Source organism: Meles meles, chromosome 1 (genome assembly GCF_922984935.1).
Source record: "Meles meles chromosome 1, mMelMel3.1 paternal haplotype, whole genome shotgun sequence".
Taxonomy (NCBI): domain Eukaryota; kingdom Metazoa; phylum Chordata; class Mammalia; order Carnivora; family Mustelidae; genus Meles; species Meles meles.
This window is the reverse complement of record NC_060066.1, coordinates 55,877,896-56,166,253: the sequence shown is the minus strand read 5'-3', so window position 1 is coordinate 56,166,253 and position 288,358 is coordinate 55,877,896. Positions and strand designations below refer to the sequence as shown.

Genomic DNA, 288,358 nt, shown 5'->3' with positions numbered 1-288,358 from the left:
TTAATTCTCAATTATAGTAGCCATTTTATCTAGTTTGGGTAAAACTGGTATATAAATTATTATTCAACAAATACCTAATGAACATGTATTATATGTAATAAGTTAAAACTAGTTTTTATTATAATTTTATTTTGATGTCCATGATTTTTAATGGTAAGATTATATTTTATACTTTTAAAAAAATTTTTGTTTTTAAAGATTTCATTTATATATTTGAGAGACAGAGATCACAAGTAGGCAGAGAGGCAGGCAGAGAGAGAGGAGGAAGCAGGCTCCCGGCTGAGCAGAGAGCCCAATGTGGGGCTCGATCCCAGAACCCTGGGATCATGACCTGAGCCGAAGGCAGAGGTTTTAACCTGCTGAGCCACCCAGGCGCCCCTATACTTTTTTTTTTTTTTAAGATTTTATGTATTTATTTGACAGAGAGAGATCACAAGTAGATTGAGAGGCAGGCAGAGAGAGAGAGGGAAGCAGGCTCCCTGCTGAGCAGAGAGCCCGATGCGGGACTCGATCCCAGGACCCTGAGATCATGACCTGAGCCGAAGGCAGCGGCTTAACCCACTGAGCCACCCAGGCGCCCCGGTAAGATTATATTTTAATGATGTTATTAGAAGTTGTTTTAATACTTCTGGAAGTAGATAACTGCATGCAGATGACATGAAAAAAAATGCATCTGACCCATCCACAAGGCCTGTGAATTTTCTTTTAAATATTTATTGTATCCTTTTTGATTTCCATACTAATATTAAGGAAAGACACACTCTGCCTCATTATATCAACTTTTGCACACACACACTCTTTTTGGGTGACATTTCACAGTGAGTCACGATAAATTACACTGCTATACACACTGTATGTCACTTTTTAATTTTCTAATACTGTGTTTAAATAAATGCCACATGGACTGAATTCTGTTCTTCTAAAATTCATATGTTGAAGCCCTAACCCCCAATGTGACTGTATGTGGACATAGGTCCTTTAGAAGGTAGTAAAGGTTAAATGAAGTTATAAGTGTGGGAGTCCTACTTCAATAGATCGGTGACCTTATAAGATGAAGAGAGAGAGAGAGAGATCTTTCTCTCTCTCTCTTTCTTTTTAAGATTTTATTTATTTATTTGACAGAGAGATAGAGAGCCAGAGAGCACAAGGTTGGAGGGAATAGCAGAGGAAGAGGAAGAAGTAGGCTTCCCACTGAGCAGGGAACCCCATGCAGGGCTAGATTCCAGGACTATAGGATCATGACCTGAGCTGAAGGCAGACACTTAACCATCTGAGCCACCCAGGTGCTCTGGTCTTTCACTTTCTACCAATGGAAGAACACAGCAATAAATCTATTCTTTTTAGGCCACGAAGACAGCCTTACCAGAACCCAACCATGCTGGCACCGTGATCTTAGACTTCAGCCTCCAGAATTGTAAGAAAATAAGATTCTGTCCTTTACGCCCAATCTATAGTATTTTGTTATGGCAGCCCAAGCTGACTAGTATAACTTACGTTATATAGTTCAACTAAGCTTTATTATAGTTCTAACAATGGAAGTATTGGCTATTAGCCCAACCAATAATAAAAAAAAAATAGCATTTTGTTTTACATTTTGCTACTATTTTTTGTGGGTGATCTACATAAAGGCACCCTTTGGTGGCTAGTATAATTAGCAAGAGAAGATATGTACACTTGTACCCTGGAGATGAGTACTATTAAATATTATAAACTATACTCCTGAATCTGCCAACTCTGTTACCACAATAGGCCAGACAATCATCCTTTTAGGTTTGGGTAATTTCTGGGTTTTTCCAAGAGATTATCCTATTCACTGTCTCTACCAGACATATTAATCTCAAATTATACTTTTAAAAAAATATTTTACTCTGTATAAAAATCATCAAATCTGAAGATCTTTCACTGTTTATGAAATAAGTTTTAGTTTGAAAGCTTCACACTCATGATCCTCTATAATCTGGGCCTAATTTACATTTCCCACATATAATACGTACTCAGTACATAGTTATCTAATGACATTATCACTCTTGCCTTTTCCCTTAGTTTATCCTGTGATCGACTCGCTACCCAAAATGCCTGTCATAATCCTACACATCTTCCAAGAACAAATACAAAATGTATTTCTTACAAGAAATTTTCCAATTCCAAACCACGTGAACATTTTCCCCTATAATTACTCTGCCTCTTTTGACTGAAACATTTCATTCTAGCAGTGTATGCATTGGGGTATGTGAACGTGTATTCATAGCATTTTTTTTTATATCTATCAACTCACCTAAATTGTAAACATCTGTAGAGCTTCCATTCTCTATGCTCAGTACTCTTCATCAGTCCTTTCCTGGAAACTCAGTCCCAGATAATCTCTCTACTTTGAATATTTAGTATAAGTTTCCTATAGTTTTCATTTGGTCATTAATTATATTCAATATGCTATTAATTTGCTAAGTGTTATTATATTCTCCACATGCTCTTGCTCTATTAACTACATTCTAAATTCCTTGAGGTCACAGGCTTTTATTCACATAATGTCTAAAACTGAACTATGTAAAATTTTATGTATGTAAGACATAAAATTACAGCCTGGAGGGCAAAGGGCTAGAAGACAGAAGACCTCAGTTCTAGTCCTTGGTTCAGCTAACCAACCACTCATGTTAGAAGTCTTTTAGTAGATCTTTCTGAGTCTTTCTAAAATAAAGTTGTAGTGAGAGGAGATTGTTAAGATTGTTAAAAATTTATTTTTTTATATTGGGCCATGGTCTGCCTCTTCCACAGATACACTAAAAGATGAAGTATGTCTCTCTTTAAAAAGAGGACAGGAACAAAGAAGACCTCTAACAACTAGAAGCAGCCAGTGGAATATTTGAATACGGCAAAGGTTATATAAAGATTATGAATTCTTCCAGAGAATATTCTTGGTTTTACTTCGTTGCTTTTTAGGTGTTGGTTACCCACCTACGTGGGTAAGCATGGGGTATTAATCAGGGTTCTCCAGAGAAACAGAACCAATAGGATTTATGCATGAACACATATATGTACACATGTGTACACATATGTATTGATGTGCATATGTACATGTGTGCATAAAACATGTCTATAGGAGTGTGTATACACACATATATATGGAGAGAGAGAATTATTTCAAACTACTGGCTCACATGATTGTGGAACCTTTCAAGTTCAAAATCTGCAGGCTATGCCCTAAGGTTGGAAATCCAGGGTAGAGTTACAGTTTGAGTCCAAAGGCAGAATTCCTTCCTGCTCAGGGAAAGACAGTCTTTGTTCAACTGACTGGATGAGGCCCACCCACAATATGGAAGGTAATCTGCATTATTTAAAGATGACCAATTTAAATGTTAATTTTATCCAGAAAACACCTTCACAGAAACATCCAGAATAATTTCTGACCAATTATCCAAAAATTGTGGCCAAGCCAGGTTGACATATAAAATTAACCAACACACATAGATTCTGTCCTTAATAGAAATAAAGAGTAATTCACATAATCTTCTTTTATTTCATTCATGGACAGTTTATCGGCTAAGGCACAGGCGGAAGGAGGCGATGCACTGCTCCGTAAGGAACTGGCGCTGCTCCTCCGCCCCAGCTGGCAGCCCCTGGGGAAAGGCTGCTGGCTCCCCCAGGGGGTCAGCTCTCTTCTTCCCGTCCCACAGGGCAGGTGCAGATGCTGCGGGTTTGAGAGCAATGCAGGCAGAGGCTGGGGGCTCCGCAGCAGGCTTCTGGCTGCCTTGCTCTGTGGCCCGGAAGCCTTCTGTGCTCTCCAAGGGCTCCTCAGTTTTCCCTCGTTCCTCTGTGGCCCCCTGAAGGTCTTTACCAGTCAGTCCTGCTTGGGAACTGGGAACAGGCAGCTGCTTCTCCACGTAGAGCTTCCGGGAGCTCTCCAACGAGCTGGTAGGCTCATTAAAGAAGTCCTGTGTCGAACTGGAGTCTGAGAGTGCCACAGCCGTGCTGTCCTGGCTGCGCTCGTCCGGCGTCCCCTGCTGGTGGGGTTTTTTACATTTGACGTAATCGTGGTCAATCGGAGTAGCTGTGTAAGGTGGGGATGTCAGACCTGGGCCAGACGAGGAGGGGAGGGAGGCTCCGGGGCCCGGCAGTGTCCCAGCTGAAGAGTGTTATCAGTCCTCTCTTTCCTGATCTGAAACTTGAGAGAGTAGAAATCCAATGCCTTCCCTTGTCATTCTCAACAGGCTGACTATTCTTATTAAGAAAAAGCAGTTATGCTATGGTATATGGATCTCAAGTCAGATAATCTACTTACATATCCCAACTCAGTACCTATTCACTGTAACTTTGAAAAAGTCACTTAGTCTTATGGAATCTCTATATCTTCAACATGGAAATGGTAAGAATAACATTTACCTCATGGATAGGTTATGAGGACAACATAAGACTATATGGAAAATGGTATGCATAGTAACATATTAACCCTAACTGTTATATATTAAATAAAACCTCTCTGCCTGCTCAAAAGAACTATTTTGAAAACAACACCATTCACTCATATCCTATTCAGTCATTTAGCAAATATTTATTGAATACCAATGACTGAAGTATTACACTAAACTTCTCAAAAACAACAATGCCCTATGAAAACGTAGATTATCAAAAGCACTTAATAGTTAATATCCCATATAGTTATTATCAACTCAAGTACAACTGGGCATGGGATGGAATAACTTTTAGTAATAACACTAGGTCATTAAACTGGCACTATTATATTCTTATAAAGGGATCTTAGCTTAGGTTCCCCAGAAGCAGGGACCGAGAAGGGGATTCTTGCATAAGTGATTTGTTAGAGATGACTCCTCTTGAGTGAGAGAAACAGGTTAGGGCAGTAAGAGGATAAATAAGCAAGGATGTGGTCTTATATGAAGACTGGCTTCAGCTCACCTTGAATCAGAGGCTAGCTTGTTGTACCCAAGAGTCTGTCTTTGGCTGTGAGATGCCCTTCTGATGATGAAGGCCATAATCCTTAGGTATGGCATAAGGACAGGAACAAAGAAGACCTCTAACAACTAGAATGGAAGTAGCTAGCTTTGGGTTATCAGCTAACATTCTCAACAGTTGGGCTGGATACACCTTCCAGTAAAGGGGATTTGAAACTGGTAATAACAACCTCTGCTACAAAAGGACACTAATGTTCATAATAACAGAGGCACTGCAAAGGTGTTAAGAGCTCTCCAAATTCTTGGAAAAAAAAAAAAAAGAAAAGAAAAAGACTGACATTCACCGTAGTCTTTTACAGTTTTGAAAATTGGTCCTCCCTTGAATTATATATAAATTAAGTTCCTATGAATACTATTATTTTATTATCTGGAATTTCTCTTTCTTAGGAAAATACAAACTGTATTTTGTTTTGAAAACAGAGCCAGAGGAAATCTTTATTTCTGTTTTCTTGATTATCTGTTAGCTGCTAAGCACAAGTGTACTTAAGGCTTAAGCAATGTTATGTTACTTAGAAACAGTAAGCAAACAATTGTTGCATTCATACTATAAAATTAGATAGACAATATAGTAAATTTATTCTATATAAGAAGTATGTTCTAAGTAAGAAGTAAATAGAATAGTGTACTTTCTACGTAAAACTGTAATAAGCAATTTTTCTAGAAAGATAGGTTTGCAAATGTAGACATTTGAAATAGTTTATGGCAGATAACTTTAATAATATGCATAGCTACAATGAAAATTAAAGCTTTAGTTTTTCCCATTTACCCATTTGTTCTTAAAACCAAGTAATCAATTATATTAGTAATTGCATATATTCATAGAGTGAATTCTCATACAGTCGTTTCCATTAAAAGGTAGCTGGAGAAACTATAGTATCTAGTAATTGCTTTAAGTAACAGACTCATAAGGCTTTTAAAATCATAAAGAAGTACCAAGATATTCACTTGGGTGATTTATAATGGGAGACTTTTCCTTTTTTGTCCTTAGTATAAATATCTTAATATCATCATTGACATTACATAACATTTATTTGTAATACACTAGAGCATTTTTTTTTAATTTATTCAACAGAGAAAGAGAGAGATCACAAGTAGGAAGAGAAGCAGGCAGAGAGAAAGGAGGAAGCAGGCTCCCCGCTGTGCAGAGAGCCCGACGTGGGGCTCAATCCCAGGACCCTGAGATCACGCCCTGAGCCAAAGGCATTAGCTTTAACCCCCTGAGCCACCCAGGTGCCCCAATACACTAGAAAATTTTTAAGAAAACTCTTTTAAGAGCCCCTAGAAACTGCTATGATTCATAAGGCCGGGGGAAAGGACTCATGATTTTTTTTTTCTCTTTTTTTCTGTTTCTCCTTCTCTAGGTGGGAAAAAGAGCACCTAAAAACACTTGGCTCTTCTGGAGACAATAGGCAAAAAGTTGAAGTTCACAATGTGTCAAAACAGTTCTAGGCACTGGTTCTAATTTGAATTTTTAGAGTTACCCATAACATACAGGACACTAGGAAAAAAATATATTTTTACTGTCCTCCCTAGTCTGTATCTAAATTATCTTTGTTTTCTTAGGATTATACTTGGTTATACTAATAGAAAAATGCATAAGCAAATACTCTTATTATGTAGAGGTGAAGAGAACCCTAATAAAAACTCAGATTAACAGTTCATAAGAAAAATATATTGATGCACTTGGCAGAATTAAAGTTAAAAATTTCTGTTAAATGAAAGGTGTCATAGATGAAGTTATCAAATATTTCATAAACTGAAAAAAGATTATTAAAATAATCAAAATAGGAAGCAGTTAACATCTAAAATACACAAGGAATTTACAAATCCATAAGAATAAATAAGAACCCCAATATAAAGCATAGATAAAACCAGGAAATTCATTGAAAATCAAATCTGAATTAGCAAGTATATAAAGAGATGCCAAAGTCTTGGTTTTCAACAGATTAGCAAAAATTAGGGATAGGTCAGCTATTAATGAATTATAAGAAGATGAGTGCTCTTGCACATTGTGATGGCAGTATATACTGGTACAACCATTGCAGAGAACAATCTGGGCATGCTTACTAGAAATGAATATGATCCAATAATCCATTCCAGGAACACATCCCAGAGAAACTTGAGCCCAGGTTCATAAGGGGACAGGCACAAAGATGTTCATTGTAGCAGCACGTTAGAGGCAACAGGGTGCCCATCACTACAGAAACGGGTAAATAAAATGTGGTGTATACATACAGTAATTCAGCACGCAGAAGCAATAAACTAGTGTTATATACAGGAGCATGGGTGAACCTCTAATGAATATTTATTTAAAAATTACAAATTGAATGAAGGCTACAGTATAATGTCATATATATAAATTAAGAACAGATGCACATATAAAATAGTACAACATATGTTTCAAGGAACCACATATACTCACAGATACCTGTGAGTTTTGAACTTAAATGCAGTATCATGGTGCTTATAGTAAGAGGTTAATATATAGTTAAAACGGTGGATGAAAAGTCTAAGTAATAAAATGGGGGAAGAAAGATGACTTCGTGTAGGCAGTTGACATATGTGTTAAACACTGGTAAGTATTATTAACTCAACACCCTGCATCTGAGATTAAAAATACGTGAAATATATAACGCCTATAATTTATAACTTAGAAAAATTTTACATCATGAATAAATATATTTAATTACTCCTCTTGTTTCTTTACCAACTACCCCAGCACATGCCAGACTTCCTTTAATTTAAGTGTTATGTCATTGTCCCCCTCATCCTCAGTGGTCTTTATATATCCAATGATACCCTTCAAGATATAATATAAGTTCTACTTCTTTGTAAGACCTTTTAAATTGTTCTATTCAGGCAAATGTCCTATGATATCTTAAACTATACCAAACCAACCATCTAAGACTTAATAATATGTTGCATATATTGTCCTCTATCTATCACTGTATTATATCTTGCCCAGGGCTTCCTCTATTAGATGTTAACTGCACAGAAATCAGAGAGACCTCTTTGGAGCTTCCAGTTGTGCCAAGAACAGTGCTGGGCATACAAGAGTATTTGGATTAACAGATTTTCAGATAAGATTTGGGATTGTGGTGGCAAGGGATGGATAGATGGGGCCATAACTGAAGGTTGAAAAAAATGTATCCTATTGCTGCTGAGAACTACTTTTGAAAGTGGGGAGAATAGAGATTCCTTTTGGAATTGGAGTTTCTTTTGGAACTAGAGGAGAAAGAATAGAATAATCACTATCACACCATGAATGAAGTAGTCTTCCAATCGATGAAGGAGATGAAGCTTGCTTTAACTTCCTCTTTTTTTTTTTCTTTTCTCTTCTCAGTGTTTCCTTATTTATGACTACCACTATTTTTTTCTACCACTATTTTCTATTTTTTTATTTTTCTATTTTTTATTTTTTCTACCATTATTTTCTATTTTTCTACCACTATTATTTTTTTAAGTGTTCACTTAAAATTTTTCTTTTTATTTCAATCTACAAAATAAAACTAGTAAGAGCCAACTCAGATGTAGTTCCTCCATCTTGAAAACTGTTCCATAGTCCTTCTCCCTTTTTAGGGGAAATATGCTTCTTTTGTTTTTGATTAAATTTATCATTTTGTTATGATTACTAAATGTGTGAATTACTAAATTATAGTGGGTCATTCCTCTGGAGGCTGTGGAGATAAGAAACCCCTTAAATAATGGGAGTTTATAAACTGGGTCGGATTCTCACTGAGATTCAGAATTGCATTTAGCTATGCTCTGAAAATGATTTCAACAAAAGCCAAATGTTGTCTCAGAAAGGGAAATTGATATTTGGGTAAGATCCAACAGGAGGTTGGAGCTTTGAAACAAGAAGATACATGTGGCTTGCTCAGCCCTTTGAAAGGTCCAAAAGAGATGTGGATTGGCTCCAGGAAATACTGATGGAAGAGAAAGTAATGCAAGGCATAAAGAATCAGGTAGATGATATGGTTAAGGCAGTGTCTTAGCTACTTACTAGTTAGCTACTTACTAATTTTGTCACCTGTATTGAGTCAATACATCTCTGAACCTTTGCTTTCTTTTTTGTATGATAAAGAGGTGAGAAAATCTTTATTTTTCATTCATCTATAAATGTTGACATCAGCTAAAAAGAACACTTGGCAGCTATAAAAATATGAACAGATAAGAAACATAAGAGAAGGTACTGAGCTTCATTCATTTTAGTAACTGACTAATAAAGAAATGGGCCTGAAATATATATAATAGGTACTCAAAAAATATTTGTGGAATGGATGGATGAGAAATATGGAATAGATCAAGAGGAAGTAAAGCCAGGAGAGAACACCAAGACCAGACTCTTAGGCCACACATGTAGGAGGCAGAGGATGGAATTTAGGAAGGCAAATAAGAAACTGTCTTCTTTGCTCAGAGTCAGGACCAGGAAAAAAGCTTCAGGAGCCAGGATAGCTGTAGCATAAAAGTGCTGAGAGCCTATTATCTGTACAGGAGATTAGCAGGCATGTTTTAAAGAATTAAAATCCACAGTAGTAATGCCTACCCAAGTATACTTCAACAACATGTCTGAACATTTAGAATTACATTTAAGGCATCTGGAAGGCAAGGTGAGGAAGGAAAGTAAAGAGTGCCGTGAAACTGCCATAGGTAAAATCAGACAGACCAGACTTTAAATCGAAGTTACATTCACTAAGAGTATATATATGGCAGAAAACTAATCTGAGACATCTAGAAAATAAAGAATTAATTCTGAAAAATGAAAATTATACTATCTACTCTGAAGAACTGTTTTGAAGATTAAATAAGTGAACATATGAAAAGGACCTAAAATATGCCTAACATGATTTTTTAAAATTGTATTGTTATCATTATTATTGCTTTAATGTTTTTATGCATAATAGAGTATGTATTAGCCAACTCAATCTTTGGCTTGAGTTCAGTTCAAGAACTTGTAATTTGTAAACTAAATTGCTTCTTTATTTTTGGGTTTTCTTCCAAGTGTGGTTTTTTCCTCTGTTGTGCTCTTTTAAAAGTCCAACCCATCCACTCCCCCATAATTCTAGCTTTGTTTTAGCAGCATCAAGGAAAAAAGACATTTCTACTTAGGCCAGGGAGGCTAAGTGGCAGATGGCTGTGGTCTGGCCAATAAGGCCTCAGATCTCAGATGTTAGAGGAACAGAAAAGTCAGAGCAGAACTATGGGAAGGGCAGGAATAGAAACAGGCACAGTGGAAGTTTTCCTTCACATGACTGTAAGAGATGAACCATACCAGATTCAACTGTACTTAGATAACCTTCCCAAATAAGAGGTGATGTCCCCCTCTAGTGTTTGTTTCTAGTTTATATAGTTGACCCTTGAAAAGTACAGGTTTGAACTGTGAGAGTAAACTTACATGGGTTTTGTTTTTTTTTTTTTAATAAATACAGTACTGTAAAGGAAAAAATAAAAAAATACAGTACTGTAAATGTATTTTCTCTTTCTTATGATTTTCCCAATATCATTTTCTTTTCTCTAGCTTACTTTATTGTAAGAAGGGTATATAATATATATAATATACAATATAGGTGTTAACTGAATGTCTATGCTATTGGTAAGGCTTCCAGTCAACAGCAGGCTATTAAGTTTTTGGGGAGTCAAGAGTGATACGTGGACTTTCCACCGTGCAGGTGTCAGCACCCCTAGCCCCCATATTATTCAAGGGTCAACTGTAATAACTTCATCTGAGTGGGGAGTAAGAGGACGATTGTTTCCTAAAGGCTACTGCTTTGTAAGATACATATTTTTAACAGTAAACAAAGTTAGACATGATGTGAAAACTCTGCAACTGAACAGATTAATAAGAAAATTAATATAAGACCTGTTACAGAAGTTACATTAATACTGATAACTTGCCAGTAAATACACTAGAGCTAACAAATATGGTTTATCATTGCTAAATCAGATTTTTAAAGAAACTTAGCTCTAGTGAAACGTGTTAAGACTGTTAAACAAAAGTTTTAGCTAGTTTTGGAGCTACCTTCATCCTCAATAGGTTTTGGACTTTGACAGAAATTGGCCTCATTTTGTTAGTTAGATCCCCCCTTAAACTCCCTGATCAAACATAGTTTTGGTGTTAGTTCATAAATTACAAAGCCAGCAGATTATTTTAGTTAAAGGATGATTAAGTATAGGGCCTGGGTAGGCCTAGAGTAGATGAAGATGAAGGGTGAGCTGGGTTTCACTTCTAATTTTCGGCCCAAGCATTCAGGCTGAGAAAATTGTTTCCAAGTGTTCAGAGCAATCTCAGTTCTACAATCCCAGACACAAAGTAGGATTTCGGGCGGGGGCGGGGGGAAGTGCCTTAACTCCTTAATCTGTGTGTGACTATCAGGTCTCCGGAATACACTCAAGTAACGAGTAATGTCGCGTGACCAGCCAGCGGAAAATGGAGAGTGAACTGCACAAACATGTGTAGGGCGTGTTTGTTTGTTGTTGTTGTTTTTTTAAGATTTTATTTATTTATTTGACAGATAGAGATCACAAGTAGGGAGAGAGGCAAGCACAGAGAGAGGAGGAAGCAGGCTCCCCGCCAAGCGGAGAGCCCAATGCGGGGCTCAATCCCAGGACCCTGGGATCATGACCTGAGCGAAAGGCAGAGGCTTAAACCCACTGAGCCACCCAGGCGCCCCAGGGCGTGTTTGGTTTGCTTGTTAGCTTAGAGCCCTCAGGGAGAGAGAAGACAGAATGTAATGACTCACTGAGGGACTGGTGAAGGGCTGCCCATGAGGTGCTGAGACATTCTAAGTGGAAGGATAGTGTGTGAGGAAAACAAATCTGCGGTCAGCAGAACAAAGACGTCGTTTAGCTACCGTACACAACCTGAAGCGGTTTAAGCTTACCGGGAGGGCGACCGGGAAAGCTCACACCGGGAAGCAGCGGTGCAATTGCCGCGGGAGGCGCGCCTCTCCTGAGTCCCGCCCCTCCTGAGTCCCGCCCCGCAAGCGTCGGGCCAATGGGAGCCCGGGATGTTAGCGGGTGGGAGGTGCGGCCGCGTTGCTACAGCCGGAGCTGGGCGGTGGCGGCGGTGGCGGCGGTGGCGGCGGTGGCGGCGGTGGCGGCGGTGGCGGCGGTGGCGGCGGGTCTTGGGGGAGAAATTTCGGGGAGCCAAAGGTGGTGGCGCAATGGAGGGACTGGAAGGTGAGGAGGTGGAGAGGTACGGGCCAGGCGGTGAGAGAGGGCCTGAAGCAACCCGCGGTGCCCAGGACAGAGGTGCTGGGGTGGCGAGGGCTGGACCGAAGCGGTGGACCCTGCCACTCCTTCCGAGGCCCGAACGGGCGGTAGCCTTTCAGCCCCCAACACCGAGGAGCTCATGATCCTCAGGCTGCCCGCCTCAGAAGGTCTTCAGCTGGGGTTCCCCACCGGGAGCCTGATACTCCTTTGGCATGTGCCTGCAGGTCTCTTCTACCATTTTTTGGTCTTGCCTGACTCCTGAGTGCCCTTTTGATAATCACAGTCTCCAGCCAGATTTTATTTTTCTTGCAAAGTGGACTCTTCATTAATGTCCATGACCTCTCTACTGCCAGTCTTTGCTGGGCCCCTGGGTGTGTTTTCAGCCTCTAGCTCCAGACACTTCCTGGCCAGTGTCCCTAGGTAACCGTTTTTCTCTTTCTACCGCATCTTCTGTCGGAGGGATGCCAAGAGCATCTACCGAGGAAGAGTCACTGGCCAGCTTCAAAGCCGGGACAATAGATTAACGGAAGGATCTAAGAGCTTGTTAATGACAACTCCGTAAGGAAGAGCCGGCATTGATTCCTTATCTTTGAGTTAATCCTTGTGCTGTAACCATGACTCCAGATTTTGCTTTGTTCCCAATTCTTTCACTTCTCTATTATTTTTGTCCATCTTAACCTCTGTAATATAACATTCGCCTAAAAACAACAATGGAAAAAAAAACTAGTTAACATTGGCAAAAACAATTTCAAGGTTGTATTTCAAATTGTGGTTAATCCTTTTGATGAAAGATCCTGTTGTCTTGGTTTAGCTCTTTCCCCCTCTCCTATTTTACATAGATTCAGGTGGAATTAAAAATAAAGAGAGGCATTGAGCCCTGTATTGTTGCATGCCAGAAAACAAATTATTTCAGGTTGTGTTATAAAGTGAAAAGTAATAACTGGTAACTTTCTGCAGTTACCTAAGAATACCAAAAAACAAATGTAATGATGAATATGATAGTTTTTAATGCTTTTACTCTCACAGTAAACAGCTTGAGAATGGTAGATGAGAATTCTGATAAATTTTCCTTTTGTGGGCAGCTACAGTATAGTATGACAAGTGAAGTTCCTGTTCTCTGGGTGTATAATTTATTTCAAGGAGATCATTAAGTTTCCATGAAATAAGAATTGTAATGATCACACTCCTTACTTTCAAGATACTGTTTTTTAGAGGACTTATGGAGGAACCTTATTTTTAAAATAAATTTTAAAATATGTGGTGGTCTTGTAACATAGTGGATAGGATCATGGGTTCTGGAATTCTTGTGAAGTTATCATAACACACATTAAGTGCTTTAAAAACTTTTCTGCAGATTTTTATTATTTCATTTAACATTTGTAATTAAGGCAAAGATCTTCATCTGTTTTTTCACTTATATATGCTAAGCACCTAAAACAGTGTCTGACCCAGAGTAGGTACTTAATAAATATTTGTCGTTAGATAAATGACTTTGTCCATCATGGGCACCATTCTAGGCCCCAGGGTTGTAGCAAAAAATAAAAAGTCAAAAGTCCTGTTCTCATTAAATCTATGTTTTAGTGAACCTTATATTCCAGCAATACCAAGACATTACTATTGAAATATTACTAAGAATGCTTTTAAAATATAATGAAAACCCAGTATAGTGTTCAATACAATGGTGGAAAAATATATGTATTCTGATGTAATATGTTATGAGGGGTATGTTTTATGGGCCCAGCTTATGATGTATCACGGTAAACAGTACTTGCTCCTTACTTTTTGGGGTTATTTTGTTTTTGTTTATTGTTTAACAAAATAAGTTACTATCATTAACTATGATGTGTTTAGTTCTAATTAGGTTAAGTTAAAATATATGAAATAGTTTTTTTTTTTGTAGGACAAAGCAGTTGCATATTAGTAATTTATGTGGTTTAAACTAATAAAATAAAAGCTCTGATATAAATAAAATCTTTAAAAAACAAAAAACAAAAACCCCAAGTGTTAGACTTTATCTTCCAATACGGGAAAAACTTTATCTTATTTATCACTGTATCAATGTTTATTGACTGAAAAACTCTGAGAGTTTTTGCTGAAGTTAGAACAGCGCCTTTCTTTCTTTCTTTCTTTCTTTCTTTCTTTCTTTCTTCTTTTTTTAAAATCAGTCCCTGTTAGGTCCCATTTTGCAACGATCAGAAGTTGGAATCTTAAGGTTCCATCCATTAATTCATTCATCCATGCCTTCATTTAATAAACATTGATACAGTGATAAATAAGATAAAGTTTTTCCCTTATTGGAAGTTAAAGTCTAACACTTGGGGTTTTTGTTTTGTTTTTTGTTTTTTTTTTTTTTTTTTTTTTGTTTTTTTTTTTTTTTTAAAGAATTTATTTATTTATTTGACAGAGACAGAGATCACAAGTAGGCAGAGAGGCAGGCAGAGAGAGAGGGGGAAGCAGGCTCCCCGCCGAGCAGAGAGCCCGATGCGGGGCTCGATCCCAGGACCCTGAGATCATGACCTGAGCTGAAGGCAGAGGCTTAAACCACTGAGCCACCCAGGCGCCCCTGTTTTTTGTTTTTTAAAGGTTTTATTTATATATTAGAGAGAAAGCACAAGGATTGAGGAGGGAGAGGGAAAAGTAGACTACCCTCTGAGCAGAGAGCTAGATGCAGGGGCTCCCTCCCAGGATGCTAGGATCATGACTTGAGCCAAAGGCAGATCCTTTAACCAACTTTGCCCCTAAAGTCTAGCACTTTGAGGTCTAATAAATGTTATATTGCAGTCCTGTAGAAAATCTCCAGGAATTTGCTTACCACGTCATAGTAATTGAGCAAATATTGTACTGTTTGGTGTCAGACTCATGTTTCTAGTTGAAGCTAGTTATTGGACTAATCTTGATTACAAAACTAGAAAATATACGGCCCCTTAAAAAATTCTATTGAAGATTATCATACTCTTTTAAAAATTATTTACATATAAAGCATGTGCCACTTTTATTATTTTTGATCTTCTGGGACTTCTCATGTTCCCTGATCATTAAGAGATGAGGTAGTAGTCAGAACACTGTATTTCAAAACTAAATATAAATGATCGCTCATGATTCTGTATCATCTATATTTGAGAATTTCTGTGTTGTGTGTGTAATTGGAGCAAAACCTTTCCTTTCTTTTCACCTAACTCTTGTGCCCTGTAGGTATACCTAAGGCCTATAGAATTAGGTCTAGACTTGGGAGAGTTTTAGTCTCTCCTAAGCTTTGCATCTGTAAAATGGAGAGATGATAAACTTTAAGCAGATTTAATAAATACACTATTGTCATTTCTTTCATAACATCTTGATAAGTGGTTATTAACAGTTGTATTAGAGATCAGGCTCCTCATTCCTTTTTGGCTTACTAAATTAGCAGATCTTAGTGTACCGCCCTCTAAAACCTCATTAGAAGTCTAATTGCTCTTCTCTGGTGTACTCTAGATTTAATTGAAGAAAGCATTCCTGTCCCATTAGGGTTTCCTTTTGGTTTTGTTTTTCTCTGGTCCAAACACATGCTAGTTTACTGAATAATTCTTCATCTTTATTGATTTATCTAGCATTCATTGTTTTTTTAGTCTTGAGTTAGATGCTAGGTTATTTTAAAAGCCAGTGTGTTGGAAAGGCCTATGTTTGGATCATTGTTTTGTTTCTTTTTAGTTCTGTGGTTTAGTAACTCTCCACTTCAGTTTCCTCAGCTATAAAAAATGGAGGTTTTAAATACTAATCTACCTGAACTATATTAATATTAAATGATGTCACATACATAAAGCATTCAGCGAGGTGCCTAGTACATAAGAGTTCCCCTCAGTCCTTGTTTATTGGATGGGGAAACTCATATAAGTGTGTTAGGAGCTTAGAAGTGTTTCAGTAGAGGTAAAACGCATGCTTGAAAGGGATTGTGTGCAGTCTTACTCTATAGATGGCTATGGTGCAGGATAGACTGGAGAAAGAAGAGACTGGAAATATATATATGGGATGAGGATTTGAACTAAGGCACAGATTGTGGAAATTAAAAAGGGAGGAGAGGTGAGATATGACTGTTGGATATGAGAGAGAAAAAGAAGCAAAAGGGTAGTCTAGCTTTGATGAAGAATTAATATTAATATCTGAAGGTCTCTGCTTTAAAAGTCTCCTCATTAAAGAAGCTTTCCCTGATCCTACCCACTTTCTAAATACACTTACACATAACACTATGACTGTCTTCTCTCTTCTTACTCTGCTCTATTTTTCTGCATTGTGCTTATCACTACCTGACATTTTATGTATTTGTTTTTATTTTTTCCATGTTAGAAGAGTAGAAGCTCTGTAAGATCATCACTGTTTGCTTACCTCATCGAACAGTTCCTGTCTCAGGGCACCTGGATGGCTCAGTTGGTTAAGCTGCTGCCTTCAGCTCAGGTCATGATCCCAGAGTCCTGGGATCAAGCCCCACATTAGACTCCCTGCCAAGCAGGAAGTCTCCTTCTCCCTATCCCTCTGCCTGCCATTCCTTTTGCTTGTGCTCTCTTCAATCTGTCAAATAAATAAATTAAATCTTAAAAAAAAATAGAACAGTTCCTGTCTCATGCTAGGTGATCAACAAATACTTGGGGGAATCAACAAATTGTTCTATTTTAATGTTGTGTTTAGTCTTGATAAAGTTTGCCTGCAGCTTAGGTAGAAGAGAAAGGGAGGAGGTAAAGAGGAGTTATTAAATGTAAGCCATTATTTCAAAAGATGTGCTACTCGGGACATTGGTCCTAAATATCTCCTAGGGTCAGGATTTCTGTTAGGGAAATAATAATATACTAAATCTCTTTTTTAATACTGAGGAAGTTCTGCTCTAAGAAAACCCATTCCTTTAATCTAGCATTTGCCAAACATGTGACCATGGATCAAAGGATTTGAGGGTGATTGGTGAAAGTAGAAATGACTAGTCAGATTCAGACTGAGTAGGAAGAAAAGTGCAATGACGAATGGGTTATCAAGAGGAAGCAAGGGGCGCCTGGATGGCTCAGTTGGTTGAGCGACTGCCTTTCAGCTCAGGTCATGATCCTGGAGTCCTGGGATCGAGTCCCTCATCAGGCTCCCAGCTCACGGGGAGTCTGCTTCTCCCTCTGACCTTCTCCTCACTCATGCTCTCTCTCACTGTCTCTCTCTCAAATAAATAAATAAAATATTAAAAAAAAAAGATGCAAATCATTCTGAGATCAAGAAAGTGATTTAAAGAGAGGTAGAAGGTAGAAGTACATGGTCAGAGAAGGTGCTTGGGTATTTTAAGAGTCCAGAGGTGGACCATTACTAAATTATTTTAACAGTTGTTATTTTTGTTGAACTGGAGTGGTGGACTAAAGAGGAGTAGACTGTGAAGGCTGTGTGTTGAGTAGGTTAAGTGTGAATGTTTAACTGTTGAAATCTAGGATGAACTCAAAGAGGAAAGTCTTTTGACATTATTAGGGATTGTTGACCTGAAAGTAATTAGATTTTGAAAAGGATTGTTGGAAGAAGACTGTATAACAGATGCTGTATGCTTCAAAATGAAGGTTTGTTTTAAGGTTTAATTCAGATGAGCAGTGACCCATGGTGAAGAAATAGACATGCTACTCAGAAGCCAGAACTGTTCTTAATTTCCAAGATTTCATTTCTTTTGAAAATGTTCTTTCCTATTTCTTAAATAGATACATTTTAGAATGTCATAACTATTTAGATTACAGCATATTATTTCACATCTATATATATGTAATATATATATAATAGTATTATATAAAGATACCATTTCAAGCCTTATGGTGCAGGTTTTGAAGTTGCCAAATACAGTAATGCATAACAGAATCAACACTGTGTGTGAGATAAATTTTATAAAGAGAAGTTATGGAGAGTTTTGGAATATTAAGGTACTTTAGTTACTTGGTTTTATCCATTAATTTGAGTGCTTCTTTCGACAGTGCTTGCTCTCTGCTACAACAGTCACCCCTCTGCATATCATCTCTACTGTGTTTTTATAAGCCTCACAATTTGCTAGCTTTTGCCACACAAGAGAGATTAGTGTTTACCTTCATGTGCTGGAGAAGAGTATTTTCTTATTTCATTGGTTGTAAAGCATTTTCATGTATAACATCTCAGATGACCCCTTAAATTTTAAGGTAGATAGAGCAGATAAAACCCTCATTTAACAAATGTTAAACTGAGGCTATTTATATGATTAGTCATACATTTTTCTTCTAATTCACGTAATGAAGACTTTTCCAACAAGGAGAGAGACATCTTGTTCTTTGCTATAGTTCCTTGCAGATTCTCAGTTCCGTATATAGACAAGTGGAATTGATTTTCTCAGCATTCTTCATGCTACCTGAAGCATTCATTCCTCCATCTGCAGTTGGTCAGCTGGTTTAATCATCCTTATATCTTATATCTGACCAAATTTTTGTTTAATTTAATGCCTGTAAGAGGGTGTGTTATCATCCATGTACTTGTCTTGCTAATGTGGTCTTAAGGTAGGTTTTATTAAATACATATAGTATATTTGTTATGGTGTATTAAATAGAAGGGGGGCATGTCATGTAGGTCATTCAACCTAACTTCCTTCCAAATTTTATACAAGAGGAGGCTGAACCTTAGTGAGGTTAAATATCTTGCCCAGGGAGTGATAGTTCAGTGTGATAGAGCTGGGACTTATGAGACAAATTTCAGTGCCTTTTTTGCTAAGCTGTCATGTCTTTTAATGAATACCATTACAACAAAATGTAGCTTTGTGACTCTGAACCTAAGCTGCTTATGACGTGTTGGTAGAAGGGGGTGTTCACACTAACATGTGCATGTTATAGTTTGTGAATTATAGGGCTATGCTGTATGACTAGCTAATATAAGAGGGAAGAAATTATAAATTTATATCTTTATTTTGAATGAAGTAATGACTTCAAAATTTTTGTAAAATTTTGCTTTGTTATTTATTTAACTGAAGTATACTTTAAAGCAAGTAAAATAAGTGATACTCTAATATTTTGTATTGATAAATTTTTAAATCATTGCTTAGAATTTAAAGGAGTATATGAAAATTATAAGTAAACAAGCTTAATAGATTATGTATCATGTGACATCACTTTGAGCATCATTATGAAGACATTCTTAGTGTATGTTGCAGATACATAGTGGAATTAAGTCCCTGTTCTCCCTAGATAACCTAACCTCTGGTATTGGAGAGGAACAATTCAGGCAAATCTTTGCTTTTGTAGTGCCCACAGCTTTACTGCCACCATAGAGACATTGCCTCCATTTGAGATGATAGTCACTATCTACCATTAAAATAGGGCAGTGGAGTATTGAGAGAATGAGAGAACAAAACAGTTTTTCTGTTATGGTTTGATTATATTCCCACCCATGTCTATTTTGATTTTTCTGTTAGTTTTCTTGAACTTACTAAATGCTTTGGAACAAATTACATGAAGTCATAATTGTACTTTCTTCATGAGTTTCTTTAGGTACTTCTAAAACAAAGTGGCTATTTGTCTTTCATGTGATAAAGGAATTTTAATAGTAAAATATTCAGCAGAAAATATATTTAAGAAATATATTTAAATGTATCTAATTATGAATTATATTTATTTTATATTATATATTAATTATATATTATTAATATATTTAATTATTAAATAAATAAAATATAATATAGTTAAGATGCAGATTCAAGTACCATTTTCAGAAAATCACAGGTATGGAAATAAATTTAGTTTTGATAATTGGCTAGACAGTAAATTGACAAATAGACTCAGCTATGTAGAATTCCAAAGAATGTAGTTGTTTCTTTTAAATCAATTTAGTAACAAAATCTGTTGTATGAAAATGTGTGATAAATGCAGTAAGTTTTGATTGAGTGAAAGTTTCAGCTACTTGCCGGTTATATAATGAATTATGCCATAGGACAGAATATCTCAGTTTGCTGGTCCGTTGAATTCTTATATAATATTTTATGTATAAAATAATGAACAATTTATATAATAAAGGTAAGCATAGTAACTAGGTGATTCTTTAAGGCATTATATAGTTCCTATTGTTTACTGTTTCACAGACCAAGATTCTTTTTTTTTTTTTAAGATTTTATTTATTTGTGAAAGAGAGAGAGAGGGAGCAAAGCAGGGGGAGCTGCAGGCAGAGCAGGAGAAGGAGAACCAGGCTCCCCACTGAACAAGGAGCCTGATGTGAGACTTGATCCCAGGATTGGGATCATGACCTGAGCCGAAGGCAGATGCCCCATGGACTGAGCCACCCAGGTGTCCCAGAAAAAGATTCTTTTTATCTTAGAATCCTTAGATCATCTCAGGAAGCCATCTTACTGATCACCAATGTTATATCTTAATCCTTTGAAGATTAATAATATATAATATTAACCTCAAGGTAAACGGTGTTTAAAGTTTGGAGAAGAATAAATGAAACAAGATGGGATTGGGAGGGAGACAAACCATAAATGACTCTTAATCTCACAAAACAAACTAGGGGTTGCTGGGGGGAGGTGGGGTTGGGAGAGGGGGAGGGGGTTATGGACATTGGGGAGGGTATGTGCTATCGTGAGTGCTGTGAAGTGTGTAAACCTGGTGATTCACAGACCTGTACCCCTGGGGATAAAAATACATTATATGTTTATTAAAAAATAAATAAATAAAGTTTGGTAATTTACAGTAGAGACAGGCTATAAATTCAGAGACTGTAACAAATTGGTTTGTTTAAAATTAGAGAAAACAAGATATGTCCAACAATATCAGTTTGGTGATACTTAAATCATGACTTCAGTATTTGGCATGTCGTTTTTGACCACTGATAACTCTTAAGTCTTGTGTCTCTTTTATCTTTTTTTTCTTTTTTTAAAGATTTTATTTATTGATTTTACACAGAGAGAGAGAGATCACGAGTAGGCAGAGCAGCAGGCAGAGGGAGAGAGAGGGGGAAGCAGGCTCCCCGCTGAGCAGAGAGCCCGATGTGGAGCTCCATCCCAGGACCCTGAGATCATGACCTGAGCTGAAGGCGGCAGTTTAACCCACTGAGCCACCCAGGCGCCCCCTTGTGTCTCTTTTAATAATACTGTTTATTCCAAAATGAAACAAGACATTTTCCACAAGAACTGACAGCTTATATATGAAGTCATTAAAATTTGGAAGTTTCACAATTTGAACAAAGAATTTATTGATTAAATTCTTTTCTGTTTTAGAAAATGGAAGTGTCCAAGTAGGAGAATTGTTACCTTGCAAGATTTGTGGAAGAACGTTCTTTCCAGTGGCATTAGTGAGTACCTTTTTCCTTTGGATTATGATAGATCTGTAATTATTCGATACCTCAGGACAACTATCTTGGGAAGAACCTCTGTGGAATAATTTAAAGAGATACTAGTCAGTATTCTTTGTTCAAGAGTATCAGTTCCGTCTATGTCTTTCTTCTAGAGAGGTCTCTTTCCTTCATAGTTTGGTCTTCAGAACTACTCTGTTAAAGTGTTTCTCTCTGGGAATATGAACAAAAACAGAACAAAAACTCAGAAATGTGTAATTATGTATTTAAAGATAAAGAATGATACGTGTCTGGGATTTGCTTTAAAGTACCTTAGGAAAAAGAGCTGGGATAGATGACAAGATTGCTAAATTGCTGATAATTGTTGATGAGTAAGTGGGAGTTCATGACACTATGCTCTTAATTCTTATGTATATTTGAAATATTCGAAGAAAAGTTGTTTTCAATTAAAAGTGTACCTAAATTATGTACCTATATTATGCATTCTTTTTAAATTTTTATTATTTTTTTATATTATACATTCTTTAGCTACTTTTATTAGTAACACAAATAGGAGTACTTTTCATTGATTTTAATGTTAAATAACCAACTAGAGAATAAGGGAAAAAATGCTTATGTACCTAAAATATTTTATTTTTACCTTAAATATAAAGATACATTTGTTAAGATTTTTTTTTATTTCTTTTCAGCGTAACAGTACTCATTGTTTTTGCACCACACCCAGTGCTCCATGCAATACGTGCCCTTCCTATTACCCACTACCTGGTTCCCCAACCTCCCAGCTGAAATCTGTCCCACCCCCTGCCCCTTCAAAACCCTCAGGTTGTTTTTCAGAGTCCACAGTCTCTCATGGTTCATCTCCTCTTTCAATTTCCCTCAACTCCCTTCTCCTCTCCATCTCCCCATGTCCTCCATGTTATTTGTTATTCTCCACAAATAAGTGATACCATATGATACTTGACACTCTCTGCTTGACTTATTTCACCCAGCATAATCTCTTCCAGTCCCGTCCATGTTGCTACAAAAGTTGGGTATTCATCCTTTCTAATGGAGGATGAATACCCAACTTTTGTAGCAACATTTGTTAATATTTTGATGCAGAATAAAGACTTTTCTTTGAATATGCATCTGCTGATTAAAGTTCTGCCACAATCCAGAATGCATGTTATGATTTCCGGTTTGTTTCTTTAAAGTAAAACAAGGATTTAATGATCCAAAATATCTGTTAGAATATCGACTCCTTTTAAATATTGACAGCTTTTTTCCTTTGTTCCTTAAAAATGTCTTGCCCATACTTAACTCAACGATTTTGTTGTTTTTATATCATCTCACTGTTTTTCAAACCATTTTCAAAACATTCAGCTCAGTTTACATATGAAAGAAAATGACTTCTTTTGCCCTTATTTAATATTTAATTAAATAATGTAATCACTATACAACTACAACTTATATAACACATCAGATTTGGGAACACGTACTACATACTTTTGACACAACTCAATGTAAGAACAGACATCTATCAGAAAATTCCTTGTTAGCCACACTTTTATTTTTTTCATATTTAAGAGATTTTTATTCTAATAGCTATATAGTACTTGCTTGTTAAAATGAAAACTGAAAACAAGTACGTATTAATTTCTAAGTGTATATTGAAAATTTAAGAGGTTGCATGATATCAAACCAACCAGTTTGAAGGTTTCCTCCTTTCTCAGATAAAGTTTAACAGTTCTATCTTGTTCAGTGTTTATCAAAATACAAAAGAAAAAAAGTGCATATAGTGCACTTCCATTAACATATTTTATTTGGAAGAGGGAAAATAATTATTTATCCAGTAGGTTAACTGAAGGTCATTTATAAGAGCATTCATTGTAATGTCCTTAAAATGAATACATGAATGATTGAATGAATGAGTTGGCAGCCATATTAAAAAAACCTATAGAAGTGGAATGCTAGATAGCTCAAAAATCATGGGTAAAGAAAGATAAACTTGTTCCTTGTAATATGTAAATGTAATATGGTAACATGCTACTGTTGTATTAAGAACTTTAGTAACCCAGCTTACTACTATTGTTTTAATTTTTGTAATCCTCACACTAATGCAGTCTCTGTTTACATTCTTTTTCCAGTATCTATTTTCATGTATTTAATAATGAAGATAACTCTTTTTTTTCCACTTAAATAACTTTGGCTTTGTTACATTATTTTCCTTATTCTTAGCAGTGTGAAAACTGAAATAGTCAACAACTCTTAATAAAATTTTGGAAGAGTATCTATAATTTCTTGTTGTATATAGTATTCATATTTTCTTGAGAAATAACTTAGAGCATGCATTATATATGATTTTTAACGGTTTTAGTTAAAGCAAAATATCATATTTATGTATCATTATTTCATCTTCTTGTTTTTAAATTGGTCTCAAATGACAATTTGAAGTTTATAGATTTCCTTTCTATAGAAAAGAAAATGATGCAGTGTATTTCTTTGTCTTAATAGAAAAAACATGGACCCATTTGCCAGAAAACTGCCACTAAGAAGCGGAAGACTTTTGATTCAAGCAGACAAAGAGCTGAAGGAACTGATATTCCAACAGTAAAGCCTCTTAAACCTAGGGTAATTATATAGCTTTTTGGATAGTACAAATTCTGCTTTGTGTTTTCAGTTTAAAAATGATCAGAAACTTGTTTATTTTAAATTTCTGCTAAGGGGAAACCAGACTACCATCTCCAAATCTATTACAGTGAGGTTTTTGTAGCATCAGATAGCCAGTTGCTTAACTATAGGCTGGAAATAATTAAAAATTCCTCACATGTTCTTTTTAAGTCATTGTTAATTATTGCAGCCTATTTAAGTGCTCTAAGTTTAAGCCTCTTATCAATAGTATAGACCCTGTATACAAAAGCAAAGTTATAATTTACAGATACCTTAGCATTATAGATATTTATTATCTTGATTAATTGTCCGTAATTGTGATCTTACGCTTCCTGGGGCAGTTTGATCAGTTACTCAACTGTCCACGTATAGCTGCTGTCAGTTTATTTTCTTTGAAAGCAGTGAACCTCTTTTAATAATATCTCTTTAATTCTACCTGTGATATGTTATATTGCCAATAATAAAGCACATACATACTTTGTTCGACATCGTTTTAAAGAGTTAGTTCAATGAAAAGTCAAAATTTGAGTACCTCATTGAATAGATTTTTGAAATAAACCTTTCTTCATTGATAATAACTTCTCCCAGTGCTACAAGAAAACATTTCCCGGTGGGGCAATTAATCTTACTAATAAAATTATTTGATAATAGAAAAATCGAATGTTCATCTTTTTTTTCAGTCTATGTATAAGTGAAGGTGAAATTTGAATAATGTACATAAACCATTATTTGATATTTTTCTTAGTATATCTGCTAGATATATGATCATATTGGCTTTAATTAGCTAAGAGGTAAACTTGAAATTTTTAGACAGTGTAATATACTGGGTGTGAAAATGAAAGGCTCAAGAGTCATACTGCCTGGATTTAACCCTTGTTCTTTTACTTACCATGCTGTGTTGGGCAGTTACTTTATCTGTACATCTCTTTATCTGTAAAATGGTGATAGTAATGCTAGTATCTGTCTTGTAGGGTTCTTACTGAATTTATCGATAGTGATCTCTCAGTAAATATTAGTTATCCTATTTTTAAAAATGATTTATTTATTTATGTGTTTACTTATTAGAGAGAGAGTGTATGCAAGAGTGGGTAGGGGCAGAAGGAGAGGGAGAGAGAAACTCAAACAGACTCTGTGCTGAGTGTAGAGCCTGAGGCAGGCGATGGGGTGGGGGGTTGGAATTGCTCAATCCCACAACCCTGAGATCATGACCTGGGCTGAAATCAAGACTTGGACACTTAACCGACTAAGGGAGAAGGGTTCTAATAGTGAAAAAAATTAATCTTCGGATAAAAACAAAGTAAAAACCATGGCTTTACATGAAGTAGTATAATTTCTTGGTACTTAAAAATGTGGTTTATAGAGCAATCGTACCAGCACTATTTGGGAACTTGTTAGAAATGCAGAATCTCAGGTCCCACTCAGAAATACTGAGTTAAGAATCTGCATTTTAACAAAATCCTTGGGCAAGTCATAGGCACCTTAAAGTTTGAAAAACTGTGTATTAAAAGATTTTTTTCAAGATTTTATTTATTTATTTGTTAGAGAGCATGAGTGGGGGGAGGGGGCAAGCAGAGGGACAAGCAGGTTCCCCACTGAGCAAGGAGCCCAATGAGGGACTTGATACCAGGACCCTGGGTTCATAACCTGAGCCAAAGCCAGATGCTTAACCAACTGAGGCACCTAGGTGTCCCAAACACTATTTTTATTTTTATTTTTATTTTAGATTTTATTTATTTATTGCAGAGAAAGAGAGTGAATGAGAGAGAGCGAAAGAGAGCGCGTGAGCACTGCCAGGGGGAGGGGCAGAGGGAGAGGGAAAAGCAGACTTACCACTGAGTAGGGAGCCTTACACAGGGCTCCATCCCAGGACTCTAGGGATCATGACCCCAGCCGAAGGCAGATGCTTAACCGATTGAGCCCCCAGGCGCTCCTGTATTAGAAGATTTTAACATCATAGTGCAGTTCTATCTTTATCTGTATCAAAGAATTCCTACAAAATCACAAGCAGAGTGGAGTAAAGCAGATACAAATTCCATTTTAGGAATAACTAAAGGTAGGCGTAATCCACAGAGTACAAAATATATGTAAGGGCTGCCCAAAGCTTTTGGTCTTCCAGAAGAACCTGCCTATAGAAGTGCAGAAAGTGGCTAAAGAACCCATGGCCTGGAATGGGAACCTGTCACCTTAAAGATGAAGGGTCTCCTTGCCCTAAATGTGACTCCTTAAATGTGAGGGATCTAAACAGGAAGTATAGACCCGTTGTTTGCTGCAGCCAAAGCAGGAATTGGGGTATTGGAACTTGGGTAGCCAGGAATTGGCATGAGCTTGGCTGAAATTGGACAAAAACCAGGAGGGAGGAAGTAGGGACATAGGCACAGAGAGTTGAAGGGGGCCCAATGGCAGAAGCTCTCAAAAAATCACTAATGAGGGGCGCCTGGGTGGCTCAGTGGGTTAAAGCCTCTGCCTTCGGCTCAGGCCATGATCTCAGGGTCCTGGGATCGAGCCCCGCATCGGGCTCTCTGCTCAGCGGGGAGCCTGCTTCCCTTCCTCTCTCTCTCTGCCTGCCTCTCTGCCTACTTGTGATCTCTGTCTGTCAAACAAATAAAATCTTTTTAAAAAAATCACTAATGAAAAAAAAATACTTTCTGAACTTAAGGAGCCTATCTAAAGGGCTAGGTCTTTTTTGTTTGTTTGTTTTGTTTTGTTTGTTTGTTTAAGTGGTTAGTATGGTTACTGAGGGAAGCATGGTTGGCAACAGGAGCCTTCCTGGACCCATGTTGTTTTAGAGAAGCATGAGAGGTATGGCCGTGTGATCAGAGAGGCCTTATTTGCATCCATATCTGTTATAATGGAGAAGAGAGCTGGCTGTTGGTTTGTGTACCTTGGAAGCAAACTGTGCACCTCTCCTCCCTAGAACCTCTTGTAAATAGCTGTAACAAGAAAACCTAATTCATTCAATGATGAGTAATAAAAAGCATTAATTTAGCATTGACACAGGATGCTGTGAGAAAAAAGGTAGATGAGAGCAGCAAAACTTATTGGTAGTGAGTTATACTTACGGAGTAGATGAATGTTGTGATCACACCTTTCACCATAAGAATAAACTTTAAAGAATCAGTAACATTCCACAACAGAGTTTGCTTGTATTTAGTTAAGATTTTGTATCTATATTTGTGAGAGAGGTACATTTGTAATTTTTCTTTTTATCAAACATTTATTGCTCTCAACAGACTAGTTAGAAAGTTGTTTTCAGGGTGCCTGGGTGGCTCAGTCAGTTAAGCACCTGCCTTCCACTCAGGTCATGATCCTGGTGTGCTGGGATCAAGCCCTGCATCAGGTTCCCATCTCAGTGGTGAGCCTGCTTCTCCCTCTCCCTCTGCTGCTCCCTCTGCAGTGCTCTCTCTCTCAAATAAATAAATAAAATCCTTTAAAAAAAAGGTTGTTTTCTTGGTTTATGTTGAAAGAGTTTTTAAAAGATTGATGCTATTTCTTTCTTAAATGTCTGCAAGAATTCAATAGTAAAGGCATCTGGGCCAATTTTCTTTAGGTTTTTAAATAATAGATTCACAAAAAAAAATAATGTAAGACTGTTAGGATTTTGTTTCTTTTAGTATCTGTTTTGTGGTGTTTGTCAAGGATATTGTCCACTTAATGTCAGATTTATTAGCACAAAGTTCCATTATGGTGTCTTCTTTTTTCCTCATGTTTATAAGAACTATATCATGTACTATTTTCCATCCCTTGGTATTTTGTGATTTCCTTTTTTCCCTTATTAGTCCTGCCTTATTAGTGTTTTTAAAAAATCATCTTTTGACTTCGCTGATTCAATGTATATTCTTGATTTAAAAAATAAAGACTTAATAAGGATAGTTGGGTATTTGAATAATATGACAAAATAAACGTGTGATAGCACAGGCGCCAGCATTATGCATAGTAGAAAGATGCTTAGAGATAGCTATTAAAGACAGGAACAAGATTAAGCTCCAAGCAATGTAGTAATTGCTATAACTGATATAGTTAGATATTAGATGCATAGGGATTAGAAGAGAGGAGGTAAATGCATCATTATTAGGAGATGATATACCTGGAAAACCCAAGAGAATCAGCTGCTAAAATATTACAAACTATAAGAGAAGCCTGTGAAATAATGAGATATAATGCTAATATACAGAAATTACTATGTTTCATATTTCAACAGACCCTTGAAACATAAAAAAGTAGAAAAGACTTTTTATAAAAGAACAGCACAAAATAAAAAATCTTTAGGGATAAACCTTTTAAAGGTATAAGACTTTCACATAGACTAAAAAAAAACAAAGCACAAGTACTTCTTCAAATGCAAATATTATATAATGTTTCTGGTTAGGTGCATTCAACAAAATAAAGATATTAAGTTTCTTAAGTTGTTTATGAATGTAATGTTTAAGATTTCCAGTTAAAATACAGTTTAAAAAATTAAGCTGATTCTGAGGTTCATATGGAAAAATGTACATACAGGAATAATCAGAAAAGATTGAAAAAGCAGAATGAAGTAGGGTTATCCTATCAGATATTAAATTATTATTATGAAGTCTGTATTTAAAACACTGGTACTAACACAAGCATAGTCAGAACACTGGAACAGAAGAGAAAGTTCAAAAATAGGCCCAAATACAAAAGAGCGTATGATAAAGGTGTTAATAGTTCAGTGGGGAGCAAAGTCAATAAAGGATGCTGAGACAGCTACATAGCCATGTTAAAACGAAAAAATAAAGTTGAATCTATATGTCACAATATAACTCATAAATTCTGAATGAATAAAAGATTTAAAAATTTGCAGTGGAGCCATGAAAATTCTAGGAGGAAAATATGGGAAAATTCCACTTGTTCCAACTTTACACATTTATTCAATGTGTAAATTGGGCCTTGCTAATAGTGACCATAAATCTGGAGCCCCAGGGCACCTGGGTGGCTCAGTGGGTTAAGCCTTTCTGCCTTCGGCTCAGGTCATGATCTCAGGGTCCTGGGATCAAGCCCCACATCGGGCTCTCTGCTCTGTAGGGAACCTGCTTCCTCCTCTCTCTCTGCCTGCCTCTCTGCCTAGTTGTGATTTCTCTCTGTCAAATAAATAAAATATGAAAAAAAAAATCTGGAGCCCCATAAAAAAACAAGTAAATTTTTTTTTCCATTTTATTTATTTTTTCAGTGTAACAGTATTCATTGTTTTTGCACAACACCCAGTGCTCCATGCAATACGTGCCCTCCCTATTATCCACCACCTGTTCCCCCAACCTCCCACCCCTGACCCTTCAAAACCCTCAGGTTGTTTTTCAGAGTCCATAGTCTCTTATGGTTCGCCTCCCCTTCCAAATTTTTTTTTTTTTTTAATAAACATATAATGTATTTTTATCCCCAGGGGTACAGGTCTGTGAATCGCCAGGTTTACACACTTCACAGCACTCACGATAGCACATACCCTCCCCAATGTCCATAGCCCCCTCCCCCTCTCCCAATCCCACCTCCCCCCAGCAACCCCCAGTTTGTTTTGTGAGATTAAGAGTCATTTATGGTTTGTCTCCCTCCCAATCCCATCTTGTTTCATTTATTCTTCTCCTATCCCCCTAACCCCCCATGTTGCTTCTCCATGTCCTCATATCAGGGAGATCATATGATAGTTGTCTTTCTCTGATTGACTTATTTCACTAAGCATGATACGCTCTAGTTCCATCCACGTAGTCGCAAATGGCAAGATTTCATTTCTTTTGATGGCTGCATAGTATTCCCTTGTATATATATATATATATATATATATATATATATATATATATATATACCACATCTTCTTTATCCATTCATCTGTTGATGGACATCTAGGTTCTTTCCATAGTTTGGCTATTGTAGACATTGCTGCTATAAACATTCGGGTACACGTGCCCCTTTGGATCACTATGTTTGTATCTTTAGGGTAAATACCCAGTAGTGCAATTGCTGGGTCATAGGGTAGTTCTATTTTCAACATTTTGAGGAACCTCCATGCTGTTTTCCAGAGTGGTTGCACCAGCTTGCATTCCCACCAACAGTGCAGGAGGGTTCCCCTTTCTCCGCATCCTCGCCAGCATCTGTCATTTCCTGACTTGTTCATTTTAGCCATTCTGACTGGTGTGAGGTGATATCTCATTGTGGTTTTGATTTGTATTTCCCTGATGCCGAGGGACGTGGAGCACTTTTTCATGTGTCTGTTGGCCATCTGGATGTCTTCTTTGCAGAAATGTCTGTTCATGTCCTCTGCCCATTTCTTGATTGGATTGTTTGTTCTTTGGGTGTTGAGTTTGCTAAGTTCCTTATAGATTTTGGATACTAGCCCTTTATCTGATATGTCGTTTGCAAATATCTTCTCCCATTCTGTCAGTTGTCTTTTGGTGTTGTTAACTGTTTCCTTTGCTGTGCAAAAGCTTTTGATCTTGATGAAATCCCAATAGTTCATTTTTGCCCTTGCTTCCCTTGCCTTTGCCGTTGCTCCTAGGAAGATGTTGCTGCGGCTGAGGTCGAAGAGGTTGCTGCCTGCGTTCTCCTCAAGGATTTTGATGGATTCCTTTCTCACATTGAGGTCCTTCATCCATTTGGAGTCTATTTTCGTGTGTGGTGTAAGGAAGTGGTCCAATTTCATTTTTCTGCATGTGGCTGTCCAATTTTCCCAGCACCATTTATTGAAGAGGCTGTCTTTTTTCCATTGGACATTCTTTCCTGCTTTGTCGAAGATGAGTTGACCATAGAGTTGAGGGTCGATTTCTGGGCTCTCTATTCTGTTCCACTGATCTATGTGTCTGTTTTTGTGCCAGTACCATGCTGTCTTGATGATGACGGCTTTGTAATAGAGCTTAAAGTCCGGAATTGTGATGCCACCAACTTTGGCTTTGTTCTTCAATATTCCTTTGGCTATTCGAGGTCTTTTCTGGTTCCATATAAATTTTAGGATTATTTGTTCCATTTCTTTGAAAAAAATGGATGGTATTTTGATAGGGATTGCATTAAATGTGTAGATTGCTTTAGGTAGCATAGACATTTTCACAATATTTATTCTTCCAATCCAGGAGCATGGAACATTTTTCCATTTCTTTGTGACTTCCTCAATTTCTTTCATGAGTACTTTATAATTTTCTGTGTATAGATTCTTAGCCTCTTTGGTTAGGTTTATTCCTAGGTATCTTACAGTTTTGGGTACGATTGTAAATGGGATTGACTCCTTAATTTCTCTTTCTTCAGTCTTGTTGTTGGTGTACAGAAATGCAACTGATTTCTGTGCATTGATTTTATATCCTGACACTTGACTGAATTCCTGTACAAGTTCTAGCAGTTTTGGAGTGGAGTCTTTTGGGTTTTCCACATATAGTATCATATCATCTGCGAAGAGTGATAGTTTGACTTCTTCTTTACCAATTTGGATGCCTTTAATTTCTTTTTGTTGTCTGATTGCTGAGGCTAGGACTTCTAATACTATGTTGAATAGCAGTGGTGATAATGGACATCCCTGCCGTGTTCCTGACCTTAGCGGAAAAGCTTTCAGTTTTTCTCCATTGAGAATGATATTTGCGGTGGGTTTTTCATAGATGGCTTTGATAATATTGAGGTATGTGCCCTCTATCCCTACACTTTGAAGAGTTTTGATCAGGAAGGGATGCTGTACTTTGTCAAATGCTTTTTCAGCATCTATGGAGAGTATCATATGGTTCTTGTTCTTTCTTTTATTAATGTGTTGTATCACATTGATTGATTTGCGGATGTTGAACCAACCCTGCAGCCCTGAAATAAATCCCACTTGATCGTGGTGAATAATCCTTTTAATGTACTGTTGAATCCTATTGGCTAGTATTTTGGCGAGAATTTTTCCGTCTGTGTTCATCAAGGATATTGGTCTGTAGTTCTCTTTTTTGGTGGGATCCTTGTCTGGTTTTGGGATCAAGGTGATGCTGGCCTCATAAAATGAGTTTGGAAGTTTTCCTTCCATTTCTATTTTTTGGAACAGTTTCAGGAGAATAGGAATGAGTTCTTCTTTAAATGTTTGGTAGAATTCCCCTGGGAAGCCGTCTGGCCCTGGGCTTTTGTTTGTTTGGAGATTTTTGATGACTGTTTCAATCTCCTTACTGGTTATGGGCCTGTTCAGGTTTTCTATTTCTTCCTGGTTCAGTTGTGGCCTTAAATGACACACTGGACCAGATGGACATCACAGATATATTCAGAACATTTCATCCCAAAGCAACAGAATACACATTCTTCTCTAGTGCACATGGAACCTTCTCCAGAATAGATCACATCCTGGGTCACAAATCAGGTCTCAACCGGTATCAAAAGATTAGGATCATTCCCTGCATATTTTCAGACCACAATGCTCTGAAGCTAGAACTCAATCACAAGAGGAAAGCTGGAAAGAACCCAAATACATGGAGACTAAACAGCATCCTTCTAAAGAATGAATGGGTCAACCAGGAAATTAAAGAAGAATTGAAAAAATTCATGGAAACAAATGTTAATGAAAACACAACAGTTCAAAATCTGTGGGACACAGCAAAGGCAGTCCTGAGAGGAAAATATATAGCGGTACAAGCCTTTCTCAAGAAACAAGAAAGGTCTCAAGTACACAACCTAACCCTACACCTAAAGGAGCTGGAGAAAGAACAAGAAAGAAGCCCTAAACCCAGCAGGAGAAGAGAAATCATAAAGATCAGAGCAGAAATCAATGAAATAGAAACCAAAAAAACAATAGAAAAAAATCAATGAAACTAGGAGCTGGTTCTTTGAAAGAATCAATAAGATTGATAAACCCCTGGCCAGACTCATCAAAAAGAAAAGAGAAAGGACCCAAATAAATAAAATCATGAATGAAAGAGGAGAGATCACAACTAACACCAAAGAAATACAGACAATTATAAGAACATACTATGAGCAACTCTACGCCAACAAATTTGACAATCTGGAAGAAATGGATGCATTCCTAGAAATTAAACTATATTTTAAAAATTAATTCCTCATATCAGAAGATCCTTAGACAAGGTCATAAGACAGCCATATTGTAGGGGAGGGCTGAGCCTAATCTATAAAGAGTTAACTAGAAATTGCTAAAATTAAGACCAGTAATCAACAGATAAGTTGACCAGGCCCATAAACAGTGCACAAAAAAGGCAATGCAATTATTCTTAATGATATAAAAAGATGCTCAACACACTTCTTATAAGAGAAAAGCCAGTTAAAACCACAGAGAAAACTATTCTTTACCTCTCCAGTCAGTTAAAAAGCCAAAAGTTTAACATACTCTGTTGGAGAAAATGAAGTAAAATAGGGAAATTACACTGTTAGTGGGAGCCTAAGTGGGTGCAACACATACAGAAGTTAATTTAGCAGTGTTTATCACAATTATAATTGCATTTAAAAAATTGCATATATAAAATTACATGAATTTTCTTTTTAAAATCATAAATTTTAAGGAAAGTAATTTAAGGACCTCCTAATAAGAGAGCATTTAAAACAATATAGCATTTCCTCAAGTTTTATTTCAATTGATTTTTTAAAAAGATTCTATTTATTTATTTGAGATAGAGCACGAGCAGGAGGGAGAGGGAAAGGGAGAAGCAAGCTATTTGCTGAGCAGGGAGCCAGGACCTTGGGATCATGATCTGAGCCAAAGGCTGATGCATACTAGCAGCCACCAAGGCGCCCTATTACAATTAATTATTTAAAAAATGTTTTGAAATGGGCTTTTCTTTATTTGTTTGTAGCCTGAACCACCAAAGAAACCATCTAATTGGAGAAGAAAACATGAAGAATTCATTGCCACCATAAGAGCAGCTAAAGGCCTTGATCAGGCTCTTAAAGAGGGTGGAAAACTTCCTCCTCCTCCTCCACCTTCTTACGATCCTGGTATGTAGAATATTGTTGATGGAAATCTTCATATGGAGGGAAAGTATTGATAGAATTATTAATTTTAAGTTGTTGATAAAGTTAATTTATAATAATGGAACCTGATGAACCATAATCTTTTAAAGTTTAATTATAAAATAATGATGCTAGTCCAGGCATTTAGGCTTATAAGGACACACTGATGTTGAACAAAGAAATACTTTATCTTTTTATCTCAGTACTATTTAAACATGAAACATTATAATGCCATTTGAAAAATTATTGTAGTATATCCCAGGAAATACTTGAAGAAGCTCACTGTCATTTGAAATGTAGTCATTTGGTAAGATTCAGATTGTATGTTGCCTAGTTCTTTGGTATCTTCTCATCTGGGAAGGAAAGAAATCATTGTTTTTAAGAGGTATATGTTCATGTGAGGAGACCACCGTATAGATTGATTTACCTAAATTATGCTTTAAATTCATGTGTTAATATAGTTTCTTCATTAGATGGATAAAAGCTTATTTGTTACCAGAAGCAAGGCAAGATGCTGGAAACCCAATATGAGATACTGAGATACTGGAACATTCAAAATATCCACAATTGACAATTTGACATGGGCTCGTAGAATAGTTTAATGAGGTAGTTATTTAAATGTACGAAGTTAGCTGCATTAAAATTGTGTTAGTATTCTTGATTGAGATTTATTTCTTAGTAAAGGGAAGTTCTTAACCAAATAAGTCAGGGAGATGAAAAGCATAGCATAGGGAATATAGTTAATAATATAATTACTTTGTATGGTGACAGATGGGTGGTGTGGATTGAATATCATATAGAATTGGCAAATGACAATGTTGTACACCTGAAACTAATGTAGCGTTGTATGTCAGCTATACTTCAATAATAAATTTAAAAAAAAGTCATTTAGAAAATCTACATATGATCATTTTTAACATTTTATTGTAGTGGAGAGGTTGACAAACTATTTCTATAAAGGACCAGATAGTAAATATCTTTGTTAATGAGGTATATTTTTATCTCTTCTTTCATCTAAGAGAAAATACAGCTGTATAAAGCTGATTAAACTATTTCTTGACAGTTTTCCTCTAATTAAAATATTTTAACAGATTAGCCCAAATTTTAAAATTTATTTTTAATATAATGTGTTATTACTGCTTAACTTCATCTCTAGTATAAAATATGTAGATATGGTGAAAACATATGGTATATTATGAAGGCAAAGAAGAAATCCTGTTTCTCCTCTACATGTTCATTCTTTTGTACTAAGGATTTTTATCTTTTGGAGTTTTCTTTCCACCCTCAAATTTGATTCTAGGCTGGGAGAAGATTAGAATTTATCATATACTAGCAAATTTTTTCTTAAATGTCTTTACTGAGTTTAGTAGTCAGGTTGGGGGTTTTTAAGGAAATGACAAGTTTTGCTTATCAAATATAATACTTTGTCTGACATCTTGAATTACCGTTCATTAAAATTTACAATTCTTTATGTTTCCCTTCAAGAATTACTTTATTAATCTATTTCCTTTTTCTGTTTTAGATTATATTCAGTGTCCATATTGCCAGAGGAGATTTAATGAAAATGCAGCTGATAGACATATTAATTTCTGTAAAGAACAGGCAGCACGTATTAGTAATAAAGGCAAATTTTCTACTGATACCAAAGGAAAGGCGACTTCTCGGACACAGGTGAAATGCTCAATTATTTCTACAAATAAAGGAGAAAAATAACTCAGGTTCACAATTTTTTGCTTATGTTTTACAGAACATTTAGCTACAGTTTTCTTATCTGCTTAAAGTTTAATATTATTGTTCAGGGGTTTAGTAAGAAATTTGAATGTTTAATAGAGAACAAATAATTGAATGGACTTGAGTTAATAGAGTCTTGAAAATAATGCAGGTTGAAAAAGGTATTAGGAAAGAGTAAGAAAACTAGTTAAAAAGTAAGTGAAGCAGGGGCGCCTGGGTGGCTCAGTGGGTTAAAGCCTCTGCCTTCGGCTCAGGTCATGATCCCAGGGTCCTGGGATCGAGCCCCGCATCGGGCTCTCTGCTCAGCAGGGAGCCTGCTTCCTCCCTCTCTCTGTCTGCCTCTCTGCCTACTTGTGATCTCTGTCTGTCAAATAAATGAATAAAATCTTTAAAAAAAAAAGTAAGTGAAGCAGATTCAGAGGAAATCAGAGGGTTTGGAAAGTGAGAAAGTGGCAGTAAAAATCCATATTTGAAAATCATGTATGTACTGAAAGTTTCCATGCTATGTGTGACCATACACCTAAGAGAATGAAATCCTGGGCTCAAGTCCAACTGTTACTTCTGAGCTTTAGGCAAGTAATATTTCATGTATGATAGACTTTATTTCTTCATCTATGAAGTAGTCTATATGATCTTTGTGAAAAGCAAATGAGATGGTATATGTGAAAGCACTTCAGGAGCCATAAACTGTATAGGGATTTTGTTATATGAAATTTTTACAGTACTGTTGTTTTTCATTAAGCATATTGTGACACAGAAACTTTGATAATGTCATACTTTTTTTTAAAAAATATTTTATTTATTTATTTGGGAGAGAGAGAGTGCATGAGAGGAGAGAGGTCAGAGGGAGAAGCAGACTCTCTGCCGAGCAGGGAACCCGATGTGGGACTCAATCCTGAGACTGCAGGATCACGACCTGAGCCAAAGGCAGTCGCTTAACCAACTGAACCACCCAGGTGCCCCATGTCATACTTTTTTTTTGAGATTTATTTATTTTATAAAAACATTGATAATGTCATACTTTTTTTTTAAAGATTTATTTATTTATTTTAGAGAGAAAAGAGAACATGAGTGGGCGAGGCAGAAGGAGAAGGAGAGAGACTCTTAAGCAGATTCCCTGCTGAGTGAGGAATCTAATGCAGGGCTCCATTTCAGAACCCTGAGATCATGACCTGATCCAAAAGCAAGAGTCAGACACTTAACTGACTGTTGCCACCCAGGTGCCCTGATAATGTAATACTTTTCAACAAACTTCATTTTTCAGAAAACTTTCATTTACAGTTTTTTTAGTGCTATAAATCTAGCAGGCAATTAATGATCAAATCCATTTCACTTATTACTTATGTGAATCAAGTATTGGACTAAAAGACTCCATTACAATTGGAGCCTTCTTGAGAGGATCCATATTGAATTTTGGTTAATATTATTGGAAATAGAATTCTCTCTTGTTTTTTACAACACTTTTATTCTGGTGTTTTCCTCATTATTTTCCTCAGTTATTTTATTGTAAATTATACATGTAGAAAAAAAAACAAAAACAAAACAGGGGTGCCTGGGTGGCTCAGTCTTGATGCATCTGCCTTCAGCTCAGTTCATGATCCCAGGGTTCTGGTATTGAGCCCTGAAGCGGGCTCTCTGCTCGGCAGGAAGCCTGCTTCTCCCTCTCCCACTCCCTTTGCTTGTGTTCCCTCTCTTGCTGTGTCTCTCTCTGTCAAATAAATTAAAACAAAAACAAAATATACATACATCCATAACCACAAGAAGGTTAAGAAATAGAATATTATCAATCTCACAAAGCCTCTACTATCCCATTTCTCTCCCAGAATTGTAATGTTCTCTCCCTCTTAGACCCTCACCCCATAAAATAGTCGCTATTCTGATTTTACATATAAATCAGTTTTTGCTTTTTTATATGGTCTCCAGACCACGATTGTCCTTTTATTTACTATGGCTTTATAAATCTTGATGTCATGATGGATTTGTAGTTATTTTCTCCTCCAATTTCCCTTCACTTGAAAATAAACAGTTGAAAATATTTTCTAATTTGTGATTGTGCCTTCATTTTTTTTGTTATTATTGTTGGTTGTTTTTATTTTTGTATTTTTTGTTATTTGTTTTGTTTCGTTTTTATTTTTTAACTGGAGTATTACATACTCCACCTGATCTTCCCCACCCTCCATAATCCATACCTTCCCTCCCTCCCAACTGACTTAGTTCCCTCCATGTTCTAAAATACACCTCTGATCCTGGTAGATTGGTCTCCTTCACATTCACATCTATAAAATGGGGTTAATATGTACCTACCTCAACAGTTATCAATAGCATTCAGCGAAATAATGCCTATAGGTGTGATTTCTTCTTTTACTCATAGTTTGTTCAAATGTGAGTCATTTACTTCCAAATATTTGGTGCTCCTCTAGATGTTTATTGCTGTATTTTTTTCTTTTTGCCTCATTCTCTTATAGTGTGGGAACATTCTTGGTAAGATTTCATTTTTGAGATTTGTTTTATTGCCTAGCATATGGTCTTTTTTGGTGAATGTTCCTGCAGTCTTCTACTATGATTGTGACTTTTTCAAGATCATTAATTTCACCAGCTTTTCGTTTTAATTTCTCTTGTTAGTTGTGTTTATATTTACAATTTGTTGTATCTTTCCTATTTATTGACCTTTATATCATATGGAGCTTGCCTTTTTGTCTATGGCAGCATTCTTTGTGTTGAAGTATGTGTCATCTGATAGTGTATTGCTGTTTTGTTTGATCATGCTAATTTCCTTTCAGTTTTTTAACTTGAATTTGTGTTGTTGAAATGTTTCATCTGATAATGAATAACCATTTCAGCTTAATTATGCTAAATTTCTTTCTAATTCTTTCACTTAAATTTGTGTTTTTGCATCTCCTGTAGGCAACCTGTAATTAGTTCATCTTTTTTAAAATCCAGTCTGACAACCTCAAACTGTTGGTTGAAGTGTTTAGGCATTTACACTCAATATAATATTGATATGTTTGTGGTTAATTCTGCTGTGTTACTATTTTCTGTTTTTGTCTCTTTTTTTTTATTCCTCTGATACTTTTTCCTTGCTTCTTTTGTCTTAATAAAAGATATTTTATTTGCTCTTTTGGTTTTCAGTCATCAGATTTTTTTAAATGGTTACTCTAGTAATAACAAAATACATTTTTTAACTTACCCCATCCATGGCTATTTCCATATACCTCTCACGGTCTTAGTGTTATTGTTATATAGATGTATCTCTACAAACCTATCAGTATTCTTGTGTGTTGCTATATGTGTTATACTTACACCTTTAAAAGTCATGTCCTTTTTTTTTTTTTTTTAAGATTCTATTTATTTATTTGACAGACAGAGATCACAAGTAGGAAGAGAGGCAGACAGAAAGAGAGGAAGGGAAGCAGGCTCCCTGCTGAGCAGAAAGCCTGATGTGGGGCTAGATCCCAAGACTCTGGGATCATGACATGAGCCGAAGGCAGAGGCTTTAACCCACTGAGCCACCCAGGTGCCCCAAAAGTCATCTGTCTTTTAATTATTCATGAGAATTGTTCATGTGAAGAGCCTTTTTGTTTCTTCCAGGTTATCTAAGAGTACTACCAATCTGGAAGCACTTTAAATTTTGGCTTACTTTGCCTGGCCACCTAGTAATGTAGATTTATACAGCAAATCCACGTGATGGCCAGTCTGTTGTTATAATCTTAAATATATTAGAAAATAAATATATAATCATTTACATACATATGCACATGTGTATGTTTATGCACACCCACATGTACTTTTTTTTTTCTGCCTCTGTCTCCTCCTCACACACATTTTGTATTTTACTTTCATGTTATGTACTCCCATATTATCATTTTCAGATATCTTCATTTCTTCTTGTAAATCTCAGTCGCCATATTTTGTCATTTGCCTTTAATCAGAAGAGGCTTTAGCCTTCTAAGAATACAGATCTGTGGGCAAGGAATTTTGTGGTTTTGGTTATCTGAAAAAAAAAAAAAAAAGGCCTGTATTTTGCCTTTATTTCTCTGTTGAGATTCTCTATGTGTTTATTCACTATTATTATATTTTCCTTTAATTCTTGTGTGTGTACCCCTTTACCTTTTGAACATGTACATCCTAACTATTTTGAGGGCCTTAACCGCTAAATACCTGTGCCCACCGAGGTTATAGTGTTGACTATTTTTTTGCCACATATAGGTCATGTTTTTCTCTTTCCTTTTTCCTTTTCTTTCCTTGCCTCTCCCTTCCCCTCCCTTGCTCCTTTCCCTTTCTTACAGTTAAACCCAGAATACATACTTACCAGCTTTCCAGAACTGCTTTTGGATGGTTACCAGTCTCTTTTTTTTTTTTTTTCTTTTTTTTTTTTTCCATTTTATTTATTTTTTCAGCGTAACAGTATTCATTCTTTTTGCACAACACCCAGTGCTCCATGCAAAACGTGCCCTCCCCATTACCCACCACCTGTTCCCCCAACCTCCCACCCCTGACCCTTCAAAACCCTCAGGTTGTTTTTCAGAGTCCATAGTCTCTTATGGTTCGCCTCCCCTCCCCAATGTCCATAGCCCGCTCCCCCTCTCCCAATCCCACCTCCCCCCAGCAACCCCCAGTTTGTTTTGTGAGATTAAGAGTCATTTATGGTTTGTCTCCCTCCCAATCCCATCTTGTTTCATTTATTCTTCTCCTATCCCCCTACCCCCCCATGTTGCTTCTCCATGTCCTCATATCAGGGAGATCATATGATAGTTGTCTTTCTCCGATTGACTTATTTCACTAAGCATGATACGCTCTAGTTCCATCCACGTCGTCGCAAATGGCAAGATTTCATTTCTTTTGATGGCTGCATAGTATTCCATTGTGTATATATACCACATCTTCTTTATCCATTCATCTGTTGATGGACATCTAGGTTCTTTCCATAGTCTGGCTATTGTAGACATTGCTGCTATAAACATTCGGGTACACGTGCCCCTTCGGATCACTATGTTTGTATCTTTAGGGTGAATACCCAGTAGTGCAATTGCTGGGTCATAGGGTAGTTCTATTTTCAACATTTTGAGGAACCTCCATGCTGTTTTCCAGAGTGGTTGGACCAGCTTGCATTCCCACCAACAGTGGAGGAGGGTTCCCCTTTCTCCGCATCCTCGCCAGCATCTGTCATTTCCTGACTTGTTCATTTTAGCCATTCTGACTGGTGTGAGGTGATATCTCATTGTGGTTTTGATTTGTATTTCCCTGATGCCGAGTGACGTGGAGCACTTTTTCATGTGTCTGTTGGCCATCTGGATGTCTTCTTTGCAGAAATGGCTGTTCATGTCCTCTGCCCATTTCTTGATTGGATTGTTTGTTCTTTGGGTGTTGAGTTTGCTAAGTTCCTTATAGATTTTGGATACTAGCCCTTTATCTGATATGTCGTTTGCAAATATCTTCTCCCATTCTGTCAGCTGTCTTTTGGTTTTGTTAACTGTTTCCTTTGCTGTGCAAAAGCTTTTGATCTTGATGAAATCCCAATAGTTCATTTTTGCCCTTGCTTCCCTTGCCTTTGCCGTTGTTCCTAGGAAGATGTTGCTGCGGCTGAGGTCGAAGAGGTTGCTGCCTGCGTTCTCCTCAAGGATTTTGATGGATTCCTTTCTCACATTGAGGTCCTTCATCCATTTGGAGTCTATTTTCGTGTGTGGTGTAAGGAAGTGGTCCAATTTCATTTTTCTGCATGTGGCTGTCCAATTTTCCCAGCACCATTTATTGAAGAGGCTGTCTTTTTTCCATTGGACATTCTTTCCTGCTTTGTCGAAGATGAGTTGGCCATAGAGTTGAGGGTCGATTTCTGGGCTCTCTATTCTGTTCCACTGATCTATGTGTCTGTTTTTGTGCCAGTACCATGCTGTCTTGATGATGACAGCTTTGTAATAGAGCTTGAAGTCCGGAATTGTGATGCCACCAACTTTGGCTTTGTTCTTCAATATTCCTTTGGCTATTCGAGGTCTTTTCTGGTTCCATATAAATTTTAGGATTATTTGTTCCATTTCTTTGAAAAAAATGGATGGTATTTTGATACGGATTGCATTAAATGTGTAGATTGCTTTAGGTAGCATAGACATTTTCACAATATTTATTCTTCCAATCCAGGAGCATGGAACATTTTTCCATTTCTTTGTGTCTTCCTCAATTTCTTTCATGAGTACTTTATAATTTTCTGTGTATAGATTCTTAGTCTCTTTGGTTAGGTTTATTCCTAGGTATCTTATAGTTTTGGGTACAATTGTGAATGGGATTGACTCCTTAATTTCTCTTTCTTCAGTCTTGTTGTTGGTGTACAGAAATGCAACTGATTTCTGTGCATTGATTTTATATCCTGACACTTGACTGAATTCCTGTACAAGTTCTAGCAGTTTTGGAGTGGAGTCTTTTGGGTTTTCCACATATAGTATCATATCATCTGCGAAGAGTGATAGTTTGACTTCTTCTTTACCAATTTGGATGCCTTTAATTTCTTTTTGTTGTCTGATTGCTGAGGCTAGGACTTCTAATACTATGTTGAATAGCAGTGGTGATAATGGACATCCCTGCCGTGTTCCTGACCTTAATGGAAAAGCTTTCAGTTTTTCTCCATTGAGAATGATATTTGCGGTGGGTTTTTCATAGATGGCTTTGATAATATTGAGGTATGTGCCCTCTATCCCTACACTTTGTAGAGTTTTGATCAGGAAGGGATGCTGTACTTTGTCAAATGCTTTTTCAGCATCTATTGAGAGTATCATATGGTTCTTGTTCTTTCTTTTATTAATGTGTTCTATCACATTGATTGATTTGCGGATGTTGAACCAACCCTGCAGCCCTGGAATAAATCCCACTTGATCGTGGTGAATAATCCTTTTAATGTACTGTTGAATCCTATTGGCTAGTATTTGGGCGAGAATTTTTGCGTCTGTGTTCATCAAGGATATTGGTCTGTAGTTCTCTTTTTTGGTGGGATCCTTGTCTGGTTTTGGGATCAAGGTGATGCTGGCCTCATAGAATGAGTTTGGAAGTTTTCCTTCCATTTCTATTTTTTGGAACAGTTTCAGGAGAATAGGAATGAGTTCTTCTTTAAATGTTTGGTAGAATTCCCCTGGGAAGCCGTCTGGCCCTGGGCTTTTGTTTGTTTGGAGATTTTTGATGACTGTTTCAATCTCCTTACTGGTTATGGGCCTGTTCAGGTTTTCTATTTCTTCCTGGTTCAGTTGTGGTAGTTTATATGTCTCTAGGAATGCATCCATTTCTTCCAGATTGTCCAATTTGTTGGCATAGAGTTGCTCATAGTATGTTCTTATAATTGTCTGTATTTCTTTGGTGTTAGTTGTGATCTCTCCTCTTTCATTCATGATTTTATTGATTTGGGTCCTTTCTCTTTTCTTTTGGTTACCAGTCTCTTAAAATCCTTTTTTTTAAGATCCTTTTTTATTGTCTGTAAGGAAGTTAAGCAGCTATTTCACTCCCCCACCGAGTTTGTATCAGTTATTGCATTTTTTAATTTCTTGAAGTTGGCTGTTTTTCTTATTTCCTATTTTACCTTTTACAGTTTCTAATTCTCTGTTAATATTTCCAGAGTTGTCTTTTATTTCTTTAAATGTAGTAAGCATAATTGTTTTATGCTATGTAGCTGATAATTGTAGTGTCATGTGATCTTTGTAGCTATGTTCTTGCTTCTTTTCCCTCAATCATGGTTTCTTATATAATTATGTACATAATTACTAGTCATTTGGTGCTTGTTGCTCTCAAAAATTATTCATGAGAATTGTTCATGTGAAGAGCCTTTTTGTTTCTTCCAGGTTATCTAAGAGTACTACCAATCTGGAAGCACTTTAAATTTTGGCTTACTTTGCCTGGCCACCTAGTAATGTAGATTTATACAGCAAATCCACGTGATGGCCAGTCTGTTGTTATAATCTTAAATGTTGTTGGCCTAATGGTTTATTTTTTTATTCTTATCTGACATTCATATCTTCTTTTTTTTTAAAGATTTTATTTATTGGGAGGTTGAGGAACCAGGTGGTGGGTAATAGGGAGGGCACGTACTGCATGGAGCACTGGGTGTGATGCCAAAACAATGAACACTGTTACGCTGTAAATAAACAAATAAAAAAAAAATTCTATTGGTGATAAAAGATTAAAAAAAAAAAGATTTTATTTATTTATTTGACAGACAGAGATCACAAGTAGGCAAAGAGGCAGGCAGAGAGAGAGGAGGAAGCAGGCTCCCTGCTGAGCGGAGAGCCCTATGCAGGGCTCCATCCCAGGATGCTGGGATCATGACCTGAGCCGAAGGCAGAGGCTTTAACCCACTAAGCCACCCAGGCGCCCCTGACATTCATATCTTATAAAGTGATTTTTTTATACTTTCCAGAGCATTTTTACTTTTTAGTTGAAAGGTCAGTCCAAATAGTGCCTTTTTACTATTTTATCAAAACTGAATGCCCTCCTTGTTCTTTTAGCTCTTTCTGATTTCAAGAAAAAGTCTTTATAAACATAAATATTTGACTAAGAAAATTTATTAGATTTGTGATCCGTATAAAAGCACATGAAATAATAAACGTCTAACAAATACATATTTAATGAAAGGAATATGGATTGAATATAACTGTATAAAAGTAAGTGGTTTTGTTTTTCTAATCACTAAAATGGATTTAATTTATATAAAATTGTTGATTACTAAAGTCATCCTGAAACCCTAAAGGTTTGACCTCTGCATATGTAATATACTATACCAGCACTCTTTGTTTATATTAATCATTTTGCTCTTTTTTTTTGTAGTTAGCACAGTATGAGTGGCTCACCAATCCTATTTCTTAATTCAGTTAAACCTATTTTTAGTAGACATGCCTGTAATACTTTAAGGGATCTTCGGCAGGGCTTGTTTTCCATATTGTTCTTAGTTTTAAAACCTTTCCTAATATCTTCATTGGTATTTTAGTGGGAGACACTGGTATTAACTGATATTAATTAAATTTAAATTAATTAAATTTAAAGATTTATTCCTTTTAGAGAGAGAGAGAGCGCTCACAGATGTGTGAGTGGGGAAGAGGCAGAGGGAGAGAATCCCCAAGCATACTCCCTGCTCAGCCTGGAGCCCGACCCTGGTAATCTCACATTCCCAAGTTCATGACCTGAGCTAAAACCAAGAATCTGAGTCGCTCAACCGATTCAGTGGCCCCCAGATGCCCTCTTTTCCCCCTTTTAAAAAATTTATTTGTTTTTATTTTAAATTAATTAGTTAACATATAGTGTGTTACTAGTTTCAGTGGTAGAGTTTAGTGATTTACCAGTTGCCAGTTGCCTTTTTAAACCAGAAACACCCCTTAGGTTTTCAAAGAAACAGTGACTTTATATGGCTTATCTCCAAAGGATCCCAGTCATGTGTTCATTTGACAGGTATTGAAGGTTGTCTACTTGCCAAGTGCTTAAGAAATTTCCGCTTCTGGTGCAATAGTGCCATATGTGCATGGGGTGTGTGTGTGTGTGTGTGTGTGAGAGAGAGAGAGAGAGATAGAATGAGAGAAAGAGAGAAGCTTTTTTATCAAAATTTATTTTCCTTATAAGGTCACATACTAAATTTTGAAGGTTGTAATATTTGACTTTAAAATTTGTGTTTAGCTAGCAGTTTTTAGTTGAAGTGCATCTAAAATTTTATACTGATTATTGGTTATAAAATATGATTTGATTTTTGAATGTTTTGTTTAAAACCAGTTTTTCACATAAAGTCCTAAGGAGTCTAACTATGGTATTGGGCTAAATCTCATGTATAGTCATCACTTTCTAGTTGAAGTATAGGGCAAGAACTAAAGTTGCATGAGTCTTAATTTTCTGTTGTTAAGTTGGGGTATAACTTTGGGCAAATTCAGTTTTTTATATTGGAGCAGGTGACCAATAAGATACTTTTAATACTCAGTAACAACAAAATTTGGCTCAGGTAAGAGATAGTAAAATAAAATTGATAATGCTGTCTTTCTAGATAGTAGAGAGAAAAAAAATAGCCTATCTTTCCTCAACCATGTTCTATTCATTTAACATGATCTGGTGAGAACAGTGAAGCCAGAATTCTTTCCCCTCACGTTCAGGAAATCCATAAGGCAGCTCTTGTAAAACTTGCAGACTTATTTGTAATCTTATGAATTATTATCAGTAGGAAATATGACTGAATTATATATATGAAACATAAAACCATACCCAGGAACATGTAAAAATTTTGACCTTTAAAGCTGCATTGCTAAGTGAGCATCGTTGGGTGTTTGTAAGTTTTTCTATTAATATTTGTTTGGCATTTAAAATCTTAACATTGGAGAAATTTTTTCCATTTGACCTTTTTTTTTTTTTTTCTGTGGACTGGGCAAAGCTGCTTTTAGTTATTTTAGCAGTGGAATATCTTAGTCAAACTTTTAGTACACTAGTTTTGAGATGGAGCATATTTTGGGAAACCTCTCTCTGAGGTGATATATCTTAATCTATCCTTTCTCAATTTCAGTAATTCAGTAGCTAATAAAGAAAATTGCTCATTTAAGGGTATGTGAGCTTTTGAAATACTAGTTTACAACCTATATTCAAAAAGTAATGTTGATAAAATATTTTATTTTCATTATTTTAGTATAAGCCGCCTGTACTTAAAAAGTCAAATTCTCCTGGAACTGTACCATCAGGATCTTCACGATTACCACAACCAAGTGGCAGTAGCAAAACTGTTGTAGGTAATGAACTCTATAAATAACTTGGTTTTTTTCGTTGTTATTATTGTTGTTTTTTGTTTGTTTGTAGAGACAGAAATGAAGATAGTGTTCTGCTTGGGATTATTAAAATAGATTTATAATTAGGAAGAGATATGGAGGATATGTAATTCTTTCTGGGTAAAAATAAAGTAGCTTTCAAAAACTTTCTACTTAGGATACTTTATAGGTCTTTTTTCCCACCTTAAATGTCTATTCTTGATGTTGTTACTGATACATCACCTATTGAGAGTGTTGACCAAGTTCTTTTCTTGATTCTTTGACCACAGTATTTCCCCCTCATTTCTATATATACTGCTCTGAATTTGACAATTGTCCTAATAGACACATGATTAATGACTTGAAGGAGATATTGACTAACTGAAGTATACCTTTATTTATATGTAAATTGTAATAAAGAAATATGAAAATTAGAAATGAAGGATGATATGTGTTTTCTGGAAATTTAATTTTTAAAAAACCTTTTCTTAGTTGATAACTTGTTTGGATTTATTGCTGCAAAGATTTATTGCCACTAAAGCATTGTTTTCCTTGTCAGGTGCTCTGTTTTATGTGATTTTTCCTTTTCAGAATGTCATTAAAACCAATAACCTTTTTTATTATAAGGTGTGCCTTCAGGTAAAGTGTCTTCAGTTAGCAGCTCCTTGGGAAACAAGCTTCAGACCTTATCTCCTTCCCATAAAGGGATAGCAGCCCCTCATGTAGGGTAAGTCTATTTGAATTTAATTGATTAATGATACACACACACATACACATATATACACTCCATACGCAAATGATACTAAGGTTTTATTTTATTTAGGTAATTGACTTTTATTAACCTTGATTTTCTTTCTAAAGTTCATTTCCCTTTTAACATATTGCTGGTCAGGGGCACATACACTACTGTTGAAGTTCTAAATTAGGATAACCATTTTGGAAAAAAATGTGGTGGCATGTATCAAGAGCCCAAAAAAACATTCATACTTTCTGAATAATTTTACTTCTGGAAATCTAGTCTAAGGAAATCACTTGAAATACAGAAGATTTTTGTGTAACCATTACTTATGAAACATTATGTATCAGGCACTGTGTTAGACATTTTTTCATATATTTTTATTAAAACCACCCCACCACCATAGGATGAGGGTCAGAGAAGCAAAAACAATTTGCTCAAAACCACACAGCTATTAAGAGTTAGAAGCAGGATACAAATTGGAGTCTCTTTGGCTTAAAACATTGATTTTTTTCATATGGTTTTATTACAATGTTGAAAAAAAAATAAAACAACCTAAGTTTCTACCTTTGTTTGAGTAGTAAATTATAACAGTCTATACAGGGATATTATGCAACTATAAAACATATAATTCTACTATAACAGGGTAAGAATGTAGGATACAAACTCCTATGTATACTGAGATAGAAACTATAAAAATGTGTGTAGACAAAAAAGACAAAATATGCTTAAATATTAACAGCGGATGATTATTTTCCACTTATTTAATACTTTTAATATACTTTTTATCTTTCTACAGTTTTATATATGTGACTTTTAAGAAAGTAGCATTATTAAGCTTTCCACAATTATTTTAATGTGGGAAAAATTGTTGGTAACACTAGAGATTTTAAATATCCTCTTATCTCAGTAGAAACTCTCTTTCTCTTCCATTTTGGTAAATCAGAAAATTAAGGGTTACCATGTGATCTTTAGAATGAAGGCTTAGTATATACTTTACAGATACTGTTAAAGTTGATTTAGGAAATACAATGCACATTATTTTCAGATACGGGTTATCACTTTTTTTTTAGTGTAGGAAATATATATAAGGTTATTTATTAAGTGAGAGCAACTGTCTTTTGTTTCCTAATTTGGACTACACAGAAAGTACAAAATCTAAAAGGAGTTTAATATAATTATCATTGTAGAAAAAGAAAAGAATCAACAACAAGATCCAATTAGTTTAAATGTTTTTTCTTTTTGTTGTGCTTCCAAAAAGAAAACATAGGCTATCCTTAAGGAAGAGACAGGTAATCAGTAGAACAGTTGGCTGAAAAGTAAAATGTTCTCATCTTTCAGTGGTAAAAAAAAAAAACTGATTTTGTTTTATTTTTTAGTTTCTCTACTGAGTTGACTCATCATTTTTAGTTAAGGTGTAGATGGCAATACGTATTTTAACTTTTACAAATCCTTTTTATCATATCACAGAATTGCCTTCCATGTTGTGTTATAGTTTGATTTATGAATTATGAATTAAAAGCTGATATTTTTTAGTGCCTTTCCCCTCATACTGGTAATTTTATCAGATGGCTATATTAAGTTGTACTCACACTCTCTCTTGTATTCTTAATAGGGCTTGTTAAACTGGCTGGTGTAATGAAAAGTGGCACTAACTTTGGATTAGAAAATTAGACTTTGATATACTACTTTGCCAATGAATACCCATATGACTTTGTGCATATCTCCTTTGTCTCACTCACAACATTCTGTGACTTTGGTTAGATGTTGGCAACTGATCTAACACAATTTGACCAACATTTATATAATCCCTAGGAGAAAATTTGTCTTTACTAAAAAGCAAAGACTTTGAGCACAGTAATTTTATAAATTATGCACTGCTTACAATGCCATAAAGATTTAAAATTTCTTGTGGTCTCACATCATATTAAACTGTCAAACATAAATGTGTAGATCTCAATTGTACATTTTATATATAGTCCTTATGTGTTAGAAGAATGTTTCTAACTGCTATGAAGGCCTTGGTGTTTGCTTATGGCCGATATATTATCATATTATCTGGAACATTACTATATATTACTATATTAAATAGAACCTTTCATGGCTATCTATTTAGTGGCAGAGTTCATTTTTTTCTTTTCTTTTTAAGAATTATTGAGTGTATTGACTTGTTATTATGTTATTATGTTGTTTTTTTCCTTCGCTAGATTGTAAGCTCTGTGGTAGCAAAGCTCTGTGTGTCTGCCTTGCTTACAGATGTAACTATAAAATGTAGTATAATGTCTGGCATATAGACACACAATAAATTTTTGGTGAATAAATGAAACAAATAATAAATTAATAAATTAAATCCCTCCTTTGTCAACCTGTTGGCACATCATAGAACCATAGTCCTGGTACTGGTGGGATAATTGAGAGTTCTATGGCAATCATTATTTCTATGGCTACAGATCCTTCAGGACTGAGTAAAGGTGGAATTAAGACATCTGGTTAGCTGTAGAAAGAAATGAAGAACCTTCTGAGATTAGTGAAATAGAGCCATTTCAGTAACTCAGGATTGTTTAAAGCCTTGTGTATATAACCTTTATTGTGGCCAGCTTTACTCATGCATACCAGTGATCTGTAATATTTAGCATATATTGGAATCACACTGCCGAAAAATTTATCCTGGAAAAATTCTTGTTAGTTAACTTCTAGATAACCTGTGGGTCAACCAGTTTTATCACATTTTTTTAAAGCAAAAAATTCCCTCAATGGAAAAATGTTATCTTACTGTAAAAGATGACTATCTTTAATCCTAGGGAATTTTAGAAGTATGGTGAAACACAAAGGTTTTAAATAAACATTACCATATTTGAATTGTGTCAGCGAATTTATACAGTCGTGCCTTGAGATTTGTGTTTTCTTAGTGGTCAATTACCAGCCAAAATGGACATTTTAGCTGATAATTTTCAGTAGTTAAGATATCAAATATCAAAGATTTACTTCTGTTCAGTTGCTGGGGAAAAAAAAACAGGTTTTTTGTTGTCTTCCCCCAACAGACATGAAAAACTACAGCAACAGAATGCATTTAAGAAGCATTTCTTAATAAATTGAATTTGATTTCTCATCCTTTAATTATATTGACAAAAGTAAGAAACAAATATCTGGTTTTTAAGTACTTTTTTGTATAAGTAGAAACAGGCTTTTTTCATAAGCCAGTCTTTTGATTTTGTGTGAAATTGAATTTGGGTGGAACATTGTTTAGATTTTTATGAACTTCTCTGTCATTTATTATTGATCTAGAAATGCCTAAAACAACCTAGAATTGTAGTGTGGCTTCTTACATGAATACCAATGATTGAGGTTATTGGTTTTGCCATATGTATAAGATTTGATAAGTTTAGGATCAAAAGTAGAAGTGTGGCACATTTCAAAACTTTAAATGCCCCAGAACATCATAACTATGCGTGTCTGTGAAGATACAAAATGCAAAATGGTAGATTTTTTTCCCAGTATTCTTTCAGAAGTCATCTTTTTATTATATCAGGGTTGTCACAGTCTTGAAGACTGAGTGGCTTGCATGCTCCTGAGTAATTCACTCTTATGGCATCAACAATAAACAAGGACCTTCCCAAGGTCAATGTTTATTTCAAAGTAAAACCTATTCCAGTAGGTTGACTTCATTGCCAAGTATTTCTTAAAATGTGAATTCATTCTTAGCTATAAATATTTTGAAAGCTTGCTTAAGTATTATTCCTTTTAGATACACTATTATATTGGAGCAGTTATACTCAGCTGCATATAGTCATTTTATATTAAAAAGTCTTGGTCAAAATTACAGTTTATCATCTATAGAATATATTAGTTTGACAGTAATATATATTTGTCTGGGATTACAAGATAATATGATTATCAAAGTTCTTTAATATATGGAAAACCTTTTTTTTTTAAAGATTTTATTTATTTATTTGACAGAGATCACAAGTAGGCAGAGAGGCAGGCAGAGAGAGAGGGGGAAGCAGGCTCCCTGCTGAGCCAGAGAGCCTATGCAGGGCTTGATCCCAGGACTCTGGGATCATGACCTGAGCCGAAGGCAGAGACTTTAGCCCACTGAGCCACCCCAGTGCCCTTATGGAAAACCTTTAAAAATCATTGATATCGGGGCGCCTGGGTGGCTCAGTGGATTAAGCCACTGCCTTCGGCTCAGGTCATGATCTCAGGGTCCTGGGATTGAGCCCCACGTCAGGCTCTCTGCTCCGCAGGGAGCCTGCTTCCTCCTCTCTCTCTGCCTGCCTCTCTGCCTAGTTGTGATTTCTCTCTGTTAAATAAATAAAATATTAAAAAAAATCATTGATATCTTTTCAAAATCTTAAAATACTGGCATCCTCTCATATATGGAAATTTTATATTTTAGAGCAGTTGATCGTTTTGAACTATGACCTGAGAGCCAAAACCTGCCCAACAACTGGTTTATTGGAATATGGCTACACCCAATTATTTATGTATTGTCTGTGGCTGCTTTCATGCTACAATGGCACAGATGAGTATTTGTAACAGAGATAGCATAGCCATTAAAGCTTAAAATATTTACTGTCTGGCCCTTCACAAGAAAAGTTGGCATTCTCTATTTTAGAATAAGTAAATTATCATAGGAATTGGACATTTATAATTTGAAGTTATGGATTTTAAGGATTATTTAACGGTAGAAATATATATATACACACATGTGCATATATATATATATATATATATATATATATATATACACACACACACACACATATATATCCTGTGAAGTATCTGGAAACTTTGTAGGTTAGTGGTCCATGGAACCAAAGGATTTTTTTTTAAAGATTTTATTTCTTCATTTGACAGACAAAGATCACAAGCAGGCAGAGGCAGGCAGAGAGAGAGGGGAAAGCAGGCTCCCTGTTTAGGAAAGAGCCCAAGGCGGGGCTCAATCCCAGGATCCTGAGATCAGACCTGAGCTGAAGGCAGAGGCCTAACCCACTGAGCCAGCCAGGCGCCCCACCAAAGGATTTTTAAACTTTTATTTATCCAACACATTTCTGTGCTTGCATTGAAAGAATAGCAAGAAGTTAAAAATATACTTTGATGTTGACTCTAACCAAATCTAGGTACCAATTTAAGGACATACCTTTGAATTTCATATGGGATTGAAATCATATTATGTATATCGAAGTGCTTAGTCTGCACCAGATGTGTGCTATATGGGTGTGCTTAGTTGACTTCACAATACACTCGTATGTTTTCCTTAGCAGTGGCAAGACTGCATCTATTGCTGAATGGATTTATTTATTTCTGCCTAATTTCTTTCAGCCCTTGGGTATATAATCAACATTACCAAATTGAAACTTTTAAAAGAAAAATAGCATAGAAACATGCTAAAAACATTGATACTGACAGTTCCATTGTGGATTACTGCCACGTTGAAATTATGTTCCTCAAACTCTGTGAATAATTTAAAAATAGATAACAAAGTAGGTTTTTTGTTGTCTTTCCCCAAATTTATTAATTCTCAAAGTAACTCCAGATGTATAAATTCAGTGTTAACATCAGTAAAGGTAATTTTATTTCATAGCTTGAAACATCCAGTGCCCCTGAGGTCTGAACATAACATGAAATAGACACAGGCTTCCTGGTTCTTATACTCATTTTATTTCTTTCCTTAAGTCAGTTATTAATGATTTGCAAGACCAAGAAAGGCAAAGAAACTTCAACGAAGGATCAATCTGTTGAATTGAAGCCTTTGAACACCTTTTTAAAACACCTTTTAAAACGTGATTTTTGTAAAGATTTTAATTTCTTCCCAAATATCCTTTTGTCTTGTTGCTGCTTTGACTTAACTTTAGTCCTGTTGGAGATTGAGGAACCAAAATGAAGCTATTTGATAGAAAAGGAGATGTGAGCAAGGAAGTGTTCATGCTCACTAAAATAAATATGACGATGGTACTAAGAGATGGTTTGTCATATCTTAAGATGAGGGTTAGTTTAGGGAAAGATTTAAATACTTTCATGAACTAATAACTTTTAAATTTAGATAATTACTCCAATACAGATTATTATTGCATGGCAAAAAAAAATATGTAATCAAGATTTTATATATAAAAATATATTCAAATATATAAAATTTATATAGATTTGTACAAAAATTATGTGTAGCTTATAAAAATAAATACACTATATAAATTTTTACATAGTAAAAATATAATCTTGATTTTATTATTGAGACTTACGAATTTTGTTTTTGTTTGGTTATACCTTGATAGCAACATAGAATAACAGTAACAAATTATATAAGAATGTAAGTGATTTGAACTTAAGAATAACATTTACTGACATTTTTACATTATTTTACATTTTTACTGAATAATATTTACTGAGCCTAAGTAACATTTGAATTGTGTGTGTATATGTATATATAAATCACATATACATATACATAGTTAGATCATCTGAGTTGAATTTATAACACTGCAAATGGACAAGAAAACAAATCATCCTTGGAACCTGCCATTCAAGTAGGTTTTCAAAATCTGAAAATACTGGTTAATTCTCTCATATATAGAAAATATATGCATTAGATAATTACTTTTAGATTTTTATTAGATTTTACTCAACTCCCTTCTCAAATTGAACTTTGTTGTGTCATTTGTAAGATTTGAGTTTTTCTATCCTATTAGAGAAATGTTTTAAAAATGTAGTTTATAATTTTCTGAATTTTAAAATTTCTAAATCTTAATTTCAGTCACTTCTGAGAAAGAAGATAAGGTTTTTAATCCTTATTCCAAAGCCACATATATCTTTTGTAAGATAACCGCTGTTTGGAAAAATTGTTTTGATAATTGTTAAACAGTTCAAAGAAAAATCTAATTTTTACTAAATTTTTACTGACTTACTAAATAGGTAAAGTTTCTAGTAATCTTTTATAAATAAAACCTATCAAATTTTAATCTTAAATATTTTAGATCTGAAACTTAAATATTTTAGAAATTATGTAAAATATATACATTTAATGAAGCTATTTTTAATGTTACATTAGTTTTAGGTGTACATCATAGCAGTTCAGCTTCTCAGTATGTTATTGCTATGCTCACTACAGGTATAGCTACCAGCTGTCGCTAGATAACACTAGATTACCAGTGACTATATTCCTGACACTCTGTGCCTTTTATTCCCATTACTTATTCATTCCTTAACTGGGAGCATGTTTGTCCCACTTCCCTTCACTCATTTTCCCTTCTACCTACCTCTGTCCCCTCTGGCAACCATCAGTTCATTCTCTGTGTACTAATGGTTTGATTCTGCTCTTTGTTTATTCATTTATTTTTTTAGATTCCACATATGAGTAAAATAATATGGTATTTGTCCTTCTAATTCTGACTTATTTCATTTAGCATAATTCCCTCTAGGTCCGTCTGTGTTGTCCCAAATGGCGCAATCATCTTGTTTTATGGCTGTGTAATATTCCTGTGTGTGTGTGCGTGCATTTGTGTGTTATGTGTCTATACGCCACATCCTAATGAAGGCATTTTTTAAAGAGTTTAAAATGTTTTGAATAATGTGATGGGAACACCTAATGCAGCTACCACCATCTGCAAAGTATTAATAACAACTTTTATAATAAAATACCTGCTATGTATAGGATACTGAAAGAAATATTAATAAAATGTGTCCCTCTGTAGAGCCCTTTATAATCTAGAACAATGAACAGCTTCTTTTAGACACTAAATGCCATAAGAGAATAAGCATCAGGTCTGTTTCATTTACCACAGTGTCCCCAGAATGTAGCATAGTGCCTGATACATAGTAGGTGCTCATGATTTGTAGGATTAATGAATAAGTGGAAGAATACATTGGAGCAAACAAGCATCCCTTAGAGAGAGTATCCTTTTTAAGTTAACGATCAGTAATGTGTTATTCAGTAGTCATTTAAGATAGTTCTCCTACCTTCCTAATTTTAATTTTCACTGCTCCCTACAATGAGTGAATATTGGTTGGTAATATTACATAGGATTCAGTTATTTGGTTGATGTAAAACAATAACCTCTCTACAAACCTGCAGTTTTTCCTATTTTCCTCCAGGTGGAGCTCCTTTATACTTTTGGTTTAAAAAAAAAAAAAAAAGAAAACTTCAGATGGCAGGTCCACTTACCATTTCTACATGTGATTTTTCAGATTGCCAGCCCTGTTTTTTCATACATCATGCTTTATATTCTCTGTACAAATTTCATAATCATTCTTCGTTAGAAAATCAGATAGAGTTAAAGATATAAATATCATTTATTTGATTGCTTTATACTTGGAATTTTAAAATGTAAGAAAAATCATAAAATAATAAAAAGAAAAGTACTATGAAATCAGGGAAGGAGAAAAATTAGATTATTTGTGAACTCAAGAAGGAATATCAGCTCAGTCTTACTTATCAGGATAGTAACTTCTAGTTCACTTCTAGGTTCACAAATTTTATTTGAAACAGTTCTTGTCCTTCTTAAGTTTCTTTATTGCTTCCAATGCCCTGCTGTGTATAAATGTGGCATTTGTTTGGATGTTTGTCACAACTGGCAGGGTGGCCGGGAGCGTCAGAATTGTCATATCTAATAGCTGACATTGTATGATATCCAAGGATTCTTTTTGATAGTCCTTAGCCTGGCAATCCAGTAATTAAGAGCTTGGGGGGTAGATTTCTGATGAACCAGAATAATGTTTAAAAAAATTTTTTTTAATAAAAAGAAACAAACAGCAGTCTCCTTATGGGTACACCTTTATATATTTTAATAGTAAGATGGACAAGTTAGGCCCTCCACTTCGAACTGGAAGACATGTGCAAAGGTTGTATGACAGTGATACAAAATCAGACAGTGCCATCAAAAGACATGAGTTATTACCCATTTACAAGTAAGTATTTGTAACTCAGTTTGGTTAACCTTTTTCAGATATTTCCTTAAAGCCTTTGTATAACTGAATACTATAAACTTACACATTCCTATATTTTAAAAAATCTTATTTTAATCATTTTTAAGCCAAGAAGTGCTAAATAATCTTATAGGATTTAAAACACTATGTGTCAGATGAACATTTCTGTTGTTCTAAATAAAGCTGTTTTTAGCATACATTTATTTCTATTAAATTTTAACTTTTAGAGGGGTTGAAATAGCAGTCACCTTCAATGATTGTTATCTTTATGAAGCTTTCTTTTAGGAGTATATATATATTTTTAAAGATTTATTTACTTGAGAGAGAGCACAGGGCACAGGGCAAGAGGGGCAGAGGAAGAGGAAAAAAGACTCCCAAGCAGACCCCACCCTTGCATGAAGCCTGACGCAGGTCTTAATTCCATGACCCCAAGATCACCACCTACGCTGGAGTCAGGAGTTGAATGCTTAACTGACTGTGCCACCCAGACACCCCTTAGGAATAATATGTTCAAAAGGACGAGTACAGGGGATATTATGCCATACATAATATGTAATACTGCTGTATTATTTTTTAGTTAGGATGATTAATTATTATAAAAAGGCAGAAAACAAAGATTTTAGAGAATATTCAGTCCAGGGATTTTCAGTCTTTTGGTTAAATTGCTACAAATTCCACATAAAATGGGGAAAAGATATGACAGTCTCCTCTGTACTGGCACAGAAAGCTGAAAACAGAGGTGAGTGGCAAGGGCAGTCACCTTGGAACTCTTCCATAGAAGTCTTCAGGGTTTTCTAGATTGGGCTCTAATATCAACTCTGCCTCTCTCATTTTAAAATGATGAAACTTGAATCAGATAAATTACTAATTAAAGTTGAAAAACACATTATTAAACAGAGTTCACTTAGTTAACTTTTATTTTTATTTTTTTAAAAGATTTTATTTATTTATTTGACAGACAGAGATCACAAGTAGGCAGAGAGGCAGTCAGAGAGAGGGGGAAGCAAGCTCCCTGCTGAGCAGAGAGCCGATGCGGGGCTTAGTCACAGGACTCTGGGATCATAACCCCAGCCAAAGGCAGAGGCTTTAACCCACTGAGCCACCCAGGCACCCCTCTTAGTTAACTTTTAAACCAACTCCTACTACAGCATTGTCTTACCACATATGAAAAGAAGGATTAATTTAATTAAATAGAAAATAACTATGGGAGAAATCTTTAAAATATTAGCAGCACCCATGTGTTATTTTTTTTTCACTTTATTTATTTTTTCAGTGTAACAGTATTCATTCTTTTTGCACAACACCCAGTGCTCCATGCAAAACGTGCCCTCCCCATTACCCACCACCTGTTCCCCCAACCTCCCACCCCTGACCCTTCAAAACCCTCAGGTTGTTTTTCAGAGTCCATAGTCTCTTATGGTTCGCCTCCCCTCCCCAATGTCCATAGCCCGCTCCCCCTCTCCCAATCCCACCTCCCCCCAGCAACCCCCAGTTTGTTTTGTGAGATTAAGAGTCATTTATGGTTTGTCTCCCTCCCAATCCCATCTTGTTTCATTTATTCTTCTCCTATCCCCCTACCCCCCCATGTTGCTTCTCCATGTCCTCACATCAGGGAGATCATATGATAGTTGTCTTTCTCCGATTGACTTATTTCACTAAGCATGATACGCTCTAGTTCCATCCACGTCATCGCAAATGGCATGATTTCATTTCTTTTGATGGCTGCATAGTATTCCATTGTGTATATATACCACATCTTCTTTATCCATTCATCTGTTGATGGACATCTAGGTTCTTTCCATAGTCTGGCTATTGTAGACATTGCTGCTATAAACATTCGGGTACACGTGCCCCTTCGGATCACTATGTTTGTATCTTTAGGGTAAATACCCAGTAGTGCAATTGCTGGGTCATAGGGTAGTTCTATTTTCAACATTTTGAGGAACCTCCATGCTGTTTTCCAGAGTGGTTGCACCAGCTTGCATTCCCACCAACAGTGGAGGAGGGTTCCCCTTTCTCCACATCCTCGCCAGCATCTGTCATTTCCTGACTTGTTAATTTTAGCCATTCTGACTGGTGTGAGGTGATATCTCATTGTGGTTTTGATTTGTATTTCCCTGATGCCGAGTGACGTGGAGCACTTTTTCATGTGTCTGTTTTTAAGTAGTTCATGATAAATCATTAGAGGAAGAATTCATGCCCTGAGCCATTTTTCTTAGTACTGTTGTTGTTCTCTAGTCTCTCTGAAACATATTTCAAAGAAACACTGATTAGCAATAAGGTAGAGTAAGTATAATTCCAAAATTAAACTTTCTTTTGTTATTTTTTTGACCTAGAACAAGCAGACTGCAGGTACAGAATAAGGGTAGCATTTTTCAAACTCTAGACAGGAACAAAAAAGTGTTGACCATGTGAGACTATGACAACATGTTTTAAGTACTAATCAAGACTGTTCTTCCCAATTGGGTGGCTCAGTTGGTTGGAAGACTGCCTTCGGCTCGGGTCATGATCCCGGAGTTCCCGGATCAAGTCCCGCATCGGACTTCCAGCTCCATGGGGAGTCTGCTTCTCCCTCTGACCTTCTCCTCGCTCATGCTCTCATGCTCTCTCTCACTGTCTCTCTCAAATAAATAAATAAAATCTTTAAAAAAAAAAAAAAAGAATGGTTCCCTATACTCAGATTCCACCTCTCAGAAACAGTTACTGAAAGTACATGATAGGTAGTTAAGAATGGTGGTTACTGATGATAATCTTATTTTCTCTAATTTTTCTTTTCTTTTTTTCCCCCTAGTGTTTATTTCCTAATTCTTTGAATAACTTCATTGATATGGTGAGGTTATGTGTCTATATCCACAGGTGTGTTTGTATTATCTGTGTATCTCATGTACATATTAAATGAAGGTGATAGGATTTCTAACAAGGCTTTGTTCTAGAGCCAAAAAATAAAAAATGTGTCCTTTCTAGTTCTTACAACTCTCACTGGAGGAATTGCTATCGTTTGGCAATGATTTTCTTAGAGATTGAATTCCTGAAAAGGTGCTATAGCAGTTCAACTTCCTAGAGGGCTATTTAAGAGTAGAGTATACGTCATGGTTAGACCGTCAGCGGGCATTTGAAGAGGGCCAGGGTAACCCAATCAAAGGGTAACTTTGACAGGGTAACCCAGTCAAAGTTTAGAAAAAATTTGAAGTAACTATTCAAAGCAGCCTCTCTTTGAACAACAGACAGCATTCCGTATTGAATATAATAAGATTTGTAATATGACCCACCTAAATTCAGGTTCAAATACTGTGGCCTTGTAATAGCTTTGCAGCTTACTTTATTTCTCTAATATGATTTTCTTCAACTTTAAAATGGGAATAATATCTTCTGAGATTTCTATGAAGATTAAACCAAGTAAAGTATTCATAGCACCTGGCATCATATTTGGCATTCAGAAAATACATGTAGTTATTACCTGCATATATTTTGGAGGTAGCTATGTAGAATTTTCAGACTCTCCAGCTTTGCTTTATAAAGAGGAAAAATTTCAGCCATAGTTTAAGAACTTACAATCTAAAGAAGTTTTAAAAAGTATTGTTTGTTGCTATAACACAGTACTGCATATCTCTGAAATGAAAAGATTTGACTAAATCTCTAAAGAGGAACTAGCTCTTTATTTACCATACGACCCCAAGTTCAGCAACATACTGGATGTCACCTTGGTTGTTACTTAACCACTCTTTGCCTCAGTTGCCTCATTTCCAAAATGGAGTTATTAATAATACTTAATCCATTGGATTATTATGAGGATAAAGTAACTTTATATATGAAAGCAATTAGAAATCTATACCAAATGTAGTAATAAGCAACATTTTGTAAATGTTAACTAGGAACAATATCAATATCAAAAATAGTAATAATAGTATCATCATCATCAACTGTTCTGAATGTTTATATAAATTGCAGTTGGTATCCACAATTTCTTCTAAGGTAAGTGATGATAGTCATACTTTATAAATGGGGGAACTTAGATACAGGTTGGCCACTACCTTCATATTAGTCAGTAGTAATTGGGATTTGAATCCAGATTCATCTGAATCTCAAATCCTATACTTTTACTATTGTACTATTATTCAACCCTCTGAGTTTCTTTGATTCCTGAAATTTCGTAAAGGGAATTAAGTGATAATCCAACCAGAAATCCTCTACTGGTAGCAGATAGCCCAGGCTGTATACTTGGTGAGATTAAGTCTTAAAAGGGAAAATTATATTAACCCATTTATTTTAGTTGCTATTTCCAAAAACAGGCTTTCATAAATTGAAAATTATTAAAATGGTTAGCTGATGGTTTTTTCTTGGATTTAACCATATCTCATAATGTATAACATTATTTAACAGTTATTCATAATCATTTAACAAGATACCTGTCTATTTTGAAGGAATTACAGATTTAAATTTTTAAAAACCTGAAGCCTTTCAGGATTATTGACTTAAAATTTCATGTAAAGCATATATATATACACATATACATATGTATATATATGTTTTTTTAAAAATTAATTTGTTTACAATCAAGTTAATGTTAGTAAATGCAAAATGCTTTGGTTTATCCTTTGGTTTAACTACTGTTGTTTTCAGATTTTTAAATAATTCAGTTTTACTCTTGAGTTCACCTTTCTACAGCTTCAAAATTAATCATGTAAATAAGCAATATAAGAAATAAATGCTTGCTATTCAATACCTTTTCATTATGCCATCTCTTTCTCTCTTCTAGAACTAACATCAAACCTCGAAATTCCACACCACCAAGTTTGGCACGAAATCCTTCCTCAGGTGTGGTTACAAACAAAAGAAAAACATATACTGAGAGCTACGTAGCCAGGTATGTTTAGCTCAGAGAGTCTATTAATTAAAATAAAAATGAATATATGTAGTCTTCTAAGGACCAAATACAAAACATGTATCAGGCTTGTAATAGAAAATCTGATTTTTCCTTTGCTATATGATTTATTTTCACTTTAAGCTGTACACTAAATATTTTGGGCATAAATGATATTTTTCTAGACCTTGTAATTATTATTGTCAATGCTTGAGGACAGTTTGTTCAGTTTCACTGCATTCATTTGTGTTTTATATCTTAATTTTAAGTGTAACATGATTATTTTTACCTCTGCGAATTGAGTAATAGACCCTTTAAACTGGTATTATAATTTTCAGCAGTATTTAAATTTATTTAAATTACCTGCTGAGCTTGTGATTATCCATGTACTTCCCTTGCTTATCTGTCACAGTATTTGCACAACTTTGACATTCACTCTAAGTATAAAGCAAATCATTCCAGTTATACATATCTATATATATCTATATCTCCTTATTACAGAAAGTTTTAAGGCAATATACAGAGATCCATGACCTACAGTGAGATAAAATATTATATGAAATTGAAAGTATGAAAAGGAAAAATGAGAATTAAGAGATAAAGGGAAAAAAAGGAATGAAGTTAGTCCCCAAAATATGTGTCATGAGATGCTGTATACAGGCTAGGCTTCGGCCATAAATTGGATCCAAATTTGTAATGGCCAGAGTACAGGAGTAGTTACATGATTCAGGTTATATTAAAAAAAAAAAATCCTGGGCGCCTGGGTGGCTCAGTGGGTTAAGCCGCTGCTTTCGGCTCAGGTCATGATCTCAGGGTCCTGGGATCGAGTCCCGCATCGGGCTCTCTGCTTAGCAGGGAGCCTGCTTCCCTCTCTCTCTCTCTCTGCCTGCCTCTCTGTCTACTTGTGATCTCTCTCTGTCAAATAAATAAATAAATAATCTTTAAAAAAAAAAAAAAAAAAAAAAAAAAAAAAAATCCTTTCTCTGTGAAAGCACACCTAGTTCTGAGACCACAAAAATCTGCCTATGAATTCTCATGGAGTCACTGCATAATTTATTACTATTTTTAAAATTTTATTTTATTTACTTTCAAGTAATTAACACATAGTATATTATTAGTTTCAGAGGCAGAGTTCATTGATTCATCAGTCTTATGTAACACCCAGTGCTCATTACATCCCGTGCCCTCCTTAATGTCCCATCACCCAGTTAATTCATCTCCCTACCCACCTCCCCTCCAGCAACCCTCAGTTTTTTTCCTATGTTCAAGAGTCTCTTATTGTCTCCCTCTCTGATTTCGTCTTGTTTTATTTTCCCCTCTCCTCCTCTATAATCCTTTGTTTTGTTTCTTAAATTCCACATGAGATTATATAGTTGACTTCTCTGATTGACATATTTCGCTTAGCAGTTCCATCCACATCATTGCAAGTGGCAAGATTTCATTTTTTGATGGCTGAGTAATATTCCAATTTGTGTGTGTGTGTGTGTGTGTGTATGTTACACACACACACCCCCCACATCTTCTTTATCCATTCATTTGTGGACATCTGGTCTCTTTCCATAGTTTGGCTCTTATGGACATTGCTGCTATAAACATTGGGGTGTAGATGTCTCTTTGGATCACTACCTTTGTGTCTTTGGGGTAAATCCCTGGTAGTGCAATTGCTAGGTCCTAGGGTAGCTTCTCTATTTTCAGCTTTTTAAGGAACCTCCATACTGTTTTCCAGAATGGCTGTACCAGCTTTCATTCCCACAGCAGTGTGAGAGGTTTTCCCTTTCTCCTCATCCTCGCCAACATCTGTTGTTTCCTGACTTGTTAATTTTAGCCATCCTGACCAGTGTGAGGTGATATATCATTGTGGTTTTGGTTTGTATTTCTCTGATACTGAGTGATGTTAAGCATTTTTTCATGAATCTGTTGGCCATCTGTATGTCTTCTTTGGTGAAATGTCTGTTCGTGTCTTCTGCCCATTTCTTGGTTGGATTATTTATTTTTTGGGTGTTGAGTTTGGTAAATTCTCTATAGATTTTGTATACTAGACCATTATCTGATAAGACATTTGCAAATATCTTCTCCCATTCTGTTGGCTATCTTTTGGTTTTGTCGACTGTTTTGTGCAGAAGCTTTTCATCTTGATGAAGTCCCAGTAGTTCATTTTCCCTTTGTTTTCCATGCCTTTGGAGATGTAAGAAGTTGCTGCAGCTGAGGTCAAAGAGGTCACTGCTTGTGTTGTCCTCTAGGATTTTAATGGATTCCTGTCTCACATTTAGGTCTTTCATCCATTTTTGAGTCTGCTTTTGTGTATGGTATAAAGAAAGGGTCCAGTTTAATTCTCCTGCATGTGGGTGTCCAATTTTCCCAACACCATTTGTTGAAAAGACTGTCCTTTTTCCATTGGATATTTTTTTCCTGCTTTGTCCAAGATTGGTTGACCATAGAGTTGGGGGTCCGTTTCTGGGTTCTCTGTTCTGTTCCATTGACCTATGTGTCTGTTTTTGCGCCAGTACCATACTGTCTTGATGATTACAGCTTTGTAATATAGCTTGAAGTCCGGAATTATGATGCCACCTACTTTGGTTTTCTTTTTCAACATTCCTCTGGCTATTTGGGGTCTTTTCTGGTTCCATACAAATTTGGGGATTATTTGTTCCAGCTCTATGAAAAAAGTTGATGGTCTTTTGGTAGGGGTTGTATTGAATGTATAAATTTCTCTAGGTAGCTTAAATATCTTAGTAATATTTGTTTTTCCAGGGGCGCCTGGGTGGCTCAGTGGGTTAAGCCTCTGCCTTTCACTCAGGTCATGATCCCAGCGTCCTGGGATCAAGCCCCGCATCGGGCTCTCTGCTTGGCGGGGAGCCTGCTTCCTCCTCTCTCTCTCTCTCTCTATGCCTGCGTCTCTCCCTACTTGTGATCTCTGTCAAATAAATAAATAAAATCTTTAAAAAAAAAAAATATTTGTTTTTCCAACCCATGAGCATGGAATGTTTTTCCATTTCTTTGTGTCTTCCTCAGTTTCTTTCATGGCTAGGTTTATTCCTAGGGATCTTATGGTTTTTGGTGCAGTTGTAAGTGGGATCAATTCCTTAATTTCTCCTCCTTCTGACTTATTGTTGGTGTATAGAAATGCAGCTGATTTCTGTCCATTGATTTTATAGCCTGCCACTTTGTTGAATTCTGTATGAGTTCTAGAAATTTTGGGGTGGAGTCTTTAGGGTTTTCCACATGGAGTATCATGGCATTGTGAAGAGTAAGAGTTTGAAGAATCAATGGATAATATAACAGATAACTTTTTTCCTCCGGTTTTATTTTTTATTTTTTTTAAGATTTTATTTATTTATTTAATAGATAGAAATTACAAGTAGGCAAAGAGGCAGGCAGAGAGAGAGAGGAGGAAGCAGGCTCCCCGCTGAGCAGAGAGCCCGATGTGGGGCTCGATCCCAGGACCCTGAGATCAGGACCTGAACTGAAGGCAGAGGCTTAACCACTGAGCCACTCAGGCGCCCTCCTCTGGTTTTATTGAGAAGTAATTGTCATACATCAATGTATAAATTTAAGGCATACAGCATGATGATTTGATTTACATATATTATGAAATGATTACCGTAGTAAGTTTGGGTAACACCCATCTTCTCATACAGATATAATAAAAAGAAGGAAAAAAGCAAAAAAAAAAATTTCTCCATTGAGAACTTTTAGAATTTACTCTCTTAGCAACGTCCCTATCACACAGCAGCATTAGCTATAGTCATTATATTATATATTACATCCCTTGTACCTGGTTTATCTCCTAACTGGAAGTTTATACATTTTGACCACCTTCCTCCATTTCACCTTCCCCATTCAATGGATAACTTCTCAATTAAAACCTCTACTATAAGTATGACAATACATTTCATAAGATGTTTATTTAAGATGCCCTCAATACAGGCCTATAACATGATATCCTATGATTCACCAAAATTTTTTGTGATATATATGTGTTACATGTAACTATATATGTCGTCTGCTTTTGTTACAACTATAAAACATATACAGCTATCCATTATTCAGATTTAATCCAGGGATAGATTTTTAAATATTCGGGGTTTTAGCTATCAGTCTTGGTTGTTGCCCTTCAGAAAGAAGCACCTGTGGAACTTTCTAAAAATGAACATGTCCACGTCCTTCCCAGAGAGGTTTTGATTTCTCTGGTTTGGATTTTTAAAATTTTAAGAGTGATGATTATGCAAAACAAGGGATGAGAACCATAAAGGAATAGGTGAAATGCTACCTTTGCAGATAGATTCTTTCATAAATACTGTTTGTTTGACCTAAGGTTGATACATTTTAAATATTAAAGAAGTGAACTTAATGTTTCTTGGGGTCCCGAAGCTGGCTTGCTATGTGGAGCCTTGTGTTTTGAATCCATGCTGAATGTAGGATTAACATTCTCTTATAAAATGGGAAACTTAATAAATACATGTGCTTAAATAAAAAATTCTTTCTAAAGAGGTAGACAAATGAAGTGACAACAGGCAGGGGCAAAAATGCCATTAAAAATGAGTTTGAATTCTTTTTTGTTTTCTTTTATTTCTTTCTTTTTAAATGGTTAATATGTGAGAGTAAGCCCTGAGCCTTGTTCACTTGACTTACTACACTATCCAGATAGAATAATTATAACCACAACAGATGAAGAAATTTCACAGATTTCTTTTTCTGGAAAGTGGGTTAGGCTACATTTTCTGGATGGTCCTTCCACTGGAACACCTAGAAATGCTACACAAAATGGAGCAAATATCCTTCTGAATGTGTAGCTTAGTTCTCAGAAAAGTAAGGGAAACTTACATAGGTAAGTAAATAAAGGAAACCAGAGGTCAGCTTGGTAAATTAACTCTGACATTGCACTTACATTTGAGATTTTGACTGATCTTCCCTACTTAAATTCCTGAATTTTAGTATCATATTGGGAGAGAGGACGGTGATTTCTTAGACTTGCACAAAGTGGAGATTTAGAAACTCAGCTTTCCCTTCCCGTCTCCTCATGCCCCTTCCTCTAAGCAGGGCTCTTGAAATGTCCATCAAGAGGTTGTCTTAGGCTCGGCTAGAGGTAATCACATGGTAATATATGACATTAGGATTATTTATAGGAAATAGGAAATGACAGTAGGCAGTGTCTGGTGTTACTCTTTCCTGAGAGCCCTTGCCCCAGTCCTGGAGCTGGTTTTCTTTGGCTGTCCAAGTATGAGGGTATGAGAGAACGAGATCTTAACAGATGTGTGTAGGATCAGTTTAATTGGAAATTCTCTGTCCCCAAAGGGAACCAGTTTCTCTTGTAACAGCCCTGTAGACATAGCTTTCAGGTTGACTTGAGGGATGTCTAATTTCTGTGGATTTCGTGTAAGTACTGTTGCCTGGAAACACAGCTGGCATTCCACCTTTTGAAAGGTTTTCATTAAAGAAAGCTAGGAAGTTATCCCCATATTAGATATGTCCAAAGAAACAGAAAAAGAGTTCTCTTTATGTTGTACTATATATTAAAATAGAAATGATTATAACTGATATTCTTGTGACATTTCTGCTTTTTAAAGAAAATGCTTCTTAAATGTCACCATTGAACATGAAGACTGATATAGGATTCCATAATCTACATTTTATCAGTGACATTCCTTTCTATTCCTGATTTTCTGAGTGTTTTTTTTTACATAAAAAATAGGTGGTGAATGTTATTGAATATCATATATATATGTATATATATGTAAAATCAATATTTTTAAATCCCTGAATCTGTTTATGTGATAAATTATATTAATAGACTTCCTAATGTTAAATCAGTATTATTTTCTGGAATAAATCTGAAGTGTCTTGAATTGCTTATGTTTATAGATTGTGTTTGCTAAAATTCTTGGAGATTTACATGTATTTCCAAGTTAATAATTGTTGATTATAATTTTATATTCTCTTAGTCTGAATATAAAGGTTTTACTGACCTTCGAAAAGAAATTGAGGAATGTTGTTTTTCAACCCCCTCTGCTGGAAAAGTTTAGTGGAAAACTTACCATGATTTTTTCTTAATATTTTATTTATTTATTTAATAGAGTGTGAGAGAGAATGAAGGCATGAGTCGGGGAGAGGGGCAGAAGGTGAGGGAGAAGCAGACTCCCTACTGAACAGGGCTCTATTCCAGGGTCCTGGGATCATGACCTGAGCTGAAGGCAGACATTTAACAGACTGAACCACTCAGGTGCCCCTAGAACTTACCATGTAAAATTGTTTTGAGTCCACTGTGTGTGTGTGTGTGTGTGTGTGTGTGTGCGCGCACGCGCCTGCACATGTTTACTGATGAGGAGGTATGTTAATTACTGATTAACTTATGAGTAGTATGTTAATTACTGATTCAGTCACTTTAATGATTATGTCTATTTAGTGTTATAGTTGGTTTGAAATCAGTTTTCATAAGATTTTTTCTATGAAATTTTTCACTTCATCTAAGTTTCAAATTACTAGCATAGAATTGTTCTTAAAATTTTTATCTCTGCTATCTATATCTGTAGTTCTATCCTTCTTTCATTCTGAGTATTGTTTATTCCTTTTTTGTTACTTTATCATTTTAAAAGGACCAAATATTTTACTTTATTTATCTTCTTCATATATTACTCATTCATTCATTTATTCAATAAAAGTATTTATGAAAGATAAGTTTATGTCACGTACTTCTCTTGATCCTAGACTTAGAGCAGTAACAAAACAGATAAAGATCCCTGCACTTGGGGAACTCACAGTCTTATGGAGAAGACAAGATGTAACAAAAATGACATATACTGCATGTCAGGTGGAAAACAATAAAGCAAAGGGGGACACAGTTTAGGGTGGCAGTGAGTGTCCAGAGCCATGAGGATTGTAGTACAGGGGATGAAGGATGAAAGAATTTGAGTGTGTATAACTAAATTAGACCAAAGGACCTAACAAGATTCAACCTGAGTAATGATGAGAATTCAAGTGAAAAGTCTCCATGGATACAGTGAAAATAACATGACACATTGGGGTAAGTTTTATATATATATACATTGTTTTATAATATATGTAATAACATATACATATTAATTAAAGTATGTATTTGGAGGAAAGATGTCTGTCTTTCCTCAGGGCAAGGTTCCAGTTTTCTTTTTAGCGATAGTTTTACAGAAGGGACAGGATAAATTTCCATTCTATTCCCATTGTAGTATATGCCTAATACATTGAACAGATGGAAAGTGTGGTGGTATTTGCTCATGAAAAATTCTCATAAACAGGGACAAATATAATGCCAAAGAAAATATTTAGTATTTCATTATTACCTAAAAGAGGTTTTAAAATTTGAACTAGAAAAATATTAAAACTAAGCAAGCTTTTACTTATACTTAATGTTAAGTACTGTTTTCTAAGGCTTATGAAAACTACTGACAAGAACTTGTGTTTCCACTTTTCTTCCTGTACTCCTTCAGGCCAGATGGAGACTATGTATCTTCACTTAACGGCGGAAACATTAAAGTCATGGAAGGAAATTCAACAGGACACTTACCAAAATTCTGCCATGAGTGTGGGACTAAATACCCTGTAGAATGGGCAAAGTTTTGCTGTGAATGTGGCATTCGAAGAATGGTTCTGTGAATAGAGCCCAAAAAAGCTAAGTCCAGAATTTTATGACTGTTGCTGCTTGGACAGCTAGAGCACTTCCTTTAGTGATTTTATGCTAAAACTATTCAAAATACTTTTTTTCAGCAATTTTTGGAGCATAATTCTTTGGCTGTGAAATGTGTGTGTATATATATGAATGTGTACATATACTGTATATAATAAATACCTGATACCCCAAACTGTGCCATTCAAGGAAATAGTCACTCATCTGTCAGAGGATAATTTCAAGTGGAACATTAACTTAGGTATTACTTTTCTGTTACAGCTGGTGAAGCACATTAAGCATACCTTCACAAAATCAAATGCTAGTGCTCAGCCCTTCAAGCTTTAGGATGATCGTTACTTTGAGCAAAAAGTCAGAACAAACATTTTTATTATTGGTGCCTGTTTTCACGTACTATTAGATTGGATGCATGGAATTTTGGAAACGAAGGGAGTATTTTCAGTTGCAGTTAGCTATGTAAGGTCATTTTCCTGTAGAGCTGTTTTACAGTTAATTTTATAAATATTTTAAAAAGAGAGGAATTTAACTTCTACGGGTCTATGTTGTCCTTTACTCGGTATATCATTAATTATATAATTTAGAGATCTTTATTCTTTAAAATGTAATTATGCAATTTCCTTTTCAGAGACACAAGACTAAAAAATATAAATGTATTTTATTCTAGTTATAACTTAATGACTTTTTTTTTTACCTCTGTGTGTTAGTTCCTTCTAGAAAGAATGTATATTCTATTTCTAATTGTGTCTCCATATTTCACTTTTTTCTTTTTCATTACCTCATGTCTGAGGAGTTTTAATTTACTACTTCCTTATTTTTGCAAAGTTTGAAAATAATTATTTCATGTAAGAGGCACAAGATTCCTTGCAAAATTCTACATGTTCATTTCTGTGTCTGAATTTAGAAGAAATTATTTTAATGGATTTCAAAGCAAACCACCTGACCCTAATAAATAATTTGGGTAATTAATCATTACTGCAGGGCATGCAGGTAAAAAGTATTTTTTAATTTCCCTTGAAATATAGTTAGATGTAGTGATGAGTTGGTTAGGGTCTAATTTTTCCTACTTATATTTTCTGTTTAGTGTTTAATATTGAAATACCGTTCACATCACAGTAAACAAACAAACACTGAAAATGCACTGCTTTAATGCACAGCTGACTTATGTAATTAAACATTCACAAAAACTTAATGTTACTTTAACTTTGGCTAAAATACAGCTTTTAATTGTTGTCACTTTCAGTGTGACAGTATTTAGCAGTAGATTCTTTGATTGCCTGTGCAGCCCAGGTTCAATAATTCCTTAGTAATTTCTGTTGAATGGAAAGAAAACAGCTTTGATCTTATAAAGGTGTAAGCAAATCTTCTATAGGCCATTTCTAGTTTCTCGTTTATGATTATGATCAACTGTGTAAGGGTTAATGTAGAAATTTATGGCTTTTAATTTTCTCTGAAATTTATTTATGCTTATACTTTATAATTGTATTCATTAGTGTTTTTGGTTTTGGTTGTTGTTGTTGTTGTTTTCCGTTCAGGCAAGGGATATAAACTTTGAGGTAATGGGAATTGTCATTTTATTTACCTTATAGTTTCTTTCCTGACTTTTCATTAACTTTTTTAACTTGATTGTCTTTATTAAGTCATTGGTCTAAAAAAAAAGAGTCCATTAGCAAGATTAACCTTTAATTAATTTAGGAGAATAATGTATATAAATTAGATATTCATTTCAATGATATATGTTATTCTGTCCTGTTATAAATCATACAAAGAACTTTCAACTTTGTTTTCCCTGGAACTGAGCACTATTTTTCTTTTTCCAAGTTTTTTTTTTTTTTTTAAAGACCATATAATTTTTACCCAAGGAAGGAGTAGGTAAATGAGCTCAAACAAAGTGGCACATGTTTGTTTCTCACAGAATTTTGCAGTAGCCGGTAAATGTTATAATGTACTACATGGAAAATGAGTTGGTAAAAAATCATCCAATTCTAGAACCCAGAGATTATTATAAACAGTAAGTAGATGAAGTACACTTATGAATTATGAAACATGTTGTGACTGTATTTAAATGCATTTTTGTATTACTTACATATATTATTCTCACATTGATTTGTTGTGTAATAGTTCAGTTTATAAGAAATTTTCCTAGATCTATGCATCATTTACTTTTTATTTATTTTCACAAGTATTTGCAGTGTGGTAGAATAAAAAAAATGATTGTAAGCTTAAATTAAAAATGTAAAAATTGCTTATATATTATTCTGAAAGTCATTAGCTTGAAAAAGTAAGATTATTATGGTTGCTGTTGTCTCTTGTCCACTGTTTTTTATTACAAATACTGTCTTCATTTTGAACCAATTCAATAAAGACAGAAAGCAAAAAAAAAAATTTTTTTCAATTGGTCTTTATTGATGTCTTAGCTTTTAACCAGACATAGGTAGTAGAAAAATAAGAGTACACTGAAATATGAAGAAAATATTCCAAGTCAAAATACATATTTTTTTAAATGAGATAGTAGCTTTTCATTGGCAGGTTTTTTGTGCCATCAGCTTTTGAAGAAATTGCTATTATTTTGTAGAATTGAAGTGTTTTATGGCATCAAAGTATTACAAATAATATTTCATTACAAGATTTCTAGGACAGAAAAATTCTCTTTATTCTAGTAAAATATAGCAGTTAAAAACATTGGTGAAGTCCAGGTTGATAGGAAACATTGTGGATATTTCTAGTTAGGTAATATACAGTTTAATGGCAAAGAGTACTGGTTTGTGATCAATATTTAGTGATTTAGATGATCATATTTAAAATTTTAAACAGTAGTTGTCTCTAGTAAAAATACACTCAAATTAGACACGTTTGGTTTGTATTCAGTCTTCCCTGGACTAGAGGCGAATACTTTTACCATGCATAGAAGCTCAGGAATGAAAAATAATAGAAGAGGTACATAATTACAAAGAAATCTTGTGTCTTTATTTGCATTGCAGGTATATATGTATTTTATATACTGGATATATTTTTAGTACTAAGATGGGTTAACTTTTCCAACTGACTATATTATTGAATAGAGCAGTGGAAAAATCATTAAAACTGATTTAATGATAGCCACACTTTCATTTAGAAATTTTTGAGATTACTACAGTCAGAATACTCATAGATAATATTGCCTGGTTTATGTGTGAGCTGCTTTTTGCCACTAGAGGGTGCTTTTAGATAATTTAATATTGCCAGCTTCCAATTCTTATTTTAAAGGCCTCTCAGCAATATAGGTATGAGATAGATATCATGGCGTTACAGAGATTTATAAAAGACAGTTTTTATTTTGTTGTGATTTTAGTAATACATATGTTGATTTTTAAGAATCTTAGTCTAGGCGTTCCTGGGTGGCTCAGTCATTAGGTGTCTGCTTTCAGGTCATGATACCAGGGTCCTGGGATTGAGCTCCGCATCGGGCTCCCTGCTCATCCGGAAGCCCATTTCTCCCTCTCCCACTCCTCCTGCTTGTGTTCCCTTTCTTGCTGTCTGTCTCTCTGTCAAGTAAATAACAAAGATCTTAAAAAACAAACAAACAAAAAACCTTAGCTCATTTTGGGCACCAGGGTGGTAGTAATTAATAGAAATGTTTAATATTTCCCCTCATAATATTTTGTTAGCAAATTTGCATCTCAAACATATTACTCAAATATTACCAGATACTTCTTGTACTATTACTTTAGTATTTCATCTTAGTTGCACATTTCCTTTTAAGATAATTTTTTTTTCAATCATTTAACCCAACTTAATGATATCTAATATAGGAGAGTGACATCTACTAATTTATTTTTTATTATTTTATTTTAATTCCATTTAGTTAACATACAATGTTATATTAGTTTCAGGTGTACAATACAGGGAAGGATTCAATACTTACATACATCACCCAGTGCTCATCACAAGTGCACTCCTTAATCCCCATCACTTGTTTCATCCATCCCCCACCTCCCACACCTTCCCTCTAAAAACCGTCAGTTCTTTATAGTTAAGAGTCTGTTTCCTGATTTGTCTCTCTCTCTCTTTTTTCCCCTTTGTTCATTTGTTTAATTTCTTAAATTCCCCATACAAGTGAAATCCTGTGGTACTCGTCTTTCTCTGACTTATTTTGCTGATCATTGTACTTCATGCATGTTGTTGCAAATGAAAAGGTTGAGAGTGACATCTATTTAAATAAGTTAAGTAAGTTGTTAGACCAACTAATATGAGAAATACAAAACTAAAACTTTAACTTATACTTACTTGACACTTTAAAACTTTATACAATATTAAAAAGACTTTACATGTTCTTCATTCTCTAATATGCTAGGGATCGAGAGCAATAAATAAGATGTGATTAAGTCCTTGCTGTAAAGTTGATGTAACTTATTTGGAAAAACTGATATATACACAGACAATAACAACTTAGGACAAAAAGGAGGATTCGTTTTCATTTCATGGAATTTTATTATAAAGTACCAACAAAATACCGCTAAAATGTTGAAGGTAGATCTTCTTGTCACAAGTTATACAGCTGCTTTTTTTTTTCCTGCTTTTTTTCTTTTCATCCCTATACCAGTGCTTAGGAGGAAGCCTGGGAGAATGGGAGTGAGAGCTGCACTTTCTGCACCTTTGCTGGGGAAAAGGCAAGGGTAGTGGAAAGGATGTGTGTGCAGTGGGGTCCATTGGAATGTAAAGTGTGAACTACTTGGGACTGTCCTGAGGATTGAGGAAAAATGATGCTGAGTAAAAATTACTAATTCCAACTGTTCATCTCACCTCACATAACTCTCCACTCTCCTTGTCCTTTTTCTCTCGCTCAAATACTTGTTTCTATGCCTATTTTGAATTTGCACTGATAGGACTGGAGATTGCCAGTAGTTCTGAGCAGTGGTGCATATGCTTAACAATGAGATGCTGATTTTCATTCATCAAATCAACAATCTTAAATTATAATAAAACTGAAAACTCTCATGGAGCACCAGGCTGAATGCCCTTATACACTAACAATGGAAATAAAAATTGATAATACGTTTTGAAAAGTTGATTAATTTTATTTTAAAAGCCTTTAAAAATAGTCATGCCTCATAACTTAGTAATTTTGTTTCCAAGATACATACTGTTTCTTGAGAAGGTAATTTGAAGTACAGAAAAATACTTAGGCAGACCATGTTTAATAGTACTGTTGTTTGTTGTGATAAAAATGAAACCATTTGGCTGACCTATAAACACAGAGAACACACTGATAGTTGCCAGAGGGGAGGGGAGTGAGGGGATGGGCAAAATGGAGAATGAGGAGTGGGAGATCTAGGCCTCCAGTTAGGAAATGAGTAAGTCACGGGAATATAAGGTACAGCATATGGAATATAGTCAGTGATGTTGTGTTGCACGGTAACAGATGGTAGCTACACTTGTGGTGAACATAGCATAATGGATAGAGAAGTTGTGTCACTATGTTGTATACCTAAAACTAATGTAATATTGTATGTCACCATACATAAATAATAAAAGGCCAATTGAAATCACAAAAATTCATTTAGTAAGTTAATAACTAAAGTGCTTATTTTAAAAGTTTTTATTTATTTATTTGACTGAGAGAGAAATTACAAGTAGGCAGAGAGGCAGGCAGAGAGAGGAGGAAGCAGGCTCCCTGATGAGCAGAGAGCCTGATGAGGGGCTAGATCCCAGGACCATAAGATCATGACCTGAGCCAAAGGGAGAGGCCCAACCCACTGAACCACCCAGGTGCATAAAAGGCCAATTGAGATCACAAAAACATTTAGTAAGTTAATAACTAAAGTGCTTTTAAATCATTTTTAATGGTGTAACAAGGTTCTGTTTTATAACTAAGACAACTAGTCTAAAAGTACATATGTAAAGAACAGCACAGATAAAGTCTTGAAATATATTCCTCAGTATATTTATTTCTACTGGAAGGATATTTTATTTTATATTTTCTTTATATTTTTATACTATCAATTTTTAAATGAATATATAATAATCTTTAAGAAAGAGAGGGTTATGTTTCCAAAATCACTTGGCATGTAGTAGTAGTAGTTTGTTTAAAATCACTAACTCATCTTCAGTTACTTTGTAGCTAGGTATAATTTTAATGATATTATTTTTCCTGAATTTCATGCAAAGGATATTCTAATATAGTTCTTTCCCCCTTCCCAATTGCTTATTACCTATATGATTTGAAGAGTCCATGGTATGCAAGTAAATTTTTACTTTGCAGAACATAGAAACTAAACTGGTCTAAATAAGACCATTTTATTGTTGAGTTGGAGGGGGATACATATGTATATCTGAAATATTTAATCTCTTTTCACATATTTACCTATTATGCTTATCTTTTAAACTTTAAAAGTGTTTAACGTTATCTTCTTATTTTCTTGTAGTTATTTTGTCAAGAAAAATAATTTTAGAATCAGTAAGTTTTAAAAATTTTTACTAATATTTCCAAACTTCTGTTCCTTCTGGGGAAAACGCATATGAGCCCCACAAGAAACCTTTGAAATTTTTTATTTTAAACCCTAATTCCTCAAGGGCGATTCTCTTTGGAAACATACTATCCAATTAACTATTAATTTGAAAATTTAAAACAATAGGCTTGTTTTTTAGCATGTCTCACTACAGATAAAATCAAAACTCCATTTGAACAAGCAGCATGTACACTAGACCAGCTCTTTATCCTCTGTGAGGCACTATGTTCACATGGTCTTCCCTTGGTCAACACTGGCGTCGTTCTCCCTCTTGTATCCATAGAATACACTGATGCCATTACCAGAAAACCTGTATGAAGAGGAGGGGCAGTTATTCATGGCCTTAAATACTTTACTATAATTTAAGTAGAAAACATCAAACAATACTAGGAGTTAGAACCTGTCCCAAGTCCTACCTAGTAGTGAGAAATTTTTATCTATTTTAAATCTAAATTTTGTTACTGTCTGGAATGGGCATTTGTTAAATATTTGTGGTTAGCATCTTTTGGAAATTCTCCTCTGTGTGTGGTAAGTTTTTGATTTTTAATCCCACTGCCTCAAGAAGATCAGAACCAGAGTTTAGTTTTCCATCCTTTCTTGCATCCTGTCACCTGACGACTGAACAGACTTGGATTCTACAACAAGCAAAGTGAAGAAGCGGCTGCAGAAGCAGCAGCATCTGTTGTTGGGGTGGGGGGGCGTGGGGGGTTGGGAGGGTTGGCGAAGTTTGCTGGAGAGGCACAAGCTTCAAAGGTGGCAGTGGCAGAGTCCAGGTGTGCCTTGTGCCCTGTGGTAGCACTTGGTCTGACTTTCCTCTGGAGCAGTCTGTCAGTCTAAATTGGGTCTTGTTTCTGGCTACAGAGCCACCAGAATTGATTATCTGGCTCTCCTAGAGATTCTGTGAATTACCCAACAACTTTTGATAGATACTTTTTTGCTTAAACTAACTGGACTGAGATTTGTTATTTATACTTAAAAATTCTCCAGTGATAAAATTTGACCTGACTTCCTGCTTCCCTTTTATAATGCCGTGGTAATGGGAAAAATGCTTACAATCATATTTTACAGGAGGGAATCTTCAACATATTGAATCAAGATACCTTTCCTTATCCCAGTTATGGTAGCAAAGAATCACAAACTGAATTTTTTTTCAGGAAGATAGAAACCTTTTTATTTATTTTTTTATTTAAATTCAGTTAGCCAACATACAGTAGTATATCATTAGTTTTTGATGTAGTGTTCAACGATTCATTAGTTGCTATAACACCCAGTGCTCATCACATCACATGCCCTCCTTAATACCCATCCCCCAGTTACCCCATCCACTCACCCACCTCCCTTTCCACAACCCTCAGTTTGTTTCCTGGAGTCAAGAGTCTCTCATAGCACAAACCGAATTTTAAGAAATATGCTGTAATCATAATTACACCTATTGGGCAGGGCTACTTTGAGGATTATCAGAAATGTGCCTAAAATCTCTGTGCGTTGTTTGACACTTAACAGCCTATCAGTAAATGGCAACAATATTTAGTAGTAGTAATAGTTTTGGATATATGTGTATGCTACATGTTCATCAAATTTTTTAATTCCTATGATGTGCCGGGCACTGTTCTAGATGCAGTGAATGAAGCAGTTGAAAATCTGCGTCCCTTTGAAGTTCACATTCTAGTGGAGGAATACGAAAACATACTAGATAAATTAGCAAACATTTATTATAAGAATGTGACAAGTGCTATGGAGTAAAATAAAGTGGGGAAGAGGTGGTTAGAGACAGTAGGAGAGTGGAAGTGGGTTGCAATTTTACATATGGTACTTCAAGGATGATTCCATCAAGAAAGTGGTATTTGAGCACTGACGGGAAAGAGGAGTGAGGCATGAATGTTCATCTCTGTTGTGTATTGCATTGCTTATTGGATTGTTCCCCCTAATGTTCGGTGTTTTCTGCTAAAAAGAGTATTCAGTATGGTTGAAGCATATGGGTGGAAAAGAGTAAAGGGTATTTTATGCAGAGGATGAAAAGGGCAAAGGCTCTGAGGTGGGAGCCCAGTATCTCTAGAATGGTTTGAGCAAGGAAGAGATTAGAAAATTAAGTCAGGTAACACAGCAGCCAGACTGTGTATGCTTTGGAGGCCGCTAAAATGATTTTGGCTTACTCAGTCAGATAGGAATCAGGGAATGACGTGATCTGGCTTCAACATACAATCTGTATATGTTCTTTGGCCTCTAAATTAGTGTGAAATAAAAGGCAAGAGGAAATAGCTGTTGCCATTTCACCCCAAAGTGTCTGTGTGAATTGATCAAATTAAGTACTCTAAACACAGCGCTCAGAAAAGTGTCACACGCTACAGTGTAGATTGATAGTTGATTATGTATAATTGAGATTGAAACAAACTGAGACTTTTCAACCCCACCTGAGTATAACAAAAGGAAAGGTATCCCCATTTCTCCACACTGCCATCTCATTCCCTAATCTCCCACTCATTAGAAATAAAACCCTAATGTTTTTTATTGACAATTACTCTGTCTCATTTAGGGAGGCAGAAGTTAGTGATTAATTCTACTTTCTGAATTTAGTACCTAATATTCATAAACTTGTCTTTCATTCTTATTTCCTTATTCATCATTGTAAAATAACCTGACTAGAACCTTCAAAAGTAAGGGACAGATATTCTAAGTTACATTGAGAAAGAGGGTTTAATATAAGATGCATGTGAATTAAAAATGGAAGGTCATTAGGTGCTGAGGCAGCTCCAATAATTAATTGGTCTACCTGCTAGGCTGTATTCTTCTCAGAGCTCATTTGTACATTCTCTGTTGTCTATCTTCTTCACTCACTGCTATGTATCTTTTTTGCTCTCCCATTCATTCAACTTGTCAGTATCCAGCTGAATTAAACCTCACAACTTTCTCTTACTCATACTCATTTTGGCCAAATTCATTTAGAATTGTGGTTCAAGTTTCTGACACAGAGCATCTGAATTACTTCATCTTTTCAGGCTGCATGACCTACATCACAGATCATTCATTAGTCAGTCTATCAATTAGTTGTACTTAGGGCTGATTCCCTTTACTCCCTTCTCATTAGCTGGGATAGAGGTATGAGTTCACATGCCAAAGAACAGAGGCACCTAGAAGAAATCTTGGATGTTGGAGAACTCCTTACATGAAGTATGGACATCGTAGAGAATGATTGACATATTTAGAAAACAAGTATTTGCAAATAACTATTAGTATTAATTTAGAGCAAATATTCTCAATGGCAGTGGAGAGATAAAGCCCTGGGAAATATGTAGCCAAAATTTTGTGAAGATGGAGTGTTGGGTAGTTTTAAAAGGCTAATTCATTATGCCTGTTACTTTCACAATACAAACATTAGAAAGTAATGCTTGACAAAATCTCTGCTGGTGGGGCTTTGCTGAAAGTAAATTAAGAACTTAAAAAAATGAGAGTTTAAGTTCTGCATTTAGGGAAAGACATGACCTCTATTGCAGATGACATGACTGTCTATGTAGAAAATCTCAAGGAATATATACATATATTCCTTGAGATATATGTGTGTGTGTGTGTATATATATATATATATATATATATATATATATGTATATGTATATGTGTGTGTGTGTGTGTGTGTGTGTGTGTGTGTGTATAAAAATAGAACTGATAAGTTTTGGTTTAAGAAGATCTTAGGATACAAGGAAAATATAAAAAAATAAATCTTTCCTATCTACCAGTGATGAACAGCAGAATTTGAGCTTCAAATACCATTTACAGTAGCATGTGGGCATGCATACACACACACACACATGTAAATAGTTATACATAAAGCCAACAAAATATATGTATGCTGAAAATTCAAACACTGCTGAAAGAACTCCAAAGATTTAAATAGAAAATATAGTGTTATTAATGCAAAGAATAAACATAGTGAAGATGTCAGTTCTCTGCAATTTAATCTATAGGCTCAATGCAAACTGAATCAAAATTTCAGCAAGCTTTTTGTGGTATTACAGGCTGAATCTAAAAGGTATATGGAAAAGCAAAAGAACTACAATAGCCAAAACAATTCTGGAAAAAGTTCTGAAGATTTATTCTACCCAATTTCTAGACATAAAGCTAGTAATCAAGTCAGTGTGGTATTTGGAGAAAGGATAGACACGGATCATTGGAACAGAACAGAGCATCCTCAGGTTCAGACAAATATGACAAATTGAATTACAAGGGGGCGAAGACAATCCAATTGACAAAGTCCAGTTGACCCTTGAACACCAAGGTTTGAATTGCATGTGTCCACTTATACATGGATTATTTTTTTATAAATATTATAAATGTATTTTCCTTATGATTTTCTTAACATTTTCTTTTCTCTCACTTTATTAGAAGATTACAGGGTATATGAAGAGTTATATTAAAAATAAAAAAGATTACAGGATATAATACATATAACATACAAAATATGTGTTAATCAACTGTCACTGGTAAGGCTTTCTGTCAACAGTAGGCCATGTTGTTCAAAGGCCAACTGCATATCGTCTTTTCAACAAATGGTACTAGAAGAACTGAATGTCCAGACGCAAAAAAAAAAAAAAAAAAAAAGCAACTGTGATACCATCTTATATTAAAAAATAACCCTAAATGAGTCATGGACCTAAACTTCAAAATGTAAAATTATGAAACTTCTAGAACATTGGTTTCAACTATTTTCCTGAGACACTTTGGCAATGTCTGCAGACATTTTTGATTATCACTATTTGGGGGAGGATGGTACTGGCATTTAGTGGGTACAGACCACATTCCACAATGAACAGCCCCCCACCCCCACAACAAGGAGTGCTAATTTCTTGGTTTGGATAAATGTACCATGGTTATGTAAGATCTCAGGCTTAGCGGAAACTTGTAAAGGGTATACAATACCACTCTGTACTATCTTTGCAGGTCTTCCATATATCTGAAATTATTTCAAATATATAAGTAATAAATGTCTAAAAAAATTGTGATAAGCTTCAAAGGTAGAAATTGGCAAACTCACATCCATCTCTCACATGGTAGCACCTGGTAGGTTATTGGGTTATTTACTGAGATTAGCAATGAAGGCACAAATGAAGGAACCCTCAACTCCACCTGGTAAGTGTGGAAAGGCTTCAGAAAGGGAAGAAAGCCTTAGACTAGGTCTTAAGGAAAAGAAATAAACCAGCAAGCAAGAGCAGTAAATCCTGAATTGTAAATGTTGCCACTTGTCTTAATTTTCATCATGTAAAATACAGATAGAAAATTGATTCACTTTGATGGGGCACCTGGGCAGCTCAGTTGATTGGGTATCTAACTCTTCATCTTGGCTCAGGTCTTGAGCTCAGGATTGTGAGTTCAAGCTCCACTTAAAAAAAACTGAATCACTTTGAGGGGCACCTGGCTGGCTCAGTGGGTTAAAGCCTCTGCCTTTGGCTCAGGTCATGATCCCAGGGTCCATGGATCGAGTCCCACATCAGGCTCTCTGCTTAGCAGGAAGCCTGCTTCCTCCTCTCTCTCTCTCTCTCTGCCTGCCTCTCTGCCTACTTGTGATCTCTGTCTGTCAAATAAATAAATAAAATCTTTAAAAAAAAAATTGAATCACTTTGAGAATAAGGTCCTAAAGTGTATCTAACCTCCCTCACTTGGAAAGTTTGTCCTATACAGAAAGAATGCACTTCTTTCTTACCATTTTGTATGGAGAGGATGTAAAACAAGCAAGTGAAAGTAAATCCAAGGTTATTCCCAAACAAAAGTAGCTATTTTGCATCTTTTTCAAATACTAAATAATTCATGAATCTAGGTGCATACATATATTTTGATGCTGATATTAAAAACTGTTGGAATTGATGATTATCAATGTACCTACCTATTTTATTTCTCTTGTAATATTTCTACAGATTCCATCATTCTATTATTATTCTAGTCTATTATTTTCTAATGTAATTTTTTATATTAATACACTGGTTTAATGCAATTTGTCTTTACTTATTAACCATGATATGTCTGGCTTTTCCCATTAGGAGCTGGAGGGAACACAAAAGATCATACACTCTTTCAGGAGAAAACATAAATAGAATTATGTAAATAATAGTTATATTTAAGATAAAATATTAAGATGAATCTGATCAGATAATAATGCATGATACAGACAATTAAGTGCTAGGCAACTAAAGGAAGAAGCAGTAACATTATCCAGAATTATCATGGAAGCCACAGCAATTGAGGAGAAAGAAACTGAGATGCCCTTGAAGTTTGAATGGAAGTATGAGGTAAGGCAAAGAAACTTTTCTAGTTTTAATAAAACTATCTTAATCCTGAAAGGAGTATTTCCTTCAACAGATTCCTTGAAAGCCTATTTTTTTTTTTTTTTTTTTTTTTTATTCTTTTTTTTTTTTCTTTTATTTATTTATCTGACAGACAGAGATCACAAGCAGGCAGAGAGGCAGGCAGAGAGAGAGGGAAGCAGGCTCCCTGTGGAGCAGAGAGCCCGATGCGGGGCTCGATCCCAGGACCCCGAGACCATGACCTGAGCCGAAGGCAGCGGCCCAATCCACCGAGCCACCCAGGCGCCCCGAAAGCCTATTTTAAAAGACCTTTAACTGAGTCCCTTTGTATAATTCAATATTTCCTGAAATACATTTAGGTAATGGTTTTTACATAAAACTCTCATTCTCTAGTCAAATTTTGAAAATGTTATGTTAGTGTTAAAACTTAAAAAAAAAAGCAGCTGTCTGAGCTTACACAGCCTTTAATAATATACTTGTATAAACTGTGACTCTCCAAAAGAAATTTATCTGACCTGAGAACACAGAATCCTCCCTCTTTTTCTTTTTCCTTTTTTCATTTCATCTCCTCATTCCTCCTCTTTTTTCTTCATCCTCTTTGTCTCATTGTCTTATTTTTTTTTTTTTGTAGCATTGTTGAGGATTAGGGTTTCTTAGAACAAACTTTAGAAAATGCTGATTCAAAGCCTCCACATACATATTTGAAAGAAAACATTCATTGAAATAAAACAAGTCTTTAATTGGGGAGTAGAAATAATAAAACTATAATACCCAAGTTCGTTATTAATTAGCCTGCCTGTCTCTACTTACCTTGCCTAGTGGGTATGAAACAAAGAAGGCAAATACAAACACGAATGCATGGGTATTTTTCCCCCAAGTATTTGACACAACCATGTATGCTGAATGCTGTTTTGAGTGTAAATTTTCTCTAAAATTCAGATCCATCATAAACAAATGAAAATCAAGGAAGACAATTTTGATAACCTTCAGCAAGCATTTAAAAATATTGTTCCTTATTTTACCACAATCTCAGAATGTTTTTTCAACACTTGTTAGGGATGTTTTAGACTGCCTTTAAGGAAACACTTTCAAGGACAGTTTTAAGAGTTTACCTTTAGAAACGTGAAGTTCCCTCATTTCTATAGCTAATGGTTTACCAACAGTGCCAGCTCATCAGGGTGGAGGTGTATCACGCAGCTGATCATGTTTTATGGTAGAAGGAAGCACGGTTACTTGGAAAAGTCCTTCTGAAGACAGGGTTTGGTGAGGAATCGTCTGCTCCTAAAAATATTCGTCAGCTCCCTTTTCTGGAGTTAATATGAAAACCAACAGAAAACATACTTGATTCAAAGCCTTGTGAATGGAGCAACCCGTGAACTCCATACAACTTTCTATACAATTCTACACAGTTATCTGCACCCGTGAGGGTGAAGGGCATAGGGGTTAGGGAGAGTTAGACGTCCACACAAACTCAGAGGATGGTCTTTACCACCACACAGTGAGGGCGACACCTGAGCATCACCTGAAGCTCAAATCAAGCCAGTCAGCACTTAATTAGGGGCTGATGAAGGTGTACAAGAGCAGGAAGGATGTGAGTTGAGCCGACTGGTGACTGCGGTAGGACTCTGACCTGTCTCCACTAGGGTTTTCATTTCCCTTTATAAGTGAGTGAGGATCATTGACAGACCTTCTAAACTGGATCTGGTATATACAAAAGTCTCTTTTAAAAGATTAAAATTTAACATAGAAAGTAATGTTCCTGTTCTTATATAGTTTTGGTCTCATGTACATTCTGAGTAATAAGGTTTAAAGTCACATATTCAATGACAGAGCTCAAATAGTAGTACAGTATTAAAAATCTTGTTTTAAAAATTCTTCAAAATTCATGAAGTGAATCTGACAGTGTTATTACATAGGTCATTTATTATCAAAGGAGAAATGTTATCCAAAGCCAGCAATTTGCTTGTAATACTGTATGAAAATATTTTTATATAATACAGATATAGTGTCAAAATTAAATATACATTCCATTAATTAAAAGGTCAACATATATTATTCTGTTAAAAATATACTTCCCAAATTGCAAACTCATTTAGAAAAATTTTATTACACATAAATGACAAAAGTAACTCAGTATTATGGTTTGGCATCCTTAGAATAGGTGACTTTCTGTTTTGTGAAATCATTCTTTATGGTCATCTTAAAACATTTGCTACACCATTAATGAAGGCACTGTCTTATGCATTCAAGTTTAATTACATGTCTTAATCTCACTAAAGTATCTTGGACTCCTTCATACTACTTCTTTAACCTTTACTCTCATTGGCATTACCCACATTTGTTAACTCTGAAACATTTCCAGCACAGAAGACAACAATTTCCACTCTCCTTGTAGCATGCTGGTGCATAAAATTATTTGGGTGATAAAGCAATGTTAATTTTTAATTCCTGCAACCTTTATATATGTCACAGATTTTACATGTCTTCTTCTGAAATTTTAAAACAGTTTTAAAAAGTATTATTGCCTTTAATACCTTACTTGGATTGTCTTGCAAAAATCACAGAATTAATACTGATTGATATATGTCCAAAAACATATGAAGGTTTGTCGATTGCAGCATTTGGTTTGCACTGTTTACATCCATCTTCTAGTACTACGGTATGAACTTCTCAATTGTTCTAATCCGCTTTTACCAGGATGCATTCTGTAACTTCTAGGGTACTCTACCCCCCATATGAGCAGATATATTCTTGAAGGATACAAGTGAAGTTCATATGTCTTTATATTGCCACTCCATATTTTTCAATGTTCTTTAGAGCCCCTCAGAATTTTATTCCAACAAGTTTTTATCTTTTGTAGTAGTATCCCTAGGGAACACAAGCTCTTCTGTTTTCTCTGTTCCTTTACAGATTTATTGTCTTCCTAGAAAAATATATTAAAACAAATTTTAAATTTACATTGAAAAAAATTACACATTTTCAAGTGTTCAAACTTTAATTTCCATCATGTTAGGTTATGCTGAAGGTTTTCTAACTAACCAGGATGGCTATTTTCTTCATACACTTGTTTTCTAGTTTATGTGCTCCTATAGAAGTGGTTTGCTCATGTCTTTTGCCTCTTACCTATTGATGTTCTCTTTTTGTTGCTTTATTTAAAAATATGGTGCTCTGATATTTTCCCTAGCCTCTTTTATTTTAAAGTAGTGGCTTTAAGGGGCACTTGGGTGGCTCAGGTGGTTAGGCATCTAACTCTTGATTTTGGCTCAGGTCATGATCTAAGGGATGTGAGATGGAGCCCTGCATAGGGCTCAGGCACGGCATGTGGAGTCTGCTTAAGATTCTCTCCTCCACCTCCCTCCCACCCCCGCACACTGTCTCTCTCTCTCTCAAATAAATAAATAAAACTCTAAAAAAAAAAAAAAGGCAGTGACTTTAAAAACTGTACCTTAAAGGAATCCAGTTTCTAAAGGGGTACATCCCATCTCCTTTTATTAACAATATAATGATTATTTTCAATATGAACCATAGAAAAGGAAAAAAACTCAAAGGGAAACATAAAGGAATTAAGTTGAATAAAAAGCTGATGAAGAAAGAAAATTATACAATCATTCTCACCAAGTTTTTAGTGGGTTGGCCTTCACCCTGGGAAGGTAGCTTTATTTCTTAAAAACAAAGTCACTTTTATAATATTGAATATTAATTCTCTATTGCTCCTTTCATTAATGTCTGCTAAATTTTATTTTATTTTATTTTATTTTCATGGCTGAATTTTAAATTGCTGTCAAATTCATCTAATCTATTTGAGAATCTTCAGTTTTGATAGTATGGAAGAATAATTTCATTTAGAAATAGAATATCAGGAAAAAGCAAGACAGGTTAGTTTTCTTTTTCCTTTTTCTTTTTAACAATCTAGGATGTTTATTTTTAAACTTTTTTATTTCAAGTTTTTATTTAAATTCAAATTAGTTAACATGTATGGTAAAATTGGTTTCAGGTATAAAATTTAGAGATTCATCCCTTATAGATTTATAGAAAAGAGAACAATAGAAATTTCATATAGAAGACTAACAAGTAAGGGGGCAAAACTGGAAATAAACTTGGCCAATCCAGGACACCAAGGGGTGACTGGCTTGCATCAAGTAGATAATGTAATGATAAATGAAGTAGTTCACATTCTATCATCTTTATTTTCATCACTGTCAATAAGGCTCAAGGATAATCTTACCATCTTACCGCCTGTGGACAACAATAGTTATTAAAAAATAAGAACACACAGGAACCCTTTTATGTCATGAAGATGTTAAAAATTTCTTTTTAAGAAATCATAAGAAACCTTTTGGCTTTTGTGGCCGTTGGTAAAAATTTCTGAAGAGGAGGGGTAGTGGTAATGATAATATATCATTTATTGAAACCTTTCTAGTACTAACCACTTTATATAAATTATGCCAATTAATTAACCCTGTCACCATCCTGTAATGTAGATATTATATTTTTCTCCATTTTGCAGATAAAGAAACTGTGGCCTAGTATCAAGATTGTGTCTTCCAAATTTTGTTTTATTGCTTATATTTCATAACCACTAGAAGACAAGTAGGGAAAATTAGCCCTATAATTAACAAAATTATTGAAGCAAAAAATAAAAGAATATTGGACATATATATAGTTATATATATTTTTTAACATGTGAAGTTTTAACATATAAAGATATTTGTTAAATGCTTTTGATTATCTGTTTTATTGGCTATGAGTTCTTATAAATGTGTACATTTATGGACTAAAATTATTAATGAGTTTTAGAGGTAAAAATTCACCATTCCCACCCAAGTTATGACATTAACCTCCACCAACATTATTATAGCAATTATGTATGCACTTCCTTATTTTTACTCTGCTTCCATAAACTATTTGCCCTAGCAAAAAATAGGTGCTTTCCGAGTTAAGACTTTACTCTTCTAGAGTTGAGTAAATATATTTCAACTTTAAGTGATAATAAGCAGTTAGAATTCTATGATACCAGATATGATCACCAGAGAATTATAGTATCCTATCACAGGACTAGTTAATATTTTTGTTCAAAGTAAACAACTTACCTTGGGGGTACAGTTCAACAATTGTAATGTGCCCTGTGAAACTCTTAATAAGTGGAGATTGAAATCCTCACTGTCATTCACTTTCACAAACTGCTTCAACTTGTGAGCAGCACGATATAAAAATATACCTTCCTATTACAGAAAAAAAAATCAGAAGGGTTGTGGTTCAAACAAAATATTAAAAAATGATAAACTTTTATAAGGAGCCTAAAGCCAGAGAGGTATTGCCAAATAATGCCCCACCTCCGCCCCAGATTTCTATTCCAGTTAATCACATGACTGACAAGTAACTAGACTAACACTGTTTAGCTCCTAAGTGACAATCTGGAGTGCCTAGAATTTGGCTTGATGATTATTTGACTTTTTGGAATCTCCTTTCTTTATAATATAAATTTATGATCTTATCACTTATAGATGAACCTATAACAGCATTATTCCATTTTAAATGAGTCAATCAAAGGAGAGGGCTTTGGGAGGCAACAATAATGGAAGGTATGTGGTTTCTCTTCTTATTTTTGTACCCGTTGAGCTATGGATGAATAGCTGGCAATTAGAAAAAAAAAGGTCCACTTTCACCTCAAACAAGCCTTTCAAATATTTAAAGTAAGAAATTCAAATAAATAGAATTTATGAATTTATAATGTGATACTATGAGGTTAACTCAGCTACTGTGAGTTTTAAAAAGACTGAATATCATACTAGTTTCTGTAGAAGGAACTAATACAAACTTTCATTGTAAGCTTTGTAAATTGTAGTATTGCACCAACCAGAAGCAGTAGTTGTTTGAAGATAAGCAAATATTGAAGGAAGAAATTTCAAAGGCCTAAAAGTAAATTATTCCCATGACTTATGTTTGTGTGTGTGTGCAAGCAGTCACTCTAACAAGGATTTTCCTGCACAAAAATGTCATAAATAAGGGATAAGTGTATCTTTGAATTCAGCAGTTCTAGCATTTTCCAAAGTGAAAACTGAAATGCTAAAATAGAAAAAAAAACCTACTAAATAAACATAGGATTTTTTGTAAAATCAAAGTCTAAAAGAAGACCATAGTATAATTTAATAGGTCAGTGAGAATTATCTGGTTAGAATGAAAAGATTATGTTATTAATATAATCAATATAATTATCTAACACTTAACAAATAATACAAGCTTCTATAAAATCAAGTTTGAATGACATATAAATCCCAAAAAATTATTATTACCTTATTATCATCACATGCATGTTTTTTTAAAACTTTAGGTTCATTGTTCGGGCAATTGGTACGATTTTTTATCATGGTGTCCTGTAAAGAGTAATTATATAATAGTATGGTTAAATTGGGGACTTTTCTAATATGTAGCAATTTTAAAAAACAACAATGTTATAATACTTGTTCTTAATATGTGCATTTTAAGGAAAATAACTTCAGCATGGCTCAGCTGACTAGGCATAAAGAATAGTTTTCTACAGTTAAAGAATAAACCAGTATAGACACAAACCCTCCCATATTTAGAGCTTCCCCAGACTCCCTAATTTAATCCCAGAAATCACTGTGAGATTCTGGTTCACTGGGGAAATAGAAGTGCCTATTTATTTATTTTTTTAAAGAGTTTATTTATTTATTTGACAGGGAGAGATCACAAGTTGGCAGAGAAGTAAGCAGAGAGAGAGGAGGAAGCAGGCTTCCTGCTGAGCAGAGAGCCTGATGCAGGGCTCAATCCCAGGACCCCGGGATCATGACCATAGCGGAAGGCAGAGGCTTTAACCCACTGAGCTACCCAGGCGCCCCGAAGTGCCTATTTTAGAAGTTATACTATGTAGACAAAGCACAATAAATTCTGAAATCATAAAGTGGAGATGCATTTAAGAGGTTTTCCAGTCCAATTTCCTGCCACTACAAAACAGCAACAAAAGGAATTTACATAAGAATAAGAGAAAACCTCTTGACAGAGAAAGTGAAGCTAAAATTTATTTTGCAGCATTTTTAATAACCCAATTTGTCTGGGATGCTTGAGATAGAACTTTGCTAAGAAAGAATGGGATTGACTGTGTGTGTATTGTTATGTAGGAATGGGAAGGCAGACAATCCATGTTAATTTTTCATTTCTAAGGAATGTAGTAGTAGAAGGTGGGGATTACCCAGATCAGGAATTTATTTGAGGTATCAGGAAGAATTTCCTAAGGATTCAGATTCTCTTATACACAGGATTAGCCTAGTTTTGTCGAACAAACGAGCAATTCTATGCTATCAGAGCTTCTAGAAGGACTTCAAGCAATCACAGCGGGTATGTTGTCACCAAAGAAACAGGGTAAGTGGAGTAATGGCAAGCTTTAGTCATGGGGTTCTAGTCTTCACCTGCCTTTCAGAAAAGTGTGCATTACTCTGGTCACCAGTGAAAAGTATGAATGGTCTCTGGGCTTATCCTGACTTTAATTGTATTTACTATCTGCTTTACTGTAGGAATGAGTGTGTGAACATTCATTTAACCACTCAGCACTATCAGTCAATGTGCACGGTCCCTGGCAAGCCCGCAGAGTAAAAGAGACTAAGAAAACACAGTCCCAGTTTCTTGTGCCATTTGATATAAAGGGCAGATACTGCATCATCCCTTGGACACTTTTCTATCACTTCTTACCTTTGTAAAAATATGCTTTGTAAACAAAATATTTGTTAGTACCAACCTCCCCAGTCATACTGCAAATATCTTAGGTGCAAATGGATATATTTTTCTTTTTTTCTTTTTTTTTTTTTTAAAGATTTTTATTTATTCACTTGACAGAGAGATCACAAGTAGGCAGAGAGGCAGGCAGAGAGAGAGGAAGGGAAGCAGGCTCCCCGCGGAGCAGAGAGCCCGATGCGGGGCTCGATCCCAGGACCCTGAGACCATGACCTGAGCTGAAGGGAGCGGCTTAATCCACTGAGCCACCCAGGCACCCCTGGATATATTTTTCTATAACTAACTTCATGTTGCTATTATACACATTCCTGAAGAGGTAGTGAGGAATTAACATTTTCCTATTAAATTATCTTCCTATGGATTTCCATTTAACTTCAAAAAACCCCCAATAAATCATATATATACATTTCTCTCTGATAAGACATGGAGCATTTCATTTTTGCTGTGCCATTATTAAAAAAAATAAGAGGGACTCTTTAGAGAACAAATTGAGGGTTGATGGAGGGAGTTGGGCAGGGGATGGGGTAAATGGGTGATGAGCATTAAGGCATCATACACTTGTGATAAGCACCGGATATTTTATTAAGTGATGAATCACTGAATTCCACAACTGCAACTAATATTACACTGTATGCTAGCTGAAATTTAAATAAAAATATGAAACATTAGGGAAAAAAGAAGATAAACAAATGTGCATATTTTCCAATTTACCAAAAATATTATACAAAAATACATCACATAATTAGCACTCATTTCTTGGATCATTTTAACAAATTGCATGGCACACGAATATATGAAAAACCACTTGGTTAAGCCCTTGTTCCAATGAGTTAAAAATGACTCCTTTATCTGTAGTCATATGTTGTTATATGTATGTACGACATAAGAAAGATAGTATTATGCCAGTTGATTTGTTTGCCAAATGTTTGCTACAATATATAAAGATTTATTATACACTAAAAGATTGACTCCTATAGGGGTAACAATTATTGGCTTCAGTGTTTTTTATGAATACATTAGCAGGCATAAATGAGTGCCAATTACAGTTAGTTTCTGAAACTGTTTTTATTCAAGCCTGGTGAGAAGGATGGCTCAGACTAAGGTTAATAGAATCACAGAGTTGGAGAGAACCTTAGATATCCATCTCTTGAGTCACTTTACTTGATTTACTTTACCAATAATAATTTCTTATAAGCATCATGACATGTTTGAAAATTTCATCATATTTAATAGGGATATGGAAAATCAAAAGAGAAAAGCCAGGATCACAATGACTGTGAACTGCAATATTTTCCAGTATAATACATGGTGTTATATAAATTGTTCTAAAAATACATAATGTCTTTCCAATCTGTAGACTTACATGTCTCTCATTTTAGTATAGTTTTCTTCTTTGAATTTTTTCTGTTACACTTGTAACAGTATCTTCTTCAGAAACACTAATTGTGTTTACAATGTATTTTCTATGTCATCTTTTCTTTTTATATCTTTGTCTTTGATTTTTAAAAATTTCATATTTTGTGGTTTTCCCCACCACGTCTCCCATGTGCCTGTTCTAACAGGGCACTTATTTATGGTTTCCATTTTATTCTCTATTTTTTCCCTAAATCCAAAGAGCTTATCTTCATTTTTTCTGTTATCTCTTCTCCTCACACTGTATTATTTTTTAGATTTTTTTACTTCAGTTTCTTAGGGAGTGTTATGAAGAAAAATTTGACATTTTCTACTACTTTCATGGGTAATTGATCTTTGATCTGAATTCTTCATTTTCCTTATCTGTGTATTCATTTGCTTATTTACATGTTCATTTGCCCATTTGTTTTGGTAGTATCAATGCATAGGGTTTTTTTTTTTCTGGTTATATATATTTTTAAATTTAAAATCTATTAATTAGCATATAGTGTATTATTAGTTTCAGAGAGAGTTCAGTGATTCATCAGTTGTATATAACACCCAATGCTCAATATACATCATGTGCCCTCCTTAATGCCCATCACCCTGTTACCCCATCCCCCCCACCGACTTCCCCTCCAGCAACCCTCAGTTTGTTTCCTATGGTTAAGAGTCTTTTTTGGTTTGTCTCTCTCTCTGGTTACATCTTGTTTTATTTTTCCCTCCCTTCCTCTATGCTCCTGTTTTTAAATTCCACATATGAGTGAAATCATATGATAGTTGTCTTTCTCTGATTGACTTATTTCACTCAGCATAATACCCTCTAGTTCCATCCACATCGTTGTAAATGGCAAGATTTCATTTTTTTGGATGGTTGAGTAATACTCCATTACACACACACACACACACACACACACACACCCCACACACATACACATCTTCTTTATCCATTCATTTGTCTGTGAACATCTGGGCTTTTTCTATAATTTGGCTATTGTGGACATTGCTGCTATAAACACTGGGGGTGTAGATGTTATTTTTTGGTTATCTTTTGAAGGGATGCAAAACTAAATTAGACTTTCTTTTCAGCCAATATTCAACTCTTCCCTCTACCCCATCAGAGGATATATCCGTTTCCTAGGGCTGCTGTGGCAAATTACCAAAGTTTAAACAGAAGTTTATTTTGTCGCAGTTCTGCATGCCAGAAGTCCGAAAGGAAGGTATCAGTTAGAGAATCTAGGGGAGAACCTATTTGTTTGCCTCGTCTTTCTTCTGTTGACTACCATCATTTTTTGGTGTTCCTTGGCTTGTGGCCACATGGTTTCAGTCTCTGTCTGAAACTCTATCACCTTCTTCTCTATGTGTCTGTCAAGTCTCCCCCTGTCTTTTTCTCTTTTTTTCCTGCCAAGTTTTTATTTAAATTCCAGTTAGTTAACATACAATGTAAGATTAGTTTCAGGTGTAGAATTTTGTGATTCAACACTTAACATGCAATACCTGGTGCTTATTACAAGTGCCCTCCTTTATCCCTGTCACCTATTTAACCCATCACCCCCCTCCTGCCCACCTCCACTTTGGTAAACATCAGTTTGCTCACTAAACTTAAATGTCTGTTTCCTGGTTTGCCTCTTTTCCCCCTGTATGTTCTTTTGTTTTGTTTCTTAAATTCCACATGTGAGTGAAATCATATGGTATTTGTCTTTCTCTGACTTATTTTGCTTAGCATGATACTCCCTAGCTCCAACCATGTCATTGCAAATGGCAAGATTTCATTTGTTTTCATAGCTGAATAATATTCTTGTGTGTGTATGTGTCTTCTTTATCCATTTATCAGTCAGTGGGTATTGGGGCTCTTTCCATAATTTGGCCATATTTTTAAATTTTTTTAAAAAGATTTAATTTAATGATTTGAGAGAGAGAAAATGAGCACGAGAGGGGGGAGAGTCAGAGAGAGAAGCAGATTCCCCACTGAGCAGGAAGTCCAATGGAGGACTCGATCCTGGGACTTCGGGATCATGACCTGAGGCGAAGGCAGTCACCTAACCAACTGAGCCACCCTGGAGCCCTTGGCTATTGTTGATAATGCTGCCGTAAACATCAGGGTGCATGTATCCTTTCGAAAATCAGTATCTTTATATCCTTTGTGTAAATAGCTAGTAGTGCAAAGTGGGATTCTTTTTGAAGAACCTCCATACTGTTTTCCAGAGTGACTACACCAGTTTGCATTCCCACACCTATCTTTCTCTTATAATCACACTTGTGATGGCCATTTGGCCCAAGCATAAGACATAATCTTGTGTCAAAATTCTTAACTTAATAACATCTGTAAAGACTCCTCTTCCCTATGAATTTCTAAAGATTTGAACCTGATGTCTTTTAAGTGGCTTATAGCCTCCTTTGGAGAAATATTTCCGTGACTGTTGATGTTGAGTTTGACTAAAAGACCATGCTTTGGATAGTAGCCATTTGCAAACTGGACAACAGTAGAGGTTTGAGATGTATTTGCACAACTGAATTTGCTACTTGTACTCATGTGTTTCAACCTGAGGAGAATAAGCCTCTGGTAGCAGTTTGTTCATTATTTATTACTACAAAATAAATTATCACAAACCTTAATAGTTTAAAACAAACATTTATGACTATATAGTTTCTGTGGGTTGGGATTTTGGGTGGTGCTTAACTAGGTACTTCTAACTCTGTCTTCCATGAGGCTATAGTTAAGATGTTAGCCATGTCTATAATCACTTAAGGCTTGACTAGGCCTAGAGGATCCACTTTCAAAAGGCAAGATTGTTGCAAATGGCAAAAATTCATTCTTTTATGGCTGAGTAATATTCCATTATATATTTGTGTGTGTGTGTGTGTGTGTGTATGTGTGTGTGTGTGTGTGTACACTCTCCCCCCCCCCCCCACACACATATTCTTTATCCATTTTTCAGTCAATAGATATTTGGGTTCTTTTCATAATTTGGCTATTGCTGATAATGTTTCTATAAGCATTGGGGTGCATGTATCCCTTTGAACTAGTATTTTGTATTCTTTGGGTAAATACCTAGTAGTGAAATTGCTGGGTCATAGGGTATCTCTATTTTTAACTTTTTGAGGAAACTCCATACTGTTTTCCATAGTGGTTGAACCAGTAAGTCTTCACCAAGAATGCAAAAGAGTTCTCATTTCTCTGCATCCTTATGGGTGAAATGATATTTGCAAATGACATACCTGATAAAGGATTAATACTAAAATGTATAGAGAATTTACAAACTCAATACCCCCAAAATGAATAATCCAGTTAAAATATGGGCAGAAGACATGAAGAGACATTCTTTCACAGAAGATATACAAATGGCCAAAAGACTTATGAAATGATGCTCAACATCAGTGGTAATGACTTTTTAAATAAATTCCAAAGGAATGATTCATGAAAGAAATAATTGATAATCTGGATTTCATTAAAATAAAAATTTCAAAACACATACATATACATACATATTTCCCTGATTATAGTAATTATAGTAGTACTATCTATATTAACATATGTACATAATGTAATATATAATATAATATAGTAACACTGTATACAGTATAATTACATTTATATTATATTATATTATATTGACACACACATACACCTATCTCTTTGAAAACAAAGTTTGCAAAGTAAACTTTAGAGACTTGTTTCTTAGGGTTTTTAACAGAGATAGGGAATCAACAGAAGATTAATATGTTATCATCTAATGACTACATACATGATTAGCCTTGCAGCCATGGTAACTAATTAAGAATATAAGTGTTTCTAAATGAGGTCTTTCCACCCAGTTTGATTTTTATCTAGATAAGATGAATACCAAAGTAGGAGTACAACATTCTTTTGCCACACAAAGTCGCATCAAGTGGCTCAGCATACATTCCAATGGTAGATTCCTGCCTTACGTAACATATGGATGCCCCAGACATTTCTTTTTAGTCGAGATGTAATTGGCATGTAACATTAGTTTCAGGCATACAATAATGATTCAGCATTTGTGTATATTGCAAAATGATCACCCCAATAAGTCTAGATAACATCCATCACTATACAGTTAAAATTTTTTTCTTGTGATGAGAAGTTATAAGATCTACTCTATTAGCAACTTTCAAATATACAATATAACACTAAATAACCGTAGTCACCATGCTTTACATGACATTCTCAGGACTTGCTAATTTTATAATGGGAATTTTGTACCTTTTGACTACACTAACCATATCCACCCCCATCCCCACTGGAATTTTTAGAGCTTATTTGGCTCTATGGCAGGCACTAGCACACAAACATGTTATAGACACAATGTTGCACTTTCAGGCACAGTCTGTAGGAGGAGGAAGAAACAATTTTAATTGCACTGAGGCAACACTAAAAGTTTATAGAAAAAATAGAGAAAAATATCTTAGCAATAATGATGATATAATTGATTTTAAAAAATTTAACAATATTTTCTAACCAATGTCAAGATTCAGGTGTGGCTCTAGGTACTGAAGACCCACAGATCAACAAGTACTCCTGTGATGCTTTGAATCACAGTGTTGAATGTCTGTTTCAGTAAAAGACAAAAGCTTAACTACTTCTCTCTCCTGTTCTCAGAAAGATCCTTTGAATTCACTGCTATTATTACTCCATTATTACACTGGGATATAATATACAATTTCTTTCAAAGGAAAAAATGGAGGCATAAAGAGACAGAGTAATTTGTCCAAAGGCACAGTTAGTGAATGTTAAAAAATTATGTGTAGGCCATCTAACTCCAGAGTCCTTTTCATAACTGTAATGCTGTATCTGCTTTCTTTTGGAATAGTTAAATAAAATATTTGTTGTATAATGGGAATTTTTCAGTGGAGAAGCCAATGTTTAAAGGAAAAGAATAGGTAACTAATTAAATAAAAATTGAGTCTTAAGAGAAGGCCATGTGGAATAAAATCTCAAGTGCATTTTTAAAGTTGTTACTTTTAGGATACAGGAAGATATGTCTTTCTCCAAGACAGAAGGGAAAGAGAAGATTGCCTTATTTCTAAGAATTTTTGCATTAGTATTGCCATATATTATATGTAAAGATTTCTTTACAATAATTTTTTATTAAAATAAAATATTCTTTGTAGACATACAGATGGCTAACAGACATATGAAAAGATGCTCAACAACACTCTTCATCAGGGAAATACAAATCAAAACTGCAATAAGATATCACCTCACACCAGTCAGAATAGCTAAAATAAAAAACAGGAAACAACAGATGTTGGTGAGAATGCAAAGAGAGGGGAACCCTCTTACACTGCTGGTAGGAATGCAAGCTGGTGCAGCTACTCTGGAAAACAGTATGGAGGTTTCTCAAAAAGTTAAAAAAAGAACTACCCTAAGATCCAGCAATTGTATTACTAGGTATTTATCCAAAGGATACAAAAATACTGACTCAAAGGGATATATGCACCCTGATGTTTATACATTATCAATAATAACCAAATTACGGAGAGAGCCTAAATGTCCATTGATTGTTGAATGAATAAAGAAGATGTGATTTATATGTATCACACACATACGCTCATGCACACACACACACAGAGAAATATTATTCAGCCATGAATGAAGTCTTGTCATTTACGGCAATGTGGACAGAGCTAGAGAGTATTATGCTAAGTGAAATAAGTCAGTGAAAGACAAATACCACATAATTTCATTCATATGTGGAATTTAAGAAACAAAACAAACAAACATGGGGAAAAAACAGAGGCAAACCAGGAAACAGACTCTTACCTATAGAGAATAAACTGATGGTTACTGGAGAGGAGGTGGGCAATGGGATGGGTTAAACAGGTGGTGAGTATTAAGGGGGGCACTTGTGATTAGCACCAGGTATTATATGTAGGTGATTAATCACTGAATTCTACAACTAAAACTAATATTACACTGTATGTTAACTGGCTGGAATTTAAATAAAAAACTTAGAAAAGAAAAAAAAGAAATAAAATATTTTTCTTTGTTATCTTTGATAATACTTCTGAAGTTTATTTTATTCATAGTGTGACCACACACCCCAGGTTTCTGGTATCAGAGTGGCAGCCTATTGGTTAGCTTCCTCTTACTTTTTTTTTTCTTTTTAAGATTTTATTTATTTGTCAGAGACAGAGCACAAGCAGGCAGAGTGGCAGGCAGAGGCAGAGGGAGAAGCAGGCTCCCCGCCAAGCAAGGAGCCCGATGTGGGACTTCATCCCAGGACCCTGGGATCATGACCTGAGCTGAAGGCAGATGCTCAACCAGCTGAGCCACCCAGGTGCCCCCTTCTTCTTACATTCTTAAAAATGTACTAGATTGGGCAATAAATTTTTTGCTCACCCTACTTGTACTATGTTACTTTGATTTTTGTTCTGCATGGTATAGAGTTTTCCTATCTTTTTTAAAAAATTACTTTTAACATAAAAATATTTTTAATGTCAAATATATGACTTGCTTGCCATTATTCAAATAATATTGAGATAAATGATGAAAACCTTTCTAATTTCTTTCCTCTGTCCCCTATAATCACCCACCTGAGGTGATTGGTATTAGCAGTTTGATGAAAATATCCTTGCTCAAGAAAACCTATGTTTATACGTAATGTACATACAAGCATTCAAAATTCACATATATAGGATATGAGAAGGAGATACACACACACACATATACATATATTATATATATATGATATATGAAGAATGTATGAAGGTATTTTCTTTTACGATTTAAAAAAAATTCATAGGGGTGCCTGAGTGGCTCAGTGGGTTAAGGCTCTGCCTTCAGCTCAGGTCATGATCTCAGGGTCCTGGGATCAAGGCCCACATTGGGCTCTCTGCTTGGCGGGGAGCCTGTTTCCTCCTCTCTCTCTCTGCCTGCCTCTCTGCCTACTTGTGATCTCTGTCAAATAAATAAATAAAATCTTTTTAAAAAGGGGTTCATAGTATATACATTACTTTTTGTTATGTATTATTTTCACTTTATATAGTGACTATCATTCTAGGCCAAATATATGTAGAACAGTTTTTTTTCATGACTATATTATATTCCATATCCTATGTATTCTACAGTTTATTTAACAGTTTTCTTAATGTTGAACAGTCAATATTTGCTCCTATAAACAATGCTATAATAGACATCTTTTGTGTGTATACATGTATATTTTTATGTGTATATTATCCCCTTTCAGATAAATGCTTACATTTCTGTAGAATTGTTTCCCCTCATTGAAATTTGCTAAAGAAAATGGTATATTTATTTATTTATTTATTTATTTTTAAATTTTTATTTATTTGACAGCGAGAGAGAGAGATCACAAGTAGGCAGAGAGGCAGGCAGAGAGAGAGGGGGAAGCAGGCTCCCCGCAGAGCAGAGAGCCTGATGTGGGGCTCGATCCCAGGACCCTGAGATCATGACCCGAGCTGAAGGCAGAGGCTTAACCCACTGAGCCACCCAGGCGCCCTGGTATATTTATTTTTAATGAATCTTATTTTATTAATGAATTTTATTAATGAATTTAAATTCATTCACACTTTGACTAGCAAATAAGGGAGCCCATTCTGTCACATCTTTGCCAGCAACAGATGTCATCAGCCTTTAACATTTTTACCAGTCTTGATAGGTGAAAATCTATGCCTCATTGTAGCTTTAAGTTCCATTTCTATTACTATTAGAAAATGAGCATCATTTCATGTTGACATTTTGCATTTCCTTTTATATAAATAGCTGGTTCTTATCCATTCTTAGGTTGCTTGTCTTTTAATAAACAGTTTGTACATTTTATATAAGAAATATTTTAGAACTTTCTATGTTTTATTTCAGTTGTGTCTCTCATATAATGCATATTTTTTGTAAAATTAGTTTTAATTTCAGACCTTAATTCCTATTTATTGTTAGATATTCATTATTATTTCTTGTGCTCCTTTTCATTTGTTCTGTAATTTTGTCATATTAAAGGTAATTCTTAAAAAGTGTTTTCCAGGGGTGCCTGGGTGGCTCAGTGGGTTAAAGCCTCTGCCTTCAGCTTGGGTCATGATTCCAGGGTCCCAGGATTGAGCCCCACATTGGGCTCTCTGCCTGCCTCTCTGCCTACTTGTGATTTCTGTCAAATAAAGGAATAAAATCTTTAAAAAAAAAAGTGTTTTCAAAAAAACTGTTAAAATTATATTCTTTCTCAATATAAATGGTAAATATATCTCATATAAATGGTCATTCTGAAACACAAAGAGGGATATATTATCTATTTTACTTTCTCTCAGTCCTCCTGTAACCACATGATTTGTATATTGTTAGTTTTTAGTTTAAACATGTTATTATTGTGTTCTTATATTTGTAATAACTATCTAAACACCACAAAACAGTTCAGTATTTAATAGTAGTCATTTTATAGCATCATTGAAATATATTAATATCTTGTTTGACAAGACAAATCTTGCTGTCAGATTTTTGTTGTGATTGTTTTAGATAAGAGAGTTGTATCTTTCCTGAGCACTGTGTTTTTATTTTCTTTGGCGCATTGATTAAAATTTGCCTACGTGTAGGATTGTGGACTCATGTTCTTGTTATTACAAATCTTAGTAGAGATTGGTCAGGTGAAAGTAAAAGTGGGTGAAAATTGGAGGGTGGCCTAACATTATCTTCCTTTATTGGAAACCTTTTCTCTTTATTCTTCCAGGATGATACTTGTTTGAAAAGCTTCTCTTTGAAATATACTAGTGTTTGTTTCTTCTTCTTATTGTTAACATAATCAACAGAATTTTTTATATATATTTTTATAAAATACAGAAATAGATCTTTCTTCAATTCTGGAATTATTGCTTCTATTTCATTTGTTATTTTTTTTCCTACAGTATGTATAATTACACAAAGTCTTTGCCTTTTCTTTTCTTTTGAGAGATCTTTACATGTGTGTCTATGAAATGATCACAGCATAAAGTAGCTTTTCTTTTTTACACACGGATTATTATAATATAAACCTTTACCTTCCTATCTTATTGAGAGAAACTCCTCTCATTTGATAAGTTTATTCTTTTTTTTTTAAAGATTTGATTTATTTATTTGAAAGAAAGACAAAGATGGTGAGAGAGAGAGAGCATGAGTGGGGTGAGGGGCAGGGGAAGAAGCAGACTCCCTGCGAGCAGAAGCCCCAATGAGGGGCTCAGTCTCAGGACTCTGGGATCATGACTTGAGCCGAAAGCAGACACTTAACTGACTGAGCCACTCAGGCAGTTGTCCATGTTGTTTCTGAAATTCCTCTTGGTATTATCTAATGTGTGCTCTGTAATAACTCCTCAGTTCTACCACCTGATCTCTTCAACCTGCTGTCAAGACCTTCTTCTGGAGATCACGGTATCCATGAATTCACCACTTTCTTGGGTAAAGCTAGTGAGAACCGGTCATATCCCGCCTCTAGCTGTGGAGAGGAATCACAACATTTTGTGTCCAAGCATTTTTCTGGCTGCTGGAACTCCAAACACTCCCACTGTAATGAGCATTGTGTTTTCTCTCCATATCTTATCAATTCCTCCCCCCTCTTCATGACTTAGCAGTCACGTGATTTCTGGGACTTATTCCACTCCCACTTATGGGTTGGACTCTAATTGGTCTAAGATAGGAAGTCAGTAAGGGTTATCTGATCTTCCTTGCTCAAAGTAATTGGCTCAAACAACCAAGGTGTAAAGCATTCAGGTCCTTGGTGTTCTACTATCATAACAACTGTTTCATAGACAATCCAATAAAAATACAGCCAGGGCCTTGATTAAATTGGCTATACACAAGAGAATGATCATTCTTCTGAATCTGAAGGAAGCAATAAACTCTGGTTGCTACTGACAGACCACAACATGAAGCCAAATGACACACAGAAAAATGTGGATTGAAAAGAACTGTAAAGAAATGAAGCTGATAGATGAATGGCTAAAAAAGATATGGTACACACACTGGATTATTACTCAGCCATAAAAAGAATAAAATCCTGTCATTTCCCATAACATGGAGTGACCTACAGGGTGTTTTGCTAAGTGAAATACACAGAGAAGGACAAATACCACGTGATTTCACTTATAGATGGAATCTAGAAAACTAAAAGAAATAAACAGAAACAGACTCACAGATACAGAAGACACACTGTTGTTAACAGATTGGAGAGATCTTGGGGGGAGGCGGGTGAAACAGAGGTACAAACTAGATTAAGAGGTACAAACTTTCAATTATAAAATAGTCCTAGAACTGTAATATATACCATAGGAAATATAGTTAATAATATTATAATAACTTTGTATGGTAACAGATGGCAACTAGACTTCTTATGGGGATCATTTCACAATGTATATCCAGTGATTGGAAATATCCAATCACTATGATGCACACCTGAAACTAACAGAGTATTTCATGTCATTATACTTCATTTAAAGATAGCCAATAAATACTCTTTGATGTTGAAGTTCATTTATGCTCAGTTTTCTACTACTGATAAGTGAAAGCATACTAACTGATATAACTTCTTCAGCCTGAAGAAGTATTAGTCATTTCATGACTAATATTCTGGACTCTGGCTGCTCTAAAAACAGTTCCCCTTCTGATGCAGCTACTTCTAACAGTGAGAATCTGTGGCTCACTCTTGCCCTACTTTCACACGATCACTTTCAGCATTAAAAAAGTTCTCTAGTCCTCCTAACTGAGGTTTTTAGAGCAACTCATTTCCAGGTCTGAAGAGAGGAGGGAGTTCCTTCTCCTGTATTGAAAAAAAAAAAAAGAAAGAAATGAAAAAGAAAAAGAAAGAAAGAAAAAAAGAAAAACAACCAGAAAACAGTTACATTTCTTATCCTCCCAGGCATGTCCTTTTCCTAGCACGGTTATAAAGCTCATGCTTTTTCTTCTACACTAAGGTTGCCATCCAAGTAATGTGGAATTGATTAAAAATTTTAATCAACCAAGTTTATGAATTTTTAAAAAGATTTTTATTTATTTACTCAAGAGAGAGACAGTGTGAGAGAGGATGAGAGGGGAGAAGTTCAGAGGGAGAAGTAGACTCTCCCGCAGAGTTGGGAGCCAGATGTAGGACTCCATCCTGGGACCCTGGGATCATGACCTGAGCCGAAGGCAGTAGCCTAACCAACTGAACCACACAGGGGCCCTAATCAACCAAGTTTAACAGAAGAGTTGAGAATATAAGTTCTAGTCCAAAACCAAGAAAATATATTATTTTCTCAATCCTGAACCCTATTCACATGTGCTAAAATTCTAAGTTAAATATATAGTACTATTAACAACTGTAAATTTGTTAATCAAATTTCTGAGGTTATTAAAGTATAATAATGTTAATTTTACAGTCCTTCCTATGACCAAGAATAGCCCAAGTAAAACAGCTCTAATTAATATATTGTCATTTTGTTTCTCATTTAGCTTCCATTCAGAAAATAGTGTGTTTTATATTATATGTCTCCATATACATGAATAATAGCAGAAATAAAAAGCTAAATGCTTTAACAATTAACATTAATGATCGTTCACTATAGAGAGCACACTAGGAATAAAAACAAAGAGGATCAGCCCAAAAATAATATTGAAAATGATTCTTATCAAATATTTCAAAGTAATATCATGAAAGTGCCTCCAAAGTACTTTTTATACAGAAGAGTTAGAAAAGAAAACTTGTGTTTGTGAGTTCCCACTTGTAGAAATACCTCTAAAGAATTTCTCTGGTGTGGCTCAAAATAAGAAAAATCAAACAATCAGCAACATTTATTAAAAATACTTATGGTTCCATGAATGCACAACAAAGGGGGACACTACAAAATGATAATAAATAAATCTTATCTATTAAACCCATTCTTTATCTTGTGCAAAATTATATAAACATTGGATGCCTATTTTGGAGGTGAATATATATTTTCTACTCACGAGATCCCTCTCCAGCATTACCAGCACACCCTAGATACATAACTTGGTACTTTATTCATTTGTGTTAATCAAAGTGTGGTCGCCAAAGATTGATGATAAGAGCCTGTGTTCCAGGAATTCTATGATTCAACAATTGGCAGATTTCCCTAAATCTCAATATGCAATATTAAGTACAGACACTGAATAATCACTGAAACCTGGTGGCATATCCACCTGTAGTTGGTATAATGTCACAGACCAAAAAGTTATGCATATGCTTCTCTGGGTATGTAGGAATATTATTATGAGATAGAAAGTTTCATACATGGCAACCATTCTCTGTTTCCTTTAAATAAACTAAAGTCCTACATCAAAGCAATGAAAAGAAGACTGAAACAGAGGTGTGGATAGCTGGGTCCTAACGTTCCTCTATTGGCCTAATGTAATGGACCTCAAAAATTATGCAAGTCAAAGTTCTAGTTTTATGAATTATAAAAGTGAGGCCCTGTAGCAGTTAATTGACTTGTTCAAAGTCCCAAAGCTAGGACTCTGACGGAAACATTTTTCTTTCCAGACCAACAATCTCTCTACAACATTATGCTGACATGATCTAGCCTCTCCTTGAATTACCTCATCTGTAAAGTGAGTACACTGAACTTGCGCAGTGGTTTTCCAACAACCTGTTCCTTGTAACCCTGGGGTTTATGGAATGACACAGAGGCCACTGAAAATAGGCAGAAGATGACAAAGAACACTCAAGGCTCAAAACATCACCGGAGTTCTATGTAAGATTTATTTGAAAAAAAAAAAAAATTCATGGATAAATAAAAATTTGAAAACCACAGTTATTAATGATTCACTTCTAAGTTTTAAATGCAAAGTCATCATTTATACATCTGAATTTTAATAGAATTTCACTCTCATATATCAAGCAATTTATAGCCATTTTAAAATATTAAAGGTTTTTATTTCTGTTCTTAAGAAAGAAAGGGTGTGAAGTAGAAATTTAGAAGTCATTGTTACAGAAATATTATTTCTAAAATGAATAAGATGATAAGAACCACCACTTGTCGAATGCTTACTAAGTTCCAGGTATTGTTTCATCAGCTGGTCATATACCAATTCATGTTATCCATATAATAGTCCAGTGAAGTGTGGGTACTAATTTTTATACCCATTTTAGAAATAAGGAAACAAAGGCATAAAAATGTTACGTATTTATCCAATGTCACATAGCCAGCAAGTGGCAGATTTAGACTGAACATTCACACAGGGTTCACTGAGTCATGGCATAAATAGGTTAACACTAAAGTACTCACTGTTTGATTAAAACCTATCTGTGTTCTTCATGGTATGCAGAATCCTTTTATCTCTATAAACTACATTTCTTACCTCAGAGTACTCAACACCAATGATGGTCATCGATTTAATAATCTGCATAGATAATCACCATTAATAGAAAACAACTGAGAATCACATGTAGCTTTTACATGATCTACAACATCTGTGACATCTTGGTTGGTTATCTGGTTAAGATTTACCTTTATATGTACATGACAAAGGAACCAGATTTTATAAAGTTTATGATATTGGTAAATCTAATACTGACCTAGGGCCTGGGTTCAAAACAAATTTAAAAATTACTAATATAGTAATTCTCACAAAATTGCTATTAAAGCATGGGAGTATTAGAAACCATTGTCCTCAATGAAAAAAGGCACAGATTTAGTAGAAGCCTGGCCAGATATGAGTAAACCAAAGTTTCACAATAATAAGCACCTATAGAAAGAGAACCCTGAAAAGCCCTTTCTACTTCACTAGGACAGGCTTTGTAATCATGTTGTGGTGCCAGCATTCATCTCACTGCCCCCACTTAGAAAAGTGTCTTCTTTTTCTGAACAATATGATTCTCTCAAGAGATGCAGAAAAAGCATTTGACAAAGTACAACATCCATTCATGATTAAAAAAACAAAAACCTTCAACAAAGTAGGGATGGAGGGAACATACCTCAACATCATTAAGATCAGATAAGAAAAGCTCACAGCTAATATCATCCTCAAGGGAGAAGAACTGAGAGTTTTCCTCCATGGTCAGAAACAAGACAGGGCTATCCACTCTTACTATTGTTATTAACTGAGTACTGGAAGTCCTAGCTTCAGAAATCAGACAACAGAAAGAAATAAAATCCACCAAATCAGCAAGAAAGAAGTCAAACTTTTACTATTTGCAGATAACATGATACTCTATATAGACAACCTGAAAGACTCAACAAAAAAATTGTTAGAAAGATACACAAATTCAGTAAAGTCACAGGATGCAGAAATCAAAGTACAGAAATGTGTTGCATTTCTATACACCAATAATGATGCAGCAGAAAGAGAAATCAAGGAATCAATCCCATTTACATTGCACCAAAAACCGTATGATATCTAGGAATAAATCTCACCGAAGAGGTAAAAGGTTTGTATTCTGAAAATTATAAAACACTGGTGACAAAAATTGAAAATGACATAAAAAAATGGAAAAACACTCTATGCTCATGGATTAGAAGAACAAATATTGTTAAAATATCTATACTACTGAAAGCAATCCACACATTTAATGTAATCCATATCAAAATGCCACTAGCGTTTTTCACAGAGCTAGAACAAGCAATCCAATGGAAAAAGACTGTCTCTTCAACAAATGTTCCTGGGAAAACTGGACAGCAACATGCAAACAAATGAAACTGGACCACTTTTTTAAAAAATACACAAAAATTAATTTAAAATGGTTGAAAGACCTAAAATTGAGACAGGAAACCATCATAATCCTAGAGGAGAACACAGGCAGTAACCTCTCTGACATTGGCTGTAGCAACTTCTTACTAGATGTGTTTCTGGAGGCAAGCAAAACAAAAACAAGAATGAACTATTGGGACTTCATCAAAATAAAAAGCTATTGGGCAGTGAAAGAAAAAAATCAACAAAATAGGCAACTTACAGGATGGGAGAAGATAGTTGCAAATGATGTATCTGATTAAGGGTTAGTATCCAAAATATGTAAAGAACTTACAAAACTCAACATCCAAAAAATCAATAATCCAGTTAAAATACAGGCAGAAGACATGAATACACACATGAAGAAGAAGAAGAAGAAGAAGAAGAAAGAAGAAGAAGAAGAAGAAGAAGAAGAAGAAGAAGAAGAAGAAGAAGAAGGAGAAGGAGAAGGAGAAGGAGAAGGAGAAGGAGAAGGAGAAGGAGAAGAAGAAGACATAAGATGGCCAACAGACACATGAGAAGATGCTCAACATCACTCATCATCAGGTAAATACAAATCAAAGCAACAAATGAGATATCACCTGACACATATCAGACTGGCTAAAATTCACAACACAGGAAACAACAGATATTGGCGAGGATGTAGAAAAAGGGCACTGTTGGTGGGAATTTTAACTGGTGCAGCCACTGTGGAAGTCATTATGGAGGCTCATCAAAAAAGTTAAAAATAGAACTGCCCTGAGGTGCCTCGGTGACTCAGTCAGTTGAGCATCTGACTTGATTTTGGCTCAGGTCATGATCTCAGGTTTCTGGGATGGCCCGCATCAGGCGCGTGCTCAGTAGGGAGTCTGCTTGAGTTCTCTCTCTCTCCCTCTTCCTCTGCCCCTTCCTCTGTTTTCTCTCTCTCTACCCCCATCAAATAAATAAATAAATAACTTTATCTTTAAAAAAAAAAACTGCCCTAAAATCCAGCATTGCACTACTAGGTATTTATCCAAAGAATATAAAAATACTAATTCAATGGGATAATGCACCCTGATGTTTACAACAGCATTAACAGCAATAACCAAATTATGGAAAGAGCCAAATGCTCATGAAATAATGAATTGATAAAGAAGATGTACTATATATATGTGTGTGTGTGTGTATACATATATATATCATATACAATGGAATATTATTCAGACACAAAAAAGAATGAAATCTTGCCATTTGCAATGACATGGGCAGAGCCAGAGAGTCTATCTTTCCTTCAGCTCACTATGATCTAATGTAGTCAATCTAGTACTTGGCCCCTCGTATTCTCTCATTAATAAAATTCTATGAGTCCTAAAGTTGGAAGTGATACATAAAGTTCAGGCAAGTAGTAAGGCAGTTAGAAAGTAAAGTATGTAAGCACTGAGATTACAAATTCATATTTGGCACATTTTTAATTGCCAACTGTCATATGTGTAAGATAGTATATAATCATTACTGCCTATTAACCTTAAGACTGGTGAATGATTAACATCTCCTAAAATGATCAATGTGCACACATTGGCAAGTTTACAATCAGCTCTCCAGATCTGTGTAAATCTCAACTCTGTTCCTTAATGGTTCAGTTAAACATTTATTAAGCATCTGAACCTACCAGCTCAAAGATGGATCATATACTCTCTAAGAACTCTAGCGACTGAAGCAAAAATTACAATTTTAATAGGGCTTTGAAGAATGGTAGGTCTTAAGTAGGCAAATGAAAGGGAATAGAAGACTATTTGAGTCAAGCTTGGAGTCCAAGGTTTTCAATGCAATACTGCATGCATTTATGAAATGCCTGTTAGTGGCTATGTGTAAGCTGGTAGGTATTGAACATTAGTGTAAAAACACCAGCCTTCCAGACTGGGTCCTAATCCTGTGAAGTTCACAGTTTTGACGGAAAGATAGACTTCAAAAATTACAACACAAGGAAATAATGCTGATAATAACAGTTAAAAATATTTAGAGAAAGCAACTAATTCAATACTGGGAGCTTGGGAATTGCATTAAAAGTCAATGGCCCTTTGTGGATTAAGCTTAGATGGAGATTTGAGTGTAAAATGTTTAGAAGTTAGGTTGTGATCAGATCTTAGAAAGCCTTACATGCCAACCTGAGGAATGCTGACTTGGTTTTCTATGACTAGATAACAGGGAACCACTGAAGACTTCTAAACTTCAGAATGGCAGAATGAGATCCGCGCTTTTGAAAGGTAATGCGTATAGCTTGTATAAAATAAATTAGAAATGGGAAGCATCAGAAAGATGGGTTATTTCAGCACTGAGTTTACATATGGCAACTGATGTCTTCTGAAAGTTTAGGAGTATGTAACTAGTGATATTGTCATTCAGTAATTTTTGATCATATGAAAACACAATGGAAAACTTTTAGATTGTTAAAATGTAGTTCTTGTACTAGAACTAGTAAATGAAAAGGCAGTTAACACTGAGCTGTTAAAGGGTCTTAAGCAGACTTGGTGCTGAGGACAGAGTCCAGCTCAGGGCCAATCTCATCACCCTGAGATTATGACCTGAGTCAAAACTAAAAGCTGGATGTTTAAAATGATTGCACCACCCAGGCACCCCCATGATGTGCCCTTTTATTCTGTTAATTCCATTTTCTTTATCCATTTGGAGGACATTTTCCTCTATCGTAAGTTATTTTCCTCTTCCATTTGATGAGTTTTCTTTTGGAGGAATGGTAATCCATAAATTGACTTATTATTTCCTGGGTGTTTCTGCATGGTTGCCACGTTGTTTTCATCTTAAGTTTATAGGGGACCACTCTATGCTGATATTTATTTGATCTCATAGGTCTCTTTTCACCTATCAGAGAACATTGTCTCTTCCCAGCCCTTCTAGGTGAGACCATGTTATTGTCTATTCCATAACAATCTTTTCAAGTCCATTGTGGGGTTCAGTGAACTGCCTTTCTTGTGGAGAGAATGGTCACTTGGACTTCAAGGTTCCCTTCCCATTAAGAGTGAAGCATTTCACTTTTGATAGAAACTAGGATATTCAGGAATGATTTTCCACTTCACTTGCCTTTCCCTAGCAGATATTTCCACTGGCTTTCTCCAAAATGGAGTATTAGTGAGCTCTTTTTCAGAATTTTGTCCATTTTAGCCACATCTATATGAGTTTACATAGCTGCCATAACAAATGTCCACAAACTAGGTGGCTTAAAACAACAAAAATATATTCTCTCGAAGCCCAAATCCACAATCAAGGTATTGGCAGATTTCCATGCCTCTTTTCTAGTTTTTGGAGGCTGCCAGCAATCCTTGGCATTCCTTGTAGCTTGTAATGCATAACTCCAATCCTCGTGGATTTTACCGTGATTCTTCTCCTGCTCTTCATTTCCAAGAATGCTTGTCATTGGAATTTGGACTCAGCTAATCTAGGCTGATCACCTCTTGAGATTCTTCATTGTATCTGCAAACACGCTTTTTCCAAATAAAGTAGCAGGTACACAGACCCATTGGGGCGCCACCATTTGAACCACTACACTACCTGTATGATTATTTTTGGAGGAGTGTTGTTTACATGTCAGTTCCTGAAAGGTCTTTCTCATTTGGAGGCTGCCAGTTTTCAATAACGTGTGTGTGTGTTTGTGTGTCTGTGTAAAAATAAGTGTCTTTCCATTAGTTTGATTCTCTATTTTATACTTTTGTACAGTTTTAGGTACCCAACTTCAGCTCATTTCAATGGGTTTCAATCTATCTTCTCACCCCAGCAGTACACTTGAAATCATGAACACCAGTGACACATGTACCTTTAGATTCTATTGTGTGATCTTGTAAAACAGTATGTTAAAGCCCATTGTGAAGGTTAGAACATATGTTATAGCATTTCCTCATTGTAATGAGACCATAGTAGTTTTCAAAACAGACATGACATGCTTTAACAGATTCAGAGTACTCACAATGTCACATCCTTACAAATTTCCCAATTAAACTAGCTCTATTTCCACTTGTTAGATTCATATAAATTCTCTTTTCATTTTCAGAATTAGCCAAGAATGCAGAGAGTTTATTCAGTGCAAACAGACTAAGTTTCCTTCCATATGCCATGTAAGGAAAACAGAACCATGCAATCCATCCACAGCTCTCTGCTTATGCTTTTTCTTTCTGTTTTAATTTCTGTTGCAGATATAACGTATCAACACACACACACACACACACACACAAACCAGTGCAACATAGTCTAATGTTCTTGTTGGTCCAGATATGTGTATAACTTCAGGCACAGGCCCGAGGGCCCAAATTTATAGTTATTTAATTTATACTTGTATGCCCAGCATTGTCTCCAAAGACATCTATGACAGCAGGGTACTCAGATCTAAAAGTGATGCCAATCCTTACACTCTTTTCCAGGGTAAACTTTACCCAACAAATATCTTGAACAACAACAAGTATATTGGTGGTGGTGAGTCTAGGGAACCAGTCAAAACTCCTTTCTTTCTCAATGAATCCTTCCTATCAGTAGATATCAGACAGGAATAATTCAATCTTTCATAAAGAAACTAATATCACGAGGCTTCAAAAAATAAGAGTCTGGGTTCTTAAACTCACCCTGCCCAGGAAACTATCTATGGAAGTGTAATTATTTCCTCCCTAGGGACTAGTTGTACATACCAACAGATTTTGGATTTGGAGAATTTATGGAACCATAAAATACATACTGCTAGCCTTGTTTTATTTTTTAATGAATGAATGAATGAACAAATGAATGAATGACTTTATTGTTTTAATAGACTTTATTTTAAAAAATTAAAAGATGTTATTTATTTGAGGGAGTGAGACAGACAGAGCACAAGCAGGGGAGAGAGGCAGAGGGAGAAGGAGGCTCCCCACTGAGCACGGAACCCAACCCAGAACTGGGATCATGACCTGACCTGAAGGCAGATACTTAACCAACTGAGCCACCTAGGTGCCCCAATAGACTTTGCTTTTAAAATCAGTTTTAGGCTTACAGAAAAACTTCAAAAAAGGACACAGTTCAAATATATGCCTTCAACATTGCTTCCCCTTCATTAACGTCTTGCATTAATGTGGTATTTTTGTTACAGTTCATGAATCAATATTGTTACATTATTGTCAACTTAAGTTCTTTGTTTACATTATATATTCACTTTTTGTGCTATAAAGTCCTATGTGTTTTCAAAAATGTATGTCATGTATCTACCATTACAGTGTCATATAAAATATAGCTTCACTGCTCTAAAATTACTCTGTGAACCACTGATTCATTCCTACCTTCCTTTCTTCCCAGCCCCCAGCAACCACTGATCTTTTTACTTTCTCCATAGTTTTGCTATTTCTAGAATGTCATATAATTGGAATCATATGGTAAGTAGCCCTGTAGACTGAATTCTTTCATACAATACACATTTAAGACACCATCATGTCCTTTTGTGGCTTGACAGCTCATTTCTTTTTATCACTGGTTATATCCCACTGAATGGATGTGCCACATTTTGTTTATTCATTCACCTGTTGAAGAATGATGTGGTTGCCTCCATTTGGGGCAATTATGAATAAATAACACCTTTATAAACATTAGCATGACATTTTTAATGTGGACATTAGTCTTGAACTCATTTGGAAAAATCCCTAGAATCATGATTACATGGTATGACTATGTTTAACTCTGTAAGAAACTCCCAAACTGTCTTTCCAAATGGCTGTACCATTTTGCATTCCCATTGGCAATGAACAAGAGCACTTGTTGCTCTGCATGCCTGTCAGCATTTGATGCATGATTTTAGTCATTTTAGTTATGACAGATTTGAGTCCATTCATCAGATGTTTAGTGCTACCTCAATTTTAATTTACAATTCCCTAATGACATATGACATTGAGCATCTTTTCATATGTTTATTTCCTATGTGTATATCTTCTTTGCTGAGGTGTCCATTCAGGTATTTGCCCATTTTTAAAATTACATTGTTTTCTTTTGTTGTTGTTGAGCTTGAACATTTTTGGGGGGGATGGGGATATTTTGAGTACAAACCCTTTATCAGATATGTGTTTTGAAAATATTTCCTCCCAGCCTGTGGCTTGTTTTTTCATTCTCTTAACAGTGTCTTTCTCAGAGCTGGAGTTTCTGGTTTTATTTTGGTTTGGTTTTAAGATCTATTTATTTATTCATTTATTTGAGAGAGCAAGCGAGCTGGGGGGAGTGGGGAAGGAGAGGAAGAGAGAGAATCTCAAGCAAACTGCCTACTTAGAACAGAATTTGACATAGGGCTCAATCACAGGACCCTGAGATCATGACCCGAGTTGAAACCAAGAATCAGACCTTAACTGACTAAGTCACCCAGACACCCCCTCTCAGAGCACTTTTAATTTTAATGTAGTCCAATCTTTTTTTTATTTCATGTATGGCACTATTGAGTGTTGTATCTAAAAAGTTACCACCAAATTCAGTGTTACCTAGATTTTATTCCTATTTTAGTTTCTAGGAGTTTTTATAGTTTTGCATTTCACATTTAGATCTATGCTCCATTTTGAGTCAATTTTTGTGAAAGCTATAAGGTCTTTTGTATGTTAATGTTCAGGTGTTCCAGCACTATTTGTTGAATCCTTTCTCCAACTGAATTGGCTTTGATCTTCTGTCAGAGATCAGTTCACTGTATTAATGTTGATCTCTTTTGGACTGTCTACTCTGTTCTACTGGTTTGTCAGTTATTTCCCGAATATTACACTGCTTTGATTACTCTAGCTTTATAAGTCTTGAGTTTGGGCAATGCCAGCACTCTTTGTTTTCCTTTTCAATATTTTGTTGGCTTTTTTGAGTCTTTTGACATTCTGTGTGAATTTAGAATCAGGTTGTTGATATCTACAGAATGACTTTCTGTACTTTGATTGACACTACTTTGATCAGTTTGAAGAATTGACATCTCTACAATATAAAGGCTTGCTATATATGAACATGAAATATCTCTCCACTTATTTGGTTCTTCTTGACTTCTTTCCCTAAGGTTTTATAGTTTTACTCATATAGATTATTGTCCTTTTTAAAATAGATTTATCTATGATTATTTCATTTTGTGAAACTTATATAAGTGGTATAATTTCAAATACAATTGTTTATTGCTGGTATACAGAAAAGCAACTGTCTTTTGTCTTTTTGTAACCTGAAACCTTGCTATAACTGCTTATTAGTTCCAGGTAACTTTAGATTTTCTATGAAGACAATCATGTCACCAGGAAATAGGAACCATTTCAATTCTTCTGAATATATTTTGTTTTCTCTTCTTGTTTTGTTGGATTAGCTAGGACTTCCTGACTGATATTGAATAGGCGTGATAAGAGGGTATATTGTTAACTTGTTCTTAATCTCAAGGGAAAGTATTGCTTTCTCACCATTAAATATACTAACAGTATGATTTTTATAAATAAATTTTATCAGTGTGTTAAATTATTCTGTATTCATAGTTTGCTGGAACTGTTTCTAATGAATCACTGTTGGATTTTATCAAATACTTTTTCTTCAATTACTGTAATCATGATTTTTTTTGCCTGTTGACATTATAAATTACATTAACTGATTTTCAACTGTTGAACCAACCTTGCATACTTGAAATAATTGCATTTAGTCATGATGTATAATTTTTTAAAAATATATTATTGGGGGCCCTGGGTGGCTCAGTGGGTTAAGCCGCTGCCTTCGACTGAGGTCATGATCTCAGGGTCCTGGGATCGAGTCCCACATCGGGCTCTCTGCTCAGCGGAGAGCCTGCTTCCCTTTCTCTCTCTCTGCCTGCCTCTCTTGTGATTTCTCTCTGTCAAATAAATAAAATCTTTAAAAAAGAAAAAAAATATATTATTGGATTTCATTTGCTAATACTCTGTTAAGATTTTTTCCCCCACCTATGTTCATGGAAATATTCACTTGGGGATTTTCTGTCTTATGTGCCATGGTCAGATTTTGGTACTGGGGTCAGACTGGCCTCACAGAATGAGTTGGTAAGTATTCCCTCTGTTTTTGAAAGAGTTCTAGAGAACTGATATGCTTTCCTGCTTAAATGTTTGGTAGAATTCACAAGTGAAACCATCTGGACCTGTATTTTGTATTTTGGAAAGTCATTCGTTTTTTATTCAATTTCTTTAATAAATGTAGTCCTATATAGATCATCTATCTCTTCTTATGTGAGTTTTGATCATTTCAGTCTTTTAAGGAATTGCTGCATTCATCTAAACTATCAAATGTGTGTTCACAGAGTTGTTCTAATTGTATTAGTCAACATTCTCCAGAGAAACAGAACATTCAATAGGAATCAATCTATCTATCTATCTGTCTATCTATAGAGAGAGAGGATAAAAACAGGGAGAGAGAAGTGGGGGTATTTTAAGGAATTGGCTCATTTGATTGTTGGGGTTGGCAAATTCAAAATCTGTAGGATAGGCCAGTAGGTTGCAACTGCAAGGAGGCTAATGTTACAATCTTAAGTCTGAAGGCAGAATTCCTTCTTCCTTGGGAGAATTCAGTCTTTTCTCTTACAGCCTTCAAATGATTGAATGATGTCTTAGTCTGCTCAGGTTGCTATAACAAAATACCACAGACTGGGTGGTTTAAACAACAGATGTTTATTTCTCACAGTTCCAGAGGCTGGAGAGTCCAAAATCAAGGTGCCTGAATGATGTCAGTCAATTTGGTTCCTGGTGAAAACCCTCCTCCTGGCTTGCTGGGAAACATCTCACCGTGTTCTCACATGATGGAGAGAGAAAGTTCTGGTGTCTCTTCTGCTTCAAGGGCACTAATCCTGTGATGGGAGTTCCACCCTCATGATCTCCTCTAAACCTAATTATCTTCCAAAGTCCCATCTCCTATGACCATCGCATTTGAGGTTAAGGACTTAAATATACAAATTTTTGTAGAACACAGACATTCAGTCCGTACAAAGGAGGATCACCTGCATCATGAGGGGTAACCTGTTTTCCTCATAGTCTATTGATTTAAATGTTAACATCTAAAAAAAATACCTTCACAGCAACATCTACGCTGCTGTTTGACCAAATAACCAGGTACCATAGCCTAGCCATGCTGACACATAAAATTAAACATCACAATTATATTCCTTTATTATCCTTTTAATAATCATGGGATTAGTAGTGGTGGCCTCTCCTTTATTTCTAATATTAGTAATTTGCATCTTTCTTATTTTCTTGGTTAGCCTGGATGGAGAAAAGTTTACCAATTTTATTGATCTTTTCAAAGAACCAGATTTTGGTTTCACTGATTTTTTTTTCCTATTGATTTCTTGCTTTCAATTGCTTTTCTAATTTTCATTATTTCTTTTCTTCTGATTAATTTCATTTTAATTTGTTCTCTTTCTCTTATTTTCCTAACGTGGGAGCTCAAATGATTGATTTACGTTTTTCTTCTTTTCTAATATATGCACTTAATGCATATATTTAGCTCTGTTTTCACTGTGTCCCATAAGTTCTGTTAACATGCAGTTTATTACTTTTAAACTTTCCTGAAGCTTTTTTTTTTTACCTGTATTTATCTGATATGTTGCTTAATCTGCAGATATTCCATCTATTGTTCTAGTATTGATTTCCAGTTTTAGTTTGGGAGTATATTTCACATGATTTCTATGTGCTAAAAGTTTGTGAAAATGTGCTTTATGACACAGAATATGTTTAGAACATGGTGATTACTCCATGTGAGCTTGCAAAAAATGTGTATTATACTGTTGTTGGTTGATGCATTTTATAAATGTCAATTAGGTCCAGTTTTTATAGTGCTTTTCAGTTGAACTATATACTTACTGATTTCCTCTCTGCTGAATCTGTCAATTACTGACAGAGGGGTGTTGAAGTCTACAACTTTAATAGTGGTTTTATCTATTTCTTGCAGTTTACCAGTTTTTGCTTCACAAATTTTGATGCTATGGTTAGGCATACACATTAAGTTTGTTGCCTTCCTAAAGAATTTACCCCTTTATTATTATTTAATGCCCTTACTTTACTTACTACTTATCTCTGATAGTTTTCCTTACTATGTGTTTTGCTTAAAATAAATATAGCTTCTCCAGCTTTCTCCGGATTCATATGGCATATCATCCTTCATCATTTTGACTTTTAATCTACATGTATCTTTATACTTAAAGTGGGTGTCTTGTGGATGACATATAGTTGGGCCTTTTTTTCCTTTTTTTTTTTAAATCCTCTCAGCAAGTCTGTCTTTTAAGTAGTGTATTTTTATAACTAAAATAATGTCATTGCTAGGACAAAAAGACTCACCCCTTGAAAGGTAACTTCTCTTGTTAAATTGCAACGGACTCAGTCATACTGCTAAATTATATACACAGGAAATTTGTTTTATCTTCGAGCATAACTTGATAAAAGAAGAACTAATTTAAGACTAATTTGAGCCAATTTAAATCTTCTTTCCTCTGTTAATTGGAGTTAAACATATTTAGACATATTTATAAAGTAATGTTTGGCAGGAATTTGATCATTTATTTGTCCACAAACCAATGAAATGCAAGATCGAAGTTGATAGGTCCTAGGTCAGAGAGATTTTAAAGCGTTAAAGAGCTTTTGGAAAGAAGAGAGAGTGTATCAGATTTGAATTTTGGAAAGATAACTCAAATGCCAGCAAAGAGCACAGATGCACACAGGGACATCAACAAGGACCATCCTGGAGGCTATGGAAGTGGTCTCGTGATGTCAATGACTGCCTGACCTGAGATTATTAGTGGAAGTCAACAGAATGAATGACCTGCACAGGTGTTGAGACGGTGTACTAATCTGTAGAATTGCTGATGCATGAGCTGAAGGAGCAGGGGTGCCAAGGATGATCCCAGGCTTTCAGCATTGAGAGACTGGGCAAATGCAAACATTGTTACCTAAGATAGAAAATGTAGAAGCAGGAAGAGGTGAAAAGTGCTCATAATTAGTTCTCCATTATGCATGATATGTCAGTACAGTACATCGGGGTAAAGATTTCTAATTGATAATTAAATTATATGGTGCTTAAGTTTATGAAAGGGGTATAAACCAGAGGACCATCAATGCAAAGACAAAACTTGAATCTGTAAAGGCCCCTCAAATAGAGATGGAGATGGTGGAGGACATTGAAAATTGTAAAAGCCAAGTATAACCTATTCACTGAATTTCATAATTTAATAACTTACAATAAAGTAAGCCCTTTGTGTGCCTCTAACTAGACTGAGTCATTCCTAGAAAGTATATGGCCATTCCCAGCAGCCTTAAAATTTTTATCCAGCCTTTGTTCTGGTGACTAAGAGTTATGTAATTCAACCATATAAGTTATGTAATTCAGCCATATAAGTCATGTTTAGACAGAATAGTTTTTTATGGAAAAAACAATATTATATAATATCCCAAACTAGTTCATATTGAATATCAGAATGGCACTTGACATTTGATTCTAACAAATGTCTATAGAAACAGATGTTCAAAAGAAGAGACTTCTAGCCTATTTGAAACAAGTTCTGGCTTCTCATGAACTTGTGGCATTAATTTTAAATTCATCTATTGTTTATCATATATTACTACAATTCATAGTTACTTATGAAAAACTACTATGTACATGCAAAGTATTCTGTTGAACATTCTGTGGGACACAAAGATAAATCAAGTATGAACTGTCCTTAAGATACTTATGGACTAGTATGAGGAAATAAGACATAAACTTAAAGAGTACAGGGTCACAGAGAATCACAGACAACTGAGAATCACGGACAATTTAAATATGAAATTAAGTAAACAATCCCATTTACATTAGCATCAAAGGCACATAAAATACTTAGGAATACATTTAACCAAAAAAGTACGAAGTTTGTGGTCTGAAAAATACAAAATATTTGTTAGAAAAAATTAAAGGAGATCTTCATAAATGGCAAAGCATCCCATGTTCAGGTGTTGGTGGATCAGAAGCATTGTTATGCATTGCTGAAAAGAAAATACTCCTCACATTTATCTACAGGTGCAAGGAATTCCCTATCAGAGTCTCAGCTGACTTCTTCCTAAAAAATGAAAGCTGATTCTAAAATTCATATGAAATTGCAAGGGACCTGAAAGAGCCAAAACAATAGCAGAACTTTATCCTGTTTTTTCTCATACTTATGAGCACGTTTCCTGGGGTCTGATTTCCAGGTTCGCCCCTTGCCAGCTATGTTGTCCAGATATTGGTGTCCTCATTACATAGAGGTGTTGCAGGAATTATATAAGTTAATACATGGAAAGTGCTCACTGAAGCATTGGCACATTGTACACCTTGATTTCGTCTTAGTTATTATTATTATTATCATCACCTCATAGGGGTACTGTGAAGCTAAAAAAGATAATGTATACGAAACTTTTTTGTAAGGTACTGCTTATCATTTTGTCCTATAGTGACAAACACATCCATCACCCTTATAGGGTATAGAAGAACATAGACTATTAATTTTTTATAGCCTAATAATAATAATAAATGCTCAGAAATTAATATTTTAGCTTTTTGTAACTTTTATGATCAAATCACTATAGACTTTCGGTTATGCTGGGAATAAAGTCCAAATATCATTGCATCAAGATGACTCTCAATCTCACTATAAAGTATAGATCCATTTATGTCTTCCGCTCTATCACTGGTCTTGAAAGTGGAGTCACAATGGACCATCCACTGCAGTGTGGGAGGGAAAATTTTAGAAATTCTATCTGCATGTAGTTTTTATGACATCCTTTGCAAATTTTCTCCAGTTTTATGTGTATCTTTATTAATGCTTACAAAAATACTATTAAGGCTCTAATATGTAAATAGATGCTAAATGTCTATTAGAACTGCAAGCTCAAAAATTTTTTACTGGAAATCAGTACACTCTCCCACAACATGGTCTTTCTCCTAGCGCCAAGCAGATCCATTCAACTCCTCCTAGAACACAGCTTCTATCTTTTTGTTCCCAAATCTAGCTCACATCCAGTCTGTTGATTTTGAATGGCCGTGTGGCAGCCACCCCTCTTCAAGCTGCAGCTTGCATCCTTCACACCAAGACTTAGCCATCACCAAAGGAAAGCTTCTTTGAAGAAGGGTCTATACCTCGTCCATCATGGTACCTACCCAGAAGCCCCCACCACTTCACCACACCAAAAAGTTTTCCATTTAACAGGTTCCAAATAGATATTTGCCCCATGCATACGCTAACACTGGTATTATCAAGAGGCAAGAGAGCACACTGTTTAACAGCAAAGGCTCATATCTGGGTTCTGCCCCTTACCAACTGGCCGGCCACAAGACTGAGCTTCTTCCTCTGTGAAATCAAAGTAATAAAAGTACCTCTTTTCCAGGTATATTGTGAAAGTGTATTTGGCTAGCACCTGGAACCAAACAAGTGCTTCATAAATATTAGTATTATTATGGTCTTCCTGAGACTCAAACACTGTAATGTCTACAAAGCATCTAGTACACGCCGAGTGAGTAAGGGGACTGAATTTCCTCTACTAGTCATGTTGATACAAATAGTTCTTGGTGACTTCTTTCTCCTTCCTCCTAATTTATCACCTCATCTTTATAGATGACTTTCTTGCGATTATTATGGCACTATTCACTTGAATTGATTAGTTTGTATACTCTTCCTCATATAGTCTTCCACATCTGATGAATTAATCTCTTAAGAAGAGTTGCCATGTTTTGCTTTGGCTTTTGTTGTTGTTGTTCAAGATTTATTTATTTATTTTGCAGAGAGAGAAAGTGGGGGAGGAGAAAAGAGGCAGAGGGAGAGGGAGAGACTGTTATGCAGACTCTGCACTGAGTGCTGAGCCAACGAGGAGTTTGATCCCATCACCCTGAGCTCTTGCCCTGAGCCAAGACCAAGAGTTGGCCACTTAACCAATGGCGCCACACAGGCACCACCTGGTACTGTTTTAACAGGATCATTGTTGCTGTTGTTTTTTTGCTGCTGTGCCTTTTAAGCAGATAAACTCCTTTATCTTTCCAGAAGAAATGTGCTATGAATATGGTAGACAAAACTCTCCTTTTGGATTGTCAACAGCATTTTTCTTTACAGTTTTACACACAGAGTTATTTATAAGTGTTGTAGGACTAACACTAGTTGATTTCTTGCCTAGATAATAAAATTAAATGAAAGCATTATCTTGATTTAAAAATTAACTTAGTACCTTTAATTAATACAGAAAATGCCAAGTGTCAAAACTTCATGAAATGCAAAGTGGGATAAACGTCATTTAGAGTACGCTTTTTTCCTTGTCAATGGGTAAGACCTCTGTGGTCTCTGTTAAATATTATCTTGAATTCCCCATATCCCTTCAAGAGGTAGAACAATGAATTTCCCAAAATGTCATGCCACTTCGGTATAAGTATGTAGCGAAGATTATAGTGGGATGGCAGGAGGGAGAAATTAGACCATTTATCCCATCTTAAGAACATTTGAGAGGGTTTTCTTTTGCATTTGGGGCTTTAAGAACAGATTATCTTTTAAATCACCACATCCCATTATGTTGATCAGCTCTTAAATTGTAAAAAAAAATTATTATTTATTTTTTTAAATATTTTATTTATTTGACAGAGAGAAATCACAACGAGGCAGAGAGGCAGGCAGAGAGAGAGAGGAGGAAGCAGGCTCCCCGAGGAACAGAGAGCCCGATGTGGGGCTCGATCCCAGGACCCTGAGATCACGACCTGGGCCGAAGGCAGAGGCTTTAACCCACTGAGCCACCCAGGCGCCCCCCAAAAATTATTTTTTTAAGTGTTATAACTGTGTAGAAAATCCCAAAGGATAGACACCAAGAACAATACCTCCTGGAACTAGTAAGTAATTACAGAAAGGTTTCAAGATACAAGGTTAATACACAAAAGCCAATTGCTTTCCTATATATCTGCAATGAACAACTGGAATTTGAAATTGAAAACACATCACTATTTATAATAGCACCCTGGTTTAGATTTAAGAAAATGTAAACAGGATCTGTATGAGGAAAAATATAAATCAAAGAAAGGAATCAAAGAGAGATCTAAATAAATGGAAAGCTAACTCACTAGAAGAAGACTTAGTATTGTTAAGATGTAGCTTAGATGTGAATTCAGAGACCTCTTTGATCAAGATATACAGGTGGCAATAAAGTATATGAAAAGATACTCAACAGGTGCCTAGGTGGCTCAACTGTTTAAGCGACTGCCTTTGGCTCAGGTCATGATCCTGGCGTCTTGGAATCGAGTCCTGCATTGGGCTCCCAGCTCCACAGAGAGTCTGCTTTTCCCTCTGACATTCTCCCCTCTCATGCTCTCTCTTACTCTCTCTCTCTCAAATGGATAAATAAAATCTTTAAAAAATAATGATAAAAAATAATAAAAAAAGAAAATATACTCAACATCCTATGATACTAGGGAATTGTTGATGAAAACAATAATATGCCATAACACACCTTTTTGAATGGCTAAAATTCAAAAAACAGAACACCACCAAATACTGGTGAGGACATGAGGCATCAGGAGCTCTCATCCATTGCTGATGAAAATGCAAAATGGTACTGTCATTTTGGAGGACACTTTGACAGTTTTATGTAAAACTACACATAGTCTTACCATGTGATCGAGTTAGTCACTCTCCTAGGTATTTATGCAAATGAGTTGCAAATATATGTCCATACAGAACCCTACACATGAATGCTTATAGTTTTATTCATAATTGCCAAAAGTAGGAAGCAACCAAGACATGTCCTTCAATCAGTGAATGGCAAAACAAACTAGTATATCCAGTCAATGGAATTTTATTCAGCAATTAAAGAAGTGAACTATTAAGCCATAAAAAGTCATGGAGGAACCTTAAATATACATTGCCAAGTGAAAGAATCTAGTCTAAAAAAAAGCTATATACTGCACGATTCCAAGTATATGACATTCTAGAAAAACAAAATGATAGAGACCATAAACAGATTGGTGGTTGCCATGCATTCAAAAGAGAGGGAAAGGAAGGGGTAAGTAAGCAGAGCACAAAGGATTTTTAAGGGCAGTGAAACTATTTGGTATGATACCGTAACGGTGGACACATGACACTACAGTTGTTAAAACCCATAGAACAGTACAACACAAAAGATGAACTCTAATGATAGCTACGGACCTTAATAATAATGTATCAATATTGGTTCATCAGTTTAACAAACGTACCACACAAATGCAAGATGTTAATAATAGGGGAAATTGTAAAGAAAAAGAGTGTTATGGTAATTCTCTACTTTCTGCTTAACATTTCTGCAAACTTAAAACTAAAATATAAACTATACTGTAAGAAAAAGCCCACTGTAAATTAAAAAATTAATTTACAGCAAATTACATATAAATGTGTGTAAAAATACCTATATAATACCTATGCGTGTACACCCATTCAGATAAAATAACTATCCGACTCTTTTTCATGATTGTGTTTTAATGTTGTACTCTTGCTATTTTCCCTCTTCTATTAAAGTGCTTCTACGGGGACTGTCATCACGAAGTGAGGAAATGCAGATAGTTATGCTAAATTATGCTTACAAGAAATGTGGTGGTGAAGTGAACTGAGCTGAAATGCATATAGCTTAAGGCCTATTAAAGAATTATTTTAAAAAGATATAATGATGCCAACTATAAAAATAGGTAGTTAGTGTCCCATTAAATTTTGCTCTTTAGTTATTTCACTTTCTTTAAAGAAATACAGATGGATACGTGAATATGAAACTGTTACCATGCGAGGAAAACAAACAAGCACATACCAAGTCATTGATGCTGATCATTAGGACGTGCTGATACTCTCTGCCCTCTTTACCTTCAATGTCACAATCAGATGATGCTACTGGCAACAGAACAAGGATCAGGGGAGGAATTCCAAAGATATACCTAAAAGAAACTAAATTGAACAATGAGTAAGAATAAGCTAAATGTTGTGCGTCAGATTATATACTGATGGTGTTGTTTCGATTGGCCTGACCATTTATTTCTAATAATTTTTTGAAATGCATCGTGGCTTTTGGAAAGTGTGGGAAGAACCCTAAAATTCAGTATTCTGTAACAACCAAAGTAGGACTGCATTTTAGAGTTTCGATTTCTTTCACTTTTTTATTTAAAAATTACTCTTTGGAAAAGCACTGAACAGGTGTGATGAAAGCAGACTCTCTGTCCCTGAAAAACACCCTAAGGTATAAATCAATTTATTCAATTTTGATTTATATTGAACATTTCTACAAGAAAAAGCATCTCCAGGTAAACTACAGGTAAACAAGGTACACATTTTTAAAATTTTATGATTTGTGGCATGTATATTTATGTAAACTTTGATGATTGTCCAAGTACCCAGCCTCTTCCTGAAAGCAACGCTGCACGTTTATTTCCATGGTACTGTGATTATATTCTTCTTTTTAATGATGGACCTTAAAGGGTTTATTTACCCTTCCCAGAACTGTGACAAAGTTGACATTTACATTTTGATGCTCTATCTTTTCAGTATATTCTTTGTTTCTAAGTGCCCAGAGACCCATATTTTCTACAAACACAGCTCTGTCTGGCTTCTTGACAAATTAGAAAAACCCATTAAATAAATTCACACCCTGCTAACTAATGATTTATATCTGTTTTTGATGAGCCTTCCTACTTAGAGGCAATTGTCTAATCAAAAGGAATGAAATTATAAATGGTATCATTTCGGGCAGTAATAATGCACTGATGGAAAGCCAATTATTCCCAGAGACTTTAAAATGTGGTTATATAGAGATGTATTTCATCATAAGTCTGCCAAAATGTCTTGTTTGTATCTTTCTGCAATCTCTTGAGTTATGTTGACAATATTTTCTTTTAATTTCCCAAATGAAGTTTAGCTGTACTTGATGAATGCAAGATATTTCACATATGTGTCTTTTCTGATTAGGACCACAAACAATACTCCTTGGAACCCAAAGAACTAATATTGTGATATATGTTAAATGCATCATAAAGTTCCCAATAACTTTATCATCTATTGCATCATTATCTGTCATATAAAGATCAGTAGCACTCCCCAACAAATGATGAGCTATTTGTGACACATATTTTTATAAATAGAGAAAGTAGGCTACATAGCAGGTATGAGAACAAACACAAATCCTACATTGTATCTTCATATATCACAGACACTTGACAAGGTAAGAGAAACACAATGAGACACGGAATCGATTCGCAGCTCTGCCACTAAGAGTCTATACATGTGCCAGCAAAATTAACTGAGGAGATTAATAATGATCATGATGATGATAGTTATGTTTGGGCACCTATCATGTGCCAAGCACTTTGTTACCTTATACCTCTCTGTAAAGATCAGAAGAGTAGTACAATTAAATCTTTTTGTAAAAACCAGACAGTAGGTGCCAAGTCTGAATTCTAACCTGTTTACTGTCTCACCAAGATTTATCAGAAATGGCCATAGTTTTTTGATAATGTGTAATTACATTAGTCCTCTGAATGAAACCACTTCTATGAAATACTACAGAGCTCTACCTCTCTCTTGTACTATTGCTCCTTTGTCCTGAAGATTCTCAGACAATAGTCAATTGCTATTTATTTACTAGATGCTGACTTTGTAATTGGATCTGTACAGACTGCATTGATCCAAACTTCATTTTTCTGTCTTTTTACAGGTATCCAAAAAGGCATACTTTGGAAAGAGTAGATGATAAGTTATATAGCATGTAACTTGAAATGAGTTTTAAGGGGAATATAATAAAATAATCAAATACTAGAGTGAAAAAAGAGACCTTTTTATTGTTCTACATAAATGTTATTTTAAAGGTCCATCTTTAATGTTTTGACAAAGGAGTTTGTTTTACTTTCTATGAGCACTAGCTGTTGTGTCCTCTTCACCCCAACTTTCAGTAATTAGTGCTCCCCATGTTCACACTGATCCATTTATTCATTGAATGACATTTACCAGTGCTTTCAATGATGGCTTAGTTAGAAAATTTAGTCTTTTTTATGTATTACAACTAGTTTCTCAATCCCGAAGCATAATTTGCCTTGAGGTGCCTGGATGGCTCAGTTGGTTAAGCATCTGACTCTTGATTTCTGCTCAGGTCATGATCTCAGGGTTGAGAGATTGAGTCCTGCTTCAGGCTGTGAGCATGGAGCCTGCTTAAGATCCTCTCTCTCTCTCCCTCTGCTCCTGTCCCCTCCTGCACATGCATTCTCTAAATAAATAAATACATACATACATACATAAGATCTTCTTGAAAAATGAAACCTAATTTGCTTTGTCTAAAAAGTCAAAGCCATTTTTGTCATTGTTGTTAAATAGGTTAGCTTCAGATGGACGAGGCCAAAACAAAACACAGAGGGTTGGAGTATGGAGACTTGGGGTTTTCATCTTGGTATGCCATGGGTTGTATTGGTATTACAATGGGTTGTGTGACTAAGTGAATGACAGTGTCTTTTAAGTTTCGTTTAACTGATCTGTAAAATGAAAACTTTAAATGATCTAAGGTCCCTTTCAACTTTCAAGCACCTTAAGTCTAAGAATCTCCCTGGCCATCCCAATAGAGTACTTCTTTAGACTTGAAATGGCCTCTGGGACAATACTGCAAACACACCCAGGGCTTCAGACCCACATCTCACTGGGTCTGAGATGTGGGTCTGAAGTTCCCACCTCTCAAATGAACAACTGCACTTTGGTCTGCAATTGAACGAAGTCTTTTCTCCACACCACCCAAAGAATAAACATAATCATATTGCCTAATTTAAGCATGCTTTTGACATTGTTGTCACGATAGGAAAAAAACTCTGCATTTATTCTGTTTTGTTTCAGACTATGCATAGACATTCACCCCTTTCATGACCCTGAACTTTTCTTTAGGTCACAGAAAAGACAAACCATAAGGAATAATGCAAGGCAAGCTTGGGCCTGTGGAATTTTGTCTTTAGATTTCCTGAAGGGATTGAAACTGGAGAATCTGCTTTTCAATAGGGAATTTGGTTACACCAGAATGATGGCTGTCTAAAAATTCTTGTTGGTTTTTAATTTAAGCAAAATAATACATTCAATCCTCAGCTGCATAAGTTATGGGGTCAAAGTGAACATAAATTAGTTGCTAAGTCTACTGAATCCAATCCTTCATCCCTCCTTAAGATAAGTAAATGTTTATTGAATGTCCACTATAAACATTTCATAGAACCATTTTCACTGGGAATTACAAAAAAAAAAAAAATACTGAAAAGACATTCAGCGTGGAATAGAAAACATCATCTGAGTATATAAGACTTGGCTTTAATATGAACAATTGGCACAAGCAAATTGTTTAAATAGAAGAAATAGATAAATAGAAGAAAAAGTTAATAAATAGAAGAATAATAGAAGAATAAATAGAAGAAAAAGTTAATAAACAGAAAACAACCATGAGTTGTGTGGAAATCAGCTCATTAAGGTTACAAACATAAATTTGATTATCCTCATATAAAGAAATCTAATTTCTGCCACAATCAATATTAAGACTACTCTGTAAACTCTATCCACAAATCCCATGATAAAACTTAAAGACATTTCTGCAGCCATCCTATGATATTGCACACAATATTCCATTTAATCTCATAACCAGTTGGGGAGGTAAGTACTACCAGTTTTCACAGTTGTGCAGATGAAGAACCTAAGGAACAAAGAAATTTTTCCCTGTATATAATGTGTATAGTAAGAGACAGGTTAAAGAGTTTAGGAACTCAGCTTTTAGCCACTGATCTGCACCGCTTCCTACAAAAACAAGCATGTGTGTGCGTGTGTGTGCAGTCAAGGGAATATTAAAAAAAACATCTTTTTTCCACATAAACCTCTCACTAAGGTGCTTCCTGACCAAGCTCTGAAACACTGCATTACACACTCTTATTTCAGAAAAACAGACACAAGACACCAGGTTATGTGTCAGAGGTAAGACCAGAAAAAAATAATCTCATGTGCATGAATGTGAATATGACATATAAATTGATCCTATAAAATAGCTTTTCCCATTTTTGTTTAAGATACTGAAACACTGATGTAGTACCATTTGTGACTCTCCTTTGTACCTGTTCAGGCCTTCTCATCTTTCTCGGTTCCCTGTTTTTATTACTATTCCAATTTTGGTCCTCAAATGTGATTAAATTGCCTAAACTAGATAGTACCCTTGAGAACCACATAGTAGGGCCTCAATTACTTCAGCTCCTCAAAGCAGCAGCAAAGGAAAAGTTTAAAGAATAACCCTATCCTTAAGCTTCTTGTGAAATCTCTTGGAAATGCGAAAGCCACACATTATAATCACTATTAACAGAAATTTAGAATTCTAATATTTTGTTTGCTAATAACTTTTGGTAGATGAATAATACAGATACACTTCAGGAAATAAAGCTCCTTGTTAATAATGCGCTTCCTAGCTTCCTTTTCTTTTTTCTCTTTTTTTTAACCTCTCCAATTAAAATTAGAGTTGATGCAGGGATTAGAACCAAGAGCTACAGGAAAGAAATAATTGCAGGAGATCATAGTGCTGTGAGACGATAGGGATATACCTAATTTCTAATTCTATACTAAACTTCTGAAGGGTACTCATTACAAATCTTTTTCCATAATCGTCTTCCATACTCTACCCCTCCTCCCCCTTATGTTGTTACTGATCTGGTACTTCTTGGCTATGGATTCTCTAATACCTACGAGAGAGGAAAGTCTCTTTTGATCTAACGGTGTAGTTTGAAATGCGCACAGACCACGCATGAAGCGCAAGAGCAATTTGCTCCCTATTCCCGTATCCTCCCCCACCCGTCTTTTTTTTTTTTCCTTTTTCATGAGGAAGTATTTACTATAAAATATTCTAATTTATCTCAGCAGCTCTTCGCCGATCACGTCCCCCCCCCCCCCCCCCCCCCCCATCCAATGAACTTTTTGTCTCTTTCCCTTGGCCATATGGCTGCCACGGGAATCCAGCTCGCTCGCCTCAGCTCTGCCGTTGTCCGTAGTCCGCACGAATAAAAATACATTAGATCTCGGCAAAGGTCTAGAATTAGGCTTATGCCTATTTCATCTTGCCTCCACCAAGAAGCACCCATATAGGGGAAAGAAAAAAAGAAAAAGGAAGAAAAAGAAAGAAACCAAAACCCCAAAGCTCGCCTTTCTCGACGCCAGCCCGAGGACTTGGGTTCCCAGCAAAGGGCACGAGGTACAGCCCCAGTCGGAAACTCCCAGCCTCGCTGAAGGGGCGAAACGGGGTTTTCCAGAGACCTGTCCCCTTAGGGTTTAAGAGCGAGTCCCGTGGGAGCTTCGCTTTCACTTCTCTAGAGAGTAGGGAACTACAGGAGCTCAGGTAACTCGCCCCTTCCCCGGGCGCCTGTGAGTAACTGGGCGCCGCCAGGAGCGTGGGGAGGGCGGGCAGGCGCGGGGTTGCCAGAGGGGAGCGCTGGCTCGGCAAGCCAGCCGGCGAGCCATTGGCTACCTCGGAGACCTGGCTGCGGGCTGCCGCCAAGGAGGGGCGCGGAGGCTGCAGCGCCGGGCTCGGGACGGCAAGCCGGCATGGGGGGCGGCTTCTCGCAGCGGGCGAGGCGCAGCAGTCCCGACCGCAAGTGGCTGTGGGCCAGGGTACCGAAGCGCGGCTGACGCCCGCCTGTGAGAGAGCCAGTGCTCTCGGCAGGTCCAAAGTGCAAGGCTGGGCTGTTCCGGGACGCGCCTGGGCGCGGGGCCCGGCGACGCGTCCTGGAGTCCCCCAGCGCGCCGGGTGCGCGGAGTGGTGCGCCTTGGAGAGGAGCGCTTACCATGGAACATGGTCTGCGGGAGGCGGGCGTGGTCATGATGACCGCCACTGCAGCAGGAGCGAGCTCTCACCGCCCATAGTCGCTGCCAGGAGCCTGGTCTTCCGCAGAGTTGCTGGGAGTCCGTGCGGGTTAGGGCGGCCTCTGCCGCTGGTTCCTCTCACCCACGCCGCGCCTGCTGCTTCATCCATCCCAAGGGGGGCGGCACACACCAAGGCCCGGCTCTGCGCTTTGCCTTTCCCATAACTTCCGTAGGATCAGCGGGCAGTGTACTTTCAGTTTCTACTTTGAGCTGGGTCTGCAGGTTTGATCTTTGGGTTCACCACCGGGGTGCCTTCACCGCCCCACCTCTTTTAGCACCTGCGTCCTCCCCTAGCTCTTCTTGTGCACCTGAACCGGCACCAGAGGAGGGCGCGAATTTCCAAAGCCCCACAGGAGGAACCAGCGGACCTTCTGAATGAGAACAATTCGAAGCAAAAGACTTTCCAAATGACCTCTAACCGTCTTGGCAAAGCTAGGCGACTGGGATCTAAAAGCATTGGTTGCTATGTCCACGGAAGCCACAAATGTGTAGGACGAAAAGCTGGGCAATTGCAAGTTTACGCCACCAAGGAGGCGTCGCAGCTCTTGCCACGGATGTCGTGGACGATGCCAAGTCGTCCTGAAAAAAAAGAAAGAAAGAAAGAAAAAAGAAAAAGGAAGTAAAGAAAGATTAAAAGGGTTACACCCTCAGCCCCTCAACCTCTGTAATCAGTCTCTTTCTGCCCTGTGTTTTGTAGATGCACCTGCCCCGGTGAGACCTCAAAGAAAAATAATCCTGTGGGCGCATCTAATCTGGTAAGTGGTATGTTTGGACCAGAAACAAAGCCCAGAGTAGGTGGAGGAAATGGAGACCGACTGTAATAGTTAACAGCTATGACTCCCACCCAGGCGTTTATCAGAATTGACCATTTTTACTGTGTTTTACTGAGGAGTTAATTTTTTTCTAAACCTGAATTATTTTAGTATTTCCTGCTTGAATTTGTTTTCTGATACTCTGCAGGAGCCCTGCTTAAAAGGTGAGTGAAGTAGTAACAGTGATGATGATAAGGGCTATCATTTATCCAGCATTTGCTCTGTACTATATTGTGCTAAGCATTTTATACATATATACTCTCAAGCATAATTTTCTATGAGTAGAAAATTTTCTTATCTGCACTTCACAGATGTGGGAACTGAGACTTCCTTAAGTAACTTGCCAGAGTTCACTTAGCTAGTTAGTAATAGAGCTTGTACACAAACCTGATGTATTCTGGCTCTAGAGTTCATGCTTGCAGCCTCTGTGTTAGCCATCCTTGGGAACAATGTGGAAATTAATGCCAGAGGGAGACAGGGTCAGATATCCTGTGGGTGTGTCTTTGCTCCACTGTTGGGGACCTCAGGAAAGCTTTCTAGAGTTTCTGACTTCTAAATTGAGACTTAAGCAGGCACTAATCTAAGGTGGTGAACATTCCAGATTCAGTTATAGTGTGAACAAAGAAAAGAGGAAAAGAAACAAGGGAGAAAGAAGAGAATTACAGTGAAGGAGTGAGATGGAATTACTCAGCCTCAAGCTTGGATCTCCCATTTCTCTTTTCGTCTCACTTCTCACATCCAGTCCATAGGCAAGTTTTGTCAACTCTACCTCTAAAATACACACTCTTCATAACAGCAGGATATTTGATTTACGCAATGCCACCTTCTGTGACCACACTCTGGCCACTTGCCACTGTGTACCAAGCCTTCGAGGTCGTCCGGTGTGATCTGGTTGCTACTACCTTCTCTGACCCCTGTGGTACACAACTTACTCTGCTCCCGCCCTTTTCTTCCCTGTGCCCAGCCAAGCCTCTGTCCACTCAGAATAGTATCCAGCACACAGGTATTCAGAAAGTATTGCTGAGTGACAGAATGAGAGAGAACAACTGTATGAGAATGCGTGGTTGAGAGCATGCATGAACAGAAAATATGTAAAGGCAGAAGGGAAATAGAAGAAAGAGCTGGAGAAGGAGGGAAGCAAATGGGTACAGGAGACAGAATGGGACCGAGAAAAACAAGTATTTTCATTTGACTGGAGCCTAGAGTGGGAATGGGGAGTGGAAAAACAGGCGGATGGAGTGACTTTTCAAAATGATTTCTATAACTAAATGCACCCAGATTAGTTACCTATTAGTCTAAAATCCCTGACAGCAGCATTGAGGTATGTAATTGCACAAACCCTGCACCTTTCTTCTTTTTTAAAAATACGTTTCAGGGACAGATAAAAGAACATCCATCAATAACTTCCTCAAGAGGAAATCCATCTTCCTTTTTCATGAAGTCACCATAAAACCTGGCAGAATAAAGGCTTATGCATAAATAAACTTTTGGAAATCATGAGAGGAAATTATTCAGAGCTCCAGAAGGGGACGTGTAAATTCCAACCTAAACTCTGACCCCAAATGTGAAGAATCACACTAAAAAAAATTCATAAAACATTTAGAATTTTTATTGGTATATGAAAAAGGATATGTTCCAACTCTATCAAATTATTATTTTTCTGTGTATGAGAGAATTAATAGCATTTTGAAAGAATTCCAAAATAAAGTCTTAAATTAGTGGTTGATACTTTGATAAGCTGAACATTATTTTGTATAAGACAGATTAACAAGGATTAAACATTCTATAAATTTTTATGTATTAATATTTAATGATTAGAGAAATGGAGTGTTATAACGTTCACTCATAGATTCAATGAATTATGCAGAAAAGTCAACACAGAAACAAAATAGTGCATAGATTGTGAATTACAACTAATATATATTAGAAAGGAAAACATCATCTCAGAATGATTTATATAATGTAATAGAAAACATTGAAATAAAGTGATATAAATGTCTACTTAAAGGACAAGTTGTTAAAGATTAATCAATGTCATTTTAACTGTTCTACAATCTTTTGTCCAATTAGTCAATTAGTGGTAAGCCTGAAAATATTTTCTTGATTAATTATCTGAGTTATTTTTGCCCAACGTAATATGATTATTGTTTATAATCTGAGACCTGAATGCTAGCTAACTTTCTGTCTACGGATATTTTCCGAGGTTCCTATGGCTTGATTTTCCAGGCCTAATACTTAACCTGTTTCAAATATGCAGATACACACACAGACGTATCACATACACATAAAGCCTCCCCATGTTCTGTGTAGTTGCACAGGGGCCTGTGCGTGGAAGGGCTTCTTGCTTGGTTTAATATTCCGCTATGACTGTCTTAGAATTCTTAATTATTTTTGGAAAAGGGTACTTTCATTTTCACTTTGTACTGGGCCCTGCAAATTCTCTAACTGACCATGCACAGACATATAAGAGTATCTTCAAGGTGGTTTTGGTCTGGTGGGAAAAATATTAAATATGTGACTTTAAAGATAATATTATGAAAAGGATAGGATAAGATATATTTCAAATAAGCGTTTAGGGCAATCTAGACCCATTTTAAAAATTAATGAACCTAGGATCCCAAAAAGGATAAGATATATTTCAAACAAGGGTTTAAGGCAATCTAAACCCATTTTAAAAATTAGTGAAACTAGGATCCCAAAAGGGTTAATCTACCTGTCTAATGGAAAAACAGCTATAAGTGGATAATCTATAATTCTAAATCATATCTGTTTGATTTTCAAGCCTGAGATTGAGGGTGGGTTTTGAATTTTATCAAATGACTACTGAGGATCTATTTACAAGGTCATGTTTTTTTCTTATTGTATTTTTAAAGAAAGTATAAATTTACCATAATGCTAAATTCCAGTGGCTAATATTTAACAGACTTTTGCAATTTTATTTGTAATTGGTATAGGTCTGTTCTTCATATTATATTTAACTAAGCTTGGGCTATTTTGTCAGATTTTCTTAGTTTCATAAAGGGATTTGGAAATTCTATTGTTTTCTAAAACTGTGTTTAATCATTATCTGAACTATTTGTTTCTGGGTGATTGACTAGAGTTTACCAATAACACATCCTTAATTTCATGAGATGCAGCCTAGGGATAGGATGAGATTGTCAGTTTAAAGCATTTGAAGAGTAAAAAAAAAAAAAAAAAAAAAAAGTTTCTTATAAGGCTGAATCAGAATATTAGGAGCCCTGCCAAAAATGTGTATGTCCACATATCAGTGACTGCTGGGACCATGACAAGGAATCATCCAACTTAGAAGAGATGAGAGAAAGAGACACAAACATTAGGGGGATCATGAGACACAAACATTAGGGGTAGCTGGGGAAATGGGTGCCCACCAACAAACTGACCAAATAGTGGACAGCAGGGTAAGAGAGAGAGAAGTCAGTGTCCCAGGATAGAATGTCAAAATAGGCTAACTAGTCAGAATTTCCAAATGTCACAAAAAGATCAGACAAAAGGAAGATGGAAAGGTGTATCCACTGATCTGGCAGAGTTGAGGTTGTGGTCAACATGGCAACAATTTAGAAGAGCAGTATAGATAGAGGCAATGTTCCAGTTTGTGGGATGCAAGGAAGGATACAAAGAGAAGAGACAACTTTTAAAAGATCTGTGGTAAAGATAAAGAAATTTGGTAATGGTTTGAAGGGCATGTAAAGCATGATGGAAGTTTTCATTTTCATGCGTGAGAGGTACTAGAGCATATTTATATATTAGTTGGTAAAATTAGATTCTCTGGAAGAAGTAGGAAAACATAGAACCAAGAAACTCAAGGTAGCTGATTTATTTTTTTTCTATCCCCCCTTCATTTCTCTCTCCTCTTTCATTTCAGTCCATAAATTGTGTAATTCTAAACAGTCAGAATCCATTAGGAATCTGGTGCCTAATTTTGTTTCTTATCAAAATGTCCCCTCCGACCTCACTTGTGTGCTCTGGGTTGAGTATTGGCTAGTGTAAGAGAGAAATATTTCCCAAATTGTCTTTCAGAAGGAAGAGCAGTATCTTATATAGCTTGTATCATCCAATCCTTTTTACACAGTAATGGATATGTTGTTGGCACTTAGAGGTTTCTTTTATATACTAAATTTTGGAGGGACTGTGCTTTTAACCATTGCCTTTATAGATGATTACTTAAAGAAGATTACACTTATGACAATTTTTTATGGAAATTATTTGAAGAAAATGGAAAAATATTTTCCTTTATTTCTTTAAAATCCCTGACTGAGTCCCTTTAGAGCATCCAGTTACTATGTGAAGCTGTTTAGTTGTTCTTATGAGCTCTTTGAACAACAGCGACAGTGTCTTACTCAACCTGGAATTTTCTGAAGTCAACAGAATTCCTATCAAGTTACAAATTCTTCCCAAGTATGACTTGTAGAAAAGGGTGATATCAAACTGCACAGGTCTTGACTTGTTGTTCTTACAGAGAATCAGTGCTCTGGGCAAACCTGTATTAATATCCATGAATGTTATAGTAAAAACTATTGACTGACATTGATATGTCTAAAGTTCTGGTAGGCTTGTTAAAATTCTTATTTAATATGAATTTAGACTGTTTTAAAGATTTATTTATTTATTTATTTTAGAGAGAAAGAGAGCACACTTGAGCAGGAGGAGGGGCAGAGGGAGAAGGAGGGAGAGAATCTCAAGCTCACTCCACACTGAGCACAGAGCCCACATGAGGCTCGATCTCAAGATGCCGAGATCAGAACCTGAGCCAAAACCAAGAGTCAGTTGCTTAACCAACTGAGCCAGGCGGGGCCCCTAAATTTAGACTTCTTTTTCTAAAACAGAGGGCTATGTGTCCTATTTAAATCCTTTTATTGTTAAATTAGAAAATGAGTTCAATCTGCCTCTCCTTCAGGCAAGCCAAGTTGTTCCAGCACATTTGTCATTGCGTTGAACTGTGATTGGACTCTCAGAACATCCATTAACTCGTATATGATGTGGAATGATTAAGTGTACTGCAGTAGTAATTAAGTCCATAAAAAGTAATCTAAGAAGAGCTTGTACTTCCCTGAGTTCTCGGGGTATCAGTCATTGCTCTATGCCAATAGTGTGTTGATTAACTGGCATCCCCAAAGCCTGGAACTACATTAACATGCTTGCCTAAAATTTTAACGTACTAGCTAGTAGTGACATTTATACCTCCATGAGAAGTTTTGGAGAGAAAAAACACTGAGCTCTTGAGTTTGGTTTATCAGAAAACGATTTCTTCAAACAATGGAGAAGAGCGTCTTAGGTTTCTTGCGTAATATCCCCTATGAAATGGTGACTATATGCTTTGATTTCTTTATTTCTTTTACAATGTTAACAATTCTCCCTGATGTTTAACTAATAGATTTCCTAATCATGTCTTCCTCATTAGATTATTTTTCTAATAAACCCTTCTGTTTAACGTGGGTAACACTTTCTTTTTTTACCAGTGAAATGTAGTATTTTCTATTTCTTATTATTTCCTTCTTTTCAAAATGATACTCTATGTCATTTCCATTCTGAGACTTTTAAACTTTTACTCAGATTAGAAAAATGAGGATCCTTTGTTTCTAATTCCAAACTAACCCATATTAGAACTTTTTTAAAAATTTTAAATTTAACTTTATGAAATTAAGGTTGTTTACCAAATGCAAATATATCCTCATGTATTAAGCTATTTCAATTTACTTTTAAACTTTTAGTATATATTTTTTCATTTCATGTACATGATCCAAGTGGCCTATGATGAGATATAACAACAAACAAGATGAAAACAAATATCGTGTATACTGGGTCATTGATCATTTGAGAATGGTCCTCTGAGACTAGAGGTTTTTGCAAGCATTGTTCAATGGCCAGATATAAATCAGGGACTTTAAAGTAAATAATCAAAACAAAACAAAACTGAGGACATTCAAGAGCCACAAGACTCTATCAGAAGGTTAAAAAAAGATTAAAGGTCCAAAGAAATATCAGGAGGTTGAACCTAGAAAGGCATTAGGAGATAAGGAAAAGAGCAAGTTCATACTTTTGCTACAGTTATTGTTGCAGTTTGTAAGCTCCTGTGAGCCTCTCAGGTGTAATCTGAAACTGGCCCATGTCCTCAGAGAAGAGGGAGAGATGTAAGGAAGAGACAAGCCACTCCAAGAGGGCAGGGGTCTTGTGGGTGGCAATAAGACAAGTAGATCTCCACACCTACTAACCAAATCTTAAAAGTTCATATAGATGTCTTAACTGGGTTCAATCACATATACCATCTAGATGGTCTCAACACCACATCATTATTTCAAGGCTGTATCCTTAGAGCAGCCTCTTAGGGGTGGGGGAGGCAAGCAGAACCTACAAGAAAGGCAATGGGGAATCTCTGATTTGGGGGTCCAGTTCAAGGTCAACCAGTAGTCACATCCTCCCAGCGACCTCCTCCAACATGTTAATATGGTTGCTTTGTGTTAATATTGATTGAAATTACTTATATTCTTTGTTAAAATTACTTATATTCTTTATTACTTTAGTTTTCTCTAGGTCTTCTGATGCTCTTAAGAAATCTTTGTTTTGACTTTAATTTGACTTAATACAATGCCTTTTTCCCTCCCCTTAATCTTTATTGAATATTAAACTGTAAAAGGATATAGATCTCATTACAAACCTGTTCTTGCAAGCAGATCTTTTTGGCAATTCTCATTTGGTATCTTGTCCTACTGTGTCAGTGCAGCTAATTCAATGCAGCTTATAATTAAATAAAATTAACTGGACATTTGCTTTTCCATGGCAGTAAGTACCAGCTCAAACAGTGTGTGTTTCTGACTTGTATTGTTGCCAAAGTGGTGAATATCTTCCACAGAAAAAGCACCAACAGAATGTGGTATAGCTGTTCTGGCAGTGCATTTTATGTTATTCGAAGTAAAAGTCAAATAGCAAGCGCAAAATAGTAATCAGTTTCGCTCTTTCAATGGCATGTAAGGCATCGTGAGCTGCTTTTATCTGCTTACTACTATAAATGTGTTATATACACTCTAAGAAGAGGTACAGAGGAAATGTCATAAGGATTGCTTTTACCATGCTGAGCTTCATTAATCAGGGATTAACTTTCTTCCTGAGAATATTCAAGATTAATACATAAAGGTGCTCAAGTCTTTCCCAATCCTAAAAAACACTTCTTTTAATCCTACACATGGTTGTCAAGTAACACTATGTGGCATGCACTGTTCTAGGTACTTGGAATATTTCAGTGTAAAAAACAGACAAAAATAATTTCTAGTAAATGGGAGTTTACATTCTAGGGGAGGAGATAAACAAGAAAAAAGTAAAAATTACATAAAATTTAGAAAATTACTAAGTTCAGTGGTTAAAAAAAAAGTAGGATCAGGACAGGGGATTTGTGCAAGTGGAGGGGAGGGAGTTGCGGAAGAGAGGTGTGATTTTGAACAGGCTTCAGTAAGAAGCTGACATTTGAACAAAGACTAAAATGTGACTGAGTGCGTCACATGGATGTCTGTTAGAAGAATCTTCTGGAGAGAAGAAATCCAGCACCAAAGATTTAGGGCAAAGAATGCTTGGAGCCTTTGAGCTCTCTGCTTCCGATTAATTACTCTGCTTCCTCCTTCCTTTCTTTACTGAGTGCCAAACTCTGTAGTTGTACACTTAGAGTTTCCACTCCTATTCATTTTCACTCCACCACACCCTGACTTCTGTCTACCACATCCCAGGTCCTCAGTGAACTAAGTTGGTTGATTTTGATGATGTTATTTCTTAAACCGACTTTTAAAAATTATAAAAGCAGACATGTAAAGTATAAACATTTAATAAATGGAGACAAACAAATATTTAAAAAATTAACAGTCCACCTAGACATCACACTTATGATGGCTGTGCTGTTAATATATATTTTTAACCAAAATGAGCTCATACTATACATATTGCTCTGCAACATGCTTTGTTTTCATTTACTTGCCTCCACCTTTAAATTTCAGGAATTCTTATCTAATATTTAGATGTGCAGATTTCCAAAATTCACTCCCAAATGTCTATTACATTGGAGCTTTGGTTTCTTCTTTTAGTAGATTATTATTTAGAAACCACAATCTGGGCTTTAGAAGCTCTCACTGCTTTTTTTTTTTTTTTTTTAAACTGACTTCCAGTTTCATTGATATGTTCTACTGTATCTCTAGTTTCTATCTCATTGATCTCTGCTCTAATCTTGATTATTTCCCTTCTTGTGCATGTGGTTGGCTTAATTTGTTGTTGATTTTCAAGTTCTTTAAGGTGTAAAGAGAACTGGTGTATTCTGGATTTTTCAGTTTTTTTTGAGTGAGGCTTGGATGGCTATGTATTTCCTCCTTAGGACCATCTTCACTGTATCCCATAGGTTTGGGACCGATGCGTCTTCATTTTCATTGGTTTCCATGAATTGTTTAAGTTCTTCTTTGATTTCCTAGTTGATCCAAAGCAGGATGGTCTTTAGCTTCTAAGCGTTTGAATTCCTTCCAAACTTTTTCTTGTGGTTGAGTTCTAGTTTCAAAGCATCGTGGTCTGAGAATATGCAGGGAATAATGTCAGTCTTTTGGTATCATTTGAGCTCTGGTTTGTGACCCAGAATGTGGTGTATTCTGGAGAAAGTTCCATATGCGCTTGAGAAGAATGAATATTCTGTTGTTTTAGGGTGGAATGTTCTGTATGTTCTATGAGGTCCCTCTGGTCCAATGTGTCATTCAATGCTCTTGTTTCTTTATTGATTTTCTGCTTGGATGATCTGTTATTGAGAGTGGAGTATTAAGATCCTCTCCTGTTAATGTATTCATATCAATGTGACTCTTTATCTTGATTAGCAGTTGTCTTATATAGTTGGCTGCTCCCATAATGGGGGCATAAATATTTACAATTGTTAGATCTTCTAGGTGGATAGGCCCTTTAAGAATGATGTAGTTCTAGACCACTTCAGTAGTCATAGCAGGGAAAATTACAGGTTGGTGTTGATCTTTCTAATTGCATTTTAATAATTCAGATCCTTTTTCCTTAATTTCTCTATTTAGAATGTTATCATGTTTCTCCTCACTGAAGGATATTGACTCCTGATAGAATTAATTTAATTCCTAATTTTTTAACAACAGATATAAATTGGTTGCAAACCATTAATGGTAATATTACATTAAACAATATACCTTCTAACAATTTTAAATTGCCTACATAGTTCTTTCTGTTCCTTGAACACATCCCTTTAAGGACATATATAACATCAAAATGCTGTATTCAAGGTCATTTAAACTAAATTTTTAAAATTTATAGCTATTTAAAAAAATAAAATAAAATTTATTGCTATTTTACCAATTTAATATGTGATAGGTTCAGTTGTTTCCAATGGTATTTTTAAAATTTAGCTATATAGAAACACCTACTGCAGAAGTTCTGTGTGGCAGGTTCTACTTCTCTTTCCTTTTCTATCCCTTTGTTTTCTCCCCCCGGAGGAAATAATTTCTCCATATTAGAGCATAGAGACCATTTTTGTTTTTGTTTTGTAATAGCTATATTATATATAAATGGCTCATAATTTTTTCAACCATAGTCTATTGCTGGCCACTTCGTTTGGATGCAATCTTATAAAAGCACTTTAGATACATCTTACCACTTAGTCTCCTTGACATCTCAGAAGTATTGGATACTTAATCACTCCTTCTTGGAATATTTTTTCCCTCTTTGTTTCTTTGGACATCCCTAATTCTCATCTTGTTAGACTTAAAATCTTTTCTTCTCCTTTCCTGGATTCTCTTCCTCTGCCTGTTGTAACATTTTTATTCTTCAGCGTTCTGCCCTCACCTCTCTCTTCTCATTTGCCCTTACTTCCTAAGTTACTACATTCACTCTGATGGTGTTAACCACCGGTTTATATTCATTGCCCACTCTGCCCCCCCTACCCCCCGACCCCCCGCTAGTCCTCCATGACCTTAAGTTCCAATCCTGTTACTCAACAGGCTATAGTGCATCTGCCTGAGTTTCTCAAAGATATCTCCAACTCAACCTATACCAACATATACTTATTTTCTACCTCATTTTTTCTCATTGTATATTTTCCCAAAATATGTAGTTTAATTGTATCTTTTATCTCTCAGGCTGGAAACCTAAGAGTGATCAAATAAACCACTAAATTCTGTGTGATACTATTTGCTTGCTACTAACTGCCCTCTCTCATCCGTTCCTTCTGCCTTTTTTAGGGAGTAGGAATCACTCTCCTCTACTACAAAACCTCCTTAAAAGATGTTTTTGAAAAACAACTGGACTGCCATTCCCTGTTTAAAGTTTTTCAATGACTTCATGTTTCCTAAGGGCAGTGTCCCTTGGCACTCTGCATGGAATACAAGGCTCTTCATGATTTAGCTCCACCCTCCTGCCATACAATTATTTGGACAGACACTCCACCAGCATCCTGAATCCTCCAGTCATGTGGACTCTCAGGCTTCCCTAGCTCTGTACCTGCTGTGCTTGCAGCCTAGAGTGCCTTTGCCCACCCCATTCTTCAGGTTAAGCTCAGTATTATTTCCTTTATTTTTTTTAAGATTTTATTTATTTATTTGAAAGAGAGCGAGATCACAAGTAGGCAGAGAGGCAGGCAGAGAGAGAGGAGGAAGCAGGCTCCCCGCTGAGCAGAGAGCCCAATGCGGGGCTCAGTCCCAGGACCCTGAGACCATGACCTGAGCTGAAGGCAGAGGCTTAACCCACGACCCACCCAGGCACCCCTTATTTATGGTATCTTTTGAGCCCATAACAAGGCTATCTTGCCTTCGGTGTTTGATTTAAATGTGTTGAATGAATGGATGGCTACTTCTGCTGTTGGATGTGTTACACTTTTAAAACTTTCACAGTTTCTGGAGTATAGACACCCATCTTGTTTGTGGTTCTCTTCTCAATATTTAGCACAATCTCTGGACATCACTGGCACTTAGTACTTGTATAGCTAGTGTCACCTTAGGCAATGGTGGTTGTATTCACACTGATATATTTTCTCATCAGCTGATAACTAGGGTTAGATCAGTTGGAATATCTCACTCAGATATACTAGATTCAGACAGATTCTACCTTTTACACACATTAAATTTAGTTATATTTGAACAAATCTATTACTATTTCATCCTGCATAACAGTGACTAGCATATTTCACTATGTTAAAAATGTGGTATAAGAGACATTCCTATTCTGAGAAGTTCAATGCCTTCAAACCTCACATAATGTAAATAAAATAACACTACAAAGATGAAACAAAGATTTCTTTTAAAAAATGGTCTCCAAATAGATTTTATGTCAACTAATTATGTATTTGTGTGTGTGCATGTGTTCTATAACTGAGAAAGAGATATAAGGAAATCTCAAAGTGAAAGGGAAGAGAACTGAGTTAATTATGAAATAGCTCCTTATGTCAAACATTTCCATTTATAGGTACTTTTAAGTTGAAAATATAATAGTTTTAGTTGTAAGGTTTACTTTAATTATGTTGTCCTCCTTCTATTCCTTCCCACAAATAAGCAATTTGAAATCAAGGAGACTGGTTCTAGAAATTATTTCAGAATCACTTGTTTTTATTTGCAACATTTGGTGTATGAGTATTATTTGGTTATAGCAATATTTATGATGACTAATAGTGGTTTCTAGGCAACATTGTAAATAGAATTTTAGAAATATGTGTCTTGGCAGATGGAAGGTGATGTTGCATAAAGTGAGTCCATAAAATATGTTTCATAGACTAGTGTAGGTGCTGGTTTTGCTGTTGGTTTTGAAGTTTATTTGTAATTTGGAATTGTGAATTAAAAAATATTCTGTCTGGATTGGATGGACAGCAATTTGATGACCTTCACACTACATTCACTGATGAAAAGATATTTTCATCAATTTTTTAATTAATTTGGTCAGACCTCCTCCATATTGTCCAATATACTTTAAATACCTTCAAAGTATGAAATGCCACTTAAATGTCACTATATTTTAGTAATGCTGATAAGGTAAGGGTGATCACAGGAAGAAATGTTTCAAAACTAACAATTTATGTTGAAATAGACACATATTGAAGAATATGAATATTGCTATAATATTCTATATCTTGATTACTAATAAAAAGTATTATGAATATTTTAGCACTCTGGAATTTTTACCTCTTAATGTTTCTTCAGCCATTTTGAGTGGCTGTCTTACGAATTTATACATCTGTTTTATGTTCATGTTACCATTTTTCAAAATGTAGTTTGGAAACGCCTTGTAGAGTAGATTGCAGAGCCACTAGTGTATCACTTTTCAGAATTTATGGTTTAAGTTTCAAAGACAATGAAAAAAAATTCAAAAACAAAAAAATTCTTAAAATATAATTATTAATTTATTTTGGCCAGGTCACAAATTCAAATAGGTGCAAGGGTCATGTGGGTAATGTAAGGTGATATAGACAGACAAACTTCTAGGGACTAGAATGCCTGCCTGGACAGCTCAGCCCTTGTCTAAAGGACACCAGAATGCAGTATCAGCATTGCCTCGTTTCCCAGTCTTGCAAGCAAGCCTGAAATTTTGCATATTTATGGACTTTTCCAAGTTTTAAATGTTGGTTCAATTCTTTTGAACACTTTGTTTGCAATCTCTGCTTTAGAGTAATATCTCTTCATAGTGCTTATACTCTTTGTAAGCTCTTCTTAAACTTTTCATAAATCCAGCTCTCTTCTTTTTCTCTCTAAATTATCAAGAGCTTTATGACAACATGTGAGAACAAAGAATAAATATATCATAAGGTCTTTAATCAGTGAGGCCTTCCCCCAGATAAAATAGCAACCCCCACCTTATCCCTATATATTTTTCTCCATATCATTTATTAATATTTTACAGATTATATATTTACTTGTTTGTTCATTGTCTTTTCTCTCCACTATAACATAAGCTTCATGAAGATATTTTTTGTTCATTGATATATGTTTAGTTCCTAGAACAATTACTGGCAAATAGTAGTCCCTACATAAATACCCATTGCAGGAATGAATATTCTACAGATAATCAACTGCATATGGGAAGTAACTAAGAATTAAGGGTATTTTACCTTGGCCAGAAAAGACATCGTCAGAAATACAACCAACAGTGTGTTGGCACTGACTCATACTGGCCTATAAGAGCTGATTGAACGTGTCTCTTAGATCTGCATTTAGTGACATCCTATTGTTTACTTGAAGCAAGTCACAGTGAGAGTATTTCTGCTACAGAATCTAGCAAATGATACAAATGTGTCATTTACCAGTACACCCCTGGACACAAGAGTTTTGAGATACTGGCTTAGCAAAAGAAAGGTCTTTTAAACATTTAGAGCTCCCCAACAAAGGAATGGCCTAACTCACAGGCAGTTTTTAGGTCTATTTTAGAGATTTACTTCTTCAGATTATACATTGTAAAACTTTGGCATGTAGTTTATGGTGTCCTGCTGAAATATTTAAGTTCAATCTTTCATTTTTTATTGACTGAAGTAAGCCCAGATATTTTACAGTTTTATTTCCACCTACTTATGATAAGAATAGTATATCAAGTATTTGTGAATATGTTGTTATTTCCTGTTATTTCTGGCTATTTTCACTCAGAAGGTCTTGTTTCTTTGTGTTCCTGGTTATGGTCATATCACTGTGTGCTAGACATCATTTTAGAAACCTCATTTGTGGGAATAATTGGAGGCTTAGAATGATGGACATCCTTCTCTAGAGAGAACTTTTGTTTTCTGATGCCAGCTAACCAGACATTTCCAGCTATCATTTCCAATCGAGGACCATCTTAATGTGAGTTCAAATTTTGAGGTTCATTGAACCATCCAGATGATGAAAAACCAGGCTATCCGTCTGTGCAAGTGCTGTGTTACTTACAGTGCCACTCTAATGGAGGTACAACTTTTTGGTGTCTCAAAAGATACAGGTATCTTTTTTTAAAAAAGATTTTATTTATTTATTTGACAGAGAGAAATCACAAGTAGGCAGAGAGGCAGGCAGAGAGAGAGGAGGAAGCAGGATCCCCGCTAAGCAGAGAGCCTGATGTGGGGCTCGAACCCAGGACCCTGGGATCATGACCCGAGCTGAAGGCAGAGGCTTTAACCCACTGGGCCACCCAGGCGCCCCCCTTGGGTTTTTTTTTTCCTCCAGAAAATAATCTTCAGACTCCTATGAGGGGCCAGGGAAACAGCAGTAACTTGTCTTTGTGTGGTAAGATTGTGGGGCTAGATTGCACAGACTCTTGTTTCTAAACTCCCATTGTTAGTCACACTCCTTACTCCTGCTTTCCATAGAATCTGACCAGAAGCTTTTTGTTGAGAAGAATCCATTCTCTTCTGATGACACTTCTATAAATATATAGGCTTCCATCTATTTTCATGTCTTCTGTAGTCACTTTTATGCTCATTTCATATCTGTATTTCTAATCCAGATCCCATTTCTTTGCTACTGCTACTACTACAAATAATAATAAAAGCAAACATTTAAATAATACTTATTACATTGCAACCATTGTTCTAGGTAAGTACTTGACAAATTCATTTAAGCCTCAGCCCCATTATATAGTGTATCAGTTACCTATTGCCACAATAGCTGTATAACAAACCACTCTAAAACTAAAAAATGTAAAACAACAGCTACTTACAAATTTTCACAAGTCACTGGTTCTACTGGTCTGGCTTAAGCCCAAAAAGATGTTGCCCTGACTCACTCATCTGTTTACAGTCAGCTGCCTGGTTGGATTGAGTTGTAGGTCTAGAATGGTCTCATATAAAACAACTTGGTCCTTCTCTATATGGTCTCTGATTTTTCAAAAGACTAACCTGGATTTTTTTCATGGCCACGGCAAGATTCCAAGAAAGAGGGCAAGTCTTGAAACCTAAGCTCAGACTGCATACTATCACTTCCTACATATTCTATTGGACAAAGCAAGTCAAAACACTAATCCAGGTTCAAGAGCCTGGGAATAGATTCTGCCTCCTTATAAGAAGAGTTACGATGTCAAATGCCAAGTGTCTGGATCTAGTAAAGAACTGGAGTCAATTTTGCCACTTTTTTCCACAGATGGGTATTATTATCTTCATTTAGGAGAAACTGAGATATGGAGAGCTAAGTAAGTGGCTGGAGGTCATGGAGTAATTAGATGGTGGCATTAGATTTGAATTCAGGCAGTCTGGCTTCAAACTGTGCTCATAACTCCTACAGTCTACTCTCTCTCAAGTGGGATATTAAATCAGTTGGTGGAATGATACAGGAGGAAAGGCAAGTAATATCAAAGAGGCTTTGAAATAACTCCACAGAGAGAAAAAATGAACAAGCCATATAGAAGAAGAATGAGGGTTAATGTAAGAAGATAATACTAAGAACACTTCTTTTTTTGTAAAATAAAAAAAAAAAAGTTTGCATGTACTCTGTGGGTTTTGGAAAGAGAGAAGGCATGCCATTGAAGGCACATGGCTTACCTGGGGCTGCAGCTTGTTAGAACCCATCTCATTACAGTAAAACTGGAAGGAGGGCACAGTATCCAAAAAAAGAAAAAAAAAGAGTCACACAGAAGGATAAGATCTCAGTAGTATGAACAGTCAGGGAAACGGTTTTGCAACTTCTTGTGCCAAGTGCCTTCTTAACTTTAAATCTTATAGTTTGGTTGATTAAGTTAGGGTATAATGCTCCATTTTTGTATAAAATTAATGTGGCAATATGATCCTTCTTCCTGAGCTACCATACTAGATATACCCAAATGTGTTATGTTGTAGATAGATATTCTTAATTTTTAATTTATATTTGTATTAGTCCCCAGTTTTTCCACCTCCATTGTTTTTTTGTAGCAGCCAAAGCAACTTTTCAAAATGCACATTTGGTTATAGCACTATTGTGCTTAAAAATATCTGTAATTGGGAGAACAGTGTGGGGATTCCTTAAGAAATTAAAAATAGAGATTCCCTATGACCCTGCAATTGCACTACTGGGTATTTACCCCAAAGATACAGATGTAGTGAAAGCAGGGTGGTTTGTACCCCAATGTTCAGAGCAGCAATGGATGTAGTTGTCAAATTGTGGAAAGAACCAAGATGCCCTTTAACGGATGAATGGATAAGGAAGATGTGGTCCATATACATGATGGAGTATTATGCCTCCATCAGACAGGATGAATACCCAACTTTTGTAGCAACATGGATGGGACTGGAAGAGATTATATTGAGTGAAATAAGTCAAGCAGAGAGAGTCAAGTATCATATGGTTTCACTTATTTGTGGAGCATAAGGAATAATACGGAGGACATGGGGAGATGGAGAAGAGAAGGGAGTTGAGGGAAATTGGAGGGGGAGATGAACCATGAGAGACTATGGACTCTGAAAAACAATCTGAGGGTTATGAAGGGGCAGGGGGTAAGAGGTTGGGGGAGCCTGGTGGTGGGTATTATGGAGGACAGTATTGCATGGAGCACTGGGTGTGGTGCATAAACGATGAATTCTGTTACACTGAAAAGAAATTAAATTTAAAAAAAATGAAAAAAAATGAAATCAATACCAAAAAAATTATCTGTAATGCCCATTATCTTCAGAGTGAAGCCTAAATTCTTTAAGGACATTTATCAAGTGGTCACTGTTTGCCTCCCAACCTATTTCTTACCTTCCTTTCTCTCCCAGCTAAATACTTTGCAGAATTGCAAATGTGTCATACAGTACCATGTGTCTTTCCCTTTGCTTACATTGCTCTTTTGACAAGAAATATCTGATGAACACTGGTTTTCTTTCTTTCTTTCTTTGCAGTTGTGTAAGTGAAACTGAGTGATTTACACTCACGGAAACTTTTACTATGCTTGGAGATTAACATAGTATAGATAGTAAAAAATTATCTCACTATTTTTTTTAATTACACGTCATATGTTCTAAGGTTTATACTAGGTTGTAATAATACTTGGTTCTCTAACCAAGTACCTGTGAATGCTTCCTTAACACAAAGGTCCAATGAGCACCACAAGATCTTTAAGAACCTACAGAACGGAGGTTCCACAAACTGCAATCAGAAATGTGTCTGAGTGATGGCTGTGGTGTAAAGGCAGTGAGAGAGAGAGAGAAAGAGAGAGAGGGAGATGGAGATTGAGAGGGAGAGAGAGAGCAGTGAGAGAGCCTAACTGGAGAGAGCCTGGCCAGAGTTGGGTTTTTTAAACTAGGTCTGCCATCTTCTGCTTTAGTAGAGGGTCTTTGTCTTTCATGAGATGGACCACAATCCTCCCTGTCTTAGCCTGACTCACTTTGCAAAGAATGTTAGGTGAGTCTGGGCTACAGTGGTCCCCAGAAAAAAGGAAGATGAGCCTTAGTACCATCAACGCAGGGAACTGGTAATAGCAGCCTTTGTAGAAACATCAGTTTTCTGCATTTGTAGAAACATCAGGTCCCATGGTGTCAGTTTTAAATACTGCTTCCATTATGGTTTCTCAGGAAGTTGCAGTTAGAAATCTCCATAGAATTGGTCTGTTGGTTTGTTATTAGAGAAAACTAAAAAATATTGGCAATTGCTTCATCAGTTATTGTTTTTTTTTTTTCCCTTTTGAAATCCATTGTGTTTTAACATCTGGAAGGCGTGGGGGGAAAAAACCCACACATGCATCAGTGATGTTTTGTGCTTCGAAGTGCTCCAAAAACTGATAGGGTAACATTTCTAAACTTCTCAAAATACAGAAGAGTTCTTTAATTAATTGGGTCTCATTTTTCCAGTTTTCAATATCTTTGAAAGCAGATTTGTATACTCTACAAATCAGAAAGCATTATCATCCTTCCTCACAAATTGATACTTTGTAACTATAGAAATATAGTTGCAACATGTCCACCTACACTCAGCAGATGGTCTAAATCCTTCCAGTGTTGTGTGGGAAATGACCTTGGTTCACTTTACACTTACAGCTTCAAGGGCACCACCAGGCAAGTTATCTGTACAAGAGGTCACAGAACAGACAGGTTTACAAACTAAATTCTATCTCGAGCTACAGGCTTTATTAAATAAATTTAAAATAATCTGTGAAAAGCAAGAAGAAAGAGTGGGGTCGCTTAACCATCTGAAGATATGAGGCAAGCAAGGTGGAAAACTCTCTTGAATACTGGGCTGTCACAAGACAAGGCTGGGTCTCAACAAAGATTCAACTATTTGGAAATATGTTATTGACTATCTCAGTTTCAAATTAGATATTTGTTTTTCTAGAAAACTAAGAATACAAAAACCCACAGAATAAAAGCTTTATGTAATGAGTAGGGTGTTAAGCAAATGTAAGATGTTATTGTTTTTGACATTATCAGCAAAGTTGCTCTAGAAGCACAACATTCTTGTTGGAAATACCATTGTGGTAATGAGTTACTCAATTAGAATCATTCATTCACTCACTCATGTAATTATTTATTGATTTATTATGTACCAGTATAGTTTTAGACAGTGAGAATGAAAGAGTAAATATTCCTGCTCTTTTTTTTTAAAAGATTTTATTTATTTATTTGACAGAGATCACAAGTAGCCAGAGAGGCAGGCAGAGAGAGAAAGGGGGAAGCAGGCTCCCTGCTGAGCAGAGAGCCTGATGCGATGCGAGGCTCCATCTCAGGACCCTGAGATCATGACCTGAGCCGAAGGCAGAGGCTTTAACCCACTGAGCCACCCAGGCGCCCAAATATTCCTGCTCTTACAGAACTTCCACTCCTGTAAGGAGAAAGAGAGAGACAATTAAAAAAAATAAATAATTAAGGTACATGGTATGTAAGATTATAAGTACAATAAAGAAAAAAATAAAGCAAAGAAAGGATGTTTGAATAAGGGGGTTATGGGTTGCAGTGAGGGTAGGCCTCACTGGTAAGGCGATGTCTGAGCAAAGTGAGCCCTATAGATGTTTGGGGTGGAAATGTGAGAACATTTCATTTTTGTGTTAAGAAGAGACAAGAGTCTAGAATTAATTTGAAGATAAAGTCATCAGGATTTGTTAACAGATTGGGTGTAGGCTGTGACAACAGCCAATGCAAAGACTCTGAGACAAAAGAGTTCCTCATTTCTTTTAGGAGGGGGAAAGCAAGACAGGAAATTGGAGAGGTCATGGCAGGGCCGTATGTGTAGGAATTTGTAGACAATTTTAAGAATTTGGCTTTTGCTTAAAGTGGGAATTATTCATTTTGTATGCAGGGTTTTATATGCATACATATTTTACATGCAGATTTTAAGCAGAAGAGTGATTGGCCATATAGGACTGACATTTGAAAACGGTCACCCTGCCTTTTGAGAACACGCTGAAGTGGTTAAGGGTGAAAGCAGGATTAAATGTTGTAATAATCCAGGTGAGAGAAGCTAGTGAGAGTTCAGGATGATAATAGTGAGGGTGTTAGGGAGAGGTTAGATCTGATATATAATTTGAAGAATGAGTCATCAGAATTTGTTAGCAGAATGAATGTAAGGTCTGAAAAAGAAATCAAGGCAAGTCCAGGGTTTTTTTTATCTGAGCACCTGAATGGATAATAATAGCGTTACCAGAGATGGGAAAAGGGTGTAGCATTTGGAAAGCTCTGCTTTGGATACATCGATCTAAATTCTAAGGGTTACATTAAAATCGTAGATACAGGGGCACCTGGGTGGCTCAGGGGGTTAAAGCCTCTGCCTTCGGCTCAGGTCATGATCTCAGGGTCCTGGGATCTAGTCCCGCATCGGGCTCTCTGCTCAGCGGGGAGCCTGCTTCCTCCTCTCTCTCTGCCTGCCTCTCTGCCTGCTTGTGATCTCTCTGTCAAATAAATAGATAAAATCTTTAAAAAAAAACAAAACACCTTAGATACATGAATATGTAGTTCAGGGGAGAACTGGTGTTCTGCATGACAAGGTGATATCGAGAGCCATGAATCAGGATAACATCACCAATTCAGGGAAGATACTTAGTACCGAGGTTAGAGGACTGAGTGTGAGATGCTTGGGCATTAAAAGGTCTGGGAGGAAAAGAAGGGCTGAAAAGTAAACAGAGTAAGAATAACCAGAGACAGAGGGTAGAAAATTTGGAGCATGTCTTGAAAGCCATGTAAAGAACCGTTTTAAATGCTTCTTTGATCAAATAAGGTGGACACTGAGAATGCGTCACAATTGGATTTGATAATCTGGAGATTATTGGAGATGTTGGTCTGAGAGTGGTTCAATGAGTGGCAAAAGCAGGAGAAGGGAAGGAGCTGGGGATAGCATGGACAAGGCACTGGGCAACAGGGCGGACTCTAAAGGGAGAGATGGGTCACGAGAGTTGAATGTGTTCTTTTTTTTTTTTTGAACTTAAATGAACAAAATAACGTACTTGAACACTAATGGAAATGATCCGGTGTAGAGTGGGAAATTGATGATGCAGGGTTGGGGAGAGGGGAGAGAAGAGAGATTTGAGATCCTGTATTCTTGAATAGGCTATGTTGAATGTGACCAAGTGCTCAACTAAAGGGTTGACTGAGATAAGGATGCAGGTAGTTCACCTGTAATTACAAGAAAACAGACTATATGAGGATCTCTAGTACCGGCAAATGTGATGGGAGAGCCCCTGAGGGCGTCTTCTGATTTCTTCAGTTTTTGTTTTAGCAAATTGGAAACACAGTGACCAGTTGAGAGTGATGGCAGGAGAGGTGTTGAAGGCATGAGGGTACATTCACAGGAAGAGTCATGTAAGAGTGGGTTAGATGGTAACAGCATACAAGCATGACGGGATAGGGCGGGGTGGGGGTTAGGGGGTTAGTGCTCTAACCATGATTGCTCCGGGCAGTTCAGTGTTCTAAGGCTGGTCAAAATTGCTCGAGTTCTACGCTTAGCCTCTATCCTCTTCTGCCTCTGCTTCTTGAAGCCTAAACCTGTAATTACTCATTCCTTGTCTAAGCTACACTGCTGGCACTTCTGTGGTTTACCTATGTCTTGAGGGCTAATTGTTTGCACTTTGCATTTATTCCATGATTATATTAATAATTAAAGTTGACCATGGTGGATATGTTTGGCTAAGCGAGGACTTATGACTAGATTTATTTTTTTCAATCCGTAAGTTTTATCACGTACCTCTAAATGATGAGAATACCTTAAATAATGTAATTACAATACCATAATTACACTTAAAATAATCACATATGTTTTAAATATTCACTTTTAGTCAGCTTTCTCATTATAATTATTTTTTCCCATTTGATTTGTTCAAATTAGGAGCTAAACGTGGTTCTTACATTGTATTTGATTGAAATATTTCTTAAATATTAAGCATGTTATATTGCTTTATCTCCTTAAATTCATTTGCTAAGACTATGGAATCCTTTGTCCTCCAGAGTATAACTAGAATTAAAAGAAGGAACTTTTTTTTCGAATCAAGTTTGTGGAACGGGATCATTGGAACATGGTTATAAATTAGTATACCATTTAATTAATGAAGCAATATCTACATCTGGCCATAAAACCTTTACGTCTGATTAAAGAGTTTTTTGACTGGGCCAGGAGGACATGTATTTTTGGGAATGTATATGTCCTTTTATCTGTTCTGTACTTAGATGGATAAGAAGGAGAGCAGGGGGCAAAGGAGCCCCTAGAAAATGGAATGATTTCCTATTTTTAGTTTTCTCATCTTAGCAGAAAAAAACATATTATGGCTGTGGTAGAATGGTCAATATCAGGTGAGAAAAAATATAAGAATTTTCAGCTAGGCTGTCCTGAACCCCTAAATCTCCACTGATAAATTTTTACTCCAAGCTCAAATTTAGTGACAGAGTTGAATGGAGAGTTGAAAAAAGTGTTTTATTAACATTTTAAAATCTAAGTCAGCTTAAACAGAGACCATGAAAAGCTAACACTTATTATGCTTGGTATAATGGAGAGGGAAGTAGATAAGAGGATTTAGGTAAAAGTAAAGGTAGGGTGGACTCGAAATCAGAAGTCTGGGTGTTAATTCTGACTTTGCCATTGACTAGAAACCTTAAACAAACTCTTAAAAGTGGGAGGCCCTAAATTTTGTATTCAAAAATGAGGGTTTGAGGTAGACATCTACTGAAGACTGTTCTAGTACTTAAAAATAAATTAATAAGGCTGCCGGGACGGCCCCCATCTTCCTCACGCACTGTAGGCCAGCCGCGGCGCTGGGAAGTAGAGACGTTGTTGTCGCTGTTAGTGTTTATGCGGTGTGGCTTTGTGGGACCAGGACCTTAAAGATAGCCACAATGGCTGAAAATGGTGATAATGAAAAAATGGCTGCTCTCGAGGCCAAAATCTGTCATCAAATTGAGTATTATTTTGGTGACTTCAATTTGCCACGAGACAAATTTTTAAAGGAACAGATCAAACTGGATGAAGGCTGGGTCCCTTTGGAGATAATGATAAAGTTCAATAGGTTAAACCGTCTAACAACAGACTTTAATGTGATAGTAGAAGCACTGAGTAAATCAAAGGCTGAACTCATGGAAATAAGTGAAGATAAAACTAAAATCAGAAGATCTCCAAGCAAACCCCTCCCTGAAGTGACTGATGAATATAAGAATGATGTAAAAAACAGATCTGTTTATATTAAAGGGTTCCCAACTGATGCAACCCTTGATGATATAAAAGAATGGTTAGAAGATAAAGGTCAAGTACTAAATATTCAGATGAGAAGAACATTACACAAAGCATTTAAGGGATCAATTTTTGCTGTGTTTGATAGTATTGAATCTGCTAAGAAGTTTGTTGATACCCCTGGCCAGAAGTATAAAGACACAGACCTGCTAATACTTTTCAAGGAAGATTATTTTGCAAAAAAAAAATGAAGAAAGCAAGCAAAATAAGGTGGAAGCTAAATTACGAGCTAAACAAGAGCAGGAAGAAAAACAAAAGTTAGCAGAAAATGCTGAAATGAAATCTCTAGAAGAAAAGATTGGCTGCTTGCTGAAATTTTCAGGAGACTTAGATGATCAGACCTGTAGAGAAGATTTGCACATCCTTTTCTCAAGTCATGGTGAAATAAAGTGGATAGACTTTGTGAGAGGAGCAAAAGAGGGGATAATTCTTTTTAAAGAAAAAGCTAAGGAAGCACTGGATAAAGCCAAAGATGCAAATAATGGTAACCTACAATTAAGGAACAAAGAAGTGACATGGGAAGTACTAGAAGGAGATGTGGAAAAGGAAGCACTGAAAAAAATCATAGAAGATCAACAAGAGTCTCTAAACAAATGGAAATCCAAAGGTCGCAGATTTAAAGGAAAAGGCAAGGGAAATAAAGCTGCCCAGACGGGGTCTGCTAAAGGAAAAGTACAGTTTCAGGGCAAGAAAACTAAATTTGATAGTGATGATGAACATGATCAAAATGGTGCATCTGGACCAGTAAAAAGAGCAAGAGAAGAAACAGACAATGAAGAACCTACACCAAAACAACAGAAAACAGAAAATGGTGCTGGAGACCAGTAGTTTAGTAAAAAAAATTTTTATTCATCTTAATTAGGTTTTAAGCTGCTTTTGTCTTTAGAGGCTTTTAAAAAGAAAACCGAATTAGATCCACTTCAATATCAACCTGTAAGAAAGGAAAATTTTTTGTTTTTAACTTGTCTTTTTGTTATCCAAATGAAGATTTTTTTTTAATGTATAGTTCTGTTTATGTTATTTCAAATGATTCAAATATCAAAAGACTTCCACTAAATTGCCTTTGTAATATGAAAATGTATTAGTACAAACTAATAAAATATGTACTATATAAAAAAGAGCAAAAAAATTAATAAAATAGAAATAAAAATAAATAAAATAAAAATAACTAGAACAGTGCTTCTGTGAAGTGTATATTAAATTTCATCATCTCTTAAAATATAATGGTAAAATTTATTGATGTATTTTATTTATCAATTTTTAAAGGAATAGGTCTTTAAAGTTTGATAATAAGATTGGAGTTTTTCTTTTTAAAGAAGAAGTTGAGGGGTGCCTGGGTGGCTCAGTTGGCTAAGCAACTGCCTTTGGCTCAGGTCATGATCCCGGAGTCCCAGGATTGAGTCTCACATCAGGCTCCCAGCTCCATGGAGAGTCTGCTTTTCTCTCTAACATTTTCCCCTTTTGTGCTCTTGCTCTCTCTCACTCTCTCTCTCAAATAAATAAATAAAATATTTTTAAAAAAAAGTTGAAAAAAAGTCCATGTAATCCCATCTTTCACTATTTACATTTTGATAGTTTCTAAGACTATTGCCTAACAATTGCTATTGTGAATGGAATGTGTTTAAGTAATTATTAACTGAAAACTAAAATATTAATTTTGAAACTGGATGCCCTTATGGAGTTGCCTTATTTTCAGTTATTTTTAGTCTGTGTTCTTGTTTACTTCATATACAAACTCCTTTATGTGAAAATACAAAATATTTAATTTTGAGCCCCTATTACGTAAGGACTCCTTTAATTATTAGTACTTCATAGTCTTTGAAAATATTTTAAAACAATTCCTTAGTTATTTTAGAATAATATGTCCAGAACAATATGTTATTTCTAGAACAATACTAATATTAGTGTTAGGAGTAAAAAATTTCTGGCTGTTACTGATTTTTATTTTTTTAGTCATGTTGTCATTTATTAAGAAGTTAAGAAAAATGTAGAATAGGTGTTTAATGACTTTTGGCATCTATGATAATTACAGAGTATTTCTCCTTCATCTTTTATTTGTTTATATATTTTCTTAATTTTTTTTGAGAGAGAGAGCATGCGTGCATTAGGTGTGGTTAGCAAATGAAGTGGAGGTGGGAAAACACAGAGGGAAAAGGAGAGAGAGAATCCTAAGCAGTCTCCATGACCACCACAGAGCCCTGATCTCACGACTTTGGGATCATGACCTGAGCCGAAATCAAGAGTCAGGGGCTTAGCCGACTGAGCCACCCAGTGCCCCTTCCTTCATCTATTTTTGAAAGAAATGATATTAACAAGCCTTCTAGCATTAAACTATTCTTACATTCTGCAAATGAACATCAGTGGGTCATATAATAGAATTTTAAAACAACAGTGCATTACAAATGTTAACATTTTATTAGTGATTTTAGCTGTTAAGTTTATATCCAGATGAGTCTGTGATTTTATTTTCCTGTATGATGTTTTGGTCAGGTTTCGTTTGAGGGTTATATTAACTTTATGTAAAATGAAACTTTCCTTCTTTGTGCTCATGAAAATATTCCTCCTTGAAGTCTGAAAGAATTCTCCTATAGCACATACTTTGTTGTCATATAAAAGCTTTGTCTGTGCTTTTTTTTGTCATTGATTTGTTTTGAGGGAATACGGTTCATTTATGCTTTTTCCAGGAAAAAAAAAACATCTTTCAAACAGATTTTCAGACTTATAGAATTGACCACATAAACTTAATAACTTCCTTGGGAACTTGAAAAGAAGGGGAATTATGTGTTGATAATAGTATATATTATTTAAATATTTAAAATTATCTTGACATTATAGCTCCTCTTTAAAATTTTTTCTCTTTCTTGGAGTAAATCTTTTTGTAAAGAATATGCTTAATCTAGACATATATGCTATGGTAAGGAAAAAAAACAGAAAATGCTTGATCTACATTTTGCATGTTGTGCTTTCTACCATATTTTAAACACTTTTTTTTCCATTTTATTTTATTTCTTTTCAGTATTCCAAAATTCATTGTTTATGCACCACACCCAGTGCTCTGTGCAATACATGCCCTCCATAATACCCACCACCAGGCTCACCCAACCCCCCATCTCCCTCCCCTCCAAAACTTTCAGTCTGTTTCTGAGTCCACAGTCTTTCATGGTTTGTCTCCCCCTTTAAACTCTTATTGTAGAATAAAGCACAAATAAAGAAAACAAAAAAATAATTAGAGATCAATAAATTATTATAGAGTAAATAATTAAAAAAAACACTTTATTGAGGTGTTACTAACATGTAAAAAGCTACACATAATTAATGTATACAACTCAGTGAATTTGTGAATAAGTATATGTCCATGAGACCATGAGCACCTAGGCTGCAAACATATCCATTGCTTCTCATAGTTCCCTTTTTACCCCTTTATTATTATTATTTGCTTATTTATTTTGTGATAGGGATACTGAAGATCTATCCTCTTAACAAGTTTTAAGTACACAATACAGTATTGTTAATTGTAGTCACTGTGATATAGTTACTATATAGTTACTATCATGCTATAGTTACTGTGCTTATAAAACTTATTTATCTTACGTAACTGAAATAAAGTGAGTAATCTCATTACCGTCACTTAGGTTCAGAACAGAACTTCAGCAGTCATTCCATAAGCCCCTCCATTTTTCCATCTGTTTTTGTTGAATTTTACTTTTTATTTGTTTTTATTTTTTATTGAGATATAATCAACATATAATATTGTGGTAGTTTTATATGTATAACCTAATGATTTGATATGTGTATGTATTGCAAAATGATCACCATGATAAACTTAGTTAATATCTATCACCACACACAAATTTTTTTCCCTTGTGATGAGAGCTTTTAAGGTTTCTTTTAGCAAGTTTTGAATATACAATGGAGTATTGTTAACTATGTTACCTTGCCGTACTTTACATGCCCATGATTTATTTGTCTTATTTTCTAGTCTTAATCATGGCTTTTCTCCTTCCAAAGTACCTGCTATTCTGACTTTCATAATTACTTCTTTGCTTTTCCTTGTGATTTTATCACCCAATTTTGCATGCCCACTTTTAAAAACTTTATATTACTTTTAGGTGTCTTTTAATTTACATGTTCTCTCTCCTTTCTTTCTTTCCATTCTAATAAATATCTTGAAGAACCTGGGGAATTGGACTGGTAGAGTTTTTCACAGTTTAGCATATTTCTTTGTCTTCTGCATTTCTTGTAAATTGGCAACTGGATCCAGATGCTTGATTAGATCCTGGTTGGGTTCCCTTGCCAAGACTGTAGCTGTGATGCATTCTTTCATTAAGAAGTACATAATGTTAGCTTTTCGCTTTTTTTTTTTATGTTCGCATCCCCTGATGCTCAACATCTAACATTCTAAAATGTTAATATTCAAATTCTCTCATTTGCTTTTCATTCAGTAACTGGAACAATTTTACAAGATGTTTTTTCCTAAGCTACTAGGTTGCTCAGTGGTATAAATTATAGGGAAGTAAGGATAAATGCTTGGTTCTTTTATTTAACCAATTTAAAAAATTATTGTGGTAAGAACACAACATGAGATCTCCCCTCTTAATAGATTTTTTAAGTGCACCTTACAGAGTTATCTTTAGGAACAGTGTTGAACAGCAGAACTCCAGAATAAGCCAGTCACAGGAGGACAAATACCATATGATTCTACCATATTTTTTAAACAATTTTTTTTTTGCTTTCACTCATGTTTGAGGAAAGTAACCACTGCAAGACTGCAATTGTTCCCAAAAGAGCATAGATAGGTTATTCATGGCTCTCCTTTCTGCTTAACTAACTCCTATTCTAATTTATCTTTCAAATTTAAATACAGATTCAGCTATGCTACACCTGAGACAGGTAGAAAAAGAGCTGTGTCCATGGGAAACTTTATTTCTGTATGCTTTACTCTCTTTATGTGTTGGGGAAATGCACCAGATTCACTTTTAGTGTGTAGTGAATTCCAGTGTGTGTGGACAGGCAGGGGTACCGTGGAGGAGGTGGGCAGGGTGGGGGAGGTGGGAGATATGGAGAGGAGAGTAGGGGGTTGTGTACGTGTCCTTTACTGAGGGTGGACAGAAGCACTCCTTTGATTCTGGATTATTCATCTACTTCAGCTAGGCAGTTCTTGCAGACTGAATAGTTATGTCTCCCCACATTCACATATTGATCCCTCAATGTGATTGTATTTGGGATTGGGCCTTTGGGAGGTGATGTGGTCATGAGAGTGGGACCCCTATGTTCGAAGTAGTGCCCTTATGTGAGAGGAAGAGAAAGTACATTCACCAAGGAAAGGTCCCATGAGCTCATGGTGAGAAGGTGGCCCTCGCAAGCCAAAAGAGAGCCCTCAAAACGCTGACTATCCTGGGGCCCTGAGCTTGGTCTTCCAGTTCAAAAGGGCGAGAAAATAAATGTCTTACTTAAGCTATTCAGTCTATGCTATTTCATTAAGGAGCCCAAGCCGACTAAGACAGAAGATGGGAAGTCAAGCTGGAGAAAAATGACAGGGCCCAAGGGCTTTCAGTTTGGGAGGGCCACTGTTGTTTTGTTTTGTTTTTATTTCCCCTTTCTTGCTTAAGCCATCTTTGTATCTGTGAAAAATGCTCACCCTTCCTTCTAGAGTCTGTAGATCATAAAGATCCTTCCCAGCAGCCAGGTGGGAGAGAATATGTTACATTTTAAGAAAAGTGGCTTCTGTTAAACAAATAACAACACCCTGCCAGTGGCTGCGCCTTCTTCCCTCCACCCCCGCATTCGCCTGGGGGCAGAGACAGATTAGGACAGTAGTCTTTCTCCCAAAGCCTCTCCTGCTTGCAGTCCTGTTCTACATTTATTCACCATTAATGGGAATTGGCAGAATTTGCTTTAGAAATTTCTCTGAAAACTGCACATTTTCAGGAAGGGAAGTTGCACATCAGCCTTTGATGTTTTTCTTCACACTGATTCGAATTTACTGTATTTGGTAGTAATTCCTGCCAAAGATTTGTGATACATCTTTGGCAGTATTTACTAGTTTCAGAACTGATATCCATTTTTTCCTCATTTTTATTTCTTTTGCTTCTGTCATTTTGAAGAAGAGGGCTTTATAGGGGTTCTCATGAAATTATTTCCCATTTTCTTCTTTTAAATAAAAATGAACGAGTAAAGCTTCTATAAGGCACTTTATTATCTGAACCAGGAGACAGTTAAAACGTCCTATAGTAGCAGTTCTCAAAGTGTTCCTTAGAACCCAATTACATGTCACGTTAAAAGGAGTTATAGCAGAAAAGCATGTCTTGGTCAAATAAATGTTAATAATACATGTGAAACAAAATTAAACATGTTTCTTTCCTGAAGGACTTCTTATCACCTTTACTATACAGAAAGGCATTGTGAATCTACAAAACAAACATAATATGCAGTGTTTCCCAGAACTTAGTTGAAATCAGTATCTTTTTTTTCTATAAAAGATCACAAAGGAGAAACAAATTTGTAGACTATAAAAATACTGATATGACAACATTGCAGGTGAAGAAGTTAAGAACAAAGAAAAGTCTTCTGAATGTGAGCCTTGCAAAGTTAATTATAAAAACATCCCTCCACCACCCCCCACCCTTTCCTGCTCCTTCCTTCCCTCCATTCATGCAACAAATGCTTAAATGTCGCTTTGTGCAACACAGAACTGCTTACTTGACTATTAATATGAGGGAAGTTACATGTTCATCTCCCGCTTTACGGGAATATTGCTGAATGAAGTAAGGCATTTTTAAAGTGCTGTGACAATCTCATTGCCCTAGACTGAAACCTATACACCAGTGCTTTTCAGATATGCTCTTGTAACACGCTGATGTGTTGAGATTCATTGTGACATATGTTGCAAATTTCTAATATTTCCAAGTTAGCGATATTATAAAGTTTTCTTTCTAAAAATAAAACATGCTATGTTCCAGGTTAGACTTATAACAGCATCATTGTCACTCATTTGATTCATAATATGATGTCTTAAGTGGAAAAGAAAGAGAAAAAATTGTAGGTAGTCTTTGGATATTGGGGCAAGCCCTGGGGTGGGACTGTCTCTGTCATTTCTCTGTGGAGTGTGAGGGTAGCCCATAAACGTTGCAAACTGAAGCAGACTAGGTGCCTTGAAATAATGAACATTCATCATTTGGGTAAATTACAAGCAGCCTCCAAAGGCAGTGACATGAAATGTTGTTGGGATGTGAATTTAGTCACATGGGCTGTGAGGCCCGATAGTAGGGAATGAGTCACTGGGTAGTTACCGAGTTTCGTGGTCTTTGGCAGAAATCTGATTTGGGAACAGGGAGCTTGGGAAGATGGTGGAGTAGGAGGACCCAGAGCTCACCCATTCCCACTTTTATAACTAGATATTTTCCACTTCCAAGTCAACAAACCAGAGAACGATCCAACGACTGGCAGAACAGCCTCCACAACGAAATATAGAGTAGAGGCTGTGGCTGAAAGTTCAGGAAAGTCAGAAAGGTGGAGGGAACTGCAGTCACAAAGAGGGCAGAGAAACAGGACCTTAAACCACGGAGTTCTCACATGGGAAAGACTAATCCCCATAACGTTTGGCTTTAAAAAACCAGAAATATAATTCCTTCTGAGAAAGTCCAAATCTTACACAAATATTCTTGTGAACAATACGGCATGAAGGCACAAGTTTGACCACCACCCATGTGAGTGAAATCTGAACATTGAAAGAGAATTTTTACTTGCTTATGATGTTGTTGACAGAAACCATCAAATCACTTTGGTGCCCTAGAGTTTTCTTTTTGGGTGAAGAATTTCATATGGGAAGAGAATTACAAGCTGATTGGAACCAATGGTCAGTGCAGACGCAATCCCACCTTACTGGAAAATAGATGTGAACACACATATCCAGTAAGGAGAAGCCAACCTCAGCATTTAAAGGAAAGAGGACACACCAACTTTTCTACTTTAGTTGTAGTACAGCAGATTTTATGACTAAGGGCCGACTTGCTCTGCTCTTCTAACCCAACAGCATCTGGCAATAAGAACAAGTGCATTGTGTCTGTGTACTAGTGCTCCACTGTATAAAATTGTGACCTGGCACAACCCTCTTTGGGCAGATTTCATTAGGGCGCACTCTTGCAGACAGCACCAGAAACACAGGGTCATAGAGACTCTTTTGAGTCAATTCTCCACACTGAATTATCCCTTTTCATCTCAATTAGCATATATTCTTTTAGATACAGCAAAAATAAAAAATAAAAAAAGATGAATTCTTCCTTTTGGTAAACATGCTGTGGAAAAAGCACCTTTTACCTATGTCTACCACGTGCTACTGGTTTTGTCATTTAACTAGCTATTTGGACAGTCAAGCATGCCAGTGAATGGTTTAGACTCTAATGCATTTTGTTCACAGAAATAACCTCAGTCATGGTAGTCATTGTGTCAGGAAGACCAAAAGATCCTATTTAATATATATGATGTACCTGACACTATACTGTATTAATGGAAATACTAAACCAATTGCTGTTAATATATAGTATGCATGGGGTTACAGATTATAGGATGTTTTTCTCACACCTGCTCTTGATGTTTTCATGGTAGAGAGCTTAGAATTAGAATTAGAATTAGAATTAGAATTAGAATTAGAATTAGGTATCCTAATAGACATTAGGCCTCCTGAAGTCTTGTTGGAAGCTGTAACATGAGCCAGAACCAGTTTTGAGGACCCTGATCTTGCTTTTGAGGCTGGCTCAGTTGAAGGCAATCAGATGGTGATGAATCTATCTCCTCCCTAACTCTGGAGGTCTGCATGCTCAGCTATATAGTCCCATGCTTGGAGCATGATAGGCAAGATTTACATTGTATTTGGAAAACTGAAGCCTGGGTGGTTGGTATGCATATTCCCTAGAAAGTCAAGCCTTGGACTCAGGTCCATCATTATAAGGTACACAAAAAGGAAGGGCCTGACAAAAATTACTATGGTCCCTGGATTTAGACATATTACATTAGACTCCACGGAAGGCTTCACATCCTAAAGGGACACCAAGATAATGAGGCAGAGGAACAGGGTAGATGAGAGTGGGAATTTGCATTTCAAGAAGATAACTGGGTCTTAACAGCTAAGATAACAGGGCTTGGCCCCAGCAAATGATTCCTGGCATCCTTGTTTGGGGTTGTAATCCCATAATACAGCAGTCATAGTGGGGTCCTATAAGAGTGTACTGAAGACAAGAGTTGGCCAAGTTGATGGGCAGAGGTTCAACAAGTGTACATTAGACTCTCCCCAGGAGATTTCTGGGTTAAGAAATATGTCACCGGAGTACCTTATTCTGCATACTCTCAGAGCTGACCAAGAATCTGAGGTTGCATGTGGGAATCATGGCAGGAGTAGCCTGAAGGATTGGAACCATAGCCATGTGGGGTGGAAATTAGTCCAGAAGAGCAGTTAGGTTCCTCCTGTCTCTCCTTCTTTCCACTTTTTTTTTTTAAATGTTACTTCTTTTTTTTTTTTTTTAAAGATTTTTATTTATTTATTTGACAGACAGAGATCACAAGTATGCAGAGAGGCAGACAGAGGCAGGCAGAGGGGGGGGCGGGAAGCAGGCTCCCTGCTGAGCGGAAAGCCCGATGTGGGGTTCGATCCCAGGACCCTGAGATCATGACCTGAGCCGAAGGCAGAGGCTTAATCCACTGAGCCACCCAGGCGCCCCTCCATTTCTTTTGATACCACTATTCTTGACCCTTGTAGGGTAGGATCTTGCTGCCTGTGGCTGCCTTCTTAAAATTTGCCATCTCAGCGATGGCTATCAAACTCCATTTTGCTCTTAAATTATTAATAGCTCTTAAAATTTTAACAGTTTTAAATAGCAGTCTATTTATTTTTTCCCTAGAAGAATCAAGTGTTCCAATTTTATCCACCCCCCCGCCCCCCACAAATATTATGTGGGTGTGGAATGGGAAAGGAAATTTCCTACTGTTCCCTGCAGGCAGAGAAGGCCCCTACCAGGCTTCTTCTCTCCAGTAATGAAGGATCCTGGATCTCCTAGAAATGTCAATTTTTATTTCAGATGTCAAGCATCTTATAAACAAATCTCCAAGTTACATTTCCCTGTCCCTTGGCAGGTGTCCTTTAGTAGGACAATTCTTGGGAAGGACAGTGCCTTGGAGCACTCTGGTGTTTATTGCCTCTGTACCTAATTCTAAAGCTTTACAAGTTCTCTCACACAGTAACTCGATCAACCGCATTCTGTGGCTATGGAAATTGTTGTTCACAGAGGTTAAGCAAATTACCATGGAGCAGATGAGTGAGCAACCTGGGAGTGGTTCCCGGACTCTTAACTGCGTTGGCTGGTGTATTGCCTTGCATTGCTTCATGAGGCTACAAGCTGTCCTGTTTCTTTCCCTTATACTTAATTTGAATTAGGTATTTTAATTCCCATTTCTGAGTTGAAGTCAATTGTATTTCAACACCATAGCTAGACTGTTGTCTCAATAGAAAAATAAATTATAAACACCTGAATAGTGGTGACATCTAATCATCTAATCATTCAAAGTCAGCATTGATCTATTCTTCTTTCTTCATCTCCTTTTCCCTCATTCTTTCCAGGCTGCTTACAAATATATTCAATGTATTAACAAAAAGTTTTAATAAAAACACTGCCAGAATATTAGCATTTTGGACAAAAAACAATCCAGTTCATGTTAGCATAATCTTACACTTTACATATATATATATATACATATATAAATATATAAAAATTATCCACAGATAACTAAATATCTGTGGATAATTTTAAAGCTCTTTGTAGTGGCACAGTTGGTTGAGCACCAGACTCTTGGTTTCAGCTGGGGTAGTGATCTCGGGGTGGTGGGATGGAGCCCTGAGTCAGGCTCTGTTCTCAGCTCAGAGTCCACTTGATTTTCTTTCCTCTCCCCCTTTGTCCCTCCCCTCCCCACTTCAGCTCTCTTTCTCTCTCAAAACAAACAAAACTAATTGTAAATAAAGAAAAATATTAAATACATAAATTCTCCATTTTGACTTACATTTTTCCATAAAGCATAGCCATTCTCTAACAAATAAAAATTTATTTATTAAGATTGTGTTTATTTATTTGACAGAGAGAGGGGTGGGGGGGGTGAGCGCACGAGCTGGGGAACAGCAGAAGGAGAGGGAGAAGCAGGCTCCCTGCTCAGCAGTCGGGTCCTGCAACATTCCACCTCCTTCAGAAGAGCGGAGCATCCTGAGTGCTATCTTGCCCTGTCCTCATATTCCACTAACCCTGACACACTGCCTTAAAAAGCCATAGGGCTGATTTTGTGCAGAGTGCAGTGGTCTTCATCACACATATTCTGAAAGTTGCACTAATATGTACACACGACTGCTGCCTCCTCAGCTTACCACAGGGGGCAGACGCCGACTGATAAAGTGTTTAAAGAAACAAATTCCCAAGGACAAGCAGGGAGCTACAAAAATGTAAAAACAAAAACAAAAACAAAATGAAAAGAATACATTTTAAAACGTGTTTTCTTGTGCCACCTTTAGTAGCACAACACAGAGATGGAGTTTATTTCACTTATTTATAAATAAACAACTCTTCCTGAATGCTAAAGATATATAAACATAAGGTTTAAAGCTAGTGTGATTTAATATTTTTCTGCAGAAAAATACTTCTGGATAGTGTTCTCCTTTTCACATTTCAAAGTTCTCTTTTTGTATTTAAAATTTAATAATTCTATGAATATGTTTCACTTAAATATTATAATCTCCCAAATGAATAACACATTCTTAGAAAATGCTGTCTTCATAGGAGAAAGCTCCTCAAACATTCATTTTTTTTTTTTTTTTTTTTTTAATATTTTATTTATTTGACAGAGAGAAATCACAACTAGGCAGAGAGGCAGGCAGAGAGGCAGGCAGAGAGAGAGGAGGAAGCAGGCTCCCCGTGAAGCAGAGAGCCCGATGCGGGGCTCGATCCCAGAACCCTGGGATCATGACCTGAGCTGAAGGCAGAGGCTTTAACCCACTGAGCCATCCAGGTGCCCCTCAAACATTCATTTTAACTTTTCTTGCCAATCACTTGTTTTTATCCTTTACTATATTTTCTAAAAACCTTAGCAAAAGCACATAAAGCATTGTTCTTCTTAATGAGATGATCTACATGCAAAATGCAAAAGTCTCAAATCTGTGGAGAGCTTTCTGAGAGAACCCCACAATTGGTTATTGCTCTGTACAGGGTTGCCTATGTTGTCTTTATTTTGAGCATGATGGTCTGAAGCCTGCCTGTTAGGATATAAGATTTTGGTCCAGCACTTCCTGAGTTATCTCAGATAATTTTAATTTCTCCGTACCTCAGTTTTCTCATCTGCAAAATGGAGGTAAGAATAATATTTATCATGTTGTTATTCGTAAATTATAGGTGTTTATTTAAAAATAGGATGGTGCCTAACAGTAATATTTGTTTAAATAAAATAAAACAAACATATTTTTTCATAGCATCACTATACTCTAAGTCAACATTTTTATATTAATGATTGGGTCTCTTTTCCTCCATCCCTCCAGAATGCTTGGATAGAAGTTCATTTGATAGTGAGATGCACTGGGGAACTCTCTGGGTGTTAGTTTTCTCATCTGAAATGGTGATGATCTTGCCCTAGAGGTCTGATGTGAATGAGAAAGTTGGCACACATGAAATGTTTAGGAAAGGACGTAACTGATCACAGGCCCTCAGTAATCCTCATTAGTAAGTAGAAAATAACTATGTGTAAAGTCATCACAGAAATTCAAATAAACCATGTAGAGATTCAAGGAGATAAAATGGCTAGCTCAGAAACAAAACAATTATCTGTACAAGGGTTCAGATTTTGTTCTTTTATTCATCAGATTCAAGTTAGAAATTTTCTTATTTTAGAGGTGGGAAGGGGCAGAGGGAAAGAGGGAGAGAGAGAACCTTTAGCAGGTTTCACACCCACTGCAGATAGCTCCTGATGCAGGGCTCGGGAACTCACAACCCTGAGATCATGACCTGAACAGAAATCAAGAGTTGGACGCTTAACTGGCTGAGCCACCCAAGTGTCCCCAAATTAGAAATTTTCCAACCATACTTTCAAAAAAGATTATTCAGACAGAATTTCTCAAAATGTTCATTCCTTTTGGGTTTCATAGCCATTTCTTAAACAGAATAAAAGTTGCCAATATTTTAGTAGTGAATTTCTACTTGTTGGAAAAGCCTCCTAGAAATACTGTTAAAGTTTACTTAGAAACATAGAAAACAAATTAAGACTCTTGTGTCTTTCTCTTTTTGTGCTATTCAGTGATGGCAGAATAAGCATTTATGGTTTCTTTTATGAAGGTGATTAGAGAAAAAATGCAAAACATGCTTAAAAGCACTTGAATTATCTACATGCAAAAAAAACGTAAAATTTTGTGATGTGGAGTAGGCACCATCTCAATTTGAATGAACTAAATTTCAGTAGCAGGTGACTGGGAGTATGCCCTAAAATCCTCATGTCATACATTATGGCATATTTGGTAAGTTACTTTGCAAATATTATTGCCTTCATAGACGATTTTAGTTGCTCATAGGCAATTTAAGATAAGTCTTGAGAATTGCCTTAGTCCTGGTGAAAAATAAGTATTATGTTTGAACTAAGGGCTTGGTAGATGGTAGGAGAGATTGGATTTAGGAATGCAGGTTCCTAGGGCTGCATTGGCCCACTGAGGTAAGGCAGAGTATTTTGGAAAGCCTCTGAAGTGGGCAATTGGAATGAAATGAGAAAGTTCTAAAGAAAGGGATAGTTGGGGGTGCCTGGGTAGCTCAGCCATTGAGCGTTGTCCTTTGGCTCAGGTCATGATCCCAGTGTCCTGGGATCGAGCCCTGCTTCCAGCTCCCTGCTTGGCAAGAAGCCTGCTTCTCCCTTTCTCACTCCTCCTGCTTGTGTTCCCTCTCTTGCTGTGTTTCTCTCTGTCAAACAAATACATAAAAAAATCTAAAAGAAAAACAAGAAGATACAGTCGATGGCCAGGATATGCTTGGAGGACAGTAGGCTGAGAAGTAGTAAGTGGGAAGAGCTATGTCAGGCCCATCCCCATAGCCCCAGAGACTAGACACCAGAGGCTAGACATCATTCTATCACAGGGGCTGGAATTTAGGGACAGTTTCCTAAAACCTAGGAAGACTGACAAGGACAAGGCAGAACAAACACCGCTAGGAGGAGATAGACATATACTAGAGCAGAATTCAGTTACTGAGACTAAGTCACAAGACAACAACTTAATTTCAGAGATTAGGATATACCATGAGAATGAGATTAAACATTTCTCTGCTTAGGGACAAGATGTGTTTTTTTTTTTTTAATATTTTTATTTATTTATTTGACAGAGAGATCACAAGTAGGCAGAGAGGCAGGCAGAGAGAGAGGAGGAAGCAGGCTCCCTGCAGAGCAGAGAGCCCGATGCGGGGCTCGATCCCAGGACCCTGAGATCATGACCTGAGCCGAAGGCAGCGGCTTAATCCACTGAGCCACCCAGGCGCCCCAAGATGTGTTTTTAAACCTAGGACAAGGCTGAATCTACAGGTGACAGTCTTACTGAGCAAAGTAATTAACATCAACTCACCAATCTCTTACAGCGAATACGTTTATGAGTTTCGTAGGATGGTTTCACTTACTATCCTTTACAAAGGCAGATGGCCTAGGAAACCAACTGCAGTTTCATAGAAGAAAAGTCAAAACAGGGCCACTTAATATGTATTCTATGGATACATGTGATCTATTTTTATGCCAAGAAATTTCTGTTTCATGCTGGTGGTACCAAGACTTAAGAGGCTGGGCCCTGCATCTCTTCTTATGAAGAGTCGAAGTCAGATTCAGAAGTTTATATGAATATTGAAAGATGAAGATGAGAAATGCAATAATTTTTATATCTATATCAGGAGCTGAATGAAGGAGGCAAAGGAGACATATAGCCTCTGAAGGGCCTGCACTTGAATTACTTTTCTCTTTCTCAAACACATAACTGTGTTTCAGCCTCCACTAGTAGAATCAGGGGATTTGCTCCTGGCATGGTCAGTTTAAACCAAGCAGAGAGTTGACAGCATGGGGGATGTCATAGGTGGACATAGGTGGACCCCAGTTTCACCTGCCTTCTGCCTGGTATGGACATCTAGGCAAATGGTAAAACATGTCAGGGACTTGGCTTCTCTTGCAGGCAAGGACTACAAGGAAGAATTGGTAAAGAGGCAAAATTCTGCCTGAACTATGTAGGGATATGATAACCTCACTATTTCCCCCAATGACAACGCAACCTCTGAGCTCATGAAAATGAGGAAGTTATGGTATAAAATGACAGCCAGTAAGCATAGAAACGATTTGAACATTCTTTTATTTAATACCCAAGAGCAGTAAAAACAGCTGCAACAAGTCATGTAAATATATATATATATATATATATATATATATATATAAACTCAGTTCTTTAAAAGGAGTATACAACATATCATGTATTCGTACCAAAATGGACCTAAGAATCCAGATTATGTTTTCTTAAAACTAGGCAGTGGGGTGGGGTTGGTGGTGGGAGGAGAGGAAGTAAAAGCTTAAACTACATTTCTCATCTTTCATAGGAGGAAGTCAATGGATAACACTTCTGCACTGATGTAGAAAAATTTAAATATAGATATTTTACAATATTTTTTAAATGTTAATTTGTAAGTAATCGGTAGAAACATAAAAACAACATGACTTCCAAATCACCGCAGAAATTAAGCAAACAAAATATCTATATAGAAAAAGACAAGTAAAAGGAAACAGAAAGGAAGCACAAAATAAACAGAACATGAAACAACGTGATGTTCATATGACTAAATATTTCATACACAACCACAAATGCAAAAGGAAAAACATTCACTGTTTAAACACATAAATTAACAGAGAACAAGCTGATGGTTACCAGTGGAGAGGTGGGGGATGGGGTAGGTGAAGTAGATAAAAGTAGATAAAAGGGAATTAGAGTACACTTATCACAAGGAGCACTGAGTAATATATAGAATTGTTGAATCGCTGTATTATACACCAGAAACTAATGTAGCACTGCAGATTAACTACACTGGAATTAAAAAAAATAGAATTTGGCCACTCTAGAATATGTAAGTATCCACCATGTACAAAAGATAACCCAAAACAGCATAGCAGAAAAAAAGTAAACAAAAAAAGGATGGGCAAAGGTACATTCAGCAAGCAATAATTATTATTTATTAGGGGTGGGACTATGAATATCCCCTGAAACCTAATTCCCAATCTAAAACCAGAAAATGGAAGATGAAAGTTAATATTTGCACTGAAGATATAAAAGAACCAAAATGTAAGGAGCAAACAGCATGGTATTGTATACAGAGCAGAAACCCCTAGAGAAAAAGAAAAGTAACACAGCACAGTTTGAAACATGTTATTATTGCCATTTTCAATTTTTGACAAATGATAAAGTGTTAAATAAATAAGGATGTATGATATTCTAATAGATTCAATAGTAAATTCTAATACATTGATAATTGACACTTTTTCCTCTTAAAAATATCTCATCCTTTTCATGTTCTTTAAAACATTGGTCAAATTGATGATATAATAGATCACATGAAATATCCCAATAAATTCCCCAAATGGAGAAACATACAGGTCATATTTTAGAACAACCTTTCAATAAATCTCAAAATTAAATAATAGTACTCAACAACTATTTGGAAATTAAATATTATCCTCTAAGGAACTCTTGAATCAAAGATGAAATTTAAATGAAAATTTCAGGACTCATATTTCTGGCCATGATACAGAAGCCAGACCCTGAAAATCTTCACTACAATATATATTTCTATGAGGATAAAATATAGCAAACCATTTTTAATGCGTTCACTATAAGGTAGGGGAAATACCAGGGATATAAACCAAAGAGTTAAAAAACTGATTGGGAAATAAACTGAAATCTGTAATTCCCCTGCAGAAGAATTGCAGAAAACCAGGAAGCTTTCCCAGGAGACCAGGCCTTGGCTCTATCTAGGCAAAGGGAAGGAGAGTGTATGTGAAGTTCCTGAACACTGTTGAGAATTGAAGGAACTAAAATATTAGTAAAAGAATAGATGAAGAACAAAACAAAACAAAAAACCCCAAAAAACAACCACCAAAAAATATTCTTGTTAAGAAAGATAGATGATGAAGAAGATTATTTTGGCTAGTATTTTCAGCGGGCAAACAATGAACAAAAAGTTTACACTGAGAATGCGTAACCGTAGTGGTTTGGAGTTCAAGTTTACACTACTCCTGCAGTTTAAGAAGCCACAAGTGGAGACATAAACTTAAGTTGACCCAAAAGCAAACAAAATATACCATGTGTAACAAAAGACAAATAAAATGGAATGGAAAGAAAAGACAAAAAAACAGCATGAAATAAGATGCTTTGCATATGTGATCAGGAAAATATATAAAATCTCTGAAAAAGGTTGAATCCCAGACTAGGTAAAATTCCCCAGAAAAAATCCACTGACTGTAAAATCACAGTTAAAATTAAAATACACACAGAAATTAGCCACAGTGGATGATAATAACTGCAACAAAGAAAATATGAGAAAGAAGCACATATGTTAAGAAGAACAAATATACTTTACAAGGAGACAGAGAATTTGTAATGAAAAAATATAATCAAACACATTTGTCATGGAACGTTTAAACTGAACTGGTAGTACTTTTAGAAGAGAATGGGATCAATGAAGGAAATGGTCTATTTAAAGAGATCAAGTCTGAGATTTTTCATTAATGGATTAAAGACATAAATTACTGAACCCCAGAAGCATGGGTGAATCAAGAAGATAAAAGGAAGATAAGATCAATTCTTAAATGCATTATAGGTTCCTAATGGATCACCAATGTTAAAGAGATCTTTAAAAACCATAGAAAAATGAATGTATGTACATGTGGATAAAATCAGCAACAGGTTTCATGACAGTGAAAGGCAGAAAAGAGAAGGGTATTTTCAAAGTGCTGAGAAAAATAATCTAGAATTTTTACTCTTTTTCAAGAATAAGAGTAAAAGAAATTGGGACAAATAAATATTGAATTTATTCTTATACTCACTACAGGAACTTGGAAAGGATGTACTTTAGATAAAAAGAAAATCATCCTGGAAAGAGGGTGAGATGCAACATTAAGTGGGCAAAAAAAAACAAAAAACAAAACAAAACATGTTAAACACATGAGTAAATATAAACAAACATCGAACATGTAAAACAAGAATGCCTACACATTGGAATAAGTAAACAGACATAAATGTGGCACAATGATAACATGAAAGATGAAATGGAAGTAATCTGAGTTAAAAATAGAAATAGTTCCAAAGATAGCAATAATCACAATAAATGTGGAAAGATCATTCTCGGCAGTAAAAACAAATAAGCTATGTTTTTAAAAACCAGCTATCTGCAGCTTACACCCAACAACTGAGGATGTGGAAAGAGAGCAAAAGGAAATGTACTCAGAAGATACTAACCAAAAGAAATTTTTATTACTTCATTAATATCAACAAATTTTATTTTAAGACAAAAAATTAGATATAAAAAGAACCACCACCTAAAGATTAATTGCTCAATTAATCAGATTACCATGAATTTATTGGCCATTTCCCTGCATGCAACTGGTGGTTCATATGCTTTTGCCTATTTTTTCTTGTGTTATTAGTTTTTCTCTTATTAATTGTAGAAATTCTTTTTTGTGTTTTAGGCATTAATCATTTGTAGTTAAATGTATTGCAAGTATTTTCTCCCAGTGTGTGTGTGTCTTTGCAAACATTTGTGTTGTCCTGGATTTAGGGATTGGTTCTCTCTGAACTAAGCTTGAATACAGTGCTGCGATCCTTGACAAAATGAAATGGGATCCAAGTAAGTCACAACATTCAGTGATGCCCTGATTAACAAATTTACCATCTCCAGTTGATTGCAGTTAAGTATCCAGTGAAGCAAATGATCAGAGAACCAAAGCGGCTGCTGTGTGTAACTGTTGTGGCTCCAATCATGGCCAAAAACACTGGCGGGAGATGGCTGCTCCTCAATGCACCGAATTACTTTCAGAAAGAAAATGATATTGCAGGTCTTTTAAACTCTCAAGTGATGTGACTGTCCCTCAAGTCACGTTCAAAAAGCCAGAGAACTTCGATGGTGAATCTATATATACATCATCTCTTATTTTTGAAGTTCTATGATAATCAGAAAAATCAGAAACAAAATTTAATTGTATGGGTTACAGAAAGTGAATTCAAAGCCTCATCAAGTCTCTTGTGATGAGGAAGGTGTGGACCCTAAGACTTGGAACAGGATAATTGGGAAGTCTTGGATGATGTTAAGAACGTTGAACATTTGAACACTCTGTCCCTCCCTTTTGTTAGCTTTCTCTTACTAAAGAGTCTGTAATAACCTTTTTTAATGCAGTTGTTCTACAAGAAATGGCTCTTTTTCTCAAGATTCACCCCAACCGTCTTATAACTGGTGTCAATTCTCAGCATGTTCCAAGGGAATATGCTCAAAACGATCTGGGAGGAAATAACTTTACTCCAAAATGAATCACAAAATGTTTATGCATAGGTATGACCAAATTTATTGATATGGGTGCACTATCAATGAGTCTGAATGTAATGTATTCAGTGTGTCAGTTGGGAGGGGCTATAATATTTTACCTGGTTTGTTGAGTAAAAATTTGTCTCCAGTAACTCCACAAGGTTGAGATGCCAGACCTTCCCTGGTATAAAATAGAGGAAAGAATTCAAGGACTTAGGGAAATAGGCAAGTTGGAATGGATTTATCATGTGCAACTAGTTATTCCCACATTGTTTCTTCTGTGAGAGCCCAAAAGCTACTCTCTTCACTCAGTCACTGAGAAATTACATAGGTGGGAGAAACATCCATATTCTGAAAATATGGGAATGTCTTCAATAGTCCAGATATAATGTTGAGATATGCTATCATTGAGTTGGGCTCCTCCTGAAGATAATGCAACATTCCATGGTCAGACTAAGTGGAGATATTAGTGTAATGTACATTAGAAGTTTTGACACACAGAAATTCTTTAGTAGGAACCAATGAATCTCATATCCCTAAAAAAAAATAAAGTAAATGTGCAACCTAGCAAAGCATTACTTGGTCTAGTCCAGGTAGTGGACCAAATTCATGATCTGAGTCAACACAATGAAGAATCATGTCCTCTCTCCTAATTCCAGACCTAAATCAGTTCACAGACCAAGAACTTCTTTACTGAAGGAGAGTTTTGGCTCCCATTCAATAATGCCAAAAACATCTACCATTTTTCTTTCTTCAACCTTGTCAAAAGAAATCTGAGGCCAATTACTGCAGTAATTGTACTCTGGAGAAAATGGGAGATCTAAACTCTTGGGAATTGACACCGATTCTTAAGGACTCAAAATACCAAAGTAAGTTTTATAATAATCAGGTAATAAATAGAGTTATGTCAAGTTTGAGTCACCAAGGGTCCATTAGATCCACAGACCCACCCTGTGAATATCTCTCCAATTCCTGAATGTGTACTTGGAATGGGCATATTTGGCATCCGACAGAATCCATGCAGTGCCCCTCTGATCCAGGAAATGATGGTTATTATGGTAGGAAGGGTACATGGAAGCCTCTGAACTTGTCCTCCCTCTCAGAGTCTGAACTGAAAACGTGCTGTGTTTATCCTGAGGCTTGCCGAAGTGAGTGTCACCCTGAAAGGCTCAAAAGATGTAGAGCCGTGATGCTGTTCACATTCCCATTTATCTTTTCTTATTGGCCTGTGGAGAATGTGGTGGGTCTTTGACAATCATTTCATTATTTTAAACTTTATCAGGTGGTAACTCCAATTCCAGCTTCTGTTCCAGATACATATTATTTTTCCTAAGAAATTGTGACCAACCATCACATTGAAGAATCAGTTATAGGATGGAGGGAAGTCAAAATGAGGTGGGGTGGGTCTGAGACATGCAAGCCTAGAGGACAATTTAGGTACTTTGTCAAGATCCTCTCAGCTCTTTTTTTTTTTTCATGAAAACATCTGTTTTATTAAGTGCATATCACCCTGATGGAAAAAATAACACCTGATAGAAAAATCACATTTTCTATGGTTTTTATAAATGAAGCTGAGGAATTCTGTGCAGGCAGAAGTCTCCTATCCCCTTTCCTCCTTTTTCTATCTCTTTCTCTCTCTCTTTTTAATTTTTTGTTATTGGAGTGTAGTTGACACACAATGTTACATTAGTTTCAGGTGTACATGTGGTGGTTGGACAAGTTTATACATTATACTATGCTCACCCCAAGTGTAGTTACCATCCATAAAACCTATTATGATATTGACTGCATTCCTTATGTTGTGCTTTTTATTCTTGTGAGATATTCATTACATAACTGGAATCATGTATCTCCCACTTACCTTCACACATTTTGCCCTTCCCTCACCTTTTCCCATCAGCAACCATCAGTTTGTTCTCTTATTTACAGGTTTGATTCTGTTTGACATTCGTTTATTCATTTTTTTAAGATTCTGCATGTAAGTGAAATCATATTGCATTTGTCTTTCTCAGTCTGACATTTCACTTAGCATAATACTTTCTAGGTCCACCCATGTGGTTGCAAATGGCATGATCTCATCCTTTTTATGGCCATGTAATATTCCTTTGTACATATATACCACACTTTCTATTTTCACTTTTCTATTTCATCTATCAAGAGACTCTTAGGTTGTTTCTATATTTGGCTATTGTAAATAATGATGCAATAAACACAGTGGTGCATATATCTTTTCAAACCCAGTAGTGGAATTATTGGGTCATATGGTATTTCTATTTTTTAATTTTTTAAGGAACTTCCATACTGTTTTCCACAGTGGCTGTACTAATTTACCTTCACATCAACAATGTATGAGGGTTCCTTTTTCTCCACATCCTCACTAACACTGTTAATCCCGTCTTTTTAATTCTAGCCTTTCTAACAGGTATAAGATGATATGTCACCATTGTTTTGATTTGCATTGCTAGCATCAGATCCTCTCCTTACTATTTCCATGTGCTATGGGTTTAATGTTCTTTGGTTTCCAGTAGTTGGGTATGTGGCACTTGTTTTCATGTAAGTACCCAAGGTTACTAGTGCTTACATTGTCTAAATGAATATCCAGAAGTTTCTGGGAATTTATATTTCCTGAGTGTGTCCAGTTACCATTGACTGACATGTATGGGCTTATGGAAGCCCTAGTTCCTTGACATGAGTCTTAGCTTATGTGTCATAGTTACCCATGGGATCAAGTTGAAAGTACCTCAGGCAGGATTTGGTCTGAGATATAATCCTTACTGAGCTTTTACCCCTTCTCTGTCCTCTGTAAACTTATTCCCTTGGGAATACTTTTTCCTGGGAAAAATTTTTTGTAAGTTTCTTTTTTTTTTAAAGATTTGATTTATTTATTTGACAGATAGCACAAGTAGACAGAGAGGCAGGCAGAGGGAAAGGAAGGGAAGCAGGCTCCCTGCTGAGCAGAGAGCCTGATGCAGGGCTCGATCCCAGAACCCTGGGATCATGACCCGAGCCAAAGGCAGAGGCTTTAAACCACTGAGCCACCCAGGCTCCCCTTTTTATAAGTTTCTTGCAAATGAATCCTTGTCTCAGCATCTGCTTTTGGGGAACAGACCTAAGATATCAGCAATGTCTTGTTAGAAAATATAACGGAAAAAATAATTCCATTCATAATAATCACAGAGAAAATGTAAAATATATATAAATAGCAATGTGAATTAAATTATAAAATGTTGGTGAGCAATATTAAAACATGAAGAGAAAGAGACAGACTATGTGCTTTTGGGGAAGATTGAATTATCATGTAAGTATTATTTTTCTAAATTTATATAAAAATTTAAAATCACTCTAAAGTTATTTTAAAGCCATATGGAAGAATTAACATGTAATAATTACTATTTACCATATTATCATTGTCATTTTTTATTAAAATTATATTAATCTTACTTCCAGGTAATTTTGCAGGATTTTGAAAGCATACTTAGGATGGTTAAAGGTACTGTTTACAAAGGGAAAAATAAAACAACGCCAGAGAAAACTCCTCTCCAAAAGAAATGTCAAAAAAGGATGATCTCTAGTTATTTATAATAACAATAACAGCACATTCTCATTTAGGATTTTATACATGTATGTTTATAGTGTGTACATACATCTGTGCATATCTATATAATCGTTTAATTCTCCCAGCCTCTCTGTGAATTAGGTACAGAGATAGAGAGAAAGAAATCTATGCATAGATGAGTTAAGTAACTTGTTCAAGTTCTTGCGTAGGAATTGGTAGAGTTGGAATTTAAACCCAGGTATTTTTGATCCAGATTCCATGTTCTTTACCTCTCCCTTTTTTTCCCTTAAGATTTATTTATTTATTTACTTTGAGAGAGAGAAAGAAGGGGGAAGGGCAGAGGGAGAGAATCTTTTAAGCCCACTCTGCACTGAGTGAGGAGCTGGGAATGGGAGTTGGGGCTCAGTTCCACAACGCATGAGATCATGACCTGAGCGGAAACCAAAAGTCAGATGCTTAACCAACTGAGCCACCCAGGTACCACTTACCACATTCGTATGCATGCATATACATAACAATATATTGGTGAAGAAAAAAAAACAAACTATGATCAATTACAAACAGGTCATCTTGTAATTTGAAAAATGCTTGTCTCCCAAAAGAGGTGTTTCAAAATTGTACTGAGCAATGAAAATTATGGAGAATATTGTGTATCTGCTCAAAGTGATTATCTTGAAGAACAGCACTCAATGGATGTAGGAATGAAACTCAATCAGATTATGGTTCCTGGGTTTATTAAAACCATCTATCTCAGGATCATGTGCCAGTCATTCCCCCATCTTCAACAGCCAGCCCTATATGATCGGTTCTCGATATGCATCTTAAAAATTGAAATGGCAGTTTTTCTTTTCTCTTCTTCATCTTTTACTTTATCTTCTCCAGTGTTCAGTGTCACAGAATAGAGATTTATGGATTTATTCAGACTTATTCAAGACATTATAGATGTCTCGCTGAAAAATCTCTCTGTTAGTTTCATCCAGATACAGAAGAAGAATCGCCATATAATATTTTCATCTGTTATGTTATGTGACTCATTGTGACTACAGGCACTTGAATGACCTACAGAATAATCATGGACATTTGACATTTAGCTAACATTTAGACCATCAACTGAAGAAATGAAACAGGTATTCGTTCCAAGTCCAGGTCAGGTTTAGTTATAAAATTTTTGTTCCTTTTTTGGATAACTTTTCAATCACATTTCTCAAAAGGCAGCACTGAAAAAAAGCATATTCTTATTCAAGAGACATACACCACGATTCTAATCTAATGCTGTTTTTTTTTAAAAGTATTTTGATAGCAGATATTAGTTATTTTTGGTTATTATTACTTCCTTTAAAATCCATTTTGTCCTAAATGTTAAAAAATTCAATCATCTTGAAGTGTAAGAATTTGTTAGAAAAATAATAGAAACACTGATAATTTCAGTTGTATCAGTTGACTAAAAAAATTGTATCTATTAACACATATGTTGTTCCTTGTGTGTGTGTCTTGCAGTCCTTCAAGTCTACTGAGATCGTGTTTTTCCATATCAATACATTTTTCTTCCATATAATCAATGTGAAGTAATTTGGCAGTTAATTGCTGATTATTCTTTCTGAATAATCATTTCTGAAGGTGGTCCATCTTTGAGTTGGAAGACCAGAGACTAACTGTCCTATATCTGCTCTTTTATTTTGATCATCTTAATCTTAAAGCCAAAATCACTGGAAAGTGAGAAGAGATGGGGTTAAAATACAGCAACAAAAATAAATACGTTTTTCATTTGGTACAGTGAAAGGATTACCAATGAGGGTGATGATTGTGTATCTCTGCTGATGAGAAATGACCTACTGCTGAGGAGAGAACATTCTGGCAGGAAACAGAAAGCAGACACATAATTCACAAACCAGACAGTGAGAGAGAAGTCTCAGAATAAAAATAAGCACAGACATATGTACGGATGGCAGAGTGCAGCCCCACAGACTGTCGCCCCTGTGGGAAGGGCAGTGGTATTGAGGTTCTGAGCACATTTTGTCTGCAGACACTAAAGAGCACCATTAAATGGGAAAGAATGTTTGGCTGTAGAAAAATAATGTAATTGTTTCCAGGAAGAAAAATGAAGGGAGGCGATTTAAAATGAGAAATACAGCTTTAGTTTCTCCTCATGCATACTTAATAAAATTTGGACTTCATTTGGCATTTATGGTGAATAAGCTGTAGAGAGTTTACCTAACTGTGTGCATATGTCCAGCATTAGACCTCTAAGGGAACTGGGACCCAGAAGCTAAGTGACTTTCCAAGATCTTGAAGATTGATGGTGGCAAAGCTGAGACTAATGCCAGTACTTTTTAGATGTCGGATTATATACAAGCGTTTGTACTTCATATACTAACATTTCACCTTCAGTTTTTAATACAAATTGGAAATGTTTTAATTAGGGAACGGGCTTGTAATTATTACTCTTTTATGTTTCCTGGTTCAGTCAACTAAAAACATTTACTGCATTCTTAATATATGTAAGCACTGTGTTAGAAAACACAAAGTTGAAAGAGACACTGTACCACACTGAAAAAGAGCTTATAAATTATTAAGAGAATCTGATATAGAAGTACATCCAATATGCCAATAGCTTATTTCCACATCTGCCTTTTAGTGAGATTTACCTAGGACACTGATTAACAATACAGATTACTGTGTCTCTGCCTTAGAGAGTTAGATCCTTGGGTCTGAGGTGGAGGCTCTTTTAATAATTTAGTAAATATTCCAGATGATTTTTCTGTGAACAGGAAGATTGCGGGAATACTATTGACAAAGTTCACAAGTTTGCTTGCCCATTGGAATCACATAGTGAACTTCAAAAATTAAAAATTCTTCTTTCTCCCTTCAGAGATTTTGATTTGGTTAATTGTTCTAAGGTGTAACCTGGGACTTGGATTTTTAGAGATCCTCCATATGCTTCTAACAAACAAACAAACAAAAAAATGGGGGAACTACATCATTCTTTTGGGATGGGATGCTCAAGGAAGTGTCATGAAGGAAATGCCATCCAACTATTATCTATTGAAAACATGCCACATGATAAGCATTTTTCATACATTAAATCTTTTATATTTTAAAATAAATCTATCAGGTTAGTTAAATTATTGTCTGTATTTTATGGGCAAAAACTGAAGTCTAGAAAACATTCTCAAGTTCATAGAGTTTGTAGGTGGCTGAGCAGGGATTTAAATCTAGATTTGTCTGAGTCAGGAGCCTGAGCCTTTGTCACATTGTCACAGACTAACTTTCAGATGCAGCTAGAGGTATGGAAAGGCTTGTAACTGACAGAAATTGGAATGGAAGGCATTCCAAGGGAGGCACCAATGTCAGCAGAAGAAAGAAGTGTGATAAGTCAAGTTAGAAAGTTTGTCTCCAGATAATGGAGGGTCTTGAATCCATTGACTGCCTTGTTAATCGTCAGGAGATTGATTGATTCATCACTCACTTAACATATTGTTATTTTAAAATGCCATTACAAGTATAACATTAAGTTTTTAGAAAAAACAGTTTTGGACTGAACATACAAGTTAAACATTCATCTGAACTTTTGAGATTAAAGTTGTTATGTAACAGATTGTAACACATTGAGGACCATACTACTGTCATTGTAGTCAGAGTGCTGAAGAGTGCTGAAAATTTACTTTCGCTGGGAATTTAGAACCAGAGAAGCAGGAGTAGGAACATATAAATTGTGGTATTCTTACACAAAAGGATATTGTACAGAAGTAAAAAATGAAAGAACTGGAGCTATAATAGCAATCTGCATCAATCTTAAAAATAACATTGAAAAAAAACACAGCTTATGAAATACAAAGTTTCAAAACATAAAAGTATTGTATTTTCATTTCTGCATGCATATATACTAAATTTTGAAAAAAATGCATGGAAATGTTAAATACTAAATTCAGAGTAATAATACTGGGGCAGATTGTATATTCCAGGAATGATCACAATAATGTCTCTCATCCTACATGTTCTTATAATGCATCCCTGTCATTTCCTTCATTTAACATTAGATCGGTGCCCCTTCAAAAAGAACCTGGGTAGAACTTCGTGACTATCTCAACCAACAGAATACAGTAGAAGTGATTCGATAAGTCTTCTGCAGCTAGATTGTAAAAGTGCAATACATTCCTGCCCTGTGGACTGGGGATGCTTGCTCTTTCATCCCATGCTGTCATCCTATTGTAGAGAGAAGCCCAAAAGTTCCTTGGAGAAACTTCATGTACCATAGGGTCTCAGCTAAGGTCTCACCTGAAAGCCAGCAGCAACCACAGATGTGTGTGAACAAGACTTCAAATGATTCCAGCCTCCAGTTGTCAACTTATCTCCAGGCTTCAAGTCTTCCCAGCTGAGACCCCTGATATCATGGAGCAGATATAAGACATTCCCACTGAGCTCTTGCCCAAGTTTTGATACACAGAATCCATTAACATAATAAAATGTTGTTGTTTTTTTTTAAGAACATAGTATGATTAAAAAAATGCATGGGTAATGTTTGTCCTTTCTAGAAAGTGGGACCCCAGAGGTTTTTAGACTAGACAAATGGTGTTAGCATCTATCACCAAGGAAAATGCTTCCGATGTGTAATTACTTTCTGTCCAGAATCCTCCTTTTCCAATACAATTCGAGTTCTCCTGGTGGTCAAAGAGAAAATGCAGTTGGGCGTTGATAGTCTACAATCAGCTAATCTCTCTCTTTATAGGAAGGGTTTTTCATAGAATCTGTAGACAATAAGAAGGGGATTTTAGAAGCTCTGAATCCTGAATCTTTGGGGGAGAATTTTCTGGACATAGAATTACGGTTACTCTGTTGTTTATGAAGTTGCTGTCATTTTCACCAGTCATATGCACATCCACAGTCATATGACATATACTTTCACTAAACATGCACTAAAATATATGACAAGAAACCAAGTAACTCCATAAAATTATTTTGCCAATTATCTTTTCTATCTAAAGGAATGAAGTGTCAGTGGTACGATGATTTTAATGTTCGGTAGCATATTTAGAATTCAGGAATCTGTGTGTGCATTCAATTATTGTTTATTCATAAAACATGTTTTTAAGTATCTAGAATGTACCATGCAGTGCACTTCACAGGGCACAGAGGGAACAAAAAGACAACATTCTTTGTTCTCAATGATCTTAACAATCCAGTGGGAAAGACAACCAAATACAGTAGGCATTGATACAAAACTGGTATATGTTAAATATCACTTATTACATTAAATAGTAAATATAACAGTGCATACAGTAATGAACTCCCAATTCAGTAAGAGAAATATATTACAATTTAACAGATTTTTATTGAAAGAAGAACATGCAGGGGCACCTGGGTGGCTCAGTGGGTTAAAGCCTCTGCCTTCGGCTCAGGTCATGATCCCAGGGTCCTGGGATCAAGCCCCACATGGGGCTTTCTGCTCTGCAGGGAGCCTGCTTCCTCCTCTCTCTCTGCCTGCCTCTCTGCCTAGTTGTGATTTCTCTCTGTCAAATAAATAAAATATTAAAAAAAAAAAAAAGAAAGAAGAACATGCCAAATAGATGAATGGTTCAGATTAAACACTCCAAATTTACATTAAAATCTATGTGGGAAACTCCATTTCTGGTGAGAATTATAATCTAGTAAGGAAATACTAGTTTATTTATGAAATGTTCTAGAAACACTAGTCCATTAAAATTTTATTATTTTTTGTTTATTTATTTATTTTTTAGTAATCTCTACACCCATTGTAGGGCTTGAACTCACAGCCCTAAGATCAAGAGTCACATGCTCTTCTGACTGAGCCAGGCAGGTACCCATGTTAAAATTTTATTAAAAATGTTAAATACTGGGCACCTATGTGGCTCAGTGGGTTAAGCTGTTGCCTTCGGCTCAGGTCATGATCTCAGGGTCCTGTGATCGAGTCCCGAATCGGGCTAACTGATCAGCAGGGAGCCTGCTTCCCTTTCTCTCTCTCTGCCTGCCTCTCTGCCTACTTGTGATCTCTCTTTGTCAAATAAATGAATAAAATCTTTAAAATAAATGTTAATAACTATTTCAGATAACATTTTTTAAACCCTGTAGGAGAGGAGAACAAGATAAATGCAAAAATAGCAAAGGAGGCGAACCATAAGAGACTATGGACTCTGAAAAACAACCTGAGGGTTTTGAAGGGTCAGGGGTGGGAGGTTGGGGGAACAGGTGGTGGGTAATGGGGAGGGCACGTTTTGCATGGAGCACTGGGTGTTGTGCAAAAAGAATGAATACTGTTACGCTGAAAAAATAAATAAAATGGAAAAAAAAAACCTGAATAAATGACTTAATAATATTAAAAAAAATAGCAAAGGAAAGACTGATTGATATTTGATTTAATAAAGTGTCTTTAAGACAAAGACAACATAGAAAATAATATTTGTTACTTGAACAAAAAACCAAATGTTTAATATCATTGATGCAGAGGAAGTTCCTAATACTGAAAATAAAACACCATCATGCTGGGACATTATGTTCAAGACATAGTTTTCTGGGCACAGAAAATACAATGAAGAGAAAAATGGATACATTTCTACCCCTTAGGGAATGTATGAGTATCTAGCTTGTTCATTTAACACTGATCAAAAAATACAGAAATATAAAGTAAATAGTAAATAGTGGAAATAAGCTTTGTTCCAAGACATTCTGACTCCAGGGCATGCATTCCTAGTCCAAAGCTGATAACAACAGGCTGGCGAGAATCTTGGCTTGGCATGTTCTCATACCAATGGTGTATGCAAGTACAAATAATTTTAAAGAAAAGTTAGCTGTCAGTATTTATTAAAATAAAAAAGGATCCAAATATGTCAGTGTTTTGGTCCAGCAATACTATCTTTAGAAATTTCTGCTAAAGCACCATAAATATCTCTTGGTAAGGATCTATTTATGAGGACATTTAATGTAGCATTAGTTATAATAGCAAAAGACTAGAACCATTCTGAATATCTGCTAACACGGCAACCACTGCATAAATCATGAAATATACTTATTTTGAAATATTATGTAGTTGTTAAAAAGGGATAATTACAGCTAGACATTTAGTTTGACTAAGCCAACAGAGGCAGCAAAACATATAAATAGGCAAACTTCAGAAAAAAGAAACACAATAGAGTAATAAAGACATGTAAAAAGATGCTCAACACACTTATAAGTGGGAAAAAAAAAGAAGTTAGGACTTTTCCCCCTAAGATTAGAAAGATTATAATGACTGATAATATCCTCTGAAGGAAAGTGTGAGGAGAAATAGATATTATTGGTTGGACTATAAATGAATATCATCTTTAAAATGATTTTTTCAGTATGTATCGAAATTAATAGTGTATGTGTCCCCATATCCAGTTATCTCACTTTTACGTTGTTAACCTGCAAAATTACTCACATATTCATATATAGGCCTGTTACTTGCAACACAGTTTGCGATATTGAAAATTTAGAATAACTTAAACGTTCACCAGCAGGAGAATGGGGGATATGAATAGATCATATTTTCATTTCAGAAAAATAGCTCTGGTAGAGACATAGAGATAAAAACAGAAATTGGTGAGATGATGACAAGACAAGACTAATGGATACATGTACCCATTAGGCAGTATTTTGTTAACCCTGATGACCTCATTATGGAAAGGCACTGAGAACAGAAAGAACCAATAATTTTCAAAAGTAAAACAAAAAGGAATTATACATTGATTTGAATAGAAAGGAGGTGAAAAAAGGAGGAAGAAAATAAAATAACTGAGCTTCCTAATATATGGAACAAAGGGCAAAATTTGTCATAATTTCAGAAACAGTCAAATTTGAGTATGAAGCTCTCATGTACAAAGATTGGTTAAATACCTATTAGAAATGATACTAGAATGCCATTACTTGGAATCTTGAATTCAATTTATGAAACAGCTTAATCTAAGTTCAATGTAACTTCCTACATTTTATTTATCTGAGGCTTTGCAAAGATGTAGTAGAAAGCCAGCTTTCCAAGATGAAGTTTCACTGTGGATTTCAAGGGAGTGGCCACAAGGCACAAAAATCTCTCAGGCTAGTTCCATAATGTCAAATGTAGCAAACTCTGTAATTGAGTCTTTATCCAGCACAGAAATGAGATGACTTTCGACCTAGTATTACACCAATAAAAGCTTGTCACTGGTTAGTAAGAGCAGTTAAATTAGATAAAGTACATGACCCACGAGAGTGGGAGCATGTATACACGTACCAGCTTTATGAAGCTGAAATCCAAGCTCTGGTGTTCACAATGTTACCATAAACAGCTCCGAGCTGGAGTTAATGTGGAGTTATATTTCTGTCTTGAAAGTGTTATATTGTGATACAAGGTAATATAAGAGGATACACGCAAGTTTTTTAAACGTTAAAAAGATTCTGATTGATCTCTAGATTTCTTCAATTCTCAGCAGGTTAAATGGAAAGACTGTGAGAAATAAGAAGGAAAGAAAACATAAGGGAGCTGAAGAAAATGACAAAACTGAAACAGTTGGTGCTATGGACTTAGGCTGTCTCGCTACTGTTGAATCGAAAATACCCTATTTCCTTCCACTTTTTAAATGCATAATTGTGAAAGCAATAATGCTTAAAATGATTTCATTATAAATTTTCCCATTATCTGATGAATATAGTTATATTAGACTTCTAAAAGTAGATGTAATGTATACTTTTTCACAGAAGAAAAAGGAATTCCCATCGGATGGCTTTATATTCTAGAGAGAACTCTCCAACACAATGTCTTCATTCATTCTCAAAACCTCACAATCAAATTGTAGGACTCTGGGGCATCATGGGTCCTCTAAAGATGAAGAAAGTGGCACCCAGAAAGTTCAAGTGGCTTTCTGAAATCACACAGGAACTTAAGCAGCCTGACTCTTCATGCTGTTTCTTTCTTTGAGATGAATTTACGTAACCTGAAGAAAGAAAGACGGTCTCTTAAAATGATCATATTAATTTTCTAGGGCTGCCATAACAAAGTACAATAAGCTGACTGGTTGAAACAACCGAAATTAATTGTCTCACTGTTCTGTAGGACAAAAGTCCAAAAATGAGAGGTTGGAGGGATTAGTTGCTTCTGCGTGCTGTGAGGGAAGGATCTGTTCTAGACCTCTGTCCTTGGCTTGGAGATGGCTGCCTTCATGTTCACATCGTGTCCATCCTGTTTCTTCTCATTTTCTTCTCTCTGTGCATATCTATTCCAATTTTCTCCTTTTAATGGAAAGAAAACACCAGCCATATTGGATTAGGTTTCATACTAAAGGCATCATTTTAACTTGATTACCTTTGTAAAGACTCCATTTTCAAATAAGATTACATTCGGAGGTGCTGGGGACCTCAGTTGAAGTTAGTAATTCAATATAAATATTTTGGCAAGATGCAGATCAACCCATGGAAATGACCTTTGGGCTCATATTCAAGGATGTGATAATGATTGGTCTCCTAGTTGTTAGCAAGCCCTGTGCTGGAATTGAAGATGGAATGTCTGCCTAGCTCACATTTCATTTAGGAGCTATGCTTATCCAAAGAAGTCAACCCTCAGCAATTATTTCATGCCACATGGTTAACTGCTCCACAGTGGGTAGATAGTTGAGCTGAAGTGATCAGATTCTCTTGGCAATTCTCAGTTGGGGGCCCAAGAGCTGCTGGCCCATCTGAGTTAGATTATTGAATTGGAGACACATAAATGCAGGTAGTGTCTGGTTTTTGCCCTACCCACTCCATGGTTGTTGGTTTTCTCCTTAAGATTCTATGGAACCCTACTATACTTTCAATAAATTCTTCATTTTCCCTTTCCTCTCTCCTCTCCATTCCTCCTTCCCCTCTTTCCTTCCTTCCTTTCTACCTTCTTTTGTTGTTTATGTGTGTATGTGTCTTTTGAACAAGTTTAAAATTCATTTATCTCTCTCATAACAGCAAAACTTGGTTAGAAAAGGGCAGTTTGCTAGATTTGTGGTTATCAAAAATTGTTCTTAATGAACATTTCTTTCAGAATCCTAGGAGCTAGGTGTCCTTCCAGGTACCCATCTCCAATTTTTGCCTTACTCTTTACCACCACCTCCACTGTAATCACCCCACCACTAAAGGATCTCTCGGGATCCCTGAGTCTTTATAAATCGTGGTTTAAAAATCCATGGCAGTAGTTCCCCTCCTACCTTATCCTAGGGCTTTTTTTTTCTTTTTTCTCTTCTCTCTCTGTAACCAAAAATTCACGGATTTTATTAGAAAGTTACTGAGTTTGAGAAAGTGACTTTCTATCTATGAATACCCACTATCAAAACTACAGACCTAAAAAAAAGTCAGGGAAAGCCAATAAGTTTCCAAATAGATGAAAACATACCTTGGGATGAACTATACTTAGAAATCCAAGAGCATAATTTCCTCCACACTCTTTTTGTTGTTGTTGTTAAAAAAAATATATTATTTCTTTATTTATTTGAGAGTGAGAAAGAGAAAGCAGGAGGAAGGAGCAGACTCCCCACTGAGCAGGGGCCCCACTAGCAGGGCTGATCCCAGGACCCTGAGACCCTGACCAGAGCCTAAGGCAGACACTTAACAGACTGAGACATGTGGGCACCCCTCCCCCACATTCCTTAAGAGACAAAGTTTTCATATTTCTGATTGTACTCCTTGTTTTCTTAAATGTCTGGGGGCTATTTATCATTTTCAACAATGTAGAGTTTGATAAATGAAGGAAAGTAGATTCTAATTACAAACAATTGATCACTGTTATGAGAGGAATATTTTCTTAATATTTGAAAGAAACTTATTAATTGAGCAAGATAAGTGAATATTAATATCTTTATCTTATTTTTGTGAAGAGCAATTGAATGTACTGAAATACCTGGGACATGCAGGGGATATAAAGAAGAATAACATGATCTCATTAACAGGGTCTTGTTTTAGTTCTAAAATATCAAATATTTGTATTAAATAAGGAACCTTTTCTTTCTGAATGAAATGTGAGTGTGGGGTTGTGTGTGGAAGTGGAATTAGGGTCTGACTATGGTCTAGGAAAGATGCATTAAGTGGGACATAATCAGCATTTCAGAAGGACTAATTATCTGCTGATGATCCTGACTTGCTCCAGGGCCCTTATTTTTAGTATGAATATGTCATGATGTTCCATCTTTAATTAAAGATAAATAAATAACAGGAATCAGGAACCCTGAACTGCTTTTCATCATCTAAATGAACTTACTGTGCCTTGGATTCCTTGTCAGAAAATAAAGGGTGTTAACTATAATGTTTTACATTCTACTGATTTTAGAAAATGCATGCTGCAAGCCAGCTTCTGGTTAGGATGTCACACTGCACAACTCCAGGTGGCAGGTAGAGTACACAGCAGCCCGGATCTGATGAGTCAATATTTTAATCACTTCTATCTTGTTCTCATTGCAATTAATTAGTATCATGGCCAGATTTTACTAAGCATACCGAGTTTGATTTATAGACACATAAATCACTGACAAAGTCCTTTGGCATTTCAATGTAAGAGATACTAAGCTTTCTCAAGAAATCTTTTGATATCATTTCCATTTTGAAAAATGATTTAGCCAAGAATTTTAATTAAAAAAAGGAAAAGCATGTGAACCGAGGAAAATCATATTCTAACAATAATCCATTTTCTAGGCTAGGAAGTCTTTGCTCTTATTTTTGGTCAAGTATTTTTCTGAAGGTGAACAAATAAATGTAAAACTAAGTGAAACATTCTTCAGATCTTCTCATGAGCGGTGTCTTGTTTGTTAAAATCTCGTTTTAAATGTCATTCTTTTTTGATCAGTCTACAGCAACCATGAGCTACTTTCAATCATATGACTCTAGTTTAATTCACCTCATAAAATTTATCACAATCCTTTGTTTTTTGGTTACTCATTTATTTATTATCTGCATCTTCTCTAAAATAAATATGATTTTGAGAACATTGCCTATCCTGCTCATCACTGTATCCCTAAAGTTTAGAATAGTGTCTGGAACATGGATGATGTGCAGTTGATATTTATTGAATAAATAAGTGAGACTAGTCCTCTGTCTGTCCGAAGAAAGAAGTAGTAGAGACATCTGGGTGGCTTAGTCAGTTAAGCACCTGCCTTCAGCTCAGGTCATGATCCTGGAGTCCTGGGACCAAGCCCCACATTGAGCTCCTTACTCAGCAGGGAGATTACTTCTCCCTCTGCTTCTGTGCTCCCCAACCTCCTGCTCATGTTCTCTCTGTCTGATGCTCTGTGTTGTTTTCTCTCTGTCTTCAATCAATCAATCTTTTTTTTTTTTAAAGAAGTAGTAAAGCATAGTGATTAATGACAAGTATACCAGAAACTAACAACCCATTTTCAAATTCAAGCAGAATCAGCTACATAACTTGTGGAGCCCAATACAAAATTAAAATGAAGGGCACCTCATTCAAAATTTATTAAGAATTTTGAGACAGCAATAGTAGAGCATTCAATCAATTGTGGGCCCTTCTAAGTATAGGGTCCTTCAAAGCAACGACAGAGGTTGCATGCTCATGAAGTTGACCGTGAGTGATGACGGGCAAGATGCTTAAACTTTCAGTACTTTTTACTTGTATCTATTATGTTTCTTTTTAAGGTTGTTGTGACAAATGAACTAATATATCTAAAACTCTTAGAACAGTATGTAGTTCATAATAGGTACTGTATAGGTGTTAATGTTTGTTGTAATAAATATATATTGTCAATATCATATACTATAATAACAACAACAATATTATACTTGTTATCATTCTTTTCTGCTATATTCCTAGAGCACTGACTAAATAGCAAGGGCTTAATACATTGTTTTGAATAAGAAGGAAAGAAGGAAAACCCATGTTGTGAAATTGAAACCATCTGCAGGTATAAAACATATACAGAGGCATAAATGAATCTTGCAGAGAGTTTTTTTCTTAAAAAAGTTATTTATTTTGATTAATTACAGATATTAATGTAAACTAGATACTTTTTAAACTACAGACATCATAAAAAAGAAAGGAATTAATTGAAGATGATTAAATCTATAATTTTGGAATAAAATTGCATTTACTTTATTCAGTTAATTTTAGTATACAAACACATACATAGGCACATAGTTTATAATGACCTTAGGTAATATGTGATAAGGTTTTGGTATTAATTTCTTTTTTTAAATTTTATTTTATTTTTTCAGTGTTCCAAGATTCATTGTTTATGCACCACACTCCGTGCTCCATGCAATACAAGTCTTCCTTAATACCCACCACCAGGCTCTCCCAACCCCCCCACTCCCCTCCCCTCCAAAACCCTCAGTTTGTTTCTCAGAGTCCACAGTCTCTCTTGGTTTGTCTCCCCCTCCAATTTCCCCCAATTCACTTTTCCTTTCCTTCACCCAATGTCCTCCACGTTATCCCTTATGCTCCACAAGTAAGTGAAACCACATGATAATTGTCTCTCTCTGCTTGACATATTTCACTCAGTATGATCTCCTCCAGTCCTGTCCATGTTATCAAGATAAGACTTACTCTAAAAAATGGCTTTGAGACATGGGAAGGGCTAGATGAAGATAGAAATGGCAGGATGAGGACAGATAAAGACAGATATTTCCTTTAATTTCATCTGACAGAATGGACACGCATTCTTTACTAGGAAGTGATTAAAAATTAATACCAGAAGTTTGGTATTCAGCAGAAAGGGTGAAACTTTTTAAATGTTATTTTTTCAGTGTTCCAAGATGCATTGTTTATGCACCACACCTAGTGTTCCATGTGATGATCTGGAAATTATACTTGTGTTTTACTTTGAATTCTTCTAATTTCTCTTGAGTTGGGCATTCTTTCATATGTTCATGAATATTCTGTCCTTTTCTGTAAATTCCCTGTTCATATCCTTTGCTAGTTTTTTTATTATTTATAGTTTTATTACTAATTTATGAAAGCATTTGCTCATTCTTTCTTACTGTCCTTTTCTTCTGGATGTTAATTCTTCATTGGTTAGTTGTATTACAAATGAATCCCTGAGTCTATTGTTTCTCTTACTTGTTAAGTGTTTTAAACAATAAAGAAAATCCATTTTTTTTTACACAGCACAAATTACAGAGTAGTTGTCTTAAGGACTGGACAATTCAGTGGCTTCAGTATTCATCAAGAAAACAGTTTCTTTCCATGCTCAGCTCAGTCATGCTTAACATTCTCTTTCACCCTTTGGCTTGCTCCCTTCCTTGTCACTGAGTGGCTGCCACACAGGCATCACATTTAGGCATGGAAAAAACTGCTAGAAAAAGTGCCTCTATAATCTTGTAAGAGTAAGCAAATCTTTCTGAGGAGCTCCTAGCACATTTTCCACACACCATTGGTTTAGGGGCTTCCCCAAACCAATCATAAACAAAGAGAATGCTAAAAACCGATGATTGACTTAGCCCTTTTAGACTATGCTCCCGAACTGGGAATGGTGTCCCCTTCTTTGAGAGATAAGAATCTGAACACCATCAGAGTTTCTTTAGTAAAGAAGATGACAATAGATGTCTAATTTGTCGCCAATGCAAAGGGAATGCTATGGTTATGATAATAGTTTGTAGCTATCCTAAATGGAATCTCTGGCCAACTGCACTCATTAAGGAATTATTACTGATTTACAATGACATAATTATATATATATATTTTTTCATAGCAACCTTGCTGTATTCCTTTAATAGTCAAATAACATAACAGTAGATTTGCTTGGAATTTTTATGAATATTGTCATATATTAAGGACAATTTTTTTTTCATTACTTAGTCCTTCTTACTTCTCCTTCTTGTATCAGCTAGGAATTCTGATAAAATTTTGAATAATAGTAGAGATTGCATCTTTGTCTTGTTTCTGATTTTAACAGTACTTAATTTATTTTCTAAATAGACTCATGTACCAGAACTAATCTATGTGTGTGTGTGTGGACACTTCTAAGGGACATATATCAGCTCCCAATATGTCAAATTTATAATAGTTGTGCATAGAAGAAATGAACTATTTTTTGAGGGCTTGAGATTCTCATTGAAAGAAATTTCCAAGTAATGGCTTGCCAACTTCTTAGTAAGTATATTGTAACAGTAATTCAACATTATCTAAAAAATAGTACCCTAGATTATACCCAAATCACTAGATATTCCCTTGAATGAGTAAACAGGGATCTATTTCTTGACAAATTCATCCATTTTCTTCACACAACAAACTTAAAAAAAAATGACTAACTCTGGGCTAAGCTTAGGAAACACATAATATAAACATACTTAGAGCTTGTCTCTGCCCTTCTAGACTATATTTTCTGTCAAAGATAAATATGCACATACATAAGTTTGTTACAGAATTGCATAGTAAGAGCTACAAAAGGTTATATGCAAAATGCCAGGAACTGAATATTGGAAATTCACCTATATGTAAAATTTAAGGAAAAAAAGGATGCAGTTCTGTGGGTGGATTCATTAGAGAGAGTGCAGGATAGTAGCTGAGACAAATGTCACAAGATTCAGCAGATGTGGAACATGGCATTCACGTTCTTTAGTGAAAGCTCAGGCTTTCTTATTCCATCCAGGTTCCTGAGTTGGTTGATGTTTCTGGGACAATGTCTGGGAAAAGAAAGAAAGGGAAACAAAAGTGGCAGGTGGTAGAGGACTGGGGCAGAGGCGTGTGTGTGTGAGAGATGAAGAGATGTTAAATTCTTCTTCCTTGTGGATCCCAGAACCTGAGAGTTTGTCACAAATTGCTAAGAGTCTTGAGACCCAATGCTTCAGTGGTAGAGTGTGTCTTGCTAGTGTCAATTAAGAAAACTGGCAGAGCTGAAATAAAACAAAAGTATTAATTTGGGGATTGTATTTTGTAATTGTAATTTGTAATTTGGAGAGCACAGATTTGAGTAGCTTCCCAACTTGTGTCTGCTAGGGAGCAAAAGTTAAGGGTTTTTTTTTTAAAAAAGGAATGTTTGTGTGTGTTGTTTACAAAGCGTTTTGATTGATGGTGGTGGCAGAAAACTACCTTTGGCTGAATGTAACTGGCTACTAAGGCTATCACCAAGCAGTCTCTTACTGCAGCAAAACTGTAGGTGTCCAGGCAGAGTCTTTGGAATAATTGCTGTGTGCCTTGGTTCAAGGTTATTGGTTTCATCTGGTTAGGACATGATAAGTCCCGTCTCATTAATGAATCCCTGGTTCCACTTTAAACTCCAGGACATAAGTGACCCCTTTCCATTTCACCTTTTACTCTAAGTGACAGGTGAAGAAGTCCCCTTGCTAGTCTACTACAGCCTGAAACATTAAATCCAATTTAATATTCTTTTATTCTGGCAGCAAAAAATCAGCTTTGAAACCTGCTGAAGTTAATGCAACCAGCAGTGATCCAGTCTCTTAGAGTATACACAGTATTCACCACATGCCCCATTCACAATTGCCCACAAACGGGGAGAAAAGATTCCAGCCCAACCTTATATTTATAATTGAAACCGAGCAAGGGATGCTCTGTGAGAGTCTTTCATCTTGTGAATCCAAGTCCATCTGGACCAAAAGATAAAACTTTACATAGATCATATAAATGGCACACAAGGATCACACTCCAGAATTGTCGTTAAAAGGCTTTTACCAAGTTGGAGATGCTCAGTGTCATCCAAAGGTTGCCACTACTCCGCGACTTCTTCAAGAATTGAATTACAATCTGAGAACTTCAATAAGCCAGTGTTAAATTAGTGCCATTGTTTGTTTTTCCTTAGTCTTGTCAAAAGGAAGATTAATGTGAACTATTTTCTGCATTCAATACAGCTTCTCTTATAGAAATGTGGTATCTGGATCAAAATTCCATTTAGATGCAGAGAAACTCACTAGCGTGTGGTGAACTTTCACCTTTCCTCCAGATTCCCTTGCCTTTAATTTTTTCCCAAGCAACCACTGACACTGTTTAACCCTCCACCCACCCCTTTCCTGTGATGCTGAATACTATAATCCTGAGTCTCACTGCATAGGTGGAAACAAAAAGAGTTTGCAAAGGTGAAAGTCAGGAGAAAACACCTGTAGGGTCATTTTATAAATGGAATCACTAAGAAGCAGTGCTTCTTGGTGGGTAATAGCACAGAACCTTTAAATCACAGAAGTCAGAGACAGGAGACCTGTCAGGTCACCTTGTCCAGCTCCCATAGAAGCTTTATGTATTATGTGTGAAATGACATGAGCAGTGAAACATTCCTAGCAGCCCTGGGGAGACTCCACTCTTCAGTAATACATATTCCTGTTGAGAAAATGTCACCAAGAGCAGTCCAGCTTTTCTTTTCTTTTTATTAACATATAATGTATTTTTTGCTTCAGGGGTATAGATCTGTGAATCAGCAGTCTTAACACAATTCACAGCACTCACCATAGCACATACCCTCCCCAATGTCCATAACCCAGCCACTCTGTCCCTACACCACCCCACCCCAGCAACCCTCAGTTTGTTTCCTGAGATTAAGAGTCTCTTATGGTTTGTCTCCCTCCTGATCTCATCTTGTTTCATTTTTTTCCCTCCCTGCCCTGCCACAAACCCCCACCCTGCCTCTAAAATTCCTCGTATCAGAAATATCATATTCTGATTAACTTATTTCGCTTAGCATAATACTCCCTAGTTCCATCCACATCATTGCAAATGGCAATATTTCGGGTTTTTTGGATGGCTGCATAGTAGTCCATTGTGTGTATATATATATATCTTCTTTATCCATTCATCTGTTGATGGCATCTGTGTTTTTTCCGTAGTTTGGCTATTGTAGACATTGCTGCTATAAACATTTGGGTGCACGTTCCCCTTTGGATCACTACATTTGTATCTTTAGGGTATATACCCAGCAGTGCGATTGCTGAGTCATAGGGTAGCTCTATTTTCAACTTTTTGAGGAACCTCCATACTGTTTTCCAGAATGGCTGCACCAGTTTGCATTCTTACCAGCAGTGTAGGAGGGTTCCCCTTTCTCTGCATCCTCGCCAACATCTGTTGTTTCCTGACTTGTTAACTTTAGCCATTCTGACTGGTGTGAGGTGATATCTCACTGTGGTTTTGATTTGTATTTCCCTGATGCCGAGTGATGTGGAACACTTTTTCATGTCTGCTAGCCATTTGGATGTCTTCCTTGTAAAAATGTCTGTTCATGTTTTCTGCCCATTTCTTGATTGAATTATTTGTTCTTTGGGTGTTGGGTTTGTTAACTTTTTATACATTTTGGATACTAGCCCTTTATCCAATATGTCGTTTGCAAATATCTTCTCCCATTCTGTCAGTTGTCTTTTGGTTTTGTTGACTGTTTCCTTTGCTGTGCAAAAGCTTTTGATCTTGATGAACTCCCAATAGTTCAATTTTGCCCTTGCTTCCCTTGCCTTTGGTGATGCTTCAAGGAAGAAGTTGCTACAGCAGAAGTTGAAGACGTTGCTTCCTGTGTTCTACTCAAGGATTTTGATGGATTCCTGTCTCACATTGAAGTCTTTCATCCATTTTGAGTCTATTTTTGTGTGTGGTATAAGGAAATGGTCCAGTTTCATTCTTCTGGATGTGGCTGTCCAATTTTCCCAATACCATTTGTTGAAGAGACAAATTTCCATTGGACATGCTTTCCTCCTTTGTTGAAGATTAGTTGACCATAGAATTGAGGGTCCATTTCAGGGCTCTCTATTCTTTTCCATTGATCTATGTGTCTGTTTTTGTGCCAGTACCATACTGTCTTGATGATTACAGCTTTGTAGTAGAGCTTGAAGTCTGGAACTGTGATGCTGCCAACTTTGGTTTTCTTTTTTCAACATTCCTCTGGCTATTTGGGGTCTTTTCTGGTTACATATAAATTTTAGGATTATTTGTTCCTTTTTTTGAAAAAAATTGACAATATTTGGATAGGGATTGCATTAAATGTGGAGACTGCTTTAGGTAGCATGGACATTTTCACAATATTTGTTCTTCTAATCCATGAGCATGGAACGTTTTTCCATTTCTTTGTGTCTTCCTCAATTTCTTTCATGAGTACATTATAGTTTTCTGAGTACAGATTCTTTGCCTCTTTAGTTAGGTTTATTACTAGGTATCTTACAGTTTTGGGTGCAAATTGTAAATGGGACCTACTCCTTAATTTCTCTTTCTTCTGTCTTGCTGTTGGTGTATAGAAATGCAACTGATTTCTGTGCATTGATTTTATATCCTGCTACTTTACTGAATTCCTGTATGAGTTCTAGCAGTTTTGGAGTGGAGTCTTTTGGTATTTCTATATAAAGTATCATATCATCTGCAAAGAGTGAGAGTTTGACTTCTTCTTTGCCAATTTGGATGGCTTTAATTTCTTTTTGTTGTCTAATTGCTGAGGCTAGGGCTTCTAGTACTATGTTGAATAACAGTGGTGATTGTGGACAGCCCTACTATGTTCCTGACCTTAGGGGAAAAGTTCTCAGTTTCCACAGATCCCACAGATCTTCACAGATCCCAACACTTTGAAGAGTTTTGATCTAGAAAGGATGCTGTACTTTGTCAAATGTTTCTTCAGCATCTGCTTAGAGTATCATATCGTTCTTGTTTTATTAATTTATTAAGGTATTATATCACATTGATTGATTTGTGGGTGTTGAAACAACCTTGCAGCCCAGAAATAATTCCCACTTGGTCTTGGTGAATAACCCTTTTAATGTACTGTTGGATCCTATTGGCTAGTATTTTGGTGAGAACTTTTGCATCTGTGCTCATCCAGAATATTGGTCTGCAATTCTTCCTTTTGATAGGGTCTTTGATTTGGGGATCAAAGTAATTCTGGCCTCATAAGATGAGTTTGGAAGTTTTCCTTCCATTTCTATTTTTTTGAACAGTTTCAGGAGAATAGGAATTAATTCTTCTTTAAATGCTTGGTAGAACTCCCCTGGGTAGCCGTCTGGCCCTGGGCTCTTGTTTGTTGGGAGATTTTTGATGACTGCTTCAATCTCCTTACTGGTTATGGGTGTGTTCAGGTTTTCTATTTCTTCCTGGATCAGTTTTGGTAGTTTATATGTCTCTGTGAATGCATCCATTTCTTCCAGATTGTCATATTTGCTGGCATATTTGCTCATAATATGTTCTTATAATTGTTTGTATTTCTTTGGTGTTGGTTGTGATCTCTCCTCTTTCATTCATGATTTTATTTATTTGGGTCCTTTCTCTTTTCTTTTTGACAAGTCTGGCCAGGGGTTTATCAATCTTATTAATTCTTTTGAAGAATCAGCTCCTAGTTTCATTGATTTGTTCTATTGTTTTTTTGTTTCTATTTCATTGATTTCTACTCTGCTCTTTATGATTTCCCTTCTGCTACTGGGTTTAAGCTTTCTTTGTTGTTCTTTCTCTAGCTCCTTTAGGTGTAGGGTTAGATTGCATACTTGAGAACTTTCTTGTTTCTTGAGAAAGGCTTGTATTGCTATATACTTCCCTCTCAGGACCACCTTTTCTGCCCAAAGATTTTGAACAGTTGTATTTTCATTTTCATTTGTTTCCATGAATTTTTTTCAATTCTTCTTTAATTTCCGGGTTGACTCTTCATTCTTTAGTAGGATGCTCTTTAGCCTACATGTATTTGAGTTCTTTCCACCTTTGCTCTTGTTATTGAGTTCTAGCTTCAGAGCATTGTGGTATGAAAATATGCAGGGAATGATCCCAATCTTTTGGTACCATATGAGACCTGATTTGTGACCCGGGTTATGATCTATGATCTATGATCTATGATCTATGGAGACTGTTCCATGTGCACTAAAGAAGAATGTGTATTCTGTTGCTTTGGGTTGGAATGTTCTGAATATATCTGTGATGTCCATCTGGTCCAGTGTGTCATTTAAAGCCTTTATTTCCTTGTTGATCTTTTGCTTGGATGATCTGTCCATTTCAGTGAGGAGGGTGTTAAAGTCCCCAACTATTATTGTATTATTGTTGGTGTGTTTCTTTGATTTTGTTATTAATTGGTTTATATAATTGACTGATCCCAAGTTAAGGGCATAGATGTTTAAAATTGTTAGATCTTCTTGTTGGACAGACCCTTTAAGTATGATTTAGTGTACCTCCTCATCTCTTATGATAGTCTTTGGCTTAAAATCTAAATGGTCTTATATAAGGATTGCCACCCTGGCTTTCTTTTGATGTCCATTAGCATGGTAACTTCTTTTCCACCCCCTCACTTTAAATCTAGAGGTGTCTTTGTGTCTAAAATGAGTTCTTGCAGACAGCATATCAATGGGTCTCGTATTTTTTAATCCATTCAGATACCCTGTGTCTTTTGATTGGGGCATTTAGCCCATTTACATTCAGGGTAACTATTGAAGATATTAATTTAGTGCCATTGTATTGCCTGTAAGGTGGCTGTTACTGTATATTGTCTCTTTTCCTTTCTGGTCTGTTACTTTTAGGCTCTCTCTTTGCTTATAGGACCCTTTCAATATTTCCTGTATGTCTGGTTTGGTTTTTGTGAATTCTTTTAGTTTTTGTTTGTCCTGGAAGCTTTTTAGCTCTCCTATTTTCAAAGATAGCCTAGCTGGATATAGTATTCTTGGCTGCATATTTTTCTCATTTAGTGCTCTGAATATATCATGCCAGTTCTTTCTGGCCTGCCAGATCTCTGTGGATAAGTCTGCTGCCAATCTAATATCTCTACCACTGTATGTCACAGACTTCTTGTCCCAACCTGCTTTCAGGGTGTTTCTCTTTGTCACTATGATTTGTCACTACAACTTAGTTTTACTATTAGATGATGGGGGTGGACCTATTTTTTATTGATTTTGAGGAGGGTTCTCTGTGTCTCCTGGATTTTGATGCTTGTTATCTTTGCCATATTAGGGAAATTCTCCACTATAATTCACTCCAATATACCCCTGCCCCTCTCTCTCTTTCTTCTCTTGGAATCCCAATTATTCTAATATTGTTTCATCTTATGGTATCACTTACCTCTCGAATTGTCCCCTCATTGTCCAGTACTTATTTATCTCTCTTTTTCTCAACTTCTTTATTCTCCATCATTTGGTCTTCTATATCACTAATTCTTTCTTCTGCCTCATTGATCCTAGCAGCAAGAGTTTCCATTTTTTATTTCACCTCATTAATAGCTTTTTTAATTTCAGCTTAGTTAGGTTTTAGTTCTTTTATTTCTCCAGAAAGGGATTCTCTAGTATCTTCCACGCTTTTTTATGACTCAGCTAATATCTTGATAGTCGTCATTCTGAGCTCTGGATCTGATATCTTACTAATGTCCATATTGATTAGGTCCCTAGTGGTTGGTACTGCCTCTTGTTCTTTTTTTTTTTTTTTTTTTTTTGAGGTGAGTTTTTCTGCCCTGTCATTTTATCTGAATAAGAATAGATGAATGAGAGAACAAAATACTAAAAAGGGAGCAAAAACCCCAGAAAAATATACACAAACCAAATTAGAAGAGACATGAAACCGGAAGGCTGGGGGTGGGGAGAAGAAAGGATGGGGTAAAAAAGATTAGACTGGCAACTAGAAAGAGCCACACACTTGATTTTGGGTGTATTTGGTCTGTTAGAAGAAACTGCCTCTCAAAATTGTAAGGAAAAATAATTATATACACATACAAAAATAAGGGTAAACACAATGAAGGGGTGGAATATGACTGTAAAGATGAAAATTTAAAAAGATTCTAAAAAAGGAATTGATAAGATAAAAAGTTGACTGAAAAAAGAAAAGAAAAAAAGAGTAAAGAATGTGACCAGGCTGGAGACTAGAACAAAGCCATGTGCTAGATGTAGGGTATATTTTGATCTGTTAGAAGAAACTGTATCCCAAAATTTTAAAGAAATAAAAACCTATATGTATACAAAAGATAAGACTAAATACAATTAAGGGATAGAATATGACTATAGCAATGAAAATTTAAAAAGATTTTTAAAAATGTATTGATAAGATAAAATAGTTAAAAAACATTAAAATAAGAAAGAAAAATTTTTAAAAAAATAGAATAAGAAAAAAATAAAATTTAAAAAATTTAACTTTGAAAGACTAAAGAATCATGGGGAAAAAGCCATGAATTCTATGTGTTGCATTTCCCCTAGCTTTGGAGTTCCACAGTTCTCATTGATCAGTGAACTTGGTCTTGGCTGAATATTCTTGCTGATCTTCTGGGGGAGGAGCCTGTTTCAGTGATTCTCAAATGTCTTTGCCTGAGGCAGAATTGCACTGTCCTTGCCAGGGGCCAGGCTAAGCAATCTGCTTGGGTTTGCTCTTGGGAACTTTTGTTCCTGGAACACTTTCCATACAGCTTTGGAGGATGGGAATGAAGATGGTAGCCTCCCAATCTCTGGATCTGTAGGAGCTGAGAACTCTGGGTCCCACTCCTCAGTGCACTCTCAGGGAAAAACAGTCAATCCCTCCCATCTCCCTGGTCTCCAGCTGCATTCCGTGCTCACCCAACCTGTGACCAAGCGTTTCTATATCTGGCACATGGCCTGCTTTGGAGTCTCCAAACCCAGAAGATTCCTGCAACATGCTCCTGTGCCACTCTTCCCAGAAGAAGAAGGAGGGGGTCTCCCTGGATCTGTCACTTGCGGGGTCCCTGCTTGAAGATCAGTGGTCCGACTGTGTCTCAGATCACAATTTAAGGTAACCCTGAGCTGAGAGCCTACCCCTCAGCTCTGTCTCTGCAGCTGGCTTCCCTGCTGTTATACCTGGGAGCTCTGCCACACTCAGACACCCCGGTCTTTTTGTGACCACATGGATCCTGAGACCACACTGTCTCAGTGAGGGCTTCACCCCCTGCTTAGCCTCTGGAGCTGTGTCCCTCAGTGGAGCAGACTTCTAAAAGTTCTGATTTTGTGCTCCACTGCTCTATCACTTGTGGGGAGCTGGCCCCTCCCCCTGCAGTCTGTCTTCCCAAAAGTCACCTTGGATGCACTTCTCTATATGTCCTACCTTCCAGTAAGTAGTCACTTTTCTGTTCCTAGAATTGATGCTTTTCTTCTCTTTGATCTCCTGTTAAGTTTGTAGGTGTTCAGAATAGTTTGATAACTATCTAGCTGAACTCTTGGGACCTGATGATATTAGGTCTCCTACTCCTCTGCCATCTTGCTCCTCCCTCAGTCCAGCTTTTCTTTTGACTAATATCACATTATTCTGGTTTGCTACATCCTTTAAAAGTGCAACCACACTTTCTTTTACTCTGTCATCTTTAAAGTCTACAGCCTTGAAATACTACATTAGTACTCTCTTCCTTTGTAATTATTTAAGCCAAGCTATACAAATTTGCCTCTTAAAATACTAACTTATAAGTCAGTCCCCATTTGCTAAATCCATTGCTTTTCTAAAGGATTATTCATTGCACTCCCATTCACTTTTATTCAGGAGCTCTTTCTCATCATTTCATTGTGTATGTGTATTTATAGAATCCAGAATTTTTGCTCAATTTTTATTAAAGAGGAAGATGGTGTTCAAGTCAGTGAGTGGATCTCACAGTTCCATTAACATTCAGAGAAATTTGCTGCCAGCTCCCAAAGTCATGATTTATTTTTCTCTAAGACATCCTCAAGATTAGTATCCCACAAATCTAAATACTTCTTAGAGTATTGAGCTATCCAAGTATGTATCTGAATAAACAGTATCATTTAATACTTCTTCCTCTGGTCAAAACTAGAGGATAGCTGTGTGACAGACACTTTCTTGAATGAGTTATTCCTTCTATGTGAATTTTAAAATGTCATGCATTACATTACACTACCTTCTCTAAGATAAAACTTCACCTTCTGCAGTTAAAAACCCTACTTCTCCTAGTTTGGAAGATGGGGAGATAATCTCTACTCAAGGTGTCTGGGTGGGTTAAAAGTCAGTTAACTCTCATTCTAAGATATCCCATCATGGAAGGGGGAGAGACTTTTGTAATTATTTCTGTTTCTTCCACCAGCACCACCATCAACACCACTGTGTTGGCCTCAAGTGGCAAATAGTTCACTGTGGAACAGCCCAACTCAAGCATGAATGAACGGTCTTTCTCATTATGCCCCAGGGCAAGGCTTCAACATTTTACAGGATGGTAATAAAAAGTTTGGGGCAACTATAGAAATATATATACAGAGAATCAAGGCACAAATTATAACTTGAATTTTTGGAATTGTAGGTTTCATTTCCACATTAGTTTTCAGCCAATCTCCATTTAGAGATTTGTTGTTTCACCCAGGTGCCCAAACCATGGGCATTATGATGTCTCAAATTTAAGACTCTCCTGACCCCAAGAAGGGGATGTTGAGAGAGAGTTACTTATCTAGAGTGAGTTACCCTCTGGAGACTTGAGTGAGAGCAGGAACTGGACTCCTGCCCATATATGACAGTTGAACAATGATAACTAACTTTAGATGACTTCTTTCAGAGGGGATCAGAATATTTGGGGACAATAAAACAAAATAAAACAAAAACTCCAATGAACTTTTCTCAGCTTGCACTGCTACAAAAGGAAAGAAGGGAGAGCAGGAAGGATTGCCAGAGCAGGGGAAGGGAGAGAAGATCGAAGGAGAAATGGCTGGTAGGTCTGGGGACATAGAGAAGGAGACAGAGAATTAGTGTGTTAAGTGCTTACTATGAAGGTATACACTTGATGTACATTATTTTATTCACTCATTACTGAAACAATTTCCAGGTAGGTAAATGGAAAACAGGTCTGGTTAGACTCCCTGGCTCATACCTTTCCATCCTCAAATGCTGTGCTATTTTTCAAAGACATGAGATTAATGAGACAATTATGTTGGTAAAATGTTCCAATTTCCTTTGAGAAAAAAAGCCATAAAATTTTATTGTTATTGTTACTGTTATTATTGAAGCTCAGTGAATGTTTTACTAGTGCCATTAATGTAACTAATATTACTCTCATTTATTTCATTTAGAGGAATAAAGTCTAAAAATAAGGACAAGGATATTTATTGGGATTTAGATTCAGCCAGTTATCTAGTTCAACTGCCACATTTTGCAAATCAGGATTATAAGGACTAAATCTACGGCTAAGGTCATGGAAGGTCTTAGGGGCAAATTGAGAACCGTAATCCAGGAGGTGCTCTTTCTAAGGCTTGGTTCTCTCAAGAAGTAAGAACGGGGTGAATTCAGGTGAATGTCCCTGAAACATTCAGTCTTCTAAATCTCTAATTGTTAAAGAATGAATGCAGTAATAAATCCTCTCCTTGTTGGTAGAAATAACAATGGGCTTGATTCAGATAACTGGCTTTTCCAAGAGGACATTTTCTCCCTTTTCTATGAAAAAGAGTTAATTGTGCTAATTATGAAAAACAAAATTATGTAAAGGACAGGAAGGCATTGTAAAAGGACGTGGCATTATGCACACATTCAATTCCACACAAGAACATGGGCATGACTGCTTTTGCCATTTTTTAGTCTCCATTTGAGGAAATAATTCAGTTTCTTCTCAAAACTTGCATTTATGCTCAATAATCACCAGCTAGAACTGTAATTAGAGACCAGAAGAATGAGAATTTGACCTGAGTTTTTCATGTGGTCATTATGTGTAGTCATCATTTGCCTAAATTTTGACTTTATCATGTTCAGATTTTTTTCAACATGTTCTCTCTTTCTCTCTTTTTTAAAATTCATAGAATTCTGCACTTTGTTTGGTCCTGGATTCTGACCAGCCATAAGCAAAAAGGAATGGCCATGGGATCACCCTCTTGTTTTCAGAGAAGAAAACAGAGGTCTAGAGAAAACAAGTGCCCCCACCAAAGTATCATAATTATTTAGCAGTACTTGAATTTAATCTAGGTCTCCTTCCACTGTACGAGTCTTTCAGTTCATTGATGATAAGTTGGATAAACAAGAATATTATTTTACCTTAAGTTTCTTTTATTTCTTTTTTATTGTGTTATGTTAGACACCAGAAAATACATCATTAGTTTTTGATTCAGTATTCCAAGATTCACTGTTTATGTACAACACCCAGTGCTCCATGCCTTGAGTTTCTCCAATCTTTTTCCTAAAAGGACAATATTAAAAGGAGAGAGGAAATTCTCTGTTGCCTGTGACTGAGGTTAGGAAAGGTGGGAAGCACCTAGTAGCCTTGGCTATTCCTTTCTGTGTCCTTGTATGTGCTACAATTGCAAAACTAAGCCTATGCATTTCATTGAGGCCAGCAACAATTATGTAGCCATAACATATTTAGGCATAAAAAGTCACTGATTAACGCAGAATCCACAAGAGTGAATTATTCTTCATCATAATCTGTAAGGCATTTCTCTATCAGCATCTGCTGATGTTCTCTTTTCCTTTCTCAGTCTTGCTACAGAAAGTGCCCAGCTCAGGCACCTGTGTGGCTCAGTTAGTTAAGTGTCTGCCTTCGGCTCAGGTCACGATCCCAGAGTCCTGGCATTGAGTCCTGTGTTGGGCTCCCTGCTCAGCAGGAGTCGGCTTCTCCCTCTAGTCCTCCCCCCTGCTCATGCGCTCTCTCTCTCTCTCTCTCTCATTCTCTCTCCCTCTCAAATAAATAAATAAAGTCTTTGAAAGAAAAGAAAAGAAAAGAACAAAGAAAGTGCCCAGATCTGAGAACTGAGGGAAAGGAAGAGCAGACACAAAGGCTATGGCCAATGGTATGTGCACAGACTTTGATGACTGGGAGTAGAGTTGCATAAGACTGAGGCTGCTGTGGTGGTAAATCACTAAATCAGTGTGAAAACACAGGCTGCAGGTAAAATTTTTATTCAACGTAACTTTCATGGATTGTCTTCCATGTACCAGCAGCTGCCTGGGATTGAGAAATAGTTCCTACCATAAGGGAGTTCAGTGTTTAGTGGGTGGAGACATAAGGATTAAAAAGCTAATTATGTGTGGTAAATGTAGTAATAACTAATAATGTTCAAACTTTGGAGTGATTAATACGTGCTAGACAAGTGCGTTAGTCCCTTCAAGCTGTTATAATAAAGTAACAGAGACTAGGTAGCTCTAAAAACGGAAATATATTTCACACAGTTCTGAAGGCTGGTAAGTCCAAGGTCAAGTACTGGTAGATTCCATATCTGGTGAGGTCATGCTTTCTGGTTTGCAGCTAGTTGTCTTCTCATTTATTTTCCCATGGTGGAGAGCAGAGAGAAAAAGTATGCTCTCTAATGTCTTTTTAAAAAAGCATTAATTCTATTCATGAAGGCTCTACCCTCATGATCTAATTACCCCCCAAAGGTCCATATGCTAATACCATCACTTTGAGGTTTTTAGGTTTTGACATGTGACTTTTGGGGAACACAAATATTCAATCCATCACAACATTCTTCTAAATATTTTATAAGAACAACTTCTTTACATCTTTATAAAGGAGGTGCCATCATTATCCCCACTTTACATGTGACAAAGTGAAGCACAGAAAGCTTAGTCATAGAGCTGGTAGTGCTAGAGCTAACATGTAATCCCAAGCAGTGTGGCCCCAGAGTCCAGGGGATTGGACATGAAATACACTTCTTTTCTGATCAGGTATATGCAGGATAGACTGTGTGTGAATACAGGTGTGTTAACAATTTTGTCCTGAATGTGCAATATCAAAGTTGATTTTTCCAGGAGACAACTGAAAATTTGGATTTGAAGCTGGAAATAGACAAAAGATAAAGACATAGGTGAAATTTACATAAGATTAAAGCACTGGGAGTGTTTTTTCAGGGGAGAGTATTTGGTGCAAGATTAGAAGGTCTTACTCTGGAAGCCCTAATACACAGTGAACGTGCAAAGGATAACCAACAAATGAAAGACTAGAAATGGCCACAGGATTACTTGACAATGGAGGGAATGGAATACAGATATCAGGATAGAGTTTCTATAAAGGGGGAGTAAGGGTGCACAATCCAAGTGCTACAGGCAATTTATGTAGTACTGAAATTTAGCAATTGGTTGGATGTAGCAATTGAAAGATTAGAGGTGGTTTTGGTGAGAGCAATTTTTATTGTCTGATAGTGAAGATAGCCACACTATTAGAGGTTGAGAATGAAAGGTCATGCAAAGAGTGATTGAAAATTTGCCTTAAGAAGGTATTTTATTGCAATAAAAATTAGAGTCTGTTAATGCCGATCATCAGACAGGATTTGGGAAATAATTTTAAGAAGGGATGGAACAGAACGGATCATTGCAGTTACATTCTTCCAGAGGAACAATTTAGCCTGTGGACTGAGGGTGGTCAATCACAGTGTCCATTATTTGTACTTCTAACTGTGTCAGATAACAACTTAGAAGTGTATTCACAATACACTTTTATTCATTTACTGATTCATTTACTTACTCAAGAAACATTAGTAAGCATTTCCTAAGTGTCACACATGCAGACTGTATAGACATATAAGTGCTAGTGTGGGGGATGGAGGAGGAAATGGGTGTCAGGAGAGAAGGCTGACATGGGAAGCCTGCCAGGGATAGGGATCAACACTGTAGAGCCAGAGAGAGAAAAAGGACATTGCCTATTCATTAAATTGTGTCAAGTGCAGTGAGAATAGGGTTTTGGAGGCCTGGGGAGACATGGTGTTGTTATTGGCAGAGTATAGGAAAGCCAAAATCATGACGTGACAAAAAGGAACTAGATTGGATCAGATTTTATTTTTTAAATATTTAAAACTATCTACATTACTATACTTTAAGATTAGTACTAGTAATCCTAACATATCTTGTGTTTCTCTCTCTTAAAATGTTATAACCATCATATTTACAAATCTGGGATATATATTCCATACAAAAGTCATTTTATTAGCAAGTTTTAGTGTTTTCAAGCTGATATTTTAATATTTTATATCATTTATTATTTCTTTTTGATAACAGTTATCCTTTGTGACTGAAGAAGGCATTGTTGTCCTGTACAAAACTGCTGACAGGGATGGTTCAAGGAATGGCAGTTTCTCCCTTGGGTCTTGATTCAGCGAGTGTGATATAACCACCTGTGAAACTCTGTTCGCTCAAGAAACAGCAGAAACTGAAGGAAATATGGCTCTATGAACCCTCTACAGTAAGCATTTTTCAGGGAGGAGAGTTAAAAAAAGAACCCCAAGAAAAAAAATGGAAGAAATGGAAGAAAATGGAAGAAAAGTGTTTCAAGGTGTACTCCAAGGTTCATGAGAACGCCTCACATAGCATGTGCCCAGATGATTTGGGAAACATGAGGGACAGGTACCTGACTTCTGGGCTAATTAACTTATTAGTAACTAAGGGGCCACATTGGAACCAGCCTCACCTGTACCAATCATGGAATAATGGAAGAGGAAGGCACCTTGAGGTGACCCCATTCAAGAGGGCCTTCTGCCAGCAATGAGAGGAACACCTCAGAAAGAGCTTGTGGGTGGATTTCCAGACACAGACTGAAGATGAGGGTGCCTCATCTTGTAAGCTGCTAGTCATGTGGACGGAGGCATTTCCAACTCCATGAGACTGTAACTCGAGGCTCCCATTGAAGACTGATGTTTCTGAGAAATCCATAAAAACACCTATGAGAGAAAAAACAGAGGACCAAATTAAAATTTTACCAGTTTCCTAGGACCTTTGCTGACCCCTAACCTATCTGCCCAACCCCAATTTACACATTCTGAAGAGACCAGAGACTGGAGCCAGTAGGAGAGAAATAGTAAACCAGTGCATTCCACCCAAGACAGACTCAAGCTGGAGAGTCAAGATGTTTTTAATTGGCAGAAAGTTGAGTTTTAATACTGGTTATTGCTGGTCATGTTAATAGTTATGTATTATTCAACAGCTAGTGTTAAAGGGAATAATTAGAGAAAACAAAATTGCTTTGCTTGGTATCCTACCAATTTTACCTTATCTAATAAGTCAACATTGTCTTATTATATCATTCTCTTCTTGTATCTTGTATTATGTCTGAAAGATAAAAAAAGAGTGGTACAGTGGGAAGATTACTCAGATTATAAAAATGGATATTGGCATTTGAGAGTTAGATCTTTTTATTAGCTACAGTGCCTCTCTGAGCCTTAATTTCCTCATATATAAAACAAATCAGTTTTCCTGTTCATTTCACTGAACTTTTAAAATTTTTAGTCTTTAGATTATGTTTTATTTTAATGTACCAAAACCTGGTAGAAAAAATATTACTCTCTGTGATGCCAGTTCAGATCATAAGAATCTATGGTGTAGTTATCAGGACTCATTTACTATTCTCACCCTCTGGTCCTTGAGTTGATGTGTTTCATCTTTGAATCTACTACATTTGTCTTTTGTGACATTGGACCATATTTCTTCAATGCTCCCAGATGCATTCTGCATCTATGATTTCTTTGAACTTGTTCCTAGATTTTTAAACCTATAGCAACCAAGACATGTACCAGGATGACAATTTTGTATATATATAATCTTTTTTAAAACATGTATAGATTTTTAAACATATATTTAGTAGAATTTATTTTTATTGCAGTTTTACATTCACAGCACAATTGAGAAGAAGGTACAGGGATTTCCCATCTACTCATACATAGCCCCAATCCATGCACAGCCTCCCCTATGTTCAGCATCTCACCTTAGAGTGGTATATCTGATCTGTAACAAAATTTATTTATTAAAATCGAATGGCATATTTTCTCAAAATACGTTCACAAATCATTGTCACCCAAAGTCCAAAGTGTACATCAGGGTTCACTCTTGGTATTGTATATTTTATGGCTTTAGACAAATGTATGATGACATGTATCTACCATTACAGTATCATATCATATCATATCCTACATACATGCCATAATAGTATCATACAAATATCATCTGTTCCACCTATTCATCTTTCCTTCTTTTTCAGATGTAGTGTTTAATAATTTATCAGTTGCGTATAACACCCAGTGCTCATCACATCCCGTGCCCTCCTTAATGCCCATCACCCAATTACCCCATACCCACATCAACCTCCCCTTCAGCAGCTTTCAGTTTGTTTCCTACAGTTAAGAGTCTTTCATGGTTTTCTCCCTCTCTAATGACTTTCCATTCAGTTTTCCCCGCCTTCCCCTGTGATCCTTTGTGCTGTTTCTTATATTCCACATATGAGTGAAATCATATGATAACTGTCTTATTGACAATTGACAAATTGACTTGTTTTTCTCAGCCTAATACTCTCCAGTTCCATCCATATCAATGTAAATAGTAAGTATCCATCGTTTCTGATGGCTGATTAATATTCCATTATATATATACACATATATGCATATATATGTATATGTATATGTACATATATATGTATATATGCCTGATTAATATTCCATTACATATACATATATATGTATACAACATATACATTATATATACACCACATCTTTATCTATTCATCTGTCGATGGACATCTCGGCTCCTTCCACAGTTTGGTTATTGTGGACATTGCTGCTATGAACACTGAGGTGCAGGTGCCCTTTCAGATCACTACATCTGATTTATATATAACTCCTCGCATTCATCTCTTCTCTGCTGCTACCTTCATTCCTTCCTTCTCCCTTTTCCTCGCTCTTTTTCTTTCCCTCTCTCTCTATCCCTCCTGACTCTTGACCCATTCAATATTCAACATTACTTCAAAAGAATAATGAAGGTATCATTTGAGAAGATTCACTTCCCTCAATCTCTTCCTTACCTACTTCCTTTCACTTAATTGTCCTCATTCTCCTTCAAAGTGACTTTGCAGTCTATTTTTTCACCTCACCATGCTAGTTCATTATGTCTTAACTAAAACTAAAACTAAACTAAAACTAAAACTAAACTAAACTAACTAAAATCTATGGTAATGACCATAGATTGTAATAGATGTTCTCGTCTCTAGGTTTTCACACTCAGAGCTGTATAGCTCTGACATTTCTGCAATATGCGTCCAGTTCTGTCATTTTCTGGTTTAAAACTTTCATCTTTCTCCACATTATATTTAGGATGGTTTCCAACTTCTTACTTAGCATGACATTTGGAGGCTGTTTTCAACATGACCTCAACTTGCTTTAGCAATTTCGTCTCTTATCTCTCTATATACTCTGGCCAGACTCTTGTTCTTTTTTCCCATGACATGCCATGCACCCTCAAGTCTCTTGTCTTCTACATATGCTATTCTTTCCACCAAGATTCCAGATTGCCTTTTCTTTTCTTTCTTATTCAGTTGTCAAATTCCTCTTCCTCACCTTCTGCTCAAATATCAAATACCCTCCTCTATGAAGATTTCCATATAACTTTAAGTAAAATTAATCACCTACATCTGTGCCTCAGTATACCCTCCAACTCTCCATTTCTCCTTAGTTGGTAGTCTTTGTGTTTCTCCTGGAGATTTTCCAAGCCTGAGGACTGAAAATAAGTTTTCTCATCCTTTCAAACCCTTTTGGGTAAAGGAAATGCTCTGGTTTAATTAAAATAGCTAATGTATTTTTAGGGTTTACTATGCACGAGGCACTGAAGACATTACTTACATTTTTCTCATTTAATTCCAGAAACCCTCCACAGTGATTTCCTGAAGGAAGAGACTTGGTTTATTCATTGTAGGTTCCCTGGTGTCTGGAATAGTGCATGGTTCCCGCAGATGCTGAAGAGTTCTGTTGACTGATGGATGAGTTAGGAAATGAACCAACAGCTCCATGAGGAATGGACAATCACAATTCCCATAGGACAAATGAGGGACATAAAGCAAGTGCAGTGAAGTGGTCTGATTGTTACACATAAAATATGTTGTAGTTGAAAGCCTGTCTACTAACACCATAGTGGATGTTTTTAAAACATTAATGTGATAGTGTTCTATTCAGTTGGGCTGGGCAATGGCAGTTATTTTAGAAGCAGCCTTTGGAAAGGAGACAGCATAGAAACCAATTCCTACATAAAGCAAAACAAACAACAGTAACTTCAAGACACCTTCACACAACCAATCACAATACTTTCATCAGAAATGAGATTTAAGGCCTGTGAAGGTTTTCAAGTGAATTTAATGATTCTACAGGCATTAATTATTCCACTTGAACTTGAATTTGAATTACAAATGAGAAGAGTAAGTTGGGTTTTAGATACCTCCCCTCACAAGGGAAGGTGCTTTATAATCCAGATTACGTGAATTAGGATCTGTGTGTCAGATAAGGACTGGGCTTTATAGAGGAAACAGACATTCTTTCCATTGCAACAAAAGAAAAATATTTAAGTATTTGTTAGATATATACAGTAAATACATGAAAAGATGTATTTAATTATGTCTGCAAATAATTTACTCCTTCATATCCCACAAATATTACGATTTCTGAGTGGACTGAAACAGGTAGAAGGATTGGTTTAAAATGTTATCATCGGGGCACCTGGGTAGTTCAGTGCGTTGAGCCTCTGCCTTTGGCTCAGGTCATGATCCCAGGTTCCTGGGATTGAGCCCCGCATGGGGCTCTCTGCTTAGCCGGGAGCTGAGGAGCTTCCCCCTCTCTCTCTACCTGCCTCTCTACCTACTTGTGATCTCTTTCTCTGTCAAATAAATAAATAAAATCTTAAAAAAATATATAATGTTATCATCAAAAGGTAGAGGTATTTAAAGTTTTCAGAGTCGAGTGCCATAAAAAAGCAATTTCTTTTTGATTAATGATAAAGCGGATCTTGGTGAAAGTTTATGGCAATTGAGAGATAAAAATTGCTTAGATACTGAAACTGCCAACAATTTTTTTTGGTGAGGCCAGTTTTGTCATTCTTCTTTAAGCTCCTGTGTCCCTTCAGTAAAATCATGGCATAACTGAAAACATGGCTCCAGAAGATCCAGAGCTACATGAGTTCAAATCACAGGTCAATCACTCAACAGCTGTAGTGTTTTGGGCAAGTTACTTAAGCTCCTTGTGCCTCAGTTTAGTCATTTGTGTAAGGGTAATAGAACCTCATAGGGTTGTTGTGAGGATTCAATAAATTAGAATGCCAAGCGCTTAGAATAGTGCCTGTCATACAAAACCAGTTAATAAGTTTAGCTGTTGTTTGTGAAGGGAGGCATTCAAAACAGAAAAAAAAAATAGTTCTCTTGACAATCCAGATCTCAGTGGCTGCTTTTACCTATTCAGGTTTGTTTAAGTATTAATAAGTGAGACAGTCTACAAGGAGACACCATGAAAGGCAGGTGGGCACATGGAACTGAATACGAAATGGACCTTGTCTTCAAATGACAAGCTGTGCAAATTCAACAACCTCTAATAACATCCATGCTCAAAGCCGATGCGTTTGGAATTGTTTCTAAAGCTTCCATGAAATTCTCTCTGCTGACATGAAAATAACATTCTATTAATTTTGATAGTATTCTAATTTCTTTCCTCTCCAATTCATAGGCGTCAATGCAATGGAAAGAACATGCACTTACTACCAGCTGGCTATGCCTTGTTCCTTATATTTTTTTAAATATTTTTATTTTTATTTATTTGACAGACAGAAATCACAAGTAGGCAGACAGGCAGGCAGAGAGAGAGGAGAGAGAGAAGCAGGCTCCCTGCTGAGCAGAGAGCCGATGGAGGGCTTGATCCCAGGACCCTGGGATCATGACCTGAGCAGAAGGCAGAGGCTTTAACCCACTGAGCCACCCAGGCGCCCTGCCTTCTTCCTTATTTAATTCACATCTCCAGAATGCGATGCACACAGCCAGGTCCTAAGTCATGGCTCCAAAGGTACCTACAAAATTCTTTGTACTAAAATCAGAAGTTCCTTCCCTGGGGAGCAAAAAATAGCTATTGCTGCAAACTTCTAGCAAAGGAGGCCAGTAAGCACATCCTAGAGTCTATGCAATGCCACCAGTCTTGCAAGTTGAACTTGGAAAGATTGATGTGTGTCATGCATTCTCATTTGGACATTCTATAATTTACTGTTTTACATTTATGAGAAGAGTCTGACCTGGAAAAAAAAATTACCAGAATCCTTATATCAATAGTGTTGAGTCAGATTGGGCAGTTTGGTAGTGGCTTTTAGAATCTGTCAAAAGAGTGGCATTCTCTCACTTGAGAGTACAGGAGTAGAATTTGGTGCCTCAAGTCCAGGTCATAGAGTTTCACTGTTGTGATGTGTTCTAGGACAGGCCAGATATTGAGAACATTTTACTTGAGCATGAATAAGAAATCTGGACTCTAATGCTGTCCAGGGACATATTTTTCACAGATTAACCCATTGCAGATTTTGGGCTACATTGCCCACATCATACTTAAAATATTGTTCATTAGATCTACTTTTTGCCTACATGTTATTTTCTACTCTCTACAACACTAGAACTATATTGTTATGGTACCTTATGACATTGTTATTTTACGTAGTATAATTGTGCATTTCTGTGATTTTTTTAACTTGATTTCTCTGTAGAGTAAGGACAGAGGGAAACACAATACACTAAGGACATGCTTAATTCTCCTGCACTCTCAAAAATAAGATTATCACACATTAGGTCCCCATAAAAATTCATTCAGCAGAACAGGGAGAGGTCTCGCATTTCACAGTGAGCCATCACTGAGAATATGCTGAAAGCTTTTCCTCAGACAGACTGTCATTTCTACAAATGTCAGGCTTACGGACATGCCATGCTCCAGAAATTCACTTTAACTTGGATAATAACTAGGAGCTTGTCACATGCTAAGTCATTGGAACTATTTTGTATTCAATTCTGCAGTAAAGGAAACAGCCAAGCCAGCCCAAGCCTCTTCTATTCTCCTTTCCACATCCCACCATCAAAACACACTATTTTATAGCATCAAAAAAAACTTTTGTGTATTTAAGGTCTCCGATGATGCATTATTTTCAGTCATTTTATTCCTGTTATTAGAGGCTTTTTCTGTGTTGTTCCTTGATAACAGCTTCTTAATAGATATGTAAGCCTGTCTCATTCCTGAGAAAGCATGAAATTACTGTATTCATATTTATTTTGCAAAGACAAACAAGATCTCCAGCATTACATATAGCTAATGTGCAGAATCTTACGTACATGCCATTGGCTTCCATGTGGGTTTGATATTTGTCTTCCTATAAATTCTGGGGGACACCAGCTTAAAGTTTAGATACATCCTCTTTCTTCCTAGAGATGAAAATTAAATAAGGAACAATATTGATTCTGAGCTTGTATTCCTGAGAATTTTAAGGCCTTATGCCTTTAATTAAACACAGTTCCTGGAGGAATAGATACTCCTGAGTTATAGGCAATTATAAAAGAGGGATTTTGTTTGCCAGAAAGCAAAAGATGGCACATGTTTTAGGAATGTTTCCTTCGTGTTGAGTCTCAATCCCTGGATTAAATCTCTTCAGTATCTTTAGTGACTACCCAAGGACCATCTGTTAGCCCACTGTCTATTACCAACGTCTGGCTCTTAGGAAAGGGTAAACAAATGGGACAGACCTTAGACATGTTAAGAAGCCATTTTGATGAAGGATCTTGGCTCGATAAATAGTGTTCTAATCCAGTAGACTGGATCTAGAGTGAGTATTGCAAAGAGTCAGAGGCAGGGAAGATATTATTCCAGGGGCAGTAGAGACAGCAGCAGTGGCTTTGTGCAGTATTAGCAGACATCTTGAGGGTCTGGTTCCACTGTGACAGTGGTGGCAGCAATGATGTTACTGGCATTCTCACCAAACTCTTCTGAAGCTGATTTTCGTGGCATTTCTGGCCATTCAGTTTCTTTTAGTTCCTTAGTTTATCCAGGCCTGGAACTTCACCTACCTCATGGATTCTGGAGGCTGGCCAATATGCTTATACCACATTCATTTTATGCTACAGGAATATTACAATAATGTGTAGGAGGTCTATCCAAATAGTCTGTGGTGAAGGACCAAGGGTTTCTCTATTACAAATCAGCTACAGCCAGATCTTTGTGTTAAGTTAAAGTGAAAAACGTCTATAAATAGAGAAATGAAATAAGGAAATTGAACTAATAATTAAAAACTTACCCCCCCAAAACAAAACATCAAGTTCAAAGATCTCACTGGTTAATTCTACTAAACATTTGAAGAAGAAATTATAAGAAATGATATTCCTTACAATCGTTTGCAGAAAATAGAAGCAGAAGGAATATTTCCTAGCTCATTCAATCTCAGGCATTACATTTAACAAAGATTCTCTGCTTGACCAAACATTAGTCAGACTCCTGAAACTTCTCCTAGGCTTATTTGTGCCCTTGTAAAATCCAGTTTTAGTAAGAATTCTAAGTCAGTTTAGTCAGAAGTCCCTACCCTCAATATCAAATTCCCCTCCATAATGGATAAGGGTCTTCATCCTCCAAATCCTCTAGATCTTCATGCCCAGTGCAAGTCCAACACAGGGCTTGATCTCACAACCCTGAGATCATGACCTGAACTAAAATTACGCGATGTATGCTTAATGGACTGAGCCACCCAGGTGCCCCAGATTCAATTCAATTCTAAATAAAGTGCCATCATGGTTATTTTTAAAGATTTTATTTATTTATTTGACAGAGAGAGATCACAAGTAGATAGAGAGGCAGGTAGAGAGAGGGAAGCAGGCTCCCTGCCGAGCAGAGAGCCCGATGCAGGACTCGATCCCAGGACCCTGAGATCATGACCTGAGCCGAAGGCAGCGGCTTAACCCACTGAGCCACCCAGGCGCCCGGTTACTTTTAGATAACAAACAAAATGATTCTAAAATGTATCTTGAAAATCAAGAGACTTGCTTAGCAGATTGCAATACATAAGAAGGAAAACAAAATTGGAGGAGGACTTGCACTAATGGATTTCAAGACTTACTCTGACATTACAATAAACTAGTTTTTGATAAAAGTGCAAAGATAACTCAATGGAGAATGGCTAGTCTTTTCAGTAAATTGGTGCTGGATCAATTCAATATCCATATATAATTCTATACACCATCATTATGTGACCATTAGAGCAACATTGGCTTCTACCCATTTATTTAAGCTTTTGTTCTACTGATTGGATCTGTTCAGGAATGTGATCAATTGGTTGCACTGACCTGAGGTGAAAGATATCCTGACATTGTGGCTCCATTTCTATCTGACAGATTGTGTTTTTTCCACCAATTTTAACGTGTTTTGACGTATCCTTATTCTAAATCTGTGAGGTGAAATGTATGTCATCACAGTCTCTCTGCTCTTGTTTTCAGTGAGGAAACTGTGCTGTAACAGCTTTTCTTTCCCACAAGAGTTATAAGAGTAGAAGAGAATAAAATGAACCCATCTCTGGATCATCACCTTGTTTTGGTAGTGATCCAGGTGTCATCAGATTTATTTTCTTTTAGAGATAACCAAACACAGTGAGGACATACATATTGTTGTCCTATTTTCGAGCCTGACTCAGATACTTCCTTTTCTTCCTGTTTGTAAGCTCTAGTGGTCAGGAGGACCTGTTATTGACCCAACACACACAGTTATCATTCAGTTGCCAAGAGTGGCCTGATGAGGAGACATATTTTCCACATGTTTTTGACAGAATGTGGCAGTCCTGGTATTTGCGATTCTTCCTGCACTAAAAACAAAATTCCTTTATTATGATTCTCTTCTGTGTGTGTGTGTGTGTGTGTGTTGGTTGCCTTTTCACTATTTTGACCAATCTTGCTATCTTTCCCCTTTTCTAGGTCACATTTTGACTTAGAGCTTCCTTCATTTGGGAATGAACCTTTGCTGTGTGATAGAAACAAACACTCTGAAACCAGCCCAGATATTTTCTTTTGAAAGAAGTCTTCAAGGAGATGTGTTGGTGCAGATCTTGTTTCTTAAAACTGCTTCATTAGAGAAGATACAATTTACCATTTGGGAACGTATACCCCTCAGACCATTTCAAATGAGTTGTGTTTTTTTTTTTAAATTGAGGTACAATTAACATATTAGCTTCAGGTGTATAACATTAAGATTCTATGTTTGTATACACTACAAACATATTAAGTCTAGTTACCAGCCATCACCATACATTGTTAACTTTTAAGAGGTACTCTCTTAGCAACTTTCTTATAGATAGTAAATGTTATTACTTACAGTAACCATGCTGTACATTACACCTCCATGACTTAACTCATTTTATAACTGCAAGTTTGTACCTTTTGACTCCCTTCGTTCGTTTTGCTCGCTTCTACCCATGCTTTCTTCAGGCAACCACCAATCCTTTTTCTATATTTATGAACTTGGCTTTTTTGCTTATTTGGTTTGTTGGTTGGTTTGGTTTGGTTTGGTTTTTGATTGTATAGGTCATAGGTATGTATTATAGTGATACAGAGATTATTTGCCTTGAAGACCAATATTGTGGCCATGTCTACAATTGTCTCAGCTCATCATACATGGAAACAGAGGAAGAAGCAACTACATGACTGGGTTCAGTGCTGTGCCCATAATGCTGTCCCTCCACCCCATGCCTTTGAAGATCCCTCCATTTGATAGTTGGGACCGACATTTTACTTAATAGAGCTTTAACCTAAGACTTTTGTACCTGTTATGTGTTATTCCTATTATATGTGCATGTGGGAAATAAGCTTTAAAGGGCAGACGAGAAGAAGGTGGAGGAAGGCTGGAGGGCCTGAGGTTGGTAGAGGTAGCAGTGCTAAGAGTGAGGGATGAAGTCATGAAAAGAAACCTGAGGATGTAAATAACCTTACTGTTTATTTTAAAACATTATGTGAGTCTATACCTTACCTGAAATTGTCTTTGTTATTGGGTATGCTCTTTCCCCTTACATGTACCCCTTAAAAAGTCTCTCTAGGTCATCCTAGTGAAGTCTGTTTCCAAAAGCACAGATTATTTCTTTTAAAGGAGTGGGAGAAAAAGATCATTTCACTTGCAAGTGGTCTGAAAATCTTAAATGTGTTCAAAACTACCAATAATTAAACCTGAGTATAACCTTTAACTGTTAACTGTCATTAGTTTTGGTGTATCTGGGGCTACTTCAGTGATCTGATATGATTATTCATTGTTTTCTCTCTGTTCCTTTTGGGGACAAAGAGGATCTGAGCCCTTTGCCCCCCTCTGACCTTAGTTCCGTCCACAAATAAAATTACACGTGAAAAGAGGGTATCCCTAAAACAAAGGGTTGTCATCACTGCTATAGTCACATAAATAGTAAAATGAAAAATTTAGTAAATTGTCCATATAACTTATGTCAAGTACACCGTAACCTTTAAAATTATTAGAGTAATGACTGTAGTCCTTTTCCAAGAACAGATAAATTCTGATGCCTACTCTAAAACTGTAATGCTCTTTAAATTCAAATTTAAAATTTCTGCCAAAACATTTTAGTTCTAGATTAAAAAAAATGCACCAAACCATATGATAAATTAAATTTGGTGATGTAAAAATGGAAATGTTTCTATGATAGTTTGCTTCATAGGAAGATGAAATTTGGCTAAGTTAAGAGAAAAGTCCAGCTATCATCTTTCTGGAGGCCAAATATCTATTTAGTTGGTGTATTTTTCTTCGTTTTGGATCTACCAAAAATTACCTTTTCAAGAGAGCGTTCTAAGAGAGTTCATTTCTGTGTATTTGGAACACTCTTATTTTCAAAAGCTGAATGTCTTATAATTACTAAACTGCATGTCGATTTTTCAGAATTATGATAATTTTTAGAACAGATTCAGAATGGTTTACAAAAACCAATTTTCAGTTTTAGCAATTGTAAAAAATGGGAATGCTGAGATTGTCCCCCTTTGCTGCCACCTGCTGTTCTACCGAAGAAATGCCTCACGTGTGACATTTTTCCTTCACAGAAATTGCTCATCAAAATCATTATTTCTAAAATTAAGATCAGATTCTCTTTATAGTACTTTTTTCTATGGGGAATCTTTTTGTCTATAACAGTTGGGGAAACAGGTTTTCAAGTAGTCATGCATGACCATACAGAGATTTAGATTTTCCCCTGGCACATGCGGTAGACATTTGAGAAGGTTGAATACACAAAAACAAAGAAAGCCTCTGATTCCTAAACAAGCTTATAATACCCCAAAGAGCTTGTAAACTAATCTTTGTAAAGGAAAAACATTTAACTTAATGACAGCACTCTTAGCCCTGGAAGCCAAATTTAAATTCAAGCTTCCTTCCACCCCACAACTGTTGTCTACTGGGCGCAAGGTTCTATATGATGCTGTGTGTCAATTATACTTGAAAAAATACATTTAAGAAAATTTAAAATAAATACTGGAAGTATTTTTAAATTAAAAAAAAATACTGGAAGTATGTAACATGGTCCCCAGCCTTTGAGCATTTCAGAATTTAAAAGAGAAGACAAATTACATTGAGGAAGATGTCCCTTGTTTATGTTGATGAGTTGTGCAGGACATTGATACACCTGGAAATCAGCTATGATAGCAGTCCTGCTATGGGCTAACGTCAGTTAAAAGAAGAGTGCTGCTCATGGGAACAGAGAAAACACAATGAAAGAGATAACTTGAAGGTTGAGACTTGGCGAATCAAAGAGTTGGGAGAGAAGAGACTGTTTCAAGCTCAGAGTGAGGGAGGCTGGAAGGGGATGTTGATTGGCAGGAATGAGAGGTTCTTGTTGTATTTCACTCACCAGGAGATCCCCACAAACGTGGTCCAAATAGACCACAATAGTAAACAGAAATCATTTGACAAGCCATTGAGCAGCTCCAAAATATAGGTATGACAAAGATATCTCAATGTAAGCTCTTATATTCTATCCATATTAGGTTATTTTTGTCTCTGGGTAAGATGGTATTAACTTTTCTTTGAGAAAAAATTTTTAACTTAGTAAAAATTTTGATGCATGGTAGGAGAGAAGCAGGAAATTAGGAGAGGGAACAAGGTTGGTGAAATAATCTCTGGAGACAGACACTGCAGCTGTTAAGAGTCTGACAGCTTTCTAAATATCTTAGACAGCAAATTTAAAAAATTTTACCTGACTCCATGTTTTAATATCACTCTCTTTCTTTTCTTGGAATCTTTTGGCATTCTCCTTGGCCTTAGACTGATGCTCTAACAAGGGCAGTTCAGTTTGTGAATGTCCTGATGTGAGTTGGCAAGGAGTCTCCTGGGAAGGGTGCTAGCTGGACCCTGCTTCCGACTCTGGAGGGAGCACACTGCACGACAGCCAATTGTGTTTTAACAAAACTAATAGCAACAAAAATAATGCAAACACTAATATAGCACTAAGTTAGGTGCCAAGCACTGTTCTAAGTACTTTACGTGTACTAATTTATTGACTCCACCCCATTACCCTGTGAGATAAAGGCTTTCTCCTATGTCTGTCATAGAGATAAGAAATGGAGCAAAGAAATCCCACAAGTAATGGGAGGTGGATCTATGACACACATCCGGAAAATCTGGGGCTGAGCCTGTGCTCTTCCCACACCCTGCTATACTCGACAGTCAGTGAAGAGCCTTTCCAAAGAGAGTACAATTATATTAGTTTCAAAATATTCAAAGCTTACAAGCAGTAGACACCTAAAGCTAAAGATAATTAGGTTGGGGCGGTGCTTTGTGTTTCAAGCAGTCCTCTTTCATTATGGTGGAAACAGTCTGCACCATGGGTTATTTTCTCACAGTTGAATTTACAGATATATTTATATATATATATATATTTTTTCAATTAATTACTCTGTCTCCTAGGAAGTGGACTGTACATCTCTAAATTACTGCTATGTGTTATTCTTGTCAAATGACTTTTCTCATCATTTTCAGGGTTAATAAGGCATTTTTCGAGCACCCTCTACTTCCCAATTTCTGATTAACTTGTTACATTACTTGAGGTGGGTTTCTCATACACATTCTAAATATTAAATTACTCTTCATGTATACGGAGTACCATATAATAGGAATATAATTGACATAAAAGGAATAAAAATGGGAACATAATAGTATACAGCATAAAAAAATTCATTTCCCCTTTAGTTTTGTCCCTACTAGATTATCTACATTGTTTACAAAACTGAAAACTGCTCATTTTATTTATTTTTTAAATTGTTATTTATTTATTTTAACATCTTAATTTTATTTTATTTTTTTCAGTGTTCCAAGATTCATTGTTTATGTACCACACCCAGTGCTCCATGCAATACATGCCCTCCTTAATACCCACCACCAGGCTTACCTAACTCCCAACATCCTTCCCCTCTAAAACCCTCAGTTTGTTTCTCAGAGTCCAGTTTCTCATGGTCTGTTTCCCCCTCCAATTTCCCCCAATTCACTTTTCCTTTCCTTCTCCAAAGAGAAAACAATAACCAGATTTAGTAAAAACAAACAAACAAACAAACACAATTCTTCAACTTCTACTGATCTAAAGGATTGAGTATTAATAACCCAGTCTGTTAAAGACAGGGCGAGAAGCTTGGAAAATAAAAATGCAAAAATGAAAACAAACTCACAAAATCAAGCCAAACCAATATGAAAAAAGATAAAACCTCCCAAAATTTATCCCAACATTAGTGTTATATACCCTCAACTAAAATTGTATATGACTTAAATCAGCAGGAGAGAAATCTCTCTCTCTCTCTCTCTCACACACACACACACACACACACACACACTCGCATCTGTTTATCAGGAATATCCCCGATACGTTGCTCCTTAAAAAGATAAAGTCACCAAGTAATATGTGGAGCATGATTCTAATTCAGTAGAAATAAACAAAACATTATGTATGTGCAGGTGCTTGTATATATTCGTATTTGTTTAAGCAAGAGTAAAGATGAGGGGCGCCTGGGTGGCTCAGTGGGTTAAGCCGCTGCCTTCGGCTCAGGTCATGATCTCAGGGTCCTGGGATCGAGTCCCGCATCGGGCTCTCTGCTCGGCAGGGAGCCTGCTTCCCTCTCTCTACCTGCCTCTCTATCTACTTGTGATCTCTCTCTCTCTGTCAAATAAATTAAAAAAAAAAAAAAAAGAGTAAAGATGAGAAAAAAATATACCCTGGGCTGTTAACATTTGTTATCACAAGGAGCCGCTTTGGAGAAAGGGAATAGAGACACAAAGCAGGGGCAATCATTAGTGTTTTCTTTGTATATCTTTGTTTTACATTGTTTCATTTGCTAAAGTGAGAATATTTTGTTTTTCAAAAAGAAAGAAAATATAAAGTAAAGGGATGTTTAAGATGGGAAAATATCACATAGCAACAAACACACAGCCTAATAGGTACACTTTTTTTTTCATTCCCAGAAGCAGATGAGCATGTATGTAGGATTTTTTAAATCTGAAACGGAATCATACTATGTACTCTAACTTACAACTTGATTTTTCCATTGACCAATACAACAAGTGCATCTTGTCTCACCAGGACAACAGACATAGCTCAAATATGTTCTTCCAAATAGTTGCATAATATTCCATAGTTCTTCCATTGATAAACATACAATGAGTTTATACTATTGAAGTCAGTGTTGCAATCCAGCTTCTACACACAAGCATTTATTTCTATGGGATAAGCCCCAAAGCAGCTTTCCAGGAATAAGTCATAGCACCTTTAATTTAAATCAATTTTACCAGATTAATTCCCAAAGATTATAGCAATTAATATTCTGCCAACATGAGATGTTATTATTTTTAAAAATTGTATGCCAATTTAATGTCTTAAAGAACGGCTATCTCACTGTAGTTATAATTTGCATATTTCAGACTACTCATGTGATTAAACATCTTTTTATTTGCTCATTTTCCATTTTAATTCCTCTTTTGCAAATAGTTTGTTGAATTGATTCAGTTACTCTATTGGATGACTTGTCTTTTTCTTGAATAAGATTAGTAGGAAATTAAAATACATTTCCTCATACTTGCAAAATATTTTTCTAAATCGTTGGCATTTAACTTTATGTCATTTTCTAACATGTGAAGTGTTTTGATTTTAATGTCCTGGTTTGTTCTTTGATTATTTTGAGTATTCCGGAATCTTTAACATCTGGTGAAGATGGCTCGTGGGCTACGTTTGTACAAAAATTTTATTGTAATATTTCAGTTTTAAAAGTCATTTAAGTCTTTTATTTATTTGCAAATAAAGACAATTCAGCGTGCTCTTGCAAATTGACAGTAATTATTTCTATTTATTGTGTCAAAGCTTTGTCTTAGAAGTCTAAAATAATTTTGAATTAGCAAAAATTCTTTCTCTTTTCTTATGATCTAATGGAAATGATTGCAGTATTTCACCATGTAGTGTGTTTGCTATTGATTTGGGGCAGACTTTAACATGTATAGGTTATTTTTCAAAGAGTTTTTATTAGGAATGAGTTTGCATTTTATCATATGTTTTCAGCATCTATTGCTATAATCATATCTTTTTCCCTCTTTAATTTTTCCCAGTGAATTACATTGACAGAATTTCTACTCCTGGACCACACAAATAATTTCAGTAGAAAACTTAGTTATGAATCTTTTCATATACTAGTGGATTTGATAGGCTGATAGAGTCATGCTACTAGTATTCATTAGTGAAATTGGCCTACAGTTTTGGGTTTTTGCATTATTTTCACCGATTGTTGGTATCAAGATTTTCCCAACTTCATAAAATGAATTAGAGAAATTTTCTATTCATTTCTAAGTCACCTATGCTATTTTAAATAACATAGTAATCAACTGATCTTTAAACACCAAGTAGAACCTAGCTTTTAAGTCCAGACTTGTTGCCTTTTAAGTTAGTAGATGTTTGATTGGTCTTTTGTATGATTTGGTCTACTCAAATTTCCTCCTTCTTTCTCCTTCAAATTTGGGGGATATCCTCATTTCCTCTGTGTTTCCCCATGCCTCATATAGCAGCCATCAACCACATGTAACTATTTAAATTAGATAAAACTGAAACAATTTAGTTGCCTAAACTTTTTTTTTTTAAGATTTTATTTATTTATTTGACAGAGAGACAGTGAGGGAGTGAACACAAGCTGGGGGAGAGGGAGAGGGATAGGGAGACACAGGCTTCCCGCTGATCACGGAGCCCAGTACACTGGGATCATGACCTAAGCCAAAGGCAGACACATAATGACTGAGCCCACAGTCGCCCCTTAGTTGCCCAATCTTATAAGCTACATTTTAAGTGCTCCACAGCCACATGTAGCTCGTGGCCACCATGTGGGAGAGTGCAAGGAGAGAATGCTTTCATCATTGAATTAATATTAGGCAGTGTTGCTGTAGCCACTTTAATACGTTGCTATGAAGTCATGTGTTGTAATTCTTTTAATTGCTGCCTTACCTATAGTTACATTCCTTAATATTGCTTTCATTAGAATTTTATTTCCTTATTCAGATTATTTATCTATTTAGTCTCCAAAGAACTAGATTTTGCTTTTATTATTCTTTTTATATTTTATTTTCTATTTTAATTATTTCTCACTACTTACAGTGTTTATTGTGATTAATTCCTTACTATTTTATTTTTCCTTCCACTTTCTTAAACAGTTCACTTATTTTTCAGTGTTTCTACAGATTTACTTTGGTCCCATGACATTGGTTTCATTCCCTAAATTTTACTTAATTGACTATTTTTTCTTTTTGATCTTGCTTTTCCTTTTTTTGCCTTGTCTCGGGCAAGTTTCTCTTTGTTCTCTTTTATCCTTATTAAATGTAGAGTTTGATTCCAGTTTTATTACCTTCCTGTTTTTAACTATCAAAATTATACATATATTTTTCTGATATTTTAGGAGTGACAAGTAGTAACTATACTTTCTTCTTAAGATGTTTTACTTGCTGTCTCTTCTACACTTCACACATACACACGAAACCTTTAGAAAATATTTTGTTTCCTACTTTCTTCCATCCTTGTTACAAATCCTTACTTAAAACAATTCAGAATTTTTAGTCCCATGTTATTATGAGTCTGATCTTAAATTATGTCTTTTTCAATGATTCTTTTTTTTTTTCCTTAGTCTTATTGAGAAATAATTGACATACATAACTGGATAAGCTTAAGGGGTACAGCATGATGGTTTGCTTTACGTCTTTGATACTCCTTTTTAAAGGGATTTTATTTATCCTTTTTAAAGGGATTTTTCCCTTTTTAAAAGGATCAGGATTTTACAAAATCCTGATCATTCTGCCACCATCAGTTGAGACCTAAATCTTATTGAAAGATGATTTGAGAAGGGTACTTTCTTTCTTTTATAATTTTCTCTCTGAAAATTTTAACATTTTTCTCTTTCTCCTTGCATTACAGAAATGTTGTCATGACCTGTCTAGATGTGAGTGTGTGTGTGTGCGCGTGCGCATGTATGTATGTGTTCCTTAATACTGTCTATGACATGGTAAACTTGATCTGAATGCTTACAAGGTACACCCTTTTCTTATTTATTTATTTTTTTTAAAAAATATATTAATTTTAGAGAGGCAGAGAGAGAGAGCACGAGAGAAGGGAGGGCTAGAGGGAAGGGCAGAATTAAAATCTTAAGCAGACTCCAAGCTGAGTGCAGAGCTCTGTGGGGGGGTTGGTCCTAGGACCTGAGATCACAACCTGAGCTGAAATCTAGAGTTGGAGGCTTAACCGACTGAGCCACCCAGAGGCTCCAAGGGTAGATTCTTTTTTTTTTTTTCCCCTTTTTATTAATTTTTTTCAGCGTAACAGTATTCATTCTTTTTGCACAACACCCAGTGCTCCATGCAAAACGTGCCCTCCCCATCACCCACCACCTGTTCCCCCAACCTCCCAACCCTCAGGTTGTTTTTCAGAGTCCATAGTCTCTTATGGTTCGCCTCCCCTCCCCAATGTCCATAGCCCGCTCCCCCTCTCCCCAGAAATCGACCCTCAACTCTATGGTCAACTAATCTTCGACAAAGCAGGAAAGAATGTCCAATGGAAAAAAGACAGCCTCTTCAATAAATGGTGCTGGGAAAATTGGACAGCCACATGCAGAAAAATGAAATTGGACCACTTCCTTACACCACACATGAAAATAGACTCCAAATGGATGAAGGACCTCAATGTGAGAAAGGAATCCATCAAAATCCTTGAGGAGAACGCAGGCAGCAACCTCTTCGACCTCAGCCACAGCAACATCTTCCTAGGAACAACGGCAAAGGCAAGGGAAGCAAGGGCGAAAATGAACTATTGGGATTTCATCAAGATCAAAAGCTTTTGCACAGCAAAGGAAACAGTTAACAAAACCAAAAGACAGCTGACAGAATGGGAGAAGATATTTGAAAATGACATATCAGATAAAGGGCTAGTATCCAAAATCTATAAGGAACTTAGCAAACTCAACACCCAAAGAACAAACAATCCAATCAAGAAATGGGCAGAGGACATGAACAGACATCTCTGCAAAGAAGACATCCAGATGGCCAACAGACACATGAAAAAGTGCTCCACGTCACTCGGCATCAGGGAAATACAAATCAAAACCACAATGAGATATCACCTCACACCAGTCAGAATGGCTAAAATTAACAAGTCAGGAAATGACAGATGCTGGAGAGGATGTGGAGAAAGGGGAACCCTCCTCCACTGTTGGTGGGAATGCAAGCTGGTCCAACCACTCTGGAAAACAGCATGGAGGTTCCTCAAAATGTTGAAAATAGAACTACCCTATGACCCAGCAATTGCACTACTGGGTATTCACCCTAAAGATACAAACATAGTGATCCGAAGGGGCACGTGTACCCGAATGTTTATAGCAGCAATGTCTACAATAGCCAGACTATGGAAAGAACCTAGATGTCCATCAACAGATGAATGGATAAAGAAGATGTGGTATATATACACAATGGAATACTATGCAGCCATCAAAAGAAATGAAATCTTGCCATTTGCGACGACGTGGATGGAACTAGAGCGTATCATGCTTAGTGAAATAAGTCAATCGGAGAAAGACAACTATCATATGATCTCCCTGATATGAGGACATGGAGAAGCAACATGGGGGGGTAGGGGGATAGGAGAAGAATAAATGAAACAAGATGGGATTGGGAGGGAGACAAACCATAGATTCCTTTTTAAAAGAGTTTTGTCTAATAATTCATTTCCCATCTCCATGTATCCAAAGATACTCCATGTATCTTTCTTATTTTTAAAATTTAACTTTTTAAAAAGCAGAAACCATATTCATTCATTCTAGAAAGTCTTTTTGGAGCTTTATTCTATCTCCTGAGGATTTCCATTACTTGTTGTCTGAAGATTTTATTCATTTCTTGTATTAGTTCTATTTCAGTGGAAACTACCAGTTTTCTTTTTTTTTTTTCAACATGATTTTTCTGCCTTAAGTGAATGAGTACCTTAAAGAAATTCTGTTTCTTGTTACTGTTTACCTATAGATATCTTTCCCCTTCATGTTGTGGATCAGGCTGGTGGCGTTTTTATAGGGAAGGAAAATGGCGCTGTTTCTGTCCTGGGGCAAGGGATATGAATGGTGTTCCTCTGCGGACCACTGGGAGGGTTCTGCCCCATCAGTCCTTCTCTTCCCAGAGGCTAGCCCCCGGGCTCTTTCACCCAAGGGCATATTGTTCCTCCAATCTGCTGTTGTCTATGGGTTGGGGGTTTGCAGAGACCCAGAGGCAGCTAGAGGTCAGAAACATCCTTCTGAAGCCCTGAAGAAACCTGCCAGCATGTCATTATGGAATTCTAGAGAGAGAGCTGAGAGAGAGAAAAAGCCAGTTAAAAAAAGTTTTCGAAATGTAGGTTCTATTTGGAAAACAGATAACTTGCAATGTTCAGTAAAAATATTTAACTGTAAAAGTTGTCAATAGCTCCAAGTCATATAGATCTCAAAATTTATGAAAGACGTGAAAATATTCTTTTCTTATGCTCTAAGCAATTCAACCCCCAACTTGCAAAAACTTTGTTTCCTGGTGTGCAAGATAAGTCTGGCAGATTCACAAGAAAAGAAGGGTTAGGAGCTACCTTTGATGTGATTATGTAAGAACATTCATAATTTCAATTATTTGCTAGGCCTGGTTCAGATCTATGTTGGATGCAGAACATCTATTTGCCATTCGTAGCCCCAGAATAAGTCATTTAACATCAACATAACAGTGTTTCTCATCTAAAATATACATAATATGAATAGGATATTTGACAATTAACTGAGCTGACCTATGACCAAAAAACATAGTCTGGCAAAACAGCCTCAGCAATCTTTTACTTCAGCTAAATTAAAAATCACAAGATTTCCTTTGAAGCTGTGTTTTGTGAATAATGAAAACCTAGGATGCTACATCTGTGAATACTGAAAGTGCATGCTACAGTGTTGGTCTCATTTTGGGGGTGGGAGGGCAGAGGGAGAAGGAGAGAGAGAGAGAGAGAGAATCTTTAGCAGGTTCCATGCCCAGTGTGGAGCCCAAAACAGGGCTTGATCTCATGACCCTGAAATCATGACCTGAGCTGAAATCAAATTGGGTATTTAACCAACTGAGCCACACAGATACTTCAGTGTTGGCCTCATTTTGAATTTTCAGCCCGTGTATGTGAAAGATTGGTGTGCATAGATATGCATACAACAGGCCATGTGAGAATGTTGATACAAGCATTGCATCTTACCAATAGGACTTTCCATAAAGTCAATGTTGAGCCAAAAAAACAGAATGGAAAACCGAAAGAGTAAAACTTGGATTTAGGGAGCACCAACTCAAGCTTGCTCCTATAGAAGAAATTTCTAGATGGAGGATACCAGAAAGAGATAGAAGCTAGGATAAGGTATAAAGAAATTACAGATGTATATCTATAAAGCCAGAATGTTTTCCATCAGATATTTCTTTTTTCCTGAGATTCTATTAGCAGTTGCTTTCTGTCTTTGGATGATTTATTGGAACTACTTAAATTTCCTACTAGCTGTCACAGCTGAGCAGACTAATAGGCCTTTGGGAGGCTAACCATGTCCCATTACACTTATTGCTTTTGTATCCAATTAGAATAGATCTGGAACAGATATTTGCATAGATTGCAGCAGGTGACAATCACATACCTAAAAAGGATGCTCTATGTGTGTGTGTGTGTGTGTGTGTGTGTGTGTGTCTTTGTTGAATATCTAGCTAGAGTTTTAGAAAACAATTCACTTTATCCCTTACTGATAAGTGAGTTTATTTTGATTTTTCATAAAAAATGTGAATGATGCTCTTTGCTCATCTTTGCATTGCTGCCTTTCCAATGGGACGCTGAGACCCTTTCTTTACAGCCCGTTAGCTTTTCTATCCTATGGTGAATAAATGCTGCTGTAAAGCTATGACTCTGAGGTTCTAGCTACATCATATATTATCTGCCTAGCAATAGCATCAAGAAATATGTCTTTTGGGGCACCTGGGTGGCTCAGTGGATTAAGCCACTGCCTTCGGCTCAGGTCATGATCTCAGGGTTCTGGGATCTAGCCCCGCATTGGATTTTCTGCTCCGCAGGGAGCCTGCTTCCTCCTCTCTCTCTGCCTGCCTCTCTGCCTACTTGTGATCTCTCTCTCTGTCAAATAAATAAATAAAATCTTAAAAAAAAAAGAAATATGTCTTTCTCAGATTTAGGCTCCTAATGATATGCTGTGGCACACCCAAAGTAGTCACCACCCAGCCTCTGACCTCTGTAGCTAATACAGATTGCTTTTCTCATCTCTGCATTGCTGCCTTTTGGGGGGAAAAAAAAGGTGGGGGAAAGAGTTTGTTTGCTTTGTGAGAATCCATATTTTTTAAAAATCAATTTTATTAACACCTTCCCATTATTATATTCATCAGCACCACAAGTCTATCTATCGTATCTAACCATTTAGAACCAGGGTGTTTTGTGTATTCTGTCTGCCTCCCTCACACACAACGCCTCACATACACTCCTATTTCTGAAAAATTAGATCTTTGTCTGTTGCCTGGCAACTTAATTTTATCCCGAAAGAAGCCCAAGTAATTGGACCAAGATATTTCTCAGCGGGGCTGCATTTATGTTTCTAAATATTGCACGTTCATTGCTAATTTCTCTATACATTGCCTGCATGTCTATGCTGGAAAAAAAAGGAGAGATCTGGTGTTGAATAGAATATTCCTTTGTTATTTTTTTAGGGGTGACTATCACACTAACTCACTTCCTTCCTCTGGGTTTCTTTCAGTCTCTGCATGCTACCAATTAATCAGCAATCATGTGTTGAGCCTTCTTTAAGTCCTTCTAATAAAATATGATACATGATAAACATTTCTAGGTGACTAAGTAAGTACTGTGTATGTTGATTTTAGTCAGTAGTGATTTACATCGAAGACGGTGCTGACAGCTTCTTGCTTTATAATTTCATTTATCTCTTCCTTTAATTCTGTCAGCAAAGCCTCATGACTATCAACTAAAAAGTGAAAGTTCTTTTTGTTTGTTAATTACTTTGTTTACACAGGATTAAAATACTAGTTTAGCTACTTGTTTTGTCACAGTTCAAGGATGTAAATTTTAGCAAGAATCTGAGGTTGAGGCAGTAGCAATGAACAATGAAATTTAACTGTTATGATGAAGGTAAAACATTAAAAAAATAAATGTGTTGGGGATGCCTGGGTGGCTCAGTGGGTTAAAGCCTCTGCCTTCAGCTCAGGGCATGATCCCAGGGTCCTGAGATCCAGCCCCACATTGGGCTCTCTGCTTAGCAGGGAGCCTGCTTCCCCCCTCTCTCTGCCTGCCTCTCTGCCTACTTGTGATCTCTGTCTGTCAAATAAATAAATAAAATCTTAAAAAAAAATGTGTTGATCTATCTGGTTTGCTATCATTGAAAGGAAAGATGATGGCATTTTCTTGAAACTCACACACACAAAAAATGATATCATCTTTTTTGCAGTAAAGACTGCTTAAGATCTCTGGCATTGTAATAGAAGGCAATGACATTGCAGTTCAAGCCTGGATTTCATTCCCTGCTGTGTCATGAGGCTGTGTGACTGCTGATTGTTAAAGAAACCACACTGTTTCCACTGCGTGATCAGTTTAAAGAAAATCTATTTTATTAGACCTCTGTTGTTATTTGTACATATTGACTAATTGAAGCCATCTTTTGTGACTAGTAATATGAAATCAAAAGGATTTGATTATCTGTAATTTTTATTATTCCTGTATCTAGGAAAAAGAACTAGCTATGAAATATGCAGTGGAGTGCATGCGATCCAATGAGCAGATGCGTCTGGAAGTGATGTCTACATGTCACTCAGCGTTGCCTGGACAGTGTGCTAACCAGGAGCAGGTGGGGGCTGAGGAAGTTCCTTTCTCTTGGCTAGAAAGGCTGCATCTGAACTGAACTTCCCACAGAATTGGAGAAAAGGCTATTTCCCATGGACCCCAAGTTCTTTTACTGCTGGGCAGATGGCTTTTCAAGCCAACCCTTCTGGTAATGAATCCTAGACTACTTGGAACTTAATTTTTTGGTCATCCCCCATTCACCTTGTAAGAAAGAAGAATAACAAAGAGAAGAGATTCTTCTACTCAAGGAGGTACCATGTCTCCAGCAGTGGGTCCTACTTCCCTCTCTGTGGGTTGGTGGAAGGAATGAGAGGCTGAGGCCTTCATTTCAGGCCCTGGGCATACAGTCTTCCCTCCTAGAGCTTATTATTTAATCCACAGCATGTGACATAGAGGACTTTACTTTCTTGTCCAACAGTTGTCTTCCCAATCTATTTTCTTCCTCTCTTACCTTCCTCACCCTATCTATTCTGTGTTTAACACCTGGTCAGCTGAGGACATTTGTGTTGCTGGACAAGAAGAAAATTTCCTGGCCTTGCAGGGAGACTTTGTAATCAGGGATCCAAGCAGGTTAATTTCTGTATTGCTGTAGAATATCAAGGCCAGAATTTTCTATTACTCTCTCCATCTTCCTTCCAAACTCCATGGAGACAGTTGACAAATGTACTTTTAAAAATGATACTAGACACTAGAAATACATAATAGACAGAAAATATATGCAGAAATATGTAACAGACACATTCCCCCTATACCACTTATTATCATCAGCTAAAAATCCTTGAAATTAGGTATAAACATAACAAAAAATTATTAAAAGTGGAGAGAAAAAGGGAAATCAGCTAGAAAGTACAGAACCGGAGGAAGGGCATGGTGGGGAGTTTCCTGGGGTTACTTTTTGCTGTGTATATCCTGAACTGAGTGCTAGAGAAGCCAGCAACCCATCAACACTAAGGACCAGGGAAGAGAAAAGGCCAAAAAAATTTTTAAACTGTAATTGCATTGTTCCAACCAAAGATCACACAAAAATTTGTGGCCCTACTTCAACTTACACCAGCAAAGGCTAGACTTCTCCCCTCAACCTGTGGAACAAGACACTCTCCTTGCCAGGTTGGTGCCAAAAAATACCAAGTAAGAAGCTGGTTTTCATTCCTACCTGGCAGAAATGAGGTCCTCTGATCCCAGTGTCGGTGGAAATCCTGGACTTCCATTTCCACATGGCAGTAATGAGATGTCCTTCTCTCTACTGCTGTTAATAACGTCAGATGAAACCTTGAAAGCAGGGGCGCCTGGGTGGCTCAGTGGGTTGAGCCTCTGCCTTCAGCTCGGGTCATGATCTCAGGGTCCTGGGATCGAGCCCCACATTGGGTTCTCTGCTCGGCGGGGAGCCTGCTTCCCTTCTCTCTCTCTGCTTGCCTCTCTGCCTGCTTGTGATTTCTCTCTGTCAAATGAATGGATAAAATCTTTTAAAAAAAACCAAAAACCTTGAAAGTAGTCAGAGTTTCACCAATGTCCAATGATTACACAGTCACATGATACAACATTAGTGAAGGCAACATAGCGTAGAATAACAAGACACCTACTTCTATCTCCATGGTGGTAGCAATGGAGACCTAGTGAGTGATGTGGAGCCAGTGAGTGAATGATCAAGAAAGCATTCTTGAGATGTTTTCAGTGCAGAAATGTGCTATAATAATAGCATGGGGACAGGAACCATGGGCATAAAGAGCTGCAAAAGGTGCTTTTATTATAACATGGGGACAAGAATAAAGAGTGGACAGAAATAGCTGCACTGGGATTGTGAGGAGTAATTGATTCTATACTTTTTAGTACTGGTAGTTAGGGATAGTGTAGGTCTCTAAGTAATTTGAGCATGTTAAAAAAGGTCTCTAAGACCTTGGAAGGCTAGCTATTGTCAAGATAAGGTTACTCTTTATTACCTAGTAAAACATTAGTCATGGGACTTTAGGATTGTCATGTCCTCTATATCTCAGATGTGCTTCAGTGGGCCACATGTTGTAAGATGATACATTTCTCTTGCCTTTTTTCTCCTTATCAGTGGGGAACCTGAAAACCTACCCCTGCCCAGCAGTAATGATGTGCCCCTCTCCCTCCCCCAGGTGTCACTGGAGGCCAAGTGGGGAACTTAGAGGTCCTCTTCCTTCTAGCAGTCATGCCAAAGTTCCCTGTTTTCTCACTGGTGTGATGTCAAGAAAGGTCTACTAAAACAGCAGACTTAAGTAGGATTCAGAGCCTCATAACACTATTTCAAATGTTCAGGGTTCTTGAAAATCAGTCATCATACCAAGAACCAGGACTATCTCAATTTGAAGGAGAGAAGTTCATCAACAGATGCCAACACCATGATAATAACAGATATTATTATTATCAGACAAGGATTTTAAATCAGCCTTCATAAAAACCTTCTATCAAAAATTAAGAAAATTCTTGAAACAAATATAAAGACAGAAAGTCTCAGCAAAGGAACAGGATATATGAAGAACCAAATGGAAATTTCAGAGCTTAAAAATGCAATAACCAAAACTACCCCAAAACAAACCAAGCACCAGCAGCTGGGCTCAACAGCAAAGTGAAGAGGATCAGAAGAAAGAATCAGTTAAATTGAAGACAGAAGAGTAGAAATAACCCTATAGCAAAACAGCAAGAAAACACACTGAAACCAAAGGTAAACAGAACCTCAGGGCCATTCAAGATTATAATGGAAGATCTAATATTCATGTTATTGAAATCTTAAATACAAAAAAGAATGAAAATGGGACTGGAAAAGGATTCAAAGAAATAATGGCTAAAAATTTCCCAAATTTGGCAAAATTCATAAAAGATTCAAACACTGAACAAACCACAAGAGAAGGTAAATCCAAAGAAATCCATGCCAACACAATTCATCATCACACTTCTGAAAACTAAGAACAAAAATAATCTTAAAAACAGCAAAAGAAAATGTTTACCTTATCAATAGGGGAAACATCACTTAAATTATAGCAGATTTCTTATCAGAAACCATGGAGCCCAGAAGAAAGTGACACAATATTTTTCAAGTACAGAAACACTGGAATTGACAATCTATACTTCTACAGTTGACAAAAATTACTGTTCAGCAATAAAGGGTAAATCAAGACATTCTCAGATGAAGGACAACTAAGATGGTTGCCAGTAGACATACTCTAAAAGAATAGCTAAAGGAAGTTCTCTAAGCAGGAAGGAAATGAAAGAAGCAGGAATCTTGGAATATCAGAAAGAATAATAGAAAGAGTAAGAACTTGGGTAAAAACAATATACTTTCCTTCTCCTCTGGAGTTTTCCTTTTTTTTTTTTTTTCCCATTTAAATTCAATTTAGTTAACACATAGTGTACTATTAGTTTCAGGAGTAGAATTTAGTGATTCATCAGTTGCATATAACACCCAGTGTTCATTATATCAAGTGTCCTCCTTAATGCCCATCATGCAGTTACTCCTTTAGCCCTGCTGAACTCCCCTCCAGCCACCCTGCTATCAGGTTTGTTTCCTGTAGTTAAGAGTCTCTTATGGCTTACTTCCCTCTCTGTTGTTATCTTATTTTTCCTTCCTTTCCCCTGTGTTCATCCATTTTGTTTCTTCAATTCTACATGTGAGTGTATGATATTTGTCTTTCTATGACTGACTTATTTCACTTAGCATAATAGTTCCAACCACATCGTAGCAAATGGGAAGATTTCATTCTTTTTTTATGGCTGAGTAATATTTCATTGTATATGTGTACCACATCTTTTCAAATCCATTTTTATCCATCTGTCAATGGACATCTGGGCTCTTTTCTTGTTTTGGCTATTGTAGACATGGCTGTTATAAACATTGGAGCCCCTTCAAATTACTATTTTTGTATCTGTTCAATAAATACCAAGAAATACAATTGCTGCATCATAGGGTAGTTCTAAGTTTAACTTTTAAGGAACATCCATACTGTTTTTCAGAATGGTTGCTCCAGGTTGCATTCCCAGCAGTGTAACAAGGTTCCCTTTTCTCTGCATCCTTTTAATATCTCTTGTTTCCTGTTTTGTTAATTTTAGCCATTTTGCCCATTGTGAGGTGATATCTCGTCATGGTTTTGATTTGTATTTCCCTGATGACAAGTGATGTTGAGAATTTTTTCACATGTCTGTTAGCCATTTGTATGTCTTCTTCGGGGAAATGTCTGTTCATGTCTTCTGCCCATTTCTTGGCTGGATTCTTTGTTTTTTGGGTGTTGAGTTTGATAAGATCATTATAGATTTTGAATACCAGCCCTTTATCTGATAAGACATTTGCAAATATCTTCTCCCATTCTGTAGGTTGTCTTTTGATTTTTGTGGACTATTTCCTTTACCATGCAGAAGCTTTTTACCTTGATGGAGTTCCAATAGTTCATTTTAGCTTTTGTTTCCCTTGCCTTTGAAGACATGTCTAGCAAGAAGTTGCTGTGGCCGAGGTCATAGAAGTTACTGCCTATGTTTTTCTAGGGGATTTCGTTGGATTCCTGTTTCAAATTAAGATTATTCATCAATTTTGAGTTTACTTTTGTGTATGGTGTAAGAAAATGGTTCAGTTTCATTCTTCTGCATGTGGCTGTCAAATATTTCCAACATCATTTGTTGAAGAGACTGTCTTTTTTCCATTAGATATTCTTTCCTGCTTTGTCAAAGATTAGTTGACCATAGAGTTTGAGGGTCCGTTTCTGGGTTTTCTATTGTTCCATTGATCTATGTGTCTGTTTTTGTGTCAGTACCATACTGTCTTGATGATTACAGCTTTGTAATATAGCTTGAAGTCTGGAATTGTGATGCCATCAGCTTTATTTTCTTTTTCAGTGTTTCTTTGGCCATTCGGGGTCTTTTTTGGTTTCCATACAAATTTGTTCTAGCCCTGTGAAAAATGTTGATAATATTTTGATTGGTAGATTGTTCTGGGTGGCATAGACATTTTAACAATATTTGTTCTTCCAATCTATGAGCATGGAATATTTTTCCATATCTTTGTGTCTTTCTCAATTTCTTTCTTAATTGTCCTATAGTTTTCAAAGTACAGATATTTTGCCTCTTTGGTTAGGTTTATACCTAGATATCTTATGGTTTTTGGTGCAATTCTAAATGAGATTGATTCCTTGATTTCTCTTTCTGTTGCTCCATTGTGAATGTAATATTCACTCTTCTGTGAAGAGTTAAACTGACTTCTTCCTTGCCTATATAGATGCATTTTATTTCTTTTTGTTGTCTGATTGCTGAGGTTAGGACTTCTAGTACTATGTTGAATAATAGTGGTGAGAATGGCAGCTGTGTCATGTTCCTCACCTTAGGGGAAAAGCTCTCAGTATTTCTTCATTAAGGATGATATTCACTGTGGACTTCTCTATATGGCTTTCATAATATTGAGGTGTAGTCCCTCTATCCCAACACTGTGAAGAGTTTTAATCAAGAAAGAATGCTGTACTTTCTTGAATGCTTTTTTTGTTCTATTGAGAGGATCATATGGTTCTTGTTCTTTCTTTTATTAATGTTGTGTATCACATTGATTGATTTGTGGATGTTGAACCAACCTTGCATCCCAGGAATAAATCCCACTTTGTCATGGTGAATAATCCTTTTAATGTACTGTTGGACCATATTGGCTAATATCTTGGTGAGAATTTTTGCATCCCTGTTCGTCAGGGATATTGGTCTGTAATTCTTCTTGGTGGGGTTTTTGTCTGGTTTTGGGATCAAGAGAATGCTGGCCTCATAAAATGAGTTTGGAAGTTTTCCTTCCATTTCTATTTTTTGAAACAGTTTCAGAAGAATAGATATTCTTTTTTAATGTTTGGTAGGATTCCTCTGGGAGGCTATGTGTTCCTGGATTCTTGTTTATTGGGAGGGTTTTGATTACTGATTCAATTTCTTTGCTAGTTATGGTTATGTTCGGGTTTTCTGTTTCTTCCTATTTCAGTTTTGGTCATTTTTGTGTTTCTAGGAGCACATCTGTTTCTTCAGATTGACTAATTTGTTGGCATACAGTTGCTTATAATCTGTTATTGTAATTGTTTGTATTACTTCAGTGTTGGTTGTGATATCTCCTCTTTCATTTATGATTTTATTTATTTGGGTCCTTTCTCTTTTTTCTCTTTGGTAAGTCTATCTAGGGGATTATCAATTTCATTAATTCTTTGAAAGAACCAGCTCCTAGTTTCATTGATCTGTTCTACTAATCTTTTGGCTTCTATTTCATTGATTTATACTCTAATCTTTATAATTTCTTTTCTCCTGTTGGATTTAGGCTTTATTTGCTGTTATTTTCCCAGCTCCTTTAGGTGTAGGGTTAGGATATGAATTAGAGACTTTTCTTGTTGCTTGAAGAAGGCCTGTATTGCTATATACTTCCCTCTTAGGACTGACTTTGTGGCATCCCAATTGTTCTGCACTGTCATGTTTTCATTTTCATTTGCTTCCATATATATTTTTTAAATTTGTCTTTAATTTCATGGTTGACCCTTTCATTCCTTAATAGGATGTTCTTTAACCTTCAAGTATTTTTGGTCATAAGCATGGTATGACCTCAATCTTTTCATACTGGTTGAAACCTGATTTGTGACCCAGTATGTGATCTATTCTGGAGACTGTTCCATGTGCATTCAAGAAGAATGTGCATTCTTTTGCTTTAGGATGAAATCTGAATATATCTGTTAAGTCCATGTGGTTCTGTGTGTCATTCAAAGCCCTTGTCTCCTTGTTGATCTTCTGCTGTGATGATCTGACCATTACTGTGAGTGAGGTGTTAAAGTCGCCTACTATTATGTATTAATATCAATGAGTTTCTTTAATTTTGTTATGATTTGTTTTATATAATTGGGTTATGCACCTTGTTAGGTGCATAAATATTTACAATTGTTAAGTCTTCTTGTTGGATAGGCCTCTTTTTATGATATAGTGTCCTTCTTCATTTCTTATTATAGTCTTTGGTTTAAAATCTAGTTTTTCTTCTTTTTTAAAAAATTTACTTATTTTATTGTTATATTAGTCACCATACAGTACTTGATTAATATATTTTTTTAAGATTTTATTTATTTACTTGACAGACAGAGATCACAAGTAGGCAGAGAGGCGGGGTGGGGGGTGGTGCAGGGAGTAGGCTCCTCACTGAGCAGAGAGCCCAATATGGGGCTTGATCCTAGGACCCTGAGATCATGACCCTGAGCTGAAGGCAGAGACTTAACCCACTGAGCCACCCAGGTGCCCCAAGTTTTTGTTATAGTGTTCCATGATTCATTATTTGCTTATAACACCCAGTGCTCATTATAATGTGTGCCCCTCTTAATACCCATCACTGGGCCAACCCATCCCTCCACACTCTTCCCCTCTGAAACCCTCAGTTTGTTTCCCAGAGTGCATAGTCTCTCATGGTTCATCTTCCCCTGTGATTTCCCACACTTCATTTTTCCCTTCCTGTCCTAATGTCGTTCATGCTATTCTTTATGTTCCACATATAAGTGAAACCATATGGATACTTGTCTTTCTCTGCCTGACTTATTTCACTTAGTATAATCCCCTCCAGTTCCATCCACGTTGATGCAAATATTGGGTGTTCATCCTTTCTGATGGCTGAGTAATATTCCATTGTATATATGAACCACATCTTCTTTATCCATTCATCTGTTGAAGGGCATCTTGGGTCCTTCCACAGTTTGGCTATTGTAGACATTGCTGCTATGAACTTTGGGGTGCATATGCCCCTTCTTTTCACTACGTCTGTGTCTCTGGGGTAAATACGCAGTAGTACAATTACTGGGTCATAGGGTAGCTCTATTTTTAACTTTTTTGGGGGGCCTCCATACTGTTTTCCAAAGTGCCTGTACCAACTTGCATTCCCACCAACAGTGTAAGAGAGTTCCCCTTTCTCCACAACCTCTCCAACATTTGTTGTTTCTGGCCTTGTTAATTTTTGCCATTCTAACTAGTGGCTGGTATCTCAATGTGGTTTTGATTTTAATTTCCCTGATGGCTAATGATGTTGAACATTTTTTTGTGTTTGTCTGTTAGCCATTCATACATCTTCTTTGGAGAAGTGTCTGTTTATGTCTTCTGCCTACTTTTTGACTTAATTTTTTTGTTCTTTGGGTGTAGAGCTTGAGAAATTTTTTATAGATCTTGGATACCAGCCCTTTATCTGTAATTCATTTGCAAATATCTTCTCCCATTCCATGAATTGCCTCTTGGTTTTTTTGACTGTTTTCTTAAAATCCAGTTTTTCTGATATAAGGATGGCTACTCCAGCTTTCTTTTGATGTCCATTAGCATGATAATGGTTGTCCACTCTCACTTTCAATCTAGAAGTGTCATTTCTAAAATGAGTTCTTGCAAGCAGCATTTTTAAAAAAGATTTTTATTTAACTATTTGAGAGAGAGAGAGAGAGATCACAAGTAGGCAGAGAGGTAGGTAGAGAGAGAAGGGGAAGCAGGCTCCCTGCTGAGTAGAGAACCTGATGTGGGGTTCTTGCAAGCAGCATTTTGATGATGATGTTGTTGTTGTTGTTGTTGTTGTTTAATCCATTCTGATATCCTATGTCTTTTGATTGGAGTATTTAGTCCATTTACATTCAGAGTATTATTGAAAAGTATGAATTTAGTGCCATTTCATTACCTATAAAGTCACTGTCTCTGCTAATCATCTCTGTTCCTTTCTGGTCTTTGTTACTGTGTTCAAAGTATCCCCTTTAATATTTCTGGCAGGACTGGTCTAGTGTTCACAAATTCCTTTAGTTTGTATTTGTCCTGGAAACTCTTTACCTCTCTTTCTGTTCTGAACAACAGACTTGTTCGATAAAGTATTCTTGGCTGCATATTTTTCCCATTTACACATTGAATATGTCATGCCAGTCCTTTCTGGCCTACCAGGTCTCTGTGGACAGGTCGACTATCAGCCTTATGTGTCTATCCTTGTAGGTTAAGGACCTCTTGCCCTGAGTGCTTTAAAGGTTTTCTCTTTATTTTTGTAACTTGAAAGCTTCACTAGAGTATGTTGAGGTATTGATCTATTTTTTATGATTTTGAGGGGGGTTCTTGTGCCTCCCGGATTTGAATGACTGTTTCCTTCCCCAGATGAGGGAAGTACTCAACTATAATTTGTGCAAATAAACCTTTTGTCCTTTTCTCCTGCTCCTCATCTTCTGGAACTCTTACAATAGAGATATTACTTTGCTTTATGAAATTACTGAGTTCCTTTAGTCTACCTTTGTGTTTTAATAGTTTTCCCCCCTTCTTTTCGGCTTCCTTATTTTTCAACACTTTATCATCTATAGCACTGATTCACTCTTCTGATTCATTCATCTTCATTTTTATGGCCTCCATGTGGGGACTGTATCTTGGTTGTGGCATTTTTAATTTTGGCCTGACCAGACTTTAGTTCTTTTATCTCTGGTGTAAGGGATCCTCTAATGTCTTCTATGCTTCTTTCAAGCCCAGCTAATATTCTTATAATTGTTTTAAATTCTAGTTCAGACATTTTACTTATATCTGCATTGATTAAACCTCCGGCCGTCATTTCTGCCTGTTCTGTTTTGGAGTGAATTTCCCTGTCTTCTTATTTTGGAGAGGAAAAAAAAAGAAAGAAAGAAAAAATAGAAAAAGAAAATAGGAATAAGAAAAAAATGAAAAAATAAAATACGTATAGGAATCTAGATCTTAGGTGTGCTTTAGTCTGCTTGTTATGAAAAGTTTGTTTGAAAAAAAGGTAGAAAGAAAGAAAAGAAAAATAAGAGAAACAAAATTAAAAATTTTAAAAAACGAAGTTCAATAAATAATTTAAAGATGTCCTTTCTGTATCCAAAAAACAAAACAAAACAACAAGAAAAAAAAAAACAGACAAAAACAAAAAGAAACAAGTAACAAAAAAAGAACCTCAGGACACTAAATCCTGTTTCCCCTAAAGTTGAAGCATTGCAAAACTCTATAATAAGCTCACTTATTGTGAGTGACTGGGCTTCTGCTGGTTTTCTGGGGCAGGGACCTATTGTTCTATTTTGCAGGTGGAGTTGCCCTAGTGGAGATGTACCTGAAGGGGGGTAGCGGGGCGGGGCTTGGTGTAGTGTCTCTGTTCTCCACTCAGCACTGTTTAGCTCATGCAGGAGGAATAAACTGTTGTGGGTGGTCAGAATGATCTGATATTTATCTAGCCCGAAGAGGCCAACTTAGGGTGACCCTATTCCTCTGTCATCTTACCTAGAGTTTTCTTAATTGTACTTGTCAGTTGAAGTAAATCTGATGTGGTTTGCAATATATATACACAGGAAATATTTAAGACACTTGGAAATGGTGAAGGTCATAAGGATGTAAGCAGAAATAAATTTTCTAAATTTATCATACTGATAAAATGTCAATGCTGATAATACCATGGGGAAATAGCTGGCAAGGATGTGAAGAAACTGAATCTCTCATTTATTGCTTTATGGGAATGTAAAATGGTGCAGCCACTTGCAAAAAAATTGTTTAGTGGTTTCTTGCAAAACTATACATATACTTATCAAATGACCCCATAACTCCACTCCTGGATACTTATTCCAAAGACATTAAAAATTATATCCACATAAAAATCTACATACCCAAATTTCATAGTTCCTTTATTTGTAACAGGTAAAAAACTGGAAGCAACCTAGATCCTTCAATGAGCACGTGATATGGGCGCTGGGTGTTATACTGAATTAATGAACCATTGAACAATATATCAAAAAAACTAATGATGTACTATATCTTGACTAATTGAATTTAAATTAGAAAATGGTTAAATAAGCCATGATAGCTATAGTACATCCATACCAAGGAATACTACTCAATACTAAAAATGAACAAACTATTAATATATGCCCCAACTTAGATCTCAAGGGCATTATGATAAATGAAAAAAATTCAACCTTAAAAAAATTACATAGTCTCTGATTATATTTAGATAGCAGTCTCAAAATGACAAAATTATAGAGGTGGAGAACAAACTAGTGGTTTCCAGGGACTAAGGAAGGAAAAATAAGGAAATGGGAGTGACCATGAAATGGTAAAATGAGGGAGATCTTTGTGGTGATGAAATAGTTGTACATTTTGATTGTGGTAGTTTTACAAACTGTCACAAGTGGTAAAATAACATATGGGTACATCTACTTTGTACTAGTGTCAGTTTCCTGGGTTTGATGGTGTGTGATGACTATTGAGGGACCACTGGGTGAAGGATGCCTAGGACTCCCTGTACTATCTGCAACTTCTTTTAAATCTGAAATTATTTTAAAATAAAAAGTTAGAAAATAAACTTAAAAAAGAAAACAAAATAAGAATATCATGATCTTCTGCTGGAAGATCATCTATTAAATTTTGGGCATAAAATGAGTAGTTAAAACCAACCTAACACTGTCTAGTCATCTTCTTTCTTTCCACTAACTCTATATTACATGTTGCACGTGGTGGCAGTGGTGAGAATGTAAGAGAGAAAAACTGAGTTCTTGTCCCAGCTCATGGAAATTGGAGAAGGTGACACAGAGAAGTAAAAGTAAATAAGCAGGTAGAATGCCAAGTAAGAGCCTCAGGATAACTACGAAATACCATGTCTATCTTAGAGTCTTTCAAACTCAACTTAATCCATTAAAAAACAAAAATACCGGGGCGCCTGGGTGGCTCAGTGGGTTAAAGCCTTTGCCTTCGGCTCGGGTCATGATCTCAGGGTCCTGGGATCGAGCCCCGCATCGGGCTCTCCGCTCGGCGGAGAGCCTGCTTCCTCCTCTCTCTCTGCTTGCCTCTCTCTCTGCCTGCTTGTGATCTCTCTCTCTGTGTCAAATAAATAAATAAAATCTTAAAAAAAAAAAAACAACAAAAATACCAGATCCCCCAGTATTGAAAGCAACTCTTAATCTTTCTCTTCCCTTAATTAAGCTAACCTCTACTGAATTATTTTTATGTGCCAGGTAATTACTCAGTATCTCACATATATTACCTCATTCAATTTTTGCACATCTATAAGGGAAGTACTATTACTAAGGTAGAGAAGAGGAAAGAAATTCTCTGAGTGGCTGCAGTCACACAGTTCGGAGTGTTGGAGGTGAATCAGGATTTGAAACTAGGCAGTTTGACTCCTGAAAACATGTTCTTACTCGCTGTCCTAAATTTCATGGTGTGTTGGGGGTAGCAGTCCTTTTCTCATCTATTTGTGAGGGCACATGGCTTTGAATCTCATTTGATCACCTCAGGCTTTAGATTTTATGATAGCTAACAAGGACACATTCATATACAACTATCTCTAACTGGAAGGTGATGCAGATGCCACATATTTAAATCCCTTTTGTCTACCCTATTAAAGGAGAACGTTTAGTCAGTCAATACAGCTGTGTAATTGCTTTTCAGTGTCACTTTAAAGAGTTAGGCTTCTTGTAAAGGATGAGTGTGGCAACTGACCACCCCGCTGTCATGAATCACTAGGGTCAGAATCCAACTGCACTGGATACCAATGAGTATCTCAATTTAGGGCAGTGCTGTCTACAATTGCTCTTTGTGGCTTATATTCCAAACTGAGAAAACAAATTGTACTGATCCTATTCCATGTTGTTGTACAATATCAAACATGACTGAGTCCTTCTATCTGCTCTTACCTGTTTACTTTTCTCCCAACAAAGTCATTATGAAGAACAGCTTCGCATCCTTGGGCTGAGGAAGAAGAACAATACTGGACTATTTCCACTGGATTCATTATCTCCCTTCAGAAATTCAGCACTTCTAGTCTGCCTCTTATATCACTCTATGTTCCTTTTCTAGTCTTCTTTCCCAGATTTCCTTTCTAGTGAGAGAGAAGAATGAATGCAGACAAGAAGGGAGTCAGAGTGAGGAAGATGTACTGTCTTACAAACAGAGGTACAGAGGTGAAACAAAAGGAGGAGATAAAGACGGGGAGAAGGAAGACATATCTTTGAGAGATACTGAACCGTGGTATTGCAACGTAAATCTCCAGTAAGTCAAAAGTAGTAAAGGCATTTCCACCTGTAAAGAATCTCACTTCTTTCTTAAAAGGAAAACAGGGATCAAGAGCTCCTTGGAGAGACCTCATGATCAGGAAGATGAGAACAATGACCTATGCTGCTCCTTTTATCTGCTTGTCAGTTTCACTCGGTCTTGCCATGACTGTATAACTAATCTTGACTTCAAGAAAACTCTATGCATTTCTAAAGCCAGGTAAGGGAAACACCCACAAGTACTCTTCAAAAATGAAATAATAGAAGCAAAGAAGGAAGGAAAGATGGGTAGGAAAGAAAGAGGAAGAAACCAATCAGTTAGAATACCTGTCTTCTACTATTAAAATATTGGTAAGTCAAGAAAATGATTTGATTGTTCTTAGAAATTTGAAAATAGAATAGATTCTGTGTCACATTATGAATCAGGAATGAGAATACTTTATTATGCATTATCAAACTTTGGGAACAAATCTGGAGCCTACCAAACAAAAATTAGCTAGTTTTGTTTACTTTTGGAGGGAGTAATACATTTAATTTATTCATCCTAAAAATCAGTCATCAGGACATTACCAATTATGAAATTAAAAAAAAAAGAGCTTATTTTCCTTTTGCTTTTAAATTAATTGCAGTAACCCACAGTGGTTAAGTGTATGAGTTCTAGTTATACAGAGCTGAGTCTGTTAGCTATGTGACCTATGGCCAGTTGCTTCCCTTCCCTGTGCCTATACTTTTCATCTATAAATTGGGAATAATGACAGTACCTACCTCAAAGGAGTTTTGTGAGGATTAAATCACTGTGGTGAATTTAACAAAGCACCTAAATATTGTAAATCCTCAACATGTGTTGGCATCATTGTTACGAGTTTAAAGGAAATACAGAAAGTTATATTATGGTTATCATAAATAAGGTCAACGGCTAAGCCACCATAATGTAAAATCTTTTAAAATCATAAAATCATTTTTAAAAAGCCAAAACAATGCAAACTACTTCAGCGATACAAAAAATATTCTTATTTCCTTTTTTTTGGAAAAAGATTTATTTAATTTATTTCAGAGGGAGAGAGAGAGTGCACCCGCATGAGCATAGTGCAAGGAAGGGGAGAGGGGAAAGAAAGGATCTAAAGTGGATTCTGAGCAGAGCTTGGAGCCTGTCACCAGGCTCCATCTCACGACCTTGAGATCTTGACCTGATCTGAAACCAAGAGTTGGACATTCAACCAACTGAGCGACTCAGCTGTCCCAATATTATTTATTTTTAAATGTGAAAATCTCAGAAGAAATTTAATGAAATCCTGATAAAGCCAAGCAGTGGACTTGGTTGCTCTCCATCACTGACCAAATAAAACGTTTCCTGAAATTTGCCAGATAAAAAAATGAATCTGAGCCTGGCTTCATACTAGGCAAACTAAGTTAACTTAGAAATGAGTTTATAGAAAAAAAATCCAATAATTGATAGATTCAATAATTCCTAAGGCAGCATGCCAAATCTTTGCAACATTTTGCTTAATTTTCCACAACTGAAGGTTTTGGAAAAAGGCTCCCAGAAAAAAAGACGAATTTGACCAAACTATGCATAAAGAATATATTTCAGTTTTGTTTGAGGGTTTTTTTAAAAGATTTTTATTTATTTATTTGACAGACAAAGATCACAAGTAGGCAGAGAGGCAGGCAGAGAGAGAGGAAGGGAAGCAGGCTCCCCGCTGGGCAGAGAGCCTGGGATCATGACCTGAGCCGAAGGCAGAGGCTTTAACCCACTGAGCCACCCAGGTGCCCCTGTTTGGGTTTTTTTATTGTTATCATTTCAGATTCAGTCTAGTCCCACAATTTGCTCATGCCTGTGGTATATAGTCTAAGTTGTAATAAAAGCAGGCATGTGCTTACTGTCTACATCAGTTAGGGTTCAACCAGAGAAGGAGAACTATTAGAAGATATACAGAGAAAGTTATTACAGTAGTTAGCTTACGAGGCAAGCCTAGGCAATACCAATGCCTACTGGGTAGCCACTAAGAAAAGCAGACTGGTATTCTTGGGCATAAGCTGAAACTATTGCCCTCGGGCAGAATTTCTTTTCTCAGGAAAACTTCAGTTCTGCTTTTAAAGGCTTTCAATTGACTGGATCTGGTCCAGCCAGATTATCTAAAATAATCTCCTTTACTTAAGGTCAATTAATTATAGACTTTAATTACAGCTACAAAATACCTCCACACTAATACCTAGATTTGTATTTGAAATCCTGGTTCTGAAGCCTGGTCAAGCTGACACACCAAAAATACGACCACATTGGGGCACACGGGTGGCTCAGTTGGTTAGTATCCAACTCTTGATTTTGGCTCAGGGTCATGATAGGAATGGCTGAAGAAAAAAGTAACTGGTATCCATGCAGTGGACCATCCTATATGCTTGATTGTTAACATCTTTCTCTGCTAAGGTTATCCTTTGGTGGGTATTCACATGGGACACAAATATCTTCATTTATTTTGCCCATTCATAGAGGTCCATCCGCATGCCTCTTCTGTAGACCTCTTTTTTACTTTCTCCACGTATGTTCCTTTCAAGTCCTGCTGGCCTCAGCCCATGAAACTATATAGATTCATACCTCTAACTATTTTGCCCTCCAAAGAAAATGGACAATTAGGTGAACTGTTCCAGTTCTGCTCAGTGAGATTTTCCTTTCATAGTATCTTTCAGGAATATATCTGAAAAGCTGTGAAGCTGCACCATCATATTGGCCAAGAGTTAATAAGGCTCAATTTGTTTTGTCTGTGTGACTGGATTAAAAGATTGCCCCAAATTAATCTAAATAATGCCCTACAAGTACATTTACTCCCTATGTCTTATGCAGAAGTCTTCATTAGCCCTTCCCAAACCTGACAGCTTGCTGGCCTCTCCCTCCTTCTACATTTTCTCTCATGATCATCAGCACTAAAATTCCATTTGGTCATCAAATCCAGAATCTCAGGGATGATCTTTAAGCTTGTCCTCTCCTTTTATCATCTCATCCTGCAAACTATACCCCATGTTCCTCATTTGAATAATTACCACTTTATACCTTAAATTTGTCCCCAAATACTTCTGCTGTCTGTCACCACTGCTTCCATTTAGTTTAGGATTTCATTCTATGCCCCTCCCAGAACTATTGTAATGTCCTTCTAATTGTTGTCCCAGCTTAGTTTTGCTTTTAGCTAATCTATCGTCCAATGACTGTCAAAGTGATCTTAAGTTCCATATATCAGTCACTGCGTTACTCCCTATTTTAGCTCCTTCAGTGAATTTATATATTAAAGAACAAAACACGGGCACCTGGATGGCTCATTTGGTTAAGAGGCTACCTTCAGCTCAGGTCATGATCCTGGTATCCTGCGATCAAGCCCCAAATCAGGCTCCCTGCTCAGCAGAGAGTCTGCTTCTCCCTCTCCCTCTGTCCCTCTGCCCTGCTTGTACTCTCTTTCTCTATCTCAAATAAACAAACAGATAATTTAAAAAAAAGATTTAAAAAAAAAACAAAAACAAATTACTTGGAATAACATACAAATCTGAACTGATTTGAAGACTCATTCTCAGAGTTTACATGAAGAAAACAAAAGAGAACAAAAAAACTAAAACAAAATGGCTCAATTATAAATAATCTTTTTTCTCACTTTAAAAGAATTCAGCCCTTATCTCTTCCTTGTCTCATATTCTGGTGTTCTTTCTCTTTTTAAAACTTGTCCTCTCTTTATATCAGTCTACATTAGGGGCATTCATGTTTCCATACATTTAAATGTGCTATTTCCACCCCACAGGATATCTTTTCTTCCATGTCCCAAGGTGATACCCAAATTATTCTTCAGTACTAGATGAGTTATCAGTTCCATCAAAGTCATAAAATTCTTTCCCAATCCCTCTAAGCTGATTTTATCATGTCTTCTTATAGAGAATAATGGGTTTGATTTTATTATTGTCTTCACTTTTTCATAATTGTATGAAAAATTTTATTTCATGGCTATTGCTACTTCAATAAGGTGAAGTTGTTCTTTTTATTATTATATCCTGAAAACCTAGCCTAGTGCCTGACTTAAATGCTACACAAATGTTTAGTGCTACACAAATGTTTAGTGAGTGAGTTAATGACTGAATGAATCAATGAATTAATGAATGAAGTCAGATAGAATGGCAATAAATATGTAGTTCAAGCAATTGTTAATAGGGTCGCAGCCATGGTGTATGAAGACTATATATAAATATGTATGTTCTTCTTTTCAAAAAAATTGGAACAATGTAGCACAATAATTCCAGGGAAACTGAGATGTAAAACAATGCCAAGTTAGTGGCTGCCTCTCTACACCTCAATTTCCTGGTCTAATCATGTGAATATTTTTATTTTTTCATTTTTAACTGTATTATCTATTTAGATGTAATATCTGATACTGGTGGTAGTTATGTAGAGTCTGAAGCAAAATCATAAAATGAATATTTCTGAGACCACCACACAACAGTAGAACTACACCCCCATCAAAGAGTTTTTCGAAATTATATATATATATATTTTTAAGATTTTTATTTATTTATTTGACAGACAGAGATCACAAGTTGGCAGAGAGAGCAGGGAAAGCAGGCTCTTTGCTGAGCGGAAAGCCTGATGTGGGGCTTGATCCCAGGACCCTGGGATCATGACCTGAGTCGAAGGTAGAGGCTTTAACCCACTGAGCCACCCAGGTGCCCCTCGAAATATATTTTTTAAACTTGGGAAACACAAAGCTATTCTGGGATATGCATGGTATTGCATATCTCTCTTTGTTCATGTAGTGAGGGTAACAAATAAATTCTCATTTAAATCATGAAATTTGGGGATATTTTTGTCATTACAATTTAACTTAGCCTCTCCTGAGTAATTTGTAATAGGTGGACCTAATGAAGACTTTTTAAAAAATCTATGTGATATTGAAAACTCCCTGTCCATGTTGTTAAAAGTTCTGCTGAAGTATTATTTCGATAGTCTTCTGTTGATGTGGCATTATTTTTAAGAAGTTCCCTAATTGTGGGATATTTAGATGTTTTCACATTTTGATATATATATGTTTAAAGATTTTATTTATTTATTTGACAGACAGAGATCACAAGTAGTCAGAGAGGCAGGCAGGGAGAAAAGGAGAAAGTGGGGCTCAATCCCAGGACCCCAGGACCATGACCCAAGCCGAAGGCAGAGGCTTTAACCTACTGAGCCACCCAAGCGCCCTGTCACATTTTGATATTTTATGTTACTCTCCAGCAAACCCCCTTAAACTTAAATCTGTGCATCTCCATTTATTTAAGATAAAGGAACAAAAGTAGAATAGGTCTAAGGTAAGAACTTGTCAGAACTTTTGACACAGTTTGCTATTTGTCCCAGAAAAAAAATTGATAAATTTATAATTTCACCATGTGTATCTGATCACACATATATAGTCTTGTTTTTAAACATGTAAATTTGAACTACTAGTGATAGTAAATATCTTTTCCATATACATGTGGTTCTATTTTTATAAATTTGATAATTCACACATTTAACTTATTTTTCTTTTGGATTTATAAGACTAATATATTAAGTATATTAAACATTTTATCATAATTTTGAAAATATTTTTCCCAGTCAATATTTGTTTTTAGTTTGACCTAAGTATTATTTTTAATAAACAGAAATTTAAATTTTTATGTGACTAAATCCAACAATATTATACTTTGTGACTTCTGTTTTTTATTGTCATTATTATTTTTTTTTACATATTTTATTTATTTGACAGAGAGAAATCACAACTAGGCAGAGAGGCAGGCAGAGAGAGGGGGGGAAGCAGGCTCCCTGCAGAGCAGAGAGCCCGATGTGGGGCTTGATCCCAGGACCCTGAGACCATGACCTGAGCCAAAGGCAGAGGCTTTAACCCACTGAGACACCCAGGTGCCCCACATATTCTATATCTAAATATTGGTTAAATCCTGGTTACATGTGAATATATGTGTGTGCATATAATAAATGCATATATATGTATTCACACACCCATACATACATGTATTTTAAATGATAAATGTTATAGATATTTCCTAGTTAACCCTGTTTATTCTTTAAACATCCTTTAAGCTATCTTTCTGAGTCTCATGTTTTATTGCAATAGATAGAATGTCCAAAAATGTTAAAAAGTAGCAATGTCAGACACCATATTCTGGCAATTGATTTTTTTTTAAAGTCACTTTTGAGGCATCTGGGCAGCTCAGTCATTAAGGGTCTGCCTTCAGCTCAGGTCATGATACCGGGAGTCTGGCAATTGAGCCCCATGTCAGGCTTCCTGCTCAGGGGGGAGCCCACTTCTCCCTCTCCCACTCTCCCTGCTGGTGTTTCCTCTCTCCTGCCTCTCTTTGTCAAATAAATAAATAAAATCTTAAAAAGAAAGAAAAAATCTAAAAAGTCACTTCTTAGCCAAACTGTTTTGAGGGCCCAAGTAGTGTTTTGAGGACATGTGTTTGATGAGAGTCTAGCAGATGTGCAGTGTTTTGTGACCTGGGAATAAATTAGTGAACAAGATAGATAGTCTTCCTCTTCTGTAAAGCATAATTTCTACTTAGGGTAAGATAGTCAACAAGTAGTCAAGGAAATTGACAAGATAATTGCATACAGTGATTGGAGGTGTGAAAAAGTAAAATAAGGCTAGCACCATGAGATGTAGTGTGACTGAGGAGCAGTTCTCTTGTTTCAGTGGTCAGGAAAGGGATTCCTAAAGGGGCAACATCTTAGAGGGGATAAGATAAAATGCCAACCAGCAATGATCAGAAAGAACAGAAATGAAGGAGTAGTAAATTCAGAAGCCCCAAGGCTCGTGGTATCAAAAAAGCAAGGGGATGATTGCTGTGTCTGTAGTTTAGTGGATAAGGGATGGGGAAAGTGGAGCAATAGTAGAAGTGGAAAGTTTGGCTGAAGCAAGCTTGTATAAGCTTCTCAGGCCAAGAAAAGGATTTCTAATTTTGGTTAGAGCAGACGTCGAGTTATTTGATGTGGTTTACACTTTGGGGGAAAAAATCACTCTGGGTGTTGTATGAAAAATGTATAAAGAAAAATAAGAGGAAAACTAGGAGGTCACTTACCCATCTGTTAGAACACCTCAGTGAAAGATGATGGTACTTTGGACAAGCAAGCTGGCAACAGGCATGGAAAACAGATGGGATTCTGGGTAGAGTTTGAAGGCAGAGCTCTGGCAATGTACTGATTGCTTTGCTGTTGAGGTTAGAGAAAAAGAAAAATCAAGGATGGTTGCTATAGGTTGACGCCTAGATGGGTAAAGCAATAGCATACTGAGATAGGAAAGATTTGCAAAAGAATAGGTCCGGTGTGGTGGAGTGCAGCTGGGAAGAGTTCTGGCTCTATTGAGGTTAAGACATCTATTTGATATCCTAGAATAGTGTGGAGTACGCACATGTGTACAGAAGTCTGGACTTCAGGGGAACTTTTAGAACTGGCGAAAGAAATACTTTTACTGCCTCTTGGGTCTCACCAGTAAGAATGAGGATAGTTATTAATTTATTATTATATTTGCAGGAAAAATGGTTTTGGGCCATTTTGTATTTTTTCACTATACTGCTGAATACAAACATAAAATTATTTCTACATTTCTGATCTGTAGAATTCTCTTGAGAAAATGATTACGTTGGTTTAATTATAAGTACAAAATGAATGCACAAGCACAAAGCCATATGTTAAGTAACAAATAACAGAAAATTAAGGAAGTCAGTCAAAATATGTGAGAGTTAAATTTCTTGTTCCTAAGTAAAATACAGCGTTATTCAAATTAGTGAGCTAACTTATGACCTTCACTGCTAGTAATATATTGAATGTAAAACGTTCACCCAAGATTCTTTAGTACTTAAAAAAGTGTTTTAACTAATTTGTCAAAACATTTTCTAGAAATTGTCTTGACAATTATCCTCTCATTTATTAAATAATTGTTGCAAAAAATATTACTCCTTAATGAGTCCACATTTTATCTTATCACCTGATAAAAAAATACCCAATAACTAAGCTGTTAAGATATTCTGTTGTTAATTTTAAATGCGAGATATTATAAACACATGTATGTATAGATGATATATAACAGATACCTAAGTGTTCTTTTCTTATTGTGATATGTGCTTTATTATTGCATTTATTACATTTTACCTGTTTTTTTAAGGATTTATTTATTTATTTGAGAGAGAGAGAGAGAGAGAAAGGGGGGGGGGTGGGCAGAGGGAGAGAGAAAGAGCAACTCGAGCAGACTCTGTGCTGAGCCTGACACAGGGTTTGATCTCAAGACCCCGAGATCATTCCTGAGCTGAAACCAAGAGCTGAATGCTTAACTAACTCTACCACTCAGGTTCCCCTCATTTTTACCCGTTTTGACTTTGTATATTGGCATTGGGTCCAGCAACGTTGCTGAACTCTCTTAGGTTAATAACTCATCAGCAAAGTCACTTGGATTTTCTATGTACACAATCATAGGATCTCTAAATAATGAAAGTGTTGCCTCTTCCTTCCAGACCTTATCTAATATGCTCTATATTCTTGCCTTGTGCATTGGCCACACCTTGTAGAGGGCAAATGACAAGGGTTGGAACGAGCTTACTAACGAGGAGGCTAAAAAGAGAGAAAGAAAGACATGAGGACAAAACTTTAGACAATACTTACCCTAGGGAGTCTAAGGATAAGCCAGAGAAGGGGACAAAAATCCTCAGAGCAGAAAAGAAATCTGGACATGATAGTGTCCCAGAACTAGAGGAAGATCTTCAAGAAGAAAGCCGCTATAAGCAGTACCAAAACTTGCAAAGAATCCATCATTTCTGAGAAAAGTCCCCTGGATTTGTAATCCCTCCTGATTACTGAGAGGCTGGTTTCAGAAGAATGGCTCAGGTGAAGTTAGTTTCCAATAGGTGACGTCCTGAAACAGTGATGGTTTAGAGCTGGGGAAAAACGATTCTTTCAAAATGTTGCCAGGGAAAAGAAAGAAATGAGATGAAGCAGCACCTTAAGGGGTTATATGGTCGAAGAGAAATTTTCTGAGTTTTAAAAATAGTGAAGACAGAATTTATTGTAGGCAGAAAGGAAAAAGCGATTGGTGATAAGAGGATTGAAGAACAGGATCAGGTTCCAAAAGCAGATTAAGAAGGAAGAAAAATATAAGACAAAGAGTTAAGCCTGAAAAAGAAGAAGGAAAATTCTCTCCCAAATGCTGATGTGAGAGCAGAGATGGAGAGCAAAAATGAAGAAACAGTAAGAGGAATTGAAGAGGGGCACCTGGGTGGCTCAGTGGGTTAAGCCTCTGCCTTTGGCTCAGGTCATGATCCCAGGGTCCCAGGATCGAGTTCCGCATCAAGCTCTGCTCAGCAGGGAGCCTGCTTCCCCCTCCCTCTCTATCTGCTTTTCTGCCTACTTGTGATCTCTGTCTGTCAAATAAATAAAATCTTTAAAAAAAAAGAAGAAGAAGAATTGAAGAAACACATTTGAAAGGGTCAAGAATGTCTTCTGGGGTTAATGTGAGTACCTGGAAGACCAGTTTGCAAGACCATTCTCTAACCTAACTCCACAGTCTCGTGCTCAAAGGAGGCTACAGCAAAAGGCCAGGCACCAAACAGAAGCTTAGCTTCCTTGACATCTCTCTAGGACCTTGTGATCACAAGATGACTGTGGTGGGTTCAGCCACAAACGCCCAGCGCATTCTAGAGCAAGATTTACAAGACCAGTTGTCTGAAGAGGCAAGGGATGAACATATTGGAGACGTCCTTTCCATATAAAGGCATTCAAACTCAACCATCTTAATATGCAGCTGAAAAGCAGCAAGAACAGCAGAGATAAAATAACACCGCCATGAACAAATCTTTGATCTGGATTTAATCAGTAAGCGACCCATCGCAGCCACTCTTGCAGAGGGGAAAGTGACTGTGGCTCAACATTGGAGGCTTAGCGGCAGCATCCACAGCTTTGGCTTCACGTACCTGTAGCTTTATATGGAATTCCTCCTTACTGTCTCCTTCCTTCTCACGAGCCAAAGACTAGAGCAACAGGAGCCCGCATGATGGATTGAATTAGGGCTGGTCTTGGTATTCTCGAGGCCAGACTATCTGTGGGGAAGGATGAGGCTTTGTCAGAAGGTTGCAGGAGGTTTAAACAAAGATTCTTCCAGGCCAGCATCCAAGGTCCAAAGACAAACCAATACTGGGTTATCCGTTTGAAGGAGTCCGGTGGAGCAGATTCCTTAAGAGTACAGAACTCAGCTTGCATTCCCACCAACAGTGGAGGAGGGTTCCCCTTTCTCCACATCCTCTCCAGCATCTGTCATTTCCTGACTTGTTAATTTTAGCCATTCTGACTGGTGTGAGGTGATATCTCATTGTGGTTTTGATTTGTATTTGCAACATGGGGGGGTAGGGGGATAGGAGAAGAATAAATGAAACAAGATGGGATTGGGAGGGAGACAAACCATAAATGACTCTTAATCTCACAAAACAAACTGGGGGTTGCTGGGGGGAGGTGGGATTGGGAGAGGGGGAGGGGGCTATGGACATTGGGGAGGGTAAGTGCTATCGTGAGTGCTGTGAAGTGTGTAAACCTGGCGATTCACAGACCTGTACCCCTGGGGATAAAAATACATTATATGTTTATTTAAAAAAAAAAAATTGGAAGGGGAGGCGAACCATAAGAGACTATGGACTCTGAAAAACAACCTGAGGGTTTTGAAGGGTCAGGGGTGGGAGGTTGGGGGAACAGGTGGTGGGTAATGGGGAGGGCACGTTTTGCATGGAGCACTGGGTGTTGTGCAAAAAGAATGAATACTGTTACGCTGAAAAAATAAATAAAATGGAAAAAAAATAAAGTCTTATTAAAAATTTAAAAAAAAAAAAAAAGAGTACAGAACTCAGGAAGGGTGGTATTCCACAAGGAATTCCCAGCATTCCTGGAACCTAGCTAAGGCATTTTAGAGGACATCTATTAACTTTATGCATCTTTAAAGCGGAGCTGTTAGAAGATAACTTTCTCCAGTACGTTAGATCAAGGTCATTTCTTGGTTTGAAAGGCCCCAGGGGCTTGACAGCAAGAAATGCTGGATAGCAGATGGCACTAAGGTACAACCACCTGAGGGATTCCTTAATGTAGTAGAGAAGAAATACGAGAGGACCGTAGACCACATGAGGGAGTAGGAACAGATGGAGAGGAGTGCTGTTACGTTTCCTGTTTAACTCTAGGAAGCTGCACCCTGGGGAAATAGGGTTACATTTCAATAGGGATTAGAAAATGCAAGTTTAGAAAGTTGACTTGAATCCAGAATTTGTTACAGTAGGAGGAAATAGGTAGGTGTTAATTAATGGTGGGGGTGGGGCATTGAATTAAATGTGCCCAGAGGCAGGTATAGTATAGGAAGACTATTTTGTTTCTGAAAATCTAGCTTATTGGCTAATTCACAATTTGGTAAGTGAGGGAATTATTCTTTTTTTCATCCTTTTAAAATATTATATTAAGAAAGGGGTTCACTTACTTCATTGTGGCTAATTTTTATTATTGAACAATCCAGGGAAGACTTTTGATTTGAATTTCCAAATTTACTAGATATTGGCAGTGAATTATTGCTTTTATCTGTAGAGTCACTCTGTATGGCCCGAACAATCATAAGGTATGCACCCTGACTATTTCAGTTTTCAATGTAGATAAGTGATTGAATGCATTGGCTTTGGAATCAGCTGGATTTGGTTTGAATACTAGCTCTAGAAGGTATCAGCTGTTTGATTTTGAGCTAGTGAGTCACTTAACGTCTTGGAACTTTAATGTCCTCTTTGGTCAAACAAGGTCTTCTAACAGTCACTGTTAATGTTAAACAAGACAATGTGTATTAGGTGGTTGAAGCACTATAGATATTCAATTATTAATGCATACTATTTTTATTAACATTATTATACTGAATGTTAGTCTAGTAAAAATGTTTAAAATGTATGTGAGTGAGAGACAAGTATTAAGGGGGCATGAGATGTGATGAACACTGGGTGTTATACACAACCAACGAATCATTGGTACATCAAAAACTAATGATGTACTGTATGTTGGCTAAGTGAATTTAAATTTTTAAAAATGTACATTGCTAAAAGTCAAATTGACTTAAATTCAAAAGTAAAGAATGTCAAAGGCTAGATCATCTATGCTACATTGGTTAATTGGTTATATGTTCACTATATGTTTTGAATTGTTCTCATTTTGGAACTAGTTCATACTGGAATTGAACTGAAATCTCAGTGTCATAAATTAGGCAATGTATCCTAGGCTCTTAAGAGGCTTCAGAAGATTGCACAGCTCATCATCTCTAGCCATTATGAGATAGCAAAGAGAAATAGGACAGCAAGGTGTTGTGTTAGAGATAGCAGTACTCACCGACACTCTACCTGCTTCTCGGCAATCTTGCAACGAGTCAGGTCCATATCAGCAACTTTGGCAAATGTCCCGTGGTCGGAATTGATATCTGCATTAGAGAAAGGAAAAGCAGTTTGCAAAGCTCTATTTGTCTCTTTCCTTATCACAGTGACCAGGGACGTTCTAGAGAGCTTCAGATCAACTTGGGTGCCTCAGCGACTATGTGGCATGAGTTTCCTCACAGACTCGTGTTGCATATATTGCAAGATTAGAAAGATCCTCTGTGGTGTGAAGCCCTTGGGATTTTGAGGGTGACTTGTTTGTGCAGCATACCTGGCCTATCAAATTAATAGTCTCAAAATACATTATATACGCAGAATACTTTATTTACCTGCATATATATACAATGATTGCATTGGATATATATTATAATAGATTATAGTTAATAAATTATATACAAGTATGTTATATGTAGTAGTTATATATTATATGAATAGATATTCTATATATCTATTTTATATGTATGCAGATTTATCATATATATTTGTGTATAATTATATGACTATACAAATTAATTTTTAACATATGTAAATTATTATAAATATTGATATAGGATGTATGTGTGGTGTATGTGTATAATGAGTGAGACAAGCAGTTATATAAAATAACTTGGCGGGCCCTATATTTTGAGACTATAGATTTTTAATATATCTTTGCATGCAAAATATTTTCATAAATTTATTCATTCAAAAGCATGTATTGAGAACCTACTATTGTCTGATTGGAGAAGCCATAAATAGGAGCATAAAAATCAATGCTGTGATGGAGCTTATATTTTGAGATAGGACACAGACTATAAACATAATTTTAAAGCAAATTACATATCAGTTAGATTATAATTGAGAATTACATTGAATTCTGAAAATTGTCAGGAAGAAGACTGAAGATGGGTAAGGGTAAAAGTGTGTGCTGGGGGTTTGAGGAAGGTCTTGTTATTTTAAGCAGGGTGGACAAGCAGGACCACTATGATGATTACACTTAAGAAAAGCCTAGAGGGAGGAGAAGGAGGTAAAGAAGAAGCAAGAAGAGACTTTGGAGGATACTGCACCAATTCAGACAAAGGAAGGTAGTGGATCTGACAAGGAGGTGGTAATGGAGGTGGTGAGAAGCAGCTGGATTCTGGAAATACGCTGAAGGTAGAAATGGCATATAAGATTGAGAAACTGGGAAAGATCATCCAGGGAGTGGGAGTAGACAGACAGAAGTTTAAGGACAGAGCCCCGAGAACTTCCACATGAAGATGTGTGGGAAAGGAGCAGCCACAAAGGCAGCTAAGAAGGAGAGGCTCTTAGGTAAGAGGAAATGCAAGTGGATGGTGAGATCGAAACCAAGTGAAGAAAATATTTCCAGGAAAAAAGACTGGGTTCCTATGTCGATGGTTTGGAGAAGTCAAATACAGTGGTATTAAAAATCCACCTTTGAAGTTAACATCATGAGAGAATTGATGGACATGAAAAAAACAGTTTTAGGGGTTGAAAGCACCTAGAGACAGTATGGACACAGACAAATCTCTGTAGGAGAGCAGACATGGGCCATAGCAGTTTGAGAAAATGGGACGAAGAGATTTTGATTTGTTTTGTTTTTAAAGATGAGAAAAGTAGCATGCAAGTACATTGATGGAAATATTCTCGTAGTGAGGATAAAATTAAGAGCAATATAGGAGAAAAGGTAGAAACTGTCCAGAGACATGCTCTTGGGCAGGCAGGAGGCAGGTGGTTCTGCTGTTCTGGCGGAGAGAGACATTAATCTTTGGAGCACTGACAGGTGACCTGTAATAAGAAGGAAGGAACAGCATATGAACATATACTTGCATTCTAGTGGAGAAACTCTTCATTGATTGGGAGATTCCACATTCTATGAGTACTCATAGCAGCGTTCTTTTTAGTATGAGCTTTAGTGGTATTTAAAAATATCATTTGAGTTATATAAATCAACAAAAAGGTGAATTTTGGATACAATGAATTTGACTACCATAACTAAGGAATCTTAAAATGTTACCAAATTTTAGAGCTTGACATTACAGTGTTGTCTTCCTTTGAGAAAAAGAAAATTCAATGGGATTAGCATTATTAATATTTTCTTCCATGGTTAGCCATAACACACTGGAAAAGCCGTTCTAGCTGTCTTTGCTCTATAAATCTGGGTTTCACAAACTACAGCCTGCTGGTCAAACAGGCCTGCCATCTGTTTATGTAAATAAGAGTTTATTTTAGCACAGTCATGTCCATTCATTCACTGATGTCTGTGAGTGCTTTCATACTACAAAGCAAAAGTGAGGGACTTTACTGCCACAAAGTCAGATATATTTAGTATTGGTCCTTTACAAAATAACTCTGCAGACCAACAATTAAAAACTATTGGCTCAATTGATGCTAATCCTTGACATCCTGGGTGAAAGTAATGCATTTGTACAAAAATATAATTTTAACTCAAAGTAACTGTCAATGATTGTTTCTTAGAACATTAAAATGATGCTATTGTAAACATCTTTTATTGTTTCAAACAACTGTATTTTTTAATGTTTCGACTTCATGATTGTAGCATTTTGTTAGTTACCGATGGTAATGGTGTGTGTGTTTACTTAAAACATTTTTTGTTTTGTTTCACTTTGTTTGTTTTGGTGATTTGGCACTGCGATGCCATAGCTGGAATGAAAAGCCCTGGGTACAAAATGAAAATGTTATCCAGATGGTGTCGTAGCAAGGAAGAAGAGCACATTATTCTTTCTTTAGTTTATTTAAAAAATGTTTAATAGATTCAGTTTTTTAGAGCAGTTTTAGGTTGACAGCAAAATTGAGTGAGAAGAACAGACAACCTCATTTAACCCTGTCCCTACATATGCACAACCACTATCAATATTTCCTCACCAGACAAGGACACTAGTTACAATTGATGAACCTACATTATTCACATATCATTATGTTGACATGAGGTTATGCTCTTGATGACATATGTTCTATGGGTTTTAACTAATGTATGATGACATGTTTCCACCCTTGTAGAATCATAAAGAACAGTTTACTGTCTTAAAAGTTCTCGGTGTTTTGCTTATTCATTCCTCCTTCCCCACTTCCCCTGACAGACACTTGTCTTTTTATATCAATAGAACATCCTGGAGTGCCTGGGTGGCTCAGTGGGTTAAGCCTCTGACTTCGGCTCAGGTAATGATCTCAGGGTCCTGGGATTGAGCCCCACATTGGACTCTCTGCTCAGCAGGGAGCCTGCTTCCCTCTCTCTCTGCCTGCCTCTCTGCCTACTTGTGATCTCTCTCGGTCAAATAAAATCTTAAAAAAAAAAAAAAAAGAACATCTTAATTGCTCTCAAGTTTTGAAGTTATTAACAAAGCTGCTATAGGGGGTGCCTGGGTGGCTCAGTCAGTTAAGTGTCTGCCTTCAGTTCAGGTCATGATCTCAGGGTCCTGGGATGAAGCCTTACATTGGTCCCTCTGCTGAGTGGGTTGTCTGCTTCTCCCTGTAACTCTCCCTCTGTGCTTTCCCTCTCTCTCTCTCTCCCTCTCTCTAAAATAAATAAATAAATAAATAAACAAACATCTTTTTTAAAAAGCTGCTAAAACATCCATGTGCAGGTTTTGTGTGGGTATAAGTTCTCAGATTCTTTGAGTAAATATCAATGAGCACAATCAGGTAAGAATATGTTTAATTTTGTTCAGAAACTGCCAAACCATCTTCCAAACTTGTGTACTATCTTGCATTCCCATTACCAATGAATGAAAATTCCTGCTGCTACTCATCCTTGTCAGCATTTGGTTTCGTCAGTGTTTCAGATATGGCCATTCTAATAGGTGTGTAGTGGTATTTCGTTGTTGCTTTAGCTTGTAATTTTCTTTTCTTTTTTAAAGATCTTATTTTTTTATCTGAGAGACAGAGCACAAGCAAAAGAGAAGCACAAGTCTGGGGGAAGGACAGAGGGAGGGGGAGAAATAGGCTCCCTGCTGAGCAGGGAGCCCAATGGAGGACTCCATCCCAGGACCACGGAATCATGACCTAAGCCTAAGACAGATGCTTTACGGACTGAGCCACCCACGTGCCCCTTAGCTTGTAATTTTCTAATGACATATGATATTGAACATCTTTTCATGTTTATTTGGCTTTTATATATTTTCTCTAGTAAGGTGTTTGTTCAGGTCTTTTGTCCACGTTTTAACCAGGTTTGTCATTTTCTTATTGTTGAATGTAGAGTTTTTTGTGTGTTTTATTTTTTTATTTTTTTTAAACAGATGTGAATGGAGGTCTTTCCAACAGAATCATTTTATTTAATTTTTTTAAAAAAGATTTTATTTATTCATTTGACAGACAGAGTTCACAAGTAGGCAGAGAGGCAGGCAGAGAGAGAGCGGGGGAAGCAGGCTCCTTGCTGAGCAGAGAGCCGGATGCAGGGCTTGATCCTAGAACCCTGGGATCATGACCTGAGCAGAAGGCAGAGGCTTTAATCCACTGAGCCACCCAGGTGCCCCAGTGTGTTTTAGATAATAGTCTTTCATCAGATGATTCTTTTGCAAATATTTCCTCTCAGTTTGTAGCTTGTCTACTCATTCTCCTGACATTGTCTCTCACAGAGCAGAACTTTTTAATTTTAATGTAATCCAGCTCATCAATTCTTTCTTTCATGGTTTGTGCCTTTAGTTCTTTATATAAGAAACTTATTACCACACCCAAGGTCATCGAGATATTATTTTCCTTATGTTATCTTCTAGGAGTTTTATAGCTTTGCATTTTATATTTAGTTAGTATATAGACTAACATCTATTTTGATTTAATTTTTGTGAGAAATGTAAGATCTATGTCTAGATCCACTTTCTCTTATGTGGATATCTAGTTGTTTCTATTGAAAAGACTATCATTCATCCATTGTATTGCATTGCCCCTTTATCAAAGATCAACATACTATATTTGTGAGGGTCCATTTCTGGGCTCTCTATTATGTTCCACTAAATATTTTTCACAAAAAGTCTTGATTACTACACTTTTGTAGTAAGTATTGAGGTTGGGAAATGTCAGTTGTCCAGCTTCATTCTTCAATATTGAATTGGCTGTTCTGAGTCTTTTGTCTCTCCGTATAAACTTTAGAATCAATTTTTCAATATCCACAAAATAACTTACCAGCATTTTGATTGAGATTGTGTTGAGTGCATAGACCAAGTTGAGGAGACTGCTATGACCACTTTAAATCTTTCTACCTGTGAACGTGGAGTATCTTTCCGTCTACTTAGCTCTCTGATTTCTTTCATCAGCGTTTTGGAAGTTTCTTCATATAGATCTTGTATGTATTTTGTTAGATTTATAACTAAGTATTTCATTTTTGGGGTGCTAATGTAAATAGTAATGTGTTTAATTTCAAATTTTACTTATTCACTGCTGTTACATAAGAAAATAATTGACTATTATAATTGAACCTGTTCCCTGGAAACTTTGCTATAATCACTTATTTGCTTTAGGAGTATTCCTTTCTAATCAGTATACCTTTTATTTCATTTTCTTGTTTTATTATAAGAGCTAAAACTGACTGATTAATAGTATTAACTTCTAAATCCTAGGAAAAAGTGTATTTTGGTCCTAAAATTATTCTTGGATATGCTTTCGAAGGCCTAGTCATTCTTTCTTAGAGGGAAAGGGAACCAGGAAGCTGGGGCTAAAAGATACTGTTTGTCATAACAGGTTAGCCTAATTGGCTTCCAGAAAATGAAAAGAAGGCTACAAACCAAAGTAAAAGGGATTTGTGTCTAAGGGAAGAATTTGAAGAAGATAATCTCCAGTGAATCATCAGCTATGGCATCAGCTATGGAAAATGGGATTCTTCAGTCTCAGAACCATCATGTTTGATTTTAGAAAAGCCAAACAAACAAAAGTGAGGAATTAGGCAATAAAGAAGTCAGTAAAGGATTAGTTTTCACTGTTTTCCATTTGCCAGCCATGTCAATAATATGAGTTTTAATGTTATGCTTTTATGTTATCTTACTTATTTTGACAAACTAAAAATCAATTAAATTTTGCCAGTTATCTTGGTGAATGGTGTAGTTAATCAAGTAGCAAACTAAAGACTAAAGATAACATAATGTCAGGCATGCAGGGCAATATTCTGTTTTTTATATAGATCTGTGGGAGAATACACCAAAGAATGTCAAAATCATCTTCTCAGAGATTGGGTAGAATCCACTTTTTCTCAGAAGCCATTTAAGGTCATTATTCCTATCCCTCCCCCAAATCCATTTTTAACTTTTCTATCAGATTTATTCTCCTCAAATCCATTTTGAATTAAATTTTATCCTCTGACAATGCTGCCTTTTGAGGATAACAAGCTCCCCAAATTTATACATTCTTTGAAGCAGAATGTGGTTTTATTGGCCCACATCTTGGTCCCTTAGATTTTAGAGCTAACTCTTATTTAATTATTTAAAAGTTTGGTAAAGGAGTCTGCGTTCATTTTACCCAAGTCATTCAGAGGGTTATATATTTAGATTTCCCCTTCCTTTTCTCTGACATTCAAGGATTTCAATAGTATGGGAAATAGGAACATCCTTGCCAATATTGAGTAATATGTAAAATAATTCATCTTCATTGGGGAGGGTCAGCGTAGCATTATCTGTTGCAATTTGACATGTACACATCGTCCCCTGACCTAGAGCTTACAGCTTTAAGCCATTATCTTACAGAAATATTCATATGTGTGTGCCAAGAGGCATACATACAAAAAAGAACACTCATTCCAACATTCCTATTAAACATGAAGATAAGCGTCTGTGTTCTAGAGATGTATGTACATGTTAGATTTCAGTAGATAATGCTAAAATGATCCCTTCCAAAATACTAATTCAAGGGAATACATGCATCCCGATGTTTACAGCAGCATTATCTGCAACAGCCAATTTATGGAAACAGACCAAGTGTCCACTGACTGATAAAGAAGATGTGATATATGTATACAATGGAATATTAGCCATAAAATGAACGAAATCTTGCCATTTGCAATGACATGGATGGAGCTAGAGAGTATAATGCTAAGTGAAATAAGTCAGAGAAAGACAAATACCATATGATTTCACTTGAATATGGAATTTAAGAAACAAAAGAACAGGGAGAAAAAAAATAGGAAAAGAAGGGACAGACTCTTAACTGTAAAGAACAATATGATGTCTACCCGAGGGAACGGGTGAAATAGGTGATGGGGATTAAGGAGGGCACTTGTGATGTTGTATGAAAGTGTTGAATTGCTGTATTGTACACGTGAAACTAACGTTACCCTGTAGGCTAACTGGGATTTAGATAAAAACTTAAAAAGTAGTGTTAGGCAGAAAACAAGGCAACTTATATAAGAATAACATAAATATATATAAAAATGTGTAAGACAATGGAAATATATATATATAATTTATGAAATCCTGGGGGTTGGGTCTGGGATTCAGGGAGATGTTTTATGTTTTAAAATCTTCTATTTTAATTTTTTTCAATATGCATGTATTATTCTTATAATAAACTATATTTCATCAAGTCTAAGACACTGGTATTTCCTTGATCCCACCAGAGAATATTAACAGGTTATTAATCTTAACCAATGACATCAGGACTGCCACCCTCTTAACTGCACTTATTGGGCTCCATGGATCGTCTAGTTCTTCTGAGGTATTTTAATTGAAAATAAATGGTTAAAACACTCATATAAAATATCAAGAATACCATGAAATTATAAACTATGCCAAGCAATTCTTAGGACAGGATAAATAATAAATAATTATGAAAAATACTCAACCTTACAATTTAAAATTAAGTAATGTAAATGTACAACCATCAAAAAATGAAAAGACAACTTACTGAATCAGAGAAAATATTTGCAAAACATATATTTGATAAGGGGTTAATATCCAGCATATAAAAGGACTCATACAACTTGGTAATAAAAAAAATCTGAATAAAAAATGGGAGAAGATTTGAATAGACATTTTTTCCAAAGACATACAGATAGCCAACAGATACATAAAAAGATGCTCAACATTACAAAGCATCAGAGAAATACAAATCAAAACCATAATGAGATATCACTTCACATCAGTTAGAATGGCTACTCTCAAGAAGACAAAGAAAAACAAGTGCTGGTGAGGATGTGGAGAGAAGGGAACCCTTGTGCACTGTTAGTGGAAATGTAAATTGGTGTAACCGTCACAGAAAACAGTATATAGTTTTCTCAAGACATTAACAATAGAACTACCATATAATCCAGCAATTCCACATCTGGATATTTATCCAAGAAAAGTGAAACACTAATTTGAAAAGATATATGCATCCCCATGTTCGTTACAGCATTATTTACAATACCCAAGGCATGGAAACCACCTAAGTGTTCACTGAGAGATGAGTGGGTAAAGTAAATGATATATATATATATATATACACATACATACATACAGTGGAATATTATTCAGCCATAAAAGAGAGTGAAATCTTGCCATTTAAAACAGCATGGACAGATCTTGAGGCATTATATTTCAGTATAATAGTTCAGACAGAAAAAGACAAACACCATCTGATTTTACTTACATGTAGAATCTAAAATAAAAAAAAAAATCAGAAAACAAAAAAATGAAAACCAACCCAAACAAAACCAAGCTCATGGTTATAGAGAACAGATTGGTGGTTTTCTGAGGTGAGAGGGATGGAGAATGGCAAAATAGGTGAAAGGGGTCAAAAGGTACAAATTTTTCATTATAAAGTGAATGTTATAAGGTCTAATGTACAGCATGGCTACTATAGTTAATAATATATTGCATATTTGAAAGATAAGAGAGTAGATCTTAAAAGTTCTCATAAGAAAAAAATTTTGTAATTATATGGTGGTAGATGTTAATTAGGCTTACTGTGATCATTTTGTAATGTATATAAATATCAAATCGTTATATTGTACACTTGAAACTAACATAATGTTATACTTCAATTATACCTCAATAAAAAATTGTCATTGATTTGTTTTAAATGCAATACAATTTATAAGGTTCAACTTATTTTCCTATGAACTAGTAGATAATTTATTTTAAAGGGTAAATTAGTCATATTATCTTATTATACTCTGTAGATTTTCTGCTGGGTTAAATACACTCTATCTTGGTTGAATTGTTTTCTTAAATGGCTTAATGTTATTAGACTACCTTTTGCAGTTTATTATTATGATTATATTAATATATGGCCAAACTGTATCATATCAGTCTCATTTTACCAAATGAGAACAAACCAAAAAAAGATTTGATTCACAGAATCCAACCCTAATGTTATGTTGTTATCGCATTTTATTTTCATTGTCATTTTTGTCCAGGAGTTAGTACAGACTAGCACCGGATTCCCTCCATGATTGTTCCATTCCAAGTCCACAGATTAAGAGTGGGCCTTGGCATAACAGGAAGATGCAAATACCTGCATCTTACTCATTTCTAGATTGAGAGATTGAAGTGAAATCATAGCATTTGGGGTTGGCGTGAGCTTTCATTTCCCCTATTCCAACTTCTTTTTCCCCAGAGAGGGAAAAGAAACCCCGAGAGGTCAGGCCAAAATGCAGTCTTCTTCACCTTCACTCTATACTCAACTAACCATGTGGTTTGGCAGAACGTCCTTGGTCTGCCAGTAGAAAGATCAAGCTTATCTAATACTCTTATCAAGCCGTGCACATGAACAGGGAGAGCTACAGGCAGTTTGCTAAACTACTGGGAATTTCATCATCTCAGTATTTAGATATAAATATAAAAAAACCCAGCCCCATCCACAATCCCACCTAAGGTCTGCAAAGCTGCCTTTAAAAATGCAGCCTAGAGCATGGGTTCAGGGAGGGCAGGCACCTCTTGGCTCCAGCTGACACCAAACCAAATACACAGAAAACTATAAAGTGATTCCACTCATTGTGCAAACCCAGTCCCCAGGATTGAGCAAACAATCCTATATGGAAATCAACCCAGAAACCCTTGCATTTAGTTACTGAGGTTTAAAATCCTTGGCAACAAAAGATAAAATTTAAAAAGTATTATTCTTCACACATGCACGATGAAAGGAAGAAATTGATTATCTCAGGCGGTGGAATTGGATTAATTTTTTATCTTTTGTAATGTAAATGCTAAATCTATACATAATTCATAAACACTTCCTTTATAATTTACTACTGTTGTCATGACTTCTGTGGATTCTACTGTTGAATATTCTCCTCTTGGCTTCCAAAAATTTCTCTGTTGCTTTGCCTAGTTCTGAGCTTTTATAATCTCCTTTTTGCTACACTGTATATTTGCATTCACAGCTGTACTTTCTCTTAGATATCAGGGCTTTAAATTCTCAGAAAATGTCAGGCTCAGGGTCAGTAAGCTGAATGATCACTGGTTGTTCTCACTTTCTAATTTGATGGACCTCCTGTGTTTATGAGTTGTGCTGACATAGTGTTTTGAACACTAAGCCTCGCGGCCCTTCCCATATTGGCCTCCCATGTGTCTTTGCATTGTGTTCATCTGATGGGCTCCGGAGTCCATTCTCGCTGGATCCCCACACGGATGTGCCATTTGTATCATAATGAGACTGGAAGTTTGCTATCCTACTGCACTAAAAAGGAATTTTCATCTTGATACGTGATTCGAAGCAGGAAAGAAACACGTCAAGGAAAAAGTGTCTCAAAGTTGTCCATCCCTTAGGAAATAAATCTCTTTTCTCCATGTTTTCTTCCACGGTCACTTTTTTAACCACCCACCCCGCCATAACAGGATATTAAGGATTAAAGTAAAAAAGGGCAGGCTGAAATTGCAAATCTATTTCTAAGCTATTTCAGGATCTTTTCTGATTCTTAGAGTTATCAGTGTATGAAATTTGTTAAATGGGATTAATTATAAAAAAGAAAAAAAATCCTCTAATATCCCACTGTCAAGTGATAAATGCAGTTGATATTTTCATGCATGTCTTTCCAGACTTTTTACATGAATGCATGTATATTTGTGTGTGTGTATGAGATTTATTTTACATACTTGAGACTATAGTGCCAATACTTTTTAAAAGTGTTTGTCTAATTCTTTTTGGTAGATGTGAGATACAAGATTGACTGACTTGTAACCTGATAGAGTCTTCCTTTAGCCTTTTTAATGTGGAGTTTTGATCTTGGTGAAACACTTTTGGTTCTCAGTTTTTCCTTGAAATTTTAGAATATCCCTGGTGGGTGGCATCTGTTTCAGTTGATTTATATTCATTTATTTTTCAAATCAAATTGTAAAAGTATCAATATTAGCCAATATTTTATCTAGAGCCACAATCTGCTTATTTTAGGAAAGGAGCAGAAGAAATGAATTAGTATTTATTGAGTACTGTGAGTCAGGGTGCTCTTGTATGCAAATCATATTTCATTTTGTCAGCATCTAAGTTATTGTGTGGATATTTTTTATCTGTCATGAGCATCTGACTCTGGGGAGTGGTGATTGCTTTGCCACTTAGTAGTGGAGCCTCGTTCAAATCTCAAGTTTGAACCTGGAGCCCGAGCTCCTTTTCATATCCTATTTCCTCCATTTGCTGTCTCCGTATCTCCCTCATAGTATCTGAGTAAGGGAACCATGACAGTACTGACCTCAATAAAATTTGAAGAGTTACACCAGGCCATCAGCTACATTTAGTACAATCCTGCTGGTTCTCATGAACCCTCAAACATTGAAGGATGCCACCTGTTTAAATATTTATCGAATCTCTTTTGTTAGATTTGAAGTAGTCCATAAAATGTTCTGCAAAATCTTTTTATCATTTCTTCTTCCTCTATACCTATTTCCCTCATGCTCTGATCCATCCTTCAGAGTTAGATACTAAGAGAAAGATTTATCATCTTAGCCACTGTTGACATCCAGAAAAAGGAGAACAGGGTATTTCTAAAATCTTCCAGAATCATGTATGCTGTTTATAAAACATACAAAAATAAGTATTATTCCTACGGGATTTGTTAATGCAGTTTCACAATTCTTAGCATGAAAAACTGCAGGAATAAAAAACACACATGGTGCAAGTTAAATAAAAAATGTGAAAATTCAAAAATATAAGTTTTAGTCAGTTAAAAAAATTTTTTTACAAAGATTTTATTTATCTGTCAGAGAGAGAGAGAGAGAGAGCACAAGCAGGGGGAGCAACTGGCAGAGGCAGAGGGAGAAGCAGGCTCCCCATTGTGCAGGGAGCCCAATGTGGTACTCGATCCCAGGACCCCCAGTTCATGATCTGAGCCGAAGGCAGACGCTTAACGACTGAGCTGCCCAGGTATCCTGAAATACTTTTTAATAAGAAATTAAACCATATCTTTTTTTCTTCCATAATTCTTGCTGGGGAAATTTAGAAGGTTAAGGAAACTAGCTATTAAAGGTATACTAAATACATTTTTACAAATGAGTTTAGAATCACTGATACTTAGATGAGATTGGGTGCATTCCAGGTGGTATGGCCGTAAACTAATCACCGATACTTAGAATGGGAAGGAGTTTAAATGGGAACCTGTCCAATCATTAAACTTTGGGAGGATAATAACATTATTTGCCCCAGGTCACATGTATTGTGTGTTATAAATATGGTTTAATTTGGTAATTTAATAGTGATTCCTCTTACAGTTAAAAAAATCATTTAGTTAAAAATGACACAAACTATTGGCATCCTCATGTATATTTTGTGTAAAGCTTTTATTGAAGTATAAAAAATATGGAAAAAAATGTGCAGATCTTAACTGTGCAGCTCAATTAATTTTCATAAAGCATACACTTGAAGTCAGTACCCCCAAAGACCCATTTGTTAGTCTTCCCAATGACCACTATTCCGACTTCTTTCAGTAACACCTTTGTTTGGAGGCTATAGAGAATAGTTTAATTAAGTTCTATGTAATTATCACCCCAGATTTGTCACATATTAATATTTTGCCTTATTCAAATGACTTTGAAAAATACTTTAAAGTTTATCATTTAATTTTTTATACAGTAATTTGTTTGCTGTTTAGTTCTGAGCTTTGATAATTGCATAACACCTCATCCCATGTCAAGGTATAGAACATTTCCATCAGCCCAAAAAATTGCCTCATGCTGTTCTCCCTTTGTAGACAACCATCTCTTCCAGGTTTAACCTCTGACAACTGATTTATTCTCCATCCTTAACATTTCCCTGTTTTAGAATGTTTAATTAATGAAATTGCATATGATATATCCTCTTGAATCAGGCTTTTTCCACTTAGCATAATACATCCATGTTGCAGTATATATCGATAGTCCGTTTAGTTTTATTGATGAATAACATTTCACTGTATAGCTGTGCAACAGTTTATCCATTTATGATCTGTAGGACATTTAAATTGTTTCCAGATAATGGAGATAATGAGTAAAATTGTTGTAAATATCCATATAAAGGCTTTTGTGCAAGCATATGTTTTTATTACTTTGATCATAGGATTTCTAGGTCATATGATAAGTGTATGCTTCACGTTATAAAAAGCTGCCAAAATATCTTCCAAAGAGATTGTGCCATTTTGCATCCCCACAGCAATGTGTGAGGGTTTCTGTTGCTCTGCATTCTTGTTAGCCCATCACTTTCTTGTTGTTCAATTTTAGGTATTCTCCTAGGTATGCAATGGTATCTCATTATGTTTTTTTTTTTTTGTATTTAAATTTATTTATTTTTTTCAGCATAACAGTATTCATTGTTTTTGCACAACACCCAGTGCTCTATGCAATACGTGCCCTCCCTATTACCCACCACCTGTTCCCCCAACCTCCCACCCCCAACCCTTCAAAACCCTCAGGTTGTTTTTCAGAGTCCATAGTCTCTTATGGTTCACCTCCCCTTCCAATTTTTTTTTTTTATAAACATATAATGTATTTTTATCCCCAGGGGTACAGGTCTGTGAATCGCCAGGTTTACACACTTCACAGCACTCATTATGTTTTTAATTTTCATTTAATTAATAACTATTGATGTTGAACATCTTTTCATGTGTCTAATTTGTTAAAGTGGTACTCCTCTATTCCTATTCCTAGTTTGACGACAAGTGGGCTTTTTTTTTTTTTTTTTTGGTCTAACCATGATTTGATGTTGAATTTTTTACATGCCTTTTCTGAATCTATTTAGGTGATCCTGTGTTGTTGGTGGTCTATTTTTTTTTTCTTTCCTGTTTTAATACATTCACATAGTCCATTATATTACTTGACTTTTGAGTCTTGAAACAACTTTGCATCCTGGGATAAACTCTACTTAGTTGTGATGTATTACCCTTTCAACATATTGGTGGCTATGTTTTTCTACTATTTTATTGCAATGTTTTCGTGGATATTCATGGAAAACATTTCTCTGTGGTGTCCTTTTATTATAATGTTTGTTTATAAAATACTGGGTGCTTCACATGTGATGATGGGTGAGCCATGGTCTTTTCCCTCAAGGAGTTTGTCCTTTGGTCAGTTTCCTGGAAAAATTGCCTCATGGGTTACATCTGTACTCATATAATTTCCCAGGCCTTTGAAATATGTCTGGTTTGCTTACTGTCCAGGGCATCTCATTTTTCTCAACTTAAATTAGCAATTTAAATTATGAGAAACAAAACCCTTCTAAACTACTGGTTACGATGCTGTATTCTATGTTAGTTGTGTTTTAATCCAGTAATAACACTGGACTACATTTCTTAAGTTAGTCTATGTGACGCTATGGCAATAAACTCCAAAATTGTAGTAACTTTCCTGAACAAAATGGTAACTTATTGCACAGGACAATGTTGGTTGGACCCATTGACAGTCAGAGAAACTATCCTCCCTGTGGTTATTCAGCAGTCTAGACTGCTGTGATCTTGCTGGGTCATCTCAACAGGAGGCCTCCACAGTGACTGAAACAGGGCATGAGTAGAGTTAAAGAATTACTCTATCAGGCAGGAATCCATTATTTGAGTCTTATGGAAAAGGGGACTTATTCAGGAATGAGTTCTTATCTACTTATGGCAGACTATGGGAGGAGCAGGGGAAGTTAAGTGGCCAAAAAGGAGTCTTGGAAAATCAGGGAAAAGTCACCAAAAAATCCAAACTTAAGCACTGGCATGTGTGGACACTTTGCAGTTTGCAAGGGACTTTGCAAGTCGGGCTCTCTAGTTGCCACAGTAAGGCTCCAGAGAGTTGCTAGTGAACGGTGTGAAGGCTGAGGCCTCAGCACCTGAGTGTAGATGTGGGTCCGCCATCGCTCTTAGCAGTCAGGAAGGGGAGATGTACATGGAGGGTGAAAAGAAAGGACAAGCTGCAAACTATTGGCCCACCTATCCTTTTTTTAAATCAGTCTTCACTATCGAATTACAAAATCCTTCAAAAAACCTTTACTTCTGGCTTCTAAATCTTGTGTGGATTTCTCTTTGGGACATCTCTCACTCAGAATCATACCAAAAAAAAAAAAAAAAAAAAAAGGAAATTCTTCAAACATAGCTCCAGCTGAGTTAAACAAATGTAGATCAGTGCAAACTGATCAGTGCTCTCACTTCCCAGTTCTTACATTACATGGCCCATTGGACAGAACCAGTCATATGACCACATTCACTGCAAGGGGCTGGGAAACGTGGAAAAACACATGTACCTTCATTCGGGGACCATTAAATGTCCCTGCCACACCTACTGTGTTGGAAGGAAGCATTTATAGACGTCAGTGTACAACAACTTGCATAAGTTACCAACTTGACCTCTAACGAAATATTTTGTTTGAGTGCATTTCTTTGTCTTATTAAAAATTACACCTTGGGATGCCTGAGTGGCTCAGCTGGTTAAGCTCAGACTTGATTTCTGCTCAGAATCCTGAGCTCAAGCCCCAGGAGGGAATCCACCCTGGGTGGAACCTGCTTAAGATTCTCTCTCTTTCCCTCTCCCTCTGCCCATCCCCATTCCACTAATTGTGCTCTCGCCCTCTAAAAAACAATACAAAACAAAAAACTTGTACATAATATTAGAATTACTAACATTGTAAGCCAGGATTTTTTCTGGAAGTCTGAAAACTCTGTTTATCACTCAGCTTTATTCAGAGAAAGTTTCTCTGCAGAGAAGTCTTCAGTTCCTTGTTACCTCTCCTGTTTCCTTGGATCTAAGTATGGGTAAAACATTTTCTAGTATTGTGATTTCCTAATTGCTACACTCAGCAACCCTTGGAGTATTGCTTCAACTATATTTTCTTTGTGGGTGGAGAGCAGGAAAGAGGAATAATAAAATGGAAGATTACAGAAAACTTGCAAATTAGAAAACTAATAGAGCAATTCTTTATGTAATCTTGTGACAAATTTGATGTTACCTGGAGCAGAACCATGAATATTTAGAGAAGGAATATATTTTTACTGCATCTTAGAAATGCAAAATTTTGTCATTTTATATGATATGAGTCATTCTGGACATTACAAAGAGTGCAATATGTTTGTCAGCATATGACTCTTCCATTTAAGACTGTTACACAATAGCAGTAACAGCAACCAACACGAAGTAATTGCAGTTATTCAATTTCCAGGTAAAAGGAAGAAAGAATTAAAGTCCTTTTTTCAGTTTAAAAAAAAAAAAACTCACTACCAAAGAAAACAAAAGGCAAGGAAAACATTTACAAATCAGTTGAGCTAGTCCAAATTAACGTAATACAAATTAGTGCAGGACTTTATCCATTCAAAATTAAAATTACACATAATTAAAATATAAAGTGGATGTTTCTTCTAAGAATTTCTGATGTATTAAAAAACAAAAGATCCAGTAGGATCATTGGTGGTATCTTGCTGAAATCCTGACCTAGCACAGCATTGGCAAGCTGACCATCAAGTTATTTTTCTAAGTCCTGGCCTAGAAGTCTTAAGTTCTTGTACTTAGTCTTGAATCTGACCAGCTGTTATCTTGGAAAAGTCCCTTAAACTCTGTGAACCTTAATTTTTTACCAGCAAAATTAGCTGTTTTGATGATGTTTATATTAAAGGAGCATTTTCCAATGGAAATATAATTTGAACCATATATACAGTTTTTTTTATAGTAGCATTTTAAAAAGTTAAGGAAACAGATGAAATACTTTTAATAATATGTTTTATTTAATCCAATATATCCAAAATAGTATTATTTCATCATGTAATCAATATATAAAATTAGCGGTGATATCTGCTATATCCTTTCTCTTTACAATCTGGTATGTACATTATGTTTAAAGGGGATCTAATTTTGGAGGCTCAATTTCATTGGAAATCTTTGATCTGTATTTAGATAAAATGAAATTAAAGTTGAAAAAATGATTCATATACTCAGGTTGTTCCAAACGTACAAAATGTTCCAGTGACAAAGCAAATGTCAGTTTTTAAGTTAAAATTAAATAATATAAAAGTTCCAAGTCTTCAGTTGCAGTCATTTCATTTCAAGTTTCAGTATTCATGTGGAGCATCTGACTGTTGGACAGTGAAATTCTAAAATATCTGGTACCAGCACGTAGGGCCCAGTACAGCCTAGCCCGGGTACTTTGGGTGCATTCTGACACTGATTTGTAGGTAAGGACCACACACATGGTGTTTGTTCACTGTGTTCACCCTTGGAGGCTACAAGGACTTGGATTTCTGGCTCAGCTCAGGGTGTGGACTTAGCAGTCTCTCTGCTCTCTACTCTTGCCCCCGCCCCAGCCCCGGCCCCTCAATCCTATTCCCATTCCCATTTATCCCTCTCCCTCACTTTTTGATCCCAACCCTAAGCTGAGATCCAAGCCGGCTGGTAGAGAAGAGAAGAGCACTCCAGGTCCATCTCATTAAAACTCAAAACCTTTACTGACAGGGAGAATTGGTCTTGTCTCCCCACCTAAACTGGGGTGGGTTTGCCGATGATTTTTCTAGGAAAGGGAGTCCCAAGGGATCTTTTGGGACTTGCCTATTGAAGATGAAACTGTAGCTGAAAAATTGATACACGTAGTTTTTTGCCCTGGTTCTGCATTTTTTTGTATTCTGTTAATTCACACATAGTTACTGAGCCCCTGTTCTATGCCTGTCCTGTGCCGAGCACTGGGGACACAACAGCCAGTCCGGAGCCTCACAGAGCTCACAGTCCACTAGAGGAGACAGACACTAATAAAATATTCTCTGCAATAAGTGGATAGTTTAATCATTGCAAAAAAAAATAATAACATAATATCTCTGCTCCCTGTACTTCTGTTTTTGTGAAGCTCTTGTAGGGTAGGTGCTCCTTTGAAAAAAAGAAAGATCCACCTCTTCTCTCATTTCAGGGGGATACTGATGATCAGGGAAAATAGAGCTCCCTGTGACACCTTTCTCCACTGATGTTCTGTTTCTTGTGGATTAAGTTCATAAGCTCCATTGCTGATTATTAAGTTTGGTGGGTTTAGGGAAAATTATTAGACAGGAAAAAAAAAACTCACAAAACTTTCCATCTGTTTTTGACAGATACTTAAATAAGTAATTGTTTCTCTTACTACATTGGTATGAGATTTACTAAGTAAGATGTGTACAAAGATATTCATGGCAGTGCTGCATGAAATAGCAAAGGAAAAACATAAGTGTCTACAAATCAGAGAGAACATACATAAAATTCGGTATCTGCATAGTTTGGTTTATCATACATAGTCAAAAGCAATGAATTCATATGGCATAAAGAAATATGGATCAAATAGTGTTCAAAAATAAAATTGTGTGAAAGACTTAGGAGGCAGAATGAAAAGCAGGATTGAAAATCCATATGCCAGGGACATCTGGATGGCTCAGTCAGTTGAGTGAGAACTCTTGATTTTGATTCAGGTCATGATCTCGGGGGTCATGCAACTGAGCCAGACTCAGCAGGGAGTCTGCTTGAAATTCTCTCTCTCCCTCTCCTTTGCCCCTCCTCCTGCTTGCACTCACTCTCTCCCTCTCTAAAATAAAATAAAATCTTAAAAAAAAAGAAAATGCATATGCCAGATAATACTGGCATATGCATTACACACACACACACACACACACACACACACAATTGTTTGGACAATGGATTAGAAAGGTACATTTGTGATGCAGGAGAATGGGTGCTTAAAGAAACAGAAGCTGGATTGGATGGGGTTTGGGGACACAAGAAGGGGTGTGACTACAAGAAATACAAGATTGTTTTATAAAACATGAGATGACATTGTACTGCAAAACAAGAAAGAAAATTGTATCAGTATTATCAAGTTCTGTGTACTTGATGTCTTCATATAATATATAAAATACACAATGAAAGTTCTATAATGGAAATGTTACATGTTCACAGTCCTGAAGGAGTTAATACTCTATATAGCAAGACAGACACATACCCAAGAAATTACAATTCTGTATAAGTGAAAACTATGACAGAACTTACAAATATCTCTGATGATTAAAGCAACAGTGTATCTGTTGGGGCAATTTATTCCCCCTCTAAGTGGAGCATTGGAAAAAATTGAAAATAAGCATAGTATCACATATCTATTTCTGATATTTTTTTTAAAGAACACATTTAGATGACATTATGCCCATTTCATTTCCCCATACATTGTTAGTAATAATAAGAAATAATGATGGGGAGAAAACTAACATTTTGTGAAGACCATGTGCCAAATGGATTTTAGACCAATTGTTTTATGGATTATCATATTTTACCTTCTCAGTGACTCTCTGAAGTAACCAAAGCTTAGGGAGGTTGAGGAACTTGAGCAGTGTCGCCAGCTTGTCAATTTTGGAGCAAGAATTATAGACAAGTTTCACTCCCAAACCCATGCCTCTCCCACAAAGATATGGTAATGCCATGACAAAATTCTTATCTATGCCTCTGAACAAGAAGAAATAGAAAATCCTCTCCTGTTATTGGCTGTCAGATACCACAGAGAAGTTTCTGAGCAAAAGAAAATTAGGGCTATTGTAGAATTACTCTTCTTTGCCCATTTCTCCAACCTATAACATTTCAAGGATTCTTCCTTAATACCTGTCACACCAGTACCTTCCTCCATGTCAGCCTCAAGGCCAGCCACGACATGAGTTCAGTTCTTCATTACTAACTGCCTTGGTCATTGATTTATCTGCTTAATTGACTTCCTTCCTTTTGGTGAACACCCTCTTAATTCCATATTCAGAAGTGCTGCTAGAGTGATCAATTTGAAATGCATGCATCACCATGTTGTTCCTCTGCTCACTCTTACAGGATTTTTTTTTAGAACAAAATTCAGATTCTGTAATTAAAAAGAAGAGACTGCTCAACACACAAAGCTTCTTCCATCTCTTTTCTTTATTCCTAAAAGGGTTATTTCTACAAAAAGCTGTCTGATAATTCAGCTTTTGATCTTCAAGTTGTATCTGAGTAATATCTCCAGGAAACCTTCTCTGTCCCCACCTAGGAGAGAGGATGTTAGGTCCTTTTCCTCTATGCTCTCCACCGCCTTGTCCAAGCCCTTTCTCACACTGTGTTGTAATTGTTTTATTTATTCATCTAGCTCTCCCATTGTCTGAGATCCTATGTTTTTCATTGTTATTCTCAGGAATTAGCACGGTGCCGCCATAAAGGCTTAGTTAATGTTTCTTGAGTGGTGAAGTTCATTTAATGGAGTGTAACCTAAATGTAAACTGGGTTTTCCTCACCTGTATTTATCAAGGTTCTTTCTTTTGGATCCAATACTCTACCTCTCCTCCTAACACACATTTGGCTTCAGGGAGACTCTTACCATATAACTCTTACTTTCTCCTTCTCTCCTTTGCTCAGTCTTTTTTTTTTTTTTCAAGATTTTATTTATTCATTTATTTGACAGAGATCACAAGTAGGCAGAGAGGCAGACAGAGAGGGGGAAGCAGGTTCCCCGTTGAGCAGAGAGCCCCACGTGGGACTTGATCCCAGGACCCCCGAGATCATGACCTGAGCCGAAGGCAGAGGCTTAACCCACTGAGCCACTCAGGTGCCCCCTTTGCTCAGTCTTATATAGAACTGTGGTGGTAGTTGGCAGGGCAGGGGTGACAAGGAAAGATTGGGATGATGGTGGAGGATGCTGGTGCTAGTTTTGCTGTCTGTTGATAATTCTTAATGGAAGAGCAGTACTTGGTTATTTTAATAATATGAGTTACTTAATGCATCATTCTCCTTAGATTTGGGCTCAGTCATCAATGCTCATGCAGTGGGAAAAATTCTACTTAATATGCTATTATGCAACTATCCTGTATACAGCTGCAGCTATCCTCTGTTCTCAAATGAGTACTTACCCACCTTGCACCCAGTAACATTCTCCCGAATTACGGTCTCCAAGCCTATTCTACGAGTCCAGATTTACCCAAGAATATCCTTGACCCCACCCCCAGTCTGGGCAAGAATTCATCTTGATATGCTACAAATTATAAACCAATGGTAACACTGTCAATACACAGATAACTTAGGATGAGTAAAAGCAGAGGCAAACTAAAAATATGTGAGAATGAGTCAAGAAATATAGGTGAAGCTACATTAGTCATTTCTCCCAGGAGTTATTGCTACCACTAGGTACACTGGCTTGTTTATGACTTTCTTCATTCCAATGTTTACCCATTTTCCTTTCGACTTAAGCTAGCATATTGACTGACGTGAGTCTTTGTCTTGTGAGGTGAAGCAGTGTTTCATTCCTGAAGAATCTATGCCTTTAGTGGTCGTTCATGAATAAAATTATAACAGTCTTTGGTCAAACTGTTCCCCTAATTAAGGCAATAGAAGAGGTGTGCTGAGGACCAAGTTTCCCTTTTATGCTTTCCTGCTCTGTCCTTGAAGATCGAGTTGAGTGGCCCTAGACAATACAATTCATGCCAGTTCTCTTAATCATATATTGGACATGGCCAGGTGGTATCTCAGGTTTCAATTAAGTGAAATCAAAACAGAATCAAATATTCTGTAGGAATTGTTCCTCCCTTGGATTCTTAAATATCCATAACAAAGAAATCCACCTCAATATAATAAAGCCCATAGATTAAAAAACAAACAAAACACATCTATAGCTAATATAGTCAATGGTGAAAATTGAAAACTTTTCCCTAAGATCAGGAACAAGACAAGGATGCCCACTTTTACCACTTTTACTCAACATAGTACTAGAAGTCCTACTTGGAGCAATTAGTCAAGAAAAAGAAATAAAAGTCATTTCTTTCCTTTCAGAAAGGAAGAAGTGAAATTATCTCTGCTCAGACATGATCTTATAAGTATAAAATAACATTAAAAAGAATAAAATACTTAGGAATAAATTTAACCCGGGGGGGAGGGGCAAAATATTTATACACTGAAAACTACAAAATATTGCTGAAAAAAATTAAGGAAGACATTAATAAATGGAAGCACATCTTGTGTTCATGGATTAAAAAGTTTAATATTGTTAAGATGGCAATTATATTCAAAGTAATCTTCATATTCAAAGCAATTCTTATCAAGATATTAAAGGTGTTTCTTGTAGGAACAGAAAGATCCATCCTAAAATGCAGATAGAATCTTGAGGGATCCCAAATAGCCAAAGCAATCTTGAAAAATAGAAACAAAGTTGGAGGTCTCACACATGCTTATTTTAAAACTTACTACAAAGCAACCATAATTACAACAATATGTTACAGGCATAAAGGTGGAATATAGAGCAGTAGAATAGAATAAAGAATCAAGAAATAAACACTCACATGCATAGTCAAATGATTTTTAACCAGGATACCAAGACCATTCGATGGGAAAGGACAGTCTTTAGTGAATGGTGTTAGTATGCTTTATGGTTACCAGAAGGCAAGTGGGCAGGGAATGGGTGAAATAGGTGATGGAGACAAAGAAGGGCACTTGTGATGAGCACTAAGTGTTGTATGGAAGTTGTATGAATCACTATATTGTACACCTGAAACTAGTATTACACTGTATGTTAACTAACTTGAATTTAAGTACAAACTTTAAAGAATGCAAATATGGCCCAAACATCAAGTAATTCCAGTCCTGGGTATACACCCAAAAGAATTGAAAGTGGAGGCACAAAAGGATATTTGTAAACTTATGTTCATAGTGATATTATTCACAATAGCCAGCAGATAGATGCAACCCACTTGTCCATCCACAAATGAATGGATAAGCAAAATGTAGCATATACATACTATGGAACATTATGCTGTCCTTAAAAGGAAGGAATTATGACTTATGCTACCAACATGGACGTACCTTGAAGATATGGGTAAATTCTGTATGAATGTGAGGTAGCTACAATAGTCAAATTAATAGAAACAGGAAATAGAATGGTAGTTTTCAAGGGCTGAGGGAAGGAGAAAATGGAGAGTTAGTGTTCAATGGGCATGGGAAGATGAGAAAGTTCTAGAGATGGATGATTGCACAATGTGAATATATTAACTCCACAGAACTGTACACTTAAAAATGCTGAGTTTTATGCTATGCATTTTTTACCACAATAGAGAACAAGACAAAACAAAATTTCTATAACAGTAAAACTTAGAATCTTGGAGATAGGAAACTATTAAGCATCATCAAAAGTAATTATGAACATATGATAGATCCTGGCTACTAGAAGGGAATATATCCTGCAGAAGGTTGACTTCCAGTATGCTGCAGTTGGATTTTCTTCTTTTTTTAAGATTTTATTTATTATTTGACAGACAGAGATCACAAGCAGGCAGAGAGGCGGGAAGAGAGAGGAAGGGAAACTGGCTCCCTGCTGAGCAGAAAGCCCAATGTGGGGGTTGATCCCAGGACCCTGGGATCATGACCTGAGCTGAAGGCAGAGGCTTTAACCTACTGAGCCACCCAGGCGTCCCTGTAGTTCGATTTTTAATCATTCTTTTCCTTGTTAGCTAGACATAGTGCTTTTGGATAATGGGGGTGTAAGATATGATCAGGAAACCCCACTGGCATCTTTCCATTGCTTTACTTCTTTCAGTGTTCTTACATTAAGTAGCATAAAGTATAGTGCTAAGTTTGGACAGGGTGGTGCTATCCCACAAATTACAACAAGAGAATGTTAATCAAAATCAGATCAGTTACAGTGTTTAGGCTGGAAGGGACAAATTGCTGCCCAGTCCTCATCTAAGAAGCTTGATTTAATCTGCTTTACACCACCAGCTGACATGTCCACTGAAGGCATATGCCACCTTGGGAACCTGCAATCACTGGGTACTGTTAATAAATTCAATCTTCAGCGGAGGCAGCAGCCAGACCAAAGGTGGGAAGGGTTTTGTCCGCCATAGTTTATCTCTAAGCTCCATGGAACACATATTGGAAACCTCTGAAAAAAGGTAGAAAGACCCGTAGGGTAAGACTCGACAGTCTTAAGCACAGTTCTGCTACTAAAATCTACTGGGACCACCGCGAATTCCCTCATTCTCTCTCAGTTGAGTTTTCTTGTCTGTAAATTGAGGCTGTTTATGCCCATCTCTTTCATTTCTAAAAGCCCATGATGTACTACTGATCCACCCATATATATTAGGAACTTCAAAGTAATTCATAGAATAATAATAATGAGTCAGTCAGGCTGAACTATGGTTTGTTATGAGAATAGGCATAAACCAACACCAAATATTTTTAACTCTTCAGAAGAAAGACACATTGGCATAGAAGCATTTAACTTATAAACCCAAGGGATGCTGGTGATGACTCTAATCTGTTTTGATTAAGGAGCTTGAATACATGTATAAGTGGGTTTTATGTAATTATGTATTTAATTTTCTTTAATTTTATGTGATTATGTATTTTATTTTCTTATCACACATAAATAATGTTTTCTTCCTTTTTGGTGCAATGATTGAACAGACCACATAGAGAAGAATGAGAATTTACTCTGTCCTTCTCTCCAAATGGCCTCTGGTATGGTAACACATCTCCATCTATGATGCTCCTGGATGGATCTTTTCCAATAAAAGGCTTCCTGCTGTCCACTCTTCTGATACTGATCCTGATAGCTCTACCTTCTACTCAGAGTTCTGTCGTTACTTCTCACTGTTACCTGCCCATGTTTGTGGGCAAGTCCCACCCATCCCCACATCTAAAGGGCACTTTTGGGAAAGCCAGACTGGCTTAGAATCAGCTCCACGTGCAGCACAGGAGAGGTAGACAGCAATTCAGTAACGTGGCAGGATACAAAGTCAATGTACAGAAATCAGTGACTTTCTTATACACTAACAGTGAAAATACAGAAAGGCAAATTAGAGAATCGATTCCATTTACTATAGCACCAAGAACCATAAGATACCTGGGAATAAACCCAACCAACGAGGTAAAGGACCTGTACTCGAGGAACTACAGAACACTCATGAAAGAAATTGAAGAAGACACAAAAAGATGGAAGACCGTTCCATGCTCTTGGATTGGAAGAATAAACATTGTTAAAATGTCTATACTGCCTAGAACAATCTATACTTTTAATGCCATTCCGATCAAAATTCCACAGGTATTTTTCAAAGAGCTGGAGCAAATAATCCTAAAATTTGTATGGAATCAGAAGAGACCCCGAATTGCTAAGGAAATGTTGAAAAACAAAAACAAAACTGGCGGCATCACGTTACCCGATTTCAAGCTTTACTACAAAGCTGTGATCACCAAGACAGCATGGTACTGGCATAAAAACAGACACATAGACCAGTGGAACAGAGTGGAGAGCCCAGATATGGACCCTCAACTCTATGGTCAAATAATCTTCGACAAAACAGGAAAAAAATATACAATGGAAAAAAGACAGTCTCTTCAATAAATGGTGCTGGGAAAACTGGACAGAGATATGTAGAAGAATGAAACTCGACCATTCTCTTACACCATACACAAAGATAAACTCGAAATGGATAAAAGACCTCAACATGAGACAGGAATCCATCAGAATCCTAGAGGAGAACATAGGCAGTAACCTCTTCAATATCAGCCACAGCAACTTCTTTCAAGATATGTCTCCAAAGGCCAAGGAAACAAAAGCAAAAATGAACTTTTGGGACTTCATCAAGATCAAAAGGTAGGGAGGTTCTCTATGCACTTTGTTTACCAGAACTTTCTTTTCATTCTTGGAATGGCTACAGAACAAAAGCATTTCTTTTGTAGTTTCCATGTGACTAACAGTATCTGTATCTGCAGGAGACAATGTAGCACCATGAAAATTTCTTTTCTTCCTTCTGTCCAAATAACTCCAAGTAATAGTGAATGACAGCATTGGTATTATATCCAACAAAATTTGCAATTATAAGATCTAGATTTAAGCATACTGATTTTGTTAGTTTCAAGATCTTGGGAAAGGATCTTATTTTCTGTTGGCTTCTATTTCTTTATTTTTTAAAATGGGGGAATTAACTTGTTACGATGATTAGGAAGAATATATTAAAAGTTCCTTGCACAGTTCCTGAACCTGCATAGGTATTCAACAGATCTTAGTTCTTCTCTTCTATAGAAAGTACCCTACTTTGAGTTTGTATTTTGCTAATTATCTTTTTCCTTAAAACATTATTTTAAAACACAGTCTACATTGAGGTCTGGTATTTGTTATGTCTGCTTCATATTGGGCATGTTGATCTTTGCCCCAACCTAAAGTTCCATTTTCTATCATAGACGTTATTTTGCAGTTGGTATAAAAACATTTCCAACAAATAACAACAGTGAGTTGTGGGCTGTTCTTTGAGGGTATTAGCCTTTTCTTTAACAACAAAAGGACTTGATCTTACTCTCTCCTTTTTATCCAGTGCGGATCACGTCTGGAAGCCGAAATTCATTAAATCAGTGTTTCCACCCATGGACCATCTAAAACAATCCATGTGTTGGGGTCACACCCTGGGAAATTCTGATTCAGTGACCCTGGGTGGGGTTTCCAAATACGTAACTTGGAAATACTCCGGAAGGAATTAGGATGAGCATCTCTGATTAACAAGAGCCAAATTAAATCAGGGCAAAAAAGGAGCCTGGGCATTACAAAGCTCAGCAAGTTTCTCAGTATCATTCTTGATTCTCGGACTCCAGTGCACAGTTTCTCAGAGATGAGAATAGAATTTTAATTGAGGTTATATTTCCATGGGAACAAGAAACCCAGTGCTCCTTCGTGTTCCCAGTCATATCTGTGAAAAGGTATCCTATTGTTCACTCCAACCTGCCGCATTGCAGCAAACACTACAGCAACTAATTTGCTGCTTTACATTGCCTCTCCTAGAATACACCTTGCACATTTGTAACTGTAGACAATGATGTCTCTGTGCAAGATTTTCCATCTCCCACGATTAACCTCACAGAGGAAGGATTTTAGAGCTGATGTCCACCATTCTGATTTTACAAATAAGGAAATTGAAACCTATGGTGAATAATGATTTTGCCTACGGTCTCACAGCTGGGGTTAAAACTTTTTTTTCTTTTTTGAGTATACTCAATGTAACTAGCTCTTGTTTTTCTTGTTGGGTAGAGAAATGAATATTTTTTATAAAAGGTAGCAAAAAGAAAAAGAATCAATTATCAAAGCACCATAGACTGTCCACAAACTTCAAAGAATCCAAGACGTTTATTATACTTCACCGTTCATAATACTTTTTGATTCCTTTTTTCTATAAATCCTCTAATTAAAATAAAGCCTATTCCTTTTTCCCTATAAATCCTCTAATTAAAATAAAACCTATTGACACCTTGTGAAGTTTAAAGCACAATATAATACTGCTGTTTCCTCTTGTCATGGGAAAGAACAACACCTTATCCATCACCACTCACAACAGAGTAGGAAGGGAAACTCGAAATTTTTTTTGTAATTATTTAATTTTTTTCTTCCTAATCAATACGTGAAACCTATAAAACACACATTAAACTAATAAGTGGAATGCCTGAGTTTGGGGAATCAAATTTATTTTTTGTCTTTCATAGATGTTCTCAGAACACGCTTGTTGGAGAGTGAGTTGTGAACAAAACAGATTATGTTAATCTCTTTGTCTGTTTTTTGCCCAATTTTGAGTATATTGAAAAAAGAGTTTATATTCTATGTATTGACAGAAAAAAATCCAACATAACAAACACCTGTGAAACCACCACGGGCATATGAAGTAGAAAATTACCATTATCTTTGAAGCTCCTTCTCTGTCCTACACTTGTTCTATTCTCTCTTCCTTTTCAGAAATAACAAATATTCCAAATTTGGGCCTTACCATTCTCTTGATTTTCCTTATAATTTTACCAAGTATGTGTATATTTTTAAAGTTTGTATAATAGGAATATTACCATATATGTTCTTCTCTTGCTCACTTTTATAATTCAAAATATATTCCTCATCTCCTAGTGTCTTTTTGTGGAGTCTTGTTTCACTCATTTTCACTTCTAAAGCAGTACTTTGAAAGAATTTACTGTAATTTATTTATTTTTTTCTATTAGACATTTGTTTTATTTCCAGTGTCCTGCTAATACAAATGGTGCTTCTGGGATGCCTGGGTGGCTCAGTTGGTTAAGCGTCTGCTTTTGGCACCAGTTGTGATCCCAGGCTCCTGGGATAGAGTCCGGCATCGGGTTCCTTGCCAGGGAGGCTGCTTCTCCCTCTGCCTCTGCTGCTCCCCCTGCTTGTGCTCTCTCTCTCTCTCTGACAAATAACTAAAATAAAATCTTTACCAAAAAAAACAAAAAACAAAAAACAAGTGGTGCTTCTCTAGTCCTTCTTGCCCATGTCTCTTGGTGTTCACGTGCAAGCTTTCTTGAGGGTGTATTTATGGAGGAGTAAAAATGCTGGATCCTGGGAACATGTGCATGCAACCTTAATAGATAGTATGCTTTTGTTTTTCAAAGTCACTGCAGTAATTAATGTACCTATCAAATCTGTATGAGAGTTCTTACTGTTCTATAGTAGGTGGAATGACAACTTCTCATATTGCAGCTTTAATTTGCATTTCCATGATTCTAATGAGATTAAATATATTATCAAATGTTTATTGATCATTCCTGTTTCCACCTTTTGTAAATTCCTACTCAATTCTTTTGCCTACTTTTCTTTTCTTTCTTTTTTTTTTTTTTTTTTACACTGGAGGTGTTCATCTTCTCAAAAAGTAATTTATTAAGTTCCCAGTATTTTCTATTTTCTAATCTCTGGCCAGTGGTGAATATATTCTAATATATATCTTGATTTTCAATTTTGGGAATGTCTTAGTAAAACTGTGTTTAATTTTATTGTAGTTGTATTTGTCAATCTTGTTTCCTCTTGGGTCTTACCATAAAGATGGTCTCTCAAATTTTCTTCAAAAATTGCCATAACCGTCTTCCACATGTGAGTTGAATAATATGAATTTGCTTTTTCTATGTACTCAATATTTTTCCTAAATGAATAAGCAGTTGTCCTAGCAGCATTCACTGAAATCTTTGTTATTCCTTCACTGAATTTCCATGTCAATTCTATTATAAATTAAATATTCATCTACATATCGATTTACCTTGAGTAACAGAGTTTATAGTCAATGAGCAGGGTGAGGGGCAATATATGGAAAATTAAGAGGAAATTCAGAGGTAAGGGGATGCTTGCTGAAGACAGGCAAGGTGATCAGACATCAGATGAGGGATGAAGAATCTGATCAGATATTAAGGGGAGTTTTGGCTGAACTCACCTGCAGAGTTCTTGGTAAACCTGGATTTTGTAAGGAAGTGCACAGATAAGCCTAGGAGAAGTTCAAGAGTCTGACTAAAATTTAATCAAGCAAAGAATCTTTTAAGTTCTTGCCTGCTAGTTTTGTTCCCATATTTCTTCTGCATCTCATTCACAGTGGTTTTGGGATTTGGTGTATTTTGTGTGTCGGTATCTTTCTATCTCTTTTGTGTCTTTGGAATTTCATCCCTCAGCATTCTTTGACAGCCTTCTTGGAAGTCTGATGCTCCTGCTTGGTCAGGTTATGATTCTGCATAAACCCAAGAGGTGCTTCTCACATCACGATCACAGCGTTCTTATAAAGCTAGTATAAAACAGGGTTCTCTGAAGGCAGCGTTAAAGTTTCTGAAGAAGGAGAAAATCTTGCTCATTTGTGCCAAATCAGTTTGAACTAGCTGTGAAGCCAGAAAGGTTTGTGTTTGTTTCTGCGATATGCCTGGGAGCCAGACCTCTTAAAACCAATTCCCTGCCTTTTTTTTTTTTTTTTTTTTTCCTTTGTGAAAACTCAGGTAGTGTGAACATATGCAGCAGACCTTGGAAAAGGCACCTATGATTTCAAAAGGAATTCTCTCCCAATTACCTCCACACCCCCAGGTCCCTCACCAGAGTTGGAGATATGCAAATTTCCTTACTAAGGAGTGAGGTTGGTAGGGAATGGGTTTCTTTCTCCTCACCCCGAAACTGAAACATTCTAGCTTTTTAGTGAGATCTCTGGTTAAACTTCTGATCTTGGGCTGGCCTTAGGCTTTTTCTTCCATCTGATTATTTCAGTACTCTGTGAAAAAGTTAAGACCAAATCCATAAGGGTACACTGCAGGCCACAGGGTGAGAGACTATTTCTCCATGACTCCTACTTTCTAGTCAGCCCATGTATGACATTACATTTTTAAAAATCTTAGCTTTCAGTTTTAGTTATGTTTCATGAAACAGGAGGTCTCTGAAAAACAAATTAATACTTCATTTACGAAAAAGAAAATATCTGATATTTTCAGAGAAATAAATGGAAAGAAGGATGTCAAAAAGGATATTTTGTTACTAGGACTTAGGCTTCAACTAGTTGTCAAGAACTTCTTAGTATTATAGGGTTGATCAACTAGTTGTCAAGAACTTCTTAGTATTATAGGGTTGATTTAAAAAAAAGGACTGAAAATTTTGAGATAAATTTGGGATGGAGGAATTATAAGAATACATGTTAATACAGAGCAGGTGCAGAATACTCATTGGCTGCTTTTTCTTATCAAAATTGCTCCACATCCCAACTGACTATCATATACTGAGCAGACTATAATATAAAATGAGTATATGAGAAAGAGTTAAAATGTCTCTTGAATTTAGTTGGAGTTTCTTAAACATGTATGGATTCCTTGATCGATTTAGAATGGAAGAATTACAGACTTTTGGGATCGATAAGGAGCCTCAGAGAAACTATAACTCTACTCTTTGATTGTACGGAACGGTGAACCAAGCGTCAGAGGTATAGAAATTGCCCAAAGTTATAGAACCGTTTAAAGACAGAGCTAAAGCCTGAGTCTATGTCTTCTACTTCTTAATTTGTGACTTGAAAGAATTGTTCTACAGTCCTATCATCATGAGGTGGAAAATTCCGGGGGATCTAGATGTTTACTTGGAAGGCTTTCTATCAATATCCTCTCTGGAACTGTGAGATATGCATAGATCTCAGTTACCATGTAAGGGAGAAAGCATAATTCTTTATTTTTAAATTTGCCTCCAGATCTCAAACCAGATAGTAAGTAGTAGCTGTTTCTTTAACTGAATATAACCTCATCCTCTTTTCAAATATGACTGAATTTCTCCAAAATCCGCAAGGGAAGTTATGAATCAGAACATAAAAAGAATCAATAGGATGAGTCTTAGGGGGAATAAACATGCAGAGCTTTTGGAACCAGATTATTTATTCATTATTTATTCATTGCAAGTCCATTAACTAGAAGGCAAATGTGGAGGCCATATGATGACTAAGTTCATGGTGACTTATGAGGATTAACTTTACCGTTTCGTGCTACCATGGAGCAGAGGCCGGGAAGGGACTTTGAGATAGAAGACTGAGTCATCAAGGCAGTTCAAAGCTTCCTGAAAAAGAGAATATTTTAATGCTGTCGTTTATTTGGGACCAATTTTGGAACTATTCCCATTTTGTCTTTATTTTACTTGTACTTTTTTAGTGAAAATGACTTCAACGCTTCCTGAGGGGTACTGACATAGAACCAGAGGCCTATGCAAGTCAAACAAGGCCTACTTGCTTGGCTCCTCTTCTGATACTTGCAAGGTTCTCCTTTTGAGCCTGGGAATGAGTGTATTTACCCTGCATTTACCTGGCTTTGGCAGAGTGGCTGCAAGTGTCAGTCTGCTTTTTTCTGTAGGGATTTTACTGACAGGTTCATAGATCTGTTTATATTTCAAGAGTCTGAGCATGCTGTGCATTTTTAGAGCCAACAAATTTTGACTGATCACGTCCATTTAGCCAAGGAATCTACTGTGTGCTTTCACATATTCAATCTCATTTTTAATTTTATTTTTTAAAGATTTTATGTAATTTCCAGTTAGTTAACACACAGTCCAATATTGGTTTCAAAAGCGTACAATCTCGTGATTCAACACTTCCATACAACACCCAATGCTCATCACAGCAAGTGTACTCCTTATTCTGAAATCTTATAAGCACTATCTCAATTTAAAAATAAAGGCATGCTAAATTTTCTCATGTTCACAGAGCCAAGAAAGGGCAGAAATGAGATTTGAATGTGGGGCTTTTTCTTCCAAATTGTATCTCTAACCGTGTGTCAAGTTACCTTTAAAAATGAGATGCCAGGAAGACCAGTAACTGGTTTATTTTTTATGCAATTTATTCCCTTAAAACAAAACCAAAACAATTTGCCCATTTCTCTCCCACCTCTCCCATCCCTTCCTCTGGCAACTACCAATCTGTTCTTTGTATCCATGATTTTTTTTTTTAACATATATTTTTGGATTCCACATATAATTGAGCTTATATGATATTTGCATTTCTTTTGATTTATCTCAGTTAGCATAATGTTTGAGAAGTCTATCCATGTTGTTGCAAATGGCAGAATTTTGTTCTTTTTTATGGCTGAATAATATACAAATATATCATCACAATTTATTTAACCACTTGTCCACTATTGGATACTTCGGTTGTTTCCATACCTTGGCTATTATAAATAACGCTACAATAAACACAAAGGTGCATGTATCTTTTCAAATCTGTGTTTTTATTTTTCTCCAGAAACATAATCAGAAGTGGAATTGCTGTATCATATGGTAGCTTTATTTTTAATGTTTTGAGAAACCTCCATACTGTTTTCCATAGCGACCGCACACGGGTTCCCTTTTCTCCACAGCCTCGCCAACACTTGTTATTTTCTGTCCTTTTGATAGTAGCCTTTCTAACAGGTATGAGGTGACATCTCATTCTGTTTTGATTTGCATTTCCCTAATGATTACAGATGAAGAGCATCTTATCATGTATCTGTTGGCTATCTGTATGGCAGCTTTAGAGACCACTGAATGTGTGCCACGCCTGAAGTTTGTGCCACAAGCCAAAGCTCCAGAACAAGCAGTGAGGCTTCTTTCACACAGAGACTCCAGGGCATCTCTATGTGGCGCCTTGGTGGTGGTAGCCTGAGAAGAATCGTCTCCTGAGTTGCCAAGGTTCTGCAGGACCCAGGAACGTACATTCCATTGGTCACTAGGGTCATGCAATCAAGGAGCATCCCCTGGGCAGCAGCTGCAAAAATTGGGGTACCAGACATAAACATCAGGGGAACATGGGCATGTAAATGTCCTCTCCAGGAGACATTAGAAGCCAGCAGTGTAGCAGAAGGTGAGCTCAAAGACATTACCAGCCCTCTGAGGTCTCTGGAAAGGATTACAAGCAGGCCCAATGCGTGTTTAAAAAGAAGCCTACCGTTGAGGCCACAGTCTTGATGGTTAGAAAATAGGTCTCCTTCGCAGAGAAACTGAGCTCCTAAGTCTGTTGTTTCTTGCTAGACTCCGGAGGTGGTAACTGTTTAGGAAACTTTCTCCATTGGTCATAGTTCTGTGGGCAACACAGGGATAAACCACACTAGCCCGAGCCGGGCCTTGTGTAGAAGTGTCCTCTAACAGCAGTTGCAAAAACTGGGATGCCAGACAAGGGTATGAGCTCCTTCTTGGGTGATACTGATTTCTAGAGTCCCTGGAGACCGGAAGTGTACGCTCCCCTGGCCTCCAGAGGCCGGCGATCTAGAGCCGTCCGCTAGGCGGCAGCACAGAGGTCCGCGCCGCAGATGAACGGAAAGGCTCCCTTCCATAGAGTCCCAGCGTCTGGAGCGACGCAAAGGAGGTGCGTGAAGATGGCGCTCGGGTCCGCCACTCTCAGAGTGTTCCAGCAGGCGTCTCGAAGTGTGAGTTATATTCGACGCCTGATCCTCAGACTGACGCTTCAATAGAGAAGCAGGTGAGCCTCCTTCACTTTCGTTGCCTCTGAGCTGGGCTCGAAGTAGGAGGAGTTCAAGTGTGCAAGCCGTTTAAGAGCCCTTTCTTGGGTCGCGAGTCTTGGGGTCTCGGGATGCGAGCCCCATCGGTTTTCAAAATTAGGTGTTTTGGGAGTTTCTCCCATGCATGCCTTTAAAGTTGGAGTGCCTCATGTGGGGTTTGAACACTTTTTTGGGTTTTGAGTACCCTCCTGGTCGAAGGTCGTGGTGAAATTGTGTTCCAGCCTCTCCTCACTGCTTCAACCTTGGGTTCTAGTTTGCTCTACGTGTAGTTGTCCCTCAGCCAGTGTTCAGGTGTTTTGTTTTCTTAAATTTTATTTATTTATTTGAAAGGGAGAGAGAGAGCATAAGCAGGGAGAGTGGCCGAGGGAGAGGGAGAAG

At 36.4% G+C, this 288,358-nt stretch overlaps 3 protein-coding genes and 2 long non-coding RNA genes across 8 annotated transcripts in view; 4 read left to right on the top strand and 1 right to left on the bottom strand.

Moving 5' to 3' along the window:
- The first annotated feature begins 12,059 nt into the window (after nucleotides 1-12,059).
- On the top strand, nucleotides 12,060-71,009 carry ZC2HC1A (zinc finger C2HC-type containing 1A). Its single transcript, XM_045995660.1, has 9 exons — nucleotides 12,060-12,143; nucleotides 21,382-21,455; nucleotides 23,949-24,065; nucleotides 33,854-33,995; nucleotides 35,533-35,681; nucleotides 46,366-46,465; nucleotides 47,108-47,207; nucleotides 60,892-60,999; nucleotides 68,457-71,009. Exons 1-9 carry the CDS (start codon nucleotides 12,128-12,130, stop codon nucleotides 68,620-68,622), a joined length of 972 nt encoding a protein of 323 aa, XP_045851616.1. The 5' UTR covers nucleotides 12,060-12,127; the 3' UTR covers nucleotides 68,623-71,009.
- A 3,308-nt stretch (nucleotides 71,010-74,317) lies between these two features.
- IL7 (interleukin 7) lies at nucleotides 74,318-128,339 on the bottom strand. 4 transcript variants are annotated; one of them, XR_006819991.1, is made up of 7 exons: nucleotides 127,981-128,321; nucleotides 121,971-122,104; nucleotides 87,722-87,802; nucleotides 86,519-86,650; nucleotides 83,963-84,351; nucleotides 82,541-82,735; nucleotides 74,318-75,448 (listed from the first exon to the last, which is right to left on the bottom strand). XR_006819991.1 is itself a non-coding variant. In XM_046015943.1 (5 exons), exons 1-5 carry the CDS (start codon nucleotides 127,988-127,990, stop codon nucleotides 84,232-84,234), a joined length of 477 nt encoding a protein of 158 aa, XP_045871899.1. In that variant the 5' UTR covers nucleotides 127,991-128,321; the 3' UTR covers nucleotides 82,742-84,231. The 4 variants fall into 4 exon arrangements, 2 of the variants coding, with proteins under 2 accessions (XP_045871899.1, XP_045871907.1); XR_006819990.1 differs by lacking the exon at nucleotides 74,318-75,448 and having other exon boundaries at nucleotides 81,731-82,735; XM_046015943.1 differs by lacking the exons at nucleotides 74,318-75,448; nucleotides 82,541-82,735 and having other exon boundaries at nucleotides 82,742-84,351.
- On the top strand, nucleotides 127,399-205,304 carry LOC123948819. Its single transcript, XR_006819992.1, has 3 exons — nucleotides 127,399-127,535; nucleotides 128,757-128,814; nucleotides 204,361-205,304. It is a non-coding gene; the product is annotated as an uncharacterized LOC123948819 (long non-coding RNA).
- LOC123948784 (lupus La protein homolog) lies at nucleotides 150,880-152,578 on the top strand. Its single transcript, XM_046015937.1, is given in 2 exon segments — nucleotides 150,880-151,633; nucleotides 151,635-152,578. Coding segments are annotated over 2 exon segments (1,218 nt in total). The 5' UTR covers nucleotides 150,880-151,063; the 3' UTR covers nucleotides 152,283-152,578.
- Nucleotides 205,305-287,849: 82,545 nt separating the features above from the next.
- Nucleotides 287,850-288,358, top strand: part of LOC123948826 — a 19,090-nt gene continuing 18,581 nt past the window's right edge. The window contains exon 1 of the long non-coding RNA XR_006819993.1: nucleotides 287,850-287,940. This is a non-coding gene — a long non-coding RNA (uncharacterized LOC123948826). The remainder of the gene's footprint in view (nucleotides 287,941-288,358) is intronic.

What these genes read in the sequence shown, in the direction of transcription:
- ZC2HC1A (XM_045995660.1), top strand. An exon ending in TAAAGCCTCTTAAACCTAGG is followed by an intron (nt 24,066 to 33,853) that starts GTAATTATATAG and finishes ATTTGTTTGTAG; the next exon opens with CCTGAACCACCAAAGAAACC. An exon ending in TCCACCTTCTTACGATCCTG is followed by an intron (nt 33,996 to 35,532) that starts GTATGTAGAATA and finishes TTTCTGTTTTAG; the next exon opens with ATTATATTCAGTGTCCATAT.
- IL7 (XM_046015943.1), bottom strand. An exon ending in TGATCAGCATCAATGACTTG is followed by an intron (nt 87,803 to 121,970) that starts GTATGTGCTTGT and finishes TACTCTTTACAG; the next exon opens with GACACCATGATAAAAAATCG. An exon ending in ATGCATGTGATGATAATAAG is followed by an intron (nt 86,651 to 87,721) that starts GTAATAATAATT and finishes TTTCTGTAATAG; the next exon opens with GAAGGTATATTTTTATATCG.